Here is a 288358-nt window from a genome sequence, read left to right on the forward strand (position 1 = left end):
CTACATTTCTCCATTTCTTATTATTAGGGATTACTATTATATGTATGTGTATACATATGTATGTGTGGCATTATTTTTCATTTCTTTAAAAGGAATTGAATTTAAAATTCTTAATTCTATGCAAAGCAAGCTCTTTAAGAATCAAAGATTCCATGACAGACACCTTACTATACCATTCAAAAGAAAAGAGCATTGGACTGGGATTCACAAAGTCATTTGTTATAAGGCACAGAGCTTTTCCAGTGACCTGGTACACCTGCAAAACGAGAGGCATTTGCAATAACAACCCTAATATTCATTCAGGATTTAAATAGTCTAAAATCCTGTACCTCAATGATCTGTCTCTATGTATCCTACTCTTTATGACTATCCAGATGCCAACTTTAACTAATTAGATTTACCAGACCAAACAGTAGTGAGGAAAGAGTACTGCTATCTTAATTTGGGAAGCTATGGCAGACCTCGCAAAGCAAAAAAATCACTATTGGGTGCAACTGGAAAATGCAAAATAATCTTCTAATGGGTGAGAATATCCCAGGGCTGTGGCATGTTGCAGTTACTACATAACTGCATCTCAGCTGAACAACTTAGAATCAGTTGAGTCTTTAAAATAGAGTAAATCAATAAATTTGATTTATTTTTATTTTGACAACTATTTTGACAATTATTTTTTCTAGGAAATAGCATATATTTGTACCAAGCGTTAAATTGCCATATCCCAATCATCTGAAAAATACATTAATGTTTACTAAAATCTTCCAGTGCCTAAATAATGATGTTAGAAGGTAACTTCATTTGACATTATGATTATTGCATAGAGTTCCTAGAAATCCAAAAGTTTAATTCCACTGACATGTGCAGTCTATAGGTTCCTGGAGTGTGTGCATGACTTCGGTGCCATTTCCTGAGCAATACAGAGGCACAGACAAGTTTCTCACTCCATTTTCACGACAGCACTTGCAGAATCTTAGATGGCTCTCAATGTTGATGTTATATATGGTAGCAGATGGGCATTTTCCATCACAAGATGCAACATTTACCTGTAAGGAGAGACAATGAGAAAAGAATTCTTAAAATGTTTAAAAACTGGCTATTCAATTCTCCTACGATACCAAATGAAAGCAAAACTTTATTATCACTGTAATAAGTCTCAAGCTTCTGTATATTAGAAGACTGCAAGAAAATACCAGGTTAAACTTTAATAACTTGAATAAGCCCAGGAGATGTTCCATGATGATACCTAAGACAGCAAAGCTGACATAAACTCTGAAATAAATGTGTACATATAACTAGTCAGGTATATGTACAATGTTCATCACAATCTAATGATTCTATGGTAATCTGTATTATATCATACCTCGTGGAGACTGTAGTATTGGGTAGGTCACATTAAATGGGGTAAAATTAGAACGAAGACTATTTTTGCTGAGTAAAATTGCATAGTTAAAAAAATATGTAGTCAAATATATATTTGGTTTAATTTCCATCTCTCTAGATTGCAATTATGGTTCCTAACTATTGATTATTAATGCCAAGAATAGTTTATACTTCTTTGCAAACAGAATATTTTAATATTAAAATGTATGAATAAATGCAAAGTTAAATATTGTGACAGTTGGTATTTTGTTGACTTACAAACGTATTAGTGCTATATACTTTTGGAAAGACACATGCCCTTTATGTAATAAATTATATGTTTCCACTTACTGGGTTTTGACTTATACAGTCCTGTTTCCTTATGATTGATTTAATGATCACTTTCTGGCATATTCTTTCTTCTCGTTTGCCTGATAAAATATAGAATGTATTTATTCATCAGAAAGCCCATGTCAGATTATTTCTTAATTCAATTAAACATATGCTTATATTTAAAATAATGTATATATTTATATGAAATACATTCCTATATTAAAGTATACTTAAAATTTCCCTCAAATATTTTATGCTTAATATTTACTTTCACTTTCTAAATAGCCTTTCTCATATTTTTTAGCATTGTATTTATCTCTTTACCTTATTGTCCTAGAATAGAATCAAAACATTCTACACATGCGATAATGTTAACATCAACCTGTGTGTATCATATAGAGAGATAAAATATATATTTAAAATTTTAAAATTATTACTTTATTTTTAGAATGAAACATTGCATGTAGAAGTATATATACATGTACATAATTAGGCAGCTATACATGTATACATAAACCTATTTTAAAATTAAAAACAGATTTAAAACTACTTTATCTTAATAGATTTTAATATAAAATCAAACATGAAGGTAATTGAATTATTTATCAACCATTTTGAAATGTATGGATGAGTCATTACAGTTAATATTTATGGCTCTGAAATGATCTCTTATGACCTCACATTAAAATACTTTGTATTAATTAATGATATATTAAAATGCCTCTGTGGTGTGATGGATGACCACTTGATAAGACACCTGGGAATACATATTTAAAGCTATATGTAAATACCCCTTGAATCAGGATGCAAAAAGACCAAGGTTCTTACTTCACTCTGACAATAACTTGCTTTGTTACTTTAGGAAAGTTACTGAAATCATTCTGCTGAGTTTCCTTGTTTGCAAAAGATTGGAATTAGATCTTCAGTTTCCAAATCAGTTTAGCCACAAAATCTTTTATGTTAAGTGCTTATATGAAAGTCCAACATGTAAAGTATCTAAAAGCTAAACTACTCAGGTTGAAGCAGAGATGAGTAGCAAAGATTGCCTGAAAGCAAATTGTCCTTCTCATGGTCACTCTTGACCTTCAAAATGCTAACTTCAGAGGTCATAGCTTAGTTCTCATCCTACTTAACTTCTCAGCAGCATTTGGCCCCAACTCTCACTCTCTCCTCCTTGATATACTTTTCACACTTGGCTTCTGAAACAGCCCTTTTGGTTTTTCTCCATCTCAATTGTGGCTCCTCCTCAGAATCCTATGCTTGTTCCTTCTCCTTTCTCTTGCCTCCCAACTACAGTCTGGTTGGTGGTTCAGAGTTCATGAGGGAGGGCAGGCTGGTGTGTACCTTATGCTGCTTTCACTCAGTGGTTAGTTACTTTAGTAGCCTTTCTATTCTCATGTCAGAAGAAAGAAGAGTTAAGGAAGAAATCATCTTTAATGTGACCTATAAGGTATCCACCCTCTTCTTTCTGTCACCTTCATCCTTGTGCTTAGCCAAACTTTGCTATTTCCTCTGCTTTCCATACTTGTTATTCTTCCTGGCTGGATTCAGACACTCAGTCTCTACCCAGATGACACCTCACCACAGAGGCGCTCTCCAACCACTCACTTAAATTAGCAACCCAGTTCCCCACTCTCCATCCCTTTTATTCTGTACTAATTTTCTTTATGTCACTCATCTCTACCTGACACAATAGTATATATTTATGTGTTCATTATTTCTTCTCCTTCTTCATAATATGCACTAGGGCATGCAGGTACTGTTTCATTCACTATCATAGTCCCTGTGCCTAAAAGAGTGTCTGATACGTGACAGGCACCTCATAGAAATCTATTTGATTAGCTAATTTGTGCAATGAATATGACGGGACAGCTTAAATGTATTATTAGCTGGCTGATATTATTAGTACCAAGAGGCATTTCCTATTCATTTCTTAAAGACTATTGGAATACATTTGCTTAAGCACGGTATCTGCAATAGTATCCAACATCCAGTCTGTCCAAGATAGCCCAGTCACCCAGAAACAAAGTCTGTAGATAAGGATTTTGTGATACCAAAGCAGAAGCTATTTCACAAGTCCCTACATGTCAGATGGGAGAAACTGAGGTAGGTTGGTGTTATTCTGCAACTTCAGAGAACTTGGCAGAATTGAAAGGTCCTGGACCTGGGCATTAGACAGGCCTGAGTCCATTACTGATTAGTGCAACCAACTTTTCTGAACCTTCATTTCCTTATCTGTAGAGGAAACCATACCTACCTCTCCATCTACCTCCCAGAACTGTTGTAAAGAAAGATTGGTTACAACACCATCTTTAGGGGGCTTGATTGTGCCAATGTGTGGCAGGCATTAAATAGAAGGATTATGGTCAGTTGCATAGATCTTCCCCTGCCTGCCCTCGGATAACAAAATGGACCTACTTGTTGAATAATCAGCATGGAGTTATAGAATCCAAGGTCCTTATTGAAGTCAAAATGCCATTCTCATCATAACCTACTCAACTTGGTGTAGCCCAGCATGTTTCAAGCAAATTTGACCAAAGAGACCTTTTAAACTTAAAACCTATATTAAAATCCTATGCAATGCCTTTTGGGAAATACAACAATAAAGAAATTTCTGATATTTAGGTTAAAATTCATCTGAATTAAAAATACTTCATTCATACTCCAGAAGACTAAATTACAAAATAATTAACCACATGACAAACATTTAAATAATAACATTATAAAATGTGCTTCCCTCCTTGCATCATAACATCTGAATTTTATGAGAAAGATCATAATCACCATGAGCAATTAGAACTAATCATATTAACGCATATAATATGTCCTCACTTACAGATCTTGCAACAGCCTTCATTATAAAGCTTTACAATCCCTTCATTCTAGGAAAAGAGAAAGAATAAAGTCAAAGCTCAGTGTTTGTTCATGTCTTATTGGACTAGAAATAGAAAACTAACTCTCTTGGTGTTTTTATTAAATATCACAAAGCCTTTATTGGAAAATTATAGAAATTTAACTATTTCTAATGAGAATTTGTTTTTAAAATAAGGAGCTGATATTTTGTTTAAATTTTTGTTATTTCTTCACCAGTAAAGTGCAAAGAGATTAACTTACTTAAAAGAACACATTATTTATTTATTTATTAAAAACATTTTCAATAATGCACAAAAAATTCTTACCAAAGCAGAGAACTAATAGGTACTCTAAATTGAGGCCGTTATGTTTTTTTCAACTCCTTGAAATAACCTAAGGTACTCTATGAGATAAGACTAAGTTCCTGAATATAATTGAATGTTAAAATGATGTATCTTTTTCTTTAATATTTAAAAAAAAAAAATCGCTTGCTTCAGGATGACTCTTGCCTAGGACTAAATTAAGAAAACTTTTATTGATTATCTTTTTGAATTCTTACAGTAAGCCGCTAATTGCTTTTAGTAACTTACCAATTACAATATAAGTAAAAGAATTTGTGCTATAAAAATGAATCTGTGAAATAAGATGATGCCTAAGATTCTTTTCAGAGCTGAAATTCTATTACTTTATTATACATGATATCTACCTACCCAGCTAGCTAGCCACCATCACTAAAAGGGCACATCTTGGGGAGAAAAAAAAAATCAATGAGACTAGGCTATTTGTGCACACTTAAGAAAAATATGGCCTACACAATAGAACAAAGCTCACTTTTCATGAAGGATTACTATCTCCAAACTAGTTAAAGCTATAAGGGATCTTACAAGAAAAAAGTATCGCCTCCAAAAATCTACTCTCCCAGTGGACTCTTCTCTGAGAGAATAAGGAGTTGAGGTATCTCCCCTAAAGGATCAGCGGTGCTGTCATATACGCCAGGTTCCACCAGGGCCGTGCTCAGAGGAGTCAAGACAAATCTGACTTAGGCCAGCTTGTATTCAAAAGGGAACGGCATCATAAATTCTGGCTGTGTGTTTAAGAAGTAAAATTGGCCAGCCTCCAATAGATTATCAATTCATACTGAAAGAGAGGCTAGGTCTACTGATCAAATGATTTTTCAATAATTCTTTGAACTAGCACAATATCCCTTTAGGGTGAATCAAAGTTATTTGGAACACCATCTATAACTCAAAGTGGCAAGCTGAAGACGTATAATAGAGCTTTTACATACACGTGAAAATAAAACATACACCAAAGTAAATAAGCCAAAACATAGGTATGTACAACCTTTGAAAACATATTTCCTAAATTCTATGTAATACTACATTTTCTTAGACACGATAAGGTACAAACCATTTTGCATTCAGTCTCATTAAAAGGGGGACAGACCATACTGTAGTTCAGAATCATTGTCCCTTCGTCAGTCTTAACACATTCATATGTGGTACAATTATAATGCCAGGTACTCCCCTCCTAAAAATAAGAGAAAGTTACTGTTTTGTTTATTAAAATCTGATATATTTCTTAAGTAGAATATTTTCTCTCCAAGTCAAGATGCAGAGAACTTCTTGTGGTATAAAATGTCCATCTGGAAATATCCCCAAATTTATCTAAAAGGAATAAAAATACATAGATGGGGTGTGTGCATGTATGTGTGTTTGATTTCATACCAGAACTGAGATGTAAATGTGAAGTAAAGCAATAGAGGAAAGAAACAAATAGGTATCTGTTTCTACTACAAGATTAATTACCCAATTTGGCCATGTGTCAAAGGTCTTGCTCTATTGTTCCCTCACTAATTATAAAACAACAAATCATATTAGCTAATATGCCTCCTTTCTTGAGATTTGTTTATCCTTCCTTCTACTCCCTTATCAGCAAAACAATTAAAAAATCTTTGGATGACAGTGATTACTGACTTTTGCTTCTAGTTCTACACCCCTTATCATTGTTTTAAAACATATCTCTATTCCTTTAGCAAATTTTTAAACATAGTAACTATTTCATTCCTGATTTCAGAATTCTAATTTAGAAATAAAAGCAGCTGGACATGTTATAATTATTGGGCTGGTAGTTGTCAATCTGTATTTTTATTTTATAACCCACATTTTAAAATGCTAGCCAAACTCTGACTTGAAGATTCCTTGTACCATAAGGAATTTTGATGAACTTCTTTTTCTCCAGATTCTATTTTAACTTACATATCTTTAGATCTTTTTTTTTTTTAAGATTTTATTTATTTATTTGACAGACAGAGAGATAGAGAGGCAGGCGGTGGGGGCGGGGGGAGGAGGAAGCAGGCTCCCTGCTGAGCAGAGAGCCTGATGCGGGGCTGGATCCCAGGACCCTGAGATCATGACTTGAGCCAAAGGCGAGGCTTTAACCCACTGAGCCACCCAGGCACCACTCTTGAGATCTTTTAGATCAATTAGAAAAGATCTACAAGTCCGGGTAAAAGAGAAAATAAAATATTCAAATTCAAATAGTAATTCCAATATTCAGTTCTAATAGTACTATCTTATCTGAAATCAAAAATTAGTTCTTCCATAGAAATTAGATTCCTAGATAATTAAAGCTTATCTTTGAAAGAGCAAAAGTTAACGATCTTGATGTATATTTACCTTGATTGCTTTACCTGTTGAGTTCTCAAAAAATATTCTGAACATAATTTTGTCTTTTATTTACATTTCAGGCTCTCACTGTGAATATTAGTTATATACATAGATGGTTCCTGGATTTTTGATTATGGAGATTATGTTGTCCTTTTACTAAAAGCCCCAGATTTCTATGTTTTTTTCAAGTAAACTCTGGTTCATTTTCTCTCACTGACACCTATGACTTCCTCATCATTTTAGAAGCTTCTGTTATCAAAAAACCTTCTTTAAAATAATATATTATAAAACAGAAATATTGCTAGGATAAAACAAACAATACCAACAACACTAATTAAATCAGTAACACTAGCTTGCACATAACTGTGAAACATGGGTTATGGCACAAGAAGACCATTGGTCATCTTTCTTACTTAATAAAATGCACAGGATTGGAGAAATCTGTTTGGAGGGTATGTGAGTAATCCCATGTAATTAAGAACACCAGAAGTAAGACCTCTAACTAATTAAACTATGAATGGAAAAATTTAAAAATGGCAATAATAAATTGGAACAACTTTAAGGTAATGTAAGTTATAAAAAATTAGTGACACTCCTACATCTGGTGACATCACTAAAAACTGCACTAATAATAGATAGTCTCATTTTTCTCTTCTAGGGAAGGAGTAGGTCAGTCTATAAACCTATATGGAGTTATTATGAGACTATAAGAGAATTCTGAATAATTATTTTATTATTTTTGCTGAAAAGATGTGATATAGCATTACTGACTCTTGAGGTTTTCTTTAAAAAAAAAAAAACAATTGGCAAATATTCTCAATCTTTTATTTACCCAGTAAAATCTTCAATACCCAAAATAATTAAATGTTAACCTCATGAGTTTACTTCTGTTAAAATGTTTCATTTTTAAAATTTCTTTTAAAGATTTTATTTATCTATTTGAAAGAAAGAGAGGGAGAGTGAGAGCACAAGAAGGGTGAGGGGTAGTGGGAGAAGCAGACACCCCAATGAGCAGGGAGCCCATTGCAGAACTCAATCCCCAGACTCTGGGATCATGATCTGAGCTGAAGGCAGACACCCAACTGACTGAGCCACCCAGGTGTTCCCCCCTTTGTTTTTTCAATATCTTACTTTAAAATACTTCTTTTTAAATTTGTGAATAAAATAATGTTTTTTTCCCCTTTGTTCTAATGATTAGAAATAAGCAATTCTCAAAGCCCATTTTCCTCATATCTGGAAAAAAAAATGAGTTTGAGAAATGAGTTCAACATATTCCTTTATAGCAGGAATTATCAGAAACTTTAAAATGTAACAAATGTAATTGTGTCTTGTGTGCTGTATATGAGTGTGTTTATTATGTGTAGAACTCTGTGTGTGTGTGCACCTGTGATATTTTTCAAATTATTTGACTTCAGAACATCTTCTTCAGAAAACAGCATGGAGAGTTACCCTCCAAAGAACTTACTTTAGGAACTAAGGAATTCCTACCTCATATATAACTGATGTTCCATTTTCCATTCGAAATTTGCAGGATACATTTTTGCAGGTACCACAGCAATCATAATCACTTGGAGACGGGGTATACACCTGGTGCTGGATATAATGATAATACATTTAATTAGCCACAAAACAATACCAGTATTTTTAATGAATCCATTCTGGAAGTGCTTCCCAATATAACTATATGCTCTCTTGGAACACCTGTAAGCATTTTAAAGGTTGAATTTGAGGCACTTCAAATAATAACCGACTTTATACGGCTGTATTAGAAAGTGAAGTAAATATTAAACTTTACATCTAGCAGCCAAGATTCATCAAGCTGGTCAAGCAAGCTATATAGATAAATAGATAATATGGCTCAGGAACATACACAGGAAAAGGAAAATATGCATTATAGACATATATTACACATTAATAGGTTATTGAACTATTCAAGTATATACTTTTAACTTATGCCATGTTCCCTAGTTAAAATTCTATAGCTGCCATTTTATGATTAATTTAAGTCTCCACTGGAATGACTTACAAAGAATACTTACAATGTCACATTCTTTTGAGCAATTCACTATTGTAAAATTCAGAGTGTGAAAGCCTGTATGGTTATCTTTTTCTTCCAGACACTCCACTGTATAACAAAAGTCCCCTTCCAAATACTTTATCATAGATTGGCCAGGATTCAATACTGATACTTCTTGAAATACGCACACATCATCTTTTTCTAAGAAAAGAAAGTCAGTGAAAAGTACTATTTTGAGTTTTTTATTAATCAATCAATGGAACTTTTATTTATATTTATGTTTTCATTATGATGTGCAATTTTTTCAAAACCAATAAAGATCTTTACCTCTATATATTGTTAACAACTCAATGAGTTTACTTAATGATGAATGTTGCACATTCATTCCTTAACATACAATAAGAAAGTGGTCTGTAAACTCAACTCCTCTTTACTGTTTAAACTGCCTTCAAAAGCTATACTTCATCACAGACTCCAGAATTGTAGAATTATCATCAAGCTACTTCTTTGTTATTCTCTCTTCTGGAAACACGACATGACAATTTGGGGGAGTGGAGATAGACAGAAGCAAAATATAAATCAACAGTAGTAGGGCTCTTAATGGTAGCACTAACATTTCATGTTTTTTTTTTTTTTTAAGATTTTATTTATTTGTTTGTCAGAAAGAGAGAGAGTACAGGCAGGCAGAGTGGCAGGCAGAGGCAGAGGGAGAAGCAGGGTCCCCACCGATCAAGGAGTCCGATGTGGGACTTGATCCCAGGACGCTGGGGTCATGACCCTAGCCAAAGGCAGACGCTTAACCGACTGAGTCACCCAGGCACCCCAATTGTTCTTTGGAGAGAAAATTTTCAATTTTGTTGTGATGCAAAATATAGTCTTGTACATCATACTCGATGATGACAGTGGCCAATACAAATAGAAGCATATTAAGTTAGGCTACCATAGTGATGAAGACTCAGCTCAGAAGCTCTTAAACTTTCTTGTATATAAAAATGCAAAAATCTCTTGGGGCGCCTGGGTGGCTCAGTGGGTTAAAGCCACTGCCTTCGGCTCAGGTCATGATCCCAGCGTCCTGGGATCGAGCCCCGCATCGGGCTCTCTGCTCAGCAGGGAGCCTGCTTCCTCCCTTCTCTCTCTGCCTGCCTCCCTGCCTACTTGTGATCTGTCTGTCAAATAAATAAATAAAATCTTTAAAAAAAAAAGAAAAAAAATGCAAAAATCTCAAACTGTTGAATTAAAGGTTTTTTATTAACTCACTAATACATAAAAGAAGATTTATGATTTTATAGAAAAATCAGTTCTATGTTTTGCAATGTTAACATCCATAATGATAGAACAGTTACAAAAATTCTCCCTTTTAGATGCCTATTTTTAAAATATTAAATATATATATGTAAAAAACGTAGAATCAACTTTAAATTCTGCAAAGCTTCTGACAAACGCATTCATTTTTCTGTCCCATTAACATATTTGTCAGAACATTTACAGGTATTACAAAAGAGGCAACTGAAAAATAATAGTGCATTTTTTACTCGAAAACTGGCAAAATGGTTTAAAATGTGTAATACAACTCAAAGAAAATATTTTTAATTTATGAATAGTGAACAACAGATACCAATAATATTCATATCATTTAAAAGCTAGGTAAAACATAGTTACCACAGATATACTGTACACATCCACAGTCACTCTGAAAGTTACGGTCTATTGCAGTAAATTCTCCCTATTAGAAAGATATTATTATTAAATATGATTTATACAGCTTATTTTATGGCAACTATAAAAACATATACACAGTACAGCATTTAGTAAGTTCCCTACTACATAGCCAGACACTTATCAAGTGCTTATTAAATATTTGATAGTGAAAATGCTTTGATTAACCCAGTGGTCATTAATTAACAGCCCACAGAAAAAATTCACAATAAACAATATGATTATGGATCACTTAACCTCTCTAAACTTTAATTTATCTATTAAATGAGTTAAAGTAGAGAAGTTCTTTATGTTTAATCCAACAATTGAAGATATTGTTGGATTCAAGGCATCTAGTGGATAATTTGAGACAAGAAAATATGTGCTAATCCTGGAAATTTTTGTTGGTGCAAATGTTCTTGGTCCAAGGTTCTGATGTTTGCATGGGGCAAGGTTGCTACAGCATATAAATCAGGAGCAGAAGAGTATAGTCGAGAGACTAATAGCACAGACTCAGAAATAAGGCTGCTCTGTGCCCATCCTGCCTTTGCTGCCTACTAGTTGTGTGATCTCAGGAAGGTTACTGAGCCAGGCTTCTCCTCACTCCCCTCATCTGTAAAACGGGGATAATAACATTGCCTACCTCTTAGGTTTATTTGGAGAAATAAATGGGTCAGTTCAGGGAAAGAACTTACAATAGGGTGGACACACAGAAAGTGTGGTATAACCTTTAAGTGTCAATAAATTGTTGTCATACAGATGCTTAAACATTGCCCTGTCAGAATCAGTATAAGTTCTTCTTGGTGTAGTACCAGGTTTAAAGTTTGAAGAATTGCATTTTTAAGTATTAACTTTTCCTGAGTGCGTTTTTCATATGATATCAGTAATAAAATTAATATTATTCTTTTTTCTAAGATTTTAATTACTTAATTTATTAATTTGAGAGAGAGAGAGAGAGAGTGCAAGTGCAAGTGAGGAGTGGGGTGAGGCCAGGGGGAAGAAGAGGGGAAAAATGTCAACCGGACTCTGTGCTGAGTGGAGAGCCCAAGGTGCAAATGGATCTCACGACCCTGAGATCATGATCTGAGCTGAAACCAAGAGCTGGATGTTTTTTTCAAGGTGTGAGAGAAGTTGCTATCTTTCAGCATACCTATCTTGCCTCATACTTTGGTGCATTTATTCATGATCAACCTAGCCTCTATCTAGAATAGTTCAACGCCTCTCATCCATTATCCTAACCTATCACTTTCTTCCAAATTTTTCTTGATGGTTAACATCCCTAGAAAGTTCTCCATGATGATCTGTACCTTGTGGCTAACATTCTGAGTATAAGTGTTTATTTTATCATAATAATTGCAGCTAATACTTATTGAGTTCTGTGTGTCAGGTACTAAGTAATTTATATTAACTTATTTTATTCGTATGATAAAGGTATTGTCATTCTTTTTCTATTGCAAGTGAGGAAAATGAAGCACAGGTAAGAGGAGTCCAGGCAGGAATAAAAACAAGGCAGTTTTAACTTGCTTTTTTTTTGTTTGTTTTTTACTTATGTCTGGGCTATAGTTTCTAAGGGAAATGAAAGAGTTACCGCAGAGTAGAAGAATAAAGAAATACACAAAAGGAGACACAGACATAAAACAACCCTTGGTTTTAGTCCTAAAGATCGCGGTCAATCATTTGCTCTTTTTAGACCTCAACTTCCTTATTTACAAAATGTTCGTAGATAACTCTTAAGAAAATACCAACAGTTACATGTTTATATACCCTCCTCCTCCACAACAGATGCATCATTGGCACAATTTCTTGAAAAATCTCTGGGGACACTTCTTAATATTGAGGTACTCTTTCTTTCAATGTTTTGCTTCATTTTAAGACCAGCTAAGTGGATATAAGGCTAGTAGATTCAGTCACCAGTGAAAAAAATAATGGATTATGTCTTCTTATCTCCAGTAAATAAAAAGGGTTTACTGCTCCCTGATACCAGAGTATGTTACTTTAATCTACTCTGAGAACTCAGAAATAACTTTAAAAGAAAGAAGAAATAAGAAGAATAAACTGATTTAAATAATATGAAAATCCAATCAAAATATGTATTCTTACCACTTCGCAGGTTGGCATAACAAGGCTTTCACAGCTACATTCTAGAAGGCAAAAATCAATATATTTATACTGGTCAGAATATATCACTGTACTGTAATAAAAACTATGAAGTATGAAAATTAGTTACCGCAATGCCATGTTGGACAACATTGACCAGATACATTTTCTTTCACAAGCTTCATATCCTCTGCACAGTTGAGTAGTGGTGCAGGACAAAGATGTGGGTCACAAACTAAATAGAAAAAAATTCCATGGATAAAGATTCGCTTCTTGTAAAAGCTTGTCCTCACTGCCTACCAGTTAGCTCACAGCCACTGCTGATGCAGTGCATGGCCTCATACCTCTCCCACCGCTCACTTGCCATGTATCACTGGAGATGGAATACATGACTCCCACGCAGATAGAACAGTAGTAGAACCACGGCAGCAGGTGAAGGGCCCTGAGACATGCCAGGTGTGCACGTAGAGAAAGGAAGTAGAGAATGTATGGAATCACCTGGGAAGCTGGAAATTCTAGGATGATGAGCAGAGTCATAGTAATCTATTTTGGGGAGGTAATATTATCCAAGAAGAGCTCTTAGATGTGAAAAAATATTACATATACTTAATATATATTTTATATATAGAATTCAACGAAGGTCTGATATAACAGCACGATGAAGATCCATGAGGCTTCTTAAATATTGGATATAGCTGAATGTTTTAAGTTAGTTAAGATACACTTACCACAATAATACCGTGGACAACAGAAATGTGTGGTATTAAGATCCACAGTGAGAAATTCCCCATCAGTACATAGCGGAATAGGTTCGGTGCAAGATTCACAAACTGAAGGTAAAACGAAAAGCCAGAAGTCACAACTGAGCTAAAAACAAACTGTCCATCAATTTGGATTACTACACACATGTAAAAATCAACATGAAATAATGTTTAATAAAATAAGAAACAGGGAAAATAAGGCTTTAATGACAGATCTCCTCACTCGGTCATGAAAACAGTACTACCAAGCATATTGCTATAAGCTTTCCAAACACAGTGACAGAGAAAAAACACCATCTTACCGGAAATAGAGAGTGTTAACTTTTCTAGAGCAACTTTCTTTTTCCTAGGATCAAAATGTCATTGACTTATTTACTTCAGTTTTCTGAATTTGCTACCTTTGATTACTCTAATTTGTGGAAGAATAATAGAGTAGGCACCTGTTCTTTTGGGCTGTTCAGTATCCCTTTCCCATTTCAATTACAATTCTCTGAAAGACCTTGACGAATTGTCCCACCCACACTGCCTTGGAATGACTCTTAATAAAGGTGCCTGACTCTCAGCAGGTCTCTGTGTAGGAACAACCCACATTAGACAAATCAGAAACTCTTTCTATGGCATTTGAATCAAAACAGAGGCACATCAAGGCAGGAAATGGGTGTTGCTGACTCAGTCATTAGTGACTGCCACCTGGAGTGGATGGTGTCTCTCCTTCCCAGGGCTTGGTTGTTCTGCTTCATCTTGATCCTACAAAATCCCCAAGCCTTCCAGTAATTGGTTGTGTGTAAGCTAGCTGTGATCAGTCCGTTTTACCCCTTGCACCCAAAGAAGCTTAACTGGTAAAAAGAGATGTGTTTTGATTTCCATAGATACACCTGAAACCTACATTAATCACCAGTCTTTGATCTGAAGATTCACTTGAAATGGAAGATAGAGAACTTTTTATTTTTTCAATGTCCATTTCATCGGACAGAATATATAGCTCATGTATTCTTTTCCCAGACACCTTTCATTTCTACCATTCTATTCCATCATCCCCATGCTCACACATACATCACACATGATATATAAAATCAAGTTTTAAAGAGGTTCTCCAATGGCTTAGCAGAGTCCGTTATTTCAGTTGGTTTTTCAAGGAAAGCCAAGGCTAAATTTTTCTCTAAAAACAACTGGTACTAGCCTCACTAAAGAAAAAAAAAAAAATTATATTGTCTTGAGTATGTTTTGACTGATGTATATATATATATATAGTCCATATAAATAATAAGGGAAAGTAGTGCTAACTATCATAATCGTCGAGTCATTTAAAATGCCAAACTTTCTTTTCAATTGTCATTATTCAGTTGAATTCCTATCAGTATATCAACCAGGATATTGGTTACCATCGGTTCCATGAAATTCATGTCAAATAAGAGATTTTCCGTACACTCTCCCTTTGTTCCAAAAAGTTATCTCCCAGAACACTCACCACAGAGAGGAGAAAAACAGCAAGGCTCTTCTTGTTGGACTTGAATCATGAATTGGTCTTCTCTGCATTCTAGTGTTGAAATACTGGGACATTTCAATGGGTCACATTCTGCAGAAACACCAAGTTATTTGAAAATTTGTATAGAGTGAAATGATAAAGTCATATGGTTTATTTCTCTTTGAATTTAAATATAACCTGCTACCTCAGTGTGTATTTGCTGGGGGAGGGTTCCCCCACAGCACGGAGTAATTCTCTAGATACCAGTTGGGTGTCCTACAATTCAACTCAATTCTGACACTATCTACAGACACCAGTTACAAGCCCCGCTTGTTACCTGTGCTCCTTTCTGGCTGACTGGCTATAAATCAGGGGTTTCCACAACCTCCTCCTTGGGTTTGATTAATTTGCTAGAGCAGCCAGCAGAACTCAGAGAAACACTTTGTGTACCAGATCACCATGTTTTTAATAAAAGAATATAACTCAGGAATAGCCAGATGGAGGAGATACATAGGGCAAGGTATAGGGAAAGGGTAAGGGGCTTTTCTATCTCAGAGCACACCATTCCCTGAATTTCCTTGTATTCACCAACCTGGAAGTTCTCTAAACCTCATTCTTTTTGGGGTTTATTATAGAGGCTTTACTACACAGGCATGAGTGATTAAACTATTTGCTATTGAAGTTCAGATCCAACCTCCAGCCCCTCTCCCCTCCCTGGAGGTCAGGGCGTGGGACTGAAAATTCTAACCCTCCAATCAAAGGATTGGTTCCCCTGGCAACCAACCCCCATTATCAGATTAGCCAAAGGCCTTCCAAAAGCATCATATTAACATAACAAAAGACACCTTTATAGGTCTCCTCATTTATGAAATTCAGGGTAGGGAGTGCTGTACTGAGAATGGTGTGGAAGACCGGATATGTATTTTTTATTATAAATTATAATATCACACCTGCTATTTCTTATCTATTTCTGCTAAGATTAAGATCTTTAAAATGAGTTAATTATCTAAATCCATGTGTTAATATATAAACTTAAAATTTATATATATATGAGATTTATACAATCTATATTATATATAGAGATAGATTTTATACACAAAGAAATTGCAGGTCAAAAAAGAACTATTCTGGGGCACCCGGGTGGCTCAGTCGCTCAAGTATCCGCTTTTGGCTCTGGTCATAATCCCAGGGTCCTGGAATCAAGACCCATGTCAGATTCTCTACTCAGCAGGGAGCCTGCTTCTCCCTCTGCCTCTGCCTACCTCTCTCTCTCTCTCTCTCTGTGTGTGTCAAATAAATAAAATCATAAATAAATAAATAAATAAAATCTTTAAAAAAAAAAGAAACTATCTTTAGCAAGACAACTCCACAATATTTTATGACAAATCATTTTCTTATCGACCCAAAGAATGAGAATCTAATCCTCTATTCTGAACAAACAATGAACCTCGCTCTTATTTTTCCTAGTCAATTACTCACCACATTGATACTGTGGACAACAAGAAAGAGGACTATGGCCAACAACCAATTTTTGACTATTCGTACATGTTGGAATAGCAGTTTCACATAAGGTCATGTCACATCCTGGAAATAAGAAACAGAAGCACTAAAATATTAGTGACTATAACTAAAATCCTGTGCTTCTAACTCAAATCAGGGAAGTGATTCTCAGTATGTATGTTTTTGCAGGGCAATTAAACACATTCAACTTACAAATGGGTCGTATGTGAAACGGTAGCAGATTTCACCCTTCACCCTCAGTTGTCATAAGTCAAAGATTCCCAGAACCTTTACCTTGTCACATATTATTGAACACTATTAATTGCTTATAGCCAGAGTTTTGCATGTGTATTTGCAAAGTCAGCAAAACCATAATGAGGAAAACTTGCTTTGAGAAAATATAAATGATATTTATGGCCATATTTCTGTTTTTACCTCAACCCTTTTGTTTACCAAACATTATGCATGCCTTGCTTTTTTCACAAATAATATCAACATATTTTGTGGCATTGAAGATGGGAAGGCTTCTGCCTGCACACGTACCGCAAACTTCCTTTGTACAGCAGGTCCACTTATCAATGATGCCCAGGACAACTTCAGCTTCTCGCTCACAAATCGGCGAGGGCTCTTCATCACAATCAGGTTCTATAGGAATAATACTTCCATTCTCCAAGCATTTGTAGAGGGCACATTCATCAATGCCCCCATTCCAAACCTCCCCAGCAGTACGAGGTTGACCTTCACTATCCGTGCATGCTTAAAAAGATGGACAATATTACATCACTAATAACCCAGGCATTAAAATAAATCAGGCTGTGATGTTTGGATTTCAGACCAGGACTTGGCTTAATGACATAGATAACATGTCACAGATTTATCCTTTCTTAGCTTCCTGTTTTTAATCAGCTTGTAGCTTACATTTTTTTCTATGAAATTTGTCATATAGTCTACAAAAATATTTTTCCTTTCTAAAACTATCTGTAAATTTGAATGCCCTCATATACATAAGATAATCTGCTCATTATTTTTTATTCATTTTTCCTTATTAATATAATTTATTTAGCTTGAACAAACAGTAAAATGAATTTAAGTTAGTTTTTCAATATTAGCTATTCAAACTCAGTGGGAAAAATCCCTACCATATATTTATCATTTTTGTCATATTAAAAATTCAAAACATGTCAGCTTTAAAATCTAAATGTGGGAAGTAGCTAATTATTTAGTGACTTATTATTTAGTGGTTATGTAGTTTTATTATTCAAGTTTTACTTAGTGATAAATATAGTCCACTGGTAGTTCTTTTAAAAATGATAGAGATTAGTATAGTGACCTTCATATCCCCAGCCTCAAATGAACTTCTTTTGTATTATTTTCTTTACTATCAAACCAACCTCACAGGTCCCTAAAAAACCAAACATGCCTGTTTATTCTCAAAGTCTTCTACAAATACTTTTCTCAATGGCAAACACAAACTTGTTTCTGGAACTATAAATGCATTTTGCTTCTACTTGCCAATCCTCTTTCATTATTAGCTTAATCTCTTTTCCTCTAATTGTAATGATAAGCTCTGTACTGCAATTTTCTCAATTTTGCACTATTTTCATCTGCAACCACGACCGAGACGATGAGTCAGAATGAAATGGTTTGAATATGAAAGTAGAAAAATTTAATATTTTCTCCCATATAATAACACTATCTGACATTTCTCGAGTGGTTATTTTTCTCTAGACACTGTTGCAAAATGCTTTGTATTATTTATGTATCCCTACACTAACTTAATGGGATAAGTGCTATTATTTTCCCCATTTTACAGATGCTAAACCAGGCTCAAAGAGGTAAAGATGAATCACTATTACATGAAATAATTAGAATTTCAATTGAGTTCATATCCTATGCTCTTAATTCTTCATTGATCATACCTTCACCTAGTTATTACAGGCATAGCGATTAAAACACATCATCACTGCCTCACTGTCGTGGGGGGGGTGTTAAATGAGTGATGGGGATTAAAGAGGGAGCTTGTTGTGATGAGCACGTGGGTGTTGTGTGTAAGTGTTGAATCACTAAATTATACACCTGAAACTAATGTTACACTGTATGTCCACTAACTGGAATTTAAATAAAACCTTGGAACAACAACAACAACAACAACAACAAAACCACATCACCACCAAAACATTTAATTTGCTAACTTTGATTGAAATCATATTAAAATCAAACGACAAACAAACTGGTTTTCTTTCCGACACTTAAGGGGACCTGTTGATCAATCTTCCTCAGCACCTCTCCCCAAGATCTAAAAAAGCTTTATTTATTTGCTGAGTGCCCAGGCAGTCATTTTGCACTCCGTCGCTTACCGCATTCTTGCTCTGGAATGCACTGAACTGAGACTGGCCTGTGAAGGATGGTTCCATTTCTGCACACACAATCTTCTCTTAAATTCAGACATGAGGAATGCCCATAGAACCATCTGTTCAGACATGTTCTTGCTTCACAGGTCTTCACACAGGGTTGATATTCCATCCCCTCTGGGCAACTCAGAGCTACGAATAACAGAGGACAGAATTTGCTAATGAGAAAAGTCATCTATTTAGATGACTAAGTGAAAGGAAGAAATATCAGATTTCTTTCTGAAAATGCATTTGGCCCATTTCCGTCTCTTCAAATTTCATTTTTCATGTATTATGTAACCAAAAACTAGAAACAAAATAAGCAATAGGTATTTTTGAGTATCTTCCGGGGTCCGGCTAGTATGATATGCTATGGTAGAAAAAGCTCATCTGATTTGTAGCAAGTGAACATGATCAAGAGGCAGCCCAAATCTGGTTGGCATTAATACTGAGTCAGCTGGCGTGAAGTGACTTCTCTGGTAGTGGGGAGATACAACAGTCTACTCAGAATAAGCACAGAAATATGCTTTATGTATGTAACTCAACCAAGCCATAAAAAAGAAAAATGCTGTGTGTTTAGGTTTAATCCTTCACTGTCAAAGGAAACTACCATTGCTGAACAGTTTCTAAATGATGTTTTAGAAAATTCTTTGGATTCTCAGTCATCTTAAAATATCATACTGTTAAAAAATGAACACACAGCTGTTAGGGGTATAAATTGGTAAAATCTCAGTGGGGAACAATTTGATGGTATCTATTAAAATTAGAGATGTCATACATTTCCTATGAATCAAGCAACTCCACTCTTGAATAGTGATTACCTCTGGGAGCAAAGAGAGGGAAGGGATGGTAGGGCACACCAGGAGCTGCTTTCTTTCTTTCTTTCTTTCTTTCTTTCTTTCTTTCTTTCTTTCTTTTTTTTTTTAAAGATTTTATTTATTTATTTGACACAGAGAGAGAGATCACAAGTAGGCAGAGAGGCTGGCAGCAAGAGAGAAGGGGAAGCAGGCTCCCTGCTGAGCAGAGACCAGATGCGGGGCTCAACCCCAGGACCCTGAGATTATGACCCGAGCCGAAGGCAGAGGCTTAACCCACTGAGCCACCCAGGCACCCCTATTTCTAAAATGAAGTCATATAATCACTGTTTGTGTTATGCTATCCTTTCTATATATATTTTACCTTTTCTTCTAGGGAAAATGAAAACTTCTATTTTATTTTGGAACATTTCTCTAATATTCATTTTGACCATCTTTTACCCCTTAATCCATTTAATTGCTATTTCTTAACTTAAATTAACAATATTTTCTGTGAAATGCACCCAGAACTGGATATAGGTTTAATAAAATTTTTATGAAAAGCATGGTAACTTTATGAGAAAACATGAGCCCCATAAATAAAAACTGTCAAAGAATACAAACAAAAGAAAAAGGATCCACAAACATGTATTTGGAAAAAGCCTGAACCCAGATATTAATCAAAGAAAGCCAGAAAGATTAGTTTCCAGGAAGTGGGTACTGTGTCAGGAAAGGAGGAAAAGGGAGCAGAAAAATATGCATCTTCTTCACAAGCTAGGGGACAAGCAGGGGGCAAATGAGGCAGGTTGAATTGAAACCAACAAAATACACTCTGGGATACGGAATTAAAGTGCCTGTTCAATCCCCCTGTGACTTCAATATTTCCATTGATTTTGCTGACTAATATCTTGTGGACTAGGTTTTCTTTTGGGAGGGTTGAGGCCAACCCTAGATTTAGATCAGAATGAAACTAGAACTAGACTGTGTGGGAGAGCTGACCTCTAACTTCCAGGTTACATTTATCTGGTTTTATCCTTAGGAAGTTATTTTGTGATGAAAAATGAAAAGAAAAAGAAGTGAAGGCAAAACATAGAATGCTTTTGGATTGTTAGGAAATATTCTTGAAAATGTACTACTGGGGTGCCTGGGTGGCTCAGTGGGTTAAGCCTCTGCCTTCAGCTCAGGTCATGATCCCAGGGTCCTGGAATTGAGCCCTGCATTGGGCTCTCTCCTCAGCGGGAAGCCTGCTTTCTCCTCTCTCTCTGCCTGCCTCTCTGCCTACTTGTAATGTCTATCAAATAAATAAATAAAATCTTAAAAAAAAAAAAAAGAAAATGTACTACTTACAGCAGTAGTCAGGTGTTCTCCACTGAAGACAGATGTCAAACCTGTTGCACAGAGCCACGTAGGCAGAAAGTGCGTCACATTCATAGTTCCAAAAATAGGTATAATTGATCCACATCTTTTCACAAAAGCTCCGCGGTGAAACCTAGAGACACAGTTGGCCGTGGGATAAGTTATGTTGTTTTATTTCTCTAAAGGCCCTATGTTAGTAGAAAACTATTCAGAGAATCAAAGGGTAGCAAGTAAACACTTATTACAGATCTTCCTTGACCTTAGATTCCAAACTTCATAATCCTAGATGTCACCTCTGATGTGACAATATTTTTTTAAAAGATTTTATTTATTTATTTGAAAGAAAAAGAGACAATGAGAGAGGGAACACAAGCAGGGGGAGTGGGAGAGGGAGAAGCAGGCTTCCCGCTGAGCAGGGAGCCATATGTGGGTTTCCATTCCAGGACCTTGGGATCATGACCTGAGCCTAAGGCAGACACTTAAAGACTGAGCCACTCAGGCGCCCACTGATGTGACAATATTTTTAAATACATTTTAGATAAAGTAAATATTGTCTGCACTAATCTATATAAGTCTATCTTATAAAGATGAAAGAGAAACAAATTATGTGGACCTAGCAAAATCTATTTCTGATGTTATACCTTGGGTCCCAATTGTCTTTTCCATATACAGAATGGGACTTTATGATGAATAAAACTGGAAGTTTCTGAAGCATTTCATAATGATACATGGTATTACTTATTAAATGAGGTGATAAATGCCTCTCAAAAACTATGTATCAATATTGAACATTGAATAATTTATATCATTTGACATGCTTCAAGTTAAAAAAATTTATTCCTATAGATTGTTTCATTTTGACTTAAAAATGCCTGATATCTAAATAATTTAACTTGTAGCAACATCTATTCCATTTTTCTCTCTACTCATTTCATTCAGCAAACGTACCAAACATCTCCATGCAGATGCCAAATTCTGACAGAGTTCAAGGTGCCAGATAACAATACTTAGCAGTTTTCACATCCCATCATTTCTACTTCAAGGGCCATATCTGTAAAGACCAAGATTCTACATTCTTTTAGTCTTCTTTATAGCATTCCCTTGGTTTCCAGTACTTCACATGGAATACTTGCTGAGGTCAAGGGCATCCTCCTTGTGGAATAGGAAAAGGAGAGCTTCCTTCCTAAAACTCTCTCCTTGAACTTCGTGTGTAGTTCATTCTCTTGCCTTTTCTCCTGTCAAGTGTCAGCTCTTCTGCTGCCTCTGATTCTGAGTGTTTATACCTCACCCTCAATGGTCACGTCTACTGGCAACACATGTTTTTCCCAGATTCATACCATCATCTTGGGCATTTAAATCTTTTCCTCGGTTTCTTCGTAAGTTAAAGAGTTACTCATAAACCTAGTACTACTTAAGATAGCTGTGAGCTAATATATGGTAAATGTACAGAGCAGACTCAAGCACACTGCACATTACTTATTGTTATTTTTAAAAATCCGTACACAGGGGCACCTGGGTGGCTCAGCGGGTTAAGCTTTGCCTTCGGCTCAGGTCATAGTCTCAGGGTCCTGGGATCAAGCACTGCATAGGGCTCTCTGCTCAGCGGGGAGCCTGCTTCCCCCTCTCTCTCTGCCTGCCTCTCTGCCTGCTTGTGATCTCTCTCTGTCAAATAAATAAATAAAATCTTAAAAAAAAATCCACACACAAATAATTCCCCAAACCTGATCCCTGGCCTCAACTTACCTCCTCTGAGCTCCAGAACTACATTTCCAAGCTTTTTCTGGGTATTTTGCTTTGAAATCCCACATGACTTAATTTATCCAAAGTAAAAAGTTAGATACCTTTCCACTTAACCCACAAAGGCTGACTCTCCTGTATCCCCCATTCATATATGCACTTAAGCAGGCTTTCATAATTTATTGAACACCTAACTACTTATCAGGCACTGTCCTATGCATGAGGAGCATGAAAGTCAATAACACAGACCTATTCTCTGTCTGTGGATCTCATAGCTAAAAACAGTCTTTGAATGGAACCCAGGGGAGTTAACACACTAAAATGAATCAGAGGAGAGAAGTATTCCACTGGAAAAATTAGAAGTTTTAAAGTCCACTGGCAGGAAAAACCTTGGAATATTCAGAGTTGACAGGAGACTGGAGCTTAGTAAGCAAGAAGGGTACAGCAAAGAGGAAGCTAGAGAAGTGGGTGGGCCAGAGGGTAGAGGACCTCATACACCTTGATTAGATGGTTGTTGGCAGTTATGTTAAGTGTAAGTGAAAGAAACTTCAAATAAATAAATAAAATCTTTACAAAAAACACATCATTAAAAAAATCATCGTGCTTTTTCTTTTAAAGATCTTATTTTTATTTATTTATTTGTCAGAGAGAAAGAGAGCACAAGCAGGGGGAGTGGCAGGCAGAGGGAGAAGCAGGCTCCCTGATGAGCAAGAAGCCCAATGCGGGACTAGATCCCAGGACCCTGGGATCATGACCTGAGCCGAAAGCGGACCCTTAACCGATGGAGACATCCAGGCATCCAAAAAATCATATGCTTTAAAAAGACATTAAAATAATACTAAACTGAGTTTTAAAGTATTCATTATTTTTGTTTTCATTTTTATATACTTGCTTTTTAAAAAAAATGTGAACATTTAAAACCCATCTGCATCCATATCTCCAAGTAAAACTGAAGCTCCCAAAAGATATGCCATTTTGAACTCATGGGGCAGGCTGAGAATTACGGGATCTATACTCCATAATCTAGCATGGGAGGTGGGAGAGTCCTACTCATCTTCGGGTCATAGGAGTTTAACACGATGCCTTGTAAGTGCTAGATGCTCACAAACTCTCACTAAATGATTCATGAAATGCCATATTTATCTGCCCTGTGTCCCTAACAATGCACCTTTTTTTTAATGACAGAGATTACTTAAAATATCTACTAGTCACATAAAGTCAGAAAGTTGGAGACAAATAAAAAGTGTTTAAATTGAACATATGACAGGCTCTATTACAAGTATACACCTAAAATGCCAAGATCATAGAGAATTGATAATATCCTCACTGTCTTGGTTTCTCTACTGGGTTATCAAGTGACATTGATTTCTTTCTCCTAGAGGCATTTATTCATAGGACAGAATTTCATTTTTTCTTGAAAACTGTAGATACAGTTCTGAAAAAACATAGGAGAAAAAAAGATAATTATCCTTCCTATCTCTTTAAGTCTATAAAAGCAAATGATTCTGAATTCCAAAGCATACTGACAGAAGGTTTGGGGCTAAACTATTCTCAGTAGAAGAACATCACGGCAAGAACAGGAATTTATTGGCTTAACTCTCAACATGTCCAACATGACAGTTCTTATTTATGGTTTCCCTTAACTTACTTTATTATGGCATGGAACGAAAACTCTTCTATTCAATAACTCAATGCAGTGACTGCAATCATGCTCAGTACAATTCCTAACAGGTCTTCTTGTTGTTACTTCAAATGATTTCTCAATTTCCCAGCTCTCAATAAATAATTCTATGTCTTCCATATTTGTAATAATTGTGCCATTTTGCATCCTTAGATCATCGTCTGGATCTTCATTGCAAATTCCTAGAAAGATATGTGACCTTTAGAAGGAAAAACTTTTTCACTCAAACCAAATGTAGGCAGCAGAAATAAATCATCTTAATAATTGATTTTAAATGAATAAATTACTTACTGAACAAGGTGCCAAGTGTATATCCTTTCACTTTAATGTTGATGGATTTTTAAATTATGTATCTGATTCTTTGATAAAATAGTACCGAGTTTTCTTTTTCTTTTTTTTTTTCTTTTAAAGGTTTTATTTATTTATTTGACAGAGAGACACACAGTGAGAGAGGGAACAGAAGCAGGGGGAGTGGGAGAGGGAGAAGCAGGTTTCCCTCTGAGCAGGGACCCCCGATGTGGGACTCGATCCCAGGACCCTAGGATCATGACCTGAGTCGAAGGCAGACACTTAATGACTGAGCCACCCAGGTGCCCCAATACAAAGTTTTCTTAACCAAATAAGGAAGAAACCACAATCCTAGAAGTCAAGAAGTGTGAAAAGATGATAGAGAATGAAGAAAGAGGAGCTTGACTCCACTCCCACACTCCTTCACTATTACCACTATCACCCAATTGAAGAACTAGTTCTTGAGCTTTCCAAGATATTCCTTAAGGTGGTGGGCATTTGGTGATTGCCTCCTGGCATCCATTCCTCCAGGAAAACCCTGCCTGAAAACATTAAATTCTGCTTCAGGAAGTATCCCTGCCCCATCACCATTACAGGAGAAGGCCATGATTGGCGTAAAGGTAGTCCTTACTCCTGTGCATTAACAACTGTTGCAGATAATACACCAGTCAGGTTAGGCAGTCACCTAGACACATGGATACATTCAACATTTAAACAACCACTGCCAAACGGGATTTGACCTGGAAATTCTAAGACATAGACAATCTCTCTTCCTTAGGATGACATGGCCTATTGGTGGTTATCATGCTTGGATCTGCTATAGCCTCTATCTTCCTGAGGAAAGCCAGACTGGGGAAAATCTTACTCTTCATGCTGTGGAGTGCAGCCAAGGGAAGGGCAGGGAAATAGCCCAGAACCCTGACCATACTTGATCTGAAGCCCACCCTACCTTAAGATATGTTTTTTCTCAATCCCCAAGGCACCAGCTATAAAAGATATAATTTGAACATTTTTTTCAAGTATCAAATCTTAATCCTCAAGTAGGCATATTAAGATCATAAAGGTTGCTGCTCCCATAATTGCTTTGTCATATACAAATGACTGAAGGCAATGCAAAGAAACAAATAAAAAAACTCAAGTGAAGTGAACTATATTGTCAAGCAGCTACTATTTTTTAAGTCTAAACTTTCCTGGAAAAAGACAACTGCTAGAAAAAATTGTTTTGATTGCAACTCCAGCCACCAGCCCTACAAACTTCACAGTTCTGGCCAGAGCAAGATATTCATACAGACCTCCCATTCTGGTGTCCATGCTCAATTTAGGTCATATCTTTGTTCACTGCAACTTTTTCAGACCTGACAGCACCCAGATTTCCCTCTAACAAAAGCCTTCACCCACTATGGAGGTCATAAACATTAGGGGGTGACCCTCAGTTAGCAAAAAGTTGCTTCTACCCCCTTCTCTACAGTGGTTATTTAAAAATCCAGTTAGCAGAGTGTGTCTGTAAAAGTATGAGCTGACAATAAGTGAAGGAAAAAAATCCACAAGATCAAAGAGAAATCATAGCAGGCAGAAATGATAAATCATCAGAGAAAATATGCATTCCTAAAGTCTCTGAGTATTACTCAATAAACACTACTGATTATGTTTAACCAATACTATACATACTCAAAAATAACTATTTCCACAGTGATAATCTTCAGTCCCCATGGAATTTTGTGCAATGTTTAGCATACTATAAATAGGCCAGGTAAACCTTTAAAAAAGGTTAATCTTTTTATACAAACTTTTCACCAAATGCTTTAAGGAAGAAATCTGGGTGTTTTATGTAGTTTTTGAGTGAGAGGACTCAGTCTTATTGTTTTTGTGTTGCCAGTACCAAACACTGAGTCCAAACACTCAGAAGGTGATCCATAAACTTTCACTCAATTAATATTTGGTGAGATTAAAGTAGATATATTTTACTAAGCTAGGATTTATTGATTGTGTGTGTTAAACAATGTGCGAAGTGTTTGACATTAATTTTTACATTCAACCCTAACAACAATCTTGAAGGTAGAATGTTGCTATTCCCATTTTAAAGATGAGGAAACTGATGTTCACTTCAGAGCACAGAGCTATAAAGAGAATAACCTCCATCAGATATCAAAGCCAGTATTATACTTTTTTATTTTGTTTTCTTTACCTTATAATTATGTGTCAAAAAAATATAACTCTTTATGTGTCTGTGTAAAATGATGTGATACTAACCAGGTGTAAAGATACATTTCAGCAATTATACTTTATAATAAAACTGGGATAAATATTGAGAACCTTTTGTTCCCTGCATGTAACTTTCAACGTGGCTTAAGCAACTAAGTTTTCCCCTATTTCAAATTTTAACATAATAAGGAAGAAACAAACCAATTTAAGCCTTTAATCTTTCTGTAACTCATATTTCTCACTTGTAAATTAATACCAACTTATGACGGCTATTTTTAGAATTGAATAAGTTTAAGCATATAAAATAACAGTTGACACTTTATTAATGATTAACAAAGATGACTATAGTAGGATAGATATAGAATATTGTAGGAATACAAATAGTATTGCAATAGTAGTGGTCAACATGTATTTTCATAAAATATGGAAATTGAACGGTTACTTCTTGCTTCTTAGCCCATTTATTGAAATGAAATAGTATTCACATGGGGAACTGAGAGTTAACATCACACCTCAAATGTGAAAAGTGGGGCATCAGGGGCCATTGGTGTAATGTGAACAGGAAAAAAAATGAAAAGAAATTAAGATTTGAAGAGCAATGCTCACCACAGAGTCCTTCTGTGTAAGATGACAAGTTAAATTGAAAGCCAAAATGAATATCTATGATGCCTGTAAGGTGAGCCCACTTTATGATTAGTCCAGCTGGAGTCGTAATCACATACATGGTACCAGAATCTTCTATGGATAGTTCTTGATTTGTAAAGGGCAGAGGCACAACAATAGAATCCACTTCTACCTAAAATAACACAATGAATTACAACTGTTAGACAAATATTTATGTTTCAATATACACACATTAGAAGTAGAATTCATATGTTTCCATTTCTTCTTGTTGAATATAAACTATTTCCTAAGTTTTTAAAAATTTACTTCTCTGCTGCTGCTACAGCTTCTCACAACTTCTAGTTCTTTTATTATTCCTTTGTTGTATCTTTCTATATTCAGTATTTGTTCTAAACTTGTTGCCCCTTATTTTCTTCAAAACTTAACTTTCTTCGGTGTTACCTATGCCTTTCTGTCCGTTTCCCTTAATACATGTTGATTACAACATTATCAACTAATATGAACCTAAGATAATAGAATTATTTTTAGGATTTTTCTTTAATCTGGGTCCTTTCTTTGATCTTCTAAATCACTGTTCAACTATAATGTTCTTCATAATCATGTGTCAATCTTGGTAAAGATTAAGTTTCCCTGCAATTCTATTTCCTAGTTTTGGATGCGATTCTAGGCTCTGTATTTTTAACACGTACTCTTGGTAATACAAATGTAGGTAACCCAAGCATTATATTTAGAAAAACACTGTTTTAAACAATGACAAAGACATGGAACCTTTCTGGGTCATGTCTCACCAACCATCCAGTTTCATCTTTATATCTTCCTCATACTGCCATCTGCAGGCTGAAATAGCCTTACTGCTGCCTGGTTCATTTCCACTTTCTTTTAAGATTTCTCTTAGGTGTCACCTCATCCAAAAATACCTATTTGACCATCCTATGAACTGCATTAGGTGACCTGTTTCTGTGATATATTAGTCAAACTCTATTACTATACCTCCTATTGCTTTCTAATTGTCAGACAATTACATTTAAGTACCTCACCTACAGCTACAAGTTACTTGAGACCAGGATCTTGTTGTTTTATCATGCAAACTCTCAATAAATGGTTCTTAAGGAGTTAGTTCTTAACTGAATACATGACCAGAGATGAATCAGTTGAAACCATAACTAAGCCTTGGCCCAAATGCTCACTAATAGCACTGACCAGATGAAAGTTTAAATTTATTTCCCACCATTTTCTGTCAATGTATCAACTGATCGAATCAAAGGTATATACAAATGCTATCATCTAAACAATTCCCCCATTCATATATTTTACTTTACTTAAAATAAAGCTTTCTAACACCTTACTATATTTTAGGCTCATTTTAATATTGTTTCCAGTCTAGAATGTTTGGCCTGTGCTAAAAAAGACAGAATTATTTCTATAAAGTGTGTAACATCTGTCATTTTAGCAAAATCTTTACACATCATTTTCTTACATTTTTGAGAGAACCATATAAGTGAAATACCCAGTTTATAGCTCATCCTTCTCTAGTAAACACATATTCCTTGGGATAAAGTTTTTTTCCTATTAAAACCAAATGGTTTTTTTCAATTTACAAAACATCCCCCTTCTTCAGTTTATTTCAGTCATTAAATACTTCTCCATTTTTTCTTATTTTAGCTGTCATATATTCATTGAAAAATTAACATCATCAGCAAACTATTTTTTTCTCAGTGGTCAGCATCCTGGTATTCTTAACTACTAGGTTTTTCAACCTTGTGATCCCTCATTTTTTACATCATTTCTACCTTGTCTAATTTAAAACACTAATGTTCACTCTGGAACTTGGGCACTCACATTACGCAAAAGGGACTTCATGTCTTTGACATGGCTTTTATAGCTAACCTCACAAGGGGAGAAATATTTGCAACACTTGGTACATTATGAAAGGAGAAATATAATATTAAGAAACACAATTTTTTACTGTCCATGAAATGAATGATTAAGCACAATGATAATGAAACTCCACTGATATGTTTAATTTTCCCTGCTTTTGGAAATAATTGTGTTTAATATAATTTCTTAATTTTCTCCAATGTGAGGCTCTCTTTTAACTTTGTGCTCTTACCTTTCTTGCTGCCCGATTAACAAGTATTTTATGCATAGATGTTGTCAAATTTAACTTCTTAAAACAAAGTCCATACATTCTTCCAGAGGATGTCTTAATTTGAAAAAAAATTAAAACTTTATGGAGTAAAACAAAACTTTAGCAATGAAGAGAAGGAATTTTGAAACACTTTACAAATACTCACTAGCTTTTTAAGTGAATTTCCATTCTGAAAAAAATGTATAAAAAACACTTTAAAAATATATTACTTGACTTCTTAAAAACATTATTCAAATTAATATTACATGCCTCTAAATATATTCACATGAAACATTTTTTTTAAGTACTAGAAGATAAATCTCAGTGAGTTCTTGAGCCCTCTCGTGCTCTGAGAATATCTAACATTGCAGTGTACATCAGCTACAGATTTATGAAGAAATGACACGAGAATGAATCATGACCTACCTGATTCGTGGAACATTTTTCAATATGAGCAACTATAATTTCCCCAGGAATTCTTACTAAGATATAAGAAGCCATACTATACAATGCTGCATTGTTTCCGTCAAATGTAATAATGCTCAGTTCTGACAACATGGAACACCGACCTAAAAAACATGGTAGAGAATGGATTTGGTCTATTAACTATTTGTATTTGTACTAATGATAGCTTCTTTAAAAACAAAACACTTTTAAATTAGTGTTAGTACATTTGACAAGGAGCAACTCTAAAAGTTGCACACTGGGAAACAAAATCCTAAGTTAAACGGAAAAAGTTCAGCAATAACTGGTGTGATGAGTGAGGTGATCAGCTCAAAAAAAAAAAATATAGTTTCCTCCTGATTGGAAAACTGCCTGCCATGTAAGAAATGCAAACTTACAAGGACATTCCCACTCAGGGCAGCAAATATCACTGTTCACTTGCACGGGCCTTCCCCGGAAACCACAGTCAGGCATTTCCAAGTCCTTTGGGCAATTGAGGGACCAGTTGTACAACTGCCATTCCATATTAAGACATATATATTGGCTACAATTATAAACAGGATCAAATTGTTGAGGCTGTTAATAAAAAAGAAAATTCGTTTTCTTTTTCCTCTTTCCAACAAATGCTTCCAATTAATTTTTTAATTGCCCATTCCCATTGCCCATAGTATATATTTCCTAAATATGAAAGCTTTTAAGAGATCATTCAAACTTCACTACAATTTGTATTGATGTATTCTCTCTAAAATACTCAGTTTGAACTTAATTTAAGCTTTACCTTAATACTGATTTGATATCAGAATTGCCCATATACTCAGACATCTGAGCACATTGAAATCTTGTTCTAAATTGTCTTCATTAGTGTTTACAAACAGACCTATATAGTACAGGTCAAGCTTTCATATGTCTTATAAAGCTAGTGTATCATTATAACTTCTGTTAATGTCAGTTTAAAAAAACTATTACTTAACGCTATACATATTTCATTAAACATTCATATGTGAGATCAGTTTAATAGCCTCTGGATAAAATCATTATAAGTTAATTCTTTTTTAAGATTTTATTTATTTATTTGACACAGAGAGAGAGATCACAAGTAGGCAGAGAGGCAAGCAGAGAGAGAGGGGAAAGCAGGCTCCCTGCTGAGCAGAGAGCCTGATGCGGGGCCTGATCCCAGGACCCTGAGATCATGACCTGAGCCAAAGGCAGAGGCTCAACCCACTGAGCCACCCAGGCACCCCAAAATCTTTATAAGTTAATCTTTATATGTAGCTCACTGACTTCTAGATAAACAAATTTAAAAATCAGTGGTAGATTTTCAAAAATATATAAATTTTATTATATTTAAATTATAGTAATAATTACAGCAATGATCAAACATTTATGTCACATATTATGTTCAAGACATTATTCTAATGAACACATTTCACTCCCCCAACAATAGCCCTCTGAGGTAGGTACTATTATTTTTTTCCTTTTTTTATAGATGGGGAAATCAAGAGGATGAAGGTCAAAGTAACTTGCCCAAGATCCCATACTAGTAGGTGGAAGAGTTAGAATTTAAGTTCAGGGATTGTTACTCTGGAATCTGTGACCTTGGCCACTACTCTATACTGCATCTCAGGGGATGGGGAAGAAAATTTAACATCTATTTAGCATCTGTTATATGCCGTGCACTAACAGTAGCTTATTTCATTTGTTTCTCCCTAAACTTTGTGAACTGAGTTTCTATCATTCCAATATTATACATGATCAAAATTAAGGATAAGAGAGGTTAAATACTTCTCCAAATAGTGAGACTATTAGGTGAGCACTTCCAAATTTAAGAGTCAAAGGGAGGCGAATAGTCAAGTCTGATTTTCCAAAATTTTCTGGGTGCAGTTGTATCACCTCCCAGTATTGACCCTCTGCTTTCTGTTTAACCAGGAAAATGAAAGCAGGTAGACAAAAACTAAAGTCCCTACAACATCTAAACACCTAAAACAATCTCTACCTTCCACTCTACCGAAACTGTTTTAACAAGGTCACCAATGAACTCTACGTTGCCAAATCCAACGATCAGTTTTCAGACCTCCCCTTACTTGACCTCCTAACGTATTTAAGATGGCACAGGACTCCAACTTCCTTAGTGTTTTCTTTCCCTGGCTTCTAGACCACCTACAATCTCCTCCATTTTCTCCTATTTCACTATCCTTTGCTTGTTTGTTGTCATACCTTCCTCCTTCCCCTCTTCTCTATCTGCTCTCCCTCCCTTTGTGATTTCATCCCATCACTGAGATGGGATGAAATCACATAGCCATAGTGGTAGAATGAATAGTTGGCTTATCAAACAAGTGGCACGTTTGAAGCAAGAAGATAACCAAGTGTTCAAGTCTCAGCCAAGACAACTACAAGCTCTGGGGTCCAATGAGCTTAACTCTTTTTTGCTTGCCAATGTATCTTTGTTATCTGGCATAGTGCCTGGCATATAATAGCTGCTTAATAAATATTTTTGAATTCCCGTCTTACAGAGCAGCCCACATTAGTTAACTTTTTATTGAAGTATCACACTTAAGACCTCATTTGAGGGGCTCAGTCAGTTAGCTCCTGCTTTGGGCTCAGGTCATGATCTCAGGGTCCTGGGATCCAGCCCTGTTCTGGGCTCGCTGCTCAGTGGGGAGTCTGCTTCTCTTCTTCCTCTCCTTCTGCTACTCCCCCCCTACTCATGTTCATCTCTCTCTCAAATAAATAAATAAAATCTTAAGGAAAAAAAAAAAAAGACTTCATCTGAATTTTGTTTTTCTTAGTGTGACCAGAATCTAATCAGTAGGGCATGTCTAAACCAGGTAAGAAAATACAATTGTTTGTCCCTCTAAGAGGACACCAAAAACTTGTTAAAATGTAATGCATATTTCTTATTATGTCTTGGCAAAGAGAGACTAGAGAACATAGCAAGAGAAGTTTAATAGCATTTGGATAGTGGTACAGAAACTTGAACAGATGCTATAAGGAATTCCAGTAACTGGAATAGATCACCCAGCCATACCTCACATTCCAAACCTGTTGTTGTTGGAGTTAGCATGTCCAAGACAGTGAAGTCTGATGGAGTAATCATTTCTGGACCTATTAGAAATGAAGATATCCTTTCCATTAGTGGAATGGTATCTATCATGTAAGGTATTTGCATGCAGTAGAAAGTGTGCTGAGGAATTTTATACAGACAATTTCATTTATTCCTTGCAAGAACTCTGTAAAGTAGATAACAACACTCTTATCATTTTACATATAAGGAAATGAAGGTATAGACAGGTAAGCTAGGAAGTGTAAGGGCCAGAATTCAAACTTGGGATTCTTTTTCCACAGCTCAGATTTTTAACCACCATTCTATAAACTTCTTCACTGTCTTGATAGTGTCAACACAATTGTCTAAACAGGTAAAAAATATCAGTATCACTGAAGAGTGCTCAGGAGTTACAAATTCTGTTGCCTCTTAAAAATAATTAGTGAAGCTGATTCATTTCCCTTGGTGAATTTCTAGAATGTTTTCCTTGCAGGCAGAATGGATGGGGCTGTGAGTCTCATGTGGACCACCAGTGGTGGGTGCAATGAAGAAGGGATCCATAGACAGGGAAGATGTGATTGGTAAACACATTTGTAAGGCACCTTCAAAATCTATTGTTAGGACTAAAGTCATCTCTTAAATAGTCAAAGTCTGAAGGACCACAGAAGAGCCAAATGAATGGTTGAAATTTTGTCTAGCTATAATTGGTACCCATTGTTGAGTTGATATTGCCCAAAAATGACTGTATTCATTTCTTGTTGCTACTGTAACAAATTATTACAAATTTCGTGTCTTAAAATATCACCAATTTATTATCTTGTGGTCCTGGAAATCAAAGTCCTAAAAATCAAGGTATCAGCAGGGCTGCATTCCTTCTAGAGGCTCCAAGGAAGAATCTGTTTCCTTCCCTTTTCCAACTCTTTGAATTGCCTGACTACTTTGGCTTATGGTCCCATTTTCCATCTTCAAAGTCACTGAATTATATCTTCAAATTTCTCTCCCTCCCCTTCTCTGATTCTGTCATCCTGTCACCTTCTCTGACTCTAACATTCCTGCCACTCTCTTATCAGGTCCCTTGTTATTATATTGGAAACATATGGATTAATATAGGATAATTTCCCCATTTCAAGACCCTTAACCCTTTGCATGTAAGGTCATGTTCACAAATTCTTGAGATTAAGAGATCGATATCTTTGGAGGGCCATTATTCAGTCTACCACAATGATTGAAGAGAAAACTTACTTTTTCAGTGAAATAAATTCTCTAAGTAACCTTAATTTCATGCTTATTTTATCATTTCTAATTTACAGAATAAAGAAGAACAAAATTCCCATTCCTTGGTCCTAGGAGCAATATTCATGTTCTATAAGATTACATCTTCTAGAAAATATGAAACAATACAGACCTAAATATTTTTATTGTTATCATCATAATTGTTTAAGCCATAGACGAGGAAACAAAATTCTAGTCCAAAACAAGCACAGAGTCATGGAAAATTCTAATGACTTACAAGGATTAAATGTATGCCAAGTGGTTAGTCCAGTGCTTGGCAGGTGCTAAATATCTGATAATTGGGAGCCAGTAAGAATAGTGGGAATAGTAATAGTTACTGGGAGGTTTATGTATGTCAACTGTACTTCAATTTTAAAAATTTTGTGTTTATTTAGATAATTGGTTCAGAACATTTTTATTTTTAAAATCTCTTGGAATGGACTCTGAAAGCCATAACTCCTACATAAGGTCACAACACCTACCTGCCTTTTTAAGCAGATAATTTAATTAGAAATACAGTGAAGCTATGATAATATAACCAAAAAAAAAAAAAGAATAAGTATCTGAACTTTTCTGAAGTATAATCTCAGGAAAAATAATACATTACATTTGTCAAGCCTTACTGTGAACAGATTTATCAAACTCTTTCCTATGCCAAATTTCCTAGAGAGGGAGAGAGTGAGGTATGAGCCAGAATGTCCACTCCAGAGGCTGGGACAGAACAAAAATGGAAGTGCCAAAGGATGACTTCATTTGCATTAGCCTCTCTTCAGAGTCTACTTAACGACTGCGAATATTTATGCACGATTTAGCGACACCCAAATTCTAAGTTTAAAAAGTGAGGGAAGTCCTTGTTATCTGTGCTACCGAAATAGAGGAAGCAGTAAACCAAATGATGAAGCTGTTCAGAAAACCTGGCATGCTGAGCCAGTGAACAGTTACAGAACGCAACAAAGTGACTGCTGGGCTTTCTAGCCAATGGGTAATACTGATGTCAGTGAGCCGTTATTAAGTGTGCTAAGACTTAAGTTACATAATGCTAATCTCAGGGTTTCAAATGGTAACAATAGCTGTAAACATGATTAGAGACTGCTTACCTGGTGGCACTAACGCAGGTTCTGTGGGAATCAGAGGTATGCCTACAAAAAACAAAAACAAAAACAAAAACAAAAATAAAAACAAAAAGCACAAAGATACACTTCCTTAATCTGCTGTGCTTAAAATGAGGCCCATATATACTTCCAAAAGGGATCTTTAGCTTCAAGAAAAATGTTTTGGGAGAGAAAGCACAGGAGGGGTGTCAGAGGGAAGATTTATATGTTTTAGAAGTAGAAACAAAAAAAAATGTGGAAGGGATATTAAAGAAGAATCTTATAAAAGTCTGTTGTCTAAAACTTCTGTTTATAACCACTTGCCATCAGTAGAGAAAAAAATATTTATGTGTTTTGTTTTTCAGGATAAATTAGGAAAATTTCCCACTTACAGTCTCCTGGATAAACGCATTTGAGGGTGACCTCATCAAGGATCATATTTTTAGGACAGTAGGGCAAGCATCCTTCAACCCTTTACATAAAAAAAAAAAGTGAAAAAAGTTTAAAATAAAAAAATACTGTATTTAATATATGCAACAAACACATATTCTTCCTGAAAGTCTTCTACTCTATTTGTCAAGCAGTAAGGAGTGCTCCATTTGCTGCCATTCCATCATAATTCATTTTATGAAATCCCAATCCCTAAGGGATGATAAACAGACATCATTCATGATTAATGAAGAATCTGAACACAGAATTTTCAAAGCATACGCTTGTGGTTGGAACACACTAAAGCCATGCTCTATAAATCACTGGAAATGCAGAAGATTCATTTATTGTGATTTTAATCTGTATTTGTTGGACTTTCCACTCTTACACTCCCCCAAACCTCAGTTGAAAGAGATGTTTTTAAAATATCCTTGCCTTAAAGACACTGGCAGACAAAAGAGACATTCGGTGGCTCTCCCTGAGTACTATTAAGCCCTAAATCATTGAAAAGGTATTAGGACTCTCCAGGTGGGAGGGATGGAGGTAGAACATGGTTGCTGTTCTTCTAGAACAGGGAGGGGAGGAGCAGAAGGGTTGGTTCTCAAGACCCCAAATGTTTGGCAGTGCCCCGGGAGGATATGGTTGTATATAAGTCTATGGATATTGGATTTCAAATTCCAGATGTTCGGTTTTCTTAAGGATCTCCACTTCTCATGCATGGCACAGAAGCAAAGCAGGGGTCCCAAATTTGAAGGCGCTATGGCTTGGACATCATGGGCCAAAGACAAGAGTGGTCATCTGGAATGCTTTTATCTAAGGGAATGAAGTCAATATAAGAAGTGAGGTTACATTTTCTTTCTTGTCTAATTGACGCTCAGTCCAATTTGTTCTGATTCAAAGAAAATAAGCAATCTTTTGTGTATAACCAATTAGATTCATACATGCTAAAGAGAATAAACACAAATATTTTTATAAAAAGCCTTGATTATCGGACTTTCAAATACACTAGAAGTTAGTAATAACATTTTAAATATTTTTAGACATTTCCAATATCTGTAGAGAATCTGAATTGAAAATACCCAAGGCCTCTTTCCAGTTCAGGATGAAAATGAACCTGACATTAGGAGTAAATATTGCCACCAGAGGGCACTAGTTCATGGAAAGAAATCCAGGCAACACTTTTTTAAAAAACAAGAAAAGCTAATTTCTCTTCTAACATGAGACACATTTAGCCATCTCTTGGATACCTCCCTCTCAGATGATTTTTTTTACATAAATAGCTTAGTTTATGTGACCAATTTTTTTTTTTTTTATAAAATGAACTTGATTAATAAAACTTTAATTGGTGTATGATATTCCTAGTCTACTCTAAATTTCATCAAACAAAACACAAAAATTAAAGTTACTATATGGATGGAGAGACTAGGGCCAGTAGGTTATCATTAAATTAAATAAACATCAATTTTTTGTGCAACTCAATTACTTCGTGATTGCTTAATGCAAGTCAAAACCACAGCCACTTTCTTAAAATATTTTGCAAAAAATCAGTAACTTATTCCTTTAAAATGCCTTCATAGTTGCACACAGCAGATTCTTCTTTATTTTGTCACACAACTGATCATCTGTTCAACTTCTGACTGATAAATAAATACCTCAGATGTAGACCATTTCTTATAATAGGTATATTACATAAAGGGAAAAACTGTATTTACATATGGGCTCTATGGTATGCTAGTTGGCATCTTTTCTCATAGGAGTTCTCATTTCCACTAGATATTTTTGTTTTTAACACTTGCTATGTGCCAGAAACTGCAAAAATCTAGAACGAGGATCGCGGTTCTGTGGGGGACTTGGAGGAGGGGTGCAGAGGTGTGTTAAAGCCCCAGCTCCAGGGTGGCTTGGTGGCTCAGCTGGTTAAGCAACTGCCCTCAGCTCAGATCATGATCCTGGAGTCCCAGGATCAAGTCCTGCGTCAGGCTCCCTGCACAGGGAGTCTGCTTCTCCCTCTGACCGTTTGCCCTCTCATGATCTCTCTCTGCCTCTCTCAAATAAGTAAATAAAATCTTAAAAAAAAAAAAAAGCCCCAGATCTGTACTTGAGTCTCCCTCAGGAGAAATAATTAGGCATCTCAGTGCAGGGCAGAGGGAGAAGTTGAAAGAAGATAGAGATGAGAAAGCTTGGGAGAGGCAAAGTTTCATCTTGAATCTCTTCTCTGAATCCTAATGGAAAGAGAAGTTTTGGAATAAGCTATAGACCAAACTACGGAAGCACTGAGGATCTGGGTTCAGCCGCCTAGGAGACTGTTATACCACAAGAAATAATATGCTACTTCAAACTATAGCTCATTTCCTCCCCTGTGCCTGGGTGGGTGATGCTCTCTGCCCTCTGTCTCCCCTCCTTGCCCCAGTGCCCAACTCAGTGTGCTCCCCCCACCCCGTTGAGTCCCTTCCTCCTGATGGCTACCAGAAGAGGCAGGAAATAGGTGTGTGAACATAAGAGGTCCAAGTGAATGTTGGAGATGTCTCCTTTTTATACAGAACCAGCTGTCCTTATTTTTAAGAAAATAGAGGGGCGCCTGGGTGGCTAAGATGGTTAAGCATCTTCTGCCTTCAGCTCAGGTTATGATCTCCAGGTCCTGGGATAGAGCCCTACTTTGGGCTCCCAGCTCAGCGGAGAATCTGCTCTTTCTCTCCCTTTGCCCCTCCCCCACTTGTGCACGCTCTTTCTCTCAAATTAATAAATAAAATCTTAAAAAAGAGAAAGAAAGAAATAGAAATAGAAATACTTCCTTCTCTCTGCTCCCACGGCACTTCACACCCAGTAGAGGTTCAATTCCTGGCCCGAGTGTCTAGAAACTGTGTCATAGAGAGCAAATTGTGTCACCTCCCTGTGCCTCTTTATCCCCGACAGTGGGGATAAAGAGATGACCCAATTCACAGCACTCGGCACCGTGTGAGTCCCTCTACAAAGACTACAGTGTGCTAGTTGTTTTCATTATTGCTTCAGCCCTCTTTCCACTGTATTATCATTATCGGGTTTTGTTTCTGTCCTCTTCCTAAAGACTGGAAAGAAGTGCTGTGTCTCATTCATTCATGTGCCCAGAACCTTTTGTAGACCCAGGCTCTATCACAGAAATGAAGCTCACAGATGCCTCATGTAAAATGATCCTTTAAAAAATATTCCCTCCTATTATTGTTCCATTTCTTTGTTCTCCTTTACAGCAAAACTCCTTTAAAAAAAAAAAAAAGAAGCTGTTTATACTCTGTCTCTGTTTTGGCTCTTTGTATTCTCTGTTTTGCCAAATCTAATGAACAATTTTGTTCTCAAATTTAATATCCTCAAAACTAAATTCCTGACTTTTCCTGCAGATTGCTCCCCTACCATCCTCCCTACCTCAATAGATGGCAACTAAGTCACCCCATTAAGTGGAAACATCTAATATTTGAGCAATTTTTACTACAAAAATGGTAATTTCAAATGGTTCTACCTAAAAATTGCTAATGTCTAACCTTGAATCTGACTCCTTTTTCTCTCATGATTGATATTAAATCCGTAAAACCCATGGCCCTAAGTTCAAAATATATTCAGAATCTTCACACTTTTCACAACTTTCAGGGCTAGCAACCTAGTCAAATCCCTTTCACATCTTACCTGAATTACTGACCAGTTCTGCCCTTGTCCTCCGCCCTCCCAAGAGTCAGTACAACAGCCAGAGGAAACTTTTTAAACATAAATCAAACCATGTCACTTCTCTGTCCAAAATATACCAGGGCATTGCTCAGAGGAAAAAACAAAGTCCCCACCATGGACCACAAGGCCCTATGTGATTTGCACACCACCATGACTCTCCAGTTTCATCTCCTACTTCTTTTAGTTTTGTTCACTTTGTCCCAACTAACTGACTTCCTTGTTTATCTTCACACACACCAGATATATTCCCACCCCAGGACCTTCGTACTGTTCTCAGATCTTTCCCCAGACATTTACATAGCCAATTCCCTTCCTTCCTTTACATCTCTGACCACACACTACCTCGTTCATGTGTTTTTCTCTGACCACCCTATGTTAATTAGCAAAGACACACATGTCTTATGCTCTCTGTCTCTCTTACTTTCCTTTCTGTTTCTCCACAACACCTATCTCCATCTACCAATATATTGTATTACACATTTATGTTTTCATTAGCTTATTCTCTGCTTTAACCCAACAAAGTGTAAGCAGCATGAGGGGAGATACTTTGTTTCGTTCAGTACTACATCCATATCAGCTAGAATTCCTGCCACATCACAACCCCTCAATAACCACTGCTTGAATACAAGGAAATTAATTCTTTATTCAGTATAGAACACATACAAATGAATCTTGAGAACTGTCTTTTACTTTTAAAATTCTAAAAAAAAAAAAAAGTCCACTGAGAGAAGAATCTGCTACTGCTGGAAGTTGTGCATTGAATGGTTAAACACGACTTACGGTGGGAGAAATTTACACGCTTGCGCCTCAGGGTCACTGCATGTTTTAAAGCAGGGAGTGGCACAAGGTTCGTATCTCCATTCACACATCCTCCGGTAGGGCACTGCTGCCTGTATTTCTGGAGAAATAAGAAAGTCTAGATTGCACATATTTTTAATGTACTGCTTGAAATATAATGATTTATGATAGTAACCCTTCTAGGGTTTGACCCTTCCTTGACCATAATGCTGTAGAAAAGACAGAGCTAGGGAAAAAGACATGACAATAACTTGGTGATCAAAATATTTCATGGTTAGTTTGAATATTTAAATGTTAGTCTACCTTCCAAAGATTTTTAAAACCCACCAGTTGGAGAAAGCGATGAAAAATTCAAAATCTTTTCCCTTTATGTTCACTGGGTTCTAATGATCTACATGTCATAATACCGAACACTTGTTTGGAATTTTACTTTTTGCAAAGTAATTTTTGTCCATTATTCTATTTTATCCTAGCAAGCCTATTGAGTATTATTTTCATTTTATAAATGAAAAAAAAAATGAGGCTCAAAGGAGCCAAATGACTTGCCAAGTTCAAACAATTAGGAAAATGGCAAGACCAAAGACATGTTTCCTGACATCAAACCTAGGGAGAGCATTCCATCCTTGTTCTCACAGAACTTAGAGCATTACCTTGTACATGGTAAGAATTATCTGATGACAAAAACAAATGAATGGGCTTTAATAATACATGCTTAAGTTATAAAACCTCCCTTGATTGAAGAGTTTTCTTTTACAAATTCTGCTAGTACTCTCTCTTCTGACAACATAGAATAGTCTTTCTGTAGCAGTCCAAAATTATATCTGGAGAAGAGAGCTCCATAAAGGAGAAAATTCATGGTAGGGGTTATGTTTCTCAGATTCTGGATACAGAATGGAATTCTAAAGTATGGGTAGGAAAATCAAACTTTTTGGAAGGCATCTGTGCATCTAAAGATTAGAGTGGTCATTAGATCTGGGTCACTGGAATTGTGAGTCCTGACAGAGGATTGGTTCTAAGACTAGAGTAGATCCCTAGAGTTTCCTAGTTTTAAGAACTCCACAAAGATCAGTTTCTGAGATTCTAATGATGCCATTGGCAACAGTTGTCCAAAACTTAGGTGGGGCCACTGGGTCTGAGTCTAACTAGCTTGGAGGGCGAACAGAGTCTCATAACATTCAACTTTTAAGTAAAGTCAAGTAAAAACATCATATCTGCTCTATAGAATGTAGTATAGACATATCAGTGACTTTTTCTCATGAGTGCAGGAACCCTTTTTAATAGGCAAAAATTTGAAGCTCATCTGAATTCCTAAAATCCAAAGACTATCGAGGTTTGCAGAAATTTATCCACAACAGAAAAGGCAAATGAATGAATGAAACAAATCACAGGTTAAAATGAAGTAATTTATTTGGGAGATCCAAGATATATGTTAAGCTCCTACATTTTGAAAAAACATCAGATGAGGAAGTGAAGATTCCTCTCTGAAATTCAGAAAATTCAACAGCTATAAAACTGCAAGGATTTCTAGAAATAAAACCAGGCTTCTACTGAACCAGGGAAATCTTCCAGAAGTCAATGGAACCAGATACCTTACTATTCAAAAGATAGAGATAAACGTGCTGCCTTTATCATTAAGAATCAGGTTATTGAGAAGCTGCCTTCTAGGAAAGAAAAAGTACAAGCAGTAGACCCAAGAGATGTGAGGAAGCTCAGTTTCCAAAGTCCAGATAGCCCTAAAAGTAATAACTGGGACCATAATTAAAAGTAACATTATTTAAGGCTGTTCTAAACTATCTGCCAATTAATTTATGTGACATAATAACTCTATAAAGTAGGTATTATTATTTCCCCCATTCTAATTTCACATAAACCAAAGACAAAGAGGTTAAGAAACTTACTCACTCAAGGTCATACCAGCTAGTCTACTGGGACTCGTTTACAAATGACTTAAAAATTTTTGATATTTTGCCATAAGGTAAATTATCTATTGATTCTCCTTTTGAAGATCTCAGAAACCATACCTTCTATGCTGAAGCTACTTGAATGTTTGAATTCTTCGGAATCATCATATTTTGATGCTTTGACACTAAAATCTGTGAGGATGATGAAAAAGCCTTTTTTGCTGTATAACTCAAATGCACTGTAACCAGGAATCCAGAGACCCTGATGGTGGAAAAATGTGGCTCTTCGATGGAAGGCTGAATTTGCCTGCCACAGTTTCAAACTAAGAGTGTCATCATCGTGGACATAGAGAAAGTAGTTTGGCCTTTCGGCAGACTCCAAGGAAACAAGTGCCAATGCTGTAAAACATAGAGCAGCGTGTTTGATTTGCGCCTGGGTTCTCAGAGGGAGATCATCAACCAGCATTGTAAAATGTATTTGCAAAGACAGAACTGCATAACTGCCATGTATAATGAATACCATCTCTAAGATTTCAGAGATGAATTCTAATATCTTTAAAAAGAAAATTAACATTTTAATGTAATGTATTGTTAGCTCAAAAACTCAAAAAGATCAGTCTTTGCTGAGTTCTATTTTTTAAATAATTTCTCATGTCCCTTGGGGGAAAAAAGAAATATCAACTTAGGACCCCAGCACACACAATTTCATACAGGGAACTGAATGACTGATTGAACACATATTTGTATTTGCAAGCTTTAACATTTTCAAATGCACAGGCTCTCCAATTAGCTAAATTGGATGATCTAAAAGAATAGGAAACAGATCAATTTAGGCATGTCATTGCATTACAATATAACTGGGCTCTTAATGGGTAAATAATCTTGCAAGTGATCTTGCTGCATTAAGAAAAAACTATTTGCTCAACATTATTGTCTATTTCCCAATAGATGGTCAAAGGCTAATGAGCAATTATAAAACATTTGAGAAATGTCATCCTTTTTTTTAAATGCTTGAAAGGGTTTTCCTCAAAGCCATGATATAAGAGTTTTTTTAATAGAGTTTAGGTTTAATTTCTTAGACCTTAATTTTTTAGGTTTTAATTGTTTTAGTTTAAATCCATTAGGATTTTTTTATTAAAACATCACTTATTATAAATCATAAAATGAAGAGCTTGCTCAAATCCAATGTATAATTCCAAAGGCATTGATTATATCTTAAAACTTGCAAGTCCTTCTGTTGAGCCCTAGAGGATGCAAAAAAGAATAAAAGAAATCTTTTTCAGAGGAAAAGTATGGAACAAACACATAAATTGGAACTTCAGACTGTGATAGGTGTTTTCATAGATTAAAAAGAACTAAGTTTTTTAATAAGAAGAATGCAATTCATTCTAACTAGAAAATCATGAGATTTCTCAAAATAGATAAAAAAAATTAAGTCTGATTCATTTAATAAATATTTTCTAAGTTCATATAACACCTCACGAGTGATTCTAAGTAGGGCTAGTATAGCACCAATGCAGCCTGATTATCTCCAGTCAGAAGGGGACACTAACCATTAGTTAGAACAGGTGCCAAGTGGATAGGACCAGTATAGATCTGCAGATGGAAATCAGTAAATGTGGGACCAGGTACCAGGAAAGACAAGGCCATAAAGGACAACAGACTTTCTAGATTCTGATTTATTTTCTTAATATTTAACTACTTTGATATCAAATCAAAATTTCAAAAATTTCAAATCAAGTCTACCATGGTTACTATGAAAATTTAAGTTGTGCTTTATTTAGGACGAAAAATTCAGTCAAATAATTTCAATTCTAATGTATGTATGCTAAGAGATAAACAAAAAAAAGATTTTATATACAAAAGAGATAGTTGGTTCGTGTACCAGTTTCTTATTTTATACCCTTTAGGACACCTAAAAAATGCCATAAATGGGGGTGCCTGGGTGGCTCAGTTGTTAAGCGTCTGCCTTCAGCTCAGGACATGTTCCCAGGGTCCTGGAATCGAACCCCGCATCGGGCTCCCTGCTTGGCGGGCAGCCCGCTTCTCCCTCTCCCGCTCCCCCTGCTTGTGTTCCCTCTCTAGCTGTGTCTCTCTCGCTGTCAAATAAATAAAATCTTAAAAAAAAAAAGCCATAAATGTATTAGATCCCCGGCTAATAGCTACTACATGAATAAATGAAAAACAATGTAAATGGAAAATGAAATTCTTATTTTCAATTGGAAATTATACTTACATGATGCCTTCTCTTTAAAAAGGCCTGGAGTGATCATAAAATTAAAAAATAAATTGCCATGAATACTACTCCTTGGCAAAGAGAAAATGCTTCTACTGGTCATATTGGCTCCCAGAACAAGGCCACTCTGTCCATAACTTGCCAGCATGTATGGCCCTTCTCCAAGCCCTAGTTAAATGCAGATAAGAGAATTATAAATATTCACAGGAGTTTTACAAGTATAAATTGGCATTGGAGTTTTACATTTCAAGCTGACATTTCAATGGGATAGATGTTAATAACAAAGAAATACCACAAAAATTATTGTGCACTTAAGTATTTATCTTTGATACAATAAGTGAACTATTTTTTAAAAAATAACATACTATAACAAATTGGAATATATACATCATATTTAGATTGTGTAATTTAAAACATATATTTCAGATATGTATATATGTTTACAAGTATCTGTATAGGTAAAACAGTGCTCCTTAGAAGATTGATTCGAGCTTTCCGGATCTCCGTTTTTCTTACCTAGGTGAAGAAGTTTGTCTAGGTAACTCTCCACTCTAATATTGCATGATTTGAACCTATTCTCAATAAACATAAATTTATCTCTATCTATGGCCAGGGATATTGAAAGTCTTCTAAAAAATCATCTCTCTCTAATAGGTCGCATTGCATGAAAACAGAAGTCACAGATGTGATCTACGATATTTTTCTGTTTGGGGAATTACTGACAGTGAGGCATGTCTATAAAAAAGAAAATCGGACGAAGCTCAACAAAGATGTCCAAAGTCTTTTTACTTGTGCTATTGCTTCTCATGCACTTAACTAGCTCCATATAAAATGGAAAATATTTACTGTAGTAAAAACCTTATTAGTGTAGAGACAAACTCGAAACTCAATCAGAATAACTTTTCTGCAAACCTTATCTTATGAATTACAGGTAAGTTCATGATTTTCAAAAAAATAATGAGTTAGGTTTTGTGATAATAAATTCAGTTTACCTCCAGCCTAATCTCCATGCCAGCCTAATCTCCATGATTAATATAACTGAGAGACTATAAAACTTTGAAGTTTCTTCTGAATCATCAAAATTAGGTTACATAATTATCACCTGTATGCTTGGCATAAGTGCGTGTGTATTTTCTATGTTATAGGTTATGTAAAATATTAATATGTATGTGGCAAGTGCTATCATAAAAGATCAATCCAGTTGCTGTCAGTGAATTTCTCATTCCTTCTTTCCTCTAATTTTTATCTCAAGAACAATTTTCCTCACAAATCCCACTCTAAAGATGGAGGGGGGGAAAATAACTAAAGAAATCAGAGGGTTAGGATTTTTTTTTTTCCTCTTTCAGGACTGAAGATCAGGTTTGGGGGAAGGGAGAAATTAGACTGGAGTCAAAAGTCTTTGAAGCAAAAAGGGGACCAAGAACCAAAATTTCCTTCATGAAGACCTAGAGAAGAGGCAAGGACTCAGGATAAGTTATCTTCAAATGTTGACTCCTCCACAGACTGGAGACACCTCACCAATGAGCACCTGGGGACCCTTACAAGCCATGAGAGAAAGAGTTACCAGGAATTTGAACAACTTGAGTAGAGATGGAGACTTGAAGACAATTGCTCCCACCAAGATGGAACTGAACAGATACAGTGGAGAATCTCTCCATGAGCCCATAGCATGGCCTCCCCATTGCTCTGACAAATACACACAATGCACAGTGTTTATGAGCCCAAATCTACAAGAACCAAAGAAAGCTATATCATTAGTCTCCACTATTTGCTGGCTCATTTTCTAAGAGAGATAAGAGCAACATAAACTTCCCAGATACAAATGTATTTCATTTTATAAATATGTTGGTTTGTATAAATATGTAAATAATGTATAAATTAATTGATAAGTATGTAAATCACAATGAGATATAATTCAAAATGAAGAAGACATATAAAACTACAACTTGAGGGACTGAAGCACCCTCATGGACATTCGATATAAGAATAAGGGAAATGAATTAGACAACCAAACAAAATCTTCTCTTGTCCACAGCATGGGTCCTTTACTAACAGCAACCTGAAGAGATAATTTTCACCTGAAAAATCCATTTGTATAAAAATTGAAAGCTTCTGAATTGTCTCCCAGTTGATTGATATCTTATATTTGGATACTCATGAATTTTCACTGGCAATTAAGACAAAAATCATTGACTTTATCATTAATTTTCTTTAGGGAGAGTATAATTTCACCACCTACTGAAAGCAATCATTTCCTTCAGTGATTATTTAAACACAATATTAGGCATATCCTGGCTAATAAAATCACTCTGAGCTTAAAACTTGCACAACAGTTTTAGTGGAATATTGAAGTCCTTGCTCACTGACAGCAATCACAATAATAAAATCTTTGTATTTTTAGTAAATGCCATAAAATTAATATGAAGATGTTACATATAGCCTTTGCATTAAAGATTACTGAAATAGTATCAACGGTAACCTCTGAATTCTCCTACTTTTTAAAATTTTCTTCTTATAGAATCACAATTATTTACTTCTGCATTAGCTTGAAATATTGATAAGTACCTTGATAACACAGTGCCTGGTATGTACTAAATAAAGGAAGAAATGTATCAGTGCTGCATATCCTAAGAAGACTAAGTAGATTTAAAATATCTATAAAATTAGTGGGAATGAAGCCTATTAAAAATACTCATTTAAACAATTTTCTTTTCATAACAAGTATCAACAATCTCAATTCTATATTCCCCTTCAATCATCTATCTTCATTGCATTACTTTTGCAAACTCCTACTCTCCTTGGCCAGTTAATGCTTTTGCCTATTATTTTGATCATAGGAAACAGATTCCCCTGTCACTCCACTGAGTCAATCAGTGTCCCACGGAGGCTAAATGCCCCATGTTCGTCCTCTGAATATTATAGATGACACCAGAGGAAGTGGTTTGAAGAATCCTAGAACACATTAGAAAAAAGAAGCATCACAATAGTGCAGGGGACTTGTTGAGAGAAAGCAAAATATACCAAGAAGCAAAAGGTAGAAATTCAATATTCATAGAAAATTCTGCTTTGGGACCCAAAGGACTACAGAAGAAATGCCAGAAAGTACAAAGGCACAGATGGAGATTTTTGCAGCAGAACTGTGTGAGGCAGGCATTCTTAAGTGAGGAAGTTACTGGAGCAATTTTTTTCAAACTGATGTCTGTGTACATTGTGTAGAGCGCATGGTAACAGTGTGTGGTGATCTTTCTGAGTTTGGGGTTTATTAACCATACTCAGGACAGTGCAGCATGGAGGTCAAGCTCTTTGCTTCTGAATCAGATTGCTTACAAATCTCAGTTTACTACATTTTTGACTAAGTGACTTTGACCATTATTTTAACCCCTCTGGTCCTCAGTTTCCTCCTCTATAAAGTGTTAATAGTACTACCTTACAGGCATATTTTGAAGCTTAAATTATATGATATACATAAAGTAGTTAACAATAAAAGCTATTACTATTAGGGAATCAGTCTCAATTTCAGCATGACCTCCAAAGGATTGATATAGAATGTGTCTGTGTGTGCGCACACGCATGTGCACTCACATGCACATGTGTGTGAACTTCTCAACAGGAGATATTTTTGGTTTATATTTTCTTTAACTACCACTGAATTTTTTTTAATTTTGGGTTTTTTTTCTCCATCAAACTTCCATAAATGTAACTAAAATGTCAATTTTCTTTTTAATCCATCATCTCTATTTCTCTAAAATTATCTGGCTTTCTTTGGGTATTTGTAGCTGACAGATTTCTCCCTAGCTCAATAAGGCACCAAAAATGCTTTTGATTAGTTGCTTGGGGTTTTTGTAATGGCCCAGTTTCCCTTTAACTATTACTCTAATTTATCCCATCATGAGTCCAGAATTTGTCCAGTCACTGACAAAATGAACACTGAACACTGTCCTGGATTATCTTACTTGTTTGAATTAGGTTTAAGTGGCTACACCTTCCTCAATAAGCAGGTTTGATAATAAAGCAGGCTCTAATTCTGCCATTATCTGGCATTTTCACTGAGGATGTAATACTCTGTTTCTTCTTATGTCAATTTCTTAGTTTTAGGTAGCACCTCCTCTTATTACCATTAAATCTATAAATTCTCATTCTGATAATATGTAATTATTTTTGCCTACAATGATGGCAAAATAAATTCCTTACATGCTTATCATTATACTAATTGTTTGATATTTATGACATAATGTTTGACTAATGTTTATATTTACACAAAACAATAAAAGAGAAGCATTTGGTATGTGTCTTTCATCCTTTTTGCCTAAAAAATTAGCTATCTTCACTCATTAATTCATTCATGTCATACAAAAACCATTTACTGAGGGCCTCCTAAATGCTGAAAACTTAGTTAACACTCTTTTTATTTTACAGGAAATAAATTTTAACTCAAATACTTAGAAATTTATATAAATTTTAGAAAGTAAAGGTGTTCATTGAGTTATATACTGAATTATGAACTATTGTTCCCACATTGTTGAAAAACTCTTACTCTGAAAATACATCCACAGAATGGCTATAGTAATAATCTTTATTTAAATATTACATACCTTCATTGTAATATTCACAGTCAAGAGCTAAAAAAATAAAAGAATAAATATTAAACTCTATAAAAGTCTAACCTCTTATCTGAAAGTATGCAAAATATTGCTCTATGTTTATCAGTGACCAAGTGAAAGAACACAGAATGACATCATTATTTAGGAACTTCCTCTGAGCAAAGAGGATTCTTTAAGAATGTTGTGTTGAAAAATTAAATTTTGTAAGATTATAAGTAGGCAAATATATCTGCCTACTTAGAAATGGGAACTCAAAGTGTTAAAATCTTTAGATGACTTGCCATCTACATAAGTAAATGAAAAGTTTAAAGACTCAAATCTGATTCTTATAATCAGAACAGGGAAATTTCACAGCCGTAAGGGGAATGAAGTCATAAACAATTTGAGGATGGTATACAATTTACAGTTCGAATGTCAAACTGACAAGAGTCAAACAGAATAGAAAATTTTACCTCGATGTTTATTTTTATAAACCCTTTAGCTGTACTACAGTTTATCTGCATTGTCAAAAGAATAGAAAGTTTAGTTATCTTAAATTCTGTTTGCGTGAATTCCATGGTATTTGTTCTGTGATAGGACAAATTAATCTCCTTATAAGTTTCCCACCTGGTGATGATATTCTCACTAGGGTACTCACAACAAACAGTGGATGACCTCCAGTGAACAGATACCCCTTCCTGACAACATTTGTATGCGTAAGCTGCCACGCTTGTGCATAAACATTCACAGTCCCCACCAAGATTACAGTTACATGTGTCTTCATGGCAATTTTTGGCAAAAGAAGTAACATCAATCTGAAAATGAAATGAAAATGAGTTCATTTCAATAAGTACTAACCACAACTGATTAAAACTCAAACTTCTTAAAGAAAACAAACTAGTAGGTTTTCAAAATTTGGTATTATCAACTTAACACTGCCACCTAGAGTTCTCAACGTTGCAAACCTCTATAGGGACCAAAGGAGAAAGGAATTAGGCAAATGTAAAATCAAAGAACCAGCAAAACAGATAATGGGTTTAACAAAAAATGTGATTTCAATAACTTCAATATAATCATATTTTGATATTTTGTACAAGCTCATTGTTTATTAGCATATTTGCATGGAATTAAAAGAATGTTCTATCACCAATTGTACTTTTAGTGATTTTTATGAATACCTTAAGCCATTTTTTAAACTATTGAGGCTTAAAATTATTATGTTGGGAAGGCATTTAAAAATTTAAGTTACTCCATCTTGGCATATGCTTTTAAGACACTTTTAAATGTGCCACTACTAATACTTTTAAATATACATTGGGTTGAGAAGAAGAAGAAGAAGAAGAAGAAGATGTCCATGCAGCAATGTTCTCTAAATAAAAACAAAAATTTTTGTCTTTGACCAATCATTTCTGGCTTTGAGAATTATTAAAATGCTTCATAAAGTAGAACAGAATATTACAATAAATGTGTACAAATGTATGCTGTTAAATAGGATGAATTGAGGGAGAAAGTAAATCAACTAAATGCATCACTTCTACCAATGAACAAACTACCAAATTTGTCTTCCTGACAATGGTTAGATAGTCCATCCAAAAAGTCAACGGTTGGTTAAATTCTTTGTCCTGTTCATCTCAGTATCACAGCGACAGCAATACCCATGTAAATATGAAAGTTTTGTAAAGTATTCATTTACCACATTGCGACAAGGAGCAAAAACATCGCTGTACAAAATGGAGCACTCTTTCTTGGCATAAGGAAATTTGTTTTGATGTGCTTCACAGGGTTTAAATAATTCACTTGGGGTTTCACACTGTTGAAGAGAAATAAGAGAAAAGAGAAAGTTTTCAAAGGGGTGACTTCTGAGGCTGAAACCAGAGTAAACCAGAGTAAACCAGACTATTGTCCATCATTACAATCACATCTCATATATTCTCGTTCCTTTAGACAAGTTTTACCTAAAGCATCCGTGTTCAGCCAACTCAATAGTATGTATTATTTTTTGAAAATAATTAAGCATACTATTAAAATTCTGGCGATATTAGAGAGTAGAGGTAAATGGTTTCAAATTTGTCTCAAATGCAGTCATTAAAAAATTACGTGAGCAATTGATTCTCTTTCCTTTAATTTTCAGCTCATTCATTTCCGTCAGAGCCATCCTCTGAGGAGTTGTACATGCACACGTGTCTCTAGGCTCACCTCCCACGTACTCAGCAACTTGGTCTCTGCCTCTTCTAATCCACCTCCCCGAAACTGCCCTGAAAATGTCATCAATGATCTCTTCATTAGAGTTGCTTAAATATAAAAGGCAATGTTTCGGTCTTCATCTCACCTGACCTTTCACTACCTTTGACTCTACTTATTACTTTGCCCTTCTTAAATGTCTCTCCACATTTATTTCTTGTGATACCATTTTCTTCTGAGTTTCTTCCTAATTCAATGGCTGCTACTTCCCCATTCTTCTGCCCCCTCCCTTCTGTGCAAAGCTTGATCCTCAAACCTCTATTTTTCTCATTCTGTACACTTCTTATGGCTTCAACAACCTGCATATTCTAGTAACTGCCAAATCTGTATTTCCAGCCCAAATATCTTTCCTGAATCTCAAAACTGGACATCTCCATGTAAATTTCACTGTAGCTTCTCTCTCAATGCATCCTAGCCTGTTCTTATCTGGCCCACTTTCCTCCACTATCTCCTCTCCTTTTTGCCCTCCCTTAGGGAAGAGTACAGCAACTACCCAATAAGTCAGAAAGGTATGAGACTTTCTTGAATTCTCCAGATTCTCCTAACGCAACCTTTCAACAGATGCTGATGACTTTAATCTTTAATGCCTCTGAAATTTGTATAGTTTTCTAAATCTTCTCTGACTTAACATTACTAGCTGGATTATAAGAGCCTCCTAACTACTTTAGGACCTTAGATCCTAGCACTCATAGCTTGCACTCTATACTTTGCATTCCAGCCACTGACAACTTCCAACCCCCCCCCCCCAGAGCTGCCATATTGAATTTTTTGAAATTCCCATTAGGCACCCGTCTTCCTGACACCTTCTAATGGACCATTCCCTCCTTTGCTGCTACACTGTTTCCCAACATCTTCACTTTTCTAGCTCCTGTGTCTTATAGGATTCAGCCCAATGGCATCTTCTTTGGGAAACTTCCTTTGAGCATAATGAAGCCAATGCTTTGTTCACCTCTATCAAAGCACCTCTTTCATATGTCCATTCTTAATTTTTCTAGCTCAACTACTAATCTAGACTCTAAATTCCTAATGACAGAGGTTGTGTTTTAATCCTATTATGGGTTCCTATAACCTGGAAAACATCTAAGCGCTAAATTGAACTTACCAAATGAAAAAACTTTTAAAAAAATTTTTAGTTTTGGCCATTAAGTATGAATAAGAATACATATTATAGTGAGTATAAAATTCTTTGATTACTCCAAATATTTATTATAAATTGGTTATTCCTTAATTCATTTTAAAAGGACAAATGTAAGATAATTTCTTCAAAGACTTCTAAGTGCAACAAGATGTATGAGAGCCATAATAAAAAGGATTTTGTATCTCTCTATAAAGTAGATAGTTCATATATTAAATAAAATATTTGTAATTTTCAGCTTGGGCTACATTCAAATATGCTGCTTGAATTTTACTGAATTAGGTGAGTGCTTTATCCTAGACCCCATTTATGTTTTTAAAGAAATTTAGATATATTAGGTAAACTAGGTAAAGTGGAAAGCAAATTAACCAAATAGTAACAAATCAAAAAGCTGTAGTTATGGACACCACTTTCAGCTAGAAAGAAAAGTAGGCTAAAAGGAAAAAGGAAAAGAAAAGAGTAACGCTGATTTCCAATTCGATTCTGTTTTCTGAGTTAGTTCAGCGTTTCTCAAAGTGTGGCCCACAGGACACTATTTCTTTTACAACTAATACATAAAAATAGGTTCTGTGTCAATAAGTTGGTAAACACTTCAGGTTTATTCCTCCCTTGGCAGCTTATAATTCCTCAAGAATTCCTTCAAAAAAGAAATATGTCTAACTTACTTTATTCAAATTGCTCCCAGAGGTAGCTGACCACAAATCCATTCCCTACCCATCCCCACCTCCCCCACAACCATGTGCGGAGAACAAATGGTGAGAAATTCTGCCTTCATTTTCTCGTTGCTTTGAGTTGGCAAAAATTATATTATTAGAAATATAAATACATTGATAGAGCATTTGCTATGGAAGGAAAAACATGAGATTAAAAGACATGAATTTGAATGTCATTTCTGCTTCTTTCTGGACATACAATATTAAGCAAGTCATTAAACCTTCCTGAGCCTCAGTTTCTTCATCTATCATATAGAGACAACACCCTTTACATTACAAGATTGTCACAAGCTCTACAGAAGGTAAATGTGATTTGTCACTTAGGAATTACTATACAAATATGACATAAAGTAGTATTATCTAAATATATTTTCCTATAAGAAAAAGTGATTAAGTGAATAAACATATCAAAAAATATTTGTTGAGTTCTATAATACATATATTCTACTTACCTGCCCTAATGCCCAACTATCTCCAAATACTTGGGCATTTCTCACTTCTAAGTTATTGGAGGTGGTCATATCATTTGAAGTACATTTGTCAAAGTTTCCACATAATCCTGATAGTTTGTTCTAAAGTGAAAAAAAATCATGAAATATGAAATATTCTATTTTCACATCAACATTTAAAGTCTCATTCACTAAAAATTTTTAAAGATTTAAAATAGATATTTTAAGAATTTCCACAACTATGTAAATATGTTAAGATAGTTTCATATCTATTTAGTTATATTTAAGTTATTTTAAATTCTTAACAGTGTTTCACCATCTCCCAAATTTTATCTAGTTACACTTACCATTGTCTTAGCACTGATACAAGTAATAATATAAAAAGTAACTTGGAGAAGTATAATACAGACACTATAATATGCATGTGTATGTATACATATATATTCTGTATATATTCATATACATATACATTTTAAAGATGAAAAACCCACTTCCCAATATGCTTAAGGTTTTGTAACACTATAAATATTGAAACAATAAGAATAATAAATTTTTCTCTAGGTCATACTTTGAAAAGCCAAAACATTCAAAACATAACTTCTAAAAGAAAAAGTTAACTTTTTAATATTCATGTATCATGCCACCATGAGACACAATAAATAAAAACCACATCTTATTTCACAATTATAAAGGTTGTTATAGGTTATGAAATGGTTACTGAAAGTGCCATATGAAGTAATCATATCAACATTACCCACTGCATTTTCTCAAATAATGTGAAATGCTTTACTTTTAGGGGAGGAAGATAAACCAAAAGTACAAAGAAGAATAATCTTCTTAAAACAATGGAAATCCACCCTAAAACAGTGTAATTAAACAAACTGAAGGTTTTCTTCATGTACTGAGAAATGGACCATAGCCCTTAGCTGATGAAGTAGGCTGCCCAGGTCTCCAGCAAAGCTGACAATAACCCTGGGATTGCAACTGTCATGACCACTGTTTATCATAGTGCCTACTTCTCAGAAGCCACAATAACTCTCCAAGACAATGGCCACTTCCACCATGATCACCCAACAATTTAAGGCAGCAGTAAAGGGGGAGATGTAGAAGAATAACTGATTAAATCACTTCCAAAAAGTAAGGAAGAGGAGATACATAATAAAGAATGGCAGAAAAACATGGTTGAAGATGTAAGGCAATGACTAACTTACTTCATTTGCATCAAAGAAATGCAAGAAGCCAGCAAACCCCTAGTAATAGATTTATGGGCTTTATCTCACTTAAGGTTGAAAGAAAATGACTTTAATATACAATCATATCTTAAATTTACAACATATTAAAATCTTTAAAAATACGTAACTTTTCCACAGTCTAATAAGAGTATGTTGTTACTATCCCAATTTTTCCCTAACTTGCCACACATTATATCCATGAGTCTGAACTTCAATTTCAGATAAACTGGATTCTTAAAATGTATTGTTTCAAAAATAATTTCATATATAAATTTAAAATATTTAACAAGATTTATAATATTTAAAATCATAATCATATTTAATATTTATACAATATTTAACAGAAAATAATATTAAAACAATTTAAAATAGAAATTGCTAAAAATTCTAACCAGCCCAGATCGAATCGTCGAACATGAATAAATAAAACAAATTAGTACATCCATACAATGGTATTCTACTCGACAGTATAAAGGAAAACACTATTAATTCATCCAACAGTATGGATGAACCTTAAGTATATTTTGCGAAGTCAAAGAAGCCAGACCCAACAGGCTGCATAAAGGCAAAACTACAGAGTTGAAGAATAGATCAGTAGGGGTTGACAATAACGGGGCAACACGGAGAAATTGGGGAGTTGAGAGGTCTGTTCCATATAGAAACTCTAGTGAGAGATTAAAAAAAACCTCCATGCATTTGTTAAAATCCATAGAACTCTAGACCATAACTTTTTTTTTTACAAATGTATAGTATGCAAACTTAAAAAATATCCAGAATATGGAGGAAAAGATGGAATGCAGAATGTAATAAAAAAATAAATAAATCTAACGGTATGACAAACATCACATAACCACGCTGAAAGGGATGGGAAGAAAGAAGTTGACCTAAGTAACTTCGGAAAATGGGTACTCTAAGGTTAAAGTCAAAAAGAACTGTATGCAACACTGTACTCTAATTGGTAAGAGTTTTCTTCACTGGGTTATGAGTTAGTAACTCTGATAATATAACTTGTTTCTTAAAGAAAATGTCAATTGTTTTATTTCCATAAAACATCTAAAGGTAAATGTAACTTCATTTCTTACATCTCATTTGGATTGGCCTACCAAATAGGTTAACCTACCTTCCACCGGGGTCCAACTTTGATATGAATGGTTGTCTTTTTATCCCAAAGAATAGTGATATCGTTTTCTGGAAAGTATATTGCTATGTAGTACCCTGCCTTCCAAAGCTGGTACGTAGGTTTATTTTCCAGAAAAAAACCTGATCGTTTCTTTAAAAAAAAAAAGGAAGAAGGAAAGAAAGAGAAAAATGAATTCCTTGTTCATTAACCAAAGTGTAAACATTAATTAGTATCTACCAATAAGTATCTATGTACAAGTATTTTTGGTTGGCTCCATAGTAAAAGACAAAACAAATGCATAAAATATGCATAAAATAGGAAATACATAAATTGGTAATGAGACATAATCTGATAGATGGGCTAATATGGATAAATAAGCAAAAGTATTTCTGCTATAGAAGAAAGCATAAACAAAAGCATGAGCATAGAGTACATTAAGGGTAAGGGGTTATATCTGCTGACTAAGAAATTCTATGCTGATGATGAGTCATACGATTAAGTACCAAAAATATATTATATACAGATAGATTAATAAATCTATAGGTAGATAAATAGATACATCTACATATATAGGTATATATATATCTACAGATAGATAGATGCCTCTATATCTGTATCCATATTTATATCTATCTATATTGAGGGAGAGAGAGAGAGAGAAAGAGAAAGGGGAAATGGATTTCCATTAAAGGGATTTGGAGAGGCTTCTTGCAAGGAGTGGGATATGAATGGATCTGTAAGAGACCATACACAGGGAAAGTATACAGAGCTGCAAGTGAGAATGGAGAAGAAATCATTCCGAGCAAATTCGAGTAATAACTCGAATAGAGACTTAGGGGCAAGAAAATTCAAAATCTGTTCAGAACTAAGGAGAGCACCAAAGGGCTAGAGCATGGGTTCCATGAGAAGCATAGTAAGAGACCCTTTCGCAGCCAAGTTATCCATACAGTCAAAGGCTGCTATTCTATGTGCAAAATGCATTCAGTAAGAGCTTCTGAATAGGAAAGTGACAGACCATGCTTATATTAAAGGAAGATAATTTGTGTGCTATTAATAATAACGTTAGAGAGAAACTGGAGATGGAACCTGTTGGGAAAATTAAGAGTACATTTAGCCTAAAGAACAAATATTCAGCATTCCTTATGAGCAGGGGCTGTACCCTATAAAAGATCACATTAAATCTGACATTGTAATTAACTCATATAATAATTTTAAAAATATTAAAATCAAATTAAATCAAAGAAAGTAAAGTGAATTCAGGTGGATACAAAATAAAAATTGTGAAGGGGATATACAATCCTTTGATTATACAATAACAAAGTCACAGTTTGGAAATACTATTTTAGAAACATTCCTGAAGGCAAGGTAAATAAACTTAGTCACATCCATAAACAGTTTTCTACACCAAGCTCAAACTTACAAGGGCTCAGTATGTTACATGTAACAGTACATATTGTATAAGCACACATATGGTTAATGGATTTCCTTAACCTCTTTTCCTTCTACTCCCAGGTGCCAAGTTTGAGTTATGGGGCAAGGCCCTGGGTGCCTAGGAGAGTCTGCACTCAACCTGGAAGTATCCTTGTTCCTGAGTGAGCAAGGCCTTAAATAATAAAGAAAAAAGAACCATGCACACACCATGACAGGTTAAAAGAGACAGCAAAACAGAGGGAGAAAGAATAATTCCTGTTTGAACAAGAGGCATCACATTATCATTCTTTACTAGGCCCACCCAATGTGTAGCCTGCCCTGACCCCAAGTCACTCTCTGCCATAGAACCTATTTTTATTGTTTCGATTATACTTTTCAGTACCTTTCTATTATATGATTTGTCTTTGGCTTTATTATCTGCCTTCTCCCCACCTGAATGTTAGCTCATTGAAAGAGGTACTTTATCAAGTTTATAACAGTATCCTCGGCTTCTGGATCAAGGTGTGATTTATATATTTTTAAAACCTTCCTGCAACAGCCTATTCACAGCTCTTACCTTCCAGCCTGATCAGCAAGAATTAAAGCAAGTAAGCAGAATATTGGTGGCTTATAGCTCCTTTCAATCCATAAGATGCTTTTTTGTGTATTTTCCTATTAAAGTTCCCTTGGACTGGTTGACCTATCTTTAGAACCTAAAAATAATTTTTGGATAAGGCAGGCAGCTTATCATTAGACTTCTTAAGGTCTAAGACTAAGAAGTCATAAGACTTCTTACATCCATTTTCCTGATGTAAAAGATATCTTTTCTATTTGCCCGTAGAGGTAGAAATCCTTCATTTTTACTAAACAGGGGAGTTTACCACAAGAAAAACAGTTCTCTTTGGAGATAGTGTGCTCCTTTCTTTTCAGATTAGGAAGTAGAGATGCTTTCCATTAGAAAAGGGAGGGTGTTGTGAATTGCCCAAAATCAAGACCTCTACTTCAGATGAGAATTGTAGCACTTTCAACAAACTCCAATGATGTTAGAAAGATAAGTTATAAATGTAGAGACTGAAAACATTTGAAGTGACACTTAAATAAATTTATAAAACATTTATATCTTAACATGTTTGACAAAACGAAATTGTATGTTTATTGAAAGAATAACAATTTTTTTTCTTCCCCTCAATGAGCAATCCATCTGCCAAAAATAGTAGTACTTATTTTCACTTCTGATGTTCAAGAGAAAATATTAGCAGGGTATTTGTTAGGGTCAAACTATTTTTATGACTTTCCTTTATCTTACTTCATACTTCACAACTGACACGAAGATTCATCTACACCTGCATACGGGTGAACACTGGAAGTTGAAAGTTACACTGAACTGTAATTACCACTTCAAAAATGTGTCAAATTGTTTCTGCAAGAGCATTTACTATTTTCTCTTCAGTTTTTTTTCTTAAAAAATACATATATATATATTCTTGTTCTTAAAACCTTCACCTGTGAGTGGATACCAGCAGCTGGCTATGCCAAACTGCACTAATTACTTCCAAAAGATATCAACATGACACAGAAACTCTGTTTTGCCAAGAGCGTAATTGCTGCCTGGTTGGTCTCAATGTTTCTGACTGAAATAAAAGTTATGACCTATGGCCCTGATTCTCAAGCTTTAGTGTGTAGAAGAATTGGGAATACCGTTAAAAATATTGATCTTCAGGGTGCCTGGGTGACTCAGTCTGTTAAATGGCTGCCTTCAGCTTAGGTCATGATCTCATGGTCCTGGAATTGAGTCCCACATGGGGCTCCCTGATCAGTGGGGAACCTGCTTCTCCTTCTGTTCGTGCGTGCTCTCTCTCTCAAATAAATAAAATATTTTTTAAAAACACTGATCTTCAGGTGTTGCCTGGATGGCTCAGTTAAGTGTCACTGAGGTCATGATCTCAGGGTCCTGGGATGGAGCCCAAGTCAGGCTCCCTGCTCAGTGAGGAGTCTGTTTCTACCTCTGCCCTTCCCCCAGCTCTTGCTCTCTCTCCCACCTCATTCTTAAGTAAATAAATAAATAAATAAAATCTTAAAAAAAAAATACTGATCTTCATTCTCCACCTCAGCCACTATAATTACCGAGGGGAGACCCAGGAACCAGCTTTTTGCACAGATATTTCAGATGATTTTAATGTACATTTACAGACCAAACTGCAAGAAACACTATTCTAAAACCTTAAAGAGAGGGCCCTTTTTAAAAGCCGTATGTCAGATCATGTCCCTTCTCAGTGTCAAACTTTCTTGCTTGTAAAATAAGTTCAGATACCCTATACCATTGAAGAGCCTCCGTGGTCTGGAACCAGCCTCCTATCTACTGCCCTCGTTCCCATGCTCCCTGCTTTCAAGTTGGTCTGGGTACTCCTCCCGGAAGCTCTTTGCCCCACCCTCCCTCCATGATCCCCTCATACTTAGACCAAACTCAACCACTTGCAACTCAATTCCTTTCAACATGACCATTCTTCTGTACTGACTGCCCTTCTGCTCTCTCTCTTCACCTGGCTAATACCTGCTCATCCTTTAAGACTCAGTTCCAATCATTTAATCCAAAGCGTATCTTCTGAGCCTTCCAAATATAAGGAGGGTGAAGGAGAGGAAGAAAGTCATTTCTTGAAATCCATTATCGCATTTAAACATCATATGAACCTAAGAAATAGATTCTATAATCATTCCAAATTTACAATTGAGAAATCTGCAGCTTAAAGAGGTGAGGGAAATTTGCCCAAAGTGACACAACCAGCAAGTGACAGAACAGGGGTTCTAGGTGAGCACTGACTGACTCCAAAGTTGACACCCTTAACAACTACCCTAAACACCCAACGTTGGCTTCTTCTCAGGGACTCCCATACTGTCCTACACACACTCTGGCCATAGCACATTCCACAGCATATTCTTATTTATTTGAATGTCTCCCTCCCCTGAGTATAATTCCTAAAAGATAAGCACAGTGTCTTTTCACTGTTTTAGTCCCAATAATTAGTATTTTGGGAGATAGTAGACAAATGAATGAATGAATGAATGAATGAATGAAATGTTTTCATTCTTTCAAATTGGGTAGGCTCCAAGAATACCGGAATAAATAAGGGAGAGAGTGGCCCCACTTTTCACAAAACTCTTAGACAAATGGGCAGAAGACAGACAATCACACCAGAAATTTCACTAAAGTATGCTACATGTCCTAACAGGGTGCTTAAAGGTATGAAGAGGAGCTCCTGAAGGAGTTAAGATAAGACCTATCACAGAAGAGTAAGTTAAAGAAAAGGCAGATCCAGGCAGGAGCAAATGACATTCACAAAGAAACAGAGGTGGGAGAAAGAATAGGCCACCTGAAGAACGAAGGAAAACTCTGACTTCTGTAACATGGGCTCGAAGCAGAAAGTAAGGAGATGTGAGGCGGGAGAGGTGACGACGGTCAGACTGGTAAAGCCTTATTAGAGAACTGGGAAGTGATCTGAAAGTTTCGAAGCACTAGATTGATGGAAGATTAGATCCCCGTTTTAGGGGGAAAAAGCTGCTCTGGCTGCAGTATGGCAGGTTTAGAGGAGAGGAACTGACTCGGTAAGCCAAGCGTCCAGTGTAGACAATAACTGGAGATGGAGATGCTAGGGCCAGCATGGTACCATGGGTTTGAAGAAAAGAGGAAAGAACTGGAACATGGTGAAGTGAAATATAAACAAAAGGGACCGGGGTGCCCGGGTGCCTCAGTCAATTAAGCATCTGCCTTTGGCTCAGGTCCTGATCCCAGGGTCCTGGGATCCAGTCCAGCAACCTTCTCCCTGCTCAGCGGGGAGTCAGCTTCTCCCTCTCCCTCTGCCACTCCCCCCTCTCCACTCTTTCTCTCACTCTCACTCTCTCCTTCAAATAAATTAATTAGTTTTTTAAAAAGTAAATAAAAGAGACAAGTCATGTATGATTTATTGACACCACATAAAACCATAAAGAAAATCTGAATCTAGTAGTCACTTGCAGAGAAAAGTACCCTGAATTGTTTCTATTTTGCTTTCAGTATTCTCGGGACAAGATAAAATGATCCTAAAAGAAATAGTTTACTCACTTGTTTGTAAGGAGTATCATTCAGGTAAATTTCAGTGTCCCCAACTGAGATCAAAACACTTTTGGAACAAACAATATCGTTGTCAAAGCATTTCTTGTTCTGGGCAATGACAGATAGATCTGAATCATCTACACTCTGAAATATCAAAAATAATGCATTAATAAATAAATAAATGTATAATTAATAAATACATGTATATTATGTGATATCTTTAGTTATTTTTTATAAACCTCTTTTGTAACAAACCTTAAAGAAAACTAAGATCAGCAATAGTTTGTATTGAAATTAAAATACAGATTATCTCAAAAATATTAAATAAAAGAAATACAACTTATCTCTAAAGCACAAATCATTTTTTTATCTGATAATGTAAAGTAAATTCATAAAAATATACCAAAGCAATTCGATATTTAAACATTTATCTTCAATAACTTCTTTTAAAATTTTGTTTTAACAATTTTTTTTTCTATTTCATTATTACAGCTCCAATTTATTGACCAGTTCCTTTTCAACAAATACCCAAGGCATGTCACTTAGGGGAATTTTAAAAGACATATTTTCATTTTAGGTAACATCTTTTGTTATATTTTTGAAAGTTTTCTGGCTAAATAATTATCTGCCTACAGGTTCAAACTGAAATTGACACAAAATTTTGGCAGTGTTAGTAAATATATTAACACATATCATTTGAGGGCTTCCTTTGAACATTGCATATGATATTTAATTTTTAAGATAATTTTTAAGTTAAATATTATCTCCACTTGACAGCGCAGGAAGTGAAGTGAAGTAGGATTAACTGATTGTCCAAGGTCACTCGGTTAAATAAGAGCAGAGACAAAGTTCAAAATCCTAATTTTGTGTTGTTATTGTTGTTCTGGTACTTGCAGAGAAATTAGGAAGTGTTTAGCAACGATTGAGGAGAAAAGTCAGTTGTTAAGTTATAGGGAGTTCTTCATTTGAGAGAATGTTATTTAGCCCTGTACATTCTCCACTGGACCCCCTCCACCCCCACCTTCCCTCCACCTTCCTGCAGCCACTCCCAACTGCACCTGCTAAGAGCACATTCTCTGAATCAGGGTTTCTTTTTTTGGTATCAGTTTCCTCAGGTGGGCTTCTGTGGCTCTACAGACCCTGGAAATTCATTGCAAAATGTTTTTTGATGATCCATATTTTTCTAAGAAGAAAGTCCATGGTTTTTATCAGATTTTTAAAGTGGTCCTTATCCCTCCAAAAGTTAAAAGACACACTGCTCTAAGAGGGCTCTAACTAACTTGTGGAAGGTGGGGATTTCAACAGAGAGAACTTTCTTTGAACTCTACGTCCAATTTTCAAAGGCCCACACATTTCCTGAATTCTTTTCATTTTTAGATATACGAGTCAGTGTTTATTTTCAAAGGGAAAAAGTCTTTAAATATCTGCAAATCATACATGTCTTATAAATTCTCTCCACTTAGTTTTTCATATCACCAGCAATATGAACACTGGCTCAATATTTCTTTTGGTTTGGCTAAATTCTTTCTAACTTATAAGTAATTATTATAGCCTAGTGCCAAGAGGATAGGTTTTCAATGAATGGTGTTGACAAAGTAATTAATGTGTCCTTCTGTGACCCATTTTTCCTTCCTTCCTGCATAAGAACTGAAAGCTTTTACTTCTTAAACAATCATTTTGCAAAGCATTGCCCAAATTTTGAAAAGGAGAATAATAAAGATCATTAAGATGATTATGGTATTGTACTACTCAAAAAAATCATGCCACTTTTTGTGCCTTTATGAACGATTTTCAAAGAAAAAAATATATATAATTCAGGGTTTTGTTTTGTTCTTCCTCTTGAGAAAGGTTGTTTAGATTAAGGGATGTGAAAAGCCAGCTGAAAGGCTTTCTATTGCCATTACATTTCTATTGTTATTAATTAAAGTTCCTCGGTGTTAGATTAGTTTTTATATTAAACTCAGAAATGCCACAAAATATTCTATATTGTATAGTCTGCCTTGTACTATCATGTTATTGCTGACAGTAACTTGAAACAATATCAATTCCTAAGAGTCACATTTCTATAATTTTCACTTCTATTGTATTTCAAGTTAATATTAGGTTTGGAGATAATGCTACAGAGTTGCTAAGCAACATAAGTAATGATTATAAAGCTAGAGGGAAAAGGTCAACATCAGTGTACCGCATGGATTCCTCAAACCCTTTATTCTGAGGTACTGCAAACATTTATGGAAAATATTCTCCCAAGTGATTCTAAAACAAAATGTCAGCACCTCTCAAGGTAGAATATTATTTTACTCGAATGTCAGTCAATCTAAGCACCTGTCATAGCCCCTACCCTTTTAAGGGTAAGTATCCCACACAAAGTCCCTATTAATACAGTAGCTTCAGGAAGCCTTTTTTTAGGTCCCAAAGCAGTACATTCACCAATGGGTCAAAAGAGTTCTGTTGGTTTTTTTTATTTGGTTTTGTTTTGTTTTTGTTTTTTTATATGAAAGAGATTTATTGGGGAGATATTTTGAACTATAAAGGAGCAAAGTAGGCAGAATCTGACACCTGTGATGGGGAAAGAGGAAAAAGGAGGACTGGGTAGGAAGAGTCTCTAACAGCAACACTGTACCAAGAAAATTCTGGGGAGGCTAATGGGGAGTCCTTGACCCACTGTCACCTATCAGGGGAGTGAGCCAGCATACTCATTTACTGCAGCCCCACCATCTCATTCATTGGCTAAGAACAGCTGGGGGAAGTGTGGCTACAGCAGAAACCCAGTGGGGGATCCTGTGAGGTAACACCTGAGGTTCTCAGTCAACTCTGCTTCCCATAAGAGGAGATCTGAATGATGCATTTCCATTGCTGCTACATCAGTTTTGGGTAGTCTTCAGGTTTTTTTTTCTTTAGTCTTTGGTGGATATAAAGACCATAAATGTTTTCATGCCACCAAATTTTATCTCTATATTTGATAGTTGTCATGAAACATGTCATGAAGTTAATAATATGTGGCTTTAAAATCAATACAGTGTCTTTTTCATTTCCAATTGCATATTGGGTAGGTTCTGTGCCTCTGGGCCCACCTTCTTCTTTAGTAACAGGATTAACATAATCTGGAAATTTTGTCAATAGTACTTTCTCTAAATTAGAATCTTCTGGTGCATCAAAATGACCTTCTGGTTACTGTGGCTTCTTAAGAGATTGCTTGATGGTTCAGATTTTTCTCCTTGAGAACTCATTCTCCTCACACAATGACACAGAAGAGGTGATCTTGCCACCCTCCCCACGGTGGCTGGGATGCAGCCAAGCCACTGAGCTAGACTGATACAGTCATGGTGCCAACTCGAGCCAATGGAGTTTAATGCAAGCATGAAAAGACAACTCTTGCCTATTAGATTATCTCTCATGCTTGAACTGGAAAATGACGGGGGTTTTTAAAGTTTTTTGTAGTAAGATTTGAGGGTAAATAGACAGAAAGAGGATAAAAGGTAGAAGGCTGCTGAACAGAAGAGAGCAAGCTTAAAATATAAGGAAGCAGAAACAATGATTGAACTGATGCAAAGATAAAAGATACAGAAAAGAGAGTTATATAAGCAAGCCTGAGAAAGAAGAGAGTAGAGCAGTCACACGAGATTGTCCCTGTGGCATGAATGACAACAGAGCATCCATGAACCCCTGCTGCTTGGGAGGCAACACCATCCTTCAATTGTCACCTTTGTGAGGTGTATAGTCTTGTTCAAAAATTTCCCTGGGATGATATTTCCCCTGGGGTTTTGCATGAGGATTACCACAGGACACACTACTATTGGAGTAGTGTGCTACACTGAAATAGCAGGTGCTTAACCAGGATGCCATGAGAAGAAGACCACCCTGAGGTGTTGCATTACCAAGGAGCTCTACCTGAAAATACACTGAAAAAGAAGTGGGTTATAATGGGCTGAAATACTCCAGCACCGATTCCTACCCCTTCCATGAAAGTTTGCTGCTTGTTCTTTCTCTAGTCAAAATTATTTACATGCCCACAAGAGAGCTTTCATTTATCCCAGCCTGCCAGCTTCTTGTTTATTAATGACTCCCCCAAACATAAAACAACTGAGGGTAAGCTAATGTCTTTAATAATTATACCCTTAACAGCTCCTAGCACAGAGTGTACATCTAAATATGAAAGAAAGAGAGAGAAGGAAGAAGGAAGGAAGAAGAAAATAAAAAAAGAAAAAGGAAGGAAGGACGGGAAAGAGAAAGAAAGAAAGGTACAAAAATAACTACTGGGAAACCTATGCTATCATTGTGCTACTGAATGTTTTAGAAGGTTTAACATAAAGGGTGTATTATCTAAGTAGGTAAACTATTACAATGCAAAGTAAATATTTAATTAATTTTCTACTTTATCCATGTGAACTAACTCTTAAGTATTGTATCATTATTGAAAATTTCAAGAAAGATGAAATTTTCAATGATACAATACTTAAGAGTTAGTTCACATAGATAAAGTAGAAAATTAATTAAATGCTAATTTTTTGAAAAGACACTGACAGAGGCGCCTGGGTGGTTCAGTCAAGTTAAGCATCTAACTTTTGATTTTGGCTCAGGTCATGATCTCAGGGTCCTGAAATCGAGCCCTGAATGGGGCTCTGCACTGGGTATGGGGTCTGCTTAAGATTCTTTCTCCTCCTCCTTCTGCCCCTCCCACCTACTCCACTCATGCTCTCTCACTCTCTCTCTCAAAAAAAAAAAAAAAAAAAGGCACAGAATTAATTCCATAAACTCCAAGATTTTCATCTTCTTACTGAAATAGATTAAAAAATACACCAGGGATGTCTATAAGGTTTTGTTCATATAATTTTAAAAATTAAATAAAAGTAATATATTTTTCACTTCTATTTTAGCTTTGGCAACATTAATGTATCAGAAATGATAGGGAATTTTCTTTATGTTTTTATCATATAGTTTAATTTAATTATAAATATTTCTGATTTTCCTGATATAAAAATGTTTAGGAAACTATAAAAAAACTGATGTGCGTTGAAATTATCCACCGTATTATAGACAAGGTATGTTATACTAACTATCATAAAGGTCTAAGTTGTTGTCTTTCTGTCTCCGATCCCTTTGTCCTCAGCATGGTTGTCACACAAAGAATTTTAATAAAAACTGCACCTGGAAGACAAACCACACTAAGAACCTCATTTCAGGGAATAAAAATGATTAGCTTAGAGATGGTAAATATATGCAAATGATTACTACTTGGACAAAATTTTAAATTGGCTGCCTATCTCCCGAGTCTGTAACTATAAGATCATTTTAGAATAGTTTTTCTTCTGTGGGACTAAACTGGAAATAAAGATTGGAGACAATCAGAATTTGCTGAACAGGAAGTCAGTCAAAAACATCAAAAGATTTTTGTAATAGGGAATAACATTTCCAGTCAATGTTAGGATGGCCACAGGAAGAGAAAGTAAGTGAAAGCGTATTTATCATTTTTAAAAGAAATACTTATATATAAACTCTCTAATGTTTTTAGAATCTCAGTTTGTTCCTTATTTAAAGATTAGCAGAGGAAACAGACATGGAAATATGGAACCTGTGAGCCCTATGTTCTAAGAAACTCTTGAAGAAAGGAGCCATCAGAAGATATTAAGGAGTGACCAGAGACAAGGGACCAGCAGAGGCAGCAGAATGACAAAGCACAAGTTACATTAAAGGAAAAAAGAAGATAAACTTTTAAAAGTTTAATTAGAAATTGCATCCAGATCATCATTGGCTTTTGCAGTTGAAATTTTATGAGTTTTGTCATTAGGTGATTAATAACTAACCCCCCCTCCACCACACCCCAGCCTCAATTTCAGAGGCAAGGCTCATCTTTATTTTTGGTGGTCATCATACTTGCACTCCTCAGTAAAGGGCCTGACATATAGAAGGCACACCAGACACATTAATGGGACAAACGATGGAGAGTGATGAGATTAGAAGCGTCTTCAGAAGCTTAAAGAGAGCACTAAACGTTTGAGATCTCACCTGAAGAAAATGTTGAAAAACCTAATCTGGAGCAAATTATAGGAAGAAATTGAGCAGTGATTGGGGCTTGTCATAGATTAGATAGAAGTAGAGTTACAGATAGTAATACAGAGTAGTAATACAGTAGTAATACAGAAGTAGGCTCTGAATCTGGGTAGTTAGAATATTTTATTTCCTATTTTTCTGAAGGTACCCAGCGTTCTCTCTTTTTGAGTTTACAGCCTAGGTCAAGATGTCATTTGGTTCCTCATCTCTTTTTACTGTTAAACAAGTCTTGCTTCTGGTTATACATTATACCTTTGTCTTAAATTTGCTTCAAACCACTTAAAAAACAATGTGCTGTATATTCCATATGCTATTTACAGGAAAGGGTAAACAGCCTCCAAAATGAATAAAATATCAGAGAACCTGGATTTTTAAAGTTTGACAAGCTTCAACAAAGATATTGTAAGTACTTACTTTGTACCTAAAACTAGATTACAATGAGAATACCACAATTCAGAGATTGGGGGGGGGGAACTTTCATATATCTTTGAATGTGAGGGTCAAGTTACTTATAAAGTAAAGCTGAATAAGTATTAATTTTTAGAAGTCCAATTGGCAAATGAAGAGACATGTTTATGGATGAGGTTACTGGATTCACAAGAAGGCCCTAAGTTTCACCAGATAAAAATGTATTACACATAACAAAAATAAAACCTAGAATTATTTGTAATCAAGGCAGGAGAAAAGAGAACTGTTTGACAAGGAAGAAAGAATTAAATCTGTACTTCACAGAAATTATTCCTGTCCCTGAAAAAGTAGTAATTAAAGGAATGGGCAGGCAGCAATTCTAACCTTCTCAAAGGAAATGCTGATTCTTTCCCCAAAAGAGAAAGCTAGGTGTGTGGAGTAAACAAAGAAACCAAAACCAAACCAAACCAAACCAAACAAAAAAATTACGGAAGAAAAATTGAAGCAGGGAAAAAAAAAAAAAAAAACCCAAGCATTGAGAATTTTACTATCTAGCATGAAAAGGTTTCAAACCCATGAAAATTAGGTTACATTGTTAACCACTAATTCATCTTGGATATGAAATAATTATTTGCTCCATGATCAAGTAACTTATTTCTTGACTTATCAAGTATATGTTGATCAAATTATCCTAATTATTTTGGGGCCTGGTACTGATTTTACTGATTTTCATAAAAATGTCCATTACAATATAGTAAATAATTCTCTAGTATAATTCTAATTAATTACTTATAGTAGTTTTTCTTCTCTTTAATTACCAAATTGAAATCCATGAAACTTATATTCTGAAGTCTGTCTTTTGTAAACACTTTCTCTTTTAAAGAACATTGTTAAAGTACCAAAAGAAAAAATACTTCTACTTTGGTGGAAGATGCAATTCTAGAACTTAAAAATATAGACTTTAATCTTACTACATGAATCCTAATGACAGATCTTAATCCAGATATTAAATTCAGGATCTAAATTTCATTGCTTACTAAGAGGTTGGAAGACTATTTCCTGTGACATATCTTCTCATACACAGATAGGCATATCTTATTAAAATTTGAAATTGAACATAAGATATTGAATTTTAACAGAAGAATATAGTAGCAAATTAAAGTTATGACAGGAGTCAGGTTTTAAAAGTCTAAAAGCCAGACTTTAATGGCTCTTGCCTGATAAATGGAATGATACTCTTAGAGTGAAGCACCAGAAATTTAATAAATAAATAAATACATACATACATACACAGTTTTTTTTTTTAAGGCTGCTATTATCATTCAGCATCAAACACAAGTACATACTTTCACTTAACCAAGAATCAGAGTTGAGACAAATATTCTACTTGAAATGCTTTCTGCACAATCATTGTTTTAAAATAGACTGGTAAACACTATGATTTCTCTACTGTGAAGACAAATGAGGGGTTAAGGAAAAGCCAGGCAGAGCATAGAGCTCAAATAAGTAGTTAGTAAGAGTTCACCAAATGCTCAGCATTTTGCAAAATGACTTGGGGAGGGAAAAAGAAATGTAAGGCATGATTCCAATCTTCTCAACTTCAGAACTTTCTTGGACAAATCTGGATTTATTCTTTAAGAAACTTGAAATTGTTCCTAGCGGAAGCTGAGAATAGTACCAAATGGGAAATTTAATGGTTTAAAACATAAGCAAGAATTGTTTAAGTTTAGAACACAATGGATTTCACCTTTTTTTTTTTAATTTAATAGAACTGATACAAAATAAGAATGTGTCTACTTTGTTGATATATGCTTTAAAGAACAGGATCACACACACACACACACACACACACACACCTCTATTAACATAAAAGCCTTACCCAGAAATAAGACATGCATTCAAGATAATCACAGGTTACCTTGCTGGAAGAAAAGATGTTATTTTGTTTATTCTTATACAACTTTTTTCTAAAGCTAACATTTTACATTTAGAAATTTAATTCTGGGATCAGTGATGTCTAAATAAAATTTAGGTATAAAGAAAACCCAAATGCATTAAGCATATGAGAAATTTTAAGGATTTTATCGGGTACACTAAGCCCAGGGTCGACTACAGTATATCATAATGTGTCTAGAATTAAGAATAATGTCTCTTTATTGCTATAATCATGAACAATACATATTATTCAATGCATGGTTTAATGTCTTATATTTATATTCACCAAACTAAGCCCATAAAAATAAAAATGGTTGGCATTTATTGAACACTTACTATACATCAAACACTGTCTAAAAGCTTTACATAATTTTATCTTATTTAATCCTAAAGACTACCACAGGATACAGGTACAATTATTATCCCCATTTTGCAAATTAGAAAACAGAAGCATAGAAAGTTTAAGAATTAGCCCATCTCATTGAGCCCCGGGTTGGGCTCTCTGCTCAGCAGGGAGTCTGCTTCCCCCTTTCTCTGCCTGCCTCTCTGCCTGCTTGTGATCTCTCTCTGTCAAAGAAATAAATAAAATCTCTAAAAAAAAAGAATTAGCCCATCTCCTATTAAATAATAAAACTTATGAGTCAATGTGAAATGTTTAAAATTGCTATCATTTTTGTAGGTTTTATTAATGACATGTGGAGTTGATGTATCACATATCAGCATACTTGTTTTTTACATTAAGCTTTTACACAAGGGCAAATAAAAGTACCTAATCGTGACATACCTTTATCAGAAATACCTGGCAATCACTGATATAGTCATATTCCAGTCCGTCAAAAGAATGATAGTGCCGGTCCCCGTATATTGTACACACAGCTGGGCATGGATAGTAGGTGCAATTGAACATCCCTCGTCGACAAACACTAGCCAAAAACAACACCAGTTATCTCTCTAAGACATTTGGCTCGAATTAGAGTTTTGCAAGTGGTTAAAACATTGTAAGCTTTGTATTCAAGAACATTCACTGAGCCAAGAGCCCTTAGTCATATGCCAATTGGTTCAATAACATCTATTACATTGACAGATTAGGCCTATATTTATCACTTTGCTTAAATATATTATTAGAGAGCATAACCAAGCCTAAAAATTGTTGCTTCAGTCACCTGAAAGCAGATGACAGAATAAATTATTGAATATAGCCCTGATGGGAGCAAAAAAACCCCATAATGCCATCTCCTATATTTGGATCAGTTTAAATATACTACATGTGACATTGTTCCTGAGCTTGGAATTTTTTCCCCACATTTTAAAGAAATTATATTTCAATTTTGTTTTATGAGATTGTTTTAGCTTATTTCCAAACATAAGACCTTATATTAAATGTGATCTTCTCTTTGGTGCATTTATTAATTTCTTATAAATTTGAGATATTCTTATTAAATTTTCAAGTTTTCACATTTCACAGGTTGTTTTTTTTTTTTGTGGACTAAACAAATATGCCTCAAAATAATGGTATGATTCCCCTGTGGGAATAGCTCTCCACCAACTCCCGAATGCCTTTAAAATCTTATTTACTCAGGCTTGATTTAGTGTTTGCTGAAGTCAGTCACATTAACTATAAGATGATCGAAACTAATACAATTGCTTAGGAAAAATGTTGTGAAATAAATGGATCTCATTACCAGGTATAACATGGTGTAGCAATCACTTCTCCTGAGAGGTACTCCCAATCTTTCCAGATACACGGACAGCTTTCAGGAACATAACATTTTCCTTTGTGCTCTGCCATTCTTCCAATGAAGAAGTAAATGCTATTTAGTTTCAGCTTTTTAAGAATCAGTAATCTTGTTATATTCAGCACCATCTATATTTATTACGACTGCCACAGGCATGTTCTCTCTGACTTATGGAGGGGGTGGATCTAATCTTTTGCTCTCTCTTTTTCACACAGTACCTTGCAGATCATAAGAGTAAATGAAATGCCAGCGAGTGATCAGATGCAATATTTTAAACTGTTTGTTATTGCTTAGCACAATAAAAGACAAACACAAGCTTAAATTTCCGGAGACAGTGAGCTATTGTGAAAACAACATTTAAAGAATATGTGAGGGCCCCTTTTTTCAGTATTTGCTACTTAAGAGAAAAAAATCTGTAGGGCCTAAAAACTTTTCAATAAAAGAGTAAATTATGAAGTGGATAACCTTTTCTGTTGCAGGACAGAGAGAATAATCAAAAGCTCCTTATGGGGGAGCTTGGGTGGCTCAGTGGGTTAAAGCCTCTGCCTTCAGCTCAGGTCATGATCCCAGGGTCCTGGGATCAAGCCCCACATCAGGCTCTCTGCTCGGCAGGGGGCCTGCTTCCTCCTCTCTCTCTCTCTGCCTGCCTCTTTGCCTACTTGTGATCTCTGTCTGTCAAAAAATAAAATCTTAAAAAAAAAAAAAAAGCTAGTTATGTAAGTGCTTGAATTTAAAATCCTGAGAGTTCAGATGTGTTTTGAACAAAAAGTCACTATATCAAGTGTTTCACATTTTTTATTAACAGCATATTTTAAATGTTAGTGTCCTTTGATATGTTATTTCCTTCTTGAAAGGTTATCCCATAAAAAAGTATCTTAAAATATCTATGAATATAAAAATTAAATATTATAATCTCAAGGGATAATTAGTTAGTGTATTTGCAAAATATTTTGATTTGAAGATTTATGATACATATTCCAATACCCTTGATATAAATATATACATAAATATTTCAATATGCTTAAACTCTTTTCTCAAGAATTTATTTCATCAACAATAAAATACTACTAATAAGAAAATTGAAATTATAATAATGTAACTAATATACTAATTTAAAATAAAATAATAAAAACAGGTATCTATTAAAAATAGAAAATATGGAGTTTTTTCTGAATATGCTTTAAAATGTTATAATTCATTGCTATCAAAATTTACATAGAAGTCAAGAATTCTGGATTCTTGCGGTGCCTGGGTGGCTCAGTGGGTTAGGCCGCTGCCTTCGGCTCAGGTCATGATCTCAGGGTCCTGGGATCAAGCCCCGCATCGGGCTCTCTGCTCAGCAGGGAGCCTGCTTCCCTCTCTCTCTCTTTGCCTGCCTCTCTGCCTACTTGTGATCTCTCTCTCTGTCAAATAAATAAATAAATAAATCTTAAAAAAAAAAAAGATTCTGGATTCTTGCCTCTTCTCTCGAATAAAAATGATCCCATATGTTTCCTTCTCTGCTTTCCCTCTCACAGCTCCTCTAGCACAGCACTGTAATTCCTTATTTAATGTATACATTGTCCATTAGACTTCACACTCCATTCAGGAAGACATGAATATCTTGATGGTTGTGTCCTAAAGTCTAGCATACAGCAGACACTCAATTATTGAATAAAGGTGACCAAATGAACCTATGTAAATGCTGCATTAACTCATTTAGATTTCTTCCTTTCAGACAACAGAGTCCGAGAGTCTGTATTTTCTCAGCTCACCCATCCCAAACTTCTCTCCACGTTCCCTGACATCATCGTCATTTCTCCTCTGCCTGGAAAACCCTTCTCCTTCCCAGATCTGCCCAAACAACTTCTCACCATTTAAGACTCAATGCAATCTTTTATGTCCCACACTCCCCATACATAAAAATTTGTAAAAAACCTTTACTGGAGGATCCATCTCAATGAACTGCAAGTACTTCATTAACTCTCTCACAGAGAAAATTAAAAAAAAAAAAACCAGGAAAACTAATATTTTTGAGCGCCTCCTATGGCCCAGCCACTATTCTCACCACTTTAAATACAGCACTAACTCACCTAATTCTAGTGACAGTCCCACAGGCAGATTCTGTTGTTATCTTATAAATGTATTTTATAGCGCACCTCACATGTAGCTTAACACAGTGTCCCAAACATTAGCACCATATGACAGGTACACTGCACAGACTCGACCCCCATGAAATAGACATTTGTAGATACACTTTAAAAAGAGAAAGCTGAGGGCTCCTGGGTGACTCAGTGGGTTAAAGCCTCTGACTTCGGCTCAGGTCATGATCCCAGGGTCCTAGGATCGAGCCCCGCATTGGGCTCTCTGCTGAGCAGGGAGCCTGCTTCTCCCTCTCTCTCTGCCTGCCTTTCTGCCTACTTGTGATCTCTGTCTGTCAAATGAATAAATAAAAATCTTTTAAAAATAAATAAAAAATAAAAAGAGGAAGCTAAGATTTCAAGTGATTAAGTCACTTCCCCTGAGGTACTTCAGCTAATACGGAGAGCCAATATCTGAACCATTTTTATATGACACTTTTCACTGTATTACTTTCCATTTCTTTAATCCATAGTGATTTCTTTTCTTTTAAGATTTATTTATTTGAAGAGGGGGAGGGGCAGAGGGAGAGGGAGAGAAACTCAAGCAAACTCCCCACTGAGCTTGGAACTTGACCAGGGACTCAATCCCCCAACCCTGAGATCACAACCTGAGCTGAAACCAAGAGTTTGACACTAAACCAAAGAAGCCACCCAGATGCTCCAACAATGATTTCTAAACTGAGGAATGAGGATCTTTCCTTTCATACTCAATGAACTGCTGTCACTCTGAGGAGCCCCATAAAACAGGGGATATGAGGCTTATTGTCCTAAAATAAGCCAGCCAAGGTCATATGGAAGACAATCCAAATCATATTACCATGAACAACTTTATAACAGGAAAGTTCTATATAATAAAATTATTTCCAAATCAGTCAAAGCCCTCTTAGTTAATTCCAGCCATATTTACTTCAATACAATAAGAGGAGGTGGGAGAAAATTTCTTGAGTTTTGTAGTGAAATTAGACCAGTAAATAAATCAATCATTGTTGAACTAAAAGTCAAAGGTGACAGTAACTAGATATTCTTAAAAAAAAAAAAATAGTGTCAACTGCAAGCCTGTGACACAAAATTAGGATGCAGCTTTATCTAATCAGCCATGCACCCTTGAGTCATAATCAAATCAAATTAATCAAGCGATGTTGTAGGTTTCAATTATTTTACCATCATAAAGGTGATATTTCCCTCGTCCTTTTTACTAAAATGTCTTCCTCACTCATCTGCTCTAGGGCCTGGTTTCTACCTGCCTTTATTCTCCCACGCACGGGCCCCTGTTCTTTCGACCTCCTCCCTTTCTGAAGAGATTGGTACAGTCCCAAGTCATTTGGCTCCTCCACCTACTCCAGATGGGGATGGACAAATGCCAACTCTCCTGAGAAACAGACTGCAAAACCTCTCTCTTCTTTGCTCATGGTTCAGATGACCTGAGCCCAGGAATCCCTCTGTGTGAATAGGCTCGCCAAAGAAGAACGGGTGACCTGTTTGCCTCAGGTGGCCTCTCTCTGTGCACTGCCTCCACTCACTACCAGGGGAGGGAGGGCCAGTGAAGCCAGATGTTATGTGCCTGCAGGGAAGTGAATAACCACCAGATTCTGTACTTAACTTCCCCGTGTACGAGGCATTCCTGCTATTAAAGGAAACTTACAAAAATAGTAGATTATTCTGCCATAAGATAGTGATTCATATTTATTGAGTAAACACACACACACACACACACACACACACACACACACACCTGTATCTCACAAATCTAACGCTTAAAAGAAACTTGCAGAAAAATAACTCCACTAACATCAGCAGAGCTGGGGTTTGAACTCCGGTATGTTTGAACCCAGAGATCCCGCTGTTACCCACTGCCCTGTGTAGCCTCAACACACCATTTTTTGTAACATCCATTAAGTGAAGCAGTTGGCAATGATGCCTGCGTGGCTTAGATGGGTAAGCATCTGACTCTTGATTTCAACTCAGGTCATGATCTCAGGGTTGTGGGTTCAAGCCCCCCATCAGACTCCATGCTCAGCATAGTGTCTGCTTGAGATTCTCTGTGTCCCTCTCCCTCTGCCCCTCCCCCCACTCATGCTAAATAAATAAGCAAAATCTTAAAAAGGTAAAAATAAAAAAATAAAGCAGTTGGCATCACTGTTATGACTTCACTTCAACAACAGTAACAGCACAACAGAATATGCAAAAGATATGCACTTGAAGTATTTTAATAGATAATGGCTCACTATCATGTTCCAAAAATTGCAGTCAAACCAGGAGATAAATGCCAAGTCCATCCTGAAATGAGTTCTCTCTTCAATTCATTGTACTACTTTAATAATATTGTACATATAACATGTGTGACATACTTAATCATGTGTTCTATGTCATATGTCATATTTCAAATATAACATGGGATATGTTACATTGAATATAGCAAAATAATTGCAATAGCCTTCTAGTTACCAACTCAAAGTTAACCACAGTCCAGAACAATTTTAGCTAAATATTTCTAGGAGCTCTTACATTTTCTGTCAAATCCTGAATATTTTCCAAAAAAAAGACAGAGAGAGAGAGAGAGAGAAAGACCCTTACCCTGGAGCACAAACACAGCCACTTATGCAGGGTGAGGATGGGGCACAAGTGAAGTTCATGGCCAGGTTTGCACATGTAGTCTCACAATTTACACCACCAGCTGGTAATTCAGGGTCAGGAAATCTGCAGTCAAAATACACTTTTCCTTCGGGACAGGCACGAACTTCAGGGAAAAGGCACAGAAAAAATGCTCTTAACTCTGTATTTGTTCCATAGACAAATAATCACACTGACAGGCATTTGTCATCAAAGCAGAATTCATCCTAAAATATCTTACCAGTAATTACTAGCTGTTGCTCTGAGTCTGTAACATTCCAATGAGGAACTTAGAAACCTTCTCTAGGAAGATTTCCTATTGTCTCCTACATTTCGGAAACCTATTTGGAGTTGGAAAACCTTAGCTGCTTTCCACAGAGCAATAACTAAACAACTATTATATCATTTTCTGAGGTCAAGAATCAGGGTATTTTGATTAATCCAAACATACACTTTCAATTTCTTGAAGGCTGGTACGATAGCATACTTATACTCTTACAAAGCCATGTGTTTCCAATGAACACATGATAGGTTCAGATCCTCCCCTCTGAGTCATTATTTACATCAGTCCTCGATAGAGTATAGAAGTACAAAAGGAGACATAATTATAGGCAGTGTAGGGGTTACATAGCTTTCCAGAAAGCTTTTGGGCTCAGAGGGATTCAGTAAGTTGCCTCCTTGGGGCCGATGGGATCAAATGGTATGGATTCCTCTGTGAGAAGTCCGGCCACCTGGACTTTCCCTTTTTAACTCAAAGCCACCCTGAAGCAGATAGGGCAGGGCAAGGATGGCCCCATTACTACTGAATATGTGTGTGGTCCATGAACACAGCCCGTAAAGAAGCCTAGATAGTTTGAATCTTCATAAAGCAAATCCAGGGCATATAAATCAAAGCAAATTTATAATAAATATATACAAGTCCATGCAAATAAATAAAAACAACAGCTCCATTTTATCAACCTGCACTCATTCTGTCCATTAAAATCAATGAAGGCAGTGTTGTTTGTTATTTGTCTGGAATTTCTACACCATGACTAAAAACTTCAGGCTTTTTAATGGTGAAAATAAATCATAGGTAGGGTACTTTAATATATAGGACTTTCAGGAATGATATGTAAGAGTAAAATAACATTCTAAAGAGAGATGGCAGTAGATGTCATTTTGCAAGCCATGTTTAACTGATGGCTGCTGGTCCTGGAGTCTAAGAACCAGTGGCAGAGGCAGCAGAAATGTAGAATCTTGGGCATCACCCCTGACCAGCTTGATCAGAATTAATGTTTCACCAGGGTCCGCAGGAGGTTGTGTACACATTACATCTGGGAAGTCCTGGTTTAGAGAGTAGTTTCCCAACTTACAGTCCAGCGGGTTTCAACAGATGCCTGGATACATGAGTCTAAAGCTTTTGGTGCACCTGAGGTCGTTCTGGGGTGGACGGCCTGTAGGCAGCATCCCTGGGTTGATCGGTTCTGCCCCTCTGCAGCCTTGTCAGTTCACCCCAAGATGTCCTACAAATATTATAATTATCAATATGAAAAAACTAAGGAAGCACTGAAGCACCATGTTGAGGAACATTCCCAAGGCTATATATTCATGAACCTTGGCAAGGAGGGCTGTGATGGATTTACAACTTCCAGAAAAATGGGAACAGTATTACAGCTGCGTTCTCTTTAAGGAAACGCCTATCTCGATCTTACCAGTAGAGGGCGTTGCTGGTTCATCACATTTCACGGTCCCATTGGAACACTGGCTAGTAGAGGTAAACAAATAGTTAATTTACGAAGCCATACATCAGGTTTTTTTTCTGTATTTCAAAAACAATCTATTGTGCAAGCACTGATTGGGTAGACAGACAAATGTTATTTTTTTCCACATAATTTTTTACAAATAAGTTACTGGTTTAGGCCCAATTTGAAAAAAAAAAACAAAAAACTATTTCAGTTCATTTTTTATCAAACACGTATGTCTGGGGCACTGCAATGGGCGTAGGGAATACAAAACCCAAAATTCATGGTCTTCACCCGAGTGCTTATATTCTAGTAAGAAAGGAAGACATACAAATAAGTAATTTATGCAGTGTGACATACACAACAGAGAAATATGTTCAAAATATGAAAGTAAAGTGCCGAAAAATGTCTTAAAATCTCTTGGCAACTGACATCAAGATAGTCAAAGAAGGTAAAGTCTGGAAAGTCTTAAAGAATTGGATGTAGGTGATGATATGGATAAAGCAGGAAGGCTATAACACTCAGGGGAGATGTGGTACAAAGCAGTGTTCTGTGTGACAAAGTATAATGCAAGAAGTGACAGGAGATGCAGATGGCAAAGAGGCCAAGGCCAACCTCATTAAGATGCTAAGCCTTTATCCCAGAGACCTTAAAAGGAGAGGTAATAAGGTTGGCTCCAATTCTAGAAAACTCCTTCTGGCAGCAGTACTGAAGATAGAGTGCAGTCACATTTCCCTTGCAACTTAAGATCTAAATTCAGGGCATAAAGCAAACCAAATCAACAAGATTAATCCTGAAAGTCCTTTAAAAAGATATCATTTAACTATATGTCCATTTTAAAAAAAATCAAGATAGGAAACAACACACGAGTTCTCAACAACTCCATCATAAACAGAGTTTACTTCAGCTTTGGACCAGATCATGTGTTCTATATTTGAGCCCAGATGAAGAGGCTGACTAGGGTGCAAGGGCCACGTTACATGAAACGTAGGCGTATGCATCATGTAACACTGAGCTGACACCCAGAGGTACAGTTCCCTCGCACTGTGCATGGCAGAGGGTAACCAAGACCCTGGGGTCTCAGGGCCCAGATCCAGGTTTTCCATATCATACGTTCCCTGGGACATAGGGTTACGAGGATGAGTGTTTGAATAACAGACATCAAACCCTTGGAAGGGTATCGGGACTGCAGAATGTGCACAGTGAGCTTGGGTATCATTATTACCATTATCGTTACTGTCATCTGCTGTCTATTATTATCTGCCGGTTCCTATGGTGCAACTGAAAGACGGAGATTGGGATTTGGATGAAGATCCATGCGGACTACTGCATGGATGTGTGTGCATTTTTAACGAACAGGTTAGGACAGGAAAGAGTGTTATCCTATTAATAAGTGCTATCTTGCTAGGATCGATGTCACTAGGGAGGAGGTTCACTGATTTCAGCATGTGATATCAGCTGGTCAGTCCAACTAAAATCCCTCAGCAACTTGCAACCTTTCTTTCTTTCTTTTTTTAGAGAAAGAGAGCACAAGCAGGGGGAGTGGCAAGCAGAGGGAGAAGCAGGCTCCGTGATGAGCAAGGAGCCCAGTGTAGGACTCTATCCCAGGATCCCAGGATCATGACCCAAACTGAAGGAAGCCACTTAACCAACTGAGCCACCCAGGTGCCCCAACTTGCAGTATTTCTGAGAACCAAATCCCTCAAAGGGCTTCCATTTCGCTGCATGACACTTCAATTAGTAACTGTTTTCTGCAGTTATGAGTACAAGACTTAGGCATTCTGGGCTGAAATGTAATATACATATGGAAAAAGCCACATAAAGGTTATCTCTATATTTTAAATCACAGAAGTCATATTTAAATTCACAGTTTGGGTTAAAGCAGTCTATCAGTTCTTGTTGTCAAGTATAAGCCCCATTATTGAAATAAATCTACCATAAGCCCGACGGTGTTGGGATGAGCTCCCCGGGTTGATAAATGCTGCCCCTATAATGACACCGGCAGTGAAATCTATAAAAAAAAGGGGGGGGGGGGTGGGGAGAAGGGGAGTTAAGTTAATAAAATAGTATATACATAAAAAAAAAACAATCCACGAAAATTAATGCAGCCCTTCTGCTCTGTATTGGTCATTTTAAGGCGCACACTGAAGATGACCCTATCCATCACCGCTCGCAGTTCTACTGCAAGAATGGCGGGAACCGTGTCCCCAGGGAGTATCGTGCAGCTTCAGATCGTGTTTCCTACATACAGATGCTCTAGGGTGTTAGTCACAGTACAGACTGTGTTGTTTAAGTCACAAAAAAGTCCCTGAATGCACTTCAGAGAAATATAATCGATATACCATCCCGCCCTACATGTGAGACAAAAGTCCTGATCTCACAGGAGATGTGAGGACGTTCTGAGCGCTGACAGACAATCCTGCTACTGAAATTTGTCACACGACAGTGAAACAAAAACCTTATTATTAATTTTGATGTGGTAAAAACAAGCAGGAATAAACTTTGGGATTAACCATCACATTCCTTCGCTTTTTCTACAGCTATTGGTGAACATATGCGGGGTTAAAAATAAGTCAATAAAGGTAAAGACAGCAAGAAAGATTAATGACACAGCTCACAAGCAGATCTTTGCCTATATGCATACTTATGTAGGGGGGAAGTAGTCATTCAATAATGGAGAAAATTTATTTCCCAGTAAATGGTGCTGAGTCAGTTAAATTTGGAAAAAAAAGAAAGAAACAAAACAAGGATGCAAGCCCATTTAACCTGTAAGGACAAAGAGACACTGGAGCCTGGCAGCCCATTCCTGTGACTTACATGGGCACACAAAAGCTAAGCGTGTCTTCATAGTATTTGCCTTCGGGACAGTTGCAGCCTTCAGCGCAGTCGTCATTACACTGCTCCGGGGTGGCGAGGGTGGTGCAGGAGCGGCGACAAAAGGAGGAGCAGTGATGGTACAGCATGCCCTTCTGACACACGACCCCTAGGATGAAGGAGCATCAGGTGAGAAGGACTGCCACAGGGGGCAGAGACATTTATGCTGGGTCATAGGCCTCTGATAGAAGCATGAAAAACCAAGATATATTATACATCAGTAAACCTTAGAACATTCCAGAATCCTATAACAGACATAGTAAAGAAGGGCACCTGGATGGCACAGTCACTCAGCATCTGCCTTCAGCTCAGGTCATGATCTCAGGTCCTGGAATCAAGTCCCACATTGTGGGGCTCTCTGCTCAGCAGGGAGCCTGCCTGTCCCTCTTCTTCTGCCCCTCTCCCCCCGTCCCCTGCTTGTGCTCATGCTCTCTCTCAAATAAATTTTTAAAAAAATTATTTTTAAAAAGATATATATATTTATTTTATATATATAATATATATTTTTATATATATTTCTTTCTATATAAAGAATAATATATATATTTCTTTATATAGAAAGAATAAACAAATAAGCAAATAAATAAAATGCTTACAGTTGGCCCTTGAACAACATGGGTTTGAACTACAGGGGTTGGTCCACCTATACTTGGATTTTTTCAATAAATAAAGAACAGGAGTAAATGTATTTTCTCTTCTTTATGATTTTCTTAATAACACTGTCTTTCCTGTCTTTCCTCTGGCTTGCTTTATTATAAGAATATACTACATATGGGGCACCTGAGTGGCTCAGTGGGTTAAAGCCTCTGCCTTCAGCTCAGGTCATGATCCCAGGGTCCTGGGATCGAGCCTCACATCAGGCTCTCTGCGCAGCATGGAGCCTGCTTCCTCCTCTCTCTGCCTGCCTCTCTGCCTACTTGTGATCTCTGTCAAATAAATAAATAAAATCTAAAAGAAAAAAAAAAGAATATACTACATAATGCATAAGCAAAATATGTGTTTATTGGCCATTTACGTTATCTGTAAGGCTCTGGGCAATAGTAAGCTATTAGTAGTTAAGTGTTACCAGGAGTCAAAAGCTATACATGAATTTGGAGTATGTGGGTGGTGGGGAATCAGTGCCCCCAACTCCCACATTGTTCCAGGATCAACTGTGTTTGCCTCAATAGAAGTGTAACAGATGTATAAAGTTCTATTTTGAAACATTCTGAAGTGTGACATTCCATAACAGTCTTTAACAGTCTGTACTATATTTTTTTAATATATAAGGTATTTGCATGTCCAAATAAACTTTCTGTCCTCACATTTTAAATCTATTGCTGCTATACTGACATCATCTTGTTTGTGACATTCTTTAAAACTAAGTAACCTTGAAGTCTTCTACAAATAAGGCAAAACTTGGCTCAATAGATTCATACTCATAGATCTTACTTTTCACTTTCTGAATCATGTTCATACTTTTTTCTAAACCTTCCCAATTCTCTTTAGACCAACCCAAACTGGTTATAGTAGACAAGGTAAAATAATCTAAAAACACACCTGTAAAAAAATAAAAAAACCTAGAGGGGCGTCTGGGTGGTTCAGTCAGTTGAGTTTGGGGTCTACTTGAGATTCTCTCATTCTTCCTCTGTCCCTCCCCCAGCTTATGTTCTCTCTCTCTCTCTCTCTCTCTCAAATAAATAAATGAAATCCTTTAAAAAAAAAAAACTAGAAAAAGCTAGATAAAATATAATGGAAATTATGTTAAATGTATAATTGATCTTGTGAGGAAAAAATGGGCGAGGGTTTATCTCCCCAGATACCAGATGTAAAGAGGGAAATAAAATCCAGAACTTAGAGAAGAGAAAGGGAGAATGAGTCCCAGTAATCTTGAACCTTACATTTAACTCATGCAGGAAAGGAAAATGAGAGTTGATCCTTCACAAGGCAAGGAACTGGGAGAACTTTAACTTGACTCTCAGAAAAGCTCCTTCCTCAGTTGAAAGACGTACTACAGCAGAGGTCAGCAAACTTTTTTGGGAAAGGGCCAAATGGTACATGGCCTCAGCTTTGGAGGCCATACACACAGTCTCTGTCACAACTATTCAACTCCGTCCTTGTAGCTCCAAAGCAGCCATAGACAATATGGATGTATATGGGCAATAAGCTTTATTTACAAAAATATTGGAAGCCCAAAGGTATCATTTGCCAACTCCTGAACTAGAAGAAATCGGATCATAGTACAGGAAGAGGCCAGGAAATCTTCTCTGATTCTGTGGGGTGTCTGAAGAAATAAAGTATCCTCTGAGAAATTAAATCTCAGATTTACATCCTGTGCAGTTTGGTATATGAATTTACATTACTTTTGTATTTACATTATTTTTATCTTAGAAAGCCCAAGCTGACAAATTACTATCAAAACTGGCCAGTCATACCCCTGCAGCGATAGGAAAAAGCTTAATGAAACCTGTAGCAGGGAGCAGGGATGGAAAGGTGGAGAGAGTAACACTCCTGAAACCCAGGGGCTGAAAGATTCTAACAGCAGCAGGGCAATGGGTAGTCCTCACAAAAAATTATAGATCATATAAAGAAAGGACACAATCTACCATGAATGAGACAACAGACACTGCAAGCCATGAGGTTGAACTTGAGATATTTACCTGTTGTGTATTTAACTACAAATCGCCTATACTTTCCGATACTTCGATGTGACATTTCTATGATAAATTTTCAAATTTTTCACATTATTTCTGTTGCATATCTCAAACCATGCTGTTATAACTCTAATTTTGCTTATAATAAAAATAGTAAAAAAAAAAAAAAAAAAAAAGGATTGGTCTTATCCCATACAGCTCTAATTTTAAGAAGTGAAGTAGTTCCTTTGTTTTTCATGTTTGCACACTATAATCATATTCCAGATAACTTGGGAAATATTGACCTTTCTTTAAAAAAAAAAGGGGGCAGTTAATTACACAAAAATCTCTAAAATGTCATCTGATCATCTTTATCTGTGCTGTCATCATACTCACCACAGAACGAAATCTGAGCTCTGAAATCGATGATAATACCACGCTGGCCACAGAGGTAGGCATAGTGGGCGAGAGCATTGCAGAGACAGGCGCTTCCACACTTGCAAGCATCATGGCGGCACAGCTGATAGTACAGCCCGGGGCTGATGTAGATGTGGCAAGCAGCGAAGAGCTCTCGGTGGATAACATCACAGTGTGCTGCGTATCCAACTAACAGACAAACCACCCCCCCCACCAAAATCCATTAGCACCTCATTTACTAGTCTAGATCATACTGCTAAGTACCAAGTTCCAGAACTATCTAAGCATCTTGCTTTCCTAGGAATATACTGAATTGCAGTATTATTTTCAACAAGAATCACTATTTTCCATTTATCCTGTTTTGTGGGTTTGTTTTTACCTTTAGTGATATTGGTGACAGCCCTTATTCCATACCTAATAAGCTTTTAACCCCCCCCCCAAAAAAGTATTGTGTTATAGCTGAATAAGAGGAGTAACAGAAGGTTCAATAGAAACAGCCTCAATCACCCCATTGTCTGTGGATCTTCATAGAAAATTGCCCCAATTCTGCTGTAAAAAATTGGTGAGGATTGGAAGGCTTATCTCCAGACAGCCACACACAGTGAGAGCAGTGCCAGACTGCGGATGCTGTAGCAACTCCCTGGAATACACAATTATCCAGGAAGGACTGGCAAACATCGCATTCCAATGAAGTCTCTGGGGTGAATGTACTGTGGCAGTTACCATACAGTCATCAAATACAATGTCTGCACAAGGCACAATGTCTGGCAAATATTAGGAGCTGAAAAATGTCTGATAAGTGAACCTAGGAATGCATGAATAAATGAATCATGAATAGAAATTAGGGATTGGACCACATGCTAAAGGCCATGAAATATAACTACTAAGCCATTTTGGGAGGTCTGTGTCATCATTTCTTGAAATTTATTGACTTTTCCCTTGAGATTGACTGATCAGATAGAAATGATGTAAGTAACCAAGTTTGACCAAGCAATCTAGATCCCATCTTTCTAAAAACAAACAAACAAACAAACAAACAAACAAAACACTTGAACCCAGCCATAAAAAAGAATGAAATCTTGCCATTGGCAATGACTTCGATGGAGCTAGAGGGCAAATAAGCTAAGAGAAATAAGAAGTCAGTCAGAGAAAGACAAATACCACATGATTTCACTCATATGTGGAATTTAAGAAACAAAACAGCACAGGGGAAAACAAGCCAAGAAACAGACCCTTAACTATAGAGAATAAACTGAAGGTTGCTGGAGCGGGGGTGGGGGAGGGATGGGCTAAATGGGTGGTGGGTATGAAGGAAGGCAATTGTGATGAGCACCAGGTGTTATATGTAAGTGATGAATCACTTCTACATCTAAAACTAAGATTACACTGTATATTAACTAACTGGAATTTTTAAAAAATCTGAACTTATTTTGTCGAGTATTTTAAATATATTTATCATTGGTAAGAAAATACATGGTAATTATCTGAGTATTATATTTTGCATGGCTATGCATATGTACATGAAAACAGGTAACTTAGACTATAACGACTATAATAGCATTCTGTTGACAAGCATTCTTCTAATCCCCAAGAACTCCAAAACAAAGGAATACAACTATGGGGCTTTTACTATGTGCCCTAAAGATTTGTAGATCAAAAAATATTCTTACTAACATTAAGTGAAAGAATGCCTCAAGAAGATCCTTGTAAAAAATATCCTTCAAAATCCACTTCAGATTGGGGATCTTTCTATGCTTACCTATTTGAAATTTTAAAAACTGGGTCATGGCAAAGGTGAAGAAGGATAATTTCTAGACTAGATGTCATAGAAGACATGAGATTGGGGAATAAAAGTGATTATACATATAGCGAAAGTGATTATATAAAAGGGAAGTCGTAAAAGACCAGGGGGAATTTGAATTTATCCTTTAGACTCTATTCCAACATTTACATGTTATTAAAAAAAATAAAGTTGCTGCAATATCAAAGAGAGAATCTAGAAAGTTAGAAACAAACTGAGCAAGACTGATGGAAGGAGAAAGAAATCTGTTAGTAGAAATTTAAGGACAGAGTAGGGGAGAAAGTATTATTAAATGGAAGCGAGATTAAAAGTATTGAGTTATGGAGATCACAAGACTTTAGTCTAATCCTCTTACTCTAGACAGGAAAAATGACCACAGGAGTTAACAATCTTCTAGTTTAGAAGCTAGGTTAAACAGAACAACAGCAGCACTGAGAGCATTATCTTGTATTCTTTCCAGGATACCAAAACTGTACGTTAATAATAAGGACCATATGATAATCAACAAAATCCTTCTAAACAGCCACTACAAAAATCCAGAGATTGTACTGGGTTTTTATGAGAGTATATATATGTGTGTGTATATATATATGTGTGTATATATATATGTATGTATGTCTATATAATGTCTTCATTTATTGATCAGTGAAATAGCCTTTCGCATAGTTTGCTGTAGCTTTAGTAAAACAACACAGCCAGAAATTCTTGGCATGTTTGTTGCACTGTCATTGCAAATTGGAACTCTGGAGCATGACCACCTCAAATTGTTGCACACTTGATAGCACAGGCTTCCTTGGGTCACTGGCTCCTGCTTATGAAGCCATAACATGCCATATGATTAGGAACCCGTCTCATGATGGTAACAGAAGACTCTGTATGAGTTGTCACACTATGGAACTGAAGTCGAACATTGCAAGCCTGTAACAGCATTATGACAGGATTTCCAGAGATTCTTCTTTAACATTTAAAGAATCTGAAACCTCCAAAAGGCTAGACCACATTCGTGAAGAGTATGAAGATTCACAAACACCTAAAATAAGTGCACTTGTGAATGTGAACTCATAAATAAAATAGTCATTTTCTGGAGTTCTTTAAAAAAGAATAACCTAGATTAGATAAAGAGGCATATCTAATTCTCTAATTTTATGAGATTACAGTAATATATGGAATTTTCCTCATGCATGAAGAAGGACTTACTGTTTTGTTGATTAATGTTGCAGGGGTCCACCATAGGAACATGAACAGGTGCAAAACAAGTGGAGGAAACTCTCCAGGCATTGGCATGAAGTTGTGGGGTACCTTCTATCATGCCTGATGGAGAACTAGAGAGCAAAGATAATACGCATCTTAATCTTTCCCATTCGTTTCATTTTTTCCTAGTCTCCCACAATTGAAAAGGAGGATACTATTTTTTTTAATTTACAAAAAAACTTAGAGTTTAAAATATTCTATTTTTTAAAATTATACATGCATTAGCTTTCTGTTATTAAGACTTTATAATATGTCCCATTGTGGACCTTCGTAGTTTTATTTAATTATCACCTCAGCCTTATGAAGAAAATATAATTTCCATTTTATGGAGAAAGCAATGCAGAAGCTCAGAGAAATAACAATCATTCAGCTGATAAGTGTCACAGCCAAGATTCAAATCCAGTTCTGACCATTTTAATGAAACATCATTCACACACTAATCACTAACGTATGTTTGGTCTAGGGTTCATGGGCAGAGGTAGAGGTAGGTAGTTCACATGATTCTTTTTAGTATAAAGACAAATGTCCCAAATATAAATAGCCTATATTTCTGACTGAATATTTCATTTCCATGACATGCACTTAAATACCGAGGTACCATCTTGAAATTACCAAACAAACCAAAAGAAAATTGAGGGAAAATGGTATAAAAGGCATACTTCATTTGAGGTTGCTCACTCCTTCAGTTTCCTCAGCAAAACAAAATGGAAGAGAAACATTTACTCTTCCTAAATGAGCCTTATAAACCACAACAGCACTGCAGAGCCGAACACTAAGATGCCCCCTCCAGCAGCCATCAAGATTTACTAACTCACCAACCAGTATTTAGTAAGTGACAATCCCTATTGGGCCCTGTAAGGCACATTGTCAAAACTACCTAGAGAATCAGGATGGACTAGGTCTCCCGTAGGAAGCTCTGACCATGTAAAAGTTGACTAATGAAAGTCCCAACAACATGGCCAAAGAGTAGAATAGGATTTTTCTCAGCTTTCTTTATTGTCCTAAATGAACTGCTTTGATTACCACTGACCTTAGTCACTAGGAACTATATGGAACTTCTCACCAGATAGTGGCTGAGAGAGGAGAATTAAAAGGAGTTTCACAAGCCATTCCACAACGCTCATCCCTTGTCCCCACCCACACCCCTTTCCTATCCCTCAAAATTAAACCATTCTAGAACTGTAAAGAATTATAACAAACACCTAACCACAAATCTCCTTTTGTTCAAACAAGAACACCGAGAATCAGATAAATTGAAGAGCAGTAGCTCTTTGCTTTCTTTCCCTCTCCTTCCTTCTTCACCCCTGCAAAGGACAATGAAATAGGTCAAGGTGATGGGTGTAGTCAGGATTCCCAGGAGGAATTGACTCAGAGCATGGCTCTCTTATTTCACTGAACTGACTTAAAAACAATAAATACAAAAAAAAAAAAAAAAAAAGAGGAACCACAATGTAGACCCATTTACTTACTGCATTTTATAAAATATCCTATAGCTCACCAAATTTAACTTGAGTTTAATTTAACTCACCATATTTAACAAGATTTTCAAGTAATTAATATTTTCCATCCCACTATGTTTGCAGATTCACATTAACCTTTATGAAGTAAAGAACTTTAACTGTTTTGTTGGAAAGCTAAACATTGTTCAGAAGTTATCTCTGCCCCTGAAATATTATCCTGCACTGTTATCACGCCTGAATGTTTATACACAGAGGAGACTGGTGCCTTAGAAAAAGGCAGACAGATCTGCCACCTGTTAAACAATGACTGCTAACCCATTCTGATAAACAAAGAAGAGAAACAAGGCTTCAACTTCTTTTCTGCACATTTTAGCCCAGCCACTTAATAGAGTCTATTTCATGAATGTGATGAAGATATTGATATTCTGCGCTACAAATAAATGAAACATAAAGAACTAAATAAGCTGAAAACAAATTAGTCACCCAGAAGAAAAGATAAAATAAATTCTCTTCTGAAACTTAAAATTTTAAGTGCTGGTTCTCCTTGTCCTTGCAAATTCTCTTCTTGGTGCCCTATTAAAAGTCCTACTTCCAAAAAATAAAACAAGACAAAACCAGAGAGAAAGACAAACCATAAGAGACTCTTAATCTCAGGAAACAAACTGAGGATTGCTGGCAGGGAGGGAGTCGGGGGATGGGATTACTGGGTGATGGACATTAAGGAGGGCACATGATGTAATGAGCACTAGGTGTTATATAAGACTGATGAATCATAGGCCTGTATCTCTGAAACTAATAATACATTATACATTAATTAATTGAATTTAAATTTTAAAAAGTTAAAAAAAAACACTAAAACCGTACCTCCATGTAGTTCAACTATCTACTTCATGTAAGGCTCTATGTTAGTTCCTAGGAACAGAAGGATCGAGAATTTGATCCTCCTTCTCAAAGCCTTCACCATTTTAAGTGGAAACCAGACAGATAAGGGACAGATTTTCATTTTCATAGATAGCAGTCAAAGTTAACTTTGTCTGGTGGGATGTGAGCTCATGTTTTGAAGCAAATAAATTCTGAATTGGGTTAAATAACATATAGGAATTCACAAGAAAGACTTGGGAGGCAGAAGAAATCCCAAATAGCAAAAAATATGCAGAAGTGTTTTAAAAAATAGGGTTTTTGAAAAAAAATTTTAATATCATATTTGAGGAATGGCTTGTCCATGAAATGTTCCCTGGCTACACAGTCCACAATGACCTACTCCAAATCCGGCTATGTTTCTAGCCACCACCACACAGCTCAACAATTAACGTCTTGGAATTACCTCAGTGTTTTTATATATAGCTGATTAATACCTTGGGTCGACCTAATTATTTCTGGAAGGCTGTTATTCCTTCCTGACCTGCAATACAAGCTGCCTGAGGATGGGAACCATGTGATCCTGCTTCAGTTGTCTCACAGTGCTTAGCAGAAGAACAGGTACCCAGAGCGTTTTCACTAAATTATACACTGTATCTTCTCACAGGTGGGTGAAACTGCTTCGCCAGTACGCGGGGTACAGTTGTACTATACTGCTTTTCTTCTGATGAAACACCAACTATCATAAAAGCCAGGTGACCTAGATGCCAAAAGGTTGCTGTAGAGGTATCATTCATACCAAAGGATATTCATATTTTTAAGGTATAACTTACTATCATTAATAGCCAATGATACTAAGATTTTTTTCTTTTGGGCGCCTGGGTGGCTCGGTGGGTTAAAGCCTCTGCCTTCAGCTCAGGTCATGATCCCAGGGTTCTGGGATCAAGCCACACATCGGGCTCTCTGCTCATCATGGAGCCTCCTTCCCTCTCTCTCTCTGCCTGCCTCTCTGCCTACTTGTGATCTCTGTCAAATAAATGAATAAAATCTTAAAGAAAAAAAAAGATTTTTTTCTTTTTAAAGCAGTGCATGTTCAAAAATAAAATACTGTTAAGCTTGACCGGTGCCAGGGGAGACAATCAGAGGTGGTTATTCTGTGGGTTAGCCCACAGACTCTGAGTCACACCACCCAAAGCCCAGCTCCACTATATTTGGGCTAAATGGCTTTGAGCTATTTACTTGCCACTTTGGGGCCTCTGTGAGTTTCTTGATCTATAAAACAGAGCTACTAATCAGGGGATTGCCATAAAGTTTAAATAGACGATCATGTAAAGCTCTTGGAACAGTGATGACTAAGCTATTATTAGTTAAGTAAATGATTTCAATGAAAGAATTTGTATCCTCTAAATTACTAGTCATTAAATCATGTCCAGAAATGATACTTACAGGAAATCATCCCTTATGTTCCCATTAAAAGTGCCACACAGACCTAGTGTTCTTCTTTTCCATGCACTAGTGAGCTGAATATAAATTCTTTCTCCATCTATAGCAAACAGAATCTTTAAACCAAATGTGGTTTTTAGAAGAATAAATAAGGATGACAGAGTTTGAATTTCAACAATTCCTGTGGGGAAAGAACATACATAAATCAGCTTTGAGATTCATAGGTAGTGTTGGGAAATGCTAGTGTACAACATGAGAACTCTTCTTTCAAGAGACTGGAACCTAGAATTTAAATAAAAACTTGAAATATTTTTTAAAAGAGAGAAAGAGGGCAGGGCATGGAGCCGGCAGGCTCCCAGTTCCTGCTCCTGTGTTCCAGGGACAATTTTTGCCACCTTGTTCTTTCTTTTTTCCTGTTTTTCTTCTATCTCTCCTTTCTGGATCTTCAGCAGATCTTTTTAATAGGTTATCACGTTCACAGGTAATTTCAGTTGGCGAGCCTCTCTTGGCTGGTGTGGACAGTCCTTAGCATTTGAAGTCTGTCCTTTTTTTTTTTTTTTTAAACTGGTCTTCCACAAACTGGTCATGATTCAATAAGGAAGTGGCACTTTCCTCAAAAATTCCCCATTCCCTTGAGTCTGTCAGCAAAAAGGGGAGCGCAGGACTTGAGATGTACCATTTTATGACACCTTTAGGGACAAGAAACTTGTGTTCAGGTCTGAAGTGATGACTTTTGCTGGCACAGGAGTCGCTCTTGTATCCCTATCATAATTTCTGACATCAGTCTGATTGCCACACCCAGAAATCAGAGATTCATTCTTTGATCACTTTGTTTTCCATGTTACCCTTCCCCAACCAGTCGGCAGCTTCAGACCACTTTTTTTCCTAAGTAATTTTTCAGTCTGTCTTCTTTCTATCTCTACTGTCACTGCCTTACAGCAATTCCTCCTCCTTCCCTGCCCTACTTCAGTATCATCCTAACTACTCTCCAGATTTCCTGCTAGCATCTCTTAAAGCCATTTCCACATGGTTGCCATAGTGGTCTACCAAAAAAAAAAAAAAAGATTGTATCAGTCTTCTCACTAACATTATATATTTGGTTGAACCACATGAAATTGTTATCTTTGTACATAAAAATGTCAAATAATAATAATTTCATATTCAATTTCATATCAAGTTCAAATTCCTTAACATGACAACAAGTAGCATGACCATGTAATTCGTAAAACAAATTGGGATGTCTTTAGGAGTGAGAGTACTAACAATAACTATGCTGGAACACAGGCAGAAACAAGAAAACCGTAATGATGCCTGGCATATAAGGCTTTCTCCAGTCTTCATTCCCACCTATGTCTCTCTTCTCATGGTTAGACAGTCTCCATGACCCTCTTCAGGTGCTAGTGGTCCCAAACTAGTTATGATATCCCCTAAACATACCACAGAGTTCTACACCTCCTTGCTTTGCACAAAACCATTTCCCCACTTACTTCATCCTGATAATCCTCAGATCTGAATGCTGAACAAAACATCACCTCATTCAGGAAACTTGCCTGACTATACCTGGACACTCCTGCCCAAGGCTGGGTGAGGTGCACTCACTTAGACCCCCAAAGTCCCTGTGCATATCTTTGAGTTTATCCTATTTTATGTAAGTGGCTCTTTGCTTGCACCTCTCCTCTTGCAAACTCCAATCCACTTGAGGTGAACACTAGTTCCAACAACCATGGCCATCTCTGAGATGTCTAGCTGAGGACCTGGCAACACATAGGAGCTCAAATGTTAGGTTAATCAGCCGATGGGCAAAAACTTCATTTAGCTGGTTTTATTGTTGTTGTTAACATAGGGAAAGTACATCACAGCTTCTTACCATTCAGGGTGAAGCCTTGGTTAGGACTGGTAAGGATCTGTCCTCCCCTACTTAGGGTCACTTGTTTGTTAAAATCATCCTCCAGAATCAGAGTTATAGACTGAAGGCAGACCAAGCCAAGGTTCTGCGTAAAAAATCAAATCATCAGTTAAACAAATGAGAGGGAGATGGAGACACAGGAAGAGACAGTGATAGTAGGAGAAGGGAATGAGAAAAAGTAAGGGAGAGACAGGGGAGAAGAAAAGAGAAAGGAAGTGCACAGATGTAACAATTTCTGGCATGTAGAAGGCTTGAGTATAAGTAATATCATAAAGTAATTACCACACAATCCACCTTATGTAACCCCATTCCTAATGAAATATGTATTTATGTAGTACATTAAGTATACCATATACATACCCATATTTTACATAGAACATTAAATAAAAATGTTCTCAACAAAGTGCCAATAATTAAGTTTTCCATAGTACATTGTTAAAGTACCATTCCAAACTCTTAAGTGGCATATTAGGCATAAAAAATTCAATCAGGAAAAGAACAAAGAGAATTAAGATTCTATGTAGAAAGCTTATTCAGACTCTGATGTATTGCAAAGGAAAAAATCAAACTGTAAATAGCAAATAAAGTAGCTCAGAATTTTTATTGGAAATAACCATTTCACACTGCGATAAAAGTAGAAAATTAAAGATTTCTGCAAAATTTTGACTATCTGACTTAAGAGAGGAAAACCTCTGTGTCTTTACAAATAACTGATGTGTTTATTTGAAGAAAGGCTGTAAAATAAGTATCTCAGCATACTTGGAAATTTATCTTATCTATTTAGAATATGCAAAGCCTATTCATTTCCTGTCAAGAATCACCTCTTTAAAATAGTAGTTTTTGAAATAACCAAAACCTTAGGTTCATTGTGCAACCATACATGAAATATGCCCCAAACTGTACATACAAATACCATTTCTTAAGAAATAAAATACAGTTAAATACACAATAACCTAAAACATGTATGTTTTCATATTTTAATCTCAAATCAGGATACATCATATAATCAATAGTAAAACAGATTAATTATCAACATTTTTTCTTTCTTTGTCAAATTGAGAATAATGATGCATCTTAACAATTATTTTTGAAGAAAATAACTGTACTTATTCATATGGTCACTCTTCACCTAGAATGACGCTTGAGTCAAAAACAAAATAAAGGACATTCCTCTGGCCATTTTGAGATGCTCCTACCTGTTCACAGTGAGCTTTCTGTAAAGTAATTGTGAATTTATCTTTTCCAGTTCCCTTCACAAGGATGTATTGGCACATTCCAATAAAAGAATAATGTCGACCATCAAATGTTGTAAAATGAGAATCACCCACAACGGAGCATTGGACTACCAAAAAAAAAAAAATCGTAAAAATAAGAAAAGACAAAAAGAAGAAAGAGAGAGAGAAGGAGAAGGTGGAGAAAGAATTGTATCTATTGTTAAAAAGAAGTAAGCTGACTTAGGGTAAATAATCATGTATTAAAAAAAACAGCTAAAGTGTCTAAAATGTACTAGATTGATGAACTTACTAGATTTATGTTATTAAATTTAACTTAAAATTTATTGAATGACAGCTCTTCCACGTAATTTTTAGGTTTCGTAATTTATACTACTTCAATAAACTTTTACCAGTTTCCCGCTCAAAGCTCTCCTTTATTCAATTTTCTATTTATGCTCTGAATATCTGGATTTATTGATCATTACATCTCTTGTTATATATGAGATGACCTCATGAAAATCATTGCTCTCTTCCTTCAATTTACAGAAAGTGAGACTTTTTCTTTAAAAGCATTTTAAAAGGCTTACCTGGACAGTCATGTTCAGTGCAGTTCCAAACACCACCAACACATACACTAAATGAAATTATAAGATTATTAATTACTGAGATAGAGAAACTGTATTATTGTTTGCATTAATGTACTGATTAATGTACCAAAACATACAATGTTTATAGGTTCATAATAATCTGACTTGAAAAATACATCGACGAAAGTTCAATTAACTGATAAATTTGGACTAGCCAGTACCTAAATTATTATTTATTGTGTGTCATATTTAAATCAGTAAAGATGATACAAAGGGAATACAGAATGGTCAGGAACAAAAGTCCTATGCAGAGAACTTCTGTTTTATGTCCTTTTCTCATTGCTTAAACTAAAAGAAGTCACACAGGAAAAGTATTTACCTATATTATTAGAGAAACATTCATAAACAGTTAATACATTATCTCATCTATTGCAAATTAAGAAAGTCTCTTTTGAGGATCATCAGACATTAAAGAGAAAAGATGTCCTCTTCTGTAAGATAAATTCTGCCTTCTGTCAGCAAAAAGAGTTTGAGGAGAGAAGGAGAGAAGCAAACTGTCTGACAGGCAGGAGTTTAAATGAGTGTCTAAGAACATGGTTGGTTATCTACCTGCATGTCACTTATATTACACTGACAGCAACAGGAAAAAGGCTTGATGACATTTATACCTGTTTCTTTGGAAGACTTCCCCAGAGGGATTCAATGCTTTCCTAGAATAGTCTTAATTATCTAATGTAATAAGAAATTCTAATTGTATGTCATCATGGCCAAGGATTGGCAATATAGAGCATCACTTTATCAAGTACCAAATAGAGAAGGCCAGGAGCACCATCAGATTCTAATAGGAAAAGTACATCCAAAGTACTAGTTATAAATGAAAAGAAAATGCAACAGATAGGCGTCTTACATGGGTATATGATTTGATGGAATTATTGCCAAGAGAAGGGAAAAGAATTAAATTATAAAAGAAGTGATAGATTTTCTACATTTTTCCAACTTTTTTTTGAACTTGCTTTCATCTTTAAAATATGAAAATCTGTATGACCCCGTGCCCCACTCCCGTACAGACTTTAATAAGATGCAAACCATGTCTTGGAATTTTTGGAAGAAAATCTGTAACAAGTATGCTCCTTTAAACATATATCATGGTAAAGATGCCAACTAGCCAGGTGCACAGAAATTACTGGTTGCACATTAATCACATACCATTCAGTACATTCTTGTTCAATTTTTGAACCAACTGAATAAGCTAATCCATGAAAACTACACGGGCAGTTTTCCAAGGAGATGCAAGTCCCATTGTCCATTATGAGGCCTATTTAAGAAAAACATGTATCAAATTCTCAAAAGAAATAACAAAAATGTGTTCTTTTAACATAATAATTCAATCAACTTTTATTGAACACGTGTTTACACCAGGTGTTGAAAATATACTTTTATTATTTATTTATTTATTTATTTATTTATTTATTTATTTATTTTTACTTGTAAAGAGGTTACTGACAACCTGGTTCTAACTCAATCAGTAGCTACCTCCTAAGGGTCTATTTTGGTGATTTTCAACTTTTTTATTCCATGATTTGCCCTCAAAACCTCAAGTTTCGCTGTACAGAATAAAGGCAACTAGACAGTATTCCTTGCTTTCGAGGGAAGGGGGAGGAAGGAGAGTGAACACATTTTTTTTTTTTCACATATTCTTGATTTAACTTTTGTTCATCTCAGAATGAGAGACTTCCACTATTGTCACACAGATAATAAAGAGCCAGGGATTCGTACTCAGAGGACTAGGGCAGAGACAAGCCTTTGCTACCTCTCTCATGAAGAAAGATGGTTGAGCCAGAATGTAAGTCAACCATGTTACTGAGCACATGTTTCGTTCGGCTGACCTTTTTTCAGAGTAAGAATTCCTAGGTGAAGGAAGCATTGGCTTATATTTTGGCACATGGATTATTATTCTGGTTCAAACTCTTTATTGTATCATTGGTAACAAACAGCTCGGGCCTGGCGTTGGTCTAAAGATTATGCTTTGAGTACAACTGACAGACCAAAGGACTGAGGTCAACAGATCTGATTCCAAGTAGTCCTTGCTCATATTAAGTTAGGAAAAACACTTAACATCTCTGGGATTCTATTTTTTTTAATCTGTAAAACTAAAAGGGTTTGAGTAAATCCTCAGTGTTCTTGGTTAAGGTCTATCAGAATAGCAGTCATTCCTAATTTTAAATCTCACCTGTATCACTTGCTATGTTACTTCTAATTTCAAATATTAAAACTGCATCAGAACTAAAATTTTATAGTGCCAGAATGCGAAGCTTTTTTTGAACTTACTTTTATCTTCAAAATATGAAAATATACAAATTATTAAATATCCTTAAATATCCAAGAGAACAAAAGATTTGTCATGGCTAACTTCAGGACTTTGGATTGCAAATCTCTTGGGAAATGTACAAAGTAAAAAGCAGCCATCCTTCCTAGTCACTCTGGGGCCAAATCCTACAAGGGGAGAAAATTGCAACAGCCCTTATGTCCTGAGACTGCAATATTATGATATGATTCTTAGATCACTGGATTCTGGATTTCCTGAGTACAGACATCATTTTTTGCATGAAGTGCTTACCATCCGCACAGTAACATCCATCAAGACAATGGAGATTGCTCCCGAGACACTGTTTCTCGAATGTGCAGGTTGGTGGGCAACAACTGATACAATCCCGGTGGACGAAGCTATCATCACATTTATCAGCTAAAATGGGCAAACACGGGAGATGTCATTCAAATCTACTCACCTCTCTTTCCAAGAAAGTACAGTGTTTCAAAAATTATCCGAGGGCACCTGGGTGGCTCAGTGGGTTAAAGCCTTTGCCTTCGGCTCAGGTCATGATCCCAGGGTCCTGGGATCAAGTCCCACATCGGGCTCTCTGCTCGGCAGGGAGCCTGCTTCTCCCTCTCTCTCTCTGCCTGCCTCTCTACCTACTTGTGATCTCTGTCTGTCAAATAAATAAATAAAATCTTAAAAAAAAAAAGTATCCGAGTTTACCAGTGTTATTGTGTCAATGACAAATCCTGGCAAACCATTAGTTTTAAGTACTAGGAAAACCCTGACATTAACAAAAATACACAGGGTTTAGGAAATTGAAAAAACCTACTACATGCTGGAAAGTCATCTCTCCAGTCTTGAATAGGGTACCCGGCATGGGAACAGGCTCTGGCGTACTCAGTGGCTGCTCGGCAATAGGTTTCATCATCATCAGTTCTAAAAAGTGAAAAGACAGAACCACAGTCACACTGGAAATATTGGCAGAAACCAAGCCTTTGAGCTCCTGATCTCTAGAAATGCTGAGTGCATGGTGAATATTCTAGTACAAACTGATGTCAGCATGCACATATTGTATACAATAATGCAGAAAATATATAAGCATGAGATCCCAGCTTAAAAGGGCCTGGGTAAATTGTTCTCATCAAACTATTTTAATAATTTGGCCACTTTTCTTTTGATTCAAAAGAGTACCTGTACTGAAAAAATTTCCTATTTTAATTATGACATTCTGCCCTGAATCTTTGTATGTATCACTTTGCTCCCACAACAAGTATCCTAGACCTTATAAAATCCAAACAGACACATAGACCAGTGGAACAGAGTAGAGAGCCCAGATATGGACCCTCAACTCTATGGTCAAATAATCTTTGACAAAGCAGGAAAAAAAGACAGTCTCTTCAATAAATGGTGCTGGGAAAATTGGACAGCTATATGTAGAAGAATGAAACTCGACCATTCTCTTACACCATACACAAAGATAAACTCGAAATGGATAAAAGACCTCAACGTGAGACAGGAATCCATCAGAATCCTAGAGGAGAACATAGACAGTTACCTCTTTGATATCAGCCACAGCAACTTCTTTCAAGATATGTCTCCAAAGGTAAAGGAAACAAAACCGAAAATGAACTTTTGGGACTTCATCAAGATCAAAATCTTCTGCACAGCAAAGGAAACAGTCAACAAAACAAAGAGGCAACCCACGGAATGGGAGAAGATATTTGCAAATGACAGTACAGACAAAAGGTTGATATTCAGGATCTATAAAGAACTTCTCAAACTCAACACACACAAAACAGATAATCATATCAAAAAATGGGCAGAGGTATGAACAGACACTTCTCCAATGAAGACATACAAATGGCTATCAGACACATGAAAAAATGTTCATCATCACTAGCCATCAGGGAGATTCAAATTAAAACCACATTGAGATACCACCTTACACTAGTTAGAATGGCCAAAATTAGCAAGACAGGAAACAACGTGTGTTGGATAGGATGTGGAGAAAGGGGAACCCTCTTACACTGTTGGTGGGAATGCAAGTTGGTGCAGCCACTTTGGAGAACAGTGTGGAAATTCCTCCAGAAATCAAAAATAGAGCTTCCCTATGACCCTGCAATTGCACTACTGGGTATTTACCCCCAAGATACAGATGTAGTGAAAAGAAGGGCCATCTGTACCCCAATGTTTATAGCAGCAATGGCCACGGTCACCAAACTGTGGAAAGAACCAAGATGCCCTTCAACGGGCGAATGGATAAGGAAGATGTGGTCCATATACACTATGGAGTATTATGCCTCCATCAGAAAGGATGAATACCCAAGTTTTGTAGCAACACAGAAGGGACTGGAAGAGATTATGCTGAGTGAAATAAGTCAAGCAGAGAGAGTCAAGTATCATATGGTTTCACTTATTTGTGGAGCATAACAAATAACATGGAGAACATGGGGAGATGGAGAGGAAAAGGGAGTTGAGGGAAATTGGAAGAGGAGGTGAACCATGAGAGACTATGGACTCTGAAAAACAACCTGAGGGTTTTGAAGGGGCGGGAGCTGGGAGGTTGAGGGAGCCAGGTGGTGGGTATTAAGGAGGGCACATATTGCATGGAGCACTGGGTGTGGTGCAAAAACAATGAATACTTTTATGCTGAAAAGAAATTAAAAAAAATAAAATAAAATAAAATTCCTTAGTAAAATTAAAAAAATACATTTTTATTTATATATTTACATCTATAAATATAAAATATATTAATATATATTATATATAATTTATATTTATATATTATATATGATATATAAAATATATAAATATAAAATATATAAAAGCATCAAATATGATGCATATATAAAAGCATCAAATATGAAAATTATTTCTAAGATACCATGTTGTAAGTAGTATATATGCTGGAATAAAACTAGTACTAATAAAACAGCAGTTTTGAAAGATGGAATAAATAGCATTTAACTTAAGATTTAAAAGATTTTTATTTCTTTTTTGTTCTTTATTTTCAATTCTTTCAAGTTTAAGTTGCTAAAGCTAGTTACTTTTATAATATTTTCAAGAGTAAATAATCCTTCATTGTTTTCTTATAATCACTCTAGAAGCCCCACGAACAAATATAAGTGGTCTGTCAATTCCCATGGCAGGTTAACACAGCAGCTATAAAATAAGCAGGGTTGGTAATAAGGGAGTAGACTTGTTTTTCAACCCAATTCAAATTCAAAATTGAATAGTTAAACATCTTACAAGATAATGACCTTAAGAATGTTGTATTTTGTGAACCCTAGCATTTTCAGTATCTCTGTTGTAAAAGCCACGCATCTCAAATTGCACTTCTCCTGTGCTACTGTAATTGGAGTCACATAGCTTATTGAGTCCAATTAACTGAGCTTTAGAGGGGAAAAAAAAGGGCAGAGCATATAAACTTCAGAAGCTCAGAAAATATTCTAAACCTCCAAACAAGAAAATTCTCTGAAAAAGTGGGTAGACTAAAATTGTTGAATTCCTTTCTAGGAATTGTTGAATTCCTAGAAAGATAGGAAGTTTCTGATTTACGTTTAAAGATGTGTCTTGTTTTCTGTAATTAATAGAGGCTTTGACAGTTAACAAAGGGAACACTACATTGATGTAGGGGCGTCTGGGTGGCTCAGTCCTTAAGCTTCTGCCTTGGCTCAGGTCATGATCCCAGAATCCTGGGATTGAGCCCCGTATAGGACTCCCAGCTCTGTGGGAAGCCCGTTCTCCTCTCCCACTCTCCCTGCTTGTGTTCCCTCTCTCACCATGCCTCTCTCTGCCGAAAAAAATGAAGTCTTAAAAAAAAAAAAAAAAAGCTAATGATGAATTGTATGGTGACTAACATAAATAAATAAATAACACTTAAAAAAAGAAATGGGATTATAATATAGACATTTATCCAATAAAATTGTTTTGAAGAAAATGGGGAAAAAAAGAAAGAGAATGTTAACGAAGTATCTGAATATTGGTTTCCCAGACCCATGCAACTATTATTAAAATAGCTGCCATTTCTTAAGTATCTATGTTTACTCTAGGATCCATGCCAGGCCTGTGACATATGGCATCACATGAAAATTCATAACAACTGGGCAAGAAAGAAATTATAATTCTAATTTACTGAGTGGAAAATGAGCTTATTTGCTCCATTTTGGATATTCACTTTAATAATGAAAATGAGCGTGAAATAATAATTGTTTTAAATCAATTAACTTTGGAATGGCAAAGTTAGAAGCATTTCCTTGCTGCTAGGTTTATCAATGTTTGTTTCAAATTTTTATTTAAATTCTAGATGGTTAACATAAAGTGTAAAATTGGTTTCAGGAGTGGAATTAAGGATGTTGTCATTTACATATAAAACTCAGTGCTCATTCCAACAAGTGCCCATTCTTAGTGCCCATTGCCCGTTCTTAATGCCCACCACCCATTTAACCCATCCCCTACCTACCTCCCCTCCATAAGGAAAGAAAAAAAAAGGGGGGGGGGAGACAAACCATTAGAGACTATTAAGTATAGAGAACAAGGGTAAGTTTATCATTCTTAAGGCAGAAATAGGAGGGCATAAGTTAAAAGATTGTTATTATATCATCCTCTCAATTCCAACCCAGATGTCATCTCCTTTGTGGAGCTGTGGTAGGCGTTTCCTGATAAAGCCAGAAATCCTCTCCTCCACAGCCACAGTACACCACATTTAGAACATGTGACCTGTTTCTCCCCCATTAGAATGTGAGTTCCTAGGACAGGGTCCATGTCTGAGCTGTTTCTGTTTCTCCAAGATGTGGCACAATGCTCAGCTCAGAATCGTTGCTGAGAAATGTGTGTTGAATTGAATTCAAAATACTATAATAATGCAAGCAGGAAATTAATCTGTGTTCAGCAGATCACAATTCTAGTCTCCTGATATAGGATCTTAGTGGTGTCATCCTGTAATATAAGAAATGAAGGGACTCCTGGGTGGTTCAGTCGGTTAAGCATCAGGTCATGATCCTGGGGTCCTGGAATGGAGTCCTGCATCAGGCTCCCTGCTGAGCAGAGAGCCTGCTTCTCTCTCTGCCTGTTCTGCCTGCTGCTCTCCCTGCCTGTTCTCCCTTTCTGACAAATAAATAAATAAATAAGAAATGAAAAGAACCTCCTTTAGGGGAGAAGGGATGTAAGGAAGACTAGTCCTGGGTGATATATTGAGACACATAAAAGGCTAACTCTGGTAACTTCTCACTTCCATTTAATAAAGGCCCACTCACTTGATTTATAACACAACATCCTTCTTTTGGTATTGCGTGGCTGCTCTGCCCCCAAACCCGGCCTCTACACCTCCAACACACCACTTAAGAAATCAGTTGATTTTTCTTTCTTCTGTCTTGTTGTTGGTGTATAGAAATGCAACTGATTCTGTGCATTGACTTAATATCCTGCTACTTCACTGAATTCTTATATGAGTTTTAGGAGTTTGGGGGTGGAATTTTTTGGGTTTTCCACATAAAGTATCATACCATCTGCAAAGAGCGAGAGTTTGACTTCTTCTTTGCTGATTTGGATGCTTTTTATTTCTTTTTGTTGTCTGATTGCTGAGGCTAGGACTTCCAGTACTATGCGGAATAGCAGTGGTGACAGTGGACATCCCTGCTATACCTTAGGGGAAAAGCTCTCAGTTTTTCCCCTTTGAGAATGATACTCTCTGTGGGTCTTTCATAGATGGTTTTTATGATAAGGAGTCAATCCCATTGCACCCAAAACCATTAAGATACCTAGAAATAAATATAACCAAAGAGGCAAAGAATCTATACTCAGAAAACTATAGAATACTCATGAAAGAAATTGAGGAAGAAACAAAGAAATGGAAAAACCTTCCATGCTCATGGATTGGAAGAAGAAATATAGTTAAAAAGTCTTTGCTACCTAGAGCAATCTACACATTTAATGCAATCCCTATCAAAATACCATCAATTTTTTTCTCAGAAATAGAACAAATAATCCTAAAATTTCTATGGAAACAGAAAAGATCCCAAATAGCCAGAGCAATGTTGAAAAAGAAAAACAAAGCAAGAGGCATCACAATGGTGGGCTTCAAGCTCTATTATAAAGCTGTCATCATCAAGACAGTATGGTACTGGCACAAAAACAGACACATAGATCAATGGAACAGAATAGAGAGCCCAGAAATAGACCCTCAACTCTATGGTCAACTAATCTTCTACAAAGCAAGGAAGAATGTCCAATGGAAAAAAAACAGTCTCTTCAACAAATGGTGTTGGGAAAATTGGACAACCACATGCAGAACAATGAAACCGGACCATTTCCTTACACCACACATAAAAATAGACTCAAAATGGATGAAAGACCTCAGTGAGAGATAGGAATCCATCAAAATCCTTGAGGAGATAACAGGTAGCAGCCTCTTCGACCTCAGCCACAGCAACTTCTTCCTAGAAACATCACCAAAGGCAAGGGAAGCAAGCGCAAAAATGAACTATTGGGACTTCATCAAGATGAAAAGCTTTTGCACAGCAAAGGAAACCGTCAAGAAAACCAAAAGACAACTGACAGAATGGGAGAAAATATTCGCAAATGACATATCAGATAAAGGGCTGGCATCCAAAATCTATAAAGAGCTTAGCAAACTCAACTCCAAAGAACAAATAATCCAATCAAGAAAAGGGCAGAAGACATGAAGAGACATTTCTGGAAAGGAGACAACCAAATGGCCAATAGACACATGAAGAAATGCTAAACATCACTTGGCATCAGGGAAATACAAATCAAAACCACAATGAGATACCACCTCACACAACTCAGAATGGCTCAAATTAACAAGTCAGGAAATGACAGATGTTGGCAAAGATGTGCAGAAAGGGGAACCCTCCTACACTGTTGGTGAGAAGGCAAGCTGGTGCAGCCACTCTGGAAAACAGTATGAAGGTTCCTCATAAAGTTGAAAATAGAGTCACCCTATGACCCAGCAATCTCACTACTGTGTATTTACCCAAAAGTTACAAATGTAGTGATCCGAAGGGGCATGTGCATACCAATGTTTATAGCAGCAATGTCCACAATAGTCAAACTATGGAAAGAGCCTAGATATCCATCGACAGATGAATGGATAAAGAAGATGTAGTATATATATATATATATATATATATATATATATATATATATATACATATATATATATGTATATATATATAGGATAACTATGGATAACTATGCAGCCATCAAAAGAAATGAAATCTTGCCATTTATGCTGAGCAAAATAAGTCAATCAGAGAAAGATAATTATACGATCTCTCGGATATGCGGAATTTGAGAGGCAGGGTAAGGGGTTGTTGGGGGGTAGGGAGGGAAAAAAATGAAACAAGATGGGATCGGGAGGGAGACAAACCATTAGAGACTCTTAATCTCATGAAACAAACTGAGGGTTGCTGGGGGTGGGAGGATAAGGATAGGGTGGTGGGTTATGGACATTGGGGAGGGTATGTGCTATGGTGAGTGCTGTGAAGTGTGTAAGCCTGATGATTCATAGACCTGTACCCCTGGGGTAAATAACACATTATAGTAGTTATAGTTAGACTTGAAAGGCATATAAAAACACATATATCATAAATTCATTTCTTTTACTATTTTGATAACTCTATTTCAATATAGTTTCTTTGTGTGTCTGATTTTGTGCATTTCAAAACATTATTTTGAAAGAATTTATTGACATCTCTAAACTCCCATAAGGCAACAGTGGAACGAACCATTAAGAATTGCTGTGTTCTGTTCATGCTGCTTCTATAAACCACTTAGTCTGTACTTAATATCCAGCAAGCTTTTAACAGTTGTTAGTACAGTTTATGTTTTACATTTCCATTACACTTTGTGAACTGCTGAGAGGGCTACGTTAGAGAAGTGGTGTTTGCTCTTCTTTTTGGACAAAGAGAATTCAATTACAAATACTAATTATTTCACTTACTTGCAAAGATCATTAACACAGCTGGCAATATACAGATACGGATCGATATACTCATGGCAGCTCAGAAATGGAAACTGCAACAAAATCTGACACTTGAAGAAGATGGCCTGTGGGGAAGAGGTTGGCAGTCAGCAGAACATATTTAATGATACACGTGTACTCTCATTTTTTTTACTGATCTATTGGCAGGGCCCTCCCTTCTTACCAGGAAAGGGAAGGTGATTTATGCTTATCGGTTTTAACCACCATTTTTCTAACTACATATTTGCACAAAGAGTACTGCTCTCATGAAACTCATTACATTCACAACTTCTGAACTATCTTCAAGTTATTCCTGTTGCAGTTACATTACCTGAATTTTACCGGGTTTAATTATGTCCTGTTTGCACCAAAACTGCTTAATATTCAATACGCAAATACAACATATATGTATTATATCCAACAAGCCCAGACTTTCCACATCAAATTTACCTCAAATGCTGGCATTCCGCTGGAGCATGGATTTGGAAAGTCTGAAGGTGTCAGTACACATTTGGTGTCATCTGGAATTTGCACCGACCAGCTATTTGCAAACATAGCAATGTCTTCTGTATAGTCCTCTATTTCACACACACATACAAAAAATATATGTATGTGTGTATTAGCATCACTTTACACAAATACAGTTCATCAACATATACTTCTTAGCCAAAAAGTTAAGTTCAATACCTTTATAAATACCAATGATTGTCAGTGATATCAGACTATACCATTACTTTAGTATAAAAACATCACATTGAACAAAATGTAAGTACCAAACAAAAGTTCATGTCATTGAAGGGAAAAAGCAAACATCACTGAAGCAACATAAAGAGGCATTGAAAGTGAATGGTACAACATACACACAAGTAAACCACTCATTAGCCTGTGTTGTAGAGAGGAGGAAATACACCTAAAACCAAGAAACATTAAGTAAGTCTGATATAAAGTTTTTCTGACAGCCCTCTCATTATATTTTTTTTAAAGATTTTATTTATTTATTTGACAGAGAGAGATCACAAGTAGACAGAGAGGCAGGCAGAGAGAGAGGGGGGGAAGCAGGCTCCCCGCTGAGCAGAGAGCCCAATGCGGGACTCGATCCCAGAACCCCGAGATCATGACCTGAGCCGAAGGCAGCGGCTTAACCCACTGAGCCACCCAGGTGCCCCCCTCTCATTATATTTAAGATTAATCAGAACCTTGCTAAAATCGTTTCCATTTTTGAGGTACACCACAATAAAAAAAAAAAAAATCTTTTGTGAAGATTTCAGAAGACAGCGACAAAAACAATGAAAGACTGGAGAAGACACTCAGAGAAGACCAAGAAGTGAATCCATTTCAGCTGAATATGATCAACGGTGTTTCTAAACGTGCTCAAGACAGATGGTTATAGAAGCGTGATACTATCCTAGCGTTGTGCAGAGGCAAGATTCAGAAGCTAATATGCAGGCAGCGGCAGACAGATGGTTGGTGGTGAGTTTTCTGGGCTCTCTGCTTCAGATCAAGTTTCAATCATGTTAGCACCTGGCCTGAGAACAAGTTAAGGGCCTTGTGTGAAAATTAATCCTGCTCCCCCATTCAGTGAAAGGTTGAATCTAGGGGCGCCTGGGTGGCTCAGTGGGTTAAAGCCTCTGCCTTCGGCTCAGGTCATGGTCCCAGGGTCCTGGGATCCAGCCCCGCATCGGGCTCTCTGCTCAGCAGGGAACCTGCTTCCTCCTCACTCTCTGCCTGCTTCTCTGCCTACTTGTGATCTCTGTCTGTCAAATAGATAAATAAAATCTTTAAAAAAAAAAAAAAGGTTGAATCTAAAATCTCAGAGATGTAGCAGAACCAACAAGGCAACATCTCAAAGTTGCACGGAAGACAATGGTGAGAGGTGAGCTATCGGTTTCTCACCACTTAGACTTATGCAGTCTACCACGGACAACAAGCTTCTGCACCACTAGAATAAGAAATCTCAAGCCAAATGTTTGATGACTCTCTGCATCTTCAGGATAGGAACATGCCTGCTGGTTAACACCAACTGCTGGGGAGATCGAGGAAGTTCATCTACAAGAATGCTTCACTCTCTTAGTGTAAGATCCCAAACTTTACCGTGGCCCGGAAGACTTTTTCCGATCTGGTCCTGCGCTCCCCGGACTCCCCACCTCCTTTGCCCACCCCACCTCCATGCACCCCTCCCTCTCTTATCCCTGCTGAGTCTACTCCAGTCATACCGGCCTTATACTGGTCTCCACTCTAGCTCATTCCCACCTCGCTTTTGCTTTTGCTCCCCATCCTTCGAAATTCCCCCTAATCTTCCCTCTGTTCTCTCAGCTAGGTGTCTGTTTAATATGACCTCCTCAGAGATGTCTTCTTGGTCACATGATCTGACCTACCACCAGATACTCTTCTATCGCTCTTAATCTCCTTTCCCAAATTCTTGTTTTCATAGCTGCTATTGCTTACCAAAATTATATGTTAATTTTTCTCTATCTCTTTTGTCTTCTTCTACATATAGGGCAATGGTTTGTCAAAGCTGCCCCTAGTGCTTATCCTTAGTTTAGTATCTGCCATGTAGTAGGGGTTCAAAATACATTTGCTAAATAAGTGAATGAATAAATAAAGGGGGGGTTGCAAAATTTAAATAGATTATTAGAATCCTAAAGCTTTCCAGTTTGTCCAGCCCACCTCATCATCTCTGATATTGTTGGAAATGGTCCACTGAACAAAGCATCAGCCTGGTCCAATATGCTTTCTTTTAAAAAAAAAGGTGTATTTATTTGTTTGAGAGAGAGAGAGGGAGGGAGGGAGCTCTTGTGTGGGGGGAGGGTGGCAAAGGGAGAGGCAGAGAGAATCTTCACCTTATTCCCCACTGATTACAGAGCCCCAGGCTGCCCTAGATCCCTGAGCTCATGACCTGAGCTGAAATTAAGAGTTGGATGCTTAACCAACTGAGCCACCCAGGTACCCCTAATATAGTTTTTTTTTTTTTTAAAGGAAAATCTGTTGTTATTTTTTTAAAGAGAGGGAGCCCATGTTCATGCTCATGAAAGAGAGCTGAAAGAGGAGAGAGAGAGAAAGAATCCCAAGCAGCTTCCCTGTTGAGTGGGGAGCTGACATGGGGCTGGATCTCACAACCCTGAGATCATGACCTGAGCAGACACCAAGAGTCAGATACTCAACCAACTGAGCCACCCAGGCGCCCCCAATGTTACTTTTAAGTAAATCTATAGTCACATTTCATTTCAAAACATCTTTTTTGAAGAGTCTGTAGGACCGAAAATACTACCTGAAGGCCCACTGATTTCAGTATCTATGCACAACTTTAATGTAACTAAACAACCTGGACAGCCCCTTAGAGTTCAGTTTAATTCCAGTTTATAGCTACATATTTATCTATTTTTATGACATCGTAATAATAAGAGTCCCAAAAGTTGGTATAATGAGACTTTAAATCCATATCGACAGGTTGTCTGGAAGACTGCAAAACTAAATTTAAAATGTTTCACATAATATATGCTACAAGTAAAGTAATTTCTTGCACATACTGGAACGCTTTTGAAGAGAGAAAATGAGGCACTATTAATTACTATGTTGGGAAAAACAAGAGTAAGCCAGGGCATCTATTTTGATGTGTAGCTAGCTATAAACATGAATTATGGAACCAGAAGCTCAATGAGACAATCAATTAAAATATTTCTATATCCACAGAAATTCTGAAAAGCCTCATTTCTTTGTGAAGTCATCCCTGAAGAATAGAAATGCAGGGAGAAATACAATTTTAATCACTGTTAAGAAACTGTGCGTTCAATGGCTTTCAATCAAACTACCTCGGTGCCTCTGAAGTTTTATCTAATCAGCAAAGAACAGGCTGAGTTTTAAAAAATACTAGGTAATATGGCTGAAGCTAAAGGTAATATGGCTCAACTGTAGACATGTTTTTGCATTATTAGAATAGGAGAAAATCGGAGGGCAAGTTCTAGTCATATCCTTACAAGTTATTGTGTGTTTTTTTTTATTACTCTGCTTCACACTGTGCACCAAATTAAACTATGAAAAATCTGAAATCTCTCTTTAGGCTCTTCCTACCAACTTTCCAGGGTCCTTCTTGCCTTCTGCCAATTCAATCATAATTCAGTCCACTTGCCGCCTGCCGGTCCTCTCCCACCCAGAATCTGCTAACACTCTTCCGCATGCTGCCCAGTTATCTCACCATTTTATGTTCCAGATTGTCAAAGTCTGTCTGACCCTCAGCTCAAAGCCTTACCTGAGTCCCTCTTCCTCTACCAAGAGCGGATGCTTTGTTCTAGCCTCACCTCTGTACTATATTCCCCAGACAACCCGGGGGGAAGTTGCCCACAACAGTCTTTTCTAACTCTAACACTGAGAACTGAATTGAGTATTATTTTCTTCATGAAGCTTTGACACCAAAGAAAAAGAAATCAATAACAACCACCTGATTGGTCTGCCTGAGTCCAAAACCCTACTTCCTAATAGAGTCTCAAAGACTCCAAGTTTGTGAATTCTGTCATTCTCAATATCCAAATGAAAACACTAGTTCCTGATGATCTCAATACTGTACATCTGTGTGGTGCTCACAGACTTTTGAACACTTTCACTTACATTTTCTCATTTGATCCTCAAAGGTTAGGAAGCTTCCAGGGTCTTTACTGTTATCTTCATGTTACATAGGAGAAAAATCGACAGCTTGGAACCCTGTTCTGTACTCTCAGTGCTAGTAAACTAATCCTGATGATGCATTCTCCATCTCGGGTAAAATGTTTGCATTTTAACAAGGGCCTCTTAAAATCAAATGTTTTCCTATTAGCTCCATTCTTGAGAACACCCAGAGATGATTATAAATTAGCTAAAACATATTTAGTATTAACTATGTGCCAGACACTAGATTACATATTTTACATGGATTATCTCAGTTAATCCTTGCAACTCCATGCTATTATTAAGTCATTAAACTAAGAAAGTTTAATATGTGGCAAAGAAGGATTTGAACCCCACAATCTGACTCCAGAACCCACCCTCTAAGTAGGACTTTCACTGTCTCTTAAAACACAATATGGGGTGACACTTCTCTGTGAATTGTATACTATAAAACATACATATGACATAGCATTTTTACAAGTTAAGTCAGTTTCTCACACATTTATGTAAGCATGGGATTGGAAGCCAGTAAGGTCTGTAATCCAACCCTGACAATACCATTTACAAGCTGTGTTGCATTGGGCACATCCCCTTGAGTCCTCATTGTACAATTAAGAAAATGCCAGCCACCTTACAGGATGATGTAAGTGTTGGGAATAATATAGCTACATGTTCATATTAACTGTTACTATAAATAGTATCAAGGTATATTGTTATTATTACTGACAACACTATGAACTCAGAATAATTATATCTCTATTTTACAGCTGAAAATAACTGAACATCAGAGAGATTAAATGAGTTCCCTCAAGTTACACAACATGTAAGCGTTGGAGGAAGATTCACAGTCTAGAGTGCTGATATTAAGAACAGTATTCTTTATCCCACCTTGAAATGTGGACCTAAATTGTAACTGTGTCCTGTGATTCTTATTCTGTTTCCATTCCACACTAGTATCTAAATTGAAAGAGAACCCATTTTTAATGGCACACTGAGATTAGTTTCATGACTTAGTATAAGTAGATAAATGATGGTATGTACGTCATTATACATAATAAAAAAAAAAAAAACCTTTCCAAGTTCTTATTCAGCTTTTATAAGTTCTGTTCACATTATTATCTTTACAAAACCATTATTTGGTAGTCAATGAATTCATTCCTATGAAGACTAGATGCAAAATATCTTCTGTCCAAAAGTAGATAAGTTTGTTTCAAATGGGTTTGAATCACTAAAAGATAAGCCCAGACAAGGGAGGAGTCTGTTTCGTTCACTGATGTATCCCAAGCTCCTACAGCAGGGTCAGACATAAAGTCAATGCTCATTTAATATTTGTTACATGAGTAAGACTTGTATCTTAATTTAGTAAATGTAAACCAGCTTACGGTTTCTATTCAATATTCACTTAAAATCACTGTAGAAGGCAAGTGATAGCTTCTAATTTTACCCAACCTGGGATGAGTTGCACTCTTGATACAAATAGCTCGGTCGGTGAGGGAAGAGGACCTCAGAAGTACCACACATTTCTTCCACTGCACTTACCTTGTTGAATGATAAAATCATCAGATTGAATGTCATTGTAGTTTCCACATAAACCACACGATTTCCCTTTATGCTCCTGAGACAGTTTGAGGTAAATTCCAGATATTCCATCCCAGGCCAATGAAAAACCAAAGGTTGTTTTCACCAGAATATAGTCAGCTAGTTTCTCAATGAAAACCTGCCCAACAGTCTGAGGCAACGTTAAACTTGAAAAATAGAATAAAGGCAATTTAAGAATTATGATGACGAATTCATTACACATGATAAATTTCTTTCTTCAAGTGACTGAATAAAATATCATTATTATTCAAAATTACTGAATGAACTATGCAGCTAGATTTCCCAAGCAGCCATCTCAGAGGAAATCTCAACATTTTGGAAAAATTCAATATTGAAATAAAAAGACAACCAAAATTGGTACCTGTTTTCCCCACTGGCAAAGATGTTCTACATATAATTGGATGTTTTATCCAACTGACAAAAAATACATTTCTGCTAAATATCAATGATTTTATAAAACTGAAAAATAACCTTGTCTATTTAGAATAATGAGAGCTTAAATGTATTTATTTTTATCTAGAGAGTACAAGATAATCTAAAAATGCCAGACAACAATTTTGAAGTAAGGAGAAACAATGGTGCAAATAGGTAAAAACACTAAATTCAGACTTTGTCTAATTTTGTTTTAAACTTGGCTGTGAGGAAATAGGAGCTTCTATCCCCAAAATGTCACCTTGGCAGAAGTCATTGTTTTCCAAAAGAAAAATGTTTGGGCATGATTAATTAGAATTTGCATTTTTAATGCTTCAAAGTATATTATTAGGAACATAAAATACCTTGTTATACAGTATTACGTAGGGGTTATAGTCAAACTTTTCAAATTGGATGTAATTAAACCTATTTAAACAAAAGTCACATTGAATATTTAAATTCCTGTTCCAATGTCCAGTCTTTCTACTTTTCACAAACATGGACACATAGAAAGGAAGTGGGAAAAATGGGAGACTTGAAGAAAACTAAGCAACTGGACATTTTAAAAGTACAGTAAATCACCTAAAATATTTTTGAAAAGTCACTGATCTCGTTCCATCCATGAAAATTACAGAAAAGAGCAGGCACTAATAATTAAGAAAATGGAAGGAAAAAATCATTTTTATTAAAATAGCCATGCTAAGTGAAACTTAAAAACTATGAGTGAGGAGGGAGGTTAGTTAGTATGTTCATACATTTCTCTTAAACACTTCAAATTAGTGAGTTCCTTTCCAGAAAGAGTATGCTCCATGGAATAAAAATTGTAAAATCAAACATACTCACTAACAAAATGGTAATTCCCAAAGAAACAATTCAAAATATCTGCAACCACTTGTATAGAGCTGGTTGCAAATCACTTTTTATGCAGGATTAGTTATAAGAATAAAAAAATAACTAAACTTTACCCTGAAGGACAAATATGACTGCAGTTAACTACTACCGTAACTTATTCTTATTAAAAATTATAAGCATGAGAAATTCCTATTAAATTCACAGTAAAAGTCTGTATGAGTAATGTCATTTAAATTTGCAAGTTTATAAAAGCTATGTTTGAAAAAAGTAAATCATGTTTTATAAAGATATTTCTTTGCTACAGAATGTTAAGTGTATGGAGATACAGTTGTTCTGCTGTGGATATTTTTTGGTTTGGTCATTTATCATTTGATTCTTTCACAGCAAATTTGATGAAATACATAATTTTTGAAACTAGAAGATGCCTAACTGTGATTATCCAGCTGTGTATAACATAAAAAGATGCTAGCAGAGATGAGGGATAATAGTAAAAATTACATTATCTACCGTAAATTTAAGAAAAACTCCATGTAACCTAGTCAGGAAACATTCACAATGCAAACTAAAATGAATGTACAAATTAATGCTGAAAATTATTCATGGATTCATATGTACCAAAACCCTTCATTTCACAGGCGAAAGAACCAAAGTCTAGAGAGGTAAGGTGCAATTTGCAGAGACTTGCACTTTTGATTTGATTTGATTTTGGCAAATATTTCTCTAACACCTGCTTTGAGTTAGGCCCTAGGCCAGGTGCAGTATTATTATAAGCAACTTAGCTGAATAATAAGAAAACCATCCTCCTTCCATCATACAAATCATACAAATGGAATCTCTCATACAAATGGAAATCCTCAAAGAAATATTTTCTCTGAGATTTAACGAAGAGTTAGTATTCCTGAAAATCTACTTGAAAGGTGTTTTTGTTTTATAAGACACAATATTTTATTTTAAAGAGCCCATTATGTTACCCCAAATCCCATATAAGGAATTCTAAATTACTATTTAAATTCAGCTCCAAAAAATACATATGCAGTTGCATTATTATCCCATTCAAAAGGCACAGGTTTCTTTTCTAAGAAAATGAGAAGTACAGAACCCAGATGATCAAGAAAATAAGCCTGAGAGAGGTGAGAGACTGCTTGGGGTCCCCTGACTGTGACAAAGCCTAGGTCAGTACTTGGCTGCCTGGTGCTTCATCCAAAACCCTTTATGCTATCACCTGCTGCCTCTTGAGGAATCCAAACTGAGAAAAAAGTACACAGGTTGGTAAGACTGGAAAGACTCTCCAGGGTTCAAATGAATTCTTTTTTTTTTTTTTAAGATTTTATTTATTTATTTGACAGAGCGAGAGAGATCACAAGTAGGCAGAGAGACAGACAGCGAGAGAGAAGGGGAAGCAGGCTCCCCACCAAGCAGAGAGCCCGACACGGGGCTCGATCCCAGGACCCTGGGACCATGACCCGAGCTGAAGGCAGAGGCTTAACCCACTGAGCCACCCAGGCGCCCCTCAAATGAATTCTAAATGACAGACAGAATTGTTCCATCCCAATTTTACTTTTTCTGCCATAGCTCAGCCAAGAAATCTTAAAATTGACTAATTCTATATTTATTTAGATTAGAAGGTGGATTATTCCACAGTATTCCAAACTTACATATGTAAAACCTTTCTTCAAACTAATAACACTCCCTCCCCCCGCTTCCCCCAAACTCTCAGGTCTTATTCTTGGTAGCTAGGAAGGCAAAACTGGGCCTTTCTCTGATCTATTCGAGAAGGCCAGTTATTTATTGGCTCTGAATCTTTGTCAGAATACTAACGGAAAGTCTCAAGTGACACCCAAGTCTCATTCATACACATTTGGAAAAGACTTCCACAGGTTTAGTTACATTTTAAGTAACTGCGAAGGAAGAAAGGGAGGGAGGGGGGAAGGGAAAGAGGGAGAAAGGGAGTGGGGAGGGAGGAAGAAAGAGGGGAGGGAGGGAAGATGAAAGAAAGAGAGAAAGAGAAAGAAAGAAGAAAAGATTTAAGAAAGAGGGCAAGTATAATTGAAGAGTTGAACTATGAAGATTTCTCCTGAATCTCCTTAGGAAAAAGATGTGATAATCTCATCTGTACCTGTGCAAACCTAAGTGTATCCTACACAAACATTAGGGGGGTAAAACTGGTTAGGTTCTGGTCACCTGATTGGCCTCAGAGCTTGCCGAATTTTAATGTCTGTATGATATAACTTTAAGGTTATTGGTTGACAGAAATCCTTTCTTCTACTCCCCATAATTCAATTTCAAGCATGACATGTTTGGAAATTCTACCAGTCCATGGTGTTATTTTCATTATATCATTGATCATATCTTACCTGATTCCATCCTTTTTTATTTCATGCCCATAAATACGAATTTCCTCTTGGTCTGAAAAGAACAAGCTGATTGACCGGTAACAGGAATACACTGGACCATGGCACTTAGGGCTATTATGAACCTTGAAGGGGGGAAAAATAGAAAGTATTGGAACCAACAAGATATGGAGGCCTTCATTTGAGTTCCCAGAGTCACAATGCCTGTTTACAGTTCTCCAGCACTGTTAGACCAATGCCACTTTACAAAATTACAAACATTTAGGATTTTCAAGAGAAAAAAAAAAAAAGATTTATCAAAGAAATTGGACAACAAAATTAACTTTTTAAAGTACAAGATAATTCAGCAAATTTTTTTAAAGATTTTATTTATTTAGTTGACAGATAGAGATCACAAGTAGGCAGAGAGGCAGGCAGGTAGAGAGAGAGGAGGAAGCAGGCTCCCCGCTGAGCAGGGAGCCCGATGTGGGGCTCCATCCCAGGACTCTGGAACCAGGACCTGAGCTTAAAGCAGAGGCTTTAACCCACTGAGCCACCCTGGCACCCCTCAGCATATTTTTTAAATGAGCTGAATCTTTACATGTTGAGTCTCAACATTCTTTTTTTCTCTTTCAAGGTTTTATTTAAATTCAAGTTAGTTCACATACAGTATAGTATTGGTTTCAGAGGTAGAATTTAGTGATTCATCAGTTGCATACAACACCCAGTGCTCATGACTTCAAGTGCCCTCCTTAATGTCCATTACCCAATTACCCCACCCCCACCCACCTCCCCTCCAACAACCCTCAGTTTGTTCCCTATAGTTAAGAGTCTCTTATGGTTGGCCTCCTTCTCTGTCTTAATCTTATTTTATTTTTCTTTCCCTTCTCCTATGTTCATCTGTTTTGTTTCTTAAATTCCACATATGAGTGAAATCATACGGTATATGTCTTTCTCTGACTGACTTATTATTTTAAAGATACCTGGTATGCACTAGAAAAAAATTAATTCTGACAAGAAGACAGTAGAGCACCACAAAGAAACACATTCGTAGTTTTCATGTCCATGTCATGTTAGAGACTCATGAATTGGAGCTCTATACAATGCAATACCCAGAGGTTGCAAAAGTGACTAACAACCTCACTAAAAATAAAATTGCTCTAAAAATAAAATAATATTTTAGGAAAGACAAAGATTACTTCTCAAAATTTGATGGGAAATTTAGTTTAGGGAAAGAAAGAAAGAGAAAAGGAAGGGAAGGGAAGGGAAGGAAGAAGGAAGGAAGGAAGGGAGGGAGGGAGGAAGAGAAGAAGAGAAAGAGAATAAAGAAAACAAGAAGAGAAGAAAGGAGAAGAATGTAAGATTATCTTACTCTATTCCAAAGTTAATTTCAAGGGTTCAAAAAGGAAAGTATAAATAAATATCTGACAATATTGAGAAGAAATTTATGGAGCTAAAGAGTTTGAAGAAAAAAAATTAGTGATGAGAGTATAAAAGTGTCACGAACATATATGTGTAATATGTAAATCACAATAATAAACCACATATCATTTAACCTGAGATGATGATACAGCTCTGTAAAGAAGAGGGAAGGAGAGTGAGGAGAGTGTGTGTGTGTGGTGGGTATGTGTGTGTGTGTGTGTGTGTGTGTGTGTGTGTGTGTGTTAGGGGCAGGAAGGGTGACATAACAAAGATGATTCCATCTTCTGTAGTAGGAAATGACTGAGTAAGGCTTAACTTGAAAGATAAAGAAATAATAGCATATTTGGACATGAAATTTAAGAGCCAGAAGAAACAGCTTAAGGAGTTGAAGCAATTGCCTTTGGGAGACAGATTTTAGCTAAGGTTGGGAGTGAAAGCAAGCAGGGACTACATTTTTGCTTCACATGCCTTAGATAAATTTTTAAAACCATGTACAGGTGTTATTTTTATAAAAGTAAAATTAAATTTAGTTAGAATATGATCAGGAATAGAAAAAGGATATATGCATAAAGATGTTGACTGATGTATGTATTAAAAGACTGAAAAAGGGCGCCTGGGTGGCTCAGTGGGTTAAAGCCTCTGCCTTCAGCTCAGGTCATGATTCCAGGGATTGAGCCCCACATTGGGCTCTCTGCTCAGCAGGGAGCCTGCTTCCTCCCCCCTCTCTCTCTGCCTGCCTCTCTGCCTACTTGTGATCTCTGTCTTTCAAATAAATAAATAAAATCTTTAAAAAAAAAAAAGACTTAAAATATTTTTTTAAAATCTAAATTTCTAAAACAGGGCATAAGTAAAGATTTTGACTATTCCATAAATTGTAACAAAGATAGCTAACAAAATTTTGGTTTTTCAAGAATATTTGACATGGAAGAAACTTCTTAACATAATTACCAGGTGAAAATCTCAGATAGAAAATTATACATAGTCTGATTTCAAGATTATAAATGTGTTTAAAATTCAGAGAAAAAAGAGTAGAAGAAAATATGTGAAGCCATTAGCAGTGCTAACTCTATTTTTAAATTTTTATTTAAATTCTAGTTAGTTAACATACATGGTAGTATTGGTTCTAGGAGTAGAATTTAGTGATTCTTCACTTACATACAACACCCAGTGCTCATCATGACAAATGCCCGCTTTTATAGCCATAACCCTCTAGACCATCCCCCACCCTCCTCTAACAACCCTCAGTCTGTTCTCTGACCTTAAGAGTCTATTATGATTTGCTTCCCTAGCTCTCTTTTCCCCCCTCCCATACGTTCATCTGTTTGTTTCTCAAATTCCACGTATGAGTGAAATCATGTGGTATTTGTCTTTCTCTAACTGACTTACTTTGCTTAACATAATACTCTCTATCTTCACCCATGTCATTGCAAATGGCAAGATTTCATTCTTTCTGATGGCTGAGTGATATCCTGGAAAAAACAATATGGAGGGTCCCCCAAAAGTTAAAAATAGAACTATCCTATGACCCAGTAATTGCACTACTAGGTATTTACCCAAAGAATACAAAAATACAGATTCAAAGGGATACATGTAGCCTGATGTTTACAACAGTATTATCTACATTAGCCAAAGGATGGAGAGAGCCCAAATGGCCATCGACTGCAGTCTATATAGCAGTAGTTCAAACACTATTTTTATAGACTTCTCTGAAATTTTTTAAATTTTCTACAAGAAAAGTGAACTACTTCAAGAAGTATAAAAGACACACGAGAATTTTGTTGTGAAAGATTAGACTAATTTTTGAGTAAATCCACTTACATGTCATCTTATAACTTGTAGTTTGTTAAGAGGTTTAAGTTTATCAAAGGTGAGAACAGGGACACCTGGGAAGCTCAGTCGGTTAAGTATCTGCCGTAGGCACAGGTCATGATCTCAGGGTCCTGGGATCAAGCCCCACATTGGCACCCTGCCTAGCGGGGTGTCTACTTTTCCCTCTCTCTCTGCCCCCTCCCCAACTTGTGTTCTCTCTCTCTCAAATAAATAAATAAAATCTAAAGAAAGAAAGAAAGAGAGAGAAAGAAAGAAAGGTGAACTATTTCCATAATCAGGGGAAAGATGACATTTAAAATGAATGGATTTGTTGCCTAGAAAGAAAATTCCACCAGCTAAAACATAGCCAAGTGGAAACAAAATTAGCTCTGGGAGCACAGTTCAGCATTGTGTGCTATTATCAAAGGATAGATTATCTAGTTGACACTTTATTCTTCAGAAGGGTGAGACTCTGGACAAGAACATTTCAATGAGGGAGTCAGAAGGTGTTTGAGTGATAAACCCAGTGAGAGAGTGGAGGAGAAACAGACAGTAAGTGGCTGAAAACAGGAGCCCTGTCAATACTGAAGATGCATGCCACTGACTTCCCTATCTAAAGAGACAGAGGATTTTTTTTTATCCTTATGCCTCATAAGTTAACTTTTAGTAGACCTCATTTCCTTTCTGGGTCACAAGGCTTTTGTTGCTCTTAAAAAACTTGAAAGCCTACTTTTTAAAATTTGCACCACCTAGGAGAGGAGAATTTAGGCAACTTCAATTTAAGTTAGAAGGGAAAAAGAAAAAGAAAAAGAGGTTTGAACAAATGATGCCTATGGAGAGTTCTAGCTTTAGAACAGGATAGCACAGCTGTCTCATGACTCTGCTTGGAGATAGCTGGAAAGTCAGGGCAAGAGAGTGAGACAGGGAAAAAGTCCCTGACTTTTTTACTTCAAATAGAGCCACTCTGCAGCTTGCATTCTGAGCAGTCTCTTAGGAATTCTTCCAAATCAAGAGTTCAGCTAAACACTATCTCTCTGCACTCAATTATACAGTATGAACCAACCTAGTAAGTGCCTGTCTCTATGTCCTTGGACCTTGCTTCTGTGCTCCATTTCCTGAACGCCAGTCTCTGATCACACTAAGGGGTGCCTTCAAAAAAAAATTAATCCAGGGGAACATCACAACGGTAGCATCAGGAAGGAAATCTGTATGAGCAATTTGGTTAGTGTCCAAACCCACACCCTCTTCAAAATGTTTGAATAAAATCCGAATAATGGGGATATCAACCAGAAGTGATATTATGACATTGTAATATAGACATTTTGCATTACCTATAACTCTCGCCCACATGGATCCAAACCCTTCTTCTCCCAGTCCAAAGCTCCATCTCAATTTAGCTACAAATTGGGTCCATCCCATTAAAAACGAATCCTTCTCCTTCCCCAATCAGAGCCCCAAGTATTTGTGCTATGATTGTTATATATTTTCCATCATTTGTGCACTCCTTTAAAAATATAGACTTTGCCAGGAAAAAAAAATCTTTAAGTTAATTGTGCCCTACGATCACCTACCCATACAGTGTACTGAGGCTCCAAATTACCACAGTCCTTTGCAAAAATGTAAGAACAGTTTCCTGGGAAATAATAGTAAATGCCATCAAAAGTTTCAAAGTGGTACTGTCCCCAGGTTTTGCAAATCCCATCTCTGCCATTGCCCATGTTTGGCACTGAAAAGAAATAAGACAATATTTAATAGAATAAAAGAAATTATATCCTGTTTCTGGCAAGGTTCAGTAATGGTAGGTGATTTCAATTTTCATGAAAACAAATATTTTCTTTTTTGGTGATCAATATCACAGAAAGAAACAACCAATATAAAATTTTGAGTTGTTCTCAAAACTATTAAACTCTCCTAAAGGAAAATATGGTCTCCAAGTTGTTTTGAAGAAAGGTTTTGTGTTAGAAGCATCTTTAAATTTTGCTTCCAGAAGAAGACTAGAAGAAAATAGTAAGGAAAATGATACAGTAAAAGAAGGTAATAGAGATAAAACAAACACAGTGACTTAGAAAAGAAAGAAATGTTATCACCGAGTGCCCTAAAAGATTTGCATAAGCAGCACTGGAGTGTTCCAGACTCTGCAATTCTTTCAAAAATATCTCAATAGTATTCACAGAGAAAAATAACCACTGACAAAAGAAAGATCATGTTTATATGTCTGAGACCTTGGGATGGGGAGCATTAGTCATCCAAAGGATGCTGGAATTTAGGAATTCATAGCCTTAAACTGGCCAAATTTCAAACAATATTCATCTTAAATCATACAACTTCATTTCATATTGTCTTTGTGACTACCTCCCTTCTTCCCTTTGTGGATAACCCTCTATTCTATATTAATTTTCTAGATCCTTCCCTTTAGAATAATATGGAAATCAATGACCTTTACCGAGCACTCAATATAAAACATTTTAATGCATGCTGCTGTAGGGAGCACAGAGATAAGGCACAATCATTGCCTCTTTTTTTTTTTTTTTTTTTTGTAATTTTATCTAAATTTTTTAGCCTTGACCAACATTGTCCTTTTCAGGAAAAAACAGAGCGATTCATTGTTCAGTCTTCTCTGACAGTATGCTTTACCTCCGTTGCAGATTTTCACAGAATCTTGTACTTTCCTTTATAGCATGTGGTATAAGTATAATGAATATGTATCCCTTATGCATTGTTCCTTTTTCTAGACTGTAACCTCCCAGAGGGCAGAAACATGTCTATATTACTCACTATTGTATCCCCAGTGCCAGGTCTGGGATTAAGTAGGTACTCCATAAATACTTATTAAACAAATTAATATTTATCCTTATTGAGGTAGAAGCCTATCCCAGACACTGTGGTTAAAAATGTTTTAAAGAACCCTCTGCCTTTGAAGAACTCTCAAAACTGTGTCTATTTCATATACAGAATGTCCAATTAATTCAAAGTAAGAAAAAAGAATGGCTCCAAATAATAAGTCTAATTTATAAAGCAAAAACAGAAATGAGTAAGAACCTGGTTTAATGGACTGATATCATCCATCCATGAAATGGGGAAAAAAAAACAAACTTGAGGAAGTAGTAGAGATCAGTGAGAAAGGAAAGTGGACATATGCATTTTTTCTTTTTTTAACATCATTGCTAAATTGTGGGAATGAATTATGGACACAAGTTAATGCATAATACGATTGCCTCAATTCCCAGTGCATGAACACTGATGTAGCCAATTACACCTTAAAGTTCTCCTTGACTTATAATTCTCTCAAGTAGCCCTGAAACTTACCAATCTGGCACCGTGTCCCAAGTGCCTGAAATATTTGACAGTCACATGTACCAGTCTTAGAACAGAAAGCTCCGTTAAGGCATTCATGAGGACAAGAACCTGAAGGACAAAAAAAAAAAAAAAACAAGTTATCTTCTGGTGTGCATCAGTTCTTATAAACATAATATGTCAAGATTTAGCTTGGACTAACTGTAACCATTATTAATTCAAACAGAACCCTGGGCTTCTTGCCTTGATGAGCTAAAGAATTAAGCCCATCGAGTCTCTATCTAGTTCATTTCATTATGTGTGCTGTGAAACAAGAAAGACAAGCTTTCACATCTCAGACTACCCTGAGAGCAAAGGTTAGCTTCCTTCAAGCAATTGAAAGGTCAAGTTCCCATGTAAGGAATCCCTGTCCCAGATGATGAGAACCAGAAATGAGCAAGCTGCAGAAGATTCCATTGACGGAGTTTGGCCCGGCTGCACGTCCAAAGGGTTCCATCTCCAGGAATGAGTGTTGTCTTAAAGAAGTGTCCATCGTTAGCTCAGGGAATCAAAGTATTAAAAAACCCAAACAGAAACTCTCATTTCTGAGAAGAAGAAATAAACATCTCTTTTTTTTTAAATTAACATATAATGTATTATTTGTCTCAAGGGTATAGGTCTGTGAATCATCAGTCTTACACGATTCCCAGCACTCACCATACCATATACCCTCCCCAATGAAGAATTAAACATTTCATTTGAAGTGTGTGTGTTAATTATTAATTAATTAATTAATTATTAATTAAACAGTTAAATAAAATTAATTAATTAATTAATTAATTAATTAAACGGGTCTGTGAATCATCAGTCTTACACGATTCCCAGCACTCACCATACCATATACCCTCCCCAATGAAGAATTAAACATTTCATTCGAAGTGTGTGTGTTAATTATTAATTAATTAATCTTCAGGCTCCATTACAAATAATACATTCTTTCTGACCCATACTTAATTTTAATGGGGTCTAAACCAAAGTCATGGCCAGCCATCACCAAAAATATTTTTTTTCGTGGAAAGAAACATTGCCCCAAAGGATTCTGTTGAAAGAGGAAGCAAGAAACCATGAGCTCCTGAGTAAGTTTTGAAAATGCAAATGAACCACAGTGAAAACTTTTCCTCTAATAAGGAGAGAGGACAGGGAGGAATAGGCAAATTTCAAACAGGAAGAATTTAAGTAACACATCAAGAGAATGAGAACACATCTTCGAGTCACCACAAAGTGGTACCTCTCTGGACTACGTTAAGGTCGTGGAAGACAGTTAACTAGCTGAGATGATTAAACCCAATTCTGCCCAAGTCAAGAATTAGAAAACGCCATTGTCCTTCTACCTTTAAGACCCACTGAGCTAAAACATCTCTTTACATTGAAACACCTACAACTCTCTAAGGATGTCTTAACTGAGGAAAAATGAGCTGTTTCAATTTTGATCATCAATACAGGTAAAAATTTGTGTTTTTCACAAATTTAAGTGAAGTTTCTTCCCCTTTAAATTTTGTCTTAGAGCACAATCTTACAATTTTTACAATAAATAAACAAATGCCTAAACACCTAGACAAACACATGTATCTCCTTCAAAAATTTATCTACAAGCCCTGTTTATTCTCCTGAAAACAACTATCAAACCAAAACTAGCCAGGAATTGCTATATTTTGAGTAAAATGAAAAAATTGAATTAAAGTTCAAGTTCTCATCAGCATTCTGCTTAATGAAAATGGGAAATGGATAAGCAAAAATAAGGAGGCCAAGGAAACAAGGAGCCAGGAAATGATGCAGAAAAAAACTGTTTGATACCCAGATACTTCCTGATCATGGAGTTATCAGCCTACTCTAATTGTTTAACCCTGCTTATTTGTAAATGTAATTCAAATTTGTACATGAAGTGAACTTAACTGTTCCCATTATTACCACCCTGGCTCAGTTTCCTCCTTGCATTAAATGGCAATAGTTAATTCAATAATTCCCTCAAAGGGGACTTTCAAGAAAGCAAATACAAAAATAAAGGTGTGACACCGACCTTTTATTTTGCTCTCACCCCAATTAATAGCTTCATGGAAGAAATATCTTGAAGACGTTGCTTCCAACTTTGAAAAACAGAAATAAGAATTCAAGACAGTTAAATTATTTAATTCAAACCCAATAAGCAAATCAGGAAGTCTGGAAATAGCTACAGATACAGAAATTATGAATTGTTGACTCTATTTTGTTGGCTTCTGGAGGCAACCAAGGAGGCTCCCAGAAGAACCCTTTGTGGTTAGAGGACATGACCTCAAGGTTTGGTTTTGCCTCTTACCTGACTTTGACGAGTCTCTGTCCTCTCTGAGCTCTTTCTTCTCCTGCCTCCCTGTCCTCCTTGAAAAAGAACCTGGGTGGAGTCTAATCTTTGCATTAACGGACTGCTTTGCCTACAGAAGAAGCTCTTCTCTGATATTTCCAAGCACAGATGGGGCTGGAGAAAACACATGGGGCTGATAGACCAACAGATGGGGACATCCACACTGCCTGCAGAGCCATCTGTGAGGACACCATCCTCAGAAGCTTCTGCTGCTACAGAGAGAGTGTCCCCCCTCAGTCTCCAAAGAACTGACACTTTAAAGTCCGTAGAACATTCAAATGTATCTTCTTATAGATTCCCCACCACTTTAGGGTAATGGTTAAGAGTATGAATTATGGGGCACCTGGGTGGCTCAGTGGGTTAAAGCCTCCGCCTTCGGCTCAGGTCATGGTCTCAGGGTCCTGGGATTGAGCCCCGCATTAGGCTCTCTGCTCAGCAGGAAGCCTGCTCCCCGCTCTCTCTCTCTGCCTACCTCTCTGTCTGCTTGTGATCTTTCTCTCTGTCAAATAAATAAATAAAAATCTTAAAAAAAAAAAAGAGTATGAATTATGGAATCAGAGAAATCTGGTTGAGAGTCCTGAGTCTTCCAGTCCATATTCTTAGACAAGTTCCCTAAACTCTTAAACAAAAAAAAGTTTTCTAACCTCTTAGCGCCTTCTTTCATTGTCTGTAAAATGGGAATGATGGGTACCTACTTAATTGTGCAGTTATGACAATAAATTCAAATAATGTATGTAAAAATTCTGGTGTAGTGCCTCACATAGAGAGAATTAGCAATAAAGATATTTATATTAATCTAAGCAATCCTGATAAACCTTAAGATTTCTGGAAGTCAATAGAGCTTACTAGCAAATAACTGTGGATTACTGAAACTAATTAATTAAGGATTTTTATTCAAACTCAGTGACAATTTAGTGTATGGTCTAAAGCAATGTCCTTTCAAATAGGATTTCTATGTTCATCAGAAGAACATACACTCCCAAAGCCTGCCACGTAATTGTCAAATTGAGTACCAGATGTTGTCAGAAAAACTGGAAAGGGTTAAGACAAGAAAAGAGCGGTGATGGGAATGTGACTTCAGGTCCAAAGTCCTACCTCAACAAATCCTGGTCTCCTTTCCACACAAAGAGTTTTATTTTAGTATTTTCCAGCGAAGTACTTTTTCTTTTAATAGCCAAACCTCCTCCAAGTCAGAGAAGAGGACTTCCACACTCTCACTCAACTTCAACACTCCTTTCGAAACTCCTTGCTTAATACTATGCCTCCAAGTTCACTGTTTCCTGTTCTTATTTCTCCCAGGTTTCATCCTCACTGCTCAATCTCTCCTTTCTGCTTTTGCCTCTGTCTTCAAATTAAGTTAAACTCACAACAGTGTCTGACTTTGATTCCCCAAGACAGTAAATATTATCCTGTCTGTAGCCATCTTGTTTCCAACTGCCTACCTCTAGCACAGCCACCAATAATCCTGGGCACCAAAATCTGACTTCAGCTCCAGTGAATTATCTGCGATGCTCACTAAAAGTGTACAGTGGCTTCAACTCTGCCTCATACAGGCTTATAACCTTGAACAAATTGTTTAACCTATGCAGCTTCAGTTTCCCAATCTATAAAATGGAATAAGAGTAGAATTGTATTCAATGAAATGGAGAGAGTAAAGCCCCAATAGTAGAGCTGGGCACACAACAAGGGTTGTAAATGCTACCTAATTTAATTATTGGGCAAAAACTGAATACATCAGACAAGAATAGACCAAGGCTAGAAATACAATTTTTTTGACCCAACTCAGGCTACACCTCCATGGAAATGACAACTGCTCAACATGCCAGCCTTCTGGCCGCAGAAGCATCCTAGTTACCTTGGCAACCTAACAACCACATGTTTCGTGCATCATTCCACATTTCACCAATACTAACGCAAGATCCGTACATAGCTTTTACTTTTTTAACCAACCTGAACTCATAATGGCATCTTACATTTATAATTGGGAACACTTTTGTTTTTGAGTCATATAAATAATGGCAACTAATGGCATCTTAGATACGATGAACAAGCTGCACAGAAATAGTTTCTTTACTCGCCTACCTTCACGAGGCATTGAGTATCTAGGCAATAAGCACCGTTATTCATTTTATGTCTCTAGCACCATCTCTTGAATGTCGTCAACAAATAACAACTGAGTTGAATTTAGGCATTATTCAAATAGGAATGATCTGCCTGCCAAGCCTGTTCAGAACCGTGACTATAAAAGATTCTGTTGAATCTCCCTCCGCATCCTCTCAGCCCACCTGCATCCGGGTTTCTGTACACATCAAGACCCTTCAGCTTCAAGCACTGGTTTCTTTCTGTTTCTGCCTCAGGGCAAAATCCAAGTAGGAGAGACCACAGAAAACGCCTCCCTGTGGATAGAAGGTCTCCCAAAGGCCACACCTCAACCAAGGAGAGACAGGAATCAGTAGATAAGTACGGGCAACTTCCCCCATCCCTTGGAGAAACAATTCCACAACTCATTCTACACAGCTCTTCAGGGGGCTCCCCACCAAGACTGAGCCCCAGGAGCCCCTCCATAACATACTCTGTAAGATCTGCTCCCCCTCCTGGTCTCACTTTTCTATCCCCCATCAAATAAATTAGCTGCACCTTAGTCTGCCTCAGCACCTGCTTTTAAGAGACAAATTTTGAAATTAACACAAATGCAAAAGAATTCCAGGCAGTGGGTGCCTGCATTCACATAACCGATAAAAAGTGGCAGCCCATTCTTCCTCCTTGCTGATAACATCTCCACAGGACAGTGAGAAGCACAGAGAAACCGTCTTTAGATGAGAAATCTAGAGAAAAATTTGTGTGGCACAGAAATACACCACAGGCAGGGGTCCGTGTCTCCCCTTTCTTGGCTCATTGTGCATCTCATTGTCAGCATATCTGAATCCTTACTTGCACAGATATCTCTCCACCAATGCTCCATCTTCCTAGAGCAGGAGTCGTGAATCAGTGGACAAGAATGGCCTTATGACAGATGAGATTTCAATCCTAAACAGTGCAGTGTGAGATTATGACCTCACTGCCTTTCTTCTTCAGTGTTTCTTCTTTTAAAACTTGTTCAGATATTGGGGCGCCTGTGTGGCTCAGTGGGTTAAGCCTCTGCCTTCAGCTCGGGTCATGATCTCAGGGTCCTGGGATCGAGCCCCGCATCGAGCCCCGCATCGAGCCCCCCATCGGGCTCTCTGCTCCGCAGGGAGCCTGCTCCCAACTCTGCCACCCGCCCCCCCGCCTGCCTCTCTGCCTACTTGTGATCTCTGTCTCTCTGTCAAATAAATAAATAAAATCTTTAAAAAAAAAAAAAAAAACTTGTTCAGATATTACATAATGTTGGTGCATGTTCTCTAGCTGCAGGACATTGAAGAGCCGGTGTAGGCGGCCTGCTCTTCATTCTTTCTAAAAGGGAACTCAGGACAAGGTAAGTGTGTTCCTCACCTACTAACCAAAGGTACCTCCGTTGGGGTAAATTAGACAAATTCTAGAAATATCTAAATGGACAATAGTATAATCCATCCAGAGGTCACTTTATGTGACAACTTTGGGGTATATTTCACAGATTTTGACACTGGTGGGCTCGCTAAAATGCAGTTTCTTCAAAATTGGATTTTCTACTGAGTCATGCTGATGTCTTCTTGTGGATAACATGGTCAACCGACAAACATGTAGTTAAATCTCTCAGAGAAAAGCCATTTTAACCACTTCACATGATACATAAGTACTTACGTAAACGAAACACTTTTTAAGGAAAAAAAAAAAAGTGTTGCCATTCCAGGCTTTTGCCCCTCTAACTACAAAAAAAAACCTATTTTGAATAAGAATAAATTAGTTCTGTCCTCTAAACTGTCAAATCCATCTTCATTTCTCTTTAATTAACACCAAAAATATAAAAATTCAGGCCTTTACCAGAAAATACTAGCAGAATTGATTGCAGTTCAGGATTTGACAAAGGTCTCCTTAAATACATAAGCCATTTGTTATATAAATACCCAAATCACATTATTTGCCCACACGTGTCTTGAAGTTAGGATTCTCTATTTTCCCAACTGTTTTTTACAGAGAAATATATTTTTTAAACCACCTCTTTGAACATTCCAATCAGAGTTTGAAAATATTGCAATTATGTTATCCAACATCCCTTATTGAAGGGGACCTGGCCAAAAGGGCCTTCTTGGATTCAGGGCTACACATCTCTCCAAAAATAAAGATTGCCTCCCCCACAGTGTCTCTCATTGAGATTTGTCATACACTAATACAGCTGTCTGTCAGGACACCAGGCCGCCCCTGACGCCCTTTTGCACCATGTATACCTTTCTCTGCCCCTGCTTACTTGTGTTTGTTCGACTGTCATTGCTGTGATATCGTGCTTAAAATTAATTAATTAAACCAATTAAAAATTTCTGGAAAGTCGATGAGATTAAATCTCCCACACAGGCTGTGAGCCTATCAGTAGGTAACTGAGGTGAACAGCAAAAAATACTCAAGCGAACAAGTCAATGTGAATGGATTTGAGGGTTGCAGAAAAGCAGTGGAGAAGTTACTCTGCCTCTTCTCCTTCCTGTCTCATTTTTAGCATTTATTCCCCTTCACAAAGGCCTCATTGTTGAAGTGACAGCGGAGTCCCAAAGCAGAATGGATTATTTCTCTGCCTCTCTCCATCAGAGGCATAACCTACCTGTGCTGCTAAAAGAGCTCTTTTCTGTCGATTTTCATTAAACCCGTTTCTGGAAGAAAACAAAAAGAACTTGTATAGTCAAAGGCCCCTAGGCAACCTGAACAAGCCTTTCCCAGGAGAGAACTGATGTTTTCCTCCTGATTTCCATCACTTTATCAAAGAGGTCTTTCTTGGTTTAACATTTAAAAGGTCCCCCTCCCCTCTCGGAGGGGTTACGTTTGGGTGGTGGTGGTGTCTCATTTTACAAAACTGAAGAGTGTCCCCAGATCTCTCTAATCTCTGATGTACACTGAATTTTAGGAAGGAACTTCAAGACAGAGAAATAAACAAAATCTTGTAATATTGTAGCACTGACACACACGGTATTTTCTCACATGACTTCATAAAACTGCTGAGGTAAGTATTGGCCAGGAGCACATAAACTTTTTCCAAACATAATACTTCTCTCCCTTTCCATGTCATAAAGCACAGATTCATGTTAATGTGAATAAGCACATCAAATTATGATCTATCAAAATCGAATGATGAATGGAATTCTGCTTTTCATTAAGCAGATCAGTTAAGTCCAAAAATGATTTTCATTATTCAGTGCTAAAACAATGTTATTGTTTTATCATCAAAAATTGCTTTATGTTAAGATATAGCACATTTATAATAAACAATGTATATTAATAATAACTATATAAAAGGGGAGATTACCCAACATAACATCTTTATAAATCACTGAAGTGAAATTAACATCTCCTTAGTATCTATAGTCATTGGACACCACCAAGAACTCATATTGTAATTAAAATTAAAAGAAAGATTTTTTCTTCATAAATAGGGAAATGAATGGCTGATAATTTTTAATTTGTGGAACTGCTTTTAAAGAACACATCTCAAAAAAAAAAAAAAGAACACATCTCATGCCTTTACTTTGTAAAATATCTATTTTTTTTTCAAAAGCAGATACATTTATCTGCTGAGCTATGCTCATTCCCATTAACCTTATGTTTTAGAGGACAGAAAGAACAAGAAATACTCACTTTGATACTTTTGTCAAGATGGATGATCCACAAATATATCCTGCTAGAGATAAATATGTAGAGATAAGAATGGGGAAAAAATTATTCAAATATCTTGGTCTCATGCTCTGGTTATTAAACAGATCATTTTAACCTAGATTCTAAAACATAGACTGAGTTTTGCTATGAGTTAGTTTGCATTTCCTAGTGGATTTTGAGCAGTCAATTTCCTGTGAGACATTTTGTTAATCTGGATAGAAGGAAGAGTGTACCTAGATCCACAGAGACATAATACAGTGGAAGGAGCACTAAAATTAGAGTCAGAGATCCAAGTTTTAGTCTCAGTCCTACCATTTAGTAAATGCCAAGGTTAAGCAAGCTAGCAAACACATCAAAAAAATGATGGTAGTGGACAAGCGCATCTTGAAATTCCCCTTTGGTTCTCCATGCTCTATGACATTTTCTCCTTGGAATTTCAGTCAGTACAAGGACTGGAAGATGGGGTCCATGACCTCGCTAGTCTTCCATTTCGGTAATTTCTCCCACTTCCCCTACAAGCTCCAAAATGCACAGCTCTTTTCAGGGATTAAAAACTAACAAGTGAATGTAAATAAATGCTTTCCCCGTGAGAATATTTTATAAATGTTAATTTATAGATAAAATTGCCATCAAAAATAATTGAAAACAATTCTTAGCCCTAAAAAGATACAGCTCTTCTTACAAACAAGTTTTTACCATTCTCCTTTCAGTTCATGTGTGAAGAAAGTTTAAGTACTCAATTTCTCTGAATTTATTATAAAACTCAAGTGTTTAAGTTATACAGAAAACTACTATAAATCATCTTTTAGAAAAGAAAAAATTAGAATCAGAGTTTCTTCCAGTATAGTTGCCAAGCATGATAAAATCCTAACTTTAAGATTCGAAGACTCAAAAAGTGAAAACCGAAGTTCCAAATCATCTACCTTACTACGAATTTTCAAAAAGGTGGTCCACATGTCATTTAGTATATATCGCTTCTAATGACTCCAAAGTGCTCTTCCTGTCAGTTGCAAGAAAGACTAAAATACAATAAAATCTTTAAAAATAAATAAATAAATAAAATACAATAAAATAAGGTTAGAATTTCATATAGGTTCTTACCTTGTAATGAAAACAGTATATGAAGCAAGAATACACTTCGAGGTATCATTAAATTGAGTTTCCTCACAATGTTCATTTCAGTGGAGCCTTTCTCCCTGAAATGCAACCAAATTGTTGGTCTTTACTATGATGGCATCTTAGGAGTATGTGTATGTGTAGAGGGCTTAAATTCTTGTAAATATAGCTTCGTAGTAAAGCAATTCGAAAAGAAATCCCAGTCTTTCTAACTACATACAGCATCTGAAGCTTTACAGGTTGCAGGCAAGCCTTTGGCTGAGTGTCTCATTAGTGATGCATGGCAGCTGCTTACCTAAGCCCGGATCAGTTACACCCTACCCCACTCCTGCACATCACACACCTTTTTAGGCTATACTAGCCCTTTACAACTTCTAGAGACAGCAGCATCCAAAATACAAAAAGCCTGTTGTTATCTCCTAATGTCACAGAAGATAACCATTATTCCTAATTTGTTGGTATATTATCTGTGTTTTATTCATAACATAATTACCAATCTTTTGAAAAAAGGTGAAATAAAATCCTACCAATCATTTTTAGAATGTCTAGATGTTCCCATTCCTTTCCTTTAGAAATTAAAAATAAACTAAGATTATGTGTGTATAGTTTCAATGCAAGTCCCATTACAGTGTAGTTTAAGTTGACATATTCCTGGGCCCACACATCTTCTGTGAAACGTTCTGCAACACGAGTAGAAAATAACACAAGAAGACGATATTCTAATATCTGATTTTACAAAGAAATTAAAGTGACTCATGCAGCCCTGAAAACCCTCCCTTCACACCACATTTTGTCCGTCTTCTGTGATGCATACCTAATTAGACAGCGAAGGAGGGTTTCTTACTCCAGCAGGAAGCACATTCTGCTCTGGAAGCGATTGACTGACTACCCCGCTGGGAACCACAGAACACTGCTAATATTTCATAATGAACCTTACAGAGATGATCTGAGCCCCATAAATGAGTGAAAGCCAGGCTTATATAGGGGGAGCACATTCCCTATAGTGGATTTCATCTATCACCTGCACTATTAACACGCTCGTTTACAGGATGGGGGCATACTAGTAAAGAATGTCTGAGTACACGGGAACTACCTTTTGAGACAGAAAAGCACAGCAGTTAGTTCTTAACATCTTGTTGTACTTAGACACTTCTTCAGCAATGAATTTTCATTCTTCTGTGAAGTGTCCTTGATATCCTATTATATTGCATGCCTAGTATCTATTATATAAACGGTTTCTTGCCTAAGTCCCAAATTCAATGATCTTTCAGTCTTGTTCTAAATGAACTTAATTCATTTCCATTGCCTACATGATTGCTAATTCCATGAGCCAAGAGAAGATGTTTGCCTATAAGTTCACATTTTTAGCATGAAAACACATTATTATTCATTAAAATTGTAAGTCTACACACCTATCTATACAGACACGTTACTTACACTTGCACAACTCATTTTAAAATTTTGATGGATAGGTTTAAATAAATGAAGTATAGTGTATGTTTAATAAATATTTATTGAAAGTTTATCCATTATTACTCAAACTAATTAGACAGTGAATTAATATAATTCTAAACATATGGGCTTAGTTGTTTATGGTTATACCTTAAATATTTGTCCAAAAATATGTGTCTACTCAACCACAATAGAAACTATAAAATATTCTAGATACTTAAGATGGGAATACAGAATAAATTAAAAAGTTAAGCTTGAAATTTATTTAGAGAATAATAATTTTCCTCCAAAGAAATTCTTACTTTTTTCCTCCAGAGAAATTTTTAAATTAAGAGAGCAATTTTGTTTATGCAGAATGTTTTTTGACTCTCTGGAAAGGGTAGAAATTAAACCTAACAAATATACATATTCAGTCCCCTCTTTAATTTACAGTAGTTTTTCTTGGCTTCCTCATTTCCTGTATAAGTCAGTCTAAAATAAAGAATTAAATAAAATAAAGTCTAAAATAAAGAAAATAAACCATAAATCAGATTTTAGGATTTTTTTTCCCAGTCTACTTAACTGCTTGTCTTTTTTCTTTGAACTTGAAATTTTTCACAAGTGATACGCATGTGGGAAAATCCCAAATAGAAACCAAACTTAAATTTTATGATTCATAAAATAAAAACATTTCTATAATACTCAGTTTTTTCTGAACATTACCACAACTTGATGAGAAAAGGTTAGTAAACAGAAATATAAAGGCATGTAAAAAGTATTCATTTCTAATGTGAACTTTGATGTTTTATGTACTTAGTTCAAATGTGACAACTGTGAACTTCTCATCTCTAAATTCATACAGTATCTTTAAACTCTTGATTCAAAATCATCACAGCCATTTTCACTGGTTTAAGTTGGAAATTCCAAGGCTATATCATCTGGCATTTTTATTACTGTTTTTCTGTTTTAAACTATATGCATTTAAAAACTATAAATTGTTTTTTTCTGCGGAAGGAAATAATAGAAATCACAACAGAAATTTTCAGGGTGACCATTGTTCTATAGAGAGAGGTTTAGTGTATGCTTTTTTTCTCTTGTTCCTCCTTCCAGGCTTACAGTCAGTAGGAGATTAGTAAAGGAGAATGAACAGCCGCAAAGAAAACAATGACAAATCCCAAGGTCTTTTTCAACTAACTACATTATGAACTCATTACACTAAATGGTAGGTTGCATGAAAACAGGCAAAATAGACTTCCATGAATAGCTACAATAGAACTGAGAGTTTAGATAAAAGATTAGACCCAGAGCCACAACAAAGGAATTTATGACTATTGCTACATGTAGTTATTAATGTCAAAATTTAGTTGACAGCTTTTATATTTCATTCTACCATGACAAAAGAACTTTGGCAAAAAGTGAGTCAGCTATCGGCTTGTGAAGAGATATTATGTTCATAAGAAGTCTGAGGCGATACATAATGCATGGAATAAACAGTTCTCTTTCTGCTACAAGAGCACTGCTCATTTTCCCACATGGAATATGATCTTTAGAAAGTTGACACCTGATAGCCAATTGGACTCAACACGCCACATTAAAAACAACTGGCAAAGATGGGAAAACGTTGGCCTTCTACATCAATAATAAAAAAAAAAGAGAGTGTGTATTTTTAATGAAGTTCACTATCTTTGGCCAAAATGAATGTTTTTGGTGATTTATATAGCACTCATTTTTCATTCATTGAGATCAAATCTAAAGGAGATAACATCCGATTCCCATCATATCACATTCTACTCGTGAAATGCAATTATTTTTCACTTTCAGGTCCAGTGATGTTATCCCGAATTTGTTATCATTGAACAAACAAAAAGAATCCTGTATCTTTGACATGATTCTAACCACTCTGAATTTAACTGCCTTATTATGAGACAGTTCTGCAGTATTCTATTTATGCTTTCAGGAGGTGTGTTGCTTGGCAGTTTCTGGGATGTTTCATATCATTTAATTTACAAATGGCATTTTCTTAGCTTTTCTGGATAAAAGACATGATTATGCATCATAAGGGATATCTGTGTTGGCCATGATTTCAATCTAAAGCTCATTCCCAGAAGTTAATGTATTGTATCTCATAGGGACATTCGTTTTTCAAGTTGCTATGGTGCTACGGATTTGCAATCCTAACTGATATCTTGAAAGAAGTAATGTTCCTACAACTAACATTTCTTCTCGTCAACATTTTAAGATAATTTTAAGATATAATGCCAGTATTTCCTATAGTTCTCTTCATTCTCTAAACTATATACACTATGGATTTATATTACATAGTGTAATATATAACACACTCTATATATAATAATATAAATTAAATTTGTCTCCCATATTTTTAATTTCATTTTGTATCTTCAATCATTTTAGGTGTTCTTATTTTAAAGTTGCTGAGGGATAATGTTATTTGAATTTCTCAGGAGGAGGAGGGATATCAACCTGTTGTTTGTTGTGTTTTCTTCTGATACTTAGGGTGAATACCTCATGGCTTTTGTGATTTTGAATTTTGGGTCCATGTCTGTAGGTTGTTTTCTGTGGGAATCCTCTACTTCAGGGCTGAGAATACGCCCCACTAGAAAAGACTGCTTCTCTCAATTGCTTCAAGAAATTTCAATTAATATCAGTTTGAGGATTCCCAGACTACCAAATAAAAATTCAAATCCCAAACCCAAAGTAATGGTATGCCAGAGTCTAGTTTTTACTTTGGTTTTGGCCTCTGGTGATATCCCTTACATTCTTGTGAACTCGTCCAACCACTTAAATCGATGTTTCTTTTATTTAATTTAGCATATTTAAGTATTTCATAGCTGGCAAATATTTAAATCATTTAATCTGCCATATTGCCAAAAACAGAATCACCAACTATCAATGATCTCATTTCCTAAGTTTCTAATTTACATATTTGCAACTTACTTTTCCAGCTGAATTACAAACATGTAATATGGAGCCACTATGATTCATAGGCAAATACTTATCTAATTTAACTCCACTAATTTTAACAAAGTTATCCCAAACAAACAAATACAAATTTTTAAAGAAAGCATATCAAAACATATCATACTTGGATCAAATTATTTAAAACATAAAAGAAAACCTCTCACATATCTAACTGTCATGGTTGGATGACTTCATATTGCATCAAGATTTCAACTTAAACACCTGACAACCTGATTTGTGACAACAGCCACTGCAACAGCCACTGGAAAGTCAAACATCAACTTATCATCTTCCACCTTCCCTAAATTGACAAGGCTGGTACAGGAAAACTGCCTTTGGAGACATATAGCATCACTGTGGTTTTCAGCAGAGCAGAGATCGGTATGAAAACATGACTTAGAAGAAACCAAAACCTTGACTGTGATTTGAGAACCACATAAGGTTTGGAAAATCTCAAAAAGAAATGTCCTTTATCATGACATGCCTTCCTCCCTGGCTCCTAACCTGAATTAGAGTCTTACTGAGTTACATGCAAAATTGTTACCATTTTCTCCCAAATGCTGCAGTAAAAACAAACACATTATCTTGGAAGGTTTTCTTTAGCCTTCTCTGCTAACAAGGTAAGTTTATCAACTTTACCTTAGCATATAGTGATGATTCTCAAACTTTGGTAGGTGTAAAAATCACCTAGGGATTGCATTAGAAGAACAGATTTCCAAACCCACCTCTACTACATCCCGTAAATTTTCTGATCCATGAGTCTAAGTGGATTAGACACCTGTACTGTAATAGAGAATCTCACTTTGGGGAAATTAAATACCAAACTAGTTCACTGTAGTAGGAGAAAGGAATGCAAGTGAATTACAAATATGGGAACACTGACAGATCCCATTGGAGGGAAAGATGTTGAAAGTAGAAAAATTAAGTGGAGGTTGGAAGCCAGCCTCACTACCCTCTTGTGAACAGCTCCTTGCTTGGGAAAATAACGTAGGTACGTTATATAATTTGCCCACTCTTACCACACTCCTTATGCAGAAAAACAAAAAACAAAATTCCTCCCAAAGGCAATACACCTTGATTCTCACCATGATAGGTGGGATAATGGCTCCCCAAAGACATCATGTCTTAATTCCGAGAACCAGCAAATTTTGTTATATGGCAAAAGAGACTTCTGGAGATAATTAAGTTAATGATTCCTTTAACTTAAATCCTCATGGGTTCAATGTAATCACAAGAATCCTTATCAGTGAAAGAGAGAGTCTGAAGGATCAGAATGAAAGAGAGATTCAAAGATTGAAGAAACAGCCACAGACAAGGATTTCAGGGAGTTTCCAGAAGTTCAAAGATGCAATGGAATGGATTTTCCATTCCAGAGGCTCTAGAAAAAATTCAATCCTGCCGACATCTTGACTTTAACCCAGTGAAACTCACTTCAGGCTTCTGATTTCCAGAATTAAGTAAATTTCTGTTTTAAGCCACTAAATTTGTGGTAATTTGTTAAAGCAACAATAGGAACCTAATGCACTCAATCCTCTTTCTTGGGTATTGAAATATAAATCACAGTCATTAAAAGTCCCACGCAGTCATAAGGTTGTAGGCCATGGAGCTTTGTGGTCATACAGAATTAGAGGGCAGCTCTTTTTCAGTCATGCGCATACTACTAAATAAGCAAACAAAGCTTTGAGAAGAGAAGTAGGAGAAGTAGGAGAGAGGAAGTAGGAAAGAGCAGTAGGAAAGTGGGGCAGATGTTTAGAGGGAAGCAAAGAAATACGTGATAGGGAAGATGCTTCATCACATTCTGGTTTCTTATTTATTTATTTATTTGTCTGTTTATTTATTTATTTATTTGACAGAGAGAGAGAGAGAGAGATCACAAGTAGGCAGAAAGGCAGGCAGAGAGAGAGGGAGAAGCGGGCTCCCTGCTGAGCAGAGAACATGATGCAGGTCTCCATCCCAGGACCCCGAGACCATGACCTGAGCTGAAGGCAGAGGCTTAACCCACTGAGGCACCCAGGCGCCCCTCAAATTCTGGTTTCTATGACCACATCTATCCAATAACTTTTTTTTTTTACTGAGTTAATTTGGTTACAATTTCATTCCCTGATATCCATGACTGATGCAGAGGGACTGAGGAAAAGGAGGATGACTGTGATGGTTGATTTTATGTGTTAACTTGACAGGACCACAAGGTGCCCAGATATTTGGTTAAATATTATTCTGAATGTGTTGGTGATGGTGTTTCTGAATGAAGTAAACATTTGAATTGGTAGACATTGCCCTTCCCAATGTTGGTAGCTCTCACCAATTCACTGAAGGACTGAATAGAACAAAAAAATGTGGGTAAAGAAGAATTCCCTGCCTCTGTCTGACTGTCTTTGAGCTGGAACCTTAGTTTTCTCCTGTCTTCAGATTCAGATTCAGACAAGAACCATACTACAGGTTCTCCAGCTTGCTGACTGCAGATAAATAAATCATATGGCATTTACTCTACCAAGGTCCCCAAATAATCTACTTGGACCTAAGAAAAACTGGAGAACTGTGAGGCATATATATATACACATATATGTATAAATTTTCCCACAGAAAAACCTTCTTGAAAAGTATTATTAGTAAGACGGGATATGAAAGTTGTGAGTAAGAACCCCAAAAGAAAGATAAATGAGGCATTGTGAAATAGTTTCGCTACTACCAAGCTTTGTACTAAGTCTTGCTCACTCTTCTGCTGCCCAAGAGCCAGATCCAGATTCAGGAGAACCCGTGAGTTAGACTTCTATCACAGTACTCCATTGATGGGAGTCAGGGTGACTTGAATGACAGGCAACTTGTGGCAAGATTGGAAATTAAGGAGACATTTTTTGGCACCAAAGGGTCTTAAGGATGAAGACTTTCATCTAAGAATTCTATGACAGTATGTGGATGATAGCAGGTAGGAACACCGTTGAATAGGTTAGATTATAGTTCCCAGTTCCTTATTCATATTCTCCTTGTTATAGAATTACATGTCTTCCCTTTTTTATTGTGCTTTTGCAATACCTCCCTCTGAAGTAGAAAAAGCATATATCCCTTCCCTATTGGTGTTAAATTGCTCATATGACTTTCTCTCGCCAAAGTAATGCAAGCAGACACAACTTAAGCAACACCTTTAAATGTGGTTCAGAGTTTTGGATTGTTCTCTTGCACTTCTGCTACCTACCAGAAGAAGAATATGTCCTGGGTAACTGTTAGTCCATGGACAATGAGGAAACATGTGGCCTCCAGCCAGCTCCTCAAAGAGCCGACTCTCATGGCTAAAAATTAACAGGTGGTACGCCATTGAGATTTGGAGTTGTCAGTTACATGAAACATTATTGTGGCATCAACCTGGGCTCATTTAGAAAAGTCAGTAAGCAGAATTGCCTGGGTGTCTCAGTTGGTTAAGCATCTGACTTCAGCTCAGGTCATGATCTAAGGGCTATGGGATTGAGCTCCACCTCTTGCTTCATGCTCATCATTGCTCTCAGCACAATGTATTATATGTGTATTTCTTTATGGCTGTTTCACCTGCTGTGGATTTTTTTACCTGCTGTGGATTTTTGAGGACTTGGGATTCATCTTAATTTCTTCCTTTCCTCCTCATCAAAAAATATTCATCAGTTGAATAAATTAGAGACTTTGGACTCTGAGAAACAAACTGAGGCTTTTGGAGGGGAACGGAGGGATGGGTGAGCCTGGTGGTGGGTATTAAGGAGGGCACATATTGCATGGAGCACTGGGTGTGGTTCATAAACAATGAATCTTGGAACACTGAAAAAAGTAAAATTAAATTAAGATGTTAAAAATAAATAAATAAATAAAGTTCCTTACTTATTTCCTAAAAAAAAAAAAAAAGATTAACGTGTTTCTCTGCTATAAGACCCTTGTGGGAGTAGAATTTTCATAGACTCTTTACTCTCTCTATTTTAATGCACAGCCCCATCCAGTGGACCAGATTAACTCCTCCGAGTGGATAAATCCAAGCACTGCTTCCACAGGTCAAGCCAACATATTTGAGTTTATAAGTTAGTGAACCCAGGGTTCAAGGAGACTTGGATGAGGACTCCGAGTCATTGACAAATACCTGTTCCTTTGAATTCTGAATTAAGATCACAGTTACAGCAGGTTTGGAGATAAGGAAGAAGGGAGACTATACAGAGCAATGGATAAATCACGGGACTTATTTTCAGGGAGAAAAGCAAACCATTAAATATCTCCTCCCTACCTTGCCTTGTTCCCCAAGGGCCACATTTATTTGCGGAAACATAAAACTAAAGCAGAACACTGGTTGCCTCTCAGGAAATTGCACTCCTGCTCTCAACTACTATTCGGCATTTACTATTTAACTAATTTATATTGTTATTTATTTTTTATGAGCATATCTATCACTTCTACTAGATTAACAGGTGATTGAGAGCTGTAAGTCTGACATACACATCTTTGTATGTCTCCACAGGCTCCGATGCAGTGTTTGATATAAACTAATGCTTACTAAATTTCATTAGTGGTGACAGCAATAGTGAAATTTATGGTGATCTCCCTCTCCGGCTCTGTTCACAGAGCCTGGTGGGATTGGAAGGTGGGATGGTGTGGGATAGGAAATAAGGCTAGAAAGGGAGGCTAAGACCAGATCATGGAAAGCCTTCTATTCTATGCTAAATACAATGGACTTGTTCCTAGAGGCAATGGAGATCTGTTAGAAATTCCAGTGGCCATTTTTTAAAAAAGCTGTTTGACAGTAGTATGCTCCATGTTGTTGAATTCAACATTTCAGAATCCACTAGCTGGCTTATTTCTTTGAGTTTAATTGCTTTCATCTTCACACAAATATCTCACCAAAAAAAAACCAAAAAAAAAAAAAAAAACCCCAAAAAACAACCTCTCCTTTTCATATAGATGACAAGACAGAAACCCCTTGAAGCAGGCAGAGGGGAAAAAATAAGAGTAAAAAATATAAACAGTTATTCATATAAGCTTTAGGACACTTACTAAGGGTAAAACACTATATTAGATGGTGTGAGGATTCAACTATAAAGATAAAACATGTACAAATCTTCTCTTAAGCTAATTTAATGGGCAGTCTAAGTCTAGGCAGAGGGAATAGAGAAAAGGATATGATAGCCTCCTTTCTCAAAGATTATAAGCCAGACAGGTCAACAACATTAAAAATAAATACTAAATGAAGTATTTCCTTATAACTGTGGTGTGTGTCCTTGAAGAGAGTATCAGATGCCCTGAGAGAATCTTGCAGGGAAAGAGAAGGGACCGGGATCAGGAGGAATTTCCAAGAGATGATTACTTTGAAACTGAGAACAAGAATTAGCAGGAAAGAACCAAGATTTTAGCAAACAGAGAAAACAGCTTATTCAGATGCCTTAAGAAGGAAAGAGCCTTGTAGATCTGAAAAAATAAAGGTTTAGTACAGCTGGAGCAGAGTGAGCTGAGGAGAGAAAGGGACAAGGCTGGAATGTGAGGGCAGCACAAGTCATTCAAGTGCTTTGGGCCATTGTCAGAATTTTGGATTTTACCCCAAGAAATGCAGAAGCTAGTGGAGAGCTTAAAGCAAAGGAGTAAGATAAACACGATTTTATATGTGGCATATATACATATTATATATACACGCACACACATGTGAATATATATTAATATGTACACACATAGGTACTTTTACGTATATAGACATGCATATTACAGATTATATATATTACTATTTGTTTGTTTTAAAATTACTCTCTCTCCAAGGAGAACAAAGGTGAACGCAGAAAAGAACCAAATTCAAGAAATATTTGGAATAGATTCACCGAATAGATTCACAGAATCTCCTAGTTCATCACACATGGCCCATGAGAAGAAACTAGATGAAAAGGATGCTGTCCTCTGGCATGATTATTTGTGGGGGTGGAGATGTCGCTTACTGAGATAGGAAACCCTGGAGAAAGAACAGGTTTGAATGGATGTGAAGTCCACAGAGAACTGTTTTGTTCCTTTATTTACAGAGATCCAGGTCCTTATTTAAAAGCTGATAGGAAGGATACCACAGAGAAGTAGTTACTGGAGTTACAGACATAAGAGGCTGCTCAAAATTCTTGCCCAGTAGGAGAGCCTTCTCTCAAGAAGCTTATAACCCAGAGAGCCAGAGAAATTAAGTACATGTAATGGGGATAATGTTTCAAATATAATTAACATGTTTTTCTCTTTTGATATTTCATGTGTACGACCTTCTCCCAAGTTAGAACGAGGCATGCATCTGCTTTGGGGATTCCAGCTGGTTTATCCAGGAAACAAAGAGGAGAAAAGGAAAATATGATATTCAGCTTTGAACATACAAAGTGGGATTTTTTGTTTTGTTTTGTTTTGTTTCGTTTTGCAGAAAGGCAATTCGTTTAAGAGACAGGCTTTTTCAAGAAGGAAGGCGATTTTCTAGACTATTCATACCCGCTCTTACATATTAAGAGGCAAGACTGAGGGACGGGATCTTGGTGTTTTATATGTTCCCAGTGAGGTAAGAGGATGAAGGAGTTAAAGCTCATCATCCACAGTCAGATGGAAAGTGGAAGGAAAAGAATCAGTAGTAGGAAAGAAGATGGCCCCACAAAGGGCATGCGGAAGGTAGAAGCAAGTATGCAGAAGCAGAGGAAAGACCTGAGTTCAGCTCTCCTGGGCAGCCCTCTGATGCCACTTGACAGGTGCAGCCACATGCCTCCACCGGCGTGCTGCAGAAGGCCGACCAGAGTCTGACTTCGGAGTTAGCAAGAAGGCCGCTCTCTTAACAAAAAAGCACCTCGGTAGCAGACGTCTGCAGGTTGGACTTTGTGGCCTTGGATTCACAGGCAGACTTCAGGGGGCTCCCTAAAGCCATTGAGAGCTCAAGTTGGAATCATCAGGGAAAATAACCAGAGGAACAAAGCGGAAGTTACAGCAGTTACCATCAGCAGTTGCAAACCTCAACAGGACACTAGGGGTAGGACCCTGTGCACAGCCGGAGTGGCCTGCCCCAGGAGAAGCCCAGACCAGCCGCTCTCTGCTAGGACCCGCGCTCCTCCAGAGAACACTACAGGACCTAAGAGCCAGTATCCCAAAGACAGACAAGGACAAGTGAGCCACGCACGCCCCACACCTACGTGCCAGGGGAGGAAGGCATAGTACCTGGCATAGTAACCTGGGCCATCGAAACAGCAGTGGATGGTGGTCACAAGGTCAGCTATGGAAAAGAAAATAAAGACCCTAATTATCTGTTGCACATATGAATGCAGTGTTAGTCAACATGAGGCCCCACCACATTTTTAAAAAACGATAGGGCTGCCTGGGTGGCTCAGTCCATTAAGCATCTCTGTCTTGGGCTCAGGTCATGATCGCAGTGTCCTGGGATCAAGCCTCCCACATCAGGCTCCCTGATCAGCAGAGAGCCTGCTTTTTCCTCTCCACTCCCCCGTCCTTGCTCTCTCTCGAATAAACAAGTAAAATCTTAAAAACACGCACACACAATAGGACTATACCAACCATGAGCAATGCTCCTTAAGGTGTGAAGCGAAAAAGCTCTAATATCCTGGAAGAGAGAACTGAGGCAATGCCAGGGACAAGTGCATGTACAACATGCTGCGAAAGACCAGAAGGGAGAAAGTCAGCAAGAAGTAAGGGGAGATAAGTAAGGGGAGAGAGGGGCTGCAGGGCAATATTATTTCAATGGACTCATAACATTTCTGCAAGTGTAGTAACCGGCTTTCCTGAGCCAACAGGAGCTTGCCCCCACATACCATCAGCCTTCCTGGTAAAACCATCGCACTATGACCCAGGTAAAGAGCTGTGATAGGACATTGTCTATGTCAAATTCTCATTCGAGTGGACCCCAAAACTGGTGAGTTTTAACCTGCCCTTCTACCTAATCAAAACTCATTGTGATCTTCAAAAACAACGTTACATTAACAAGTCAAATACTAAGTTGAATGAAATCGTATAACTTTCATTCTACTATCCAACCTTTCTATTTTCTTTTCATTTAAGCCAGCTTATATCCAGGAAATTGATTTCCCTTTAGCCTGAGTTTAGATCTTATAAGGTAATTTTTCTTCCATTGCTCTACAAATTTCCCATTAACAGGACACTCACAGCAATGACAGAAAAGCCCTCTGCTGGCTCGCTTCTGAAAGCCAGTGTGCATGCTTTTCAGCCTTCAGAGCATTCCTTTCCCCTGCTTTGCCAAGCTGAGCTAAACTGCAAATTCTGCCTTAAAAATGCCATTAAGATAAGAGTGACCTAACTGTTTCTAGGAGATTTTATTGTTAAAACATGAGACTTGTCAGCTTATAAATCATATCATACTGCATTATTCCAAGATTAGTTATAATAGCCTAAAGAAACTTTTATAAACATCAAGCTCCTTTTAAAAAAAATTATATTCTGAGATAAAGAAAGGGGCGTAAATGTCTAGTTGCTGGGTACATTTAATGGAATTACATTATAAAGAAAAATGAGGTTTTTGTAACACATTTTCTAAATAGCAGGGTTAAGTCAGATGCTTTTGAGAAGGAATTTGAATGGGGAAATAATTTTAAAGGCCTTATTATTTCACTGTTATTTTAGTCTGACTCACATATTTCTATGGCTTGTTGCTTGTACTACTCTTCCAGTGTGGAAGACTTTTTTCCTCGCTTCTAATAGGAAAGCAAACAATAGTCTATTATGCATCTAAATAATTTTTAAGATGAAAAAACCTGAGCAAAAGAAATCATTATTACTTTTCATCATCAGAAAAAATATATGCTATATTACAATATAATTTTAGAGTCCTCCCTAGTATAACATTATGTAAGGGAAAACTGTTTTTACTTAGACAACAAATATTTATTATAATAGCATTGTCGCATTATTTTCCGTAGAATTCAAAATTTGTAATGGTCAAAAGATCTAGGATGTAACACTCTGATTATGTTTCCAGTCAAGGTATTTTTAAAAAAAGGGTTTTTTTCACTTTTCCTATATGAATCAGTTTTAAGTTACTCCTGGTGACTTAAGGTGAGTCTGTTGGGTGACTTAAATTGCTTTATTTTATTTTATTTTATTTTATTTTATTTATTCATTTGAGAGAGAAAGAGCACAAGCGGGGGGAGGGGCAGAGGGAAAAGGGAGAAGCAGGCTCTCTGCTGAGCAGGGAGCCAGATTCAAGACTTGATCCCAGCTGAAAGCAGAAGCTTAACCAACTGAGCCACCCAGGCGTACCAGGTGGTTTAAATTTATAATAACAAAGCCTTACTTGATTGTTGGGTGGATGGTAGTTACTGGAATCGCTTAAGTTTCTACAGTTGCAAATATCAGAAACTAACTCTGGCCAACTTAAGCAAAAGGGGAATTATCAGGAGGTTATTAGAGATCTCAGAGGACCAATCGGAAGATTGAAGAATCATGCTTAGATTTTGCAACGTGTACACATATCAAATCATTGCATTTTACCTCTTAACCTTACACAATTTTATAAGTCACTTATATCTCAATAATAAAGTTGGGAGGGGAAATCATGCTTAGTACAATGAATATTAGGTTATCACCTAAGATAAATGAATTCCAACTGTTTCATATTTCCTTACAAAAACTCTGTTTAAGATCTGAGGTCCCTCGAGTGACTGATTGGGTCATATGCCTAACCCTTGGCTATAGAGAAAGAATTTCATGGGACAGTTCTACTTCCACTACTAGTTTTCCAAAACTCCATATAGTTGGGGGAATGTAATTCCCAAAAGAAAATTAGTGTCATGAGACAGAGGGAATGGATGTTAGACAGCTAAAATAAAAATAAAAATAAAAATAAATAAAACAACAAAACTTCACTACACTGCTGATTCAATTTTGTCCGTGCCATAAAACTCCCTCAATAAAAGAGAAAAACAGTTACTTCTCTGGGTCTCAGTTTCTTCTTTTATAAAATGAGAAGAATGTATTAGAAGACTTCGAACTTCCTGCCTTTCACATTCATGATGGCTAATTGGGCAAACATTGCAACTACCTTTGGAAATGCTTCCATCTAAATGAAGGGACCTTTCCTGACCCTTGTGGTTCTCAGACCTCACCATCCCTCTCTCATGGTTCTACTTAAGTCTTCAGAAGACATCTGTAGCTTTTCTGGCTCTTCCACATGCCAAAACAAGCTTCCAGAACTCAGTGGATCTCACTTGGAGAACTTGAAAATCAGCCATATTTTACTCCAGCACATATGAAGATAAGTTATGTTGTCTGAAATACATTTGCTTCACTAAAGAGTAGATGTTCAGGGTAAAACATCTCAAAGTTAAATGTAAGGTTCTTTACATTATTTTCTGTTCAAAATGAATTTCTGCAGTTCCTCTCATGAAAATAAGAGTTAATTTATCTTACCAAAGAAAAGGCTTGGTGCTCCATCTAGAGGACATTCTGTATTTTCCAGATAAAGAGAATCTGAGGGTCCTTTAGACATGTCTAATCCTCTAAATCTTGCTGTGATAATTCTACCAACAATTTTAAAAAACATTTGAAATAAACCCATACTGTGTATCAGTGAGGAACACATCCCTTATCTCCCAATTCAAATGATTGTTGAAGTAATAACTTTCTTTTTATTCATGAAATATCTGGGTACATACTAATAATTTACCATGCTTGCTTACTTTTAGGAGCTTCATGGTTTAAAAAAAAATTAGTATGATTGTTAACAACCACTTACTAGTTTTTCAATAATTTTCATCAATTATCAGAAGCTTTTCTTTTTCGTTTGCCAGATACTTCCCCTAATTTAAAATAATACATTGGACAAAAATATACACTTTTCACTTAGAGTCACATGGCATTTTCCCTCAAAAAGACCTGCCTGTTTGAGAACTTGCTATTTTTTATGTTTAGTAACAAGAGTTTGGTTGGTAATGCTTCACAAAATCTTTTTTACGTGAAACTTCCTTTTTATGTGAAATCCAGGACATTATTTTAGTGAAAGCAAGGTTTCCAGTGTGGATATTCACTTTTGAAAGGGGCACACCCAAAGCCTCTACTTTCCCATAAAACTCTGTGAGAAAGTAGGGTCATATGGTGAAGCAAAGAAGAACAGACCAGGAATAAGAATCTGGGAGTAAATTCTGGGGCGGAGGAGTGGGGAGTGACTGGCTTATCTTGGACTGCAGCCATCTCAGTCAGGACAGTGTAGCCAACCATAGCTTGACAAGCAGAGGGGAGCCCTCAGGTTACTGAATGGATTGTGTTGGAGGTTAAAAACAAAACAAACAAAACAAAAAATACCAACTGTACACCAAGTTCTGTGAGAACGGAAACAATTGCCAAGAAAATTTTGCTCTGGGGTCTGACTTGCCATACTGGTCTCATCAAAAAGTTTACCATATGTCCTGAGGGTATCCACAAGAGACATAATATATCAGAACTTCCAAGATACATAGGCCCTGGAAGTAGATTTTTTTTTCCATAGAAGGAAAGAGCAGGGGTGGTGGAGTATTAGTCTTGATACTTTGTTCACAACTTGCTACATATTCTTGAGAGTAAATGGTGGTCCTTTGAAGTCATGGGTAATGTAATATTTTGCACACAGAGATGGGTTTCTCAAAAGCGAGTCTGGATGAAATTTCCTTTTAGAATTCCTTCATTGAAATGTAAATCTTATTTAAGTGGACCATCAGATTTAAAGTTACTGTAAGTGGTCTCTATGCCCTCTCTTGCCATGTAAACAGAGTTGAAGATAACTTGCTCATTGTCCCAGAGCAAGAGAGTAGCAGAGCTGGAACCAGAACTCTGACTGTGAGCCATCACACTCTCTATTACAGTGTAACCATTATAAAACTACTTTAACCCCAAAGCCTTTATGGAACCAGTTGTCAAGAAGTCTTAATATCCTGTCTCAGGAAAAGGGCAACAGTTTGGATAGGGCAATTCTATTTTGAAGAAGAAACAACAAACGAAATAAAACTTTATAAATTGTTAAAATACTTGGTTCTTGGAGGAACTTTGAATATGTTAAGAAACACATTAAATGGTTTTTATAAAAATTCCCTTAGTGCTTCCCTGCCTTGTTTCAAAATAGTATCTGGGCAATATCCAATCACGTTAAAGTCACAATGTAAAACAAACTGAAGGTGTGTCTTCCCAGCCAGAACAGACCTCTTCTCCGGGGTAGAGGTAGAGGACTCAGGCACGCAGGGTGAACCACCCAGACTCCCTCCTAGCCCACCGCCCGGTGCTCACAGAAAGCCAGAGGCCTCTGAGCACCAGCGCTGCCGGGACTGGACAGATGGCCTTCTTTGCTGCATCCTTACCAAGACTTCTCCACACCAGCCTGGGAAAAGCATGAACTACAAAGTAAAGGAAGAGCTATTTTTAAAAAGGAACCACTAAGAATACTAGCACTAAACAAAACTCGGATTAATTCTCAGGCTGAGCTATAAGCGTTCCCTTTGCCCATGGTTTTGGGCACTGTAACTCATGGAATTGATTCTTTCCAAACTACAAACACGGATTTGAGACCAGTGATCCCTTGATGTCCAAAAGAAAAAGACATTAGCTTTAATAATTTTTTATGCTTTTTTGAATTTCTTTTTTTGTCTCAGCATTAAATTATTTAAAAATTGTCCTCATTGGAGTGTGTATTTTACCGGCCTGGAGAGGCTCTTCCGTGGGTCGTTTAAGATGCAGGGCACATCCTGTTCCCGAAGAGCTCAGCAAGTATCAGTGCATGCATACGACAGCCGGACAAGTCACATCCAAATAAAACTGCAGTGAAGATACTTGCTATTAATGCCATTATGTGCCAAAAATAAATCATGGAAACAATAGCATTGTTATATACCCAAATTAAATGCAGAATCTAGGATATTTTAACCTGCTATTAAAAAAAAAAAAAAAAAAAGGAGAACACCTGGGTGGCTCAGTTGGTTAAGCAGCTGCCTTCAACCTGGGCCACAATCCCACAGTCCTGGGATCAAGTCCCCCATGGGGCTCCTTGCTCATCAGGAAGCCTGGTTCTCCCTCTGCCTGCTGCTCCCCATGCTGATGCACTCTCTCTCTTTCTCACACACAAATAAATAAACAAAATCTTAAGAAAAAAAAATCACGCCAGAGAAGCTCTGGCCAGCTCTGGCAGGATATAAGGTCAGCAGATCCTGCCAACCTATGTACCCTACTTCCAATCACCTAAGGAACACGGGAGATCTACTTAAACCTCAGGAAAAAGTGGAAACCAGTATTTGGTGAGTCTTCCCATTACAGCTGCTTTTGATCCCGCCTAAGACTCCTCCCATATTGCTATCTGACTTCTTAACTTCACTTAAAATTATTTCTAAACATGAAAGACCACCCTGGGAAAAAGATGAGAATCCATAGGCTTGCCTTCCCTGTGGAATAATGTGGGCCAGGTGCATCATATAGTGACTCTCAAACCCTGCCTATACGTTTTAGAATTATCTTAGACAGCCCCACCCAGACCAATGAGATGCTACTCTTTAGGTATGGGACCCAGGCATCAGGACTTTGTTTTTAAGCTCCCCCCACCCCCAAGTGATTCTAATGCAGTTTTGTGGATGGAGACATCCTGGCCAAGGTTCTATGACATGACTTTCATGATCAATCCCTTTTGGTCTTCCAGGCAAACATATTCCAGTTTCAGAAGCTGCCTAGAAATCTGCTTATTCCAAGAAATGAATTAATACTAAATGGTTTTTGCTAAAGGAGGCAGGAGAGGTTAAAGAAAAAAAGAAAAGCAGAAGAAAACCAGTTGTGTTCTTATGAGATGTAACCAATTTCCCAGCTGGTGGGTCTTGTTTGGTCAGTTGGTCAAAGATTGGATTTTCTTTGTTTTGCTAAGAAGCAAACGCTTCAAAGAAAATAAACATTAATTTAGAGACAGTGTTGGGTAAAAAGAGTATTCAACTGGGATTCACAAAATCTGGCTCATGTTTAGCAGTTAATAGTTGTGGGACGTGGGACTTTGAACTTATCACTCTATCTCTCATTTTCCCATCAGAAAAATGGAATAATATACTGTACTTCCTTCTTCCAAACTCTCTATTAATCTGAGTATCTAATTGTGATCCATTCATCAAAATAACATAAGGGATGCCAAAAGTGGTGGGGTAGACCTTTTCCTTACAGACCCACAAAAAGACATTAGATTAGAGAGACCAAATTATAAAATCCTTGGAAGATTAAAAACAGATCAAATAATCAAAGCAGCGCTGTGGGAAAGCTGTACTCAGACTAAAATACTGAAAGGTCTATGGAGGATCGATTGTTTATGATCCTGTTCTCTAGAGACTGAAATTCTTTGGATACACCAGCTGGTTTTATTTATATAGCAGAAGTTCATCTCTAGTGAGGTGCTGCTTGCAAATTCACACACAAACGAAAGAACCAGTATTTATGGAAGTGTACATATCCCTACTCACAGGAGGGATTTTCCATTGTTTCTTATGGACCTTTAAACAAATGCTATATTTACAAAGTTAAAGAGACCGCCCACCACATTGAAAAGGAACAGCAGCCTCCCAATATAGCAAAGTAATCCAGAGCCTAAAATTTAACACAGGGAAGTTGCAGACTTATGTGGGTCTCCTCTACCCAAACGCATGACAAACCTCATTTAATTCACTCTTTGATGTTCATATACAATCCTATCTCCTCAAATAGCATTCTTGGAAATGAAAAAGAAAACTCAACCCTCTCCCCAGCTGAATATTTCAAGCTGCATCCTGTGTCAGCTCCTGGCACAGAGTCAGCCTTGTCAGCCCAATTTAGAGCATATGGCAGTGATCCAACTCATTGTGGCTCTTTGTGGTCCTCAGATCAGGTTTCAAAAAAGAAGGGGCAGCAATCCGGTGACCTTCTCAAGATAGTAGAGAACAGCTCTGGTCATGACTGACACCTGATCTTTTTGCTAACATTAGCTCCTAATCAAAGATGGTGCCAAGATTGCATCAGACACCAGCCCACAAACCTTTCCGTCCTCCTGCAAGAGGTGTGGAGCATCCTGTTGCCCGCTGAGTTTCGGTTTTAGAATGTCTTTCCCTTTCAGATCCAAGGAAGCTTGGTTTTGTTGACATTTGAGATCAAGCTCACGGTCTGCCTTAACTGAGCTTTCCTGTTATCTACAGTATTTGTCTATTTACTATTCATTGTCTTTGTACCTAGTGCAGTTCAATATGATTCATGGGTGATGGACATTGAGGAGGGTACGTGCTATGGTGAGTGCTGTGAATTGTGTTAGACTGATGACTCATAGACCTGTACCCCTGAAACAAATAATATGTGACATGTTAATAGAAAGAAGAAAAAAGAAACAATGACATGGTTACAAAGCTCTCAAATTAATAACCCTAGACCTCCATTTCATAATCAAGAATCATATCTTTTTCCTGTGCATCTCTCATCCTGTCATCTTTGCTTACAATCCATGTGACCAGTACCCTTCAGGGTCTCCAAGTTATCCTTCCTCTCTCCTTCTGCTGGATCTTCAAGACTGGCTCACCCAGAGGCAAAGACTGTGATCCAGCAAGATCTATGGAGGACAGCTGACCTTCCAGGCCAGGCCTCATTATTTCTTACAGGACCAAGTAACAAGTTATCAGTGTGAAAAAATGATCTTGACATTTGCCTTATTATCCCTTACATCAAGAAACTGCTTATCACCTTACAGAGCTTTTAAGGAATGCTTGTTCTTTGCTCATCCCCTGAATTTTACATAAAAGTCGGGTGTGGAGGCCTGAAGGTTTCCAGAGTTTTGGAAGCGTTCAAAGTAACTATTGGCTTTACTTCGGCTCCGAGTGTACGAATAATATATGATTTGAAATGGTAGAGTTCCAAGTTTTCTATACAGAATTTTATCTTCTTTCTATCTCCCCAAACAATCTTTGAAGCTAGATGAAATGAGAAAAGAGGATGGATTTATTTCATCCTGCCTGTTTGTTTCCATGAGGGTTCTAACCCAAAGGAAAAGATGAGTCATTCCGCATCATTCCCTATTTGGTGGTTTGGACTCTGGGCCACTTTAACCAAAAGAGGGCAGCACTCCATGGGTTTTGAATTCACAGGAAGCAAAACTTGAGATTTTCACTGAACTCTTTACCTTCAGCATGGCATTGTACACAGTGTCGTGTGGAATACAGAGAGGAAGAAGATATGCAAGAATTTAAATATGCAGGAATCACTAAAGAAGAAAGCACTGGGGTAGCAGAACATAGCTATGAGTTGGGAAGTGGGGAAGGATAAATCTGGAAATAAAGAATGGGTTTAGATTATGAGGGTCCTTTCAATATTAGGCATTTAACATTGATTTAGAATGCAATAGGGAGCCACTCAAAGCTTTTTAGCAAGTGAGTAATATGATTAGAATTCTGTTTGGGGAAGATATACCTAATAGGGATATACTGGAGAGCCTGAATAGGGTGAGACCAAGAAGCAGGGAGAAAAACAGGAAAATAATAAAAGGACGAAGGTCTAAACCAGAGGCATAGTGGCAGGAATGGAAAGGGGAGACCTGCTGGGAGAGGAGTTGCAAAGGCAGAAAAAATGTCTTCAGTGGAGTAGATACTGAGAGAAAGGAACCAAGAAAAGCCCAAAGTTTTACATCTGGGAGTTGGCCATACGGTAGAAAGTTTCACCGGAGCTGGAAAGACAGGAGAAAATAAGTCTCTGTAAATATTTTTCCTTTAGGCAGAGTTAACATTATTATGTTGCCAAAATGCAAGAGGTGCAGGGTGGAAATACAGGAACAGCCTGATCTCCGTGACTATCTTGGAAAGAGGAAATAGCCCAAAATATAGATTCCACTGTCTTTGTTTTATTCACCTAAATATATGGCCCACTTACAGATATGGTGTTGGATGTTATGGCCTATGTTTCTACATCCTCTTGAAGTTATATGACTCAACTTATCTATCCCTTCATTATACTCTTTTTATATTTGTATCTTATGGTAGTGCCACCTCAGCTTCTTCTGTGATAGATTGGAAGAGGCATCAATTAATAAATATGTACATTATATTTTTCTACACAAACTCTAAAGACATCCTTGCGTAGCAGCAAACACATAGATTCTCTAAGTAAAATGCTTATCACTGACATGTACTGAAAAGTAATGTGAAAGGCACTCAACTAAAAGCCTTATGCACATCGTTTCATTTAATCCTATGACTAGTAAAAGAACCTTATAAGGTCATTCCATTAGTATCCCATCTTACAGATAAAGAAATTGACACCATGAGGTTAATTTACATGTAATATAATAAGTAGGAGGCAAGAGCTTGCATTATAACCCAGACAGCCTGATCTCAAAGTCAATGTCCATAACCATTTTGCTTACTGCCTCTCTGTCCAGATTGCCCTTTGCATTGTGTCATCTCTATTCTGGTTCTTCTCTCCATGTTCCATGTTCACTGTAGAATGCCACATTCTCATGTTGAAGGAATATTGACCTCCAGGCCAGTGTTTTCAGCCAGAAAGCTCTGGTGCCTCCATGCATAGGGTATGAATTAGCAGGTTTAAGAAAAGGCACACGACTTCATTTTTTTTAAATTGAATTCATTCTGTCTCTGAGCCCCCACCCATCAGGTTAGAAGAGTAACAGTCCTATGCCAGCCACCTGACAGATTCAGTTCCTCCATCTATGAAATCATATAAGAATCCTCTCGAGATATCAGGAAAAAAATGAGAGGGAGAGACCAAGGGACAATGCTTAGTCTTGGCTCTTTCAGTCATCCAGTTTGCCTATAATTAAGCATTCCCATGGTTTTTACAACTGCCCATATGTTAGTGGCTACTAAGCCTATGGCTTCAATCTTTCCTGTCTTGAGATCCAGATCAATATATCTAATCGCCTATAGATAAAAGCCCACAAACACTACAAATTTAGCATCTGTAAAACTAAACCAAATTCATTTCCTAAGTCACACCAACCACCATCCTGTGTCCTTTTCTATTACCTATTTTAGCAGATGACATAATTACCCACCCAGTTTCCCAAGACAAAAAAAAAAAAAAAAGATCACCTTAAGAGTCCTACTACTTCTTCAAGTCTTGCATCTAGAATTTTGAGTCTGAGTAATCATAGACCACCAAGCCCTTGGATTTTACCACCCCGAGTTAATGCTATTTGTTAGTAGATGGATGGATGGATAGACAGACAGACAGACATGTTTGTACAGTTTGTGGTCTACACAGTCACCACACTTGAGATTATTAATGAAGGCATCATTTACATCATGGGCATTATAGATTTATATTTTTCTGCAAAAATTTTCTCATTTTATAGTAAAACATCTACTATAATCAGTGATGTGACTATTTTCCAAAAAATAAAGTACCTTGAGAAAGAGTACACTTTTCAACTTTGCATAAAAGTTCTATATGGGTTAACAGTAGACTTGGGTCTCCCTGCTTCTAGATATTCCCTCCAAGTCATTCACATATGCTGCATTAGTGATCTTTCCAAATGCAGGCTTTATCATGATTTTCCTTCAGTGGGGTACAAAGATCTCCATTCTCTGCTTCAGCCTACCTGCTGATGTGAACCTTAAGCTTTGATCATCTTGAAAGTCTTATAATTATTCAAATGCACCATTGCACATCTCTGCATATACAATCTTTTCAGTTTCTAATACCAACCAGCCATCCACACCTCATTCTTCCTGGAGTAACCTTCCTTCCAAATCAGCTCAACGTTTCCTTTTCTTCAAATCCTTCTCTTCTCCCTCCTTCTCTACCTTAGGAAAAATGATTACACTCTCTTTTGTGCCTTTAACCTACCTCCCTGTTGACCAATCGTACAATAATACCATTATTTATTTTTCTAGGTGAACTCATACTTAATTAAGAACTCCTTGGTTTACTATAACCATGTACCATTTAACTTTTCTTATGGTAGTGTAAAAAGTATAAAGGGACTTTGTTGGATTAAACCCTTGGCTCACGGGCTCTACTGTCTGCTGTCTTGCACGTTCTTTGGGCAATGTTGCTGCCTGCTGGCAAGCTTGCACTTTGACCTGTGCCCTTTCGTGCTGCCCTTGCCAAGTCCTACTGAGCTTCTGTCAGAGATTGAACGAACCTAAGTAGGAAGTTTTGATAACTAACATTTAGGGACAGCTACTTAATGTGGCTCTCGGGTCATGTATCTTAGACCAGACCTACCTGTGTATCTCAGATTGAATCATGTGTCCAGTTCTAGAATAAGCTGTGACTGATGCTAAGCTTAGGAGAATGATTCTTACCCTGTGACTGTTGCATGCCTCAACCAGGAATTGGTTCTAATTCCACAGAGAGCTCAGGATAAAGGAAGATACCTTGTGGAATATACAGGTCCACTGACATCTTATACAGACCACTTATGTTTGGTCACTTACGTGAGGAATAGTAGTCATCACGCAGCATGCTGGTGTCACGTTCCTAAAAGCAGATGGCTCACTAGGACCCTAAAAATTGCTCTTGCTGATGCTATAACCTGTGCATCTCTTGCCAAAAAATCCTAATCTTCAGAGTTATACAGAAGACACCCATGACATCCCCAGGGTACAACCAAGGTATTAATTCAAACTTGACTTAAACTTGGAGACCTTAAATCCTATAAAGCAGTCATTGCCATGAGGGTAGGGGGCTAATCCTGATAACACTGATTGGAGACTCTCTAGAGGAAAAAACTTAAAACATGGACAAGGTAGAAAAATGGAGAGAATTACCTACTCCCTCCGAAGTGTATGCAATAACGATAAGGAAAAAAAAAAAAAAACAACTTTGGATGTAGAGGGAGAGGAGATAAAAAACTGCAACAGATATCCATAATTTGACCTAATTGGAAATCCAAAATGCAAAACTAAAAGAATTTATACAATAGAAAGATAAAAGGGTGCTGATCAGCTTTTGTGTCTCTACAACAGAGGATCTAAATTACCTTTAACATCTGTTGAAATGTACCAATTGGCAACCTTTCATGACCTTAATCAGTATCAGTGCTCAAATTAAACTTAGGGATAGCACTAAAGTTGAATAAGATGCCCTCTATGCTCTCAGGAGAGTAAATGAACATAAAATAGAGGACAAATCCATATCTCACTTTAGCCATCAGAAAAATTGCCTTGCCTAAATTCTGCGTAGTCATGATATACCGATGTCTTCCTCCTCCAAGGAGATTCACTTGATGTACTCATTCAGGACATACAAATACAAGAGTTCATGCACAAAAAAAGATCACTGAGCCATACTTTGTACATGACACCTTGGTTAAACTCCTGAAAATCAGTTTGTAAACTAAAGGTCATTTCATTTCTAACATTGCCATAAAACAACTATCAATGATTCTCTAAGCACCCATGGCATTAAATCAAGATCAATATCTTTTAAGCCTTTTTGTGTTCTGAAGCAACATATTCCTAATTTTAAAAGTTTTCTTAAGACTATTTATGCCATTTCTCACCAAATGACCCACCCTGAATGCAACTCCCCACAGCGAAAGGCTCCAGAATCTGTCCAAAGTGCAATAACAATCACACTCTCCTTAGCATTACCCCCGAGACTTTATTATTGTAGAGGCTTTAGCAACCGCCTCTAATACCTGTTGGAGTCTATGAACCACCCATGATGGTCACAAGTTGCCCTTGGTTTTCAGGTGTAAAAAGCTGACCTCCTCAGCTACATACTATATGCCATTAAAGGGGCAATGGCTGACTGCTTTTTGGATCATGACAGGAACAAAGGCTCTCACAGGCCTCGACAGTGACTGTCTTACTCAACTGCTCAAAGTGACTGGATTATAAAAGCAACACTGTACAAAGCTCAGCAAGGCTGCCAAGCTCCCTTGCTAAAACGGAAATAGTACCCACAGGATAGAACCAAACCTGGACCTTCTGGCATAGCCCACCTGTAGGAGGAGGCGGTTTCTCCTGTCTTCACTTCCTTGCCAGATGCCTCGGAAGTTATATATTATACTGCTATATATTATAGCAGGGAACTTCCCTAATTTGGGGAAGGAAACAATCATCAAAATCCAGGAGGCATAAAGAAGCCCCCTCAAAATCAATAAAAATAAGTCAACACCCCATCCTAATAGTAAAACTTACAAGTCTCAGAGACAGAGAGAAAATCCTGAAAGCAGCTTGGGATAAGGTATTTCTACCTACAAAAGTAGAAATATTAGATTGGCAGCAGGCCTATCTACAGAGACCTGGCAGGCCAGAAGGGATTGGTATGATATATTCAGAACATTAAATGAGAAAAATATGCAGCCAAGAATACGGCCGTTGAAAATAGAAGGAGAAATAAGAAACCTTCCAGGACAAATAAAAACTAAAAGAATTTACAAACACCAAACCAGCCCTACAAGAAATATTGAAAGGGGTCCTCTAAGCAGAGAGTCTAAAAGTGACACAGACCAGAAAGGACCAGAGACAATATACAGTCACAGTCACCTTACAGGCAATACAGTGACACTAAATTCATATCTTTCAGTAGTTACCCTGAATGTAAATAGGCTAAATATCCCAATCAAAAGACACAGGCTATCAGAATGGATAAAAAAACAAGACCCATTAATATATTGTCTGTAAGAAACTCATTTTAGGCCCAAAGACACCTCCAGATTTAAAGTGAGGGGGTGGAAAATAAACTCTTAAACCAATGTCTTTGGCTGGTTCATCTATTCCAGCAACAATTCTTTAATCAAGATTGCCTTGTTTAGGGTAAAGAACTCTAGGAATCTTTTGTCTCATAGATACCCAAAATATAAATCAAGATCTCCCATGTATCTGCACATATGAGAGCCACAATACAAGGTCTCACTAAGACACTCCCTATATCCTTCCAGGTTCCAAACACTACTAAAGGTGAGCAAGACACCCATTTCATTTCACATAATACACAATGTTGTAGTCTTGAAAAAGACATTTAATTAAGCTTTCACCTCTCCTACTGGCCTCAGGCTACAGGTCTTATAGAGTGCCATAATGACTTACTTAAGCAAATTCAATTAAATGAAACATGGCCCATTTCAGTCACCAGTCAAATATCAGGGGTGAGCTCTAATTAAGAGTCTGACTTCATTTTTGATGTTTGACTGCTGACAGTTTCAAGCCTTACCACTCCCGCTTCCTCTTATGTCCCACATGTGGTTAAGCTGGTAAGAAAGCTCTATCCTTTAGCTCCAGTAGGAAGTTCACACCATGTAAGCCTGCCCCAGGGTGATGGTACTTTACCCCAGCCCCACCATAATCACAGTAACAACCAAGCCAGTATTCTCTTCCTTGCTCTCACAAGCTATTTTCAGACGTGCTTGGAAGCCTGCCTTGCCCTCCTTAGAAAGCTTCACGGAGTGAATAATAAACCTTTTCACACCCACAACAGTGTCTATATTATATCCCCATTCTCTATGGAATTGGAGTCTTATCTGAAACTCCTACTTCAAAAGTCATAGTTAAAATAAAAAGAGTCATCATTCCCACACTAGGTAGAGAGAAGTAGCTTTCAAAATACAAATGTATACATGCAAGAAGATAAAAAGAGATGGAAGATTTAAAAAGTAATGTCATCCCTGCTCCCAGGAAAGTTGGAGTAAAGAGACCAGATTTAACTTATGAATTAAAACAGCTAAAACTATGAAACAATTAAACACTTGTGTAAAATATATGAAACAATGGCTTTCCGATATTGGAAATCAGGCAACACTCGGAACAGGGATCACTGAAGGAGGAGGATAGTGTGGTGAGCACTTCAATTCCCCCAGATTACTCCTCTTGTGGAGGTGGGATCCCAGACCAAGTCTGATAATTCCCATGAGTTGAGGAGACAGGGGAGAGAGATGGAAGAGGCCAAGGCAGCCAGAGTTTGTAAGGCACAGTACTGTAGAGTGGATAGCTGCAAGAGAAAGCTCCAGAGATCTATAGAAAGTCCCCCTTAAATATTGTTAAGTACTGATTAGTACATGCATGTATTGATAAACTACCTGATGCTGGCAAAACAAAAAGCAAACAAACAAAGAAAAACACCAGAAAGGAACCAAGGGAACAATCTCCAAAGTTCACGTAGGGCTAGGAATCATTCGTGCTCCCATAAGACACATTGGAAAATCTTGTAATTCAAAGGGCATTAGGTAATATATTCAGAAGGGTATTACCGCAGTAGTGGAGCAAAATAACCCTAGGCTAAATCTTGCTAAGATTCATCCTCACAAAGCATAAAAACAAACTCAAAAGGACCATATATAATATATATAAGACCATACACTAAAAACTTCAAAACATTGCTGCAAAAAAAAATTAAAGACTTAAGCAAATAGAGACGTATGCCATTTAATGGATCAGTTGATCAACATTGCTTAGATGTCATTTTCCCCAAAATTGGTCTATAGATTAAATGCAATCCAAATAAAATCCCAACAAGCTTTTTCTGTAAAAATTCAAAGGACAGATAATCAGCCAAGAATACAAGAACATTAATTCAAAGTGATACACGTGGGCGCCTGTGTGGCTCAGTGGGTTAAAGCCTCTCTGCCTTCGGCTCAGGTCATGCATGATCTCAGGGTCCTGGGATCGAGCCCCACATCGGGCTCTCTGCTCAGCAGGGAGCCTGCTTCCTCCTCTCTCTCTGCCTGCCTCTCTGCCTGCTTGTGATCTCTGTCTGTCAAATAAATAAACAAAATATTTTAAAAAAAAAAAAAACCAAAGTGATACACGTACCCGGATGTTTACAATAGCCAAGATATGGAAGTAGCCCAAGTGTCCATCGATTGATGAATGGATAAAGAAGATGTGATATATGTGATATATATCCACCTACCTGGATAGATAGACTTATATAATTATATACATACATTAAATATAATTTAAATATATAAATTAAATATATAATATATAAATAAAATTATATATAATTTATAGGTTATGTATAAATTATATATATCTCTCATATAGAGATTATATCAATAGATATATTTCTATAACTCAGCCATAAAAAAAGAGTGAAATCTTGCCATTTGCAACAACAAGGATGGAACTAGAGAGTATAATGCTAAATAAAGTCAGTCAGTCGGAGAAAGACAAATACCATACGATTTTACTCATATGTGGAATTCTAGAAACAAGACAAGCAAGCAAAGGGAAAAATAAGAGAAAGACAAATCAAGAAACAGTCTCTTAATTATAGAGAACAAACTGATGATTACGGGGGGGCAGGGCTGGCTTAAATAGGTGATGGGGATTAAGGAGTGCACTTGTCATGATGAGCACATGATGATGTATAGAAGTGCTGAATTACTATATTGTACAACTGAAACTAATACAGCACTGTATGTTAGCTAACCAGGATTAAAATAAAGACTTTTTTAAAATACAGGTAGTAAAGAGGGGAATATTTTTAAATAAATAAACAATAATCTATTAATAATAACTAGCAATATATCAATCCACAAGAACCTTATAAAGTTATGTGTTTGTTTTGGCAGTAATTTAATAAGATAGGAGATCAATAAAAGTTTTATAATCATAAAAAAGGACAGATAGTCAACAAAACTACTTTGATAAAGATGAACAAAGCTTAGGGATTTACCCTTCTGGTTCCAAAAATTAAAAAGTCTCAATAACTAACACAGTTTGGTATCATTATAAAGATTGACAATGAGATCAGCAAAATGAAATAGCAAGTATATGGTCAATCAGTTTTCAACAAAGGTGCCAAGGTAGTTCAATGCAGAAATGATAATCTTCTTAACAAATGGTGCTGAAACAACTGGGTAGCCACATAATTAAGAAATGCACCTCACCCTTTACCTCACAACATAACAAAAATTAACCTGAAATGGATCATCGACCTTAAATTAAGAGCTAAAATTTCTAGAAGAAAACTTAGGAGAAGATCTTCATCACCTCAGTTTTTGCAAAGATTTCTTATATAAAACAAACTATAAAGTCATTATATTTTACCTTATATTGTAGTAGACAATCTACTAAAAGTCACTCAAGAGAAAGAGATAACCTAAATAGTCATATATCTATTAAAGAAATCAAATTTAAAAATGTTTCAACAAAGCAAGTTCCAAGCCCAAATGGTTTCGCTAGCAAATTCTACTAAACTTGTGAGAAATAAATAATACCAATTCTACACAATCTTTTCCAGAAATTATAAGTGAAGATAACACTTTCAAACTAATTTTAGCAGGCCAAAATCACTCTGATACCAAAAAATTATTAAGAAAATAAAACTACAGAACAATACTGTCATAAACTTAGACACAAATATTTCCAAGCAAACATTAGCAAACTGAATTCAGCAATTTTTTTTAAAGATTTTATTTATTTATTTGACAGAGAGTGAGAGAGATCACAAGTAGGCAGAGAAGCAGGCAGAGAGAGAGAAGAGGAAGCAGGCTCCCTGCCGAGCAGAGAGCCCGATGTGGGGCTTGATCCCAGGTCTCTGGGATCATGACCCGAGCTGAAGGCAGAGGCTTTAACCCACTGAGCCACTCAGGCACCCCTCAGCAATGTTTTAAAAAGATAATATGATCATGACTGTGTGAGGTTTATCCTGGGAATGCAATGCTGATCAATACTCAAAAATCAATATAATGCATCATATTAACATACTAAAGAAAGACCACATGATCATATGAAGAAATGCAGAAAAGGATTTGACAAAATTCACAATTTTTTCATGATTAATAAAATTTTAAAAAGTCAAAATGAAAGGAAAATTCCTTAACCTGGTAAAAGGAATTTATAAAATACCAACAAATAAGATAATAATGTTGAAAAACTGAATGTATTCCCTTAAAGATAAGGAACAAGGCAAGGATGTCTGCTCTCACATTTCTTTTCAATATGCCTGAAGATTCTCACCATAGTAATAAAGCAAGAGAATAAAAAGGAAAGGCATGTATTCAGTTTGAAAAAGAAGAAGTAAACCTATCTCTATACACAGGTGATATAATTTTCTATGTAGAAGAATCCCAAAATAAATTCAAAAAATTGCTGGAATTAATAAGTAAATTGAAAAGAGTCATAACATACAATATCACTATAAAAATTCATCTGTTACTATATAAGTGTACAAGTGAAAATTGAAATTTTGAAAAGTACTGCTTAGAACTCCAACAAAGGTTAAATACTGAGGTATAAATCTGACAAAAATACATGTATGGTATGTATGCTGAGAACTTCAAAACACTGATGAGAGAAATTGAAGACCTTTAAAAAAAATGGAAAGATATACAGTATCCATTAATTGGAAGGCAGAATATTGTCAAGATGTCAATTCTCCCCTAGCTGATCCGTAGATTTAATGAAGTCCCAATAAAAAACCTGAAAGTATGATTCTTCTTCCCAGAAGATATTAAAAACTGCTTCTAAAGTTTAAATAGAAAAGTAAAATAATAAGAATAACCAAAAGAATTCAAAGCCAAAGTAAGACCAAAGTTAGAGAACCCACATTATCTGATTTTTCAGACTTACTGCAAAGTTACAGTGATCAAAACAGGATGGTATTAGTGAAAGGAAAATGATCAATGGAACAGAAGAGAAAATCTAAAAAAACATAGAAACAAATATTGTCAGTTTGTATTTGGCAATAATGTGAAACCAATTCAGTGGAGATAGGATTTTTTTTCAACAAATGGCATAAAACAATTGACTATCATAGGCCAAAAGAGAGAGAAAAAAATTGACCTTAACCTATACTTTACTCTTCATACAAAAGAATAACTTAGAATGGATTGTAAACCTAAATTTAAATGTAAAACTATAAAATTGTAAAAGACAATTAAGGAAGGAAGGAGGGAAGGATGATGCTAACAGAATCCTAATTAACATCCACTAGAAATGCATTTTTATTTTCCTAATTGCCTAGAGAAGGTTCTAGTCATCAAACTGAAGAAGGGCTTCTCAAAAACTCTGTCCACTGAAAGAAGAAATAGGAACTTCCAAGATAAGGCACTTGGCATTGAGTTTCATGACGAAAATGTCCTGTTAGGAACATACTCAGAAAAGATCTATTAAATGATACTATCCAAGTCAGCCAGGAGTCATTGCCAAAGTAAAGTTACTTATTGCCTCATATTTTTCCAGAACAAACTTACTATATAGCCTTTGTCCCATTCTTTTTAACTTCATACTTTTATAGCTATAACTCTTGTCAATGACATGGTGTGACCTGATCAGGGACACTAAATGCTACTCACAGTTGACCTTTACCATTTTCATATCTTAATTCCCCAGTATAGTTACTCTGAGACCCTCTAAAAAAAAAAAAATTAGCACAATTTCATTTATGAAACATGGCATGACCCTGGTTGCCCTATAGTTGGACAAATTACCTTCCAAGGATGCTTACTTCATTAGGTAAATCAATGTTTTCACCTTATAAACTCTAATTTTTAAAAATTAATAAATAAAAACAAAAACTCTCAGAGTCAAAGGCTGTTGCTAAGTCAACAAATGAGAAAACTGCAGTAGAATGAGTTGAACATTTACGTAGTGGAGGAGCTTTCTCCTTATTAGGGTTGAAGACAGTTTGTAAAGTATTGTGAGAGGTAATTTTCGAGTGACTGGGAGATACTTGCAGTTGCTCAGGCGTCTTGCACTTGTTTTGCTTTCTTTTCTTTCTTTCATTTTATTTTTTTTAACTAGGTGGTGACATGCTAAACAAAATCAACTCTGCTATTGATTTTTTGGGAGAACAAGAAAAGCAACGTTGGTCAGATAAGGTACTATGCGGTTAAGATGTAAAGTTGTACTTCACTATCATTTTATAGCTTAACTAGAGACAAGTCAAATACTAAAAAGTAGAAGACAAGATGATGACTTAAAAAAGTCTTATCTAAATGAGCTTTCCTTGAAGGAAAAAATTTAATTCTATACTTAGCAGGAGAAACTTCTATTGAAAAATTAACTATAAGATCAAATTACCCCTCCTACACTATCTAGCTTTATTGATTTTATTTAGGTTTCCAATATTCCTTATCTTGTTTGATGAAACCAACTCATAGTTTTTTGTCATGTTTAAGTCTTGCCTCCTCCACCCAGTCCTCTATAAAAAGATCTCTCAAAAATCAAATCTGATTTTACCATTCTTGATTTTTTTCAAAAAGATTTCCAATGACTCTTTCAAAAAATCAAAACCAAGATTTCTAGGCTGTGAACTAGCCATTTCACAGTCCAGCAGCAGCCCTGTCTTTGGATAGTCTCCACCCCAACCACTGTCCCTAGCTCACACCCTTCACTCTACCAAGGCTGGATTGTCACTTTTAACTGGAAAAGTTGGACCTTTCCCACTGATGACTTACAGGGAAAGGACTATAACGAGAAGAGCAAGGCTCTTGCTTCAAGCACCAAGTTTAAAGGTGGCACAAAAATGCTTGGGAATCAAGACAAACACTTTAATGCAATGCTTTTAAAATATAAATCAATGCAAAAAATTATAATAAATAAAAATCAAAATTTTAAATAAACACAGTATCAGTTATCCTTTCTGAATTTCATTCTGCTTAGGGAAGCCTTACTTACATTCAAAAACTAACTTAAATGTTATCTCTCTAAGGAAAATTCTCCCGCCTTCCCAGAGGATGGCATTTCTCTCTGCCCCTCCTCTACTGTCATTACCTCTTCTCTAATTGGTGTCATGTCCATCTCTCCACTTACAACCCTTCCCAGTGAACCGTGAGCACTTTTAAACTATCCCTGTATTCCAGCGATTACTACATATTAGGAATTCCACAAATATCTCCTGTATGAATAAACAGTTAGGTTATGGTAAGTAGAGAGTAAGTCACAAAATTTAGAGTCAGAAAGAGAAGTTTCAGTTCCACCTCCACAACTGATATATTTATCAAATTTTTAATGTTGGGTATCTCTCTAAGCATCAGTTTCCTTACCTTTGGAGTGGGAATGATCTTACTACCATAGGACTTTTGTAAGCTGGGTGTTTATCAAATGTTTGGAAAGAGTAGTCAAATAAAGAGAATAGACACTTGCTTATTCCTATGAAGTGAATAAGGTAAAGAGAGAGAAAGGGGACTGTGGTTTACCCAGTTAAAAGAACTACATGTCTGAAAACAGAGGCAGGAAAAGCACCAAGCACGTTGTTTGGGGAACTGCAGGTGGTTTAGCATGGCTTCATGTGAACAGCAGTGAAATATCATAGAAGTAGATAGGAAACAAAGTATGCAGAATCCAGACCCTGGGTTAGGCTCTTGTCTGATATTTCATCGGGAAATAGTACAACTGAGTTAACCTTGAATTAACAAGAATGAGTTTCTGCCAAAATTGTAAATAGGATTCATGGGCTAAGTTGTTTGGCTAGGGAGAAAAAGTTAAATTAAGCCATTATAAATACAAGTTTAAGAACTATTGCCTATTTCAAATATACCATGGGGTAGAAACCTTGAGGTATTGGGAAAGTAGAATATATAAGATTTGGTAACAGACTGCAGGGAAGTTATTGTGAGTGTGGTATTTAGATTAGAAGTATAAGTCGTGAGAAAGTATAATACACAAATAGAAACACCAGGATTTTAGATTTTTCTAATATAAAATGGACACCAAATTTTCTGGCTTTAGTGGTAATCTCTTTCCTCAAAACACCTGTTCTATAGTTTTGTACCAGGGTTGCTTAGATTTCAAATGTCTTCCTTGTCTTACTGCACAGAGCAAGGAAACATAAGGAAGAAAGACAGGAAGAAAGAACTAGAGAAAGAAAGGAAGGAAGGAAAGAAGAAAGGAAGGAAGGAGGAAAAGAAAAAAGAAAGAATGGGGAAGGAGGAAGGAAGGAAGGGAGGGAGGGAGGGAGAGGAAAGTAGAAAAAAGCAACTATAACACAGATAAAATCATTTTCCACATGAAAAGGTAACTGTATGAAAATACATATTAAAAAATAGGATATCACTAATCCAGCAAAGCTTGAATTTGAAAAGAAATCCTATTAGCACCACCTGTTTCTCAATTTATATATTGACTCTACAGTAGGAAGTTGTATCGTGGTTTTGACAGAACACAGATGGTATAACCAGAAGGGGTAACTGAAGAAGGTCTAGTGAAGGGGCTATCTACCAAGATATGAGTGGATTAAGGGAAACTAACAAGTACTGATGAAACAGCCCAGGACTAGCAACACTGGGAAGCTATTACCAGCTCTAGGCCAAGAGAGGAAGCAGTTAACCAGAACTCATGGGAAGCTGTAGCTATAGCTCTGGGAAGGGGCTACCAGATGGGAGCTGTGACTTTAGGAATGTAGCCATTGCCAACTGTTAAGGCTGCAGGGCGGTAATCTAACCCTTACTTCCTAGTCTCTAACAACCTGCTGATGTGTCTGATTGACTCAATTCCAATGGAAACCAGAATGCTAGAAGTCAGATGATATTCAGGGCACCTGGGTGGCTCAGTGGGTTAAGCCTCTGCCTTAGCTCAGGTCATGATCTCAGGGTCCTGGGATCCAGACCCACATCAGGCTCTCTGCTTGACAGCGAGCCTGCTTCCCCTTCTCTCTCTCTCTGCTTGCCTCTCTGCCTACTTGTGATCTCTCTCTGCGTGTCAAATAAATAAATAAAAATATTTTTAAAAAAAGAACTCAGCTGATACTCATAGAGGCCAGTCTGAGACACAGTACAGGGGAAAACAGTGATTAGTGTGGATGGGAGGAAATGGAGGATATTCAGCTCCCTGATGGCAGAAACCCTTTGTCAAATATATCTCTGTACCCACATCCCACCACCACTACCTCATCACATCACCACTCCTCAGCATCAGGTATAATGTTTTGTACTCACTTAGCCTTCAGTAAATGCTTAATGAATAAAAATATAATGGCATACCCATTCCTATCAAGGATTAGAATGAACAGTGAGAAAAGATCAGAAGACAGGAGAAAAGCAAAGCATATCTAAGCTCAGTCTCCTGGGTCCTCTCTCCATTTTTGCAAATCTATAAAGAATCCTGGAAGACAAGGTACCAGAGGGAAGTGAGAGAAGAGATATTTTTTCACAGTTCTTAAGCATCCAGCTGGAACAGGCCTCTTTCCCTAGTCTCCCACAAAGAGAGAAGACACTATTGTGGGATATCCTAAATGTATTCATTTTGACATCACCTCCACATTTTTCTAATCCCCCTCTAGCCTTGGAATATCCTCTCTAATCCTCTCCATTAATCTTCATTGAATATCCTCTTCAGGCCAATTTTTTCCCTTATATTCCTTCTCTATATTAGCACACACTATCATAATGTATTTATTTGCTTTTATTGTATTTTTTTATTTTTGTGTGTTTATTTGCTTTATAATAGCCTTCTTGTTTTTTAGGTATATACACTCTGAAATAGTACTCTGAAGGAGAAGAGGAAAGAAATGTAATGTAAATTCAAAATATACCACATGACAAATGTTTTATAAGTGCTATCTCTTTATTCTGCACAATTACCCAGCAATACAGATACCCCTTAATCTCTACTCACAGATAAAGAAATTGAGGACAGCTCATTTTCTCTAAACTATGCTATAAGGCCAAGATTTAATGTACCATATTCTTGCCATGAAAAAAGTCACAAACTTCCACCCTCCATTCTCACTCCCTAGTATTCATTATTTGTGATAGATTAATAGCCCCAGTCCTTCATAACCCTGGCCCCCACCCCACATCCATAGACTTTGCCATATAACTTCACAGTTCCTTTCATTAAAGCGGGAGACTCTACCCTGATCCTGCATCTTGGATTCAGCTCTTTGACTTCATTAGTGGAATATTAGTAACATGACATAACCAAAAACTTGGAAAGATCCTGCACAACTGGGCTTGGCCACTTGTTCCTCTGAGAATTTACACAAGTTGGCCCACTGGTACCAGAAGGAGAGACACAGAGAGCGAACTTAAATCAAAACAAGCCCAGCCTAGATCAGCTGACTTCCAGACCTATGTGGGAGCCCAAATAATTCCAAAGACACATCTGTCAAACCAGCTGAGAGCAGCCAATCCTCAGCTAACTTGCAGATCTTCAGAATACATGATTACTGTTAAAAAAAAAAAAAAAAGCAACAACAACAAAATTCTCATTTCAAAATGCCCACTTTTCTACTATACCACTCTTCTTAGGCTGGATACTAAATTTATCCTATGCTCTCAGAAACATTGATCTCTTTGAATCTCATTGTTTATTGTTTTAAAAAATACAAAACACTAAGCTTTTCTTACAAGGGTCTCCAAAGTCTCTAATTTATAATGTTTTATGATTTTATTTCAATTTTTATAAGGGATTCTATCATTCCATTGTTTCCTCTTCTTTTTCTTCTCCCCAAATGATAATGCAATGGTATAGAATAGAATGTCATTTTTTCATTAGTTTATTCATTCATTTGACAAACTTACTATATGCTGAACATAAAACAAAGCCCTGTCATCATAAACATATAGTTAAGCAAATAAAAATTAATTAGGACAAACACTTAACAAAAATAAAAGTAACTTTAAAAAATTTTTTTTCATAATGAAATTATTGCTTTTACTCATAGGGAGGCAATAAGGATGTATTCAGGCTCTAATTTTTTGGAAAGAATATCTTTCTTTTGAGAAGGGGCATATGCACCCCAATGTTCATAGCAACAATGTCCACAATAGTCAAACTGTGGAAGGAAATTAGATGTCCTTCAACAGATGAACAGATAAAGATGTGGTTCATTTATACAACGGAATATTACTCAGCCATCAGAAAGGATGAATACCTATCATTTACATCAACATGGATGGAACTAGAGGGGATTATGCTAAGTGAAATAAGTCAAGCACAGAAAGACAATTATCATATGGTTTCACTCATATGTGGAACATAAGGAATAGCACTGAGGACCACAGGTGAAGGGAGGGAAAACTGAATGGGAAGAAATCAGAAAGGGAGACACCCCATGAGAAACTCTGGACTCTGGGAACCATACAGAGGGTTATAGAAGGGAGGGGGTGGGGGAATTGGGTAACCAGGGGATGAGGTAACCAGGTGATGGGTATTAAGGAGGGCACGTGTTGGGATGAGCACTGGTTATTATACACGACTAATGAATTGTTGACCACTACAACAAAAACTTACGATGTACTATATGCTGGCTAAATGAACATAATATAAATAAATAAATAAATAAAATTTTAATTTTAATTTTAATTTTAAAAAAACCTTTATTTTAGAAGTAAAGAGGACTCAGTGAAGAAATCATCATTTTTCAATGGATCATCAATTTTCCCCATGAAAGAGTTATCTACGCCAGCCTATCAGCCAGGACGTCTATCCCATCTGCTCAGGGGCTAACTCTTGGTTAGTCCAGTTCTCAAGACAGCCCACAGCCTTTCCTTGTGTTGCAATGGGACCTCCAGATGCATGAGTCACAGGAACACACTTACGATGAGGTATTAAATCACATTCACTCCCTCCCACAAAGTTACTTTAGATTCCTAGCTCTCAGACCCCAGAATTTGACCTTCTTTGAAGATAGGCTCTTTAAGAAGTAATCAAGTCAAAATGAGACTGTAAGGATGGGCTCTAATCAAATATAACAGATAACCTTGTAAAAGGGGAAATTTGGACACAGAGGCAGACATGCCTAGAAGGAAGACAGTGTGAAGAGACATGGGGAGACAGCCAGCCCAAGCCAAGGAGACAGGCCTGGGACAAATCCTTCCCTCACAGACCAGAAGGAACCAACCCTGCTGACACCTTGATTTTGGACTTCAAGCCTCCAAAACTGTTGTTACATTTCTATTGTCTAAGCCACTCAGTTTGTGATGTTTTGTTATGGCAGCTCTGGCAAACGAATATAGGTGTCTTTGTGTGCACAGACCACAACGAATCCCACTCTAGTTATAAGAATACCCCCTTAATAAAAAGGAACTAATTGTAAACTTGAACACTGTGCTTGCCTTTAGGCAGGACACTTTATCTTTAGAGAAGTGTGCTTGTTTCTATGACACTGCAGTTTCAGTTGTACATAAAGCAGTGATAAAAATATGACTGGTCTTGTGATTGACAATTACAAAGGAAGGGGATAAATGTCTATTTAATTAACTATTGTTACAGAACAGGAATTTTCATAACACCTTAGAGCGGTAATTCTAATTTCATCCTAAGTAAAAATCCTAAAAATCACTTAGAGATTTCTTTTTTGTAATTGTGTAGTCATTGAATTTGTAATTCTTGAACTGCAGCATATGTGTTGGGAAAGTGAATTGTTAATATGAAAATAGGAATTTCTGGTTTTAGAGGATATTTATTTAAATTCTAGCATTGGCAACTCTTTTGTTATGAAGAGCTTTACCAAAGCAAATCCATCAGTTCTGAAGTCAGATTTCCATATGTAAATTTCAAGTGAAGAACAGACTTGAAATTACTTTTCTCACAATCTCATGAATCCATAAATGACTATAGCAAAGTTGATAGTTACTTGCTATCTTCACAAACATTCCATCATTTCCACATTGCTTCAGTATTTGAATCTGTCAATATGTCATCACTTAAACATACCATCTTCCCCCCAAACTTGCTCCTCCTCCCGTCTCATATTTCTGCAATGTTAGCACTATTCTTCTAATTGCCCAGGCAAGAACTTAATTATTCTAGATTTGCTTCTGTATTAGTCTGGGTTCTCCAGGGAAACCAAGCCAATAGGATATATATTGATAAATAGAAAGACGCATTATGAAGGATTAGTTCACAGTTACAGAGGCTGAAAAGTCCCACAGTCAGCTATCTGCAAGGAAAGCCAGTGGTGACCCAAGAAAGGCCATGTTGTAATTCCAGTCCAAAGTTCTGAGAACCAAGGGAGCAGGTAAGTCCTAGTCCAAGTCTGAAGGCCTGAGGACCTGGAGCACCAATGTGCAAGGACAGGAGAAGACGGATATTCTAGTTCAGGCAGAGGGCAAACTTGCACTTCCTCAGCTTTTTTGTTCTTTTCAAGCCCTCAATGGATTGGATGGTGCCCACCCGCAATGGCAAGGCAAATCTTCCATACTCCATCCACAGATTCAAATGCTAATCTCTTCCAGAAACAGACATCCTCAGAAATAATGTTTTGCCAGCTATCTAGGCATCCCATAGCCCAGTTAAGTTGACACATAAAATTAACCATCACACTTTCATCTTTTTCCATATGAGTCAAGGCCTACAGATTCTATATTTGTACTTCGCTCTGCATGCCACTACAGTAGTCCCCCCCCCTTTTCTCTGGGGATATATTCCAAGATCATGGTGGATGCCTGAACCCGAGGATAGTACCTAATCCTGTATTTACTCTGCTTGTTTCTATACATACATACTTATGATAAAGCTTAACTTATAAATTAGGCACAGTAAGAGATTGACAACAACTATAATAAAATAGAGTAATTATAACAATATAGTATAATAAAAGTTATATAAATGTAGTCCATCTCTCAAAATATCTCATTGTATTATACTCACCCTTCTACTTGTCGTGATGTGAGATGATACAATGCCTACATGATGAGACAAAGCGAGGTGAGTGACATGGGCATTGTGATATCCTGTTGGGCTACATTTCAATGATTCGTCAGGAGAGTCATCTGCTTGCAGACCGCTGTTAACCATGGATAACAGACACCAGAGATAAGGGGGGGGGTCTACTGTCCCTCCTTTTAATTGCATTTGCTCACCCTTTCAAAGCAGCCTATTGAAGGTATCTCCACCTGTAAAAGTTTTTTTCTTTATGCCAGCCTATCTAGTTTAATATTCCTTTAAGCACAATATCATTTAAGTTACTCTTCTGCACAAAACTCAAGGGTTCTCCATATCTTAACAAAAAAAAAATCAACATTTTAAGATTTTCATGATTTGTATTCAACTTATTCTCTCTTCACTTCCTCCTACTCCTACTTACCATTTTCCACATTCACCTCATTTTTCCCTTTTTCCATACCTTTTCCCAAAACTTTCTCTTTACTCAATATGCCCTTATCTCTACCAATTCAAAGGCCCATTTCTTTTTTTTTAAAGATTTTTATTTATTTATTTGACAGAGAAAGACACAGCAAGAGAGGGAACACAATCAGGAGGAGTGGGAGAGGGAGAAGCAGGCTTCCTGCTGAGCAGGAAGCCCAACACGGGGCTCGATCCCAAGACTCTGGGATCCTGACCTGAGCTGAAGGAAGACGCTTAATGCCTGAGCCACCCAGGCGTCCCAACAAGGCCCATTTCAAAGATAACTTTTTCCTTTTCTTAAATTTTATACAGTCACATGCTCCCCTATTCTACATACTTGGGTCCAATGGATTTCTGAAGATCGAATCTTTTGGAGTTTCTACAAAGAATATGGGCACCTTCCATTTGTTAAGAAACATCCCCAGTAGAACCTGATCAGTCTCTTGAGATCAAACACATCAATTTTTATGTATTAAAACATAAATAAAAGCACACTGAATGGGATGAATAAATACTTTGGGTAGCATGTCAATTCAAGTCAGAATTTACAATTAAATGAATTTCCCATAAACTTGATTTTTAAAAAACTCAAGTTTTCAGAGCTTTACAGATTTTAGAATTGTGGATAAGGGTTTGTGGGGTTGGGGTTTTTCTTATACTTAAAATTCTTTAAGATTTACTAATGTCTAATTGGTTTATATTTGTTTATACCCATATACAAGGACAATTTATAGTTGAGCAGGTACTATAATAAATATTTCACACACATGCATCAATAAAGAACCTACTGGAAAAACAGAAACCACTTCAGGAACTTAAAACAGATAGGGGTGTCTGGGTGGCTCAGTTGGTTGAGGGTCTGCCTTTGGCTCAGGTCATGATCTTGCAGTCTTGGGATGGAACCTTGCATTGAGTTCCTTGCTCAGTGGGGAGTCTGCTTCTCCCCCTCTCTCTGCCCTGCTTGTGCTCTCTGTCTCTCTGTCTCTCTTTCTCTCTCAAATAAATAAATAAATAAATAAATAGAATTTACAGCAGAGAAACCGATTCAGGGAATTTGGTCATGCAAATGGCTAGAGGAACTGAGAGCCAAACAGGGAAGAATGCGGTAACCCAGAGAGCAGCAAGAGCAGGAAGTTACAGTCACATTTAGGATGGAGAGACAGAGGAGGTGATATTGCAGGAGCCCAGGGGTTAGGGACACCTGAAGGAAGCAGGAAGCAAGGTGACGGTCCAGCGGGAGCCACTGTCATGGAGGAGATGCAGCTGTTGCCCGAGGATATCCCCAAGCAGAGAGGAAAGAAGACAGATGCCCCGGCTTCTCCTTTCTTTCCACACTTCCAGTCTTCCACCAGCCAGAAGCCTGTTGACACAGGACCCTGGGGAATGCAGCCTGGAGGCGTGAGACCCTCTGTGATACAAGCTAAGCTGGGGAAGGGCAGGGAATAGACCTGAACACAAACAATCCCCAAACAGCCTGATACAATATGTTCCTTTAACTCTTATACCTTATAAGGAAGGCACTATTATTATCTTTTACAAATAAAAAAAACTGAGATAGAAAGAGGTTAAGAATGTGCTGAGCTAGTTGGCAGTGGAACCACAATGCCAACCCAATTCTATATCCAGAGCCTATCCTCCTAAACATCGAGATGTCCTGGAACTTAGTAGATACTCAAGATATTTCTTTATTGAGCACTTCCTAGGTTGAGCCCAGAGCTAGAAATACGAATGAAAGCCTAAAGTTACTTGCCATTTGCAATGACGTGGATGGAACTAGAGGGTATTATGCTAAGTGAAATAAGTCAATCAGAGAAAGACAACTACCATATTATCTCCCTGATAGGAGGAATTTGAGAGGCAGGGTGGGAGGCTTGAGGGGTAGGGAAGGAAAAAATGAAACAAGATGGGATCGGGAAGGAGACAAACCATAAAAGACTCTTAATCTCACAAAACAAACTGAGGGTTGCTGGGGGGTGGGAGGGGTAGAGATAGGGTGGTTGGGTTATGGACACTGGGGAGGGTATGGGCTATGGTGAGTGCTGTGAAGTGTGTAAACCTGAAGATTCACAGAACTGCACCCTTGGGACAAATAATACATTATATGTTAATAAAAATAATTAATTAAAAAAAGAAAGCCTAAAGTTAGAACACTATTGAGCTCAACATTACTCAGCTCAATTAACATTTCAGGCAGCGGAAAAAAATAACTGTTGACCCTTCATAATTTTGACAGCAGTTCTAATTAATAGCACATTCAAAAACCCCAGATTCCTGCTACATTTAGACATAATGTCAACTCTTTACTTTATGTGAGAAAAATTGCCAGGTAAGTAGTGGCAACTGCTGAGGAGAATATTCATTTCTCACTCAAAAACCAGCAATAGTTGGGGCGTCTGGGTGGCTCAGTGGTTAAAGCCTCTGCCTTCGGCTCAGGTCATGATCCCAGGGTCCTGGGATCGAGCCTCGCATCAGGCTCTCTGCTCAGCAGGGAGCCTGCCTCCTCCTCTCTGCCTGCCTCTCTGCCTACTTGTGATCTGTCTGTCAAATAAATAAAAATCTTAAAAAAAAAAACCAGCAATAATTTATTGCTAGATATAAGAAAAGCCTTATTTATTTACTGCCTATAAAACACAAGTCTCAGAATGTATAAGGTTTAGGAAGGCCAAACAAGCCCTCCCCTAATCCCTTTAGGTCTGATTTCCCTTTTTTTTATGCTTAAAAAAAGGGGGGTAGGGGAGAAGGCCAATAAGAAAAAGAGTGGAGAGAAAAGATAGGAAAGCTCACTTTTTGAACAAGATAATACTTATAATAAAAAAGATAAAATAGAACAGAACCTTATTACTAACTGACCCACCAATACATGGAGTTTTCCAAAATGAACAGTCAGTCATACCATGTGGTCCTAAAGTTAAAAGATATACAGATATGTAGAAAGCCATGGGTGCCTGGGTGGCTCAGCTGGTTAAACATCTGCCTTTCACTCAGGTCATGATTCTGGGAGTCCCAGAACCAATCCCCTTGTCAGAATCTCTGCTCCGTGGGGAGTCTGCTTCTCCCTCTGACCCTCCCTCCTGCTCATGTTCTGTCACTTTCTCTCTAAAATAAATAAATAAAATCTTAAAAAAAAAAAGTAAAGAAACGCAGCAAGCCTTTTATGGTTGTTACCCTCGTCCCAGCAAAGTTGGGGTCTCCTAATTCAACTAATGCTAAGAAAATCCAAATGTGCCTCTTTTTTTCCGTTTTCTTCTTTACAGGCCCTCTGTCTTTCCCTGGTGCTCAAGTGCCATGGAAAGGTAAAGCAGGGAGCAGAAATCTAGCTTTCCTTTACAAGTCAGTATTATTTAAAGAGAAGAAAAAAAAAAGACATTTGGAATTTCTATAGTTGCAATAATACATTGCCTTAATAGTTGCGTTTTTACGACCATTAGCAAAAAATGCTTTTTCACCTACATACTGCTTTTCTTTGTGGTAATGTCTCTATTGTTAATACCTACCTCAAAATTCTTTTCTGATTCTGATAGTTTCGCAGGTTGACTGAAAAGTATGAAATAAAAGAAATTGTGTCTGAAGTTTCAATTCAAGGCCATACTATCCTTCTGTAGAAATCCTAGGGAATAATTTCTAGCTTAGCAGGATAGAAAAGAAATAAACATATACTTTCCTATAGCCCTCATTCAAAAACTATGAATCTTATTTAGGATAAGTCAATACAACATCATCTCTTAAATTACCTGGAAGAAAAAACTAATTTGGAGAATCAATGTTAGAAACTACTGCTTTGCCTGCTTTCTGATAGTCCCATCTGAACCTGTTGAGAGCCTTTTGTTGTAGGCTCAGTTATGTGTAGGAACATGGGGCATGTTTCTGCTTTTCTGCTTTTAGTATAGTAATTTTCCTAAATAGAAGTGTTTGTCAACTGTGTTTTAGGTTTTGGGTATTGGTCTGTGATTTTATTTCCCTAAAGTCATGGTCTTAACTTACAATAAAAGTCCTTGAATTGACAGGCTGCTAAGTCTATAAGTAATTTTATGTTGAGCTTTCTGGAAATCTAATAACAATTTGAAAAGTCAAAAACACAATTATTTCATAATGCCTTATGCTAGATAATCAGTGAACATTTATGAATTAATTTTTTAAATAGAAGAAAAAACAAATTAATGACAAATGTTGGATTTTTATAATAGGGGATTGGATTTGTTACCTATCTTTAAATTCTAGAAACACTCAAGGGTCATCTGTGACTATAAATTGCCTTAGACCCACGGACTGCTTTACTCTTGAGTTCCTTCAGAGGAACTCTGCTCTACTCTTGGATGAGTGCCCTCCAGTCCCAGCTATTTATTTGCATCTACTTTGTCATTAGGTTTAGAACATACTGTGCCTTTGTCACTATTTGTTCTAGTACCTCTGACCTCTCAGCTTCAAGCTGGAATTTGGGAGGGAAAATCTTAGCATCTTCCTTAACAAAGAATGAAGCACAAAGTTGACTGGGTCTCTGCCTTTTCCTTTTTTTTTTTTTTTTCCTTCTCACTCCTAAAGACCTCTTTCACATCATCAAACTATGCTCTGTAGGATTTGGCTCTGACACAGCTGAGCTGTAAGGAAATCTATTTTCTTCCGTTCTTTGCTACCAAACTTCCAATTCCCAAGAGCCATGGCTGTTCACCACATCAAGATCTTGCTTGCTATCATTGCTCCTCTCTTACAAGAAGCCTGGCATACTCACATGACCGTGTCCTTTCTGATCCTAGAAGGAATTAGTCTAATTTCACAAATTCTCATGGATAGTGACAGCTAGACCAAGAGGCTGTAGGGCCAGGTGACTCTGCCATGGAATGTAGTTTCTTGATTGAGCAAAAAGAAGGGAAATCAGAAGTCCCAGATCTATCACAACCGGGATTGGGAGGGCAAGTTATTTGACCTCTCTGAACTTAATTTCCTCAATCAAAAAAAAAAAAAAAAAAAAGAATGGTAATGACAATTACCATATGTGGTTGTAAAGATATCTGTGAAAAGTGCCTACAAAGTGAGTTTCAGGGTAATACAAAGTTAATGACGAGATATTTTTGGATTCTATGAGGCACAGAATTCATGATGCTCTTGAGGTTAATATTAATTTTTAAATGTCATAGAAGTTGGAGATCCATTCACAGTGATATTAATAATTGGCTAACTGCTCCCCCCACGTCTTATCCCCATTCTTCCCTCCATTCTGGAAAATCTACCTTCCACAAGAAGTCCATCTAAAGGGAACAGTAAATGTTTAAAGTTCCAAGTCCATGTTCTGCAATAGCATTACTAATTTAGGTACAAATAAAATGCCTCTATTCCCACAGATTTTTTTAGATAGAATTTTTCTTTTAATGTCTTCAGATAAACTGATATTTTAGACCTTAAAGACATCACAAGGTAGTTTGTTTTGGGCTACTCTGTCTTGCCAGGATTTTGAAATTAATCTCATTGTGAGTCCTATAATCCATTATTTCAGACACACACAACTCCAGAATTAAATAACTGAACCTTTTCTGTCTTCTTTTTCTCTGTAATTTCTTTAAGATGCAAATATTAAATAAAGCATGATTTTTCAGAAATAGATTTTAAAAGTTAAAAAAAAATAAAGGGTGTCTATGTTTACATCTTTTTCTTCTTAGACTTATATCAGGTTACAGATATGAGCTTCAGAGAACCCACACACTTCCCTAAATTATACACAATTGTACGTGCATTCATCTTTCTGAGGAAAGGGTCCTTACTCTTCAGTGACGATTCCTGACTCAACCAAAGTGAATAACAACTGCTCTTCATGGCCCTAAAGTGAAAACCAGTGTCAATGGATGTCTGTGAAATTAAGACCTACTTTGAGTTTTCTTCCATCTACCACAAAGCTGCAGGTCTTTTCTCCAGTAATTATTGTAGTTGTTTGCTGCCTTAGAAACAACCAAAAGCCAGTGACTGGCACATCACTAGCTGCTCAGATGAATGATAAATGCGAGTGGATCCGTCCTGAATGTTACCCTTTGATCCCCCAGCTTGCTGGGGTATCTCTCTGGAGTTTTCTTTGTAGGGCAGTTTGGAAGTTTCTTTTAAACAGCTTTCTTTTTTCATTTTTATTAGATAAGAAATTACTCTACATTCTGTTCAGCAGGGAACACATTATTCTGTCAAAGCTGCAGAGAAAGAGAAGCATTTTCAAAATGAATATCACATAGAGGAGAGATACAATTCTTGAAAGAAGTTTGGCTCAGTAAGACAAACAGAAAAAAATTTTCTGGAAAGATTTATGAGAAACAGTGAACTTTGGTCATGTCGGACTTTCTATTTGAGGGAGAGCAAGCTCCCTTCTATAATTATTGACATTGATTTTTGTTGTTGTTTTCATTAGAAACTATATCAAAAGATGTACGAAGTGTCAGAGTATTTGGGATGCCTCTGAATACACAGAAGAAATATATACCTCTCTCCAGCCAAGTAAATTATTCTCTGAGGGCAAATTGAGCCCTATTTATATAGTGCCATTAACTTTTTCAGCATGAGAGAATTTCCAGATAGAAAATGTAGATAGGGCACCTGAAGAGCATACTACATAAGCAGCTTACTCTTCTGATAAGATCAGAATCACTTTGCTATAAATAAAATAGGACAGATGTGTTACTTGGAGCACATATTTACTACCTATGTTCTGCCTTCTTCATCCTTCAAGAGCAAGAAATATACTTAATCAAATATGATCAACCTGAATCAAATATCTTCTGTTCAAAAAAAAAAAAAAAAACAAGAACACCTCAGAGATGAATTCTGATCAACACCATCTCTTAATTAGAGATTCAAGAGTTTCTCCCTACCATCCAACAATGCTAGAATTTTACATTGGGAAATATACACAATCCTGCAGGACTCCAGAAGGTAGAGGACAAAAAATGAAGAATGGAAAAAACAAAGTTAAGAGAAGAAGAGAAAGAGCCTTTGTTCAATTAATGAAAGAAAAGGGGTGTATCTATCAGCAGAGATCACTTTAAACAGAGGCAACTCAAACAGTGACATCTAGCCCTTCATTTGAGGTGTTCTAGAAGTTTTTCCCATTCATGTGTTCCCTATCCCCACCCTACCTCCAATCCAAGTCCACAGCCCCTTACTGGAAACCTAAGAGGCCAGCAGAATTTGGAATTCTGAATTTTTTAGACTGCAGAAAGTTAATATGAATACATATATTTTAGGGGTATCTGAGTGGCTCAGTTGGTTAAGTATCTGCCTTTGGCTCAGGTCATGATCCCATGATCCCAGAGTCCTGGGATCAAGTCCCACATCGAGTCCAGCATCAAGTCCCAAATCGGGCTCCCTGCTCAGTGGGGAGCTTGTTTCTCCCTCTTGTCCCTCCCCCAACTTGTGCACACACACACTCTCTCTCTCAAAAATAAATAAATAAATATTTTTTAAAAAAAGAGTACTTATACTTTATATTATGTAACATTCTATAGTTGGATACCATCATTGAATACATTAATATTTTTGCTGCAAAATATATGAATATCCACCCTAAATGTGAAAACAAAGACTATAAATAGTCTTATGTTAATTTATGCCATGTTTAGACCCAAATATATCAGATAGGTCTTTGTCACCAAATTATTCTTTCAAGATGGAATACTACTATGTTAATTCATCCTGCACGGTCCTTCCCACATCTCAGACCCACACCTTCCCATAGAAATCACTAGTGGCTTGAGTGGCCCCAAGTTCTCCAAATTTCATTTTAATATTTGAATAAAAATGAGTCAAGTTCTTCTCCAATGAAGAGTGGGAAACTTCCTGCCTGCCACCCTGCCAGATCTCCAAGCCTTCTCTGATTTTCCCTTTCTGCCGAGTTCCCATCTCACTTGCATCTAACTTCTGATGTCTGTTTTGTGTTCTCTCCTTTGTGTGACCCAACTGTGGCATATAACCTCTTTTCCTTTGAGTCTCCAATACAAACAAAGCAAAGTGGGGATAGAAAGGAGGAAAGAAATACAGATGATATTAAGGCTATAGAATGAATGGGAGTTGGATTTATAGGCTTCCAGAAAAGGAGAGACATTATGTCCCTGGCTTGAATGAAAGCTTAGGAATAGCCCTTCCTACCAATACAGATATGAAGAAGTTTCACTGAAAATGTCTTACATTCTGTATCATTATTTTACCAAAGACATAGAGATAATGCTGGGGGTAGGCAGATTACATCATAGCATAACACAGAAAATGAATGAAAAATGGAAACTTCAGAGCCCTTCTCCATTCCCATCACTTGGGACTTTAACTGCCTGTCTCTCCACAGGACTGCAGACTCTGGTTATGATTTTGACATTCCTCTCATTACATCCGAGCTGTCCGATACAGTAACCTACTAGCCATGTGTGCCCCCTGAGCTCTTGAAATTTGGCTAGCCCAAACTGGAATGTGCTGTCAAGATAAAATATATGACTAAAATTAACTTCACCTGTTTCTCTCAAAATTTTTAATCTAGCTTACAGAAAAATTAAAAGTATATGAAAGACTCACATTATGTTTTTCTTGGATGGTGCTGATGTAAGTCTTTCCCTTATCATTTCCCTCTCAAGAGTCTCTCTCCTCCTCTCTCAGTCTTCTTTCAAAACTGCTTTCAAAGGTTCGTATACCCATTCAGTATACAAAGCAAGTAATACAGCTCCCCCTTGATCTGTCTATCTTATCTTGACCAAGTCCACTTGAAAATGAGGGAGGACAGGGTGAGGAGGGAGTGTGGGGGACAGTTTCCCGTTTCATCCTCAGAGTGGCTGTTTGGGTGCTTCCTTAAATATGGTTTATTTTTATTTAAAGACAAATTATGTTGCTGACCTTAAATCTTTCTACTACAAACATATACAGAAAATATAGATTTACCAATCATTAACCCTGAAGACTCTGTAGAACTTGAGCCACTTGAAATGCTTGAATTTATGTCTTTACTGAACTGATGTGAAAAATCTTGAATGGTGGTTAATCCTCTGTCTGAATCTCAGAGAATCCAAGACTGGGAAGCAAACCAAGAGGAAGGTGACATCCTTTAAAAGGATTTCATCCAGAGCATGGCAAGGTGTGATGAAAGAATTCTGCCTCTTCACTTAATCAGCACATATGTACTGAGCCCCTATGAAAAAGGAATTGTGTAAGGGCTGGGCAGTAGGTGCTCAGCACACCCAAGTTCCCTGGAGGCAATATTCTTCTTCCCTGGACACTGAGTGCCAATAAATAAGTGCCTGATATCCTCCTCTCCATACCTGATCATTGTTACTTTCTGATGGTATAACTTGATGGTTAAAAAATGAGTCATTAATATCACCTTCCCATTAGAGGAGAAAAATAAAGATAAGATACCACCGATGTTAAATTCCACAAATTAATCTAAAAGATAAGAGAAAGATCATTCCACAGTCTATTTTATTAATATAGCTAATAAAAATACCTTGCCTTTTTTCCCCTTGAAATCACCAGCCTACTTTATGTAATTTAAGAACTCAGGAAATGTGACAGAGTATAATTACCTGCTCCCGCCTTAAAAAAAAAAAAAAAAGGTACTAGAATAAAAAGATCATCGAGTTCTAATATACATCTGCAAGAGTTATAGAAAGATCGCTTGTTATTTATGATTTTCGTGGAGCATGCTACTTTTTATTAACAATCATCAGAACAATTCAAACTTTGTACTACATACATTATTTTTCTGAAGATAAATTTGGTAGGTTAGGTGAATTTTAAAAGTTATTCTAGGTATGTTTATATCATAAATGTAAAGAAAAGTCTCTCAATTCTTACCACCACTGAAGTCCACATATATTCCCAAAGATAACAGCTCTTCTCTCGTAATTAGTTGGAATTTCACATCATTTAGATACTTTAAAAGCTCAAATTCATGTTTAAAAACTAGTAAAGATAACAGCTGGCACCATATATTAACTAAGTGCTAGGCACCATTCTAAGCACTTGGCATATACTGATTTACTCAATCCTTACAAGATTCAGAGTAAATATTATTATTTTCCATATTTTACAGATAAGGAAACTGAAGCACAGAGAGATTAAGGAATTTGCCCAAGTTCTCTAGGCCATTAGGGGCAGAACTTGGGTGATTCCAACCCAGTGAGTCTGACTCTGGAGTCTTCACTTCTCAGCTTTGTGCTGTACTTCTTAACAAAATAATAACTAATAATAGTAAATGGCATTTGATGTGGTTATTTAATTAATAATGCTAAAACTGTCCGAAAACACATCTTCTGACAAAACTGAGCACAACTAGTAAACAAAGCAGACATCAAAATCCATCTACCTTAAAACTAAACTCCAGGTACGGTTCCTCAAAGTGATCCATATACACCAGCAAATTACCTCTGAACATCATCGGCAGTTGCACTGACCCAGAAGTTGAAATACAGAAGGTTGTTGGCAAAGCTGAAAAACACCTGAAAAAATGTGAGAATTGCTACACCAAGAGCAGCGTGAGGTAGCATGAGGGGATCAGTGCTGCAGTCCCCGTGGGAAAAGATTAGGCCAAAAATGGCAGTAACAGAGGGAATGAAGAAAGGGGGACACATGACGTGGATGGAACTTAAGTGGAGGTGACTTGGCTACTGAATGGATGTAACAACAACAACAACAACAAAGACATATTTGAGATCATTGCTCAGGGACCTGGCCTGAATGAGGCTAAGAAAACGAAGATGTCTGATATACATTAGCCTAGGGGGCAGGGAAGGAAAGGCAGGTTTGAGGGTATAGACAGTGAATTCAGTTTGGGAAGTGGGTTAAATGGGTAAAAGGGTAAAAGGAGGATACTTGTGATGAGAACTGGGTGTGGTTCTGTAAGTGATGAATCACTTAATTCTACTCCTGAAACTAATATTGCACAGTATGTTAACAAACTGAAATTTAAATAAAAACTTGGACCAAATAAATAGATAAAGTGTGAATGAAATATCAGTTGACAATGTCTGGGTAGTGGCTGGAAGAATAAATCTGAAGAACAACAGAGAGATCTACATTGAATAAAGAGTGGCCATCACCACCTACATTATAGTTTCAATTATTGGCACATGACCCCTAGGCCCCTAGTGTTTCTAAAGGCAGCCTTCCTAAAGTGATTTTATTAAAATTCTTCTCATATTCATGAAGTATCAACTATACTTATAGCACTGTGATAAACACTGTGGAAATTCAAAAAGGTCTAAAAGTATATTTTAATTTTACACTCCCCAAAAGAACTTGCATTTGAACAGAGTAAGAAGACTAATACGTAAGACACAATCTGACAAAAATCATCATAGGAACACAAAACCTTTCAGGCAATTGAATAAGCCACATTAGTTGGAGAGGTCAGGGAATATTTAATGAGGGAAGAGGCATTTGACAAAGACAAGGTTAAAAAAAAAGGATAGGAAAAATGAAGGATGACATGGAGGTAGAAGGAACCACTTCTAGTGTTAGTCAAGGCTTAGTTGTAGAGGACAGGATCCATACCAACCTCTTTTAAATCGAAAGGGATTGCTCTAATTCCCAGGTATTCAAATTTGTAAAGAGTAAATAGAAGAACTAAATAAACAAACACTGGGCAGAGTGTCCAAGAATAATTCCCAAGTTCCCACTGTGGGAATGGACTTCCTAGATACCACCTCACCTGTCACCATCAAGGAGCTGCCACTTCCAAGGCCAGCCCTGGAACCATCTGTCTCTATAGCAATCTGCACCAGCAAAACCAATACTTTTTGCCCTTCTTCCCTTCAGGACATAAATTTAAATCTCATTAATCAATTTGACCAGACCTAACTCACATCTGGCACCCTTGCTAAGAGATGTGGGTTTTAGCTTTCTAGTCTCCACAGTACCGCAGGACACACTAAAAGGAAGGTGGCAAAGATAGGTAAGACAATTTATATATCTGCCACACTGAACATTTTCAGAGACTTGTGATTAGGCGAGGAACCAACCATACACCCACCAATTCATTTGCTCATTCATCCAAAAAACATTTTGGTGTTAGCAATGTGCCAATACTCAATATTAATTTCACATTTCTATCTTTACTCTTTTATTCTCTGAGAACACATCTTATTCAGCTACAGTCTGTTAGTGTACTCTTGCCACTTTATAACCTAAAATATGATTTTATATATTTTCTTGACATTTGCTTTTATTGCCTGAAAATGCTAATTTAGCTCTTGGCTTTCTGTATTGGAACCATGACTATTAAAGTAGTTGGTATTCTTATCTTGCATCTGGTAGCAAAAGCTCTCATCATCTTTGAAATAAAGAAGATGAAAAAACTTCTTCACCCATTCCCATTCCTCTGGGGAACATATGCTCTCATCTTCATTTAATCATCATCATGCATAATGGTAATAAGGAGAAGAAGGAGGAAGAGAAGAAGAATAGCACTAACAATTTTGTAGTGCTTACCATGTGCAATGCACATGCTAACATTCAACTTAGTTTGCTAAACTAAGTTTGGCTAAACATTCAATTTAGTTTATTTCTTTTAATTCTTCTAACAACTTTGTTAGAGAGGTTCCACGATTATCATTGTGTTACAGATGAGGAAACTAAGAATATGAAAGAATAAAATAATCCTATCAACCAACTGGAAGTTTTAACAGAGTATAATTATACTTCTAAGCCCTTCTTTCTAACATAAAGAAAGGAGCACTTCCTGAAACTAATATAGCATGTTAACTATACTTCAATAGTTTTTAAAAAGGAAGGAAGGAAGGAAGGAAGGAAGGAAGAAAGAGGGAGGGAAGAGAGGGAAGAATGAAGGAAGGAAGGGAGGGAGGGAGGGAGAAACACACACAGGAGTGAAGGGAGGAAGGAAGTGCTTGTCCAAGGGCAAGATTGAATAAGAATCCCCTATACCTGTAAGGAACACAGACATTTTGATTCATAACAAGTTACTCCACATCTGTATAATGGACTGTGTGGTTGTCTAGAAAAGTGGTATCTAACTTAGCTCTGTCCTCTTTGAGAAGGAAACTACAACTCTAATTCTACTTATAAACTGTAATACTCCATTATACTAACATCAAAATATGTGGAACTCTATTTTCTTCATGGAGCCTATTATATCAGCACCTTGATCTGAAAGGTTGAAAGTCATCGGGAAGATAGTTCTTCTCAAAGAACAAAAATACAAATTAGAGCTCCATTTTTTAATCATTGTGAAGCAGGTCTTGTCTGAGATTTTAATGGAAAGGTCTTCAACCATCATGGCAGCAGCCTCAGAAAATAAATCTTGTTCCCCAGGCCTGGGTTCCTGTGACTATCCTGGCATCAGATCATGACATTAATAAACTTAGAAACATGAGACAAGAGTGCCTGGCATAGAGTCTCAGCTTGCTGTTAATTTGTGATGTGGTTTTAAGTAAGTCATTTAACTTCTTCTCTATTTGCTTCCTCATCTGTAAAATCAGGATTAAAAATAAATTCTCAGAATTTGGTCAGCATTAATTAGTGTTTTGAAAGCATATTAAGACCTGAGCACAGAGTAGGATAATGCTAAAACATCCAAATAAGTGTCCTCTTAATTCGGCAAGAGATTTTGGTCAATCCCATTTCTCACAAGTTCACCAAAGTATTGTCCAGGCAGTGATCTATTTGAAACACTATACCAATGTCTTTCATTGTGTACACATGAAAGTGAGTGTTCATAATTGATTGTTCAAGAAGAGCATAGAACTAGATGGTAACTGAATTTTTACTAAAATAATAATTCAGTGATATTTTTTCTTTGTTACCTAGAAATTTCTTTGTAACATGAAATTATAGTAACTACTGGCATTTTATTATAAGATGGACAGCTAAAACTGACTTAACAGAATAAAATTTAAAAGATTAAATATACCCTTGCTGATTACACTTTAAACAATCCTGTCTTATTGTCCTAAAAAAGAGCTTTTTGCACTAATAGGATCTCTTATATGAAATTGTCCAAAATTTGCACTTTATTCCTGTGAGGAGCAACAGTGATCCAGTCAACAAATACATATTTAACATTATCATGTACCAAGAAATATTCCTGGTATTGGGAGTAAAATAGTAAGCAAAACAGATCAAATCCCTATCCTTGTGAAGCTTACATTCTAGAGGAAGGCAAGGAAAGAAATATGAGAAATAAACATAAATAATATATATAGGATGTCTGGTGCAAATAAATGTTATTTAAAAAATAAAACGGGAGAAAAATCACAAGGAATAATGAAATATCTGGAAGGGTTGGAGTAGAGCAAGGATAGCAATTGTGAATAGGGTGGTCAGAAAAGGTGTCCCTGGTAGAAAACTTTTGAACAAAGACCAATAGCTTTATTTGTCTGTCTGGAAAAAATACATTCCAGGTAGATGGAAGAGCTAGTCCAAAAACTTGAGGCATTCCTTGAATATTTGGAAACCAGCAGAGAAGCTAGGATGGAAGAAGCAGAGAGAACTAGGTACTGAAGGTCAACAATACATTATGAGGTATACCACTGAGGTCAAAAAGGTATTATATTATCCTCATGTGGAGAATAAGTTGTATGAGGACAAGACAGTGGCTGGGGGACCTGGTAAGAGGTTATTGTACTAATGCAAATAAAGAATATGCTGTCTGGGACCAGAATAATGGTGATGAAGGTGACTGCACTCTCAATATATTTCAAATTTAAAGCTAAGAGGGTTTACCAAATGATCTGTTTTGGAATGTGAAAGAAAGGAAAAAGAAGAAAGATGTTAAGATTTTTAGACTAGGTATCCAGGATAGAATTGCCATTAACAAAGATGGGAAAAACTTCAAGAAGAACATGCTTTGGGGAAAAGCAGAAGTTTATTTTTAGGCAGCTTTAATTGGAAAATGTTATTAAACATCCAAAATGAGACATAGAACAGACATGGCATATAGGAGATCGGAATTCAAGAGAGAAGTCCAGGCTAAAGAAACAAATTCAGCCTTATCAACCTATAGAGAGGAGAATGCTTAAAGTCATGAGGCTCTATAAGATTGTATGAGAGTGAGAATAGCAAAAAAGTAGACAAAATAATTCAGAACGATTCTTTTGTTAAAAACTAAATGTTTAACTACAGTGATTCAAAGGTGCACAAGCACCTCAATGTTTATAGCAGCAGTGTCCACAATAGTCAAATTATGGAGAAAGCCCAGATGCCCAGTGAGAGATAAATGGATAAAGAAGATATAATGTGGGTGCCTGCGCGCATGCACACACACACAGGAATATTACTTAGCCATCAAAAAGAATAAAATCTTGCCATTTGCAATGACACTGATGGAACTAGAGGGTATTATGCTAAGTTAAATAAGTCAGTAAGAGAAAGATAAATACCATATCATTTCCCTCATATGTGGAATTTAAGAAATAAAACAAATGGCTACCAGACACATGAAAAAATGTTCATCATCACTAGCCATCAGGAAGATTCAAATCAAAACCACATTGAGATACCACCTTACACCAGTTAGAATGGTCAAAATTAGCAAGACAGGAAACAACATGTGCTGGAGAGGATGTGGAGAAAGGGGAACCCTCTTACACTGTTGGTGGGAATGCAAACTGGTGCAGCCACTTTGGAGAACAGTGGGGAGATTCCTCAGGAAATTAAAAATAGAGCTTCCCTATGACCCTGCAATTGCACTACTGGGTATTTACCCCAAAAATACAGATGTAGTGAAAAGAAGGGCCATCTGTATCCCAATGTTTATAGCAGCCATGGCCACGGTCGCCAAACTGTGGAAAGAACCAAGATGCCCTTCAACGGATGAATGGATAAGGAAGATGTGGTCCATATACACTATGGAGTATTATGCCTCCATCAAAAAGGACAAATACCCAACTTTTGTAGCAACATGGACAGGACTGGAAGAGATTATGCTGAGTGAAATAAGTCAAACAGAGAGAATCAAGTATCATATGGTTTCACTTATTTGTGGAGCATAACAAATAATATAGAGGATAAGGGTAGATGGAGAGGAGAAGGGAGTTGAGGGAAATTGGAAGAGGAGGTGAACCATGAGAGACTATGGACTCTGAAAAACAACGTGAAGGTTTTGAAGGGGCGGGGGGTGAGAGGTTGGGGGAACCAGGTGGTGGGTATTAAGGAGGGCACAGATTGCATGGAGCACTGGGTGTGGTGCAAAAACAATGAATACTGTTACGCTGAAAATAAATAAAAAATTTTTTAAAAAATGAAATTTAAAAAAAAAAGAAATAAAATAGATTAACATAAGGGAAGGGAAGGAAAAATAAAATAAGATGAAAACAGAGAGAGAGCAAGCCATAAGAGACTCTTAACTATAGGGAACAAACTGAGGGTTGCTGGAGGGGATGTGGGTGGGGAGATGGGTAACTGGGTGATAGGCATTAAGGAGAGCACGTGATGTAACGAGCACTGAGTGTTGTAGGTAACTGATGAATTACTAAATTCTACCCCTGAAATGAATAACACAGTATATGTTAACTAAATTAAATTTAAATAAAAATTAAAAGAAAAATAAATGCCAAAATTATAGGAAAAAAGTGTTGATCTTACAGCAAATTTTGAGTATACAATATGGTATTCTGAACTAAAGTCACCATGCTGTATATTAGATCCCCCAAACTTATTCATCTTATAAATGAATTTTTTCATTGTGAATATATAAGTTGATGGATGTGCTAATTAGCTTGGTTGTGGAAAAACTATTCACAATGTATATATATCAAATCATCACATTATACATCTTAAATATGTCATTATTATTTGTCAACTACACATCGATAAAACTAGAAGAAAAAGTTAAAAAAAATTATGTTTAACTAAATATAAAAACACTTTCATCTTCAGAAAAACAAAGATCACCCAGACTTCAAATCATCTGAGTGGCCCAGAAAATCTTAAACCTGACCCTGAGAAGGTGATACCGGATTGCTAATGCCCTCAGGAACTTGGCAGAAACCATCAGAGTCCTTTACTGAGGAATATAATATATGTTTAGGCCTCAAAGTATTTCTGTAGTCAATTTTCCATTGTCATATTTGATAAGCAATCAAAGGTAATGAGGTACACAAGAAGATATGGCAAAAACAATAGACAATAGAAAGATATCCACAGGGGCTCCAGATATTGGAATTTCCAAAATTAGATTTTAGCATAACCATGCTTACTTTAGTCATGGAAAGCAGACAACTGAAAAACTATAAAAATAAATCATAGCAAACTTGAAAAGAGCTAAAATTATAATTACCAAAATTAAGAAGTCATGGAAGGATTTAAAGGCAAATTTTATCTGGCTGAAGAGAGAAATAGGGAACTAGAAAAGCTCAGAAAAAAAATAATCCAGAAGAGAAAAATCAAAGCATATGGTTAAGAGAGCTAGAGTACACTGTGAAGTTCAACATATAACTGGATTGCTAAAAACAAGGGGACAGAGCATTATTTGAAGAGATGATAACTAATAATTTTCTAAAACTAATGAAATGTATAAATCCATAGATTCAAGAAGACCATTAATTTCTATGCAGAATAAACAAAAAATAAAGAGAATATTTCCTATGACTAAACCTTGTAGAACTTCAATATTTAGAAGTTGGAGACATTGACAGATGAATGGATAAAGGAGACATGATAATATTGTTCAGCTATGAAAAAGAAGGAAATCCCGCTGTTTCGACAATATGGATGGACCTTGGGGCATTACACTTAGTGAGATAACCCAGACAGAGAAACACAGATATCATATATTTGTATATAATCAGAATATTAAAAAGTCAAACTCTTAGAAACAGAAAGTAGACTGGTGGTTACCAGGACTTGAGGCACAGAGGGATTGGGAGATGTTAAAGTCCATAGGAAAATGAGAGCTCATCAGTTGGGAGGAAGATAGCAGGATTCTAGAGAAGGTAGCATTTGAGATGGACATCAAAGGAGAGAGAGAATTTCAATAAATGGAGATAAACCACTTATCTGAATTTTATTTAGAGAATAATATGAAATCATTGTATGTTTTAGAACAGGAAGAGTAATCTGATGTGGTACATAAAATGAGTTGAGAAGAAAAGAAACTAAAGGTTGGAAGACTTCTCTTGGTGGTCTATGCCAACAGTTTGGGTGAATAGTGAAAGAAAAAGGATGATAGTATTGAGAATGGAAAGGAAAGAAAAAAATGAATCCCTGATTATTTCAGTCAGCTATTGCTTTAACAATGCCACTTAACAAGCAATGTTGAAATGCAGTGGCTCTAAAAAACAGGTTTTTTTTTCTTGATCAGACATCTGAACTTGGTCTAGGGTTTAGGTGATCTAGTTTGGGCTTGATTAGGCTTAGGTCCAAGTTGTAAGTTGGGTCCACATCTGACCCATGTGTCTCTTACCTTCCTTGGACTAGTGCAAATAGAAGAAATTAGAGAAATGCAAAATAGTTTATACTGAGGAACAAAAAAATTAAGAAAAGAAAAAAATTATAAAGCAGCTGAAAAGTTGATTGGAATGTTTAGGCTGTGAAGAGACCAATGTCTCTTCCAAATTCTTTGAAGCTAGATTAATTTCAAGTAAATTCCATGTGTAAGCACCTCCAATATGAATCTCAAAAAGAGGAATTTAACAATTCAGGAACGATATTATGATACTTCATTGATTTAGAGGATGCATTTTCATTCATATATTCAGTAACATTGATTCAACACTTCCTATATACCAGGTGCTAGTATAGGCACTTACACCAAAATAAATAAGACAACAAGCCTTTTTTTGAGGAGTCTACACTCCAGAAGAGTAGGTAAACATAAATAATAATTATATGATAATTATTAATAAATAATAAATAAATAATTATGATGATAAGTAGAAAATGCTGCTGTAACACAGAAGAGAGAATAAATAGTTAACTTTGACTTGGGGTGGGTCCATGGGAGGGTCATGGAATTCTTAAAAGAGTGCTTTGTGTAACTGAGGCATATGTGAGGAGTAATTCAGGTTGGAGAGCAAAGACATTCCTAGAAGAGGAATCACCATAAGCAAAAAAATTTTTTAAAGATTTTATTTATTTATTTGACAGACAGAGATCACAAATAGGCAGAGAGACAGGCAGAGAGAGAGGAGGGAGCAGGCCCCCTGCAGAGCAGAGAGCCTGATGCGGGGCTTGATCCCAGGACCCTGAGATCATGACCTGAGCTGAAGGCAGAGGCTTTAATCCACTGAGCCACCCAGGTGCCCCACAAGCAAAAATTTTTTTAAAAGCAAGAGAGATTATGTTCCAAATCAATAACGTGGTAGGGTAGAGTGGGGGTGAGGATAACTGGTAATAAAGTCCATAAGCAAAGTAACAAAGAGCCAACTTCTAGGGATCAGAGTAGTTTTTGATGATATTTGATCATTATCCTAGAGGATAATGAAGAACCATCAATGGTTTTTAAGGAGGGGGGAGTAAAATCTATGCCATGCCCAACTTGAAACTTGATTTTCTTTTCCCACTCACCCTCACTACCATCCAATCAAAATCATCATATCTTAAAGATTTTAATTCCTTGAGTTTTTTAAGTCTGTATCATCTTCTCCATTTCTATAGTTACCAACCCAGTTCAGATTCTCTTTGTACTATTTTTATAAATAGCCCTCCGGTTGCTTCATTACTTATCTATTGCTGCATAAAAAATTATTCTAAAAGTTAGACACTTTAAACAATAATAAACAGAATTTCTTTAGTTCAGGAAACATCAAGCTATTTATTTTGATTATTGTTGTTGCCATTGTTTAAAATGATCTCTGGCTTCAGAATGTCCTTTTCCTCCAGCACTCATGCCCAGCCCTACGTTCATCTTTCTCCCTAAATTATCTTTTATTCATCTTTCAAGATGCATTTCAGGAGATATTTTGCCCAGCAAGTCCTTCCTGAGTCCCTCTTTCAACTTCAACTCCAGAATCCTATACTTTTCCTTAATGCTTCCTTAATACTGTGTGTATATTTTTATTCTCTTATGAATCACATTCTAGAATTATTGACCAATTCTGCACCTGTCCCCTCTGCTAAATAGGGAACATTTTGGGATTTTAAACCTTGTCATATTCATACAAGTATTCACAGCACAAAATGTCTAAAATAATAGACATTCAATAGACATTCAATGAATATTTGTTGAAACAATCATTGACTAGATTTGCATGGTAAAAGGTTGTTTTAACAGTGATAAAAATATATATGCACTAGAGGCTGAAGAAAATGAGGTCAGGGAAACCAGTTCAGAGGTCATTTAGATACTTAAGCTAATGCCATTTAGATACTTACAATGATGAAGTGGTAAGGATAGATTTAAAAGATATTTATGAATTGAATCAATGGAACTCAGTGAGATATTGTGAAGAGGGAAAGGATGAAAGTTTCAGTGGAAAGAGATGGTTGAATGTAGGAAGGATTACCAAAAAGAGAATAGATTGAAAAAATCCGAAGAAATTAGTACAGTTTCTGAGACAGAGTAAGTGCTCAACCAATGTTTGTTGGCTTTTCTTACCTCCTTTCCTTACCTCTCCTCCCCTCCCCTCCTTCCCTCCCCTTCTTCCTTCCTTCCTTCCTTCCTTCCTTCTTCTTTGTGATCAAAGTGGAGCCAGGGGGAGGAAAGGGGAAAGGGAGAGAGGTGAGGAGGGAAGAGGGAAGAAGAAGTTGAGGTGAAAGAAGGAAGAAATAAAGAAAGAAAACCTTTTTTATCAAGCAAATTTTAAATACAGAAGCAAGATCTTAGTAACAAGCATTAGGATTGTTTCCTTAGATACAAGAAAAATAAGTAACTAAAACCTAATCTTGGTAATTTAGATGGGTTTAGTCACTTTACTTGTATTTTAAACTCAAAGATCAAAATAAATGAACTGACTTTAAGAGTCAAGTGAAATGCATTTTTGATATAAATGCAACAGGAGAGATGCATAAAGAGACGGGAAATTAACTATTCATCTCCCCCTTTCTGACTCATTTCCCTGTTGAAAGTGGGAGAAAACATTCACAAATCTTAATGTTATCTTCAAAACCACCTCCATAATAGTCAATTTGCTTGATATGCAGGTGAGAGGAGTAGGGCAGGAAACCTTCATTCACTTGGAGTACATACCTGGTCCTGAAGAGTGTTGTGGCTGAAATGATCAGCAGATAGCTTTATGTTTTACAGAAGAAGAGGGTCACATATAATTGGTATATAGTACATCTGGAGCATCTGGGCAGATTTTCAATGAATCCAAAGCAAGTTAGAGAGATGCAGAGTCATAACTGATTTTTTGACATCCTTGTTGATGCTCCAACAAAAGTTGGAAGAGAAGGCAATGTGAAATTACTGTCCAACACCTTTGGCTCCTCTGACAAATGGTATGAAGCAGCAGAGATGAATCTTGCCTGCCTAGATAAAGTTTTGTTTCTCATTCTGTTTTCTTCCTGGTAGATAAAAATGCCCAGGGCACTGAGGTCTATTCTGGAATATGGTAACTGGTATTCACATAGGCATGCTTTCTATATAGTTTTGTATTTTTAAATTTTCAACAAAAGCAGCCCACAAAAATGCACCAGATAAATAAACTACACCTGGAAATTGGAAAATACAAGAAATAATGTAAGTAACATTTAAATGATGACATATAATAGATTACAATAAGCAGATTATAGGGGTTCAGCACAACTTGGATAGGTGTAGTTCCACATAAAGACAAAGACAGTGAGAAAGAATATAGGTTAGCCATTTCTCAAACCTTAACATACACCAGAAGTATCAAAATTCTTTTGCTAAGAGATTTTGGGGCCCTACCTCCAAAGTTTCTGACCCAACAGGTCTGTGGTGAGTTCCAATAATTGGCATTTCAAACAAGTTCCCAGGTGAGACTGAGAAACCAGAGTACAGTTAATAGTGAAGGAGATGAAATCTTTATTGAAATTATATGTTTGTTCAAACTTTATTTTTGCTATTTCAACAGTGCAAAATATTAAAAAGGTTGGGGAATCAAACTGAAATAGCTTCAACTTCCAGCTCCACATGGATCTGCTATGAAACTTTGGGAAAGTTACTAAACATCTCTAACCAACAATACCATCATCTGTAAAATAACCAAAATAATGAGACCTATCTCACATGGTTTGAGGATGAAATGAAATTATGTAAATCACTTCATTTCATGGATGGCACATAATAAAGCTAAGTAAATACCACTTGTTATTGTTATCATTATTATTATAAGAGAAACTATTCTGCATGGTACACATAGTACATGTGCAGAAAATGCCAGTTACCCTCTCCTGGCTCATCCCATATTAAATGAAATAGAACATGAAGCTGATTCTCATAGGACACCATTCACTAGAAATGAAATAATTAGTTGGTCAATGTCATCCTTTAAAAAAATAATTCAGTACACAGCGTGTGCAAATTTCTTTTTCAACTCTCAAGTTCTTTCCATCTTCTTAAGGAAAGAGGACATAGAAAAACAGTATTAACTATTGGGAACTACACCCCAAAGAAATAGCTGAGGAGAAAACGTTTTAAGGAGCAGCAGCAGTTACTTTGAGCTGGAGTACAAAAGAATGACTCATGGAGGAGGTTGACAGTGGAATTTGTCCTTTGGAGGCTCTCTGGCATCTGACTGTCCTTCTCCTAACAATATTTAACTCTTCCTTTTGGGAAAGCCCATGGTATACATACTCTTGCTTGGAAATACTTTTCTGGAAACAGAGGTCCCGTCCACAAACTGGACTGAATAAATGGACATATGACTTAATCTGGGCCAAATGGATGCTCTATGCCAGGCCTTAGAATTCTGAGAGGGGTGTGAGTGATAGGAGATACTTGGAGGTCAAGGTCAGGGTAGCTGCAGTGGCAGTGACCGAGTACTTAATGGATTCTCCTTGCTGTGAGATGCTTGCTCTGTATGTTTTCTGCTTCTTGACTTTCTAGAATTTTATTGGTTTCAGCTGCCCCAAACTTATCTTCTAGCCTCCTGTGAATTCTGAGTCCTTCTAGTAAATTTTGATTTCTCATGGTTTTTGTGGTAGACAGCAAGGTAGGGCTTAAGTTAACCAGTGTTCCCTTTCATTGCTTTGAACCAAGAACTAACTGATAGCATATCAGTTATCATAACATGCATGTGTTTTCAAAGAAAAATAAAATTCATGAAAGCAGAAAAGAAAGATCATGGTTTAATAGAAGATACGTGGGAGATGCCGTAACGGGCTTGGGAACAATTACTAGATTCATTTGATCAACAAACAAGAGGTTGATACAAAGGAATCGTGGAAAAACCACTCTTGAGCAAATAAGTCTAGGAAATCCTTAGCCTCTCTCTTCAGACAATTCCTAAGTCCATTCAGCACAACTTTACTCATTAGGCAAAAATCACAGCAGAAACCGTAGAACTCAGCTTGGCTACCTCCCCACTCCCCCAACCTCCACCACCCCCACATCTCTCTAATAGTGTAACAACCAAACTCTGCTTACTCTAGTCTATTGGCTGGTTATTTCCTTAGATCACCTGTCAGTCTGTCCTCAGACTATCTTATTCTTTCTCATTTAGAGTTCCTAATATCCTTCAATCCATTTCTGCATCGGCTTCGTTTAACTACCTACTCTTCAAATTGTCTTTGATTGCACAGCCCTGACCTCTAGCTCATGCAATGCAGTCTAAGCTTCAGACTAAATTGCTCTACTTCAGCATCTACATCCAAGATGACCACTGATGTGCTTTCTCTACCTCTTCACTGGGTGTATTGGACTAGTTTTAAGGGAAATATATCCTCAAAAACAGATACATTCCCATCTGGCTTAAATCCAGTCACTTCCAAGCAGAGAGCATGATGGAGTGACTTGTTTAAAAAAAAAAAAATGTTTGGATGAAAAAATCTGGCAGTAGCTTAGTAACAGTTGGAATGAGGAAAAAATTGAATACAAAGAGACCAGTTGAGAAAAAGCATGACATAGGACTTGGACAAGGGTGGTAACAGTGGGACTTGGAAGGAAAAAAGGAGATAGAATATTACAAAGGAGAAATAGGCAAGACTCAAGACTGAGTAGAAGAGGGATGGAGATGAATCCAATGTAATTTCTGGTTTGAATCCATGACCAAAATAGAGAAATAGTGTATCTGCCGGTTTTACATACTTTCACAGATGTTAAGAGAAGAAAGGAAGACTTTCAAGGCAGTGAGGGCAATCAACAAGACAAACGTTATAGGAAAGCCAAAAAAAAAAAAAAAAGACAGATTTTAAAAAGCTTTAGAATGTGTTTCCTAAAAGGTCACTGATGACTATGAAAAAAACTTGAGGAAAGTGATGAGACTGAATTCGAATCAGAAGAAAATAAAGAATGAATAGGCAGGAAATAGAGGTGTCAAACATAAAGTATTTTAGGGAAGTATGGAAGTGAAAACAAAGCAGGAAAAAAATGAGGCAATGATTCGAGATGTTGAAGTCGAGGAAGGGTGATACTACCCTCGTTACAAAGCTATAAAGAAACTGTGCGATGGCCTTTTCTGCTAGTATTACAAGTCAAGATTTTTAACCTTAAAAGTCACTGTTTTCTAAAAGGGACTGGCAGTCTCTTGTTAACACCTGTTGGCTTAGCAGGTTATAACATAATAGTTGATTACATAGACACTGTTTCAGAAACATGGAAAAATATAATTAAGGCAAAAAAGACAGAGGTACTGACAAGTCTTATTCACACCTTTCTACTCTCTAAATGAACTTGGTTTTGTTGGACATGAAAGCAAGACACAGAGAAAAGGGTTTTTAATTCAAAGCTTACACTCTCTCTCCCGAGAGTATGTTTAAAATTAATTGCTTTATAACGTCCAGAGGGCAAGTGAGGACTCAAGTTGCAGGGCAACTACATGGATTTCTGCGTTTGGAGACTTGGTCTTTCCAAGTCATAGAAATGAAAACAAAGCATATATGAAAAATGACTGTCCTGCTCTTATTTGAGTGTTTGCATACTGTTCCCATAAAGGAGCAGAAACCCAGTGCCAGACTTGTGCATACTCTGAAAGGTAAAAAAGATAGCATCTCCGGAATGAGACTGGAGAAATGTGACTCATCTCTTTTGTTCCTTGCCAAGCCTACCTTGACATTTACTTCTATAAACACAGTCAGCGAAGACTATGCAAAAAAAAAAAAAATTATTTTCTGAATCTACATCTGGATTTTTTCTCCACTGCCACATCTTGACCAGCTAGGAGAATTTTCCCCTTTTCCATTACATAGTAATGCTAGTAATTACCCATGCAGTGGACCTTGTAGTGTACCCTACTTCTAACTTCCTCCTTGCCTGCTAGCCTCATTTCAGCTTTGCCATAGCCCTGCATAGTGAGCTAAGGACAATCATTTTTGCCTCCATTGATTATCATGGTATGTCATGACAGTCATATAAGGGGACACAGATACCTGACATTATTTTGGTGTTGGGAGATAGTGCACTTCTTTTCTTTCCCCCCAATCTTTCAGTGTTTAGGGTTTTTTGTTTTTGTTTTTCTTTATTTAAATTCAATTAGGAAACATATAATACATTGTTAGTTTTTGATATAATGTTCAATGATTCATTAGTTGCGCTTCTTTTGTTTATACTTTAGAATGCATCTTTGAACCAAGTTCATAAGTTAGAAGTATATCTGTATATCAAGCTTAAATGTGATCTCAAATGCCTTTTTTTTCTTTTTAGTTATCTACATGACTCAAAGGAAAGGAATGGTTTTGATAATTACTTGTTTTAATCAACCTAAAACCATTCGAAGAAGTTTGTGTGAACCTCAGATGGACTGGGCTTGAATTCTTTATATTAGTTGAATGATGATTTTACATGTATCTCTTACGTTTTCAAAATCATGTTCTGAAACTAGTACATATGGTAAGTGTGTGTCATCTCATATACTCTCTGCGCATTTCTTACATTCTTACTGCTCAACAACTCAGGCACACCTCCAATTACTGGAACTGAAAACAAATTGTTCCTGTTTAAGATTACTGAGGGCTGAAAAGATGGCCCCACAAACCCACAGAGAACTTCCCACTATGGATATATACTATCTTATCATCCTCATAATGGCAACTAAGCTCTTTTAGCCATGTTGTATTATAATATTAGACCATCTACGTGATACAAAGTAGACAGTTTTAGTGTCAATTATTCTATTTACTTGGTCAAATTAGAAAACCAAACAAGATCAAGCTGCCACTACAATTGTTTTGTTTGTTTGTTTGTTTGTTTACCTGAAGTGGTTGAATTTACTTTGTGTTGTAGTTTCTCCCTTCTAGGGAGGGATGAATGACTTCTATAGGATGGCTTCTAAAGAAGAGGGGGTTGTACATAATTAATGTTCACACCTGTACTATGTTAGGTTCAGGAGTTTCTCTTCTAGAATATCTGATGGAACAGCTTCAGGGGCAAGACTCTGAGTTAAAGGTAGGCCTAGGAGACTCAGCTTAAAGGCTTCATGTGTTGAGATGGCTTTAAAGGTTGTCATGAGTTGGTTCCTGAACCAAAGATTTGCATACAGGTGGTTTATTGTGGGGTATTCTCAAGAACAATGCATATAAGGGAGTAAGGGATGCAGGACAGGGCAGAGGGAGAATGTGAGCTCTGCTACACTTGCAAGAGAGGACTCAGCCCATCCCTGGGGCTGAAGTTGAGGAAGACCCCTCAGATCTGACCTGAACTGAAGCAAGGACCTGCACCTTCATGCCCCTCCCATTTCACACCCGCCCTCACCGTCTTCACACCCATCAACCAGTCATAGGAAACACAGTGGTCCCAGGAATAAGATGTAGCCTTGGCAGCCAAGAGAATTTCCTGGGGTAGGGATCAACTGTGAGCCCCCAGCACCCAACACTTCTGGCCCACGAGGAATGAGGGTCTTGGTGCTGAAGGCAGGACCTTGAGGACACACCACAGCATCCACTACTGGCGTGGATAATGAAAATTGTACGGTTGCAAAGGCCATCCCCTTTCCTCACCCCCAATGATCCTTTGTTATGCGACTGCCTAAGGACCCCAGAGTCCAAGGACAAATTTGTGAACATGTAAGATTTTTAATGGTTATGATTTATGTTGATGAAAATCTTTTAACAATTCACCTTACCTTGTTTAAATCTAAAACTTCTCTTTGTAGGAATAATTCAAATTGAAGAACATTTTCATAGAATAAGCCTTTGGTCTCTTAAATCAGTATTTCTCAAACTAGGATTTTTTGGAGAGATCCTTAAGGAAGAGGAGATCCCTGGGGCATTTTTTTTAATAAGGAGGTTATACATTATTCACTGTAAATAAATATAAGAAATTCTCTTAGCAGGTGTTATAGCAACTCTAGGCTTCATCAGTTACCTGTGCAAGAAAAGAGCCATGATGTTAAGTCACCAGGTGGATTCTCAAACAAAGTAGTTGAAGGAAGAAGAGAAAGAAAGACAAGACAGTGGGAGTGGTGGGACTACCTGGGCTCAAGAATTAGAGAGACTTGGGATCAAATCCCATGTGTGCTGCTGTTTACTAACTGGGTGACATTAGAGAAATAATTAAGTTTTTTTGAATCATTTATGCTCTCATTTGTAACAATTGTCTACTCTCAAGGTTGTTGTGAAGATCAAATAAAATAATCCAGTAAGGATTCAACATAGTGCCTGGCATATTTAGAAACACTAAAGAAATAATACATATTATAATTTGTCAATAAATCTTTGCAGTTGCTTTACTATAACTTACCATACATCTTTTTCGCATTACCTGAAAAAAGGCATTAAGAAGGAGATAATTAGAAATCTATCACCATAGCTATCCCATCCTATGATTGGCCTAATGTGGGTGACATAATCAAGCTAAAGACAAAAACTCAAAAAAGATAACATTTTTAAGCTTTTTGTTGCTTGGGTGGAAGAGGGGGTGAGGTGGGGATGGGAGAAAAAGTCTGAAAAGCCTCACTTAATGAGATCAAAAGAATAGTAGTATTGCTTGTAAGAGAAGATGAAAACTGTGTTAAAAGGAAAACAAGCAAACACTTTCTAAAGAGAACTAGTGAAAGGGTATATTATGTCTACAAAATTGTGAGTCAGGGAGTTCTAGACTTAAAAAAGGCATTCGACAGATATTCCTTGAATTGAAACACATCATGTAAATAGAGTGAACAAGACCTTATTTACTAACTAGCATCTTAAAATGGAAAAATATAATGAATCCCTACAATGAGCCAAAAATATATATATTAAGGACCTTGAATATATAAAGATAAATAAGACATAACCTCCACATTTGCAGAGCTCACTGCTTAGGTGTGAGAGTGGTAAGTCAACAAATCACCCCAATACAGTGCCACAGTGCATTGGAAACACAGGAAAGGGGCTACTAACACTGATGGGAAGGGTTGACCTTAAGGATTTTGACATTTTACTGTAATCAATAACAAGACAATAAGGACTTATAAGCAAAGGGGAGGCATTATTTGAATTTGTTGTTTTCAGAAAACGTTAAATTTATTCATCTTTTTTTTAATGTTTTCATTTATCTGTTATTGCCGGGTACTGTCTAGTGAGCAAAATAGACAACCTCTATCACTCCAGTTAAAATGCTGGCAGCAGGAGGAACTGAAGTTATGTGAATCTTGTGGCCAAGGTAAGAAGCTGTTGCATTTATCCTGCGAAGAAATGGTGGAGAGGAAAGAACGGATTCAATACATAGTCGGGAGAGAGTCCTGCATTCTTCAGAGAATTCAGAATTATGTTTCATTTGCCTTAGAGAGATGCGCCCCTGATGCCTTTTGATCCTAATTTAAAAATCTTGGATTTTGTGGCTGTCAGCTGGGTCAAAAGGTCAACCCCTTGATGCTGTTTCCTCTCTTCTTCCCACTGTCTTTTCTGGGGCGTAAACAATCATGCTCCTCACATTCCCATCAGATAGGAAATTGTGATTGCAGGGAAATGGGCCAAAATTAGCCAGCTTCCTCCTTATAAGCAGGCCTCTTCTCAGTAAATATTCTATTTACTTTGAAACAAGAAATTTTGTTTAATATCCAGTATCAATACCAAAAGGCAATCTTGTTCCTTTTCTTTAAATGACCAAAAAAACAGATCTAAGGTTAAACACTTCTTAAGACAAGAGTTTTAGGATCTCTCCCAGTCAGACTCTGCCTGATAAAAATGACTTCTCCAGGATGCTATTTTTAGTCTTCATCTTTTTCCTACCAAAATATGTTCTTACTAGTACAAAATGTCAGCTCACATGCAGTAAGAGTCATTTCTCCTCAATTTTGTTATTAGTAAAAATAACTCCACCCAAACAAAGCAAATGATATCTGAGTTTTTGAAATGATATCAATTAAACAATATTCTGTATTACTCTAAAAGGCTGAGGTACAGAATTACTGATTGAGCTACTGTTCACTATATTCTGTAAATGCAATTGAATTTACAGTTTGTTTATAATTAAGCATTTTTGGCACATGAAATCCAATGTCTTCTTCACCTCCTAAGCCACAAGCAGACCCCCACCCAGTCCTGCTTGTTTGCCCAAATCAACAGATAACGTAGTTAACTGTCTTTGCAGAATTGGTTGGCATCAGTCTGTCTCAATGATACTTCATAGCCTGATGGCAGCTTAGACCTTTCTACAAATTTGTACGATCAAGGAACTCAGGCTGAGAGTACAGAATATGTATCTTTGCAACATAAGTAGCTCTAATGTCCTTCATCTTAGCCTGTCAAGTTCACCTCTTCCCTGCCTTGGGCTTAGCTCTGAAACTAGACAGCAACTCAGAGTGTTCTTGTGGCTCCAATAATAGAGCAGGCGCACATCCCCTCCCCCTAACACACACACACTCCCCTCTTTAAAGGAAAGTTAAAAATAGCCCAAATAAGAAGTGAAGAACACCAGTGCAAGAGATTGGCTAGGGGCAGTGATGAAAACAACACGCTGGAGGGGTACTGTCCAGGCTTCCTGAAGGGGGTCATTTAAAAGATGAGCTTGGAAGGAAGAGGGATGTTTTGAAAAACAGCAGTAGTAGAAAAGGCATTTAGGATTGAGGGGAATATGCGCAAATAATGAAATCAAGAAAACAGAGTGTCCAAGCAAACCTGTGAGACCCAATTTGGCTGCAGTTGGTTCTATGGATGCTTGTAAAACACAACCAGGTGGATAAGGTAGGCTTATTAGTTTGTGGATTGTTCTAGATCCTACAGGGGAAAAAAGGATAAATTTAATTTGGTAGACTCCTGGAAGCAGTTGATGTTATAAAGAAGAAAAAAAACATCAGATGCTTTAGGTAGATTATTCTGGTAAGCAGTTTTCAGAGCGAACAAGAGAAACATGAGGCAAAGAGTAAGGAAAACATCAGGGGGTTATTTCAAGCAAAATGTACTCAAAGCCTAAGCTAAAGTGATGGCACTAGGAATAGGAATGATGTAACAGATTCAAGAGCCATTGTGAAGTTAGATTCTACATAACTGGGCTTCTTACGGTGACTGCAGAAGAAGCAGGAGTCCTAGATCATTTCAAGGTCTCCAATCTAAATTAACTGAATGATTCAAATGTCATTAATGGGAAAAGCAAAGCAAAAAAGGAGTTTTTTGGAGAAGACATGATGTGTTCTATTATATATATATATATATTTATAGATGGTAATTAAGATGGTAACTAAGATTCAGAGGCAAAAATCATTATGTCACATACCCTTTAAGTGCCACCCTAAATACTCTCAACCTCATTCGTCTCTGAGGTCCTTTCCAGCTGGTCCCACTGAGCCTTCACTTTGATGACCAACTAGTGTGGGCTCCAGTAGGTACACCCAATAACACCTGCGCATTCATGTCAGTGGATATAACTTTCGTTTTCAATCTCAGGGTTTCTCTGTTTCCACTGAGATGTAAGACACTGCCTTGCTTGCTCAGGACACACAAATGCACAATCAAAACACAGGGAACCGAACACTGTATAAAACAACTCCTTGAGTACTGGGAGAGAAAAGCTGATGGGTAGTTTCCTCTTCCTAGGACGGACCATTCAGAGATGCAGTAAATTAGTATGGCCTTTTGGAAAGAGGCTCTTTGAGAGTGAGTAATCGATTGCATTTGATACCAGCTGGTACCAAGGCCAGCTCAGAATATATCTTCCTTTGGCTCTAGCTCCTTCTCTGTCTCATTCTCCTTTTTACTCACACCAGCTTCCTGTATTCCCTAATAAAAGTTTCATATAAGCTTTTGCCAGAACAATCTAGTCTAATAGTGAAAGCCTTAAGAAAGAATGGTTGGTTATTTATTTTGTAAACATTTGGTCACTGAGATGGATGTGATGGTAACCATTGGTATACCCACGTACCCTTCTAGGTATGTGGTATATTTGCACTGCTCTCACCCCTTGAAGTTGAGTGTGACCAGTCAGGTGTTTCTCTGGCCAATAATGACACGTGAATTGAAAGGATGGGTCAACTCTAGCTTTAAATGCTTGAAAAGACAGTGCGCAGTTTTCTGTGTCCCCATAAAATAATGAAGTCTTCTCAAATCCAAATTTGTCTAAACATCCTTTTAAAAAAATCTTACACATCCACAAGGATAGTAAATAAAAATTACAATGCATGTTTACCGCATAACTCAGGGAGAAAAGATAAACTTTTCTGAACTTAAAATTGCATGATAAAGCAAATGAATATATTAATGTTTAGGGAACCAGAGTTCTCGCTGAAGGAGAAGGAAGATGCACATATTGAATGGAAGAAGTTAAGGAAGAACCCTATGTTGCTTGATTTAAAATAAAGGTGGCAATATAACACATTTTAAAAATTTTAATCTATTTCTAGTTTTGACTGCTGCAAGGGCCTAGAGGCAACAACAGCATAGTAACAATGGAAATACTTAGTGCCAGATTTTTGTTTCTAAACGCCATTCCACACTTGGTCTCCTTCGAGAAATTAATGGTTCCGGCTCTGGGACAGGGAAAGCCCCAAATGAGCCTGCGGCATTTGATTGTGTCATAAAGCAGAGAGCAGCTCAAAAACAGAAATAGTCAGAAGAACACAAGAGCTATCTTAAGGCTAAATTTGGGGTAATTTCAGCACCAGAAAAAGTAATGATGACAGTGAATTTTTAAAAAGGGCGGGGGGGGGGCGCCTGGGTAGCTCAGTGGGTTGGGCCTCTGCCTTCGGCTCAGGTCATGATCTAGGGTCGTGGGATAGAGCCCCGAATTGAGCTCTCTGCTCCGCGGGGAGCCTACTTCCCCTCCCCGCTCTCTGCCTGCCTCTCTGCCTACTTGTGATCTCTCTCTGTGTCAAATAAATAAATAAAATCTTAAAAAAAAAAAAAGAATTGATGTGTCCAAAGTCATACCAAAGAAAAGGGAGTGCAAGGGAATTTCTTTATAGAAGAATGCCAGCTAATAAATGTAGAATGAACATTAGAATTAGAAAACCAGCTTTGTGCAACCATCAAGGTAATAATTGATTTAAACAAAAATCATGAAGGGATGCTAAATCCATTGGGTGAAAGTTTCTTTAGATATAGAATATTGACATATTCTTGTAGTATCTCTCTACAGATTGCTATGGATTATGGAGAGAAAAAAGTGATTAAGCAATGGGAAAATCTGCCAAATGTCACTTGAGCCAAGTTATCAAATTTCACATCACCGATTATGGGACAAACTGACAACAGGTGTGCATCCTGATAAGATTCACAATGCTTAGAATAATTTGGTTTAAGAAAGCTGGATATGATCCCACCCACTTGCCACTAACAACTACTCAGAATTATTGCGTAATAAAAATAATCAGAATTACTGTAAAGCTCAAATGATATAATGTATCTGAAAGGGGAGCGAGTCAGTATGTCAAAAATCAAATTTTCTAAAGACAATTCACTGAAAGGCAGTTAGCTAAATGACTAAAGTAAAAAGCCCATTTGCCAACTCCCCAATATTAGCGATTTACAAAAGTCTTGGTTTTTTTTGACTATCTGAATAACATTTCAATAATTTTATGTCATTTTTCTGGCAGCAAGAGAAAACTAAAGCAGCCATTCTGCAGTCCACATGGTGCAATCCACATCCAAGCCCCCTCTGATGAACACAGGTGAGCAAGTCAAGCCAGCATCAGCAGACGCTGAACATCTTACCCGTTAGGACTTGCTGTAACAATTACCAACATTTAAAAGACTCGTATTTTTAGCAAATTGAGGCAATAAGTAAATTTGTCAAATTGGTAGCTAAATACCGTTTTTAGCAAACTCACTGAAGTAGAACAAAATGCTTCAAAAACATTATTTTCAATATAGTGCTAATAAAAAATACTGTCATGTTATGGCTGAATCAATTAAACTAAGTAGAAAGATAGAAACTATAAAAGAGTTGAAAGTTCACCATTAATTACCTTCTGTATGGTAATGATTAATCAAATATAATCAAACCATTCCAGAACATGAGCAAATTCAACCCAAAGCATTGTACATAGTGAGTTCTCCTGAGGATTGCATGTACGTCTGTGTGTCCATGTGTGTATTTGTGTGTGTGCACATTTGTATGCTTGTAGATATGTTTTTTTTATTTTATTTTATTTTTTCAGTATTCCAAGATTCATTGTTTATGCACCAATGCATGTGTGTTTTTCACAAGGTGTCTACAAAAATCATCATGTCCTATAGAATATGTTCTAGTTGCCTGAAAATCTAAGAGTGCGCATCAGCTTAGGAAATATAAGAAGAAGAAGAGAGAAGGAATTAATAAAAAATATAGAGAGAAAAGGAAAGATATAGGATAGCAAAATAGAGAAGATGGATAGTCAGTGTTTGGGAAAATAAAGCAAAAGCAAGTGTGGCTGCCCATCACAGGGATATCAACCTAAATCAGATTATCACAGTCTGTGAAGATCATAATCACTGATCATGGTCATGGATCATGCCATGGTGTCTGCAAGAGGTGGTTCCTAGTAACGAAAAGGCCATTCTGTCCTAAAAGAAGACAGGAAGAAGTGATGATTTCATGAGAAGACAAAGCTGCCAAGAGCTGAAGAATCTTTCTTCATTGTCTCACACGTAAATTTTGCCACACACAGACACTGACTGATGGCATCTGATTGTAACAGCTGACAAGGCTCCATGGCCTTGGAGCCAGCAAATGTTTTCATCAATGCAGCCCAGCAGTTGTGATTTGCATCCATTCTCCCTTGTTGACCTTGGAATAATTCCCTTTTATTTCTAATGATATGATAAGATAATTTGCTTCTACAGTTAACTCTGAACATACTCCCAAAACAGTCTGCTTGTGTTTTGATGGAAATGTTTTTATCTGCACATGGTAGATGGTATTTTTCCCAGCACCTTTTGGAACCAAACCATTCATGATTTCCACTGGGTGCACCCCCATATATTGACAGCCAAGTTCCAGTGCTCTGTAAACTTTTCCATAAACCACCTTCAGCAATAGTTATTGAAATGCAGTCATGCAATGGATAACAATTTACCTTTTCTTATTCAGAAACCTAAAGCCTGGGTAGGAAAAGGGATGTCTGGTAGGGGGAAACAAGATTTGGGGTATAGAACAAAGATGTTATCAACTTTCACTTTTTGTATTTAAATCAGGGTTCATGCACTTGCAATTCCTGATATATATGCAAATTTTTTTATAGGCTGGGTTAAAAACTAATATTTTTACTTTCCAAATAGAAGAAGTCTTAATTAGGACAATTTGGATACTGTCTAAGAACAACTGTAATATGTAATGCAAATGTAAAATCTCTAGGACATCTTGACATAACATCTTCTGAATTACTATCAATATTTCTGTTTCTTTTAGAAATTTAGTGGGCATGTGAGAAAACTTCCCAAAATAGCCAGTTGTGTGACCTTGGACAAGTAACTTAACTTCTCCAAAATGAAGGATAAACCTTAGCATGTCTCTACCTCTAGTATTTTATGACTAAGTGATAATTAAATTTATTTTAATGTGACTTGCTCTCCACAGATGTTTAAAGCCCAGAGTTAATTCTATTGCATATCTTCTTACAATAGCTCTAAACAAATTTTACTGAAAGACAGGATATTCCTAATCTGATCACAAATCTTTTTCTCAGTGTATTTTATTAATTTTAGTTTTTATTTTCTAATATTTTGGGCTTCCTTGTTAAAAAATTTTATGAATTGAGCAGATTTTTTAAAAGACTGATGATGCACAATCATTACTAAACCTTTTTGTGACATAATCTATAGGCATCTAAGATAAGGCCTTGCACTTAAGACATGCTTGACCAGGTAGTTCCTCCTTCCAACCTCACTCACAACCTTGCTCTTACCACCCTGATTCAAGGCAGGCCTTCTTGAAGGAATATGGAAGGCAATGAAGAACTAAGACACTGTGGCCATTTGATTGTTAAATGTACCCTTGGTCCCAATTAGCCAACTGAGTTGAGTCTTTCCCCAAGTAAGCTTGGTGCTCCATTCCACAGATAGCACAGAATATGCTCCCCTTGACATCTCTGATTTAATTGGTCTTGGCTGGGCCCCAAGTATCAACTTATTGGAGCTCCCAGGTGATAAGGAGAAGCAAGTATTGAAAAATGGAAGAGCTTGAGGCTGATGGCTTTTCTAAGCACCCCCTAACAGAGTCTGGGAAGGGGAAGAGCTATGAGGTTAAGATATTTCTTGGTGGGTGAGGCCTGACCTTTAGCTTCCACATGGTATATCTGTCTTGTGCCCCATTTAAAGGTTATTTATCACAGTATCAAAGGGATGGAATTAGAAACATTCAACAAGTATTTACTGCATGCACATTCAACATAAGAACTATTTCTCTTGTAAAATAATCAGCTCTTAGGGTGCCCTGCCCACCATCAGACCTTGTTATATATAGGATTCAGAATACTATTAACATTAGCCATACAACACTGATCCCCACACCACCTGGGATAATGATGCAAGTTGCATGATGACATTTTTTAAAAGTTGGAATCCTGGCCCTACCACAGATCTACTGAATTTGGATATTCAAGCGCTTTTCTTATCTCCTTTACTAGTTTGCAAACTGTTTTCAGAATAGGTTCTTTGGGGCACCTGTGTGGCTCAGTTGGTTAAGCAACTGTGTTTGGCTTGGGTCATGGTCCCAGAGTCCCGGGATCGAGTCCCGCATGGATTCCCAGCTCCATGGAGAGTCTGCTTCTCCCTCTGACCTTCTCGCCTCTCTTGCTCTCTCTCACTGTCTCTCTCTTAAATAAATAAATAAAATCTTCAAAAAAAAAAAAAAAAGAATAGGTTCTTTGCCTCATACAGCTCCGTATCCTTCATGGCATGGAGCAGTGTGCTGCACACCTAATAGTGCTCACTTAGTAGTTTTCAGATTAAATGGATGTGAACACTGGAAATCCTTCACTTTACAGCCCAACTTCAACAGGTGATTAGAATGAATCAATAGAGAAATTATCGAGGTATTTCACATATGAGCTAAATTCAAGTTCAAAACCTCACACCAGGAAAAGTTAATCATACTTGAAATAATACTGATGAATCTTTAGAAGCAAGGAAAATCTATCATTTATCAGGTGCCTAGAATATAATATTATCTTGAAAGCAGTTTCATAATTTAGGGACTTAAACTCATGACCCTGAGATCAAGGGTCAGTTGCTTAACCGACTGAGCCACCCAGGCACCCCAATAACCCCATTCTTTTTGCAAAGAGTTGTATGATAGTTTTCAAAGGTGTGAGCTTTTAAAACATACTAATAGTACCTCTGCTTTATGCCACTATTGCCATTTTAAATGAGAAAGTCACTTAATAAATATTTACTGAATGCCAATAGGTGCGAGGCATGATGCTGGATAAGATGTATTCATCAGTGATAGGAAAGCTTTCATGGGCTTAAATTCTAGCACAGAAGATAGCTAATTCATTATTTCATTGCATTTGAAATAATGCTATTAAAGAGAAGTACAGAGTGGTGTAGATGGTTCTGATTCAGTCTTAGTTGAAGGAACTACCACTTCAGCTGAGTGTTGAAGAATTAATAAGAATTAATTATGGGAAGAGAAAAGAGAACATTCTGACATGAGGAATAGCAAGTAAGAAGACCCACAGCCAGAAGGGGTGTGAAGTCTACAAGAAAACAAATGAAGGCGCTTGTGGCCAGAGTTCAGAGTGCAAAGACTAAGTGGTGAGAGATGGCTCTGATGAGGCCGTCAGTCAGTAGAACCATATTAAAATTATAGTAGTCGCACTTACCTCAAGAACAGTAGCAAGCCATAGCAAGACTGAAGCTGAGGAGTCACACCATCAGACACATTTTTCAAACCACCCTAAGTACAATGAGGAAAATGGATGCAATTAGAAGCAGAGAGAATGAATGGAAAGAGATCTTCAAGAAATTTATTCAAGTAGTCAAGGTAAAATAGATTGTATCTCCAACTAGGGAAATGGCAGTGGAGATGAAGAGAAGTCAGTTGATTCCTAAAGACTGAAAGCTAAAATCAACAAGACCAGGTGACTGATTAAACATGGGGGTGAAGGAGGGGAAAGAATCAGCTCATGCCCAGTCCTTCAGCTTGGACCACCAAGGCAGTTCACCCAAGGAACATATGAAGACCCTAGCCTTGGGGAAAAGTAATAAGGCCATTTGGGTGACGAGCAAGCAATTACATAGCAATAGTTCTGTACCTGGCTATGTGTGTGTGTGTGTATACACACACACACACACACACACACACACACACACACATATACACACAGACACACACACAGAGAATATATATATAAAACATATTCTTTTCCTCAAAAATATATATATTCTTTTCCTCAAAACCTCATAGCAAGTCTGTCAGTTTACCAATGAGGAGACAGAGATGCAGTGAGGTTGGGTGAGTTGCTCAGTCACACAGATATTTCTGGCAGAGTCCCCCAACCATGATATTCATACTCAACAACCTACCTGTATTGAGTCTGAGGTGCCCAGGAGGCATCTGAGTGGTTTTATCAACCAGTCATGTTGGAGGAGGTCATTGAGAGGATGTGACCGCCAGTTGACCCATGAGCTAGACCCAGAAGATAGGAGGCTCCTTACTTCCAACCCTGTCCTTGGAATGTGCATTCTGCCCATCATTCTCACAGCTGAAGCCATATTCAAGGACACAGCCTTGAGAGAGCAATGTGTTGTTGAGACTATTTGAATGGTACAGTGACTGAATCAAGTCACGACTTCTGTAAACTTTGAAGATTCTGGCCAGCAGGTGCAGAAATCTGCAAAAGACAAGCCTGTGTGTAAATTCCCATGCCACCTACCAACTTGGAGTGGTCTGTCGCTTTCTTTGGTATCTCCCTGCCCTCTTGTACCCTGGGCTAGTTTGCAACCAACAAGTAAATTCATGGGTCTGGAATTAATTGAGGTCTGGCTAGATACATTGTTACATAAGAGAACATAAGGTTGTGTTAGCAGAATTAAGAACATTGCTTAATTTCAGTTGATCCTTGAAGACCAAATAACCTTTCTCCAGAATAAAAAATTTTAAGTGGAGCAGATTGATTTTGGAGCCCTTCCCAAACAATTTTCTGTTTAATTGCACTGAGGACATCAACACCATACCATTTCCCCTTCTTTACATGTATGGTGTGGGACTCAGATAAACAGAGATTGCAACCTCAGGTTTCCCTGGTAACTAGCTCTGTGCCCTTGAAAAAAGCTGCTTTACCAGTTTGAGACTGAGTTTCTTCATCTATTAAATAAGGATTTTAAAAAGATAAAACTACTTTCACACATATAATGATTAGGTAATGTAACATATGCCCAGGACGAGGCACCACCTTTCTACTCTCTCTCCACAAGGTCTCCTGATGAACATGTTATAGCAAGGCTATAATGTAAATATTTTCCTTATTTTACATTAATTGGATTATAATACAGTTGTAAGAGAGTGGAGACTGTAAAGGAGGAATGAAAAGAGTCTCCGCTTAGCCCTGTATTTTTGGCCACCATCCAAGAGCCTTAACATCAGAAGGGAGGGTATTGTTGGGGAGCGGTGACAAGAACAAAAATGTTCCAGAATGAGGAGGTGTGTGACTACCTTGATTCTTACACTAAAATATTCAAAGTACTTAGAATTCTTTGTGTTAAGAAAACTGGATCTGTATTCCACCCACTTAGCACCACAAAAAGAACTTGGAGGCATTTGGCCTGTGTGGACTTGTACCACGCCATTTTATTTGAACTCTTGTGGTAACATCAACCTTCCATGTAGGAGGAGCAAGTAGGATTTGTAACAAAGAGAGAACAAGAGATTCTGCAGGAACTTCTTAAGTGCTTTTAAAGCAAACATTTGAATCACTGCAAGAGACACTCACTTTTTAAAATTGGGGCTTTCCATTTTACTGTTCATTGGATGTTTACTCATAAGCATGCAGGAATTATAAAATATTCTTCAAGCTGTTATTTAATGCTTGGGCAGCACCGACTGTGAACCTAGTGCTGTAGGAATATAAATGTAAAGAAAATCGAATAATTCTTAAAGATCATGGAGCTTCCATGCTGGAGAGGGGAGTTTAAAAACATTTGCCTTGGTAACTGAAAAGAACTGTCTTTTAATATACTATCGTTTTCTCCATTTGAAATGGGAAACAGCCACAGAGGGGAAAAAGTGAAAGTAGAGGAACTGGAAAAACAAAAGTAGGAAAGGATTTATTCATCTTAGCACAATGACTGCAGCCAGACTGAATCATTCTTTCTTTGCATAAACATTCTAGAGTTGTAAGAATAGCTCCTACCCCCAACGCCAACTTAAAAGAAAAGGAAAAGAGGTTAACTTCTGTAAAATAATGAGCTTGTTACTAGTTTTCCATTACACCTAAACACAGGTTAACATAATGAATTCAGTCAAATACTTTCTAGCAAGCTTGAAAAACAGGATGTTTTTTAAAAGTTGAAATCAATTGCATGGGTCTACATGGAACTTCACTACTAATAAGGTTAGTATAAACTATATTCTTAAAATAACAATATTTGCTACCAATACGGCAACTAAAATTTCTGAGTTTTTAGACAAACTTTGAGAGTGTCAATCTATCAATTATAGATGGAAGGGATCCTTATTTTCCAGGCTCTGGGGAAACAGGGGAACTCAGCCTGGAAAAAAAGGAAGTTGGCAGCAGCCATGTATATGATTGATCCTTTCAGAACTGACTTCTGACTAATGAATTATTTCCATTAATGTAGAAGCAACTATAATGGCCACAAAGCGCAGGTCCACAAGGGGACCCATCAGAACTACCAGTTCCCTTTCTGGAAGCTGATTAGAACCAAATCACAACTCCTCTGACTGACTATTCAGGGATTCTTAGACTTAACAAAGAGGGAAAAAATCCTACAAAGAGGGGGAAAAAATAAAAGTCATTCTTAAGCTATTGACTTAATACTAATTTTTAAAGGTTTTCTATCTCCTAGCTGGGATTGAAGGATATATTATAAATGCTTCATAAATCTCCCATTTCCATTAAACCATTTTGAGTAGAGCAGTGAACTACCATGACTTCTAGGTTTACTCTTATAACTACTGCTGCCTCTGTCCTAAATGTCTTATAATGGACATGCTGGCTGTGGCTTTATCCCTTAAGGATTTTATTTCTAGAGCTCCTATCCTGAGGGTCTGAGAGCCCTGCAAGAAAAATATCCGTATACATTTTCTACAGTAAAGAAAAAGAGCAGTGGTGAATCACTTAAAATATCAAACAGCAGGTATAAATCACTCAGTACCTCATCCCCATTTTGCTGATGTAAAAAGTCCATTTCCATGGAAACAGGGATTAGAAATAGCAACCTATGAGAAACACTGGGTTTATTGGAGCACATGGAAGTTTTCATTTGGTTTTCAGCCAAATCTTGAAAAAGAAAATCTTTGACTAATACCTACATGCTATTTTTATCACTTTGAGAAGCAATGTTTGAATTATGGACTTAGAGAAAATCATTTTTTTTCCACTTAAAGACAATGAAAAACAACATAAGCTAATTTGGGGATTGGAAAGCATTATTAGATTTAAAAGGCTCTCCTCGGTTGTCCCCCAATTTTCTAGCTCTGCTCTGCCTAATATAGGTGCACAATAAAAAACATGAGAACAATCTGTCCTGATTTGCAGATTTCATTGCAGGTTGAACCCAGGGGTTTTAATTGATGCCTATCCCTAAGTAAGAAACCTCCAACCTGTTTTCATTCATAGGCAAAAGAAGTTTACCTTAATTATGGAAAGACAACTAACAATACTTTATTCTTTAAATGAGATGTCTTCGTGTGTTTGATTATGAAACGGCTTCTTTAATATACAGCAAAGTTCAAAGATTCAGCTTGGGAGACAGCATGGTATCCCAAAGTAAGCAAACAATCTGAGAGAGGAAAATAAGAATGTGTGGGAGACTGGACCCCATGAGGGCCTGCTGTCTCTCCCCATCTATCTCTCTCACCCTCATTTGCTCAACCAGCAAGGCCTACCGCAAAACTTGCCTCTTCCAGGAAGCCAGTCCTCCAGGTTTACAATGTACATTATTCGCAGATTAAGTATTTGCAAATTCGCCTCCTGGCTACAGTGTATTTGTAACCCCCAAAATCAATAGTTGTGGTCCTTCCTCAATCACTCAAAAACATGTGGAAAGCAGCAGCTTTCCAGGTAAAGTCAAACTAGGCAATGCTCTACCTTCATCTTTCAGCTCTCATGCTATAAGCAGGTGGCCTTTTGGTCATATATTTAATGCTCTTTTACATGTTGGTGCTTTCTGTTGGTGATTTGGCTGTTTGAAATGGCCCCCAACCATGGTGCTGAAGTGCTGTTGAGAATAACTAAGCATAAGCAAATGGTGATGTCTTACAGAGAGAATGCATGGGTCTGATGATCTTCGTTCAGATGTGAGTTGCAATGCTACTGGCTGTGAGATCAGCGTTGATGAATCAACAATGTACATTAAGTAAGTGTCTTTAAATAGAGACATACATAGAACAAGATTATGTATTGATAGGTGGATGAAAATGTTGTAACCAAACTCACAGGAACCTAACCCTGTATTTCCCCTGAAAGCAGTGCTTACTTACTGGAGCAATTCGCTTCAGTATTCCCTAATTCAGTGTTCTCAACAACTTTGTAGACCATAACTGGCAAAGAACAAGAATTCACTGTGGCTTAAACTCATATTGCTCAAATTTAAATATATCTCTACGTCTTAACTAGCCCCTTATTGGGGCACCTGGGTGGCTCAGTGGGTTAAGCCTCTGCCCTTGGTTCAGGTCATGATCTCAGGGTCCTGGGATGGAGCCCTGCATCAGGCTCTCTGCTCAGCAGGGAGCGGAGCCTGCCTCCCCCTCTCTCTCTGCCTGCCTCTCTGCCTACTTGTGATCTCTCTGTCAAATAAATAAAATCTTAAAAAAAAAAAAACTAGCCCTTTATTATACATGGCCTTAGACTCTAATTGTTGCTATAATATTGGTTAGCTCTTTGCTATGTACTTTTTGATAATTAATAAAATAATAATATTAATAATAATAAAACATCAGTTTTTAGTGATTAAGGTCCTACTGTGTGACAGACAGGTACCAAGAGCATTACAGACATTATCTCATTTGTGGGTGACTCATATCTCAAATTAGATGGCAAGTTCCTTTATAGTCAGGGACCTCATCACTTTTTACCACATAATATTGTCTAACACAGAGACAGGCCCGTAAGGTTTGCTGAGATATTGTGATTTTGCTGTTTTCAGTCCTGTCACACATTTCCTTACATGACTATTTTTGAAAAGTTACTTAATCCAAGTAAATTTTAAATTATGCCTAATGACTAAATCATAATTATCATATTTCTCATCTCTATCATGGACTGAGCACTTATGATTTCTCATACACTGCATTTAGTGCTATGTCTATATAATTTCATTTTAATCATTAAAAGCACCTTATAGAAAACTGATACAAAAAACTCAAAGTAACTTTTCAAAGTCATAGGTCCTAAGGGATGGAACTGAATTTGAATGCAGAAGTTCTTACCCATTTCAAATATTTTCCCTCTTAAAATCAGAATGTTTCTTAAATTCTTGGTAGGAGAGAAGTTATAATAGAAACTAAAACTTAAGTGTTTAGTCTGAGACAAGTCCTGTCTAAGTAACTTGCATTGATCACTTTATTTAATCCTCATAGCAAGTTTATGAATTCAATGGCGTCTTCCTTCTATAGGTAAAGACACTGAGCCTTGGAGAAGTGAAGTAACTTGCCCAATGTCACCTAGCTAGAGAGTAAATAGCAAAGCCAGGATTCAAATGCAAAATGTTCTTCCTCCAGAACGTGGGGTCTTAACCATTGCACAATACTGCTTTCAACCTGTGGGTCTAGGTTCTCAAACTATGACTATATAATGACAAAAGGAAACTGTAATTTTATTAAAGATATAAGTAGGTTTGTGACTTACTAATCATAAAATCAACCTTACATGTTTGAAAAATAAACATAGGTAAATGCATGAGATACCTTGATTATTCTATGGGCATGTGACCATAGAATACATGTGACCAAACACAGACGTGGTTTCTCTACCACTGGCTGAACATGTGCTTCAAACTAAATAGAATCTGCTAGAACCAGACAGCTAACTAGAGCTATTGTGAATGCATGATTCTGGGGTCAGACAGACCCGGGCTTGACTCTCAACCCTGCCATTTGGTATGTATGGGATATTAAACAACCAAATCACCTTCCAGGGTCTCATTTTTCCACCCTTCCCAAAATTGCTACAGTGTTCTCCAGGTCACAGACTTGCGAGAAATTAAACAAAAATATATCAAGAACCCAGCATAACAAACAATAGGAAAGCAATAAATGTAGGTTCCTTACCTCCAGGACTCTAACTTCTCTTCCACTAACATTAGGGCACATAGAAATCAAAGCCAGCTCAAATCAGGGAAGAGTTCACCCTTTGATTCCTGAGATTTAGACCGCTAGGCACTGTCATAGCCACATTTTCGCAGGAATAGTTTCTGTCCAAGTACAGTAGATCCCCACCATCACTACTCATCTACCATTTTGCTTTCCCCAGTTTCAGGTGGTGAACCACGGTCAGACGCAGATGATCCTCCTTCTGACATATCTCCAGAAGGTCTGTAACAGCCCAACACTCCGTGATAATACCCATGTCATTCACATCTCATCATGTGGACAGTTCATCATCTCACATCATCACATCATTACAGCTTCTCCATCAATACTACAAGGGTGGTGCAATTCCACCTCGGGCAAAGACATTTGAGAATCACTGCAACAGGACCCTACCCCAGAAGATCAGCAAGAGCATCCAGCCAAGACCAAGCTCACCAATCAAGAAGAACAGTGGAAATCCAGACCTAGGGGAAAGCAACACATAGAATTCACGTCTTTTTCCCCATGATGCTTTAGTTTTGCAAAGTTAAATTTTTTTTAATTTTATTTTTTTCTTATTCTATTTTTTTAACTTTTCCTCTTTCCTCTTTTTATGCTTTTTAACTAGTATATCTTAACAATACCTTTCCTTTCTTTCTTTTTTTTTTAAGATTTTATTTATTCATTTGAGAGAGAATGAGTGAGAGAGAGCATGAGAGAGGAGAAGGTCAGAGGGAGCTGGGAGGCGGATGCAGGACTTGATCCTGGAAGTCCAGGATCATGACCTGAGCCAAAGGCAATCGCTCAACCAAATGAGCCACCCAGGCGCCCAACAATACCTTTCTTTTAAAAAAAATCTTTTTAAACCTTCACTGTTATACTCATATTTTATCCTTTTACTGTATTTAACCTTATTTTTTCTATACATATACTTTTTTTCTAAAAAATTTCCTTCTAATTTTAGTATATGTGCTGCCGCAGTGAGCACAAAAATTTCCTTCTAATAGAACAAAAAATTTTCTTCTAATAGATCAAAATATACCTTAATCTAGCATATGGCTTTGTTCTAGTCTCCAGTCTGAGCACTTTACTCCTCTTTTTTTTTCCTTTTTCCAACCAAACTATGTTATCAATTCTTTTTTTAGAATTTTTTTTAAATTTTCATCTTTACAGTCATATTCCATCCCTTCATCATGTTTACCCTTATTTTTGTATATATATAATTTTTTCTTTCTTTAAAATTTTGGGAGATAATTTCTTCTAAGAGACTGAAATATACCTAAAATCAAGTGGGTGGCTCTGCTCTATTCACCAGTCTACTATATACAAACATACACATATATACATATATATATGTATATATGTGTATATATATATACACATATATACATATATATGTGTGTGTATATATATACACACATTGGTTTTTTAATTTTTATTTCTTTTCCTCCCTTTCTTCTCCCCCTGGTTTTGGATCTCTTCTGATTTGATAAGTGTGCATTCTTCTGGGGACTTTGTCACCCTTTTAGTATTTTATTCTCTCATTCATATATTCTTATCTAGATAAAATGACAAGGCTGAAAAACTCACCACAAAAAAAAAAAAGAACAAGAAGCAAGACCAATCCTAGGGACCTAATCAATATGGACATTGGTAATATGTCAGAACTAGAGTCAGAATGATGATTCTCAAGGTACTGGCTGGGCTGGAAAAAAGCATGGAAGATATTAGAGAAACACTGTCTGGAGAAATAAAATCCCTTTCTGGAGACAAAAAAGAACTAAAATCAAATCAAGTTGAAATCAAAACAGCTATTAATGAGGTGCAAATGCAAAATGGAGGCTCTTACTGTGAGTATAAATGAGGCAGAAGAGAGAATTAGTGATAAAGAAGATCAAATGATGGAGAATAAAGAGGCTGACCAAAAGAGAGACAAACAACTACTGGACCACAAGTGGCGAATTCGAGAGATAAGTGATACCATAAGACAAAACAATACTAAAATAATTGGGATTCCAGAAGAAGAAAAAAGAGAGAGAGGGGCAGAAGGTATATAGGAGCAAGTTGTAGTAGAGAATTTCCCTAATATGGCAAAGGAAACAAGCATCAAAATCCAGGAGACACAGAGAAACCTCCTCAAAATCAATAAAAATAGGTCCAAACCACATCATCTAATAGTAAAACTTACAAGTCTTAGTGACAAAGAGAAAATCCTGAAAACAGCTTGGGACAGGAAGTCTGTAATACACAATGGTAGCAATATTAAATTGGCAGGAGACTTATCCACAGAGACCTGGTAGGCCAGGAGGAACTGGCATGATATATTCAGAGCACTAAATGAGAAAAATATGCAGCCAAGAATACTATATCCAGCTAGGCTATTACTGAAAATAGAAGGAGGGATAAAAAAACTTCCAGGACAAACAAAAATTAAAAGAATTTGCAAGCACCAAACCAGCCCTACAGGAAATATTGAAAGAGTCCTCTAAGCAAAGAGAGAGTCTAAAAGTAGTAGAACAGAAAGGAACAGACACAATATACAGTAACAGTCACCTTACAGGCAATACAATGGCATTAAATTCATTATCTTTCAATAGTTACCCTGAATGTAAATGGGCTAAATGCCCCAATCAAAAGACACATGGTATCAGAATGGATTAAAAAAACAAAATCCATCAATACGCTGTCTACAAGAAACTCATTTTAGACCCAAAGACACCTCCAGATTTAAAGTGAGGGGCTAGAAAACAATCTACCATGCTAATGGACATACAAAGAAAGCTGGATGGCAATCCTTATATCAGATAAATTAGATGTTAAGCCAAAGACTATAATAAGAGATGAGGAAGGACACTATATCATAGTCAAAGGCTCTGTCCAACAAGAAGATCTAACAATTTTAAATATCTATGTCCCTAACATGGGAGCAGCCAATTATATAAACCAACTAATAACAAAATCAAGGAAACACATCAACAATAATACAATAATAGTAGGGGACTTTAACACCCCCTCACTGAAATGGACAGATCATCCAAGCAAAAGATCAACAAGGAAATAAAGGCCTTAAATGACACACTGGACCAGAAGGACATCACAGATATATCAGAACATTCCATCCCAAAGCAACAGAATACACATTCTTCTCTAATGCACATGGCACATTCTCCAGAATAGATTACATCCTGGGTCACAAATCAGGTCCCAACCAGTACCAAAAGACTGGGATCATTTCCCGCATATTTTTAGACCACAATGCTCTGAAGGTAGAACTCAATCACAAGAGGAAAGTTGGAAAGAATTAAAATACATGGAGGCTAAACAGCATCCTACTAAAGAATGAATGGGTCAACCAGGAAATTAAAGAAGAATTGAAAAAATTCATGGAAACAAATGAAAATAAAAGCACAATTGTTCAAAATTTGTGGGACACAACAAAGACGGTCCTCACAGGAAAGTATACGGCAATACAAGCCTTTCTCAAGAAACAAGAAAGGTCTCAAGTACACAACCTAACCCAACACCCAAGGGAGCTGGAGAAAGCGCAGCAAAGAAAGCCTAAACCTAGCAGAAGAAGAGAAATCATAAAGATCAGAGCAGAAATCAATGAAATAGAAACCAAAAGAACAGTAGGACAGATCAATGAAACTAGGAACTGGTTTTTTGAAAGAATTAATAAGATTGATAAAATCCTGGCCAGACTTATCAAAAAGAAAAGAGAAAGGACCCAAATAAATAAAATCATGGATGAAAGAGGAGAGATCACAACCAACATCAAAGAATACAAACAATTATAAGATCATATTACGAGAAACTACACACCAGCAAATTTGACAATGTGCAAGAAATGGATGCATTCCCAGAGACATATAAACTATCAAAACTGAACCAGGTAGAAATAGAAAACCTGAACAGACCCATAACCAGTAAGGAGATTGAAGCAGTTATCAAAAATCTCCCAACAAACAAGAGCCCAGGGCCAGAGGGCTTCCCAGGAGAATTTTACCCAACATTTAAGGAAGAATTAACACGTATTCTCCTGAGAAATGGCAGGAAAACTTCCAAACTCATTTATGAGGCCAGCATTACCTTGATCCCAAAACCAGACAAAGACCCCATCAAAAAGGAGAATTACAGACCAATAACCTTGATCAACACAGATGCAAAAATTCTCCCCAAAATACTAACCAATATGATCCAACAGTACATTAAAAGGGTTATTCACAATGACCAAGTGGGATTTATTCCTGGGCTGCAAGGTTGGTTCAAATTCCACAAATCAATCAATGTGATACAATACATTAATAAAAGAAAGAACAAGAACCATTATGATATTCTCAATAGATGCTGAAAATGCATTTGACAAAGTACAGCGTCCTTTCTTGATAAAAAGTCTTCAGAGTATAGGGATAGAGGGTACATATCTCAATACCATCAAAGCCACCTATGAAAAACCCACAGCAAATATCATTCTCAATGGGGAAAAACTGAGAGCTTTTCCCCTAAGGTCAGGAACACGGCAGGGATATCCATTATCACCACTGCTATTCAACATAGTACTAGAAGTCCTAGCCTCAGCTATCAGACAACAAAAAGAAATATAAGGCATCCAAATTGGCAAAGAAGTCAAACTCTCACTCTTTGCAGATGATATGATACTTTATCTGAAAACCCAAAAGATTCCACTCCAAAACTTCGAGAACTCATACAGGAATTCAGTAAAGTGTCAGGATATAAAATCAGTGCACAGAAATCAGTTGCATTTCTATACACCAACAAGCAAGACAGAAGAAAGAGAAATTAAGGAGTCGATCCCATTTACAATTGCACCCAAAACCATAAGATACCTAGGAATAAACCTAACCAAAGAGGCAAAGAATCAGTATTCAGAAAACTATAAAGTACTCATGAAAGAAATGGAGGAAGACACAAAGAAATGGAAAAATGTTCCATGCTTATGGATGAAAGAACAAGTATTATGAAAATGTCCATGCTACCTAAAACAATCTACACATTTAATGCAATCCCTATCAAAATACCATCAACTTTTTTCACAGAAATGGAACAAATAATCCTGAAATTTATATGGAACCAGAAAAGATGCTGAATAGCCAGAATAATGTTGAAAAAGAAAGCCAAAGTTGGTGGCATCACAGTTCCAAACTTCAAGCTCTATTACAAAGCTGTCATCATCAAGACAGTATGGTCCTGGCACAAAAACAGACACATAGATCAATGGAACAGAAGAGAGAGCCCAGAAATAGACCCTCAACTCTATAGTCAACTAATCTTCGACAAACCAGGAAAGAATGTCCAAAGGAAAAAAGACAGCCTCTTCAATAAATGGTGTCGGGAAAATTGGACAGCCACTTGCAGAAAAATGAAACTGGACCATTTCCTTACACCACACACGAAAATAGACTCAAAATGGATGAAGGACCTCAATGTGAAAAAGGAATCCATCAAAATCCTTGAGGAGAACACAGGCAGCAACCTCTTCGACCTCAGCTGCAGCAACGTCTTCCTAGGAACATCACCAAAGGCAAGGAAAGCAAGGGCAAAAATGAACTATTGGGACTTCATCAAGATCAAAAGCTTTTGCACAGCAAAGGAAACAGTGAACAAAACCAAAAGACAACTGACAGAATGGGAGAAGATATTTGCAAATGACCTATCAGATAAACGGCTGGTATCCAAAATCTACAAAGAGTTTATCAAACTCAGCACCCAAAGAACAAATAATCCAATCAAGAAATGGGCAGAGGACATGAACGGACATTTCTGCAAAGAAGACATCCAGATGGCCAACAGACACATGAAAAAGTGTTCCACATCACTCGGCATCAGGGAAATACAAATCAAAACCACAATGAGATATCACCTCACACCAGTCAGAATGGCTAAAATTAACAAGTCAGGAAACAAGTCAGATGTTGGAGAGGATGTGGAGAAAAGGGAACCCTCCTACACTGTTGGTGGGAATGCAAGCTGGTGCAACCACTCTGGAAAACAGCATGGAGGTTCCTTAAAAAGTTGAAAATAGAGCTCCCTTATGACCTAGCAATCACACAACTGGGTATTTACCTTAAAGTTACAAATGTAGTGATCCGCAGGGGCATGTGCACCTGAATATTTATAGCAGCAATGTCTACAATAGCCAAACTATGGAAGGAACACAGATGTCCATCAACAGATGAATGGATAAGGAAGATATGGTATATATATGCAATGGAATACTATGCAGCCATCAAAAGAAATGAAATATTGCCATTTGCAACGACATGGATGGAACTAGTGGGTATTATGCTGAGTGAAATAAGTCATTCAGAGAAAGACAATTACCATTTGATCTCCCTGACATGAGGAATTTGAAAGGCATGGGAAGTTTGGGAGATAGGGAAGGAGAAAATGAAACAAGATGGGATTGGGAGGGAGACAAACCATAAGAGACTCTTGATCTCATAGAACAAACTGAGGGTTGCTGTGGGGGAGAGTATGGAAAGGGTGGTTTGAATATGGACATTGGGGAGGGTATGTGCTATGGTGAGTGCTGTGAAATGTGTAAGCCTGGTGATTCACAGACCTGCATCCCTGGGGCAAATAATATATTATATGTTAATAAAAATAATTAATAAAAAAAGAAGAAACTGAAAAAAAAGAAGATAAGCAGAGAGAGTCAATTATCATATCCTTTCATTTACTTGTGGAGCATAAGGAATAACAGAGAGGACATTGGGTGAAAGTGGAGAAGTGAGTTGGGGGAAATTGGAATGGGAGACAAACCATGAGAGACTGTGGACTCTGAGATACAAACTGAGGATTTTGGAGGGGTGGGAGTGGAGGGTTGGGGGAGCCTGGTAGTGGGTATTAAGGAGGGCACATATTACATGGAGCACTAGGTGTGGTGCATAAAGAATGAATCTTGAAACACTGAAAAAATAAAATAAAATTTTAAAAGATGGAAGCAAGAGGTACCTTGCAATAGAAGTATTTAATTGTTAGTGCCTGGCTTTCCAGCTCATCTTTCTCTTGTCACAGTGATCAGAATAGTGCTTGTTGATGTGAATGAGTCATAATATCAAAGAATCTTGTGATTCTAAGCCAATACGTGCAGGACAACTGCCCTGAAGAATCACCTAAATCTGCAATGGGCCTAAACAAGAAATATACTTATGCTGTAGCAGACACCTGAGACTTTATTTTTGCTTATTAATGACACATAATTTGGCCTATCCCAACTGATAAAGTCTCCAAGTTCTATTTAACTGAATATATACAAGTATATTTATTGCATGTGTCAGTAATGATGAAAAAGTAGAAACAACTTCAATATCATTAGTAAAGGAATAGTTAAACACATCACAGTACAATGGAATCATGTGCAGTCACTGGGAGGAAACATGTAATGACATTGAAAGACATCCAATACAAAAATACAGATTCAAAGGGGGTATAGCACCCAGATGTTTATAGCAGCATTATCAACAACAGCCAAACTATGGAAAGAGCCCAAATGTCCACCACCTAATGAATGGATGAAGAAGATGTGGTGTATACATATATAAAATGGAGTGTTACTCAGCCATCAAAAAGAATAAAATCTTGCCCCTTGCAATGACATGGATGGAGCTAAGTGTATTATGCTAAGCAAAATAAGTCAGTGAAAGGAAAACAAATACCATACGATTTCACTCCTATGTGGAATTTAGGAAATAAAACAGATGAACATATGGGAAGGGACCAAAAGAAAAAAGGAGAAAACAAACCATAAGTGACTCTTAAAGATCGAGAACAAATTGAGGGTTGACAGAGGGAGGTGGGCAAGGAGATGGGTTAAATGGGTGATGGGTATTAAGGAGGACATTTGTCATAATAAGTACTGGTTATTATATGTAAGTGATGAATCACTAAATTCTGTTCCTGAAACCAGTATTACACTATATGTTAACCAACTAGAATTTAAATAAAATATTGAAAGAAAAAATAAAAATAAAAAATAAAATAAAAATTCCAAAAGAGGAAGATGTCCAAGATATACTATTAAGATGAAAAAGAAGTCAGTTACAAAGCAGCATGTATAATATAATAATTTTTGTAAAAGGAAAATGTATGTACACAACTTACATATAACATAAAATATGTGCATGTAAGTATGGAATTAGATTATATTCTATTCATGCTACTATATACAGAGGAAAAACCTGTAAGAGTATTTTACAAACTAAATACAATTACAGGATACTTTTGCTCTTTGATATGTTTCTGTATTGTTGCAATTTTTTATAAGGATCACAGTTCACTCTTATAAATAGAAAAACATGTAATTTTTTAAAGTAAGCTCTAAGCCTAACATGGAGCTTGAACTCAAGACCCTGAGATCAGGAATTGCATGGTCTACTGAGTCAGCCAGGCACCCCTATAATGTTTTTAATATAACATTCATGTTTACCCTCCTTTCTATCTCATCACCTTCAAGAGTTAACACATCTCACATAGGCTTAAAAGAAAATTCTAAGTAAGAACATACAGTGTTTTGCTTTGTTTTTTTCTTTTCATTCCATTTGTTTAAAAATACCTATTCACCAGCAGAACAGATACAATGTTCTACTTGAATTCTGTGAAACAATTCAAAATTACTTTGTTGATATATTATATTTAATGCTTTCAATGCCACCTTATAAGTTGTTTGGTTGGTCTTCTTGAGAATTCTCTTTAGACTATATGAAATATATGCATTCCTATTTGCTTTTGGCATCCAACATTGCAATGCTTCTGGTTAATGTTTTAATTGGGCATGACTTCAAGCAAGAGAGGAATTCATTGCACAGCTGATAGTTCATTCTGTCCAAAGCGAATATTTAAAAATGCGAATTTTTAACAAAATAATTGAATAGATTTATTAAAGAACAATTGACTCATTTAATTCTCTGTGTAACTTTGATTTGCCAAATTTATGTAGTTCCCTTTTATTAAGAATTAGTATTCTCAATTACTGTCAATTTAGCAAATAGGAGGAATAAATGCTTCATTGGCAAAATCTTTCCAGTACTTCCACATAAAAAGTAACACATGGAAGGCTTATTTAAGCCACTAACCATGTAAGAAGTGCAAATTGAAAAGGGGTCATTAATGGGACAAAAAATTTCTTACTTGTCCATACTGGTCCAACCAGTGAACTATTTTGAGAAGTTTCTCAGCCTAGAGTCAGTAGAACAGGCTCCAGAGTCAAATTGCCTCGATTCAAATTCCAGCTCTGCCATTCACTGACCATGTGACCTCAGGCCAACTACTCGATTTCTTTGTCTGTGAAATGGGGATAATATTAGTACCTAATCAAAGGGTTTTTATACAGATTAAATGAGAAAATCCAGGTAGAACAGTTAGCATAGTGCCTGTCATTTGGCAATAATTCAATAAATGTTAGCTGCTGCTGGTAAATATAGTTGATAATGACATCAATATTGAAATTGTTGATGCTTTGTTTTGTTATATGTTGATTTTTTTTCCATTGGAATATTTCTCTTAGTAGTAGTTCAATCTAGCAAGAAGCTAACAATATCAGCTAAAAGTCTAATTTTCTGATCCAAGTTTTATTTTTTGGTTTTCTTACTTACAAATTAAGTCTATAATGATCCTAATAGAAAATCAAGACATGAATATCTTGCTAAACATTTAAGAGGTAGTATTAAAGATTCATTTTACTTAGCAAATTTGAGTTTACTCTGGTTTATTAAATGCAGTAACTAGGACTAAAGTTGAATAAGGTAAATAAGAACTTCAATAAGTCTTTAAAATTCTTAAGAATGATACCTGTAATGATCCTGATATACCCAACATCTCCTTTTAAAACTACTGTAATATTACACTTGTAAATTTATGGCCATTTAGAAAATTACATTAGCTGTAAAATGTCCATAATCAGCAGCATTCTTTCCAGGAAATCTACTTTATACATTTTTTTTTCTTCAAAGTGTGCATTCTTTTTCTGCTCCATCACACCTTAATGACTAGCAGACATGTTTTCATACATTTTAATAAAATGGGTTTAAAGCAATGGCCACAGTCACCAAACTGTGGAAAGAACCAAGATCCCCTTCAACAGACGAATGGATTAAAAAGATATGGTCCATATATACAATGGAGTATTATGCCTCCATCAGAAAGGATGAATACCCAACTATTCTATCAACATGGATGGGACTGGAAGAGATTATGCTGAGTAAAATAAATCAAGCAGAGAGAGTCAATTACCATAGGGTTTCACTTACTTGTGGAGCACAGGGAATAACACGGAGGACACTGGGAGATGGAGAGGAGAAGTTAGATGGGGGAAATCGGAGGGGGAGACAAACCATGATAGACTGTGGACTCAGAAACAAAGTGAGGGTTTTGGAGGGGAGGTGGTGGGGGGTTGGGTGAGCCTGGTGGTGGGTATTATGGAGGGCACATATTGCATGGAGCACGGGTGTGGTGCATAAACAGTGGATTCTGGAACACTGAAAAAAAATTTTTAAAGTAAATAAAAATTTTTTTTAAATGGGTTTAAAGGACATATGTAGTATCTAAAAGGAAAACCCTGTAAATTATTGTTTCTCAAACCGATCCTCGGGAGTTTTTTCAAGGGACTGAGAGTGCTCAATGGATTTTTTCCTTAATGTCATGTGTTTAGTTTGATGTTAAAATGGCACGATTAAAAAGAGATTGTGGACTGTTAGAATAACCTTATAACTGAATATTGCCACTCACTTTTAGGACCTGTGTTGGTGTCTGTATTTATGAGTACACCATCAACAAAGGGCACTGCTTGAATGTCACTAGTTAATGAGAAAAGAACAGAGATCGACTTAATACCTAAATGATGAGTTTGTGCCAAGTGAGGACCAACTGCTATCATGGTGTGCTGGACAAAGATTTCTTTATAGTCCAGATTGTAAACATGGTGACAAAATGAAGTGATCATAAAATGTATTATACTACAGACATAACAAGTTAGAAAGAGGCTGTCCTGTGAAATAGTATTCACATTATAAGTAACAATTTCTTTTCAGCAAAACCTCATGCATCACGTAAAATTAATGTCACTAATTTATATTTTATTGGTTTGGTAGTTTTGTACATGAGTGTTAGTTTTGTCGTCATTTAAAAACCATAAGCATTGTGAATTTATTTATTTATTTATTTTAGCAGTGGGACTTAAACCTGGCTTCAGATTCATTCATATTTAAATAATGAGATTAAAATAAATTATCAACACTAAAAAGTACTGAATTTGAATTTCTTACTTATGTTTGAGGATATTTAAAAATACTGATAGTTTATTTGTCTTAAAGAAAATGAAAACTCAAGTTTTACTGATTCTAATATTTTCTTCCTGATGTTTGAGTTGCTTCTAATGTACACATAAGAGTATTCATAGCACCTATATCAAGTTGAGTGTTAAACATGCATTTGTATATTGTTAACCATGGTGGAAACGAGTAGGTAAAATAAATAGGAAGAATGTCTGCTTTCCTCTTTCTTTGTAGATATAATTAAAGCAGAAATTTGTCAAGTAGAATCTGTCTTTAGCAATTATAATTATTTAAACAAATTGACTTTTGACAACATTGCCCCTGTCATTTAAAAATAAGTGACCAGGGGGGAGGAGTCAAGATGGCGGAGAAGTAGCAGGCTGAGACGACATCGGGTAGCAGGAGATCAGCTAGATAGCTTATCTAACCATTGTGAACACCTACAAATCCAACGGGAAATCAAAGAGAAGAAGAGCAACAATCCCAGAAACAGAAAATCGATCACTTTCTGAAAGGTAGGACCTGCGGAGAAGTGAATCCAAAGCGACGGGAAGATAGACCCCGGGGGGAGGGGCCGGCACCCGGCAAGCGGCGGAGCGACGGAGCACAAAATCGGGACTTTTAAAAGTCGGCTCCAGTGGGAGACATCGCTCCAGAGGCTAAACTGGGGGGAAACCCAGGCGGGGTCAGCATAACCCCAGGACCCGCAGGGTCACAGAAGGACTGGGGGTGTCTGAGTGCCGCAGAGCTCGCAGGTATTGGAGCGGGGAAGCCGGCTATAGCGACAAAGCCGAGGAGTGAGCTCTAAGCCCAGGGTTACCTTGTGCCGTTCGCAGGCTGGGTGGGCTCGGAGCGCGGCCGGAGGCCACAGAGACAAAAGCGACCCGGCGCTTTTCTCCAGCTCCAACAATTGACTGCTTTCCTCGAGGCGCGACCGCAAGCCAGGGAGGCGGGACTGTTGGGCGCTTTGCTCTGAGAGCGCACTGAGGAGCGGAACCCCAAGCTCTCGGCTCCTCCGGGCCGAGAGATTGGGAGGCCGCCATCTTCATTCCCGTCCTCCGGAACTCTACGGAAAGCGCTCAGGGAACAAAAGCTCCCGAAAGCAAACCCGAGCAGATTCCTTAGCCCGGCCCCTGGCAAGGGCGGTGCAATTCCGCCTGCGGCAAGGACACTTGAGAATCACTACAACAGGCCCCTCCCCCAGAAGATCAACAAGAAACCGATCCAAAACCAACTTCAGTCACCAAGAACAGCGGAATTCCACAGCAGGAGAAAGCAAATCCTACCTGGACAAAATGACAAGGCGGAAAAACTCACCTCAAAAAAAAGAACAAGAGGCCGTACCGAAGGCTGGAGACCTAATCAATACAGACATAGGTAGCATGACAGATCTAGAGTTCAGAATGACAATTCTCAAGGTTCTAGCCGGGCTCGAAAAAGGCATAGAAGATATTAGAGAAACCCTCTCCGGAGAGATAAAAGCCCTTTCTGGAGAAATAAAAGAACTAAAATCTAACCAAGTTGAAATCAAAAAAGCTATTCATGAGGTGCAATCAAAAATGGAAGCTCTCACTGCCAGGATAAATGAGGCAGAAGAAAGAATTAGTGACATAGAAGACCAAATGACAGAGAATAAAGAAGCTGAGCAAAAGAGAGACAAACAACTACTGGAACACGAGGAGAGGATTCGAGAGATAAGTGACACCATAAGACGACACAACATTAGAATAATTGGGATTCCAGAAGAAGAAGAAAGAGAGAGGGGAGCAGAAGGTATATTGGAGACAATTATTGGAGAGAATTTTCCTAATATGGCAAAGGGAACAAACATCAAAATCCAGGAGATGCTAAGAACGCCCCTCAAAATCAATAAAAATAGGTCCACACCTCGTCACCTGATAGTAAAATTTACAAGTCTTAGCGACAAAGAGAAAATCCTGAAAGCAGCCCGGGAAAAGAAGTCTGTAACATACAAGGGTAAAAACATTAGATTGGCAGCGGACCTATCCACAGAGACCTGGCAGGCCAGAAAGAACTGGCATGACATATTCAGAGCACTAAACGAGAAAAACATGCAGCCAAGAATACTATATCCGGCTAGGCTATCATTGAAAATAGAAGGAGAGATAAAGAGCTTCCAGGACAAACAAAAGCTGAAAGAATTTGCAAACACCAAACCAGCTCTACAGGAAATATTGAAAGGGGTCCTCTAAGCAAAGAGAGACCCTAAAAGTAGTAGATCAGAAAGAAGCAGAAACAATATACAGTAACAATCACCTTACAGGCAATACAATGGCACTAAATTCATATCTCTCAATAGTTACCCTGAATGTTAATGGGCTAAATGCCCCAATCAAAAGACACAGGGTATCAGAATGGATAAAAAAACAAAACCCATCCATATGCTGCCTACAAGAAACTCATTTTAGACCCGAAGACACCTCCAGATTTAAAGTGAGGGGGTGGAAAACAATGTACCATGCTAATGGACATCAGAAGAAAGCTGGGGTGGCAATCCTTATATCAGATCAATTAGATTTTAAGCCAAAGACTATAATAAGAGATGAGGAAGGACACTATATCATACTCAAAGGGTCTGTCCAACAAGAAGATCTAACAATCTTAAATATCTATGCCCCTAACATGGGAGCAGCCAACTATATAAACCAATTAATAACAAAATCAAAGAAATACATCGACAGTAATACAATAATAGCAGGGGACTTTAACACTCCCCTCACTGAAATGGACAGATCATCTAAGCAAAAGATCAACAAGGAAATAAAGGCCTTAAATGACACACTGGACCAGATGGACATCACAGATATATTCAGAACATTCCATCCCAAAGCAACAGAATATACATTCTTCTCTAGTGCACATGGAACATTCTCCAGAATAGACCACATCCTGGGTCATAAATCAGGTCTCAATCGGTACCAAAAGATCGAGATCATTCCCTGCATATTTTCAGACCACAATGCTCTGAAGCTCGAACTCAATCACAAGAGGAAATTTGGAAAGAACGCAAATACATGGAGACTAAACAGCATCCTTCTAAAAAATGAATGGGTCAACCAGGAAATTAAAGAAGAATTGAAAAAATTCATGGAAACAAATGATAATGAAAACACAACAGTTCAAAATCTGTGGGATACAACAAAGGCAGTCCTGAGAGGAAAATATATAGCAGTGCAAGCCTTTCTCAAGAAACAAGAAAGGTCTCAAATACACAACCTAACCCTACACCTAAAGGAGCTGGAGAGAGAACAACAAAGAAAGCCTAAACCCAGCAGGAGAAGAGAAATCATAAAGATCAGAGCAGAAATCAATGAAATAGAAACTAAAAAAACAATAGAACAAATCAACAAAACTAGGAGCTGGTTCTTTGAAAGAATTAATAAGATTGATAAGCCCCTGGCCAGACTTATCAAAAAGAAAAGAGAAAGGACGCAAATAAATAAAATCATGAATGAAAGAGGAGAGATCACAACCAACACCAAAGAAATACAAACAATTATAAGAACATACTACGAGCAACTCTATGGCAACAAATTTGACAACCTGGAAGAAATGGATACATTTCTAGAGATGTATAAACTACCACAACTGAACCAGGAAGAAATAGATAACCTGAACAGACCCATAACCAGTAAGGAGATTGAAACAGTCATCAAAAATCTCCAAACAAACAAAAGTCCAGGACCAGACGGCTTCCCAGGGGAATTCTACCAAACATTTAAAGAAGAATTAATTCCTATTCTCCTGAAACTGTTCCAAAAAATAGAAATGGAAGGAAAACTTCCAAACTCATTCTATGAGGCCAGCATCACCTTGATCCCAAAACCAGACAAGGATCCCACCAAAAAAGAGAATTACAGACCAATATCCTTGATGAACACAGATGCGAAAATTCTCACCAAAATACTGGCCAATAGGATCCAACAGTACATTAAAAGGATTATTCACCACGACCAAGTGGGATTTATTCCAGGGCTGCAAGGTTGGTTCAACATCCGCAAATCCATCAATGTGATACAATACATTAATAAAAGAAAGAGTAAGAACCATATGATACTCTCAATAGATGCTGAAAAAGCATTTGACAAAGTGCAGCATCCCTTCCTGATTAAAACTCTTCAAAGTGTAGGGATAGAAGGCACATACCTCAATATTATCAAAGCCATCTATGAAAAACCCACCGCAAATATCATTCTCAATGGAGAAAAACTGAAAGCTTTTCCACTAAGGTCAGGAACACGGCAGGGATGTCCGTTATCACCACTGCTGTTCAACATAGTACTAGAAGTCCTAGCCTCAGCAATCAGACAACAAAAAGAAATTAAAGGCATCCAAATCGGCAAAGAAGAAGTCAAACTATCACTCTTTGCAGATGATATGATACTATATGTGGAAAACCCAAAAGGCTCCACTCCAAAACTGCTAGAACTTATACAGGAATTCAGTAAAGTGTCAGGATATAAAGTCAATGCACAGAAATCAGTCGCATTTCTTTACACTAACAACAAGACAGAAGAAAGAGAAATTGAGGAGTCAGTCCCATTTACAATCGTACCCAAAACCATAAGATACCTAGGAATAAATCTAACCAAAGAGGCAAAGAATCTATACTCAGAAAACTATAAAGTACTCATGAAAGAAATTGAGGAAGACACAACGAAATGGAAAAATATTCCATGCTCATGGATTGGAAGAACAAATATTGTGAAAATGTCTATTCTACCTAAAGCAATCTACACATTTAATGCAATCCCTATCAAAATCCCATCCATTTTTTTTAAAGAAATAGAACAAATAATCCTAAAATTTATATGGAACCAGAAAAGACCTCGAATAGCCAAAGGAATATTGAAAAAGAAAGCCAAAGTCGGTGGCATCACAATTCCAGACTTCAAGCTCTATTACAAAGCTGTCATCATCAAGACAGTATGGTACTGGCACAAAAACAGACATATAGATCAATGGAACAGAATAGAGAGCCCAGAAATAGACCCTCAACTCTATGGTCAACTAATCTTCGACAAAGCAGGAAAGAATATCCAATGGAAAAAAGACAGCCTCTTCAACAAATGGTGCTGGGAAAATTGGACAGCCACATGCAGAAAAATGAAATTGGACTATTTCCTTACACCACACACGAAAATAGACTCAAAGTGGATGAAGGACCTCAATGTGCGAAAGGAATCTATCAAAATCCTTGAGGACAATGCAGGCAGCAACCTCTTTGACCTCAACCGCAGCAACTTCTTCCTAGGAACATCGCCAAAGGCAACAGAAGCAAGGGCAAAAATGAACTATTGGGATTTCATCAAGATCAAAAGCTTTTGCACAGCAAAGGAAACAGTAAACAAAACCAAAAGACAACTGACAGAATGGGAGAAGATATTTGCAAACGACCTATCAGATAAAGGGCTCGTATCCAAAATCTATAAAGAGCTTATCAAACTCAATACCCAAAGAACAAATAATCCAGTCAAGAAATGGGCAGAGGACATGAACAGACATTTCTGCAAGGAAGACATCCAGATGGCCAACAGACACATGAAAAAATGCTCCACATCACTCGGCATCAGGGAAATACAAATCAAAACCACAATGAGATACCACCTCACACCAGTCAGAATGGCTAAAATTAACAAGTCAAGAAATGACAGATGCTGGCGAGGATGCGGAGAGAGGGGAACCCTCCTACACTGTTGGTGGGAATGCAAGCTGGTGCAACCACTCTGGAAAACAGTGTGGAGGTTCCTCAAAAAACTGAAAATAGAGCTACCCTACGACCCAGCAATTGCACTCCTGGGTATATATCCTAAAGATACAAACGTGGTGCTCCGAAGGGGCACGTGCACCCGAATGTTTATAGCAGCAATGTCCACAATAGCCAAACTGTGGAAAGCGCCTAGATGTCCATCAACAGATGAATGGATAAAGAAGATGTGGTATATATACACAATGGAATACTATGCAGCCATCAAAAGACATGAAATCTTGCCATTTGCGACGACGTGGATGGAACTAGAGGGTATCATGCTTAGCGAAATAAGTCAATCGGAGAAATATAACTATCATATGATCTCTTTGATATGAGGAAGGGGAGATGCAAGGTGGGGGGGTTTGGGGGGAGGTAGGAAAAGAAAAAATGAAAAGATGGGATTGGGAGGGAGACAAACCATAAAAGACTCAATCTCAAGAAACAGACTGAGGGTTGCGGGGGGGAAGGGGGACGGGAGAGGGTGGTGGGGAAATGGACATTGGGGAGGGTATGGGCTATGATGAGTGCTGTGAAATGTGTAAACCAGATGATTCACAGACCTGTACCCCTGGGGATAAAAATACATTATATGTTTATTAAAATAAAAAATTAAAAAAAAAAAAATAAAAATAAAAATAAGTGACCATAACCATATATTTACATATTTTTCTTATTTAGAATTGACCTTAGGTGGGGCGCCTGGGTGGCTCAGTGGGTTAAGGCCTCTGCCTTCGGCTCAGGTCATGATCCCAGGGTCCTGGGATCGAGACCTGCGTCGGGTTCTCTGCTCAGCAGGGAGCCTGCTTCCTCCTCTCTCTCTCTCTCTCTCTGCCTGCCTCTCTGCCTACTTGTGATCTCTATCTGTCAAATAAATAAATAAATAAATCTTAAAAAGAAAGAAAGAATTGACCTTAGGGCACATAGATGGCTCAGTTGTTAAATCATCTGTCTTCAGTTCAGGTCATGATCTCAGGGTTCTGGGATCTAGCCATAGGCAGTCTCCCTGCTCAGTGGGGAGTATGCTTCTCCTTTTCCCTTTGCTGCTCCCCACTGTTCATGTGCTCGTGGTCTCCCTCAGATAAATAAATAAAATCTTTTTTTTAAAAAAAGCATTAAACCTTGTTTTAACTTTTAAAACTCTATAAAATTTTGAACATGATCCAAAAGGATAGTTTTGCAAAACTGATGGCCTGTTTTCTTAGACAAAAATAATATTGGCCACATCTAATAGAGTATATCTAATGTTCAAGCATTAAAATTTTAACCGCTGCAGGCTTGGAAGAAATTTAATATGGAGACTGTGCTCATTTTAATGTTGAAGTCTCACCTTTTTATCTTTAGTAAGAATGACTTCAGAAAATTAACACACACAATACGGGTAAGGCAGAAATAGTTTAAATGATTCAGTGATTTCTTTGTACCAAATTGCATACATCTATAAAAGCTGAATTGCTGGGCGCCTGGGTGGCTCAGTGGGTTAAGCCTCTGCCTTCAGCTCAGGTCATGATCTCAGGGTCCTGGGATCGAGTACCGCACTGGGCTCTCTGCTTGTCAGGGAGCCTGCTTTCCCCCCTCTCTCTCTACCGGCCTCTCTGGCTACTGGTGATTTCTCTGTCAAATAAATAAATAAAATCTTTAAATAAATAAATAAATAAAAGCTGAATTGTTATCCTGGTCTATTAAAAATAAAATACAATGTTTAATTAAGTAAAGCATTTGAGTATCATTAGCCAAGGATAACAAAACACCATTGTGTTTTTAGAAATATTTGTGTGAATATATACATCAATGGAATAAATACATTCCTCTTCTCAAAAAGAGATGAATAGAAAAAATTTCTCACTAATATTATTTCTGGCATTCATTCAAAAGGAATTTGATATAGCTATGCATTCACAAAATTTCCCAAAGTTTGAATTCTCATTATTCTTTAATTCCAGTAAATCACAGAATGTTCTTCCTTTCTTTTGGCTATGACAAATTTATTACAAAATTGACATTTTATCATGGGTTTCTCTTTTCTTACCTTTTTTTTTGCTAGTAACTATAATCACAATTAATAAAACAAATTAATAAAATTATTGTGCTTAAAATTATTGTAACAGCATTTTTAAAAAGATTTTATTTATTTATTTGACAGACAGAGATCACAAGTAGGCAGAGAGGCAGGAAGAGAGAGAGGAAGGGAAGAAGGTTCCCCGCTGAGCAGAGAGCCCGATGCGAGGCCCGATCCCAGGAGCCTGGGATCACGACCTGAGCCGAAGGCAGAGGCTTAACCCACTGAGCCACCCAGGCGCCCTGTAACAGCATTTTTATAGTCTCATTTTTCCTATTCCTACAACTCTTTCTCAACTTTATTATCCCTATAAAAACAAACTATAACAACATTTATGATGCACCTAGAACACTAGGTTGGTACACTTGATACCTTTATATATGGTTTTGATCAATTATATCCAACTTAATCTTATCTTAATATCATTCATTATGCATTCTTTCATTCATTGCAAAGCACAGTTCCAGGTAAGCAAGATCCACAGTGAATATGACACCTTCCCTTCCATTCTCACTGTCATGCTACCTCAATAAAAACAATAATAATCAGTACTTATTAAGCATTTATAGGTAAAGTTCACTGTAAGATGTTTTTGTATTTAATTCCAGTATACAATGAGGTGTTTTTAATAGAATTATCCATTTAATTCCCAGAAATTGACCTGGCAGGTAACAGTATGGTAGAGTTCCACTCAACTTCTAGCTCTGCCATTTACTAGAGGTTTTCCTTGGGTATGGAACTTACCCTCGACTTAACTAGGCCTCAATTTCTTTTCTTCCTTTGTTTTTCTTCTCTTTTCTATTTCCTTTCCTTTTCTTTTTTTCCTTTGTAAATTTGGGATAATCATAGTAACTTCCCTTTAGCTATAAATCAGGAATAGTACATAATAATACCTAGCACATGGAATTCTTGTGACTGTTGCATTAGTTAATGTATATCAGGTGCATAGAATGTTGCCTGGCTCAATAAATATGAGCCATTGTTGTAGCTGCTGTTTTATCAATGAGAAGTGTGATGGATTTAAGTTACCTGAACATAAGTGGTCCAACAATCAAGAGACTAAGACAGGATCTCAAAACTCTGGTCTGACTCCATGGATACCTAAGTGAAGCTATAACTGTACCAACTACAAATCTGCAACAGATTTTGTGCTCTCAGGAAAACTGAAATACAAAAAAAGAAGAAACCCTCAAATGAAGTTAAAGAAACAATAAACTCTTTTAAACAGTTTGGTTTTGTCAAGGAAAATAGTGAGGAAGAGACCAAAGATTCTCAAATAACTTATTGAAAGGAAGAGAGGGAATGAAAATGACAGAACATTTAGAGTTACAATGAAAATGAAAACACAGTGGCAAGGAATTCCTGTTATTTGCTGTTCACTCCTTTGAACACAGGTAATATCAGATACCTGTCACAACATGCAAAATTAGAAAAGCAAAATCATGAAATGATGGACGGATCAACAACCACAAGTAATTTGATCTACACAAAAACAGGCGTCGTCAAATCCTAACTCTGGCCTTTTGTCAGTAGAGCCATCTTGAGCCAGTATTTTAGCATTTAAAGAAAATGAATCAGTCACACATTAAATCAATTTATGAAATTTCTCACTTCTTACCAGTCTGTAGAATCACAGTAAATGTGAAGCTTAGTTTTAAAAGGTGAAAAGTGATTTCACTTTTCACTTTCACTAGAGACATTATTCCACATTATTTATATAGAAAAATAATTTATAGAACTCTGAATGTTGACCACTAGTGTATTACATCACAATGCCCCTATATATGTTTTTGAGTATAGTTGATGCACAATGTTACACTAGTTTCAGGTATACAGTTCAATGCTATATGCACAAGTACAACTATCATCTGTCCCATTCCATCATTATTACAGTGTCATTGGCTGTATTCCTTAACTCTGCTTGTTATTCTTGTGGCTTACATCCCATAACTGGATACCTGTACCTCCCCTTCCCCTTTACCCATTTTGCCCAATCTCCCACTCGCCTCCCTTCTGGCAACCATCAGTTTATTCTCTATATTTATAGTCTTTATTCTGCTTTTTGTTCATTTATTCATTTTTTAGATTCCATTTATGAGTGGAATCATAGAGTATTTGTCTTCACAGTCTAACTTATTTCACTTATCCTTATAACCTCTAGGGTCCTCCATATTGTATCAGAACAATGCCATCCTTTTTTTTTTAATGCCATCCTTTTTTAAGGCTGTGCAATATTCCATTGTGTACATATACATCATATTTTCCTTATCCATTTATCTATTGATGGATACTTAGGTTGCTTCCATTTCCTAGGTATTGTAATAAACATTAGCTATGTAATAAACATAGGGGTTCACGTACCTTTTTGAATTAAAGTTTTCATTTTCTCTAAATAAATACCCAATAGTAGAATTATTGGATCATATGGCATTTCTATTTTGAATGAGGAACTTCCATACTGTTTTCCACAGTGGATGTACCAATTTACATTCCAACCAATAGTGCAAGTGGGTTCCTTTTTCTTCACATCCTCACCGACACTTACTTCTTGTCTTCTTGATTTTAGCCATTCTAATAGGCATGAGACTATATCTCACTGTGGTTTTGATTTACATCTCCCTGATGATGAGTGATGTTGAGCATCTTTTCATATATCTGTTGATAATCTGTATGTCTTCTTTGGAAAAATGTCTATTTGGGACCTCTGCCCATTTTTAAATCAGATTTTTTTTTGGTGTTAGTCATATGAGTTCTTTATATATTTTGAATATTAACCTCTTATTGGAAATATTATTTGTAAATATCTTCTCCTATCCAGTAGGTTGTCTTTTTGTTCTGTTGATAGTTTCCTTTGCTGTGCAAAAGGTTTCTATCTCAATGTACTCTCAATAGTTTATTTTTGCTTTTGTTTCTCTTGCCTTAAGAGACATATCTAGAAAAATGTTGCTGTGGCTGATGTCAGAGAAATTATTACTTGTGTTTTCTTCTAGGATTTTTATGGTTTCAGGCCTCATGTTTATGTCTTTAATCCATTTGGAGTTTATTTGTTTGTGTATGATGTTAGAGAGTAGTCCAGTTTCATCTTTTTGCATGTAGTTGTCCAGTTTTCACAGCATCACTTATGGAAAAGACTGTCTTTTCCCGTATTGTATATTCTTGCCTCCTTTGTCATAGATTAATTGACAATATGTATGTGGGTTTATTTCTGGGCTTTCTATTCTGTTCCATTGACCTCTGTGTCTGTTTTTGTGCCAGTACTGTTCTGTTTTGATTGCTACAGCTCTGTAGTATAACTTGAAATATGGAACTGTGATACCTCCAGCTTTATTCTTCTTTTTTGGAATTGCTTTGGCTATTCAGAGTCTTCTGTGGTTCCATACAAATTTTAGTTATTATTTGTTCTAGTTTTGTGAAAAATGCTGTTGGTATTTTGATAAGGACTACATTAAAACTGTAGATTGCTTTGGGTAGAATAGACATTTTTAATGATATTTGTTCTTTTGATCCATGAGCTTGGAATGTCTTTCCATTTGTTTGTGTCACCCTCAGTTTCCTTCATCAGTGTTTTGTAGTTTTCAGAATACAGGACTTTCACTTCTTTTTTTTTTAAGATTTTATTTATTTATTTGTCAGAGAGAGTGAGCACAGGCAGACAGAGAGGCAGGCAGAGGCAGAGGGAGAAGCAGGCTCCCTGCTGAGCAAGGAGCCCAACATGGGACTCGATCCCAGGACCCTGGGATCATGACCTGAGCCAAAGGCAGCTGCTTAACCAACTGAGCCACCCAGGCGTCCCAGGACTTTCACTTCTTTGGTTAAGTTTATTCCCAGGTATTTTATTCTTTTTGGTACAATGTCTCTATATTAAGTTAAAGCATTTACTCTCAACAAAAGGTTATTTTTCCCCAGGGAAGTTAGAGATCATGAACTATGTATTTCTAGAGCACTTAAAAACTACTTAATATTACATATCTATTAATTAAGTCCTGAAGCTCTAACATACAATATGGTGAATATAGATAATAATATTGTATAATAATCATCAAACTTGCTAAGAGACTAGACCTTAATTATTTCCAAACAAAAAAGAAATGGTAATTGTGTGATGTGATAGAGATGTTAACTATCACTACAATGACAATAATATTACAATCTATAAATGTATCAAATCAATACATTGTATGCCTTAAACTTACATAGTGTTATATGTCAAATATATTTCAATAAAAAAAATCTATTTTTTTTTCTTTATTTCTTTTTTAGAGAGAAAGAGAAAATCCAAGTGGTTGGGGCAAGATAGAGGAAGAGGGAGAGAGAGACTCTTAAGTATGCTCTATGTCCAGAGTGAAGCCTTATGGGGAGCTCAATCCCAGGCATCCCAAAAATTATTTATTTGTTTGTTTATAAGGAGTACCATAGAAGAACAATAAAACATAGATGATTTTATTCCCTGCCTTGATAAACACAAGAGTGGGAAAGGATGCCTTGGCAAGTCTTCACTTGATAAAATGGGTAGAAGAGACAGCTGGAGCACGGGTGATGCAAGAAGTAAATATAAGTCAAATACATGAGGATATTATTTGGGGCATTTTTGTTTGCATATGTTCACATAACATTGCAGCTGGGTAATGCTGGGCTTTAACTTATGCATATCTGTGGGATAGAGGAATCTCTCAAAGAATGAAGAGGGTCTTTATTTAAAAGTGTTCAGTGGAAAATTAATCCTCACAATGGGCTTCCTTTATAGAAAACCACTGGGTTAGCAGTATGTATTCCATCACACATGATTTTCTAGGGTATGATTCAGCTGGTCCAAGTAGAAATGACAATTAGAGCACTGTGCAACAATCATTGCTTGCTGTGGCACTAATCACTTGCTGTGGCACTAATTGAAGCAAAATCCCCAACCCACCTCCAAGAAAAGATGTTTAAGTAAAAGGATGTGACTATGAATCTTTAAACCATGTCCATGAACAATGTTTAAACATGGGTAAATAGAGCAACACAATAATGTAGCAACTTTGAGCTGATATGCCCATACCATTTGGGTAAGAAGAAAAGAGAACAAAGCACATTTGAAAAAAATTTTACTCAGACCAAGATTCTACTTTGGGGATAAATGAAGGAGAAAAAACTTTCAATCACTATAATAATAAATTTTGAGACATGAACAAATGAAAATATCTCCATACATATAAAAAATTCTGGGTAAGGGGTATATGTAAGGGCTATGATCAAATAAGCAAAGAAACCTTTCTATTCAACTAGGAAAATAATGGGCTTATTTTGGGCATATAGGATCTAAAGTAGTCAATCATTAAGATAAAATTAGTTAGAAAAATCATTGGTTAATGTCTACTAAAACCAACACAGGGCACCTGGATGACTCAGTTTGTTAAGCGTCTGCCTTTGGCCCAGGTCATGGTCTTAGAGTCCTGGGATCCAGTCCTGAATAAGGCTCCTTGTTCAGTGAGGAGTCTGCTTCTTCCTCTCCCTCAGACCCTTCCCTCTGCTCCTTCACTCTCTGTCTCTCTCTCAAATGAACAAACTAAAAAAGCTTAAAACAACAACAACAACAACAAAGAATACATTTTTCACAGACCACCCTGCAAGCCTACCTTAGGGCTAACTTAAAATATCTTCTATGTTTTGCTATAAAATATAATGAAAATCTGTGTTGGGCTCCTGCTCAGAAGGGGGTCTGCTTCTCCCACCCCATGCTCTTAAGCTCTTGCTCACTCTCTCTCTCTCTCTCCTTCTCAAATGAATAAAATCTTTAAAAAAAATTAGAATTTACAAATAGATTGGTTCATTCAACATGTATTTGTTTTATCATGTGCCAACAATATGCAGGACAATGTATTGGGTACTAGAGATACAACAGTCCCTATCTTTCTTAGCACTTATAACGCAATGAGTATGATAGACTATAATGAAGTAGTTATATAAACAACTGTAAAGCTATAATTGTGTCAAGAGAAATAAAAATTGCAGTGTTACAAAAATTGAAATTAATCTAATTGATGAAATGATGTGGTCAAGGAGGTCAGGGAAGGCTTCTTCTTTTCTGAAGATGAGAACTTTGAACAGAGTTCCAAAGGATGAAAAAAGAAAAACTTCCTTGCAAAAATAAGAGCCTATAAGAGCATTCTGTGGTGGGAGGTTGTGTAGTATGTAGGAAGGACTGAAAGAGGGCCAGTGAGCCTGCAGTGAAATGAGCCCAGAGGGGCTATGTCATGATGAGGGGGCAGCAGGAGCTGGACCATGCTGGGCTCTCTGTGCCATGCTAAGGTGTTTGGTCTTTTCCTTCAGAGAAACAGAAAATACTAAAGTGTTCTAAGCAGTAGGAAACACGATCCAATTTGTATTAACCACCAAGTTTAATATTGATTACATTTAGACTGCCAATATATATTCACTGAATTATCTGTGGAATAATATATGTGTGCAGGATATCTACACTTTTTACTTCACACTATGTCCTTAAATATAAAGAGATATTTTGAAAATTAATATTGATCTCATTGCCATTTTGAGAATGAGTAATAAATTAATTAAATTGAATTCATTGGAAAAGATTAAAATAGCTTTGCTTGTTAAATATTGAAACTATTGGTCAATGGAGGATTTTAGGAAGTGAAAATTATTATTTTGAATGTAGATTAACAGAGGGTGAAATCAAGGAACAGAATGATGAGAATGTGTAGAGGAGAAAGTGAAAAAAGATTAAGCTTGGGTATTTAGAAATATAAAAACTGTAAGTTTAGATCTGGGCATTAAAAGGTGATGTTTTGTGTCTTTTGTGCATGTTTTGTACTTTTGTATCAACATGGATGGGAATGGAGGAGATTATGCTGAGTGAAATAAGTCAAGGAGAGAAAGTCAATTAACATATGGTTTCACTTACTTGTGGAGCATAAGGAATAAGATGGAGGACATTAGGAAAAGGAAAGGAAAAGTGAATTGGGGGAATTCGGAGAGGAGGAAGATGAACCATGAGAGACTGTGGACTCTGAGAAACAAACTGAGGGTTTTGGAAGGGGAAGGGGGTGGGTGGATGGGTGAGCCTGGTGGTGGCTATTAAGGAGGGCACGAATTGCATGGAGCACTGGGTATGGTGCATAAACAATGAATCTTGGAACACTGAAAACATAAAATTTTTTTAAAAAGATGATGTTTAGTCTGAATGCAAATGGGACATTTGGAAAGTAAAATAAAGAAGACAAGTGACATGGTTTTGAGTTTTTCATTTTTATTTATTTTGTCAGCATTGCATCTCTTCCTTTTGGTTAAGGATTCCCACATACACAGTTAGTCCATGTGGTTTGAAGATTTTAATTATTTATTTGACAGACAGAGATCACAAGTAGGCAGAGAGGCAGGTGGTGGGGGGCGGGGGGAGCCTGCCCCAACATGGGGCTCAATCCCAGGACCCTGAGATCATGACCTGAGCTGAAGGCAGAGGCTTAACCCACTGAGCCACCCAGGTGCCCCAGTGCATGTGGTTTGAATGGAATCTACTCCACCCACAAGCTCCAGGGGTATCGAATCAGAGTACTCCATTGCTTGGGCCACATGATTGATTTAGGGTTGGATCTGTGATCCAAGAAGATAAATAGAAGTCATTTCAGTAATAATTTCTGAAGCTAATGGGAAAGATGTGCTCTCTTTTTGAGGGGGATGGCTATGTAAGAATGGATTAAGATTCAAGTGTTCTCTTCCACCAGTAAGGAAGAATTTTCCTGAGGAAGAAGACAACAGAGGGCAACAGAGTCAGGAACTGGAGAAAAAGTCAATGACAGTAGTTAACCCCTGGAACCAGGTAAACTTTGAAATTTCCAGTTATATAGCCCAATCAATTTTCTTGTGGGTTTAAGCTAGTTTGAGTTGGGTTTTTATTATTTGAAACCATGAACTTTCCTTTGCACCAAACTTTCAAAAAACTCATATGCAAATCAATCTAATCATCTGTCATCTCCATACACCTGGGATCTTAAAAATAATTGTAGAGTCCTTACAAGAATAGCTAAGAGTTGCAAAGTACTGCTGGAGATTACATGAACTAATAGGTTGGTGCCTAGAATAGTCAGGATTCACAGCAGAGTTGGGACCTCAACACTATTTGGCAATATTATTTTCTGTATCTCTTGTTAGAATGACTCCCCTTTTACTCACTAGTTTTATTTTAATTTCATTTTTAAACTCTCTATCCTATCTCTATCCCCAATTTCTTATCCACGCTTTAAAACAGCTAGTTATGTATCCCCATTTCCTCACCTCTCCTCTGTGCTTTGACTTACAACAGTCTGGCTTCTGCTTTTACTTTGGTTCAATCCTCTCAGATAGAGGTCACCAATGACTTCCACATTGCCAAATCTTTTCTGTCCCAGTCTTCCTTGATCTCTCTGCAGCATTGACATTGTTGATGGCTCTTGCTTTCAAATGGTCTTCTTCCTTATCTTGTGTGCCTTGAGCCGTCTCTCTAATGATTTTCCTTTTAGCTCTCAGTTTGTTTTCTTCTATAGCTCACTACTTCATGACAAATTTACTAAATACTTATTTGGGGCCAGGCCTATTGGCTTATGTAATTGTAGGCACTATTTATGTTTTACATAATTATTACATAAATAATTATATAATCATTATATTTCCAATTTTACAAATTGAAAAGTTGAGGTTAAGAGGCACCCCTACTTATAAATTCTTGGTATAAAAAAATAAACTCTTTTCAGTTGATTTCTTAGTTTTCCAAGAGAGAAAGAAGACTATAAGAAAAACTGAAAGAATTTTTACTGAGTTCAGGATTTTATTTGGGGTGTAAGAGGAATCATAAATAAGTATTTGCTAACATTTATTTTCTAAATATTCATTGTTTGTATATGTTCAAATAGATTTTTTTCTAAGCCCTTTGAGAGACAAAATGATGTGACATACTTGTCTTCTGTCCAATATCACCAGGGAGCTGTTCACATTACAAAAATAAAAATTCATGCATAGGGGTGCCTGGGTGGCTCCATGGGTTAAAGCCTCTGCCTTCGGCTCAGGTCATGATCTCAGGGTCCTGGGATCAAGCCCCACATTGGGCTCTCTGCTCAGCGGGGAGTCTGCTTCCCTTCCTGTCTCTGCCTGCCTCTCTGCCTACTTGTGATCTCTATCTTCAAATAAATAAATAAAATCTTTAAAAAAATTCATGCATAATGAAAATTCTAGACTTTGATCACTACTTAACGTTGTCTGGTTATATGCAGTATTATTGTCTATTTAATAGCAGATGCTATATGTATCTTGGCATCAACATTATTGTTTACATATTACTGATTCTACATGAAAAACATCTCTTCATTTTGTACCCTAGAGGTCTCATTATCTCTCCAGGGGCAGATGGAGATTTATATATAAAAATTGATAATGACCCTTTTTGCAAAATTAAAGATGTTGGCTAACTCCTTCTTTGGCAGCTGTCCAACTTGCATAATCGCATTTGCCTTTCTAAATTTCCCCTGAAGCTTCAGTTGAATAAGGTGTTCTTTTAAATTTGCATTTTGAAGAGGCTTAATTGTGCAGCATGATAGAGCTGCCCCCCACTGCTGTCTCAGACCTGGTTGATATTGGTGAACTTTGTGTGTTAGCAAATCACTTTGAGAATTTTCCAGTCATATGAGAGCCATTAATATTAGAGCACTTGTATGAACAAAATATTTAGATTTTGTGCAATGTCAGTTAACTGTAGTTAAAATTTCTTTTTTTTAAAAGACTTTATTTATTTGACAGACAGAGATCACAAGTAGGCAGAGAGGCAGGCAGGGAGAGAGAGAGGAGGAAGCAGGCTCTCTGCCGAGCAGAGAGCACGAAGTGGAACTCGATCCCAGGGCCGTGAGATCATGACCTGAGCCGAAAGCAGAGGCTTAACCCACTGAGCCACCCAGCTGCCCCTGTAGTTAACATTTCTAAGGCAATTTTCCTACTGTACTCAATCAGAGCTAATAGCACATTCAACAGACTTGCTTACTAAGGACTTGTTTAGAATGCTACTACACAAAACAGTCAGTAAAGAGAAGTATGGGTAGATTTGATTCCTCTTATATCCACCAAATATTTTGATCTAATGTCATCTAATGTCTAAAGTAAATAAGCTATAAGTCTAACCTGGAGAAGAGATTCTCATCCTCTAAGACTGGTTGTACCCACAGGTACCTTCTAAGAAAGCAACCACATGTAACTTCTAATTCAAGGTTGGTTGAGGTTGGTTGCATGTGATTGCACTACATATACCTCAACCAAGTTCCTCCCCAGAAGCAACTGCTAGGCTGAACTAAGAGCCTGGAACAAAAATTTTACATGATGGACTCCATATTAAATGACAAATAATAACCCTGTCAGGTGTTCTAGCTTAGGGCATATTTATTCATTCAACAAGTGCATATTGAGAACATATCATGGGTCAGAAAGTGCACTAAGTAGAGCAGACATTGAAGAATGGACAGTGATTTTTCTGTACTCATGAGACTTATGAATGGAGAAGTCAAATAGTAGTCAGATAATCACATGAACAAGTATACATTTATGTTCTAACACATGTGCTAAGAAGAAATAAAACAAAATACTTTGAGAGCCTGACTCAATATGAGAGGCTTAAGGAAGGCTTACCTGAAAAAAATGAGGCTTGAGCTGAAAAAATGGAGAAGAAACAAGAAGATGAAAAATGAGAGAAGAGTATTATTAGTAGAGACAACAAATCTATGAGGCTCTTATATACCCATTAGAGAAAATTTAAAAATAAATAATAAATCAGTGCCAGTGGAATGCAGGGACTGAGGAAAATAGTATGTTAAGGTTATACTTGAGACACAGATAGGAGCCAACCATAGAAACCCTTGAGGGCTATATGCATTATTTTGGTCCCTGCCAGAAACAACAATGTTAAGTCCCTCGAGGTATGTATTTCAGGCATAGAGAAGAGATAACATACTTAAAATTGTATTTGAAAAATATTGCTCTAATTATGATATAATAAATTGATGAAAGAGGTAGACTGGATAAGGGAATAGCAAGTAGGGTGACTTTGCAGGAGTTAAGGCTAGAGGAAATGATAGTGTGAACTAGAGAAATAGCAGTAGAAAAGGAGAGAGATGAATAGATTCAGAGAATATTAATATTTTTATGTGGTTTAGACACATTGAGCCTGAGAACTCTTTGAGACACTCAAGTAGAGATACTGAATAGACAATTCAGTGTATGGTCTGATCTGGTCTGGACTAGAGGTATAAATTTGAGAATCATTAGACAACTGACAAAAATGAACCATGCATATGGCAAATACTGTCCAAAGAGAGAATATGTGATAGACTCAAAGATATACCACTCACATCTCCCAACAGATATTTTTCAGTTCTCAGCTCCTTCAGCATCTTCTTCAGATAAGAGAATCCCCTTGAAGGACCTCATGCCTTCTCTGGGCACCTCACATCTGGTGAATGAGTAAGGCATGTATATGAAGGCTCAGCCATTTCAATTTAATGGTGGGTGAGTCCACTATTAATGATGCCCCCACACTCATTCCCACATTGGCCAAAGCTTGGTTGGAACTGTGTCAAATTCAACTTCTTTTTCACATCTCTGCTTTCTTTCCAAAGGTGTTGGTTCACAATGAACACCTTGCACCCCAAATTCTATCACAACATCTGATCTAGAGAACCCAACATATAATAGAATATAAAATGGAAAAGGAAGAGTGTTCAGAACACACCAACCAGAGAAGGGTGTATCAGCAAAGTAACAAAGAAGGAAATGCTAGAAAAGCATGAAGGAAAACCTGGATGGCATTGTGTTCTGGGAGCCAAAATCAACATGATACCAAAAAAACAAAAACAAAACAAAACAAACAAACAAACAAAAAAAACAACTCAGAGTGGGCAAGAGTGCTTAAGGATCAGAAAAAATGACTGGAAAACATCCAGTGGATTTAAATTATGGAGGTCATTGGTAGCCTTAGCCACAGTCTAGGTGCAGAGCTAGAAACAACTGTCATAATGGAGGAAGATAAAGAGGTGAAAAACGGACAAACCAAATAATGAGAATTTTTTAGAAAATTCAGATTTAAAGAAATGGGAAAGATTGAAAGGAGTTGGAGGTAAAAGTGGGAGTCAAAAAAAGGTGGTTGTTTTTAAGATAGAAGAGACATGAACAAGTTTAAATGTACCTGGAAATAATCCAACTGAGAAAGATATGTTGAATAAATAGCAGAGAGGAGGTAATGAGGAGGAATGGATAATGTAAGGTCCCTGATAAGGCATGAAGGAACAAAATCCAAAACACAAGTGCCAAGATTGGCCTTAAATGATCAGAAGACTAGATCCTATGCTAAAATAGGAGGAAAAGAGAAGAACATGGGTACAGATGGAACTGTGTGAATTTGGTAGCAGGAAGCTGAGGGAGTTCCCATCTGATCCCTTCTATTTTCTACAGGAAGTAGGAGGTGAAGTCATCTGCTGAAACTGAGGAGGAGCTAAGAATATTTGAGGTTTGAATAGAGTATATAATGTTTAGAACAATTTTTGAAAATAGAGGGAGAAAATTTACCAAGGGAGAAAAGAATTGGCACACTTAAAGAGCCCAATGTATTGGCATGATTCTGCCCTGATGGGTGACTTTCTGTGACAGTGCCAGGTTGTTCCGTCATAGACATAGAGAGAACATAGATGCATTCATTCAAAGTTGGGCTTTTATCACATAAGTAGGAGGGAAATGCATAAGAGACAAAAGGACAGGGAGTTAAGACTATTGATGAGAGTGTGATAAGACTATTGATGAGAGTCCTTCAAATAAAGGACTGTGGGACCTAAAGTAAATAATAATGGTCAAAGAATGAAAACAGATGAGAAGGTTGAAAGGAGGAAGAAAGTTAAGTAGTTAGCACACTGGAGCAAAACTTCTCCAGATCTGAGGACCTTGTTAGTATACAGAATATGTTTCAAGTCTGGAAGGGTGACCTGAGATTCTGCATTTCTGACAAGTTATCAGTTACTGTTGATACTACTGGGCTGAGGACAAGACTTTGAGTAGCATGGTATTAGAAGTTCAGATAAGATCAAAAGTAGTTTTGAATTTGAGAATGATAGGAGAGAATAGAAGATGAAGTAGGCAGAAGCAATTGGTGGGGGTTGGGGAGGACAGTGGACAATGAGTCAGAAAAAGAGAGAAGCAGAAATTAAGGAAAGCTGAGATATTAGAATTTGAGAAGAGCAATGGATACCCACTTCTTGGAGCAGACAAATAACCAGGTCACCAAAGACGGGATTTAGATCACTAGAGCTACAGTAGCTGAATGATGAACAATGATGAATGGGATTCCATGAAGAACACTGTACAGATGCTAAGGAGGTATTCATCCCTTCATGTCTTTATAAAATATCCCCATTCATGTGAGGTTACCTGGGTGATCCTGTGTCCTGGCCACCTGAGAAGTCTAACTCCTCAGGAGGAAGAAGCAAGATGGTGGAAGAATAGGAGACCGAAATATCATCAGGTCCCAGGAGTTCAGCTAGATAGTTATCAAACCATTCTGAACACCTATAAACTCAACTGGAGACAGAAGAGAAGAAGAGCAGCAATCCTAGGAACAGTAAATCAACCACTTTCTGGAAGATAGGACGTGCAGAGAAGTGAATCCAAAGTGATGGGAAGATAGGCCACCGGGGGAAGGGCAAGCTCCCAGTAAGTGAGAGAGCAGCAGAGCACAAAATTGCGACATTTAGAAGTCTGCTCCACTGAGGGATATCACTCCAGAGGCTAAGCAGAGCCCTTGTGGGAGAGTGTGGTCTCAGGACCTGCGGGGTCATAAAAACAACAGGGGTGCCTGAGTGCAGCAGAGCTCCCAGGTATTGGAGCAGGGAAGCCAGCTACAGAGACAGAGCCAAGGAGGCAGCTCTCAGCTCAGGGTTACCTTAAACCATGATCCAAGGCACAGTGGAGCCACTGCTCTTCAAGCAGGGACCCCACAAGTGGCAGATGCAGAAAGACCCCCTCCTTCCTCCTCCAGGAGGAACAGTGCAGCAGCACGGTGAAGGAATCTGCTGGGTTTGGAGACTCAAAATGAGGCCATGTGCCAGAGATAGAAACACTCAGCTATGGGCTGAGTGAGCTCAAGTGTGGCCAGAGACCAGAGAGATGGGAGGGATTGACTGCTTTTCTCTGAGGGAGCACTGAGGAGTGGGGCCCTGAGCTCTCAGCTCCTATGGGGCCAGAGATTAGAAGGCCATCATCTTCAATTCTACTCCTCCAAAGCTATAAGGAAAGCATTCAGGGAGCAAAAGCTACCAAGAGCAAACCTAAGCCACTTACATAGCCTGGCCCCTGGCAAGGGTGGTGCAATTCCACCTTGGGCAAAGACATTTGAGAATCACTACAACAGGCCCTTCTCCCAGAAGATCAGCAAGAACATCCCACCAAGACCAAGTTCACCTATCAATGTGAATGGTATAACTCCAGAGCTAGGAGAAAGCAGCACATAGCATTCATGGCTTTTTTCCCATGATCGCTTAGTCTTTCAAAGTTAACCTTTTTAAATTTTGTTTTTTCGGGGCGCCTGGGTGGCTCAGTGTGTTAAAGCCTCTGCCTTCAGCTCAGGTCATGATCCCAGGGTCCTGAGATCAAGCCCTGCATCAGGCTCTCTGCTCAGCAGGGAGCCTGCTTCCTTTCCTCTCCCTCTGCCTGCCTTTCTGCCTACGTGTGATCTCTGTCTTTCAAATAAATAAATAAAATCTTTAAATTTTTTTTTGTTTTATGCTTATTATATTTTTTAACTTTTTCTCTTTCCTATTTTAACGTTTTTAACTATTTTATCTCATCAATACCTTTTTAAAAATATCTTTTAAAATTTTCATTGTTATAGTCAAATTCTATCCTTTCATTGTATTTAACCTTATTTTTTGTTTACATATAGGGTTTTTTTCCTTAAAATTTTGGGATACAATTTCTTCTAATAGATCAAAATATGCCCTAAATCTAGCACATGGCTTTGTTCTTTTCTCCAGTCTAATCACATTCTCTCTGCTTTTTTTTTCTTTTTCCAACCAACTTCTCATCTTAATTCCTTTTTTAGAATCTTTTTAAATTTTCATCTTTACAGTACTATTCTATCCTTTCATCATGTTTACCCTTATTTTTGTAAATATATGTTTTATTTCTTTAAAACTTTGGGAAATAGTTTTTTCTAAGAGACCAGAATACACCCAAACTCAAGTGTATGGCTCTGTTCTATTCACCAGTCTAATATGTATGTATGTGTGTGTATATATATATATATATATATATATATATATACACATATATATATATTTTTTAATTTTTCCCCTTCCTTCTCCCCCCAGTTTCAGGTCTTTTCTGATTTGGTTAGTGTATATTTTTCTGGGGTCTTTGCCACCTTTTCAGTATTTTATTCTCTCATTCATCTATTTTTTTCTGGACAAAATGAAAACGTGGACAAACTCACCAAAAAACAAACAACAACAACAACAACAAAACACCAAGCAGCAGTACCAATGGCTAGGGACTTATTCAATATGAACATTAGTAATATATCAGAACTAGAGTTCAGAACGACGATTCTCAAGGTACCAGCTGGGCTTTTAAAAAAAGCATGCAAGATATTAGAGAATCCCTTTCTGGAGAAATAAAATTCCTTTCTGGAGAAATTAAAGAACTAAAAATCTAACCAAGGTGAAATTTAAAAAAGCTATTGAAGATGTGCAATCAAGAATGGAGACTCTTACTGCTAGGATAAATGAGGCAGAAGAGAGATTTAGTGATATAGAAGACCAAATGATGGAGAATTAAGAAGCTGAGCAAAAGAGAGACAAACAACAGAATTCAAGAGATAAATGATACCATAAGATGAAACAATATTAGAATAATTGGGATCCCAGAAGAAGAAGAAGAAAGAGAGAGGAGGGCAGAAGGTATATTGGAGCAAATTATAGTAGGGAATTTCTCTAATATGGTAAAGAGAACAAGCATCAAAACCAGGAGGCAGGGAAAACCCCCCTCAAAATTTAAAAAAAAGGAAAAAAAAAAAAAAAAGAGTCCACACCCCATGTGGGTCTAAGTGGGTCTAATAGTAAAACTTACCACTCTTAGTGACAAAGAAAAAATCCTGAAAGCAGCTCAGGACAAGAGGTCTGTAAAATAAAATGGTAGAAATATTAGATTGGCAGCAGACTTATCCACAGAGATCTGGCAGGCCAGAAGGGACTGGCATGAAATATTCAGAGCACTAAATGAGAAATATATGCAGCCATGAACATTATATCCAGCTAGGCTGTCACTGAAAATAGAAGAGGAAATAAAAAGCTTCCAGGTGATAAATAAAAATTAAAAGAACTTGCAAACACCAAACCAGTCCTACAGAAAATATTGAAAGGGGTCTTCTAAGCAAAGAGAGAGACTAAAAGTAAGAGAGCAGAAAGGAACAGACACAATATACAGTAACAGTCACCTTATAGGCAATACAATGGCATTAAATTCATATCTTTCAATAGTTATCCTGTATGTAAATGGGCTAAATGCCCCAATCAAAAGACACAGGGTATCAGAATTGATTAACAAAAATAAGACCCATTGATATGCTGTCTGCAAGAAACTCATTTCAGACCCAAAGACACCTCCAGATTTAAACTGAGAGGCTAGAAAACAATCTACCATGCTAATGGACATACAAAGAAAGCTGGGGTGACAATCCTTATATCAGATAAATTATATTTTAAGCCAAAGACTATGAGGAAGGACACTATATCATACTTAAAGAGTCTGTCCAACAAGATCTAACAATTTTAAATATCTATGCCCCTAACATGGGAGCAGCCAATTATATAAACCAACTAATAACAAAATCAAAGAAACACATCAACAATAATACAATAATAGTAGGGGACCTTAACACCCCCTCACTTAAATGGACAGATCATCCAAGCAAAAGGTCAACAAAGAAATAAAGGCCTTAAATGACACACTGGACCAGATGGACATCCCAGATATATTCAGAACATTCCATCGCAAAGCAACAGAATACACATTCTTCTCTAGCACACATGGAACATTCTCCAGAATATATCACATCCTGGGTTGCAAATCAGGTCTCAACCAGTACAAACGACTGGGATCATTCCCTGAATATTTTCAAACCACAATGCTCTGGAGGTAGAACTCAATCACAAGAGGAAAGTTGGAAAGAACTCAAATACATGGAGGCTAAAAAGCATTCTACTAAAGAATGAGTAGGTCAACCAGGAAATTAAAGAAGAATTGAAAAAATTCATGGAAACAAATGAAAATGAAAGCACAACTGTTCAAAATCTATGGGGCACAGCAAAGGTGATCCTGAGAAAAAAGTATATAGTGATACAAGCCTTTCTCCAGAAACAAGAAAGGTCTCAAGTGCACAACCTAACCCTACATCTAAAGGAGCTGGAGAAAGAACAGCAAAGAAAGCCTAAACCCAGCAGGAGAAGAGAAATAAGAAATATCAAAACAGAAATAGCCAGAAGAATGTTGAAGAAGAAAACCAAAGTTGGTGGCATCACAATTCCAGACTTCAAGCTCTATTACAAAGCTGTCATCATCAAGACAGTATGGTACTGGCACAAAAACAGACACATAGATCAATGGAACAGAATAGAAAGCCCAGAAATAGACCCTCAACTCTATGGGCAACTCATCTTTGACAAAGCAAGGAAGAATGTCCAATGTAAAAAACAGTCTCTTCAACAAATGGTGTTGGGAAAATTGGACAGTCACATGCAGAACAATGAAACTGGACCATTTCCTTACACCACACACAAAAATAGACTCAAAATGGATGAAAAAACCTCAATATGAGACAGGAATCCATCAAAATCCTTGAGGAGAACACAGACAGCAACCTCTTCAACCTCAGCCACAGCAACTTCTTCCTAGGAACATCGCCAAAGGCAAGGGAAGCAAGGGCAAAAATGAACTATTGGGACTTCATCAAGATCAAAAGCTTTGCACAGCAAAGGAAACAGTCAACCAAACCAAAAAACAACTGACAGAATGGGAGAAGATATTTGCAAGTAACATATCAGATAAAGGGTTAGATTAAAAATCTATAAAGAACTTATCAAACTCAACACCCAAGGAACAAAGAATCCAATCAAGAAATGGGCAGAAGACATGAGCAGACATTTCTGCAAAGAGGACATCCAGATGGCCAACAGACACAGGAAAAAGTGCTCAACCTCGGTCAGCATCAGGGAAATACAAATCAAAACCACAATGAGATACCACCTCACACCAGTCAGAATGGCTACAATGAACAAGTCAGGAAACAAGTCAGATGTTGGAGAGGATGCAGAGAAAGGGGACCCCTCCTACACTATTGGTGGGAATGCAAGCTGGTGCAGCCACTCTGGAAAACAGCATGGAGATTCCTCAAAAAGGTGAAAATGGAGCTACTCTATGACCCAGCAATCACACTACTGGGTATTTACCCTAAAGATTCAAAGTGTAGTGATCTGAAGGGGCATGTGCACCTGACTGTTTATAGCAGCAATGTCCACAATAACTAAACTATGGAAGGAACGTAGATGTCCTTCAACAGATGAATGGATAAAGAAGAAGTGGTGTATATATACAATGGGGTACTATGCAGCCATCGAAAGAAATGAGAGCTTGCCATTTGCAAGGATGTGGCTGGAACTAGAGGTTATTATGCTGAGTGAAATAAGTCAATCAGACAAAGACAATTAACATATGATCTCTCTGATATGGGCAATTTGAGAGGCAAGGTGGGGGGTTGTGGGGGGTAGGGAGGGAAAAAATGAAACAAGATGCGATTGGGAGGGAGACAAACCATAAGAGACTCTTAATCTCACAAAACAATCTGAGGGGTTGCCTGGGGGTGTGGAGGTAGGGATAGGGTGGCCGAGTTATGGACATTGGGGAGGGTATGTGCTATGGTGAGTGCTGTGAATTGTGTAAGCCTGTTGATTCACAGACCTGTACCCCTGGGACAAATAATACATTATATGTTAAATTTTTAAAAATGAAGTCTAACTAAAGGAGGTGTCTTGTGGGTCCTGGTCAGGTAGGTTATATTTCATCATGGAAGGGACACCCACAGTATTACTAGGGAAGCAGAAAAGGCAGGGCTGTTTTTTAAGAATGACCCTATTGCAGTTAGAATTTTAAGATGAACTTTCAACACATCCCAGAGCCTCAAAAGACAGGGTACCCCAAACTGTAGAGTGATTCTTTAAAAAAAAAATATGCAGAGTTTGAGCTTGGAACATACGTGAACTGGGACACCTGGTTGACAGTCTGATAAGCATCCAACTCCTGATTTGTGGCTCAGGTCATGATCTCAGGGTTATGAGATGGACCATAAGGGTATGGGGCTCTATGGGCTCTGGGGCAGAGCCTGCTTAAAATTCTCTCTTTCCTCTCCCTCTGCCCATCCCCCAATCCCCTTTCTCTCTCTCCCACTCTCTCTAAATGCATATGTATATATATTTAGAGTAAGGTAGGGAAAAGGAAATTTTTTAAAACTTCTGGAAAGAAAGAGCCTACTCTGACTTAAAGGAGACTCTTAAATCTAGATAGCTCAAACAGGAGTACCTAACCTTAGGCTCAGGTGATACAGATAGGTCCACAAAGTCCATTTTCCTATCCTGTTCTATGAACCATACCTTCCCAAGAAATTACAACTTGCCTTCTAATTCCGAAGCAAGCAGCTAAAGATTTCCTCAAATGTTGAATGAAATCAACCATCAAGACTTGTATTCAAATCCACAGGAAGATCTGCACCACTGTTGCCTTCACACAGTTAACTTGGAAGACAAAGGAACTTTGGCTAAGCTGGTGAAAGCAATCAGGACCAATTCCAATGACAGATATGGTGAGATCTTCTGTGTCTGGGGAGGCAACACCTTGGGTCCAAAGTTGGTGGTTCACATTGCCACGGTGGAGAATGCAAAGGCTAAAGAACTGGCCACCAAACTGGGCTAAGTGGATGCTGTTGAATTTCTATACATAAAAGTAATAAAAAGCTCTCTTTCAAAAAAAAATAACAAAATAATAAAAATGATAAATGAAAACATTTGTAACTAAAGGTAAATTGATCCAACTCAGGTTGAGGAGAAAAAATAAACTTGGATTAGACAAATATAATTAATATCTAATTTTATTGCTCACTTTTGTGCTTAATGTTTGATTCTCTTTAAATCTTGTGCCATGTGACTCTTCCTTGGAAGTGTAGAGATTAAACATCAGTGAATGTTTTGAAGGAATTCTAATTTTTGGAAGGCAAACAACAATTGAACAGAAAAGTGGACTACAATTATAACTTCAAAAACATACTTCAAAAATTCAGCTATCTGGCCTACAAACAAGCCCCCTTACCTAGGCACAAGTAAGTATTAAGTAATAAGGTAAGTAATAAGTAAGCATGTAAGTAATAAGTAATAGGGTCATTAAGTTTTCTGGCAGAGTATTCAGAAAATAGCAAGTAGCATTGTGTAAACCACCCTTGCAAACTTGAAATCTATAATGAGATGACAAATGGCACAAGCATAAGAGGATTCTTTTGCTATTCAACAATAGCTTCATTGCATTAACCTAAATAAATCAGAAATACCACCTTTTCAACTCCTGACTCACTGGCAGGGAAAGCAGGAAAAGCAGTAGGTTTTCTGATATTCTACAAGTCACATAAACTAAGCAAATGTCCATTCCATGGTTACTCTTATACAAACTTGTACATTGGGGACAGAAAGTCACTATTCAGTATAAACCAGAAATTTATAATTCAAGAAGTATAAACATACTTCTTATATTCTGGGAAGAATATCTGTAGTAGTTGGGCCAAAGAAGCTGATCATCTAGATTCTTGTATACATGAAAAATCAGTTTCTCATAACTACTCAGTTCAATTTAGGAAGAAAAGCTCATCATTAGTATCAAAAGAGTTAGTTCTTCCTTGAATTGGAGAGCTCTTACAGACAGCTTACATTCTCAGTACTGTGTTACTCACTGTGTAATGCCATCACTCAATTACAGGGTATTCCCTGATATAAAGTTTTATTCAAAAGAAATTTATTTAAGGGGAGAAGTCTGGCCTAAAATGGAAAAGGTGCAGGTTTAGTAGGTTTGGAAATTTTAGACTGGAAGAGATAGGAGAAAAAACTGACACTAGGGAGAAAAAACATAGAGTGCTTTCTCTCTCTTACTCTCTCTCTCCATTTCACACATACTATTCAAAATAAAGAATGTGTTTTTGGTTTGGGTGGCATTTAGTTTTTAACCTCTTAATAAATTACCTGATGCCTTAGCTCATCATATACCCAAAATAGCAGTCACAAATTAAAATGCCTACAGGGATTAGGAAGATAAGGCAAAGCAATGAAATCATCTCTATCAAGTTTAAGAAAATGTGCAGCAGTGAGAACTTGGCAACCCGTAAAGTACTTGACCCACTGAAGGGTCTTAGTATTTGCTTACCTCCTTCCAGTTGTCCGGTGCAGAAGTGTAGGCCAAGAGTTGCCAGATATTACAAATTTTCAAGATAAACTGTAAATCTGAATTTTTATGTGCTATCTCCTAGATTTTAAATTTGGCAATAATCCAAACTTTGTTTGGAAGTGCATGGAGACTTCTAGTTAAGATAGTTTAGTGAGTTCATAAATTACCATGCATTCTCTGTTCCAGACCCACAGCCATGATTGGAAATGTATAAAAAGATAAAAGCCCAATGACATTAGCTGGGTACAGAATCAAGATAAAAATCTCAGTGGACAAGAAATAGAACAGAAAGGCAATGTAGTGAGCAAGGAAGGCTCAGGCAGATAGGTAGCCAGAAGCAGGCATCCTGCCCAAAGCTGCAGCTGCATTGAGACCACCATGAGCATGGAGGAGGCTTAAACAACAATTCATTTGATGATAGGGACTGTGGTTTATTAGGAAGTGTTGGACCTGAGAAAGTGGGAGGAAAAAGAAATACAATCATAAGACCAGAACCGATCCAAAACCCCCTAGCACCATAACTATATCAGCATTATCTCCAATATTACCATGGATCAGGAGTCCCAAACACAACAACTCTAGAGATTCTATAGATGTTGTCTACTAAACCACTATAATACCTAATCATTCAAACTTTGTCATTAAGAAACTCAATTATTTATTCAACAGCTATTTATTGAACAGCACTACATGCCAGGCAGCATTCAATGTGCTTCAGAAAAATAAGCAAATAAAACAAAGTTCCTAATGTATTAAGCTTACATTGTAGTTGTGGGGGTTGGGGGGACAGAAAGAGAAACAGATCACAAATAAACAAGAGAATGTTATAGTACTTCAGGGGATAAAAGTCTTAGAAAGAAAAAATAAACTAAGGTAAGGAGAAGAAGAGCACAGAAGTGGAAGAAAGGATGCTATTTTATAAAGAATGCCAGAGAAGACTTAGTGAAAAGCCATTATTTGAAGAAGCCAGACATATAGATATATGTAAGGGGCAAGTGTCCCAGGCAGATGGCACAGGGAGTTCAAAGGCTTTGAGGCAGGGGCATGCACAACACATTCAAGGAACAGCAAAGAAACAGGAATAGAATAAGCAAGAAGAGTAGTAAGAGCAAAGTCAGAATTGTAGCAGAAGGTCAGATCACATAGAGCCTTCTAGGCCATTTTAAAGTCTTCAGCTTTTACTCCCTATTAAGTGAGAAGCCACTGAAGGATTTTGAAGAGACAAGATGTGACTTACGTATTGAAAAGATCACTATGACAGCCTCGTTCAGAAAAGACTGGAATGAAATGTGAAGAGCAAGGAAAGGAGGAAGGGAACTAGTTAGAAGTCTGTTCAAGTAGTCCAGGTTAGAGATGATGATGGCTTAGACCAATGTGGAAGCAGTGGGGGTGGTAAGAAGTGGTTAAAATGCGAATAGAGAGAAAGAAGAGGATTGATGTTGGATCAAATGGGGAGTATGAAAGAAAGGGTAAAGCCAAAAATAACTCCAATCTGTTTGGCCTCTGAAGTGGAAGAAAGATATTACCATTTACTGAGACCGGAAAGTATGTGGAGAGGTGAGGTTTGAGGTTGGAAGTTGGGTGAGAATCAGAGTTGGAGGTTTGGGACATGTAAAGTCTGTGATATACAGAAGATAGCCAAGTAGAAATTTCAAGTAGGAGTTCCAAGGAAGAGGCCCAGGCTATGGATAAAAATTTAGGAGTCATCAGTGGAATCATGAAAATTTAAATCCATGAGACTTGATGCGATGAGCAAGGAAGAGCATGTAGACTTACACATCAGTACAAGGAGCATACTCCAACAATACAACTTGAGAAGAGTCTAACAAAGTTTCTTTTTAAGTGGTGTAGCTGAGTTTACTGTAAAGAATAATGAGGCAGATGCACTTACCCCAATAGCAGAGAACCTAAAGGAGTAAAAGGAGGTAGGAATGCCTGGGAACATAGAAGAAGTGCCTAAATAGAGAGGAATCCCTGAAAAGAGCTATAACTTTTAGTCAAGGGGAGCAACACAGCCATTGAAAGGCTAGAGGAATAAATAGCCCAACCTCACCCTCTTCCCAATGACCAATAGGAAAGACAAGAACAAGGGCATCTGTTGATATAGTGTATTCAAACCAACTCTTAGGGCACAAATCAAAGAAGAGAAGGGAGAAAGCAAATGTGGAGAGGCAAAAGATATTCAGCATAACAGACAAAGGGACACAAGAACTGAGTCCCAAGGGGTTACAATTTTAGAGATCAAACAGATAAGGAGTACAGTAGACATAATTATAAGATGGCTCCTATAACTTCTACCTCTTGGTGTTTCCTGGCCTATGGAATCCCCACCCTTCAAGAGAAGCCAAGACCTGTAACTTGCTTCTAATATTCAATAGAATATGGCCAAGATGAGGGTATTTTGAGATGTAATTAAGGTCCCAAATCAAAACTCAGTTGATTGATTAACTCAGTTTTGAATTAATCAAAAGCAAAGATTATCCTGGTGGGCCTAGTTAATTAAGTGAAAAGTCCTAAAGTAAAGAGGGCTGAGCTCTTCCTGAGGTCAGAGACTCTCTTTGGAGTCTTGACGAAGTAAGCAGCCATGTTGGAGAAGCCCATATGGCAAGTAATTGTGGTGGTCTGTAGGATTGGAAAATGGTCTTCAGCTGACAGCTAACAAAAAGCCATGACCCTCAATCATACAGCCAAGAAAGTAGCATCCCAAAACTAAATTGAAAATATTTCAAGAAGAGAGTTATCATTTAATCAAATGCTTTTGGAAGTTCATGTAAGATGATAACAGAGAGCTGATCATTAGAATGTAACAATGTGGAGCTAACTGGTGGCTTTAGTGGCTAAATGAGGACAAAAGCCTCATAAAATGGATTGAAGAGGGGCACTTGGGTAGCTCAATTGGTTAACTGACTCTTGATTTGGCTCAGGTAATGATCTCAAGGGTCATGAGACCAAGCTCACATGGGGCTCTGTGCTTAATGGGAAGTCTGCTTCTCTCCTTCTCCCTCTGCCCCCACCCACTGCTAGTGCTCCCTGTCTCTCTCTCAAATAAATAAATAACTCTCTAGGGGCGCCTGAGTGGCTCAGTGGGTTAAAGCCTCTGCCTTCGGCTCAGGTCATGATCTCGGGGTCCTGGGATCGAGCCCCACATCGGTCTCTCTGCTCGGCAGGGAGCCTGCTTCCCCCCTCTCTCTGCCTGTCTCTCTGACTACTTGTGATCTCTGTCTCTCTCTCTCTGCACCAAATAAATAAATAAAATCTTTAAAAAAAATAAAATAAATAAATAACTCTCTAAAAAAAATAAAATAGGGGTGTGTGGTAGCTCAGTCAGTTAAGTGTCTGCCTTCAGCTCAGGTCATTATCTCAGGGTCCTGGGATTGAGCCCCACATCGGGCTCCCTGCTCAGTGGAGAGCTTGTTTCTCCTTCCTCTGCCTCTCCCCTCACTCATGTTCTCTCTCTCTTTCTCACTCTATCTCAAATAAAATCTTTAAAAAATAAAATAAAATGAAACAAAACAAAATGAAATAAAACAAAATGGATCCAAGAGAGGATGAAGGAAAAGATGCTGGTAACCATAAATAAATTTTTCAGTAAGTTTTGCTATCATGAGGAACAGAGAAACATGGTAGTTGCTGGAGATGAATGTGGGGTCAAGGGAGTGTGCTTTCACAGTAAAAGGCATCACATCACTTTGAATAATTAAAATTATCAAGGAGATAATAGAGAGGAAAAAATTATTAATGTAGGGAAGAGAGGGAGAATTTGCTAGAATTAAGTTCTTAAGTAGGCAGAAGGGGCTAAGAATTAGCACTAAAGTGGAATTAGACCGAAAGAGAAACAAAGACAGTTCATACATAAGAGAGAAGTCAGATGATTCAGGTTCAGACACCAAAACTAAATAAAGACTGTGTAAGAACAGAAAAACAAAGAACTATCTCACTTATAAACACCTATGCAAATATCCTGAATTAAATACTAGAAAGTTAAATCAACTATGCATTTTTTAACATCTTTAAGGAGCTGTAATTCACATATCTTAAAATTGACCCTTTTTAAGTGTATAATTCAGGGGGTTTTAGTACATTCATATAGTTGTACAACCTTTCCAGAATATTTTCTTCACTCCAATAAGAAATCCTGTCTCCATAACTAGACACTGCCAGTTTCTACTTCCTGCACCTAAAAGCCACTGATTTAATTTCTGTCTCTGAATTTTCCCATTCCAGACATTTAATATAAGTGAATCATATGATACTGATCTTTTGTGAATGTTTTCTCTCCTTTGGCATGTTTTCAAGATTCACCCATATTGTAGCATGTCAGTCCTTCATTCCATTTTATGGCTGAATCATATTCCATTGTATGGATATACCACCTTTGGTTTATCCAGTCATTAGTTGATGAACATTTGGGTTGTTTCCACATTGGGAGTTTTATGAATTATGCTGCTACAAATATTTGTGAACAATTTTCTGTGTGGGTATGTATTTTCAATGTGTATATACTTAGGAGTAAAATTGTTGGATCATATAGATCATATGGTAACCCTTATCTATAAGTTTCTGAGTAACTGACAAGCTCTTTTACAAAAAAAAAGCTGCACTATTTTACTTTTCCACTAGAGATGTACACATGCTCAAGTTTCTCTACAACCTCATCAACACTTGTTATGGTCTATTTTCTTAGTATAGCCATCCTAGTGCGTGTGAAGAGGTATCTCACTATAGTTTTGATTTTCATTTCTCTAATGACTAATGATTTTGAGCATCTTTTCAAAGGCTTACTAGTCATTTGTGTATCTTCTTTAGAGAAATGTTTTCAAATCTGATGCCCAATTTTAATTGGGTTATTTGTCTTTTTATTGTTGACTTGTCAAAATTCTTCATGTATTCTGAATCTGATCCCTTATTAGATACTTGATTTGCAAATGTTTTCTACCATCCTGTGGTTTATCTTATCACTTTCTTGATAATGTCCTTAAAAGCTCCAAAGTTCTTAAGTTGATGCAGTCCTTTGTCTTTTTCTTTTGTTTCTTGTGCTTTTGGTGTCATAGCAGAAACCACTGCCTAATTGGAAGTCATAAGATTTATTTCTGTGTTTTATTCTGTGAGTTTTTAAACATTTTTTAGTTAATTTTTATTTATGTTCCAAGGTAGGGTCCCAATGTCATCCTTATACATGTAGAGATCAGTTGTCACAACACCATTTGTTGAAAAGACTATTCTTTCTTTATTGAGTTGCCTTGACATTGCTGCCAAAAATCAGTTCATCTTAAGGGCACCTGAGTGGCACCGTTGGTTGTGTCTGACTCTTGGTTTTGGTTCAGGTAGTGATCTCAGGGTCATGATCTCAGGATCTTGAGATCAAGCCCCACATCCGGCCCTGAAAGCTTCTCTTTCTCTCTCCCTCTGCCCCTCCCTCCCTCCATGCCCTCTCTCTCTCTCAAATAAATACATCTTTAAAAATAAAAATTAAAAAAAAATTTTTAAAATCAATTGATCTTAAATAGAAGCATTTATTTCTAGATTCTCAAGTCTATTCCATTGATCTATGTATCTATCCTTATGCCAGTACCACACTGCATTGATTACTATTGCTTTGTAGTAAATTTTGAAATCAGGAAATATGAGTCCTCTAACTTAGTCATTTTTTAAGACTGGTTTGACTAGTCTGGGACCTTTGCATTTACATATAACTTTACGTTTAGTTTGTCAACTTCTTTTTTGTAAAGGCAGCTGGAATTTTAATAGGGATTATACTGCATCTGTAGATCAGTTTGAGGAAATTTCCATCTTAATAATAAGTCTTTCAATCCATGAGCAAGAGATATTTATTTATTTAGTTCTTCCTTAATTTCTTTCAAAAATGTTTTATAGTTTTCAGTGTATAACATTTTTTAACCTTTTTCTTAAATATTTTCTTCTTGATGCTACTGTAAATAAAATTATTTTCTTAATTTCCTTTTTAATTGTTCATTGCTGGTATACAGAAATACAATTAATTTTTGTATCTTGATATCATACCCTTCAACTTAGATGAAATTATTAGTTCTCATAATTGGTGTGTGTGCATGTGTGCACACATGTATGTATGCATGTATGAATTCCCTAGGATTTCTTTCTTTCTCCCCTTGGATTTCTATACACAATATCATGTCATCTGTGAGTAGTTTTATCTGTTCCTTTCCAATCTAGTTGTCTTTTATATCATTTTCTTGCCTAATTGTCCCAGCTACAACCTCCAGTACAATATTGAATAGAAGTGAACCATGTATTTTTAAAAACCTTATTATGACATCTTGGCAACTTAAAAGCTATTCAATATAATAATATAAATTAAAGTAATATACTGAATGAAAAATTTCGAGTGTTTGATTCAATATATTACATAAAGAACACTTATATCATGGTTACCATGCATCAGATAGTTTTAAGCACTTTACAAGTATTAATTCATTGATCCTTTACAACAACCCTATGATAGAGTGCTATCATGCCCTATATTACACATGAGAAAGTTGAGTGAGGATTAATGTATCCAATGTAACACAGCTGGAAGTGACAGAGCTGGAATTTAAATCTAGGCAAGTTGGTCCAGAGTCCTAGCTGTTAACCATTTGGAATGCTGACTCACATATATAGTTATTCATCAAGTAGCTTAATGATGAAATTTGAGACACATTCTTTTAAATGTTGGGGAAAAAGACAAGAGTACCCACTATCACTACTTCTACTGAACATTTTAGTTGTAGGTTCTAGTAAACGCAAGCCAATTAAATTATTTGGCATAATAATTGGAAAGAAAAAGGCCTAACTGTCACGTGTTTGTGGAAAATCTGGTTGTGCACACAGAAAATTCAATAGTCTCTAAATCCAGCCATTTCAATTTAAAAAGAGCCAACAGATTTATGTCTAAAAGGGCTACAAACAAAAACCGATGGCATATTCCTAAGCACCAGTAATAATCCATTGGATACCATAACAGAAGAAAACATTCCACTCAAAGCAAATACTATAAGATACATAAGAATAGAACTAACAAAAGAAAAACAAGTAGGGGAATGAAGAGTTAAAGAAAAGAAAATAGACCAGTGTAATTATAGTATAGGGTTCTTGCAGGGATGTTCATAAAAAGGAATTTGGCTAGATTAAAAAGGCTTGAATATATACTCCACAGAATGCTTTTAAGCAAGGAAGTGGCCAAATTAATGTAATAATTAGAGAAATTCATTCTGACACCAGTTAATTGGAATCCGTTGGCCTTAGCAGGCCATAAAATGTGATGCTGGCTTTCAGTTAGAATCATTTCCCCAGCGGAGATTTTTACAACTGGACCATTCTCAATAAAAAGCAACATACTGCCACTGGCCCAAATAAAAGAAAAACCAGTATTTTAGAACTGACTATGTTTTTCTGTACAGTAAAACTGAAAAGTAGAAAACACTGCTACAGTGCTGCTTGTCAGATAAACTCTGTTTGGCTCTCATATTTTCAATATGAGGTCAAGTGATGGAATCTTGAGTCACCCAATGGCCTGGTTCATGACCAGGTCTTCTATCTAATGACTAATGTTGGCATTTAGAAAAAAGACTAAAAATATAACTGTGATCATGGGCGGAATTCACTTATTAAAAAAATGAGACTCCAGGCTAGTTTTATAAAATTGTAATGAAACAATGGTAATAAGAGACAGTAATGCTCAGGATTAAAGCACAGAGGAAGATTTTCACATCAAGGTGGCACCTGGGTGGCTCAGTCAGTTAAACATCTGATTCTTGATTTCAGCTCAGGTCCTGATCTCGGGGTCCCGATCTCAGGGGGTCCTGATCTCAGGGTCAAGAGATCAAGCCCCATGTCTGGCTCTGCACTGAGTGTAGAACCTGCTTAAAATTCTCTCTCTGCCCCTCTCACCACTCACACCCTCTCTCAAAACAAAACAAGACAAAACAAAATTTCACATCAAACTCTGATATTTGTTTGGCACTATATAGGGGGTCTCAGTCTCAGTCCCCAACTGATGGGGACCATGAAATCAGGACCTGTTTTTAGTGAAACACAGTAACAAATATTGGTTCAGATTCTACCTTGCAACTAAGCTTTATGAAATTACCATTTATTGAGTTTTGATTTCCAATCAAAGAATATTAGGCACTCTAAGCTTGAAGTTCCTCAGTCACTGCATGCAGAACACACACCTGAGCCCCTCTGCATCCCCCTCCCAGGGGATTTCTGGAGTGAGGACAACCGATGTAAACATGAGGCTCATGCTGTTTGTTACACTGTAATGACCCAGGAATGTCACTTTTTCTGCCAGCATCCATGAAGTCAGGGTAGGCTAATTTGTTAGCTTGCAAGTGAGGTAAAATCTCAGACTCCTCACAGTTCTCGACATATAATGAGAGACGAGAAAAATCTCTTAAATAAGTGCAATGATCATGTGAGGTGATCCTGGGGAATAGATGAAAATGATTAGGATAGAGATGGTCTGAAAAGGACAACAATCTACAGATAATAGGTGGCTTCTGATTGTGTTTAGCATAAGTAAAACATGACAAAATGTGACTTTAATAAGATTAATGTGACGGCAGTATGCCAACTGTCAGTATAGAGCTGGAACTAGACCCAAATATCCACAGCCACAGAAATTAACATTTACTGAGTGCTAATCATGGTGAAGGTGTTGTGATATGGATTGTATTTAATCCAGTTACAACTGAATAATGTCATTATAATACATATTAACAGATAGTACTTGTTATTTGAACAGCTTTAAACGCATGAACTCACTAAACATGCATCACACACAATCTTATAATGTAGATACCTACTTCTACCACCATTTTACAAATAAGAAAACCAAGACATCTGAAGTTTAAGTAACTTGCCCCAGGTCCCAATAAACCACAAACAAGTTCTGTAAATCCTGTAGAGGCAGGATTTGACCATAGAAATTCTTTTTTCCAGAGACCATGTTCTTAACCATTATCCTATACTATCTCTTAGGTAAGTCATGTATAATCATTATACATATTTTAAAGCTGTGTAAAGTAGAGCAAAATAAACCAAAGCAATAAGGCCCATAAGTGGTGAAACCAACAGTATTAAGATGGAGGCCATGTACTCAATTATATAAATTCAACTAATACTCATTGAGGTTCTTTTATGAGACTGACGTGCTACCTACTGTGCTAACGAGGCATCTGTGGTTCTTTTAAACTAATCTTTTATTTGATTGATTTTTATGTATGCTATATGATTACTGTAGTAACATGAGCTAGTACCCTTATCATGTCACATAAATAAAATTACTTTTTGTGCTGAGAACAATTAAAGACTAGTCTCTTAGCAACTTTGAAGTTTACAGTACAGTATTGTTAACAGTGATCCCTAGGTTGTGCATTAGATCTCCAGAACTTTTCTATCTCCTAGTTGCAGGTTTGCCCCTTAAACAACATCTCCCTGATTCCCCCACGCCATGTTGTCATAAATGGCAGAATTTTTTTCTTTCTCATGGCTGAATATTACATATATACACACAATTTGTTCTCATTTAAAAGGATTCCTTTGAAAATTGTTATGGAAAGGAGCGCAACCCACACTTAAATGGGACCTGCTGTCATTACCCTGCTGCCCAAAATAGGCAAATGAGGTAAGCAATGTCTCACAGGATGGCATCACATAACTTAGGACTCTTTGACTAAGGATGACAAGAATCCAATCCAAAGCTCAGGGTCAATGACAAAGGGAACCAGGGCCTCACTGTCCCTCTGTCCCTCTCCCTTTGGTATCTCTACCTTTCTCTGACCATTGCCATCATTCTCACAATCAGATTTTCTCCATGAAGCTGAAACTATGTATATTAGCACTTCCAGGCTCACATCTCACTAGCTTCACCACCAAAAAGAGAAAAAATAAATCCCCAATTTCAGTTCAAAAGATACTGAGGGTTTTAGAATGGAGGGGGTGGAGCGATGGGTGAGCCTGGTGATGGGTATTAAAGAGGGCACAGATTGCATGGAGAACTGGGTGTTATACACAAACAATGAATCATGGAACACTACATCAAAAACTAATGATGGACTGTATGGTGTCTAACTTAATATAATAAAAAAATAAAAAATAAATGTACAAAGAGAAAAAATGTTCTTAAGAAAAAAGAAATATTAATGTAATTCATCTAAATAATCTCTTCAATGATTTATAATTTTAAAGAAAACAATTAAAAGTAAAAAAAGAAAAACAAAACAAAACAAGAAACAACAAAAGATATTCAGGAAAGTACAATGTCTAGCCTGGCCAGAGTCATTCCCTAATTATGACTGATCCTTGTGAGCAAGAGGGTGATAGGCTAGAATAACCAAGTCACTTACCCATCTCTGGATGAGGGCAGGGTTGGGAGTGTATAAAGAGCAAGTCAGGAAAAAAATGATTGATCGTCCCTCCCCCAACCATGTGATTGTAGCTGAAGAGCTACTCTCCAAAAGAAGTAGGCGGAGAAGGTGGACAGTGATCTCAGGCAACCAGAGGCAATAGCTCTTCATAACATCTGGACAGGCACTATTTCTATTTGGCTTTGGAACCCTTTCCATTTGAAACACACTTTGGAATTTAGTACATAATTCAATTTGGTACAAGGCTGGGTTTCATTGTTTTATTCATGGATATCTTGATTTCTCTAATGAGACAACAAACTCCTTGGAGAAACAGACTGAGCATTTCCATACACTTAGTAAATTCCTGTTGACATAATGTCCAGCAAACCTTTGTTGTCACTCTACAAATATGAAAACCTTTTTTTGGTTTATGGCAACGGTAGTTTTAGAAAGATTGGTTGTTTGAAATCTTCCTCTTTGATGAACAGCTGGCACAAAGTTTTGCTTCCAAAGAGATGTTCCACACATTATTTTGTCTTCATAGCACTAACATCTCACTGTCACTAAAAGCTCAATGTAGCCAAATTAAATGCCTACTGATTTGACTCGGTGGTGGTACTTAACACGTTCCAGGTTTTTTAATGTTTATAGTACACTCTTAACACACTCTTAACATGCCCAGTTTTTAAACTTAAAATAGTATCTACTATTTTTTAAGCACTTGGTTTGGTGTTTTTATATATCTTAGCTGATTTGACAAAGTAAGCATTTACACACATGCATGTGCACGCACACACACACACACACTTAAGATAATTGAAAAGGCTGAGATCTAGAGAGATTAAGAGATATATCCAAACTCAAGATCCTTGTATGTTGCGTAGCTAGAGTTCCCATCCAATCTGTCTGATTTGCAAGCCTGCCTTATGGCACTATGTGGCCAGAAGAATTACATCCTACTTGCATTCCCACCTATTGCATAGATAATGTTTCCTTTGAAAGTAGTGTACATTCAGTCCACCCTTCTAACATAGTGACAATTTCCTCTCCACATACTCAGCATGGAATTTCCAAACATTCATAATCATTTCATGTTAAGCTACTTGTTTGAGAAGTCCTCATCTTGAACACTTAGGGCTGTCAAGAACAAGGACAAATTTGTGTTCTTACTGTACGGAGATGATTTTCTAAAATTATCTTCAGAAACAAAATCATCACAAAGATTTTGGACTGTAAGGGAAAACCCTTCGTGGTTGGTTTTTTTTTTTTTATTTTGTTTGTTTTCTCTTACCAAAGATATTTTCCTCACATAGTCTAAAAACCTCATTCGGGGCAGAAATTAAATAAAGTCAGCTTCAGTCAGGGAAAAAAAAGGAAAAAGAAAAAAGAAAAAGAAGATGTGAGCAATAGGCAACTGCTAGCTAACAGCCTTAGCACATCACTTATGTGTCAACACCTCTCCTTCTGGCAGCCATCTTGGTACCGTCACCAAGAAAGGAAAAAAGAAGAAAAAAAAAAACTTAACTGAGGCATGGGAGCCCAGCGGAGACTGAAGAGAATGGCATAACATTGTCAGTAAGAGGGATAACAACTGTGGGTAAAAAGGGGGCCATGTGGTTGAACACGAAACTCTTTCTATTTCACTACAATAGCTACAGAATGATGTGGGATAAAACACATTGGTTACCAAAGAGGAAAATGTTTCTCCTTTCTTAATTATAGAATAAACTGAGTAAACATAATCTGAATCCAGCAAGATTATACCAAAGAGAGAAAGAATTCCCTAAATTTTTCTCTGAAACTAAAGGAACCCAAGGAGTTTGAACAATGCATGTTTGGTTGTTGGGTGTTTTGGGGTTCCCCCCCTTTCTTTTCTTTTTTGAAAGAAGTTAGAATGTACCAGCTGATGTCACTGACATACCTTGAGGAGGGAGAGGATAGGAGAAAAAAAAGGAAGCAAATTTAAATTGGCATTCTCTTGCCTTTACCAGCTCACTGAAAAAGTATTCTTCCTAATATATTGGAGACAATTCACTGCCCAACTATAATGGAAGAAAAGCCCAGTGGTAACTTAAAGAAACATACAAATAATAATATATATGTGATGATTTGATATTGAATTCTTATACATATTTATCTGAATATTCAAGTCCAAAGATTAACATATTATCTCTATGCTGTGTATAAAAATATATATTATAATAACTTTATTTTTTAAGGGTTATTTAAATAAATAAATAACCCTTAAAATTTATTTGAAAGAAAGAGAGAGAGAAGGGGGAGGGATAGATAGAGAGAATCTTTCAAGTAGGCTCCAGGGTGAATACAGAGCCCAGTGCAGGGCTCAATCCCATTACCCATCAGATCATGACCTAAGCCAAAACCAAGTCAGACACTCAACCAATGTGAGCCATCCAAGCACCCCATATTTGAATAGCTTTAAAAATAACTTTACGGTTTTTGGAAAAAGAGAATTTGTTTTATATAGTTTTGAATTTGGGATGTATGTGTGTGTTTATAAGTCATTCTTATTTTTTTAAGATTTATTTTATTTTGAGAGAAAGAGGTCAGCATGGGGGGGTGGGTAGGAGCAGAAGAAGGGGGAAAGAGAGAATCTCAAGCAGAATGCATACTGAGCATGAAGCCCCCATGCGGGCTTGATCTCACGACCCTGAGATCGTGACCTGGGACAAAATCAAGAGCCGGACGTTTAATTGACTGAGCCACCCAGGGGACCCTGTAAGCCATTATTTAAAACAAAACTTCCCAAAACTGAACCAGGAGGAAAGAGAAAACCTCGTAACCAGTAGGGAAATTGAAGCAATCATCAAAAATCTCCCAAAAAACAAGAGCCCAGGGCCGGATGGCTTCCCAGGGGAATTCTACCAAGTATTTAAAGAAGAATTAAGACCTATTCTTCTGGAACTGTTCCAAAAATTAGAAATGGAAGGAAAACTTCGAACTCATTTTATAAGGTCAGCATTACTTTGATCCCAAAACTAGAAAAAGAACCCATCAAAAAGGAGAATTACAGACCAATATCCCTAATGAACATGGATGCAAAAATTCTAACCAAAATACTAGCTAACAGGATCCAACTACACATTAAAAGGATTATTCACCATGACCAAGTGGGATTTATTCCTGGACTAAAAGATTGGTTCAACACCCACAAATCAATCAATATCATACACTACATTACTCAGAGAAAGGATTAGAAACATATGATACTCTCAATAGAAGCAGAAAAAGCGTTTGACAAAGTTCAGCATACTTTCCTGCTCAAAACTCTTCACAGTGTAGGGATAGAAGGTATATACTTCAATATCATCAAAGCCATCTATAAAAAACCCACAATGATTATCATTCTCAATAGGGAAAAACTGAGAACTTTTCCACCCAGGTCAGGAACATGGCAGGGATGTCCACTATCTCCATTGCTATTCAACATAGTACTGAAAGTCCTAACCTCAGCAATCAGATGAGGAGAAATAAAAGGCATCTGAATTGGCAAAGAAGAAGTCAAACTCTGACTCTTTGCAGATGGTATGATAATTTATGTGGAAAACCCAAAAGACTTCACCCCAAAACTGCGAGAACTCATATAGGAATTCAGTAAAGAGGTGGGATATAAAATCAGTGCACAGAAATCAGTTGCATTTCTATACACCAACAGCAAGACAAAAGAAAGAGAAATTAAAGAGTGAATCCCATTTATAATTGCACCCAAAACTACATGATACCTAGGAATAAATCTAGCCAAAGAGACAAAGAATCTGTACTCAGAAAACTATAAAGTACTCATGAAAGAAATTAGGAAGACACAAAGAAATGGAAAAACATTCCATGCTCATGGATTGGAAGAACAAATATTGTGAAAATGTCATGCTACCTAGAGCAATCTACAAATTTATTACAATCCCTATCAAATACCATCAACTTTTTTCAAAGAAATGGAACAAATAATCCTAAAATTTGTATGGAACCAGAAAAGACCCCAAATAGCCAGAGGAATGTTGAAAAAGAAAACCAAAGCTGGGGGCATCACAATTCCAGCTGCAATCATCAAGACAGTATGGTCCGGGAACAAAAACAGACACATAGATCAAAGGAACAGAATAGAGAGCTCAGAAATAGACCCTCAACTTTATGGTCAACTAATGTTCGACAAAGCAGGAAAGAATGTCCAATGGAAAAAACACAGTCTCCTCAACAAATGGTGTTGGACACCATTGGACAGCCACATGCAGAACAATGAAACTGGGCCATTTCCTAACACCATACACAAAAATAGACTCAAAATGGATGAAAGACATCAATATGAGACAGGAATCCATCAAAATCTTTGAGAACACAGGGAGCAACCTTTTAGACCTCAGCTTCAACTTCTTCTAGACATATTGCCCAAGGTAAGAGAAGCAAGGGCAAAAATGAACTATTGGGACTTCAACAAGATCAAAAGCTTTTGCACAGCAAAGGAAACAGTTAACAAAACCAAAAAACAACTGACAGAATGGGAGAAAATATTTGCAAGTGACATATCAGATAAAGGGTCAGTACCCAAAAATCTATAAAGAACTTATCAAACTCAATACCCAAAGAACAAATAATCCAATCAAGAAATGGGCAGAAGACATAAGCAGACATTTCTGCAAAGAAGGCATCCAGATTGCCAAAAGACACATGAAAAAGTGCTTCACATCACTTAGCATCAGGGAAATACAAATCAAAACCACAATGAGATACCACCTCACACCAGTCAGAATGATTAAAATTAAAAAGTCAGAAAATGACAGATGCTGGCGAAGATGCAAAGAAAGGAGAAACCTCCTACACTATTGGTGGGAATGCAAGCTGGAAAACAATATGGAGATTCCTCAAAAAGTTGAAAATAGAGCTACCTTATGATCCACCAATCGCGCTAGTGGGTATTTACCCCAAAGATGCAAATGTAGTGATCCAAAGGGGCACGTGCACCCAAATGTTTATAGCAGCAATGTCCACAATAGCCCAACTATGGAAAGAAACTAGATATCCATCAACAAATGAATGGATAAAGAAGATGTGGTGTGTGTATATATATATATATATATATATATATATATATATATATTTACACACACACACAATGGAATCTTATGCAGCCATCAAAAATGAAATCTTGCCATTTGCAAGGACATGGCTGGAGCTAGGGGGTATTATGCTAAGCAAAATAAGTCAATCAGAGAAAGATAATTATCATGATCTCACTGATATGTGGAATTTGAGAAACAAGGCAGAGGATCATGGGGGAAGCAAAGGAAAAATGAAATGTGATGAAACCAGAGAGGGAGACAAACCATAAGAGACTCTTAATCTCAGGAAACAAACTGAGGGTTGCTGGAGTGGGGGGAAGAGGGATGGGGTGACTTGGTGATGGACATTGGAAAGGGTATGTGCTATAGTAAGCGCTGTGAATTGTATAAGACTGACGAATTACAGATCTGTATCCCTGAAACAAATAATACATTATATGTTAAAGAAAAAGTACCAAAAAAAATAAAATAAAACAAAATTTCACATATTCACACAATAACATGTTTGGAAATACAATGAAAGAAAATCGCATTTATAATAGCAACAGTAAAAGAAAAAGTTAAAAGGAATAAATATAAATAAAATTTGCAAGATCCATATGAAGGGTATTTTTTAAACACTGAGAAAGAAGTCTAAACAAGACTTGGACCGTTGGAAAGGCTTATGACATTCTCAGACAGGAGCACACAGTGTAATAAGAACACCATTTTTCTCTGCTATAATTTAAAAATTAACATACTCATTAAATAACTGTATGATTTTTATAATTAGACAAGATAATTCTAAAGTTAATATATAAAACAAACATGAAAGAACAGGACAGTTCTGGGGGAAAAAAGGCAGAGTGGAGGAAATAGCCTGATTAGATATTTAAAAGATATTATAAAGCTGTAATAACTAAAACAATCTATACCTGCACATCACTAGGCTGCATGATGAAAAGCCCAGAATTAGGGTCAAATATATACCAGAATTTGTATGTAATGAAAGTAGCATTACAAATGGTGGGGAAAGATGGATTAATAACTGATGTTGGAAAACTGGGTAGTCAACTGGAAAACAAGTTTATTCTATCTGTAGTACCAGTACACAAAATAAATTTCAGATGAATTGGAAGAAACTACAGTGTGATTTTAAAAAAATACAACCTTAGAGTGTGGGAGACTTTCTAAGTATGACTCAAAACCAAAAAGTATAATTGAACAAATAAATACTACTCTAAGAAAGTAAAAATTTCTGCATAGCAAAAACTATTATAAACAAAATGAAAAGACAAATGATAGACTTGGAAAAGATATTTCAACAAGTATCACAAAAGGCTATATTAAGGGCACACACAAATCAAAAAGCAAAGCCATATAACCAAAAGAAAAAATAGTAGGAAAGAATACAAATATCTCATAGAAAAGGAAATAAAAAACGAGAGAAATGCAAATAAACTTCACATTGAAATATCATTTTTTACCTATTAGGTAGGCAAAGACCCAAATGATTTATTGCATACTCTGCTGGCAAGAGTATTGGTAACACACACTCTCATGCATGTTGAGTGAGTATTGGTAAAACCCCTGTGAAGTATAATATAACAATGTCTATCAAAGCTACAAGTATGCATACTCTTTAGCCTAGCAAAGATGGTCCTGCAGATTTCCTTATGCATATGTGTGAAATATGAAGGCATAAGATTATACACTATAGCTTTTTTAATAAAGTTTTTAAAAAATTTATTTATTTGACAGAGAGAGAAAGAGCACAAGCAGGGGGAGCAGCAGGCAGAGGGAGAGGGAGAAGCTGGCTCCCTGCTGAGCAAGGAGCCCGATGCAGGGCTCCATCCCAGGACCCCGGGATCATGATGAGCCAGAGGCAGAATCTTAGCTGAGTGAGCCACCCAGGCGCCCCTGTAGCTTTTTTTGAAATAACAAACCACTGGACAGCTTAATATCCTGCTGTAGGGACTGGCAAAATCTACATTGGTACCCATGTTTTACTCTGTTAACGTCATAAAACTCCAAACAACAAAGAAATAAGCAAAACACTGGCACAACATATTAATTATGATTCAACATCCCAGTTTCCAGGGCAGTCTGCGTTCACACTTTTTGTCTTGGTAGGCCATCTAACTAGTGCTGCTTTTTCCTCAAAAAAATGGCCCTGTCTGTGTGAGAAATGATTCAGTCATCTTAAGTGTAATTCTTGGGAATGAGGGAAAGGAGTAGGGATGAGGTATGGAGCAGAATATGAGACTGGATGAAGAGGAAAAGAAGGCAATGACAACCTGTTGTTTCCCAGGCAACCTGATACTACCCCTCAATTCTCCTTCTCTTGGCCCTTTCAAAGTCATGTCTCTGGAGTCAGATAGCCTGAGTTTGTATCCTGGTTGCACAACGTTCAAGCTTTATGACCTTGACAAATTCCTTAATCTCTTGCTGCCTCAGTTTCCCTATCCAAAAATAGGGACACTAGTCCCCACCTCACAGGATGATTGGAAGGATTAGATGAGCTAACATATATATAGCACTCAAGGCAGCTACGTAATACTACAGACAGATTTATATTACTGTGACTCATAATGCTTCTGTGTGGCTACCACAGCTAGACCCCGACAAAGTCAACACACAGATTTAACTACTAAGAGTAATGATATTCAAGACCTAAATAGAAATGGCCTTCACTCATTCAACAATTTTTCATTGAGCGCTTATATGTAAGGTTTGGAGCTAAGCTCTGGGGGAATGAAATTATATAAAATTATATAAAACACAGTAGAAAAATAAGATGAGTTAGCATGTCACCTATATGTGTAAGATGACGCTGTTTCATTATAAGATTTTTTGATGATAGCTTTCATTCAGTTAAATTCAGCGAAACACAAATGTTCTAGTTTCCAGTAATTTGTTAATCTCTTGATTATCTGGCAGTCTTCATAAAATTTCAAAACAGAACATGAGCCTAATAATATAAACCAATTAGCTATTACCAAACAATAAATGAGGATTTAAACGTACTCTCATGGTCAAAGAACCAGACCTTTGGAACCAAGATTGACTCAGGCTTGAAACTGGTTCTGCCACTTTCCATGTGTGACCTTGGGCAAGATACTTTCTATCCATTAATTCTTCACGTTTAACATGAGTAACTCTAGCTACCTGCTTCAAGTGTAGCTTTGAGGATTCAATGTAGAGCATTTACCTAGTACTTAGCACATAAGAAATGCTTAGTAAATACTTGCTAGCATCATTATTTTTATTTCTCTGACTTTAAATAAACGGCATTTATTTTTCTATCTGCATTACATCTTCTTTGCCTGATTTGTCCCCATTTAACCCTAAGCAAAAGAGACAAAAGAGAATTTTTTTCCTGTTAGAGTATTCAGTATTTTTAAAGTATTTTCAAAAACCAGCAGGAGTATAAACCAACTCCCCTCCCAGGAGTCACATTTGTTTAGGTGATTTCTAGATTTCCTATTTAGGCAAGGCCTTCATCTGCTAGACATACTTCTTCTAATCCTGCTCTGAGTGATGGAGATATAAAGACTCCCTCCTCCTCCCTCACAAATCATGTATTTGCAGGGTGAGGACCCAGATAGTGGGACTTCACGTGTAAAAGACACCTGTGAATCACTTCTTGCTTCAACACCTAACTGTAGCACCAAAAGTGTTCAGTTACACATCCTCTCCCTTATAATTACGTCCTAAGCCAAAAGTTTTGCTAAGTTATATATGTTTATAGGCATTTCATTTATCATGTTACAGTATCAGTACAAAAGCAACTTAAAATTATCTGAAGATTGAAATGGCAAAAAAGTTAATAAATTACTGGGATAATTACTAAAGTGCATCTTAGGAATTTTAATGTCACATGTTCCAACAGGAAAAAATCATGCTTGTGATCCAAAAAGATTAACTGAGAACTGAACTCTGAGGCAGGTATTTTTAGGAATCTTTGGTAATGTTTTAATGTCAGTTAGCTTAAGAAACAAAGTGTTTGTTTCTTGTTGTTGCTAGGCAACATATTGGATTTGATTTGGTTTCCAGTCATTTTAAATAACAGTGCCATGATTATAATAATAATAACACAGTGTCACCTCTTTTTCAATTTAATATTAAAATACTTAAGAACAATCAGCTTCGGTGAAGTCATTATTACTTAACAAATTTTTTTCATTGTTTTCCATATCCTTATTCCAGAATCCTGGAACCACAGACTGTACTCTTTTTAAAGAACATCTTATGTTGCAATTATGCATTAGGCTGTATTCCTATTTTAGACTAGAAATTCACGTAAAATTCAAGATGCTGAATTTTGTAACCTTCCTATAAATTTCTACATACTCTAATCATTAAATTACTAAATCATCAAGTATTCTCTTTTTAAGAAGGCAAAAGAGCAGTATTTCAATAGTTGAAATGTTGCAGGATAAACTGCAGACATTTAAAAACAAACCCAGCTATACAAAACCCTAATACTCCAACCAAGCTGCAAATATTAGTTGTCACTATTAGTGTCACTATGCATTTTGGTGATTTTTAACACAGATGACATTTTTTGTTTTCCTATGAAGTTACTATACTTTTTAATTATTTTTAAAAATCAGACATTATAAAGTAGTAAGAAACAAAAAGTACCATCCCTCTTTTTACTCCTCCTCAAGTTCAATCCTACTCCCCAGGAATCATCAGTAATAACATTTTATGACTATGTTTTTAAATTCTGCTTGGAAACAATCATTTTAAATCTTGACACCCAACTCATGTACTGTTAGAGTTTGAGTGTGGTCTCTGTTACCACCCAGCCAAGAGTTTAAAAAAAAAAAAGAAAGAAAGAAAAAAGCAATTTTGCCGGCAAAAAAACAACACCTCTGGACCCAAACCTTTCCCTTCTGGCTCATCTCTGAGAGCACCACTTTATCCCTCTTCCATTTCTGGACAACATGCAGAGGCAGGCCAAGGACGAAGCTAACTTATCCTATTGGATGGGAATTTCTGAGTGTACGTTTTTAAAAGATTAATGTTCCTAAAGTAGTTTCCCAGTACTTAGCTCGGTCTAAGTTTAAAGTAGCAAACAATCTCTCTCCCTCCCTTCCTTTCTCCTCCTTTCCCTCCCCTCTGTTCCTCCCTCTCCCTGCCCCCAGCTCTGCCATTTCTCTAGATCTATTCACTTTCTTTCTTTCTTTCTTTCTTTTTTTTTTTTTTTGCACTATTTATTTCATTTATATTTCACGTAAGAATCTGGAGGGCTTAAATGATCCAGGCCCCTTAGAGCTAGAATGGACTTCCTCTAGAGGGACATGTACAAGTTCAAGCTGCACAAAACTCGTAACAGCCCTTGTTGTACACACACCTGTGATATCCAATGCTTTTGCTCTAGGTCCTGTCCTCCAGGTTCAGTTTTCTGGGTAGTCTAAATAATTTCCATCCTCCAGCCCTAGAACAACCTACTGTTCTCAGACCCGTTTTGATGTTTTCCTTCCTGTTTAGGTCTGGCTTTTTCTATAATGAGAATTCTGTATTCTCTCTCTCTCTCTCCTCCCCCCACCCCCGCTCTGTCTCTCTCTCTCTCCCTCTCTCTGTCTCTCTCTCTCTCTGACACACACACACACACACACACACACACGCACACACACGCACACACACACACAATTTGGAACCTCTACCATAAGCTGTTTTTCCAAACTGTTCCTCAGCAACCATACTATGAATTAAAACCATCCTGGGCATTCAGCTTACTGCTTGTCATCAACACATTCTGGGATGCTTGTCCAGCTCACATCCTCTGCTCTGAGCCCTGCATCTCTGTACAGTCCCAGCAGTTTATACTGCACGACCTCACTCTTCCCTTGGCCGGCAGCTGATTGGATCACTGGTGGACATCTGACCCCTGTGCTGGGTCCCACCAGACTCCCTCACTTGAGGACTTGAACAAAGAGTCCCAGAAACTGGGAGTCAGCTAAAATTAAAAAGGTACTGACATGTCAGGACACAGGGTGGCCATTTAGATGTACTTGTACTGATGAGGAGGCAGAAGTAACTTGATTTCAGAGAGAAGAAAGTGAAATAACAGACATTCAGAAACCGGCAGAAACATAAGGCTACATGACAAGAGAAAGTGAAAACAAGGCCAAGAATATAAGACAACAAATCTTTCTTAAATACTGACAACTTCCTATTTCTTCACAAAACAACAGATATATTTTCCGACCCAGGATTCTTTAAGATATCCCAGAATTCTTGAAATAAACTCACCTTGCTTTAAGTGAGCTTACCTGGGCCTCTGTGTCTCATAACCAAAAAATATCCTTGATTATGATTTCCTTTACTCCCTTTTCTCCCCCTTCCCCACCCTCTCCCCCTTCCCCTCCCCCTCCTCCTCCTCCTCCTCCTCCTCCTCTTCTTCTTCTTCTTCTTCTTTTTTTCCCTTATTTTCCTTGGTTTTCCCTGACCCAAAGGACAATGCTTTGTGGATATTTTCCCTTAATCTCTGAATTAGGCCCAGAAATTGCCGGCAGATAATCAATAAATGTTGATAGACTTTCACAGCATCAGAACAGAGCTGATAGGATCAACTGCACAACACAAGCTAAGCTTCCATTTCTTAGTGTGAAATTTGAGGCATAACAGCAGGTACTTTACAGTCTTTCTTTTTTTTCTTTGTTCTGCTTGAAATACTTAACTTACTTTCTGTTCCTAGGACTACCTGACATCTGAGAGGTAATCTAAGAAATAACTCTAAAACACAAAATTAAAGATTTAACATTTGGATGGAGGAGTAGACACAGGAAAAAAAAAAAACTATTTGGTATGATAGAATAATGGACAGTCTCAGGGTTAAGAGAGTGTTTTTAAAGACAGAAGACACTTCAGTATACCTGAGGGAAGGTGTTGGAAAAGAGGAAGTTTGAAAACATATGTAAGTATACAGAATTTCAATTACTTATTCATCTTGAAATCAGCAGATTATGGACATCTTATTTAATTGAGATGTATACTGCATGTGAGAGCCAAAAAACTGGATGGGTAAAACAAAACCAGAGACTTAAATCTGTTAAATAGACTATCACTTCTTTTTTTTTTTTTTTTGGCTTATAATTTTTTTTTCTAGGTGCATAAGTACTGGTAGGAGAATCTAAATGTGTTACACAAATAAAAATGATTCATTATTGTCATTACTATTATATTTCATATAAATGTTTGAACTCAATCAATATTTTGAGACACTCATAGGATATTAGCAAAATAGGGAATTAGTCATCAACTCTTCTTACAGCAACCATTCAAGGTGAGGGTTACTGGTCTCTCTTATAGATGAGGAAATAGGAGTCTGAGAACTATATAAAATAATGCTACCCAAGGACACATGGATAACATGCTAGAGTCAATGTTGTAACCCCAGTTTATCGGCTCCCAAATAAACTCTCTGCTACACCAAGTCCGTTTATTTCCATATACAAGTGACCCTTGGACAACAGAGGTTTGATCTGTATAGGTTCACTTAGAAGTGGATTCTTTTTTCAATAAATACAGTAATGTAAATGTATTTTCTCTGTGTTTTTCTCAATAACATTTTCTTTTCTTTAGCTTACTTTATTGTAAGAATACAGTATATAATATGTGTAACATACAAAATACATGCTAATTGACGGTTTATGTTATCAGTAAGGCTTCTGGTCAACAGTAGGCTATTAGTTAAGTTTGAGGGGAGTCAAAAGTTATATATAGACTTTTGACTGCATGGGGAGACAGCACCCCAAACCCCTGTATTGTTCAAGGGTCAATTATATTTTGTTTTTAAATGCAGTATACAGACTTAAAGAAGCTCATCAGTGCTCGCAAAACTTGGACAAGAAATGATAAAAGCAAGAAGTCTTCAATGTTCCTGGAGCCAAAGAACCAATGCTGTAACACAGCAGTAAGAATCAAGCAATGAATGAGTTCTGTGCAATTTCCTCGAGATGAAAATATAAGTTTCTAGCTCAAGCTATAGAGGACATTAGGGTCCATGTTCATAACCACTGAGCCACACCACTCTTAGTCTATGTAAACTGTAAATCAAAATACATTTACATTACTGTATTTATTGAAAAAAATCCACTTCTAAGTGAACCTATACAGATCAAACCTCTGTTATCCAAGGGTCACTTGTATATGGAAATAAATGGACTTGGTGTAGCAGAGAGTTTATTTGGGAGCCGATAAACTGGGGTTACAACATTGACTCTAGCGTGTTATCCATGTGTCCTTGGGTAGCATTATTTTATATAGTTCTCAGACTCCTATTTCCTCATCTATAAGAGAGACCAGTAACCCTCACCTTGAATGGCTGCTGTAAGAAGAGTTGATGACTAATTACTGTAAATCTTCAGTGTGATTACAGTCATTCCCAGTACATTGGTTTGTCATTATAAAGTTTTGAGTTTAAAAGTATGAACTCAGGGATGCCTGGGTGGCCTAGTCAGAAAAGGGTCTAAGTTCAGGTCATATTCCCACAGTCCTGGGATCAAGTCCGACATTGGGCATTGGGCTCTTTGCTCAGTGGAAAACCTTCTTCTCCCTTTGCCTGTTGCTCCCCCTGCTTGTGCACTCTCTTCTCTTTCCATCTCTCTCTCTAAGAAATAAATAAAATCTAAAAAAAAAAAAAAAAGCTAAAAGAATGAACTTATTCTTGATGTTGCTATAGGTTATATCTGGATCTAAGTTGGCCCCATTTGACATTTGGAGACTGATGTGGTTGTCATTCTCTGCCTTGCCCCTCATTCATGACCATGAGACATGAATACAACCAGTGGCAAGAAGTCCTTGCCTTTAAAGAATCTTTAAAATTATTCTAGCCTTTCTTCTGGTCCTTTCTCATTGTCCCTGATGACTATAATTCATTTTTAATTCATGCCTGTTTAAATCTTTCTAGATTCTCTGAGAGGGGAGGAGGACTGATGTGGGGGGAAGACATAGGTAGTTGACAGATGATAGATGATGATAGATAGATAGATAGATAGATAATAGATAGATAACCTATCTAGACTATCTTCTGAGCTTTGGCAACCAACTTTTGGCTATCAGACTTGAGTTAGTAGTTAAGTTTCAGTTCCATGGACTCTTTAGTTTTGTTATAAATCACTAATTTTGTGTGTCTTGGTTGGCTTGATTTCTATTTTCCGTACTTTCTGTTCACATATGACCCACTCTCTCATTTAGACAGCAGTTTAGGCAGTTTAGAATAATAAACAACAAAAGTGTCAAATTTTTTAACTTTTTAGTTTCTAGAACCTGGGCTTTATAACTTCAAAAGTAGCTAAATAAAGAGCTTTGGGCATAAATATGTGCTATAAATCATATTCTTGTGAGATCGTACTATCAACTAGAGGCAGTGTTTATGGCTCACTTTGGAAATCAGATCTGAGAAAGATAATGACTCAGAGAATGGAAGACAAGAATGGGGATTCTGGGTCTCTACGGAAGTCTCATGCCCTGACATCATGCCCTGACCAAATCCAGGATTTGGGGTAGAGGAGTGAGGGAGAGAGAGAATGAGAGACTTTTGGAGTTCCCTTTCTCACAGGTTACACGGAGACTCTGAGATCCAGGGCTCAGTAAGGCTCAGGACCAATGGAGTAATATTGGCCATATAGGTAATGTAGAGTCAGAGAGAGGCTAAGAGAACTTATAGAGGTCCTGTGGCCACAGAGAGGACAACTAGCCACCAAAAGTTTCTCCTTCCCACTAGACCATGATGAGCAAGAGATAGTTTATTTTTTTGTTTGCTTCAAATTTTTATTTAAATTCTAGTCAATTAATGTGGCACCTGGGTGGCTCAGTCGGTTAAGTGTCTGCCTTTGGCTGAGGTCATGATCCCAGGATCCTGAGATTGAGCCCCATGTCAGGCTCCCTGCTCAGCCGGCAGCCTGTTCCTCCCTCTCCTACTCCCCCTGGGTGTGTTCCCCTCTCACTGTCTCTCTCTCTGTCAAATAAATAAATAAAATCTTAAAAAAAATAAAAAGTAAATAAATAAATTCTAGTCAGTTAATATACAGTGTAAGATTGGTTTCAGGAGTAGAATTTAGTGACTTATCACTTCCATACAACACCCAGTGCTCATCACAAGTGCCCTCCTTCATACCCATCACCCATTTAACCCATCCCCCACCCACATCCCTTCATCAACCCTCATTTTATTCTCTCTTGTTAAGAGTCTCTTATGGTTGAGCAAGAGATAGTTTAGCTGCAACCTGCAAGGATGATGGACAAGACCAGAGAGATCATGTCCATCTCAACACAGTCCTGGGTGAATTGGTCAAAACAACCAAGGTAAGATGTAAAGTCTCTACACTGCTGGCCTGATACTCCATAAACCATGATAAAAATTAGCCACAAGCTTGGGGAAGGGATGGTGAAACTCTGAATTAACTTGGATGGTGTTCAACTTCTCTACTCCATGTAGCCAAAACTCAAAATTGATATTAATTTCAATCAGAAAAAAACAATACAAGTTCTATTTGTTACCCACACATGTTTGTGAGCTGTTGCTGCTGCCCTGCTAGCTGTGGTTTTCGGGTCATGCCTTTATGAACTGTGAGTACTTTGGGCACTACTCCTCCCACCTAACTCCTGGATTTAACAAGCATCCACTGCTTTACCACAATTCCAAGAGAAACCAAGCAATACTTCTAGTCTTAATTCTTTGAGTCTGCCTGAAAATATGGTATCCAAGAATGTCCACCTGTTCTTTTTTTAAGATTTTACTTATTTATTTGAGAGAGAGGGAAAGAGAGAGAGTAGGGCAGAGGGGCAGAAGAAGAGGAAGCAATAGACTCAGCACTGAGCAGGGAGCCCAACTTGGGCCTGATCCCAGAGCCCTGGGATCATGACTTGAACCCAGGGCAGAGGCTTAACCAAACTGAGCCACTCAGGATCCTATCCACCTATTATCTACTAGTCTTAAGACAAGAACGGATTCTAAAGAAAAAAATAGAGAAAGTGAGCTTTTATTCAACTGCAGAAAATCACAATTATTTGTATATTTTTGCATCATGAATTTATAGCTATTGTTTGCATTTTAAATGCATAGGAAGGAAGATATGCAGGGGTTAAGAAAGTTTGCTGTGATTACAAACATCAAACTTTCAACGAGATGAAGATTTTTATTTTTTCAAGATAGACTTTTGTGGATGGCTATGCAGTACACCAGACCAGAGGAAGGTCAATTAAGGCAGCATTCTGGAAAAGGTGATCTCAATCTACTACATACAAGGTGGAATCACAGTGTGGGGCATGCCCATGACAGGCCTGGAGGAGATTAGCATGGTCTTGTTCAAAGCCATGAGGGTAGACTGGATTACCAAAAACCAGCAGATTATCTAAAATAGGAATTAAGGTCAAACACACACACCAAATTCATGCTTTTCATTCACACACCAAGTCCAGGGGCCAAGGGGGTAGTTCTACAAGAAGACAAGTTTACCCAGCCAGGAGTCGAGAAAGGAATAGTGCCAGTCAGGGGAAAAAAATCACAGTCTCTTAAGAAACAGATCTTCCTATGGTTAATAAAGTGTTTTAGGAAGCCATACAGAATCTTTTAGATTAATGGTCTCCTATAGAATACATAGAAACATTGTATCACACCGTTTGAACCAGAAAGTCTGTGCAGACTCAGAGTTCTTAGAACCACAAAATGCTGTATATCTTGAAACATCTGTATCATTTAAAATCTTGCTTGCTTTGAGTGTTGCACATTATGGAATTTAGCATGTGCTTTATAATATAAACTCTCCTTAGCTCTCTTTTGCCTCTTAGCCTGTTTTACTATTCTTTCATTCATTTCTGCCTTGGGACCCAGTTGCCAGGAGTAGACTGCTTTTTCTAAAACATATGCTCTCTTCCTAGGGGCTAATAAAGTTTGATTGATAGAAAATGTGCTCTTTCATATTCTCTGCTTGCTCGTCAATTTATGATTTTTTCAAGGCCACATTCTTGTCACTGACCTCACTGCAGTGAAGGTCAGTCCCAGGGAGAGGTTCCATGTATCCACAGAGGTCATGACCAGACCGTGGCATCCACATTCTCTTTTCTACACTTAAAAACAATGTCTTGGTGCCACAGGGCATCAGTATAGTCAAACCTTTGTTAGAAGACACATTCATTCTGTATAGAAGCATTCACTAGAGAGTAACATTTCACTTCTTTTTCCTTCAAAACCTTTTTTTTCCCACAGGTTCTGATAGGAAAGCAGCTATTAAAAATGATTATTTTTTTAAATTATTAATGCCTCGCTCTGTGCTTCATGCTATTAATTCCATCAGAATGCGTATTGACATTGCATAAAGGATCTATATACCCAAGTCATAATTATTTAAATTATAAATAAAAGATTTTACCAGGATCTGATATTGTACATCATGAAATGGAAATTTAACTTTGTAATTCTCTGTGGTCTCTGCAGTTTAGATGAACTACTTGATAATTTACTTACTTTTCTCATCGCTAACCATGCTTCAGAAAAGTAGACTATGGAGGTATAACATTAATATATTTGGGCATTGCCAACACTACTGCAAAGGAATGATACTGTACATATTTAAGGCCAGTAGCCAAATATTCTGGAAAGCTGAACCACATAAATATAGAACACTTTACACCAGTCACTACATAGTTGGGAAACTATGCATCAGTTAAACAAAGAAATTAAACACATAGGGCCTGCTACATTTAAATATTTAAGTGCTGTATTTTAAACAAATCATATTATCGTAGGCCAGAGGATTTCCAAGGCAAAAAGTAAAGTCTGAGACTTTTATAGAACACCTTTTTTTTTCTTTGAGATTTTGAACTTCACACAATAATGCTTTTCATTTCTGTACTTTCTCCAAATGTTTTCAACTTCTTAGAGGCTACATTGTTTTGTAAGAATAAACTGTAGGTTTTCCAAAGAGCCTCTCTCTCCCACTCAGCTGCCCTGAGGCAGCCTGTGCACACAACTTATTTTCATTTCCCTCACTCCAAAAATGATCAAATAAGGACAGTTTCCTCACCAACATTTCTAGGGCAAGAGGCTCTAACAAGTGCAACCTTTATCGCCACAAACATCTCTTCTCTTTCCAGCTCTGGCACATCCAGAGAAAAAGGTTTTTTGACACACACCAACCGTGTTAGAATCAGGGCTCTGACAATTACAAAGACGCACAAGGTGAATATACGGTTTAAGCCGTTGGAAAGTAGATCCGTTGAGCATCCTTGGAAGCTGGCCACTACCAGCCGGGAAAGCTCCAGCAATGCAAGAGAATCAGTGCAGTGTCTTCAGAATCTGCCCCTGCTTGCCACCAAAATAGACACTTGCTGGCTGCACAAGTCTCAGCATCCTGGTTCAAATAAGGATACTGCATATTACATATTCTTTACTATTTTGGAGTTGCCATGGCAGAGAAGAGAAGAGATATTTTTGTTGATGGAATGTCTCTTAACAGAGCTCCTTATTTTGGCCTTCCTGACTTTCTGACGCAGTTTTCAGATCTACTTAAAAATCCTTCTATGACTTTCTTTTAAAAAAAAATTTTTTTTTGAAACAATCAACATTCCAGAAACATACCCAGAAAGAGTAGAAGGTACGTGGTGAAACCTGCAAATGGACAGATGATTGGGATTTAAAGATACAGAGTTCAGATGAAAAGAATGAATAATCTGTCAAAATTTTAATAAGCTCTTTAACCTTCAGTCCAAACTCCTGGTCCTTTCGCAGCTTCCCTTTTCCTTTCTCTTTCCATTAACCCTTGTGTTCCTGTTAATCATTGCTGCCTTGCCATTTAAAAACAAAACTGGTGTCTCAGATTGAGCTAGGTTATGCTTTAACTTGAAAGAGACTTGTCATGGCTTGAAATAACAAGTCTTTTTATTTTTTCACATGCCGGATATCCTTTGCAGGTCAGTTGGGGGCCTTGTTCTGTGCTACTCTTCCCTGGGGATCAGGTTTATGGAGTAGCCTCCCTTTAGAACAGGGACCAACAGACTGTGGCCTATAGACGAAATCTGGCAATTTGGTAAAACACATCAACATATGAGTTTGATAATGAGTTCATAATGACGATGTTTTTTAAAAAGATGGGAGGAAAAGAGTAAAACGGAACTCATTAGATACTATGGAAATTTGTGAGAGCACGAAATCATTACTCCATAAATTCATGGTAAAATGGGCATAATTGTGCATTCTATTCTGCCTTTCTTGGATGAGTTATATTTCAGGGTAATCAAGTATGTTTGGTGGAGGAGAATAGGTCATTCTATTCATCAAAAATACCAGTTACTAAATGCAGATACAATGATGGAATTAGAAAATTGCCATTTACAAATCTTAATGAACTAACTGATTTAGGATATGATCGTCAATGGAGGTAATAACACTAGATTAATGGGTTGATGGGAAACAATGAAATGAAGGGATCAGGATATTGCCACTTACACCTGTATAGCAATCTTAGTAATATGAAATTGAGATGACCTGGCATGATATGTCATCTGATAGGATGTAATAGGAAATACTGCATATGTTGGAAATACACAGAATTATCTATAGTATTTCTGGCCAAAATAATTTAAAACTAATTCTAAGTTTCGATATCTAAATTCCATTCTATAGTAAATACTACAGATGGAGAAACAAGTTAAAGGACATCATAGGAAGAAATGTACCAAATGCAGAATTCCTCAGGACACCTGATACAGTTTCTTTAACAAATCAATAGCATAAAAAACGAAAGGAGAGAGGACCATTCTACAATAGAAATAACCTAAAAGATCTAGTAACCAAATATAGTGAGAGTAGCTTGCTTTGATCTTAATTCAACTCAACTGCAAAAAAGACATTTTTGGATAATTGGGGAAATTAAATGTGACCTGAATATTAGATCATAATAAAAATTATTTATAATTATATAAGGTGTGATAGTGGCATGGGGTTAATGTGAGAAAAGGCTTTTCCCTTTCTGAGATGCATATTGATATATTTAGGGATTGAAGTGACACGATTCTGGGACTTGCTTTGAAATACTTCAGCAAAAGTAATTAGAAGATTCATTGAGGGAATATGTCAAAATGTTGTTTTTTGTTAGAGTTGGGTGGTGGATAATTTTTCATCATAAAAGTTTTTAAAGGAAACGAGAAGTCCTAATGACACAAAAGTGCAACATCTACAAATTGGTTTAAAAAGTCAAAGCTGGGGCACCTGGGTGGCTCAGTCAGTTAAGTGTCTGCCTTCAGCTCAAGTCATGATCCTGGGGTACTGGGATGGAGCCCCAGAGACCTGGGGCAGGCCCCTACTCAGCGGAGATGGGGGGGGGGGTCTGCTTCTCCCTCTTCCTCCCTCCCTCCCTCTCCCTCCCCCCCGCTTATGCTCTCTCACTCTTCCAAATAAATAAATAAAATCTTTTAAAAAATAAAATAAAAAGTCAAAGCTATACTGATCAAAATCCCCAATGGGTTCTTGATAGTATTTGACAAGATCACTTTAGAATTTATATAGAAACTCAAAGGGTGGCATACAGCCAAGACAATTCTATAAATAATAATAAGAAGAAGATCAGAGAGACCTGCACACAAAATCTAGAGATTTCTTATAATGCTATAGTAATAAAGACAGTGAAATACTGGGATAGGAAAAGACAAAAACACCAGAGTCAAAGGACTAGATAAGTTCCATACAAAAATGGATTCTTCAATTTATGGAAGAGCACACTTTACAGTAGGCTGTGAAAGGGGGTTGCCACCAGGACAATTGGTCATCTCATTATACACAAAATCAAATCAAATCCAGGTTAAAATCTTAAAGATGGAAGACAAAACTACAAACCTTTTAGAAGATATATGTCATGACAAGTAGATTATTGTTTACCTAAGGAACCCCCAGGTATCTCCAAATCTTAACAAACTGACAATATTTCATGCTAATTTTTCTTTTTCTCTTTCTAGGTTTAAGATGCGGTGATGTTCATCCCTGATGTACCAGGCAACCCCGAGGTCAATTCTGGAAGGTACCAGGCGGCAAGATATCCCACCTGGCAAAGAGCAATCCAGTGCCCACAGAAGTGTGAGTGACAGAGACATAAAATCTGTTCTTAAGTTCTGAAAAATTTGACAATTACTACAATTTTTATGTAGAAAAATAATCTTTTCTTTAAAGTCAAAAGGAAATCAGTAACTATGCCTTTAAAAGGTCTTTTTAAGAAACATTGTCATCTATACTCTGCATTTGTTTGGGCTTGGATTTTAAGAACTGTACAGTGACGTGTGCTTAAAATTTTTCAGAGTTCAATTTAAATATCATCTCTTCATGTAGTTACTCCTTTTCTCTCTCCCCTGTCCTGTCCCAATCTCTATGTAGGATTTGTATTACCATGATTCAATTCATCAGTCTTTTCCTTTGTGACTAGTGCCTTTCATGTCTTAAGACATTCTTTCCTATCCTGAGTCAGAAAGGCGTTCTCTTATATCAGAGGTCAAGGAACTTTTTATGTAAGGGGCCAGAGAGTAGACATTTTCGGCTTTACAGACCATACACTCTCCATGGCAACTGCTCAATTCTGCCACTGGGTCACAAAACAACCATAGACAATACATAATGAATGGGCGTGGCTATGTGCCAATAAAACTTTATTTATGGACTTTGAAATTTGAATTTTATATTATTTTCACGTGTCACAAAATATTATTGGGTTTTTTTTTTCTAATCATCTAAAAAGGAGAAAGACATTCTTAGCTTGTGGGCACACAAAAACAGGTGGTAGGCCTAATTTGGGGTAAACCATAGAGTTTGAAGGATTGATCATAGCTTTATATAGAGAAGATAAAAGATCCATCCTCTCTGGCCTGGGAAATTATGGGGAGAAGGCAGAGAAGAGAGGAGAGTGAAGTTATCAGATGCGTGTTTCTCAATTTTTCTCTTTTCAAACTCTGATTCAGTGAATGAAGAGGTGTTGTTATGTAAATGAACTAGGCAGGGGGCTATTGCTTCAGATCTCCAGTTGAGACTCCATAAAGCAGGCCCTCAAAGCTTCCCCACACCAACAGGGCCCTAATGAGTCAGCCTGATGGTACACAAAGAAAAAAATTAGGACTACTAGCCCAGCCCCATTTCTCATTGGTGGTAAATAGATAAGTACCATGGAGAACAATAAAGCACAGAAGATAGATAAGATGTGTGAAGATGGTTGTCATTTGAAATATGATGTCAGGAAATTTTTCACTGGGAAAATTTAGAGTAAAGGAAAAAAAGAAAAAATGGTCAAACGTCCCAGGAAAGAAACAAGTGCTTCCACGATGAGGCGTCTGGCATGTTCCCGGTACAGCAGGATGGCTACTGTGTGGGGACAGAGTGATCAGCGGGGAAAATAGAACGAGATTAGCTGAAGGACATAATGGGGGCTGAGATTGTTG

The 288358-nt window shown here is 37.0% G+C and overlaps 1 protein-coding gene across 3 annotated transcripts; it reads right to left on the bottom strand.

Annotated features, from left to right (window-relative positions):
• Window positions 1-839: 839 nt before the first annotated feature.
• On the bottom strand, window positions 840-130782 carry OTOGL (otogelin like; the record flags this gene model as incomplete). Of its 3 annotated transcripts, XM_080811913.1 has the most annotated exons (58): window positions 840-1040; window positions 1708-1787; window positions 4526-4571; window positions 5953-6072; window positions 8700-8804; window positions 9251-9429; window positions 10888-10951; window positions 13024-13064; window positions 13151-13255; window positions 13749-13850; window positions 15250-15357; window positions 16726-16830; window positions 17290-17502; window positions 19104-19289; window positions 21278-21419; window positions 24672-24886; window positions 27801-27990; window positions 29929-30021; window positions 30113-30136; window positions 30373-30515; window positions 30789-30966; window positions 33416-33492; window positions 35773-35841; window positions 36186-36265; window positions 40693-40810; window positions 42732-43010; window positions 44848-45015; window positions 49440-49466; window positions 50086-50242; window positions 51121-51237; window positions 53969-54088; window positions 56318-56467; window positions 61824-61958; window positions 70993-71131; window positions 71891-71998; window positions 76639-76801; window positions 78369-78421; window positions 80335-80409; window positions 81216-81381; window positions 84281-84490; window positions 87300-87424; window positions 91118-91295; window positions 92982-93105; window positions 94217-94362; window positions 94822-94868; window positions 96028-96136; window positions 97439-97564; window positions 97968-98074; window positions 105102-105208; window positions 105573-105700; window positions 111300-111505; window positions 114977-115098; window positions 119755-119909; window positions 121490-121588; window positions 123534-123600; window positions 128560-128608; window positions 129588-129627; window positions 130707-130782. In XM_080811913.1, the coding sequence occupies 58 exons, from the start codon at window positions 130780-130782 to the stop codon at window positions 840-842; spliced, it is 7062 nt and encodes a 2353-aa protein (XP_080668039.1). The 3 variants fall into 3 exon arrangements, with proteins under 3 accessions (XP_080668039.1, XP_080668041.1, XP_080668040.1); XM_080811915.1 differs by lacking the exon at window positions 61824-61958; XM_080811914.1 differs by lacking the exons at window positions 129588-129627; window positions 130707-130782 and adding an exon at window positions 129284-129342 and having other exon boundaries at window positions 35800-35841.
• Window positions 130783-288358: the final 157576 nt, after the last annotated feature.

This window comes from Martes martes (assembly GCF_963455335.1).
Source record: "Martes martes genome assembly, chromosome: 8".
In the NCBI taxonomy this organism is placed as follows: domain Eukaryota; kingdom Metazoa; phylum Chordata; class Mammalia; order Carnivora; family Mustelidae; genus Martes; species Martes martes.